Here is a 262,668-nt window from a genome sequence, read left to right on the forward strand (position 1 = left end):
GGGTCACCAGATTCACTCTTCACACTAGCTTTTAAAGCTCCTGAAACAAGAGGCAGGTCTTCCAGTACACCTTTAGAGGTTTATCCTTTTGCAAGTCACTACTGAGAGAATGTGTATATATTAATTTATTCCTTTTGAGTGCTGTTAGGACTGTGCTCATGTATTAATTCTCTGTTTTAATAGTAAGGCTCCCTGTCAACACTTTTCCCATTATATCGTTGTGTAGGTTATTGGTTTTCTGTACCAGTGCTTCCATTTCCTCACTGTAAAAATTGATACTCGTGTCTGTTGGCTGAGGAGACCTTGCAAGCTGCTCATGGCCCATAATAAATGAAAAAAACATGTGTGTCTGCACGTGCACACATATGTCTGTCTGCCCTCAGGAAGGAAGACAGTGGAAAGGGAAGAAGTTTGGTTTATATTTCCCATCTTGGCAGGGATTTGGACTTGGCAATGAAGCTGATGTATGCAACTAACTGCTTTTGTATACTATTTTTAAAGACTTGTTGTATGACACTGTGTACTACAGTGACACTGTTTCCCAAAGCAGACAGCCCTGTTTGAGTCGACTAGCTTTCAAAGAGAGGAAGAGGCTGTGAGGTGTGTATTGGCAATGAGAATTCTGGCCCGACTTCTCAAAGGGGCTGGACTGCCTTAGCCCTACACTTACTTGTTTTTTCCTTGACCTAACTCAAATTGGGTTTGGGCCTTATTTATTCATTTATTTCTCCCTCTTCCTTTAAAAACCAGAGTAGAAATTACGAGCCTGAACACCCTTGGAAATATGGGACCCAGGAGCTAAAACAAGCAGTTGCACTGCTGCACGTGGAGAACAAGAGAAGGCTGAGAAAAGCAGTGGCTCTGTTTCTTCCTTTCCAAAGTCACCTTTATTTTCTGCTCACAACTATTGCAGCGCAGCATCTCAATGAAAGTGCAGTGAGATTCTCCAGAGTGAAAGAGGCCATCTCTTTCCTTCCTGCACCTCCTCTAGAAGACAAGTCAGGACGCCAGGCTGGGACAGAGGGTGGGGCCCAGGCAGGCTCCAGCGCTGCCCTTCCCACCCAGCAGCACCGGGGCTCAGCTCCTCTGCCCGCAGCTCCAGCTGGGATGAGACTTCCAGCACCTTCTCTGTGCAAAAAGACGAAACACAGCCAGAGAAATAGGGCAGCTTGCTATCCCCATCTGTCTATATAATATGAGAGGTGGTGAGGTTTGGGCGGGGGGAATTGCTGTTGCGTTTTAATTTGGAATGCGGTGAGTGAATGCTTTGAATCCCATGATACATCTATAGCAGAAACTTAATTCTGCATTTTCTTGAGAATCGTTTGCCTTTGATTTTGAATATTTCCACCAGTTTTTCTTGGGGGTATATAATAAATGAAGGACTGTCTGAGGGACCCTTGTTTTGTGAATGAAATTCTGCTGTGAACCTCATTGAAGGAGTCAGCTTTCATTTAAATGGATGATGGATATGTTAAAGAAGTGCTGTTTGACCATCCGGTTGCCTAGTAAATGGGGAGATTTATCCCTGGCAATCTCATCAGTGAGCTGGAGTAGGACCTTCCATCAATTTTCAACACAATTTATTTCTTCTGTGTACCTTGTGTCAATTTATCACTACAAAGGACTATGAGGAGAAGCAGGTTAAGAAGTCTGTCTTAAATTGCAAAAAAACCCCATGAAATTGGGAGTAGGACTGAAAACCTATTGTTAGTTTATGTCATTGTGCCTGTATACTGCAGGTGTATGTCTGTACTTGAATGTGCCGTCATGCTTAAGCACAGGTAGGAGGAAGAAGTTTAGGAGTGCTATTTCAGCCTTTACTCAGTCTCCTGGCTTTTATCCATTTTGAAAACAGACCTGTGACATTGTTCATAAACTGCTTACAGATCTTTAAAATAACCTTTGAGTAATATTATGTCTGGAGTGCCCCAGACAGTGAAGCTTGAAGAGCTATCCTACAAGTGAGTTTAAATATAAGGTCACGTAATGATATTGCAAGAATTTGAGCATAGGAGGATTTATATCTGATATCCCATCTTGACTTTTTTTTTTAATATTTATTTTATAGACATGAAACTAACCCCCAGAATTCAGGAATGTGCTTCACTGGGCCATATTCAAGCAAAAAATATTTTGATAATAAAAATTACAATGAACACAATACTAACAAATTCATTTTGCATTTAGAGACATTTTCCTAAGAGGGGTGGACTGAAATTTCAAAGACAGGCCTTCCTACCCACAACTAGACCATTTTGTCACTGGCCCCAAACTGTGAAGGTTAAAAGCATGAATGCCTCTCTCGGCGTGTCCAGCCTGCCCTCCTGCCTGTGTTCAGTGGCAGCAGAACTCCAACAGCTTTGTTTCCTAAATTACTTCTATCTGTTGGAGGCAGGCAAATTTTTTCTTTCAGTTTCAACAGGAAGGCTACTTCAAGAAGGCTTCGCCTGTTCTGTTTTGTATGAACATGCCTTCAACTTTTCAGAAGAAATTTTGGGGAGCGTGGGCAAGCAGAGCTCAGTCAGGTGGCACTGGGAGAAAGAAGTCTCACATAGCCAGTGAGACAGACCAACCCACCTGGGATGTGGTACTGTACTGGAATGAAATGAGACTTTTTTCCCCATGCAGCCAGTGCTGTTTATCTCCATCTGCTATTCTCAGACAGCATGGGAACAGCCTGCCCTGCTGTCTCTGCCCTATTTGTATATGTACATTAGCTGTATTTCTCTATCCTCGTACCTGGCTGATAGGCTGGATGAAGGAGAAGTGCCTGTGAGCTATTCTGCTAAATTCCAGGGTTTTACTGAATTGATTGGGCTTTTCTTTTCTTATCTGTTTCACTAGCTGTGAAGATGGGTTTTCAGGGCAACCAGATGTCATTATGCTTCATATTGAATTGCCATTTAAGTATGAAGTAACTTGATATTTGTTCCCTTGTTGTAATTGATCACTCCACTTTTTTCTTGAGTGTTGTGACCATGGATTGTAGTTTGGTTTAAAGCCAGGAGACAGGAATGGCAGGACTTCAGATAGGAGGAAAGCAGTTTGGAGTTTTACCTCTTTTGCAGAAAGTTTCAAGTTACATAATTGGACCCACTGGCTGTCTGAGAAGAATAGATCAGGCACAGGTAGGATTTGTTAAAACCATACATTAAAGATACAAGAAAGTCACTTGTGAGGGATAAGTAGTCAGATATCCGGGAAGCCTCTAGAAACAGGCAGAGATTATGTATTGCTCCCATAAAGAGAGCACGTCAAAGAGAACAAGATTAATCAGATGCTTTTAGGTGTCATTGCCCATAGAATGTTACTGTTAACTAAGTAATGTTACTGGAATCTGTCTGCTGGTTCTCCCTACCTGTGTAAATCACTCCGGTCCTTCTAAATGAGGCTGATTTAAAGAAAAGCATTGTCATTGCCCACACGCAAGAGATTACAGAGCAGACAGCGGAAGAGTTACATGTCTCAGTTTTTTGAGCATTTCCTGTGAGAAAATGGTAAAGGAGGAAAGCAGCTTCTGATTTTGGGAGGAGTGGGGTTAAAAAAGGAAGAGTGTCTTTAATTACATAAACAGGCTCACACTCTACATAGTTCCCTACAAATATTTCTTCTTTTGTTATGGAAGTATGGTGTTAACTAACAACAATGAATTGTTATTTATGAATACTAAAGCTAGATTAATAAATTAGTTCACTTAAATTCAAAGATGACAAGCAGTTATTCTCTGAGGATGAAAAAAGAAAAATCTTTCGTTTTAAACAATATTGTCCTTGCAGCAGAGTACTTATCACATTATCATACCTCCAAACTGACAGGTTACACTGATCACATCTATCTAATATGTAAGTCAAATTCATCAGTACTTGGATGAAATATGGGAGTTTGATACTAAGGAACCAAGTTCTTGTGGAACTTGGCTGCAAAGCTCCCGTGAACTTCAGAGGTACCAGGTTTTTACTAATGTTAACAGGTTTGTGTGGCCAGGACATTGGAACTGTGTTCTTAGCATGTGCTTAAAGAAGATTATAGCATGCTTTTGTTTGACAAACCTTAAGTTTAGCATACAGAACAAATATCTCTAAATACATCTTTTTAAAGCCAGCTAACAATAACTTCTATTTCTGTTGACAGACACCTTTTAACTGCTCTACAAAAATGAGAAGGCAACTTGTCCAAAAAGCAGGTAGGATGGAAATCCCTGTATTTTCTAAATCTTAAGGTTTTAGAGTCTCATAGACAACTGCCATGCATCCTTTAGATTCTAAAAGTTCGTGAAGAAATGCTAGGTATAGTGTTACAGGGACAAAAGTTCTTTTACAAGGTAGTAAATGAGTTTTTCCACTAATTAGATACAATTTATTGTATTGAGAAATATTTGCTGAACTTGATGCTGAGGCAATACAAAAAAAACCCACACTGTTTTAAATATAAGAAATATCCAGAAATATTCTGTATTATATTTGTTGATCAAAACCATTGTTAATTATAAAATATCTTAAGAAGAGACATTTTCCTTTAAAATCTTCCAAAGCAAAAAAGCACAGCATGCAGGATTTTTCCTAACTATTAATAAGCACCTAAGGTTAATCCTAAGGGTATCAGCTGCTCTCGGTCACTTACTAATCTCCAGAAAATAACCTCTACCTGCTTATTACTGCTTCAATTAATGTTTGGTTTACTCAGTTAAGAGTATCCTATTATTCCGTAGCAGACAGAGCAAAAACTGACAAAAGCATGCCAATAGCCAGCTGTAAGCTTCCTGCTACTGCCAAAATGCCATAAATTACATCTCATTTCAGGGTAGATTTTTTCAATTAAAACCTAGGTGGGGGGGGGGGGGGGGGAAGTGAATGTTTATTGAGATCTAGAAATGCATTTTATTTGTTGGGAGGGGTTCTTTATTTGGGTTTTTTTCTCTGAACATCATGGTGGACTTAGTTTTATATAATAGTTTAGGTAGCAATTCCAAGACTCTTGATTCCCTTGCTATTTTGTATCTCCATTAAGAGAATGTGTAAAAGTGTATGCTTTTAGATAAGCAACACTAATTGCATTTTTTTATGTCTTCTTGGAAAAATTAATTCATAAGAAATTAGAAATTGTACCTAGCAAACTATTGAGGCACAATTTATACTAAACATGCAAAAGATGACGTACAACCCTGTGCTACTTAAAGAATAATTTTTTCACTTAAGAAAAGCTTGTAGAAAATCATAATATCAATCTAAAGGTTTGTAGTATTTACTGTAAAATGTGTAAATCCAGTCTGAGACATACGAGTGCTACAATTTCTAGTATTATGGGGGAAAAAAAGACCATGAAACAAGTATTTAAGATGGAGGAATTCAGGCCCGTGTACTGGAAGGCAGGGAGACCCTGAGCATAACCCAGTGTGAGTTTTCAGGTGTAATTAAGAAGGTTAATGCAAATGTTGGATGTATAACCAAGACAGAAACTAGAAGTAGGATGATCCTACATTTTTGTAGCTTTGGTAATGGCAAGCACAGTTACTGGCAGTGCAGATTTCTAATATTTATGATAATAAGAAAGATATTCAATTTAGGGAGAGTTTAGAAAACAGGGAACGTAAAGGTTTTGATAAAATGTTATTATGTGACATATTTCTGTTATAATAAACTTTATAATGCACTTAAGGCTAATTAGGTAGTTAGAAATATGTGAGTATATCTATATTACAGTAGTGGTATTCTCCAGGTGAGAACTGGCCACATAACGTCTGCATGGTTGTTCAAATTAAAGATCTCAATAATTGCCAGAGGAACTAAGTCAAAATAGCTTGCATCTTGGCTTATCAAAGCACATAGCTTAATAAACTCATCTACCTGTTGTGAAACTCAGTGCTGTAAATGGAGAATAACCAGTAGCTTGCAAATATAAGCTATGATGAGGGCTTGTATGCACACTGCAGCCTGAAATGAATTGCTGTCCTTGTTCAGGGTTTCCAAACATGCTATTAGAGTGGGAAAAGAACACATTTTGATGAGGGAGTTGCTTCAGTGTTGTGGGCATTGTTTTTTTAAATAAAGGACTTCAGGGTTTGATAATGGGAGACTTACAATAGTCTCTTTGTGGTGGGCTCTTTGTGACAATGTGATTATTCTGTGATCTAAAACCTCCCTTTCTGCCTTCAAAGCAGCTACAAATTATAGAAGGTTTTGCTGTAAAGCCTCTTCCTCTCAAAAGCTATATGCTTTAAAAAACAACAAAAAAAAAAAAAAAAAAAAAAAAACCAGAAAAAAGCCACAAAAAACACCCAGAACAAAACAACAAACAAACAAACCCAACCCAAACAAGTTACATAGTTTAGATCCAAAGTTTGTTTCCTTTGTTATTTAGCTTCTGGTCTTGCAAACTCAGAGCCAGGGGGCAGTTTCATGTGTGTGATGATTCGATTGATCTCAGCTGCTGGGGGCTGGGCAGCACCTTCCCCAGGTGCTGGTGCCAGTCGGGGCAGCTGAGCATCACCTGATTCTCATCAGGCCTTAACACGCTGGTTTGCACACAGGTTTAGTAGACAAAGCTAACTTGAGCGTGTGGAAGCTTTAAAAGTGCACTGGCAAGTCTGTGAAAATGTGTCACTACCTGTAGAGGTAAGCAGCTCTTCTTTCTCTGATTTTCAATGATTTTAGTAAGTTTTCTCTCAGTTTTTTTGTATTTCTAAACTTGGGAAGGTTTGTCTTGTTGATAACCCAATTGAGTATCTCTCAAATTAGCCTGAAAAAATTTATTCCTTGCTTAGTTTCTGTTTCGTATTGTAAATAGGTGTTTGTTTTCTGGTTGGGAGTGTTTGTTTTCCTTTTCTTTATAAACTACATGACTAGACAAAATATTTGTGCCTCTACTTAGAAATACCAGGAGCCACAGATGATGTAATGCTGTTTTGCGAAGGGAAAGAACAAGAAAAAGCTCTGTAGCATTCCATTTCTTAGAAGATTAGGGTTTTGATACAAAAGCCAAGTTTATTTTAGCTAGCGCTCCTACCATGTTGTGGCTGTGCTCCTAGCTAAAACCTGCCGTGATAACAGCACTGTGCAGGGCGTGTTTTTGGCTGTGATACAAACCAGTAGCTTCTGAGGTGCTGAACCCTTAGAGGACACCATGAGAGGTCTGATTTCTGACCTTGGGAAAAGCTTACTGCTTCTGTGGAACAGTTGGAGTTGTGGTGTCTGTGCCTGGAGGGTAACAGTCTCCTGTGTTGGTACCACTGAGGTTCCTTGTGTGCCCAAGGGCATGCAACATGAACAGTTGAATCTAAAATACCTAGTGATGTTCAAACTTGCCTTGAACTTGTGCAGACATATTCTGATTTTATATCACTAAATAAATCAGTATAGCTGTTATCTCTTACTGATTAAGCTATTATCAAGGTTAAGGCAGTATTTGTATTTTGTAGTCATACTGAGTACCTTTGCATATTACTTTTTAAAGGACAACTACAATTATATGTGACTATTTTTTGAAAAAACTTTAAAGCATCAGGTTTCAAAGACTCAAGCTGTAAGTGACAACTTCTTTTTTTCAAACTTTGTTATTGTGTGAGTGGGGGAATTGCTTCTGATTTGTCATAGTGACTATAGAATTATACAAAGAAATACCAGTTGGTTGGGTCTGAGTCCCTGACGGTGTGTGGAGCTGGCTAAAGGAGAGAAGCAGTAGGATATATTCTAGGTTTATTTACAATTTGGTGTAGTGATAGCACTTTATACCTCCTGAGAGCCTCCTACCCATTTGTGTTAACTTTGCTTTGTGTTCGCTGCTGTACCTGTGCACTGTGCACAGCTGGTTCTGCTTCCACCCCTGATTGCTTGTGTTTAAAGTGCCTGTGAGCCCTGGGGTGTGTTGTGGACCTTGCAAGTTGCTATCAAGTATGGTCTATAAAATCATTGCCCCTTTTCACAGAAGTGGTTCCTGAAGATGCATGATGATTGTTTCAGTCTGACACTGTACTTAAACAATTTCTTTACTGAGGTATGCAATCAATAAATAGAGAAGAGAGCTCAGTAGTATAGAATGAAGTAAAGAGCACTAGTAACATCAATAGCCAAATTTTATCAGGTTATCGTAAATTTTATATGTTGTATAATGTTGGTATTTGTCTTTTTATATCGATCAATCAGGAGCACTTGAAAAAGTTATCTTTATTTTTTAATTTTTGTGGAGAACAAACTAGCAATAAGAGTTAGATTTAACATAGTGCCGCCTAAATATATGCATTGTTGAGGGACTACTGCTAGGTAAATGTTGTTATTGATCTGTTGATGGTGATTACTTCTGGACAGGGGACTTAGAAGAAACCAAGACTGTTACAGAAGGCTCATACAATGCCTGTAGTGTCTGATTCATCTCTTGCTTTATTATTGACTCACTATATATAGTCAATACATGCATAAAGTCAATTATTTATATATAGATTATCTAGCAGTATAGTACTACGGAGATCAATTGATAGATCTTCTACATTTGCTGGAGGATTAGTATTTTGCTTTCCATGAATAGTTGAGGATCATGGGAGAAGAATTCTGCCAGTTTTGTGGTGTCTTACATGTGATGCTTTGATCAATGAGTGGTGGTGACCCCACCTAAGCAAAACTGCTTAAAAGAGGTTTCCCTCTTTGAGAGCGCTCATTCTCTCTTTCTTTCTCTTTTTTTAAATACTTCTATTCCAGCCTTGCATTTGTTTAATCTTACTGTGAACAGTCTTTGCAAAATTGCCTAGCATTTACTTACATTGTGCTGGTTCTTGATAGTAGAATGATTGTATAAAATGTGTGTGTCAGATGTACTCATTAAAAGGCAAAAGTGACTCTCTTCTTGGGGTGGTAGGGTGGAAAAACAAACAGAATGAGACACTGCATTAGTTATTTCTTCTGCCTGTGCTCTCACTGAGCAGCATCTTTCTAGTCATGTCTGCAATACCTCTACTGTGTCTTGGAATGTGCAACAACTAATTTGGGTGCATGTGCAGGGCACATGCACTTCCTACTGTGGACATTCATGTCAACAAATATATACCTTGTATATGGTTTTCTGTAGATGTTATAGGCTTGGTCTTCTGAAAGACTTGAGTCAGAAACTAGTTTCTCAAAGTTGGGGCATGAGAAAAGTGAATTTTTCAAGTCTCTTGCTGTTTCTCTACAGCCATGTGGTGACCAGAGTAGGCAAAAAACTGCATGCTGAAATGTTAGAAGGGGAAAAACCTTAGTAAGATGTGTTATGCTGTGTTAAGGGTAACCTGACACTCCCCAGGGGGATGGATTCACCTGATCTAGTCTAGCCTAGATATTGATTTGGGCTGTGGGAGACCTGTGGTCAAGTGCTGGCTTTGCCTGTTGCCCCAGGCTGCCTGGGGCATGTGTGCCCCAGGGTTTTTTTTTTGGCACTACCCTCCCATGTGGTGCCTGGAGCCCAGGCTTGGGCCTGTCTCCAGAGTCCTGCCTGCAGCCAGCTGGTTCCACTACCTGAATGAGTGCTCATCACATCTTAAGTATCTGCTTTGTACCACCGAAGTAGATGTCTGTGTTGAAAAGCTGTTTTTCCTGTCAAATCAGTTCTTTCCTTTGGAAGAGAACCTTTTTGTCAAAAACAAACAAAACCTCCAGGTGAACCCTGGTCTACTCTTAGTTACTTGACATATAAACCCTGAAAAGTGCTTCCATTCTCCTCCCCCCTGGGCTGTTTTGAGTAGCTTGGTAATATTACAAGCATCTACATTAAGACTCTTTTGTCCTGTGAATCTGAATAACTTTCTCATAAACTTTAGCATAAATGCAAATACTGTAATAAGACGATGACTAACACTAGAATTTTTTTAAAGATTACATGTGGGTAGAGGTATTTCGTGGTGATAAAAAGGGATTATTTTCAAATATTTAGCTTCAATGGTAGAGTACTCTTATTTTTCTGCTTTACAGGGAAGCTAAGCAAGTAGGAACTATTTCTCACTTCACAGAATAAGAATTTCAGAAAAGCACTGCCATGATCTAGCAGTGCACTAAATTGTTCTAATTTTTTTGTAAGAAACACAAGTATCTTTGTTCCAAAGAAAGATATGGATCAGGTTCCCTGAATATTGGAGTGTTCATATGACTCCCTAGAGCAGAATAGCATCACTCACTAGGAGCCAACTAAATCCTCTTTATATTTAACATACAACAGTTAGAATTTTAACTTAGATTCTCTGATATCTGTGTCAGAGCAGATGGTGCAGATAAGATGGGTAGCATCTGGTTTCACAGGTCCTAAGCAGACATATCACTGCATCAGTGTAGCAGCATATCACATGCCAAAAATCCCCACTATGTTGTTGAAGATAAGCCTGTGTGGAAAAAACTCTGAAACAAATACAGGACAACTTCAAGTCCATTCCTAGTAGAATATTGAAATGTTGGTTTTGGTTTTAATTTGTTTAAACTTCTTTCATGTTTCTTCATCAAAACCAGAACAATTTGAATAGTTTCTGCAGGGCTCAGGAATCTTCAGGGATGGATTCAACTCAGATTCCTAAATTGGATTACACTTAGGAAAAGAATAATAGCACTAAAACATAACAGTACAGAGTGAAAATTGTGACTCTTAAAAATAAAATGGTATCAGCCTGATTTCAGTTTCTTATTACTTCTGACCAATTCCACTGTTCTTCCTGTATATTATCTTTTATTTAATCCATCAGTCATCAAATATTTCCAAAAAAAACATGCAATTTTCTCCTTTAAAGTATGAGAAATGGCCAATTCTTAAAGTCACCCAACTGTTTTTGGATTTGTAAATATCATAGAACCATAGAATGGTTTGGGTCGGAAGGGACCTTACAGATCACCCAGCTCCACCCCCCCCTGCCCCGGGCAGGGCCCCCTTCCCCCAGCCCAGGGTGCTCCCAGCCCCGTCCAACCTGGCCTTGAACCCTTCCAGGGAGGGGGCAGCCACAGCTGCTCTGGGCACCCTGGGCCAGCACCTCACCCCCCGCACAGGGAAGGATTTCTCCCTTTTATCTTATCTAAATCTTCCCTCTTTCAGTTTAAAACCGTTACCCCTCATCCTATCCCCACACCCCCTGACAAAGAGTCCCTCCCCACCTTTCCTGCCCCCCCCTTTAAGCACTGGGAGGCTGCTCTAAGGTCTCCCCGGAGCCGCCTCTTCTCCAGGCTGAACCCCCCCAACTCTCTCAGCCCGGCCTCCCAGGGGAGCTGCTCCAGCCCCCCGAGCATCTTCGTGGCCTCCTTTGGACCCACTTGAGCAGGTCCGTGTCCTTCTGATGCTGAGGGCCCCAGAGCTGGACACAGCACTGCAGGGGGGGATCTCATGAGAGCAAAGGGGAAATATAGGGAGCAAGTCTCCAGAGTGGCAGTAGCCACTTGTTAACAATTTTAACAATTGTGGGTAAGCAAAGAGTTATCAAATACTCTGATAAAGAATGGATCTAAAAAAAATTTTGCTAGTTTCATAGTAAAGTTGTTAGATTGCAGATTTGATAAAAACAAAACCAATAGATAAAATGGGCCAAATTGCCATGGAAGATCAAATTTATGTAATCCATCTTGATGTAGAATTTATTGGAGCAAAGATCTAAAGAAAATATTTGACATATCAGCCATTTGTGAAATAGAAGTTAGTGATAAAATCTGGAAAGATATGTCAATACCTTATAACTTGTTTGTATTTTGTTTTTTAAAAATCCTTTTGTATTCCTAAATACTTAATGGACATCATTTATTGCTATATTTCTGTATTGTGGTAAAATACATGCCATTTGCTTTACCTTAAGGTTTCTTTAAGTTCCATTGACTTACTTTCTTGCCTAGTCTGCATACCTACCAACTTTCACAGGTGGGGAGATGCATTCTAAAATTGCAAGGTTTTTTTCCCCTTGAGTGACAGTTAGGGAAGCCCACACCTCTCAGACCTGTGCGGTGAACAGTGGCTCACAAATGTGCTCTTGTTCTACTCTTCAGACTTCTTGTGTCTGCTCCACAGAGAAGTGAACGGGCAGCTCCTTTGTGTACATGAAAGAGTTAAAGCTTTCTAGCCATCTCTCCTGTCAGAGTGGTTTTTGCCTGGAGTACAGTGGGCTGCTTGCATGGCTGGCTGGCTAGTCTACCTGAGCAGACCTCTGAGGGCAGCTATTGATTCTGTAATTCTCTCTGATGTTGGTAGTGCTCATGTGAACAACCTTGTTGACCTTTTCCTAATCTAAAGAGCACTAAGAAGAGATGGTACTAGCCTATTCATTTCAAAGAACCCAATGCATGGTTTGGGATTTACTTGTTTAAGACGAAAGGAAGATTACAGGCAGTAGAATATTAGATAAATTAGCAACATGACCTACCTGGGCATAAGTTTGTCTATCTTCTATAAAATCAGGAAATGTCACAGAGGGAACACCTGCAACATGAAGGAGAGAAGGAAAACTGGGCTATGCACTCCGTAAACATGCCTGGGTAGCTGCTTGGCCACCAGAAACCAAGCAGATTAAGTGTGTGTATACTGAAATGTTTTTGAAATTTGACTGAGAAGAATAAAAGGCTTTCTGTTTCTGTATCTCTTCAGAGGTGTACGTAGCCATTGGGATATCGTTACATTTGTACTTAAGTACAGTTTTAAAAGATGGACATTGTAAACTTCATAGAATGTTGCATATATTTATACAAATATGAATGTATGAAATAGCGGTTTCTAGCCTTTGAGCATAGCCTTTACTGTCTCTTAATTGATGTGTAAGGCAATATCTGTTTCTGCTCTGGGATATCATGTGTGGTTAGAGAATTTATCCCTGTTTTTCACGGACAGCCACTGGATATGCTCATCGTTTTCTAACTGTGTTAAATTGACTCGGAAAGCACATTGGTTCAAAATATGCCTCTCCCAATACAGCTGTCTAGTTCTCCCTTTGTGTTCTGGAGCAATTATTGTGAGGCCCGTGAGATGTTAACTTTCCTGGAGAGAAGAGGGAGGGTTGGGTTTGCTGTTGTTCCATGCCTGTGCTAATCAGGCAGTCTGGGAATGCATTTAAAGGCAAATGCTGCTCAGAATGGCGTGGGTGCAGGAGCACATGATTTTAGGTGACTGCCTTTCCCCTTCGCTCCACAGACCCTGGCTGGGGATGGTGGTGCTGAGGTACTTGGCAGAAGTGCCCAAGAGTGGGTCTATCTGGAGCCTGTAGCCAGACACCAAAGACTTGTTGTTTCTCCCTCTCCTCATGGTAGGATACCATTTTGTCTGGGCAGAGTGCTTTGGATCTGACGCTAATGCTTAAGATTACGCAAGAGAAAAGTTGGTCTTTTCAAAATCTGTAACTGTTTGCAAGCCTTGTCTATACACCCCAGAATGCTACTGCAAATTAGCAAAGGGGCAGCAAAGCCATGAGTGCCCCTTGTGCATAGGGGAGCTTCCTTGATGTTTGTATGTGTCACTGCCTAATTGCTCCACCTTGTCAGTCAAACTCAATGAAGCCCCTGGCTCCATCGTAGGGTAGAGTTATGGTATGAAATGCCTATTGGGAGCATTCCACGGGGAGCTCCTGGATTTCGTTTGTGCTCTGCAGCTGCAAGACAGAGAAGGTCTAAAAAGGTCCTGGGGATGGCAGCTGCAGCGTTGGTTTTTTCCCTGTTTAAATGGAATAGACCTTCATAAAAATTGAATGGTATTCAGTCACTTTCAATATCAAATTGCTACCTGGTTTATATATATATATATTTTTTTTAATTACATCTGACTAAGAGCTAACCAGTCTGTGAGGAAAGAATATTATAGATGGACTACTTAGTGTTTATATTTTCAGTGTTAATATAGAAGGAAGAACCTGAATGTAGCTTTAGTTGGTCATATGCTGTTTGCTTAGGAAACTGCATCATGATGTTTGTGGCCATTTTGTAATAATTACAAAGTTTTAGTAATTGTATTTTTACAATAATATGCAAAATTGTTATATAAGCACCGTGAAGCCATCATATGCACTTGTACAATGTTGGAAGATTCTCAATTCTAAGTGAAGACTGACCATTCATAAATTAAGCAAACTTCAGAGGGAGCTCTCTTACTTTATACAAGGATTTAAATACCTTATGTCCTCACAGTAATACTGTGATTTAACCCTAAAATAATTTTACATTAAAAGCTTCTAATTAGTGCATTTGTTTGCTTTTGTTTACCGTAACTGCTTATCTAGAATGCAGGGAGCCCTGTGCTTTAACATGAAGTATGTAAGTCAGCGCTTCGACTGACTGGGGATGGAGGGTGCTGCATGAATGATCATTTTGGATCCTGTGACATCCTTGTTGATTTACAGGGGGGGACGGGAAGGAAGAATGAACAAATGTGCAAGGCTCCAGTATCTCATAAGACTGATTTTTAGTCAAAGCTGTTAGTCTTAAGGTTATCACTATTTAAATAGCCTCTTGAATACTTTTGTTTACCTCTAATTATTTAAAAAGGAGTCATTACACTGATACAACAAAACATTCTTAAGAATCAGCTGAATCTTCAGTTGTGGAATGCTTGCTTATTTGAAGTGAAAGATAAAACTATACAAAGTAAACACTTTACAAATTAACTTGATCTTTGTTTGTTTTTTTTGCAATCTTTTTCCTTTCTCTACTGTTAAGTAGATTTTTACTTACTAAGGATATTCTTAGCATTCCACTTAGGGTCAGTAGGCTAACACTACACATCTACCAGATCCCTCTCTAAAAACGATGCAAAAGTGGATAGCTCTGGGTTCATCTTGAAGTTCCTAAGAATCCCCAGTTCCTCCTTATGTTGACAAGACTTCAGCCAATGCAGAAAACAGATGGAAATTTATCAGGAACTGTGAAAGGGCTTTTAGTCATGTTTTTTAAAAACCCTCAAAAGTATATGCTTTATATGAGACGTTGCAGCAGATGTTCTTCTGACTATGTGGGTGTTCATCTGCAGAGCCAAACCAGCCAGATTCCAGGGGCTGATCTATCTCTAGGCTTTGCTCTCTGCTGGATAGATACGTACCCTGAATTTAGGCAAGGGTCTTCAGTGATGCTTTCTGCTCCAAAAGTTACCCCTCTGCTTTTTAAACTTTGAATTTGTTTCTAAAGGGGTTTAGAATACAACAGAAGAAAGGATTTTAGTAGTGCAATTCTAAGACCTTAGCCTGGAACAGAGGTTTACAACCTGTTTCTAGTTCCTAAGTTTTTAAGGATTGCAGTGTTGCCATCCCCAAAGTCTTACAAAGCTTCTGAGTTTTAGAAATCAAATTTGTGTGTGTATACACACACACGTACACACCTATTTTTACCTATACACACAGAGACAGTGGTTCCCAGTAGAAAGCATTGCAGAGGGTATGGCAGCAGCATTTCAACGTCTTATTTTACCAGAACAAGTACATATATTTAATAGCATGCGATCTTGCAGATCCACTCTATTTTCTTCTTAGGTACTTGGTTCCCTGTGAGCTGTGAAGTGCAGCAAGTCTGCTGCCTGGAAGTGCAGGTGCATGCTTGCTCTCTTTCATTCATCTAGTTAGACCCTATAGCATGGTACGGTATAGTTCAATATGTCCTAACATCATGTAATGCCATATGATACAGTTTTTCTCTTCTCCCAAAGAGATACGTGACAGATAGTGTTGGAACTATATATTTTTTTTTTCCCCAGGGGAGGGGGCCCTCTACATGAAATTCAAAGGCAGAATGCAGAGGAAGGCTGCTGTGCCTGCAGAAACCCTGGCTGTGCCGTGCCAGGGGTTAGTGCACTACTCGCAGCCTGTAAGCAGGGCGGGTGTTTGGCACTGGATGTGTGAGCAGAAGAAAGGTGGGTCTCACAGCCAAAGCTCTCACCAGATACTGGGCAAGGTCCTGATGCTTCCAAACCAGGGCATCTTATCTGCATCAAGTAGAATTTTTTATGAAGGGAGCCCCTTCTGACTTTTATTGTTATCATAAGCATGTTAGGTGAAAGTAGCACTAGTGTGCTCAGCCTCTCAAAGCAGTGTTTGACTGGCACTACTCCTATGGAATTAAAATCCAATTACTTCCAAGGTGGGGGACGTGTCTAATTTGGTCGTTGCTGCATCTCATCCTGCTATTTGCAAGTGAAACAAATATATTAAAAGAAAAAGCAGATGTAGTTATGTGCTTAGCAAAATACTTACATTCATTAGGTTAATTCAATAAATTACTTATTTTTACACTGTACTTTTTTCAGATTCAGGTTTTTGAATTTGAATACCTTCAAGAGTCCCTTTCCTCCAACTAATGTCTCCAACATTAATCAAAGAAAACATTTTCTCTTATCTCACTTCAAGATGTGGTATACAAAAAGGTGGACTAACGCTAGTAGCCGAGTATTCTCTTGATCTTTTTTTTTTTTCTTGAAACCAAGCTAGATGGAAAGGACTGATCCAAACCACTGAAGGGTCCAGTCAGTAAGACTGGAGACTTAAACTGGAGCTATAGAACCAGTACTGAATTCAGAGGCAATTGGGCAACAAATTCCAAGATAAGCAAAAATATCAATCTATTGTTGCATGTCTGTAGATTTCCACACTTAACTGAAGCTTGTTAAGACTTGTTTACAGGGCTCATTGCTAAGCATGAGAAATAACCCAACCATTGGAAAGAGTTTTTGGAAGAGGTATTGTCTGTTTTTAAAGTGCTCACACCACTTACATAGCAAATATTCACTCAAACATCTTTCTGGTTACAATTTTATGTATGTTTCTGCGACTATGAAAAAAGGGATCTTGGTGTGATTAGTGTAAGTCTAATTCTGTGGAAAATCTGTCTGCTGTTTTGGGCTGAAAGTCATAATTTCCATGGTAATTGGCTCTGAAACCTTAACTCCCAACACATCAGAGGGTTGCCACAGTGAACTGTCAGATTGGCTCAACCTACTTGGTTACTTGCGCATCAGTGCTTGTGGATCCAAAATTAATTACAGTTGTGTGATTTTAAGAAACATTTTGATTCAGAAGGGAACACCTGCAAGGAGTTCCTTAACTTTGCTGTTTTAAACACACTTTGTCAGGGTAACACTTAAAATAAGATATACTATTCTTAAGGGAACAGGTGGAGATTTTCCAGCTTAATGAACCTTCTAAGCAACTATTTTTGCTTTCCTTTTTGTTTTTTAATTTATTTTTTAAAATGATGCAGACTTAGAACCTGAGGATCTAGCTGTATATGTTGTGCTGCACCAAGGTTTGGACTGCCTCCCAGCTATGAATGCCTTATGCTCTTATATGAATGTAGAGCAGAAATGTTCTTGAGCCTAATTTGAGTTCAGGGGTATTAATAAAAGATACATAGAACATAGAGGAAAAACAGGCAACTTCTATTTTTAAGTTGTAATTATGCTACCACTGAACTAACAGGGTGATAAATCAAGATCTCTAGAATCTTTCACTGATATCCAGTATCCATGTTTTACTGACTGAGCTCTGCCATTAGCCATAACCTGCTTTAATATTGGAATATGGTGGGGTTTTTTTCAGCTGGAATATGACTATAGGAAGGAGCCACTTGCCTATGTTTGAGGCACAGTTAAGCAACTTGATCAAGTAAAACTTTAACAAATCTTTGAATTTAATTCTAAATATCTTATGTAACTAACATTGATCCAAAGCCCATCAAAGTCAGCTGAAAGGTGATTGCAGGACTCAAGACCCAATTGGAAGTTCTTTAAGAGCTGGAAAAAAAAATACTGCTTTTCTGCAGGTACATATGAAAGCATTTCCACCAATTTTAACATGTAATACGAGCACCTATTTCTACTTGCTTATAGGACCGGACTTCAGTGGTGTAAGAAAGGTGTATTTTAAAAGCTAGTGAGGTATTTTTTAAAATAATGATGTATCTTTTTAAAAGCTGAAGAGATATTTTAAAAGCTATTGTAACAGAAAGAGGAGAAAATTATTCTTGTACTGTGCACAAAGTCAAGGGGAAGTCAGAACCACTGTGTGCGCTTTGGATTTAGTTTGTCAACACTTTAACATTAGGTTTCCATAACTTCATAATATATAATCTACGGTTTTCTGGTGTACGTTCATATTTTTAATAAATTATGCTACCTCACAACAAACTGGAAGATAGAAGCAGTTTGAGTGCAAATACATGGGAAAGCAATTCCTCAATTTTTCCTGCCCAACACACTCTTGAGATAAAAATTGTAATTGTACACATTTCTCATTACATTTATTTTAATGGGAAAATTTGTCTTACTTTCCAGGAAACTTGATGGAAACAGCATACAATCTTTGAGCTTTACACAGACCTTGTGTACTGGCACTGTTCCTTGTAGAACAAATGCCTAGATTTGATTAAGGATGGAAAAAATGCAAATTTCATGAAGTTTGCATGCTTGTATATATATATGTAGATGTACACACAGGTTTCGCTGGGTAACTTGGGTTATTGGTTACACAGCTCTACCAAAGAGCAGAACTTGACATAATGGCTTTCAATCTATCAAGAACAGAAAATCCCCTTTCTATTTATAAGTGATTATTATTATAAGTTAGTCTGGTTACATTTGTCCAGAAATATCCCATTGGCTTGAGGAAAATTAGCTGGACATATTTATGTTCCTGAAAGGACAAGTCCCACTAGAAGTTTGTTAGTATCGACCACACCAGGGGCTCAGTCCTCACTCCTGGGAACACTTCCACAGAGTACAGAACTGCTCTCTAGTGTATGGAAACTTACATATGAGAAAGTTCTTATGCTTGGGGGGGAAAAAAAAAAAAAACAAAAAAAAAAAACAGCAGCCATTGATAAACTCATAGCAAATGATTTTATAAAGCTTGTACTAAACCAGAGAAGTGTACTTGGTTTCTCTGTGCACTTTATTTTCAAATATGCATTGATATTAATGAAGATAGCAGAACACAAACAAAACACCTAAAAATGAAAAGCCCAGTCCTATTGTATGGTAAAGAGTGAGTGAGCAATTAATCTTCATGCACAGTGGGACTCAGTCACTTGCTGATATTTTCCCGAAGAATTTGAAAAAAAAAGTCATCAACAGTAAATAAAACTTTAAGCAAGTTGTCCCTTTAATGAAATAGTAGGCTAAATGTCCAAAATAATAAAAAGCCCAGTAGTAATTCCAACAGAAATCTTGGCTTTTTTTTTTTTTTTTTTTTTTAAATCCGGTAGCATTTTTATCCGCTGTCCTCAGCCAGGAGCTTGAGCAAGGGCTGAGCACCTGGAAGGGTCCCAAGCGCAGGGGAAGGGGAGGCAGTTTCCCTTTGTCTCAGCTGTGAGAATTTGTTTGGAGGTAAGCTAACATCCGAAAGTCAGTGTGGTTGTGCGAATTCCTCCCCCCTCCCCCTTTACTGTCCGCGCCTAGCGTGAGCTGTGTGCCAAGCCTGGGGGCGAAATGTATGGACGAATTCTCACTCGCCCCTTTTCGAGCTCGAAGGGGCCGGTTGTGTTTGGCTTTGAACTGCTGCCTCTGCTCCTCTCCGCGCTGAATTCCCTTCCCCCTCGAGGAAATTTGGGGTTTTCAGCCGGGTGGGTGCCACCTCGGCAGCCCGCCCCGGGACGGGGGGGGGGGGGGGTGTCGCTCCGGTTTGCCGCCGCCCCAGCCCTCCCCTTGCCGGGCGTACGGGCCCCTCCCGAGCCCCAACCGGGGTGGCGGCCCCGGCTGCAGCGCTGGGGGAGGGCCCTTCTCCCAACCCCGGGGCGGTTCCCCCCCCCCCCCCGCTCCGGCCCTTTAGTAGCCACGGTGGGACGGCGCAGAGCGTCCCGGAGGAGCCGGGCCGTGGCCGGGGGGTTTCGGGGGGTTCCGGCCGCAGCGCTGCTGCTGCTGCTTTTCGGGGGGCGGCAGAGCCCCCGGTGGAGCCCGACCCCTCGGCTATCGTGGTCTCCCACGAGGGGCTGCGCGTCCCCCTCGGCCGCTCCGTCTCGCTGGGCCCGGAGGCGGATCTGGTGCTGCGGGTGCGGCCGGCGGACCGGTGCGTTGTGGCGGAGCTGGGGAGCGGGCCGGGCGCCCTGGATCCTTCCCCTGCGCCTTCGCCCGCGGGCAGGTCACCTACACCCACTTCGGAGCCCGCAGCCCCGGCCGGTACCGCCTGCGCCTTCAGCTCCGCTACGACTTTCCCCGCCGGACCCTCGTCGTGCCCTTCACGCTGGAGGTGGAGTTGCCGTTCCAGCAGCCGCGCTTGCTCAGCCGCAACCTCCCCCTGCCCGTGGAGAAGCTGCGGGGGCTCAGCGCGCCTTTAGACGGCGAGGTGCTGGGCTTCCTCGAGGGCGAGCCCGGCCGGCGCTGCCGCCTCACCTTGCTGCCCCCCGAGGCCGCTGGCGCCGGCCCCCTGCCCGCCCACGGGCGGCTGCTCCGCCGTGCTGCGAGCCGGGATCCGCTACCAGCACACGGCGGTCACCGCCTCCCCCGGCCGGGACCGCGTCCCGGCGCGGGTGTCGGTGCTGCCTGCCGCCGGCCCGGGGCAGCGGGAGTATTTCCAGGTGCTGGTGCGGACCCACGGAGGGGCTGACAACACACCGCCCAAGCCCAGCTTCCTGGCGCTGCTTATGATGGAGGTGGACCAGTTCGCGCTCACAGCCCTCACCCTGGATATGCTGGCTGCTCAGGACCTAGAGACTCCCCCGGACCTCCTGGTCTTCAACCTCATCTCGGTCTGGCCTGATGACCCAGGGCAGCAAGGCTTCCTGCTCAGCACTGATGACCCCAGCCGCCCCCTCCTTGCCTTCTCCTCGCAGCAGGAGGTGAGGGAGCTGAAGATTGCCTACCAGCCCCCTACCCTGGACTCCAACCGGGAGCGGCTTTTCCAGGTGGAAATGGAGGTGCTGGACCCTGACGGCGCCTCCTTAGAGCATTTTGCTTTCATGATCCTGGTAAAGCCCATGAACACATTGGCCCCTGTGGCCACTTTCGATTGTGTGGCTGGCCTGCAGCTGATGTTCTTTGAGGGCCAGTCACGGCCTCTGTCTGGCAACTTGGAGATCAGCGATGAGGACAATCTGAAAGAGGTGAAGGTCTGGGTCATGCGGGGCCTGCGATATGGGAAGCTCGAGGTACTGGGTGTGCCACCCAGCCGCAAGTACTTCACTGCTGCAGAGCTAGCTGCAGGGCAGGTGATTTACCAGCACGATGGCAGTGACAACAGCTACAGCGACAACATTGTTTTCTGCATGGCAGACAGGCAGCACCAGGTTGAATTTCTGTACCCGAACACCATTGCTCCCAATGATGATCAGCCACCGCTGCTGAATGCAAATACCAGGCTGGTGTTGAGTGAGCACCAGACTGTCCAAATCTCACCTTTTGTCCTCAGTGCCACTGACGTTGACTCTGACGATAGCTCTATCCGATTTGTCCTGGCTGGGGACTCTGCAGTGCCCCTACCTCACTCCCACCGCTTTGGTGAGCTGCTGTTGCGTCAGGGAGAGCAACCAGCATCTTATGAGAGCAAAGAGAGCGGTGCAAGGTTGGAGAGTGACTCCTCTTCCTCCCCTTGGCGCTTTGTGGAGGATGAAGATGTGTATGAGAGGGTGGTGAGCGAGTGGCTGCAGCAGGACATCCTCGATGGGAGGCTGTTCTTCAGGCGCAGGGGAGCTCACAACGTCAGCCTAGTGATGGGCCACATCGTGTTCCAGCTGCAGGATGACAACGACCCCCCTAACCAGTCAGGGGAACATGTGCTCACTGTCAAAATCCAACCAGTAGACAACCTGCCACCTGCACTGTACCCAGGTACTAGCCTGCAGATAACAGTGCAGGAATACCAGCTGACTGTCTTTAAGAAGCACAATTTACGGTACACTGACCTGGATATGAATGACAGGGAGCTGAAGTACACTTTACTGACACCCCCAAGTGACACAGATGAGAACCACTCTGTGGTCACTGGAGAGATTGTGTTGGCCGACAGTCCGGAGACGTCCATTACACATTTCACCCAAGCCCAGGTCAACCACCACAAGGTGGCATATCGACCCCCGGAGCAGGAGCTGGGGATCACACCGTGGGTGGTCCAGTTCACCTTCCTTGTAGAGGACTTGGCTGGCAATTCACTGCAAGGTACCTTTACTCTCTTCCTGCAGCCGGTGGACAACCAGCCACTTCAAATCACCAATACAGGCTTTACTGTGCTTGAGGGAAACAGTTTCCTTCTCACCAGCGATCAACTGGATGCTACAGATGAGGATACGTCTGCAGACCAGATTGTCTTCACTGTAACTCAATCTCCAGAGCATGGCCATCTACATTATCTGGAGGAGGGTCTGCTGGTGCAAGGGGAATCTTTCTTGCTAGATGATATTGCTGGTGGGCGCATCTCCTACAAGCACAGCGGTGATGAGTTTGCCAGTGATTCTTATCAGTTGGAAGTGAGTGATGGAGTCCATCATGTGCCAATCACAGTCAAGATTTCGGTGCAGCCCGTGGATGATGAAAACCCAACTATTGCTCTCCCTGGTGGACACAAACGAGTGGGAGCAACCATTGATGTCCTGGAAAATGATGCTACTGAAATTACTACTTCACTTATCCAGGGTATGGATGTGGATACGGATGACTTGATGCTGACCTTCATTGTGCAGGACCCACCCAAGCTGGGTGACATCCTTGTGGGTGGAGTACGATCAGAAAAGTTTACCCAGCATGACCTCATCAGCGGAGCAGTAGCCTATGCTCACACCAGTGGAGAGATTGGCTTGAAAAAGAGGTACGATTCCTTCAATCTCACCATTTATGACCTCTCCCGTGAACAGGTGGTGGGAGGCAGCACGGTACAAAGAGTGCATGTGGCTGTAACTATATTGCCTGTGGACAGCATTGAACCCAAAGTGATGGTTGCGGCAGAGCCACTCAGTGTCCTTGAGGGAGGGAAGAGTACTCTAACTCTGGATCAGCTGGATGTGAAGGATGTAGATACTCCCAGAGATGACGTTTTGTGCATTGTCACAGTTCAGTCCACTTCAGGATATTTGGACAATGTCTCTCCAGCCCCAGGGTCCGAGAAGCCTAGAGCCGGTACTGCCATTAGTGCTTTTTCCATGAAAGATGTTCGTCTGGGCCATGTCAACTATGTGCAGAGCATTCACAAAGGGGTAGAGCCCATGGAGGACAGATTCACTTTCCAGTGCGCTGGCGGTGTGAACTTCTCACCTCACCAGTTCTTCTCCATTGTCATCATCCCCACCAGACAGGTTCTAGCTGTTAAGAGTATGATAACACAATTTATTTTTAAAAGTCTGCAGTTCGTCTGCCAAGCTACAGTGTTGTGGAAAAATTTGCCATTCATTCAACAATGTTTCATGCATTTTCAGTTGGCAGAAAGAACCCAAATCTGCCAGGCCAGAAGAAGAGCAACAGATAACACCAGGGGAGTAAGTCTCTTAACAGATCAGAAATAGCTCAAGAGCAGCTTAATGAAGTATAAAGAACATTTAGGTATATCCCAAACATTTTTATATCAAATTAAATTGTTGTTTATTTAACTAAAATAAAAGCAAAAGTAGTAAACTCCAGAGAAGTCTTCATACTGATGAAATGTGGCACAGGATAATACACCTGCAACTTTAAGGGTAATAGAAATATCCTCATGGTTTTCTGTTAGTCTCTGGGAATATCAGATCAAAATTTTTAATACTTTTAGACCTATTTATATTTGTTTAATACATTCTCATATTCACTCCCAATGTACCTACAACAGTTTTTTGTGTCACAGAAAAGCTTTAAAAACTGATTGAAGCTAAACTGATCTTTAAAAAATGGGCAGATCTTTACTCCCAGCAGATTCAATTTAGTTATAGCAAGGTAAGTTGTCCTAATGTGCTGAAACAAGGATGTGACTTTAGTATTTAAAAATAAATACTTATGATAAAACTATATCTCGCTGTCTTTTTGCCATTGTCCTTTGAGCTAATAACTAAATTTATGTTGTGTTGTTGAGTATAGACCAGTGTAAGAAGCCATGCCACATTATACAAGTTTGGTAGCTGAAATGTTTTACCCACAGATTAGCCAATTTATTAGTAAATAAACAGTAAAGGTAGAATGAACTATGTCCTATATTCTGTAGTAAAATTCTGTGCTGATTCATTTATCATATTCTTTTCTTAGCTGATATTGATGAAATGAGGATCAGCTATGTCCTGAAGGAAGGTGATAATGCTACCAGTGACATCTTCTATTTCTCCATTGAAGACAGTGGTAAGATTAAGATGCTTAATTATATATATTTTTGAATTATACCACCTGGAAGATCGTTCACACTAAATAAACAAGTTATCTAATGTTTCTTTTTAAGTAAAATGTAGAAGTGCCATGAACACATAGGAACACAAATCAGGATATTTTGTTAATGGTTAATGTCACCATTAATGCAAACTGCCATAGCAGGCTGTGAACTCTTAGTGGGATGTACTGTTGTCACAACACGGTTTGTTCAGTGGCCTTTATGGAGAACTGTTGGCAGTGACAGTCAAGCCCTCATGGTGGGCTCTGCAAGTTACAAAATTTCAGCAGTGTAAGGTGGAACACTGATGGTTTTGGAATCATGGCCAACTACTGGATCAAAAGAGAAAATTAATGCTAACCTTTGTTAAGTAAAGAGAGTTCAGTTGATCTAGATCACGGCTGAGAGGCGGGTCAAATGGTAGGATTAGACTGGTTAAGTCCACTTTGCTCTTATTTAAACAGAAGCACATCCTTGTTTTGTATAGATCGTTGCTGTTTTAGAGGACCAGTGATTTTTTCATATCAACTGTATGTTGAATTTTGTGTATGTTCCTTTGATGAATCTTACTTTAAAATCTGAGTGTTTTCTGTATATGTATTGTTTTTTTCCTCAAGGCTGCAATTTTTTCCCCAATCATCCACATTTATTAAGGTCATGGAGAATTCATCAAGATTTGACACCAGTTCCTCTTTAAATAAGGCAGACAGGAAGATTCATAAAATAAGTTTGTGAGACAGTTAAGTAACTTTTGTGTGAGGATATGCCGTCACAATAATCTCTGTAAATTTCCTGAGTAGTTTGATGTAATCCTCAGTGTATAGAACATGTCTGAATAGCATTCTAACACAGCATTTGACAGAAAGTTAAATTTATGAGTATTTCCTAATAGGTCTCAAAACAAGTCTGGAACACCATTAAAATATTTTGTTCTAAATGGGTAGACTTGATGAAAGAAATCCACATTCATAGTTACAAGAATAGTCACTGAAAAGCATTAGCTTCTTTGAGTTTGGTAAGGCTTCCTGTTCTAATTATTGCAATCCAGGAAATTTAAATCTTGATCTCTTGAAAACCAGTTGTTACATTCTATCTATAACCAGTCTGTTTGGCTTCTTGTAGCAGTATAAATCACTGTAGGTTTATGTCCACCATTTGCTATAAACCAGTCCAGCCACAGATAAGTATGTGCCTGAGAAATAAGCATTCTGTTATGGTTTAAGGACTATCTTTCACTTTGGTTAGATGAGACGTTTTGATCAGCTGAGGTGAACCTGTTCGTTTTGACTTGAAGATAAACACAAACACCTTGGATATGACTTCCAGTGTTTTCTTTTTTCCATCTGTAGGGCAACACCTAATGGTTTTGGGCAGTGCACTGTGAGTGTCAGTTAGCAAAACAATGCAATGTTGACATGTTTTCTTTCAGTTGTCCAAGAAGTAAATGAACATTTAGAACCATTTGTTTGGTGTTGTCACTTTCCTCATATATGAGAGATTATGTAGCAATAGGGACATTAAAAACATTTTCAATATTAGATCAACCACACCTCTGGTTCATTGTGATCCTGTCAGGGGCAAGTTTCTCATGTTTACAAATGAAGATACAATAGTAGGCATCTGGGAATGTGCACTGCGTGTTCACAGCTGGAAGAAAATGATATCTTTTCTATTTGAGAGCAAATCATTCAGCTGTTGTTTCACCGGGCTTCAGGAAACTGGAAGACCTGTTCCATAAGCAAAGAATGCACCAACCCATTCCCTATGGCTGGCACTTTGTATCCTTGGCAACTTTACAGCTGGAAAGATCTTCTCATTTAGGAGCCAGTACAGTAATTGGAAGACAAAGCTATGACAGGCTGAAAATGGCTTTTGGTTTGTGCTTCTTCTGGTTATGCTGAAAGAAAAAGGTTGAACACTGGCCAGCTGAGGGGGATGGATAAAACAAACTAGATTTCACAAGCCTATTATTTTCTATCTATTTTTGAAGTAGTATGCAACCGATGCAATTAAAATCAAATGGGGCTATTCATTTAAGAAAGATTGGAGATGTATTCTTCATCTAATTTTGCTCACATTTCACTTAGCACATAGGAAAAGGTGCTGTGAAATGCTGTGTTTCTTATAGACATCTTTGCTGTCACTTGATCAATAAACAAGTCTTTGTGGCATGACTAAGTGGGGTAATATAATAGTGATGAGAAACAATGGCGAAAAGGAATGACATGATTGAACAGATGGCAATTCTTATTCCCTATACACCCAGGGAGTCAGTTACTAGATGTTTTCATTAATAGCACTTTCAGTCTTTGCTAAATGGAGTGGTTCTTTCAGCTAGATTTCTTCAACATCTGTCTGTTCCAGATATCAACAGAGTAAGAAAAGCCGTGGCAATAAATGTGTGCAGCTCTGCTTATAATGAAAGTATGTACTGACTGAAGGGTGGTTGTATGCTGGCATGACTGGCACAACTACAGGAAGAGTACATGGTTATGGGAAGGTGTGCTGAGCGAGTAACATCTGGAAATTCACTTAAAACTTGTTCGGTGGGGAAAGAAGGTTGAAAAGGCAATGCTGTCATTACTGCTATAGCACAAGGAAATGCTTGTAAAAGAAATTCTACCTGGATTAGTCTTTTGATGGTTTTGGTGCTTAGAAATACATCAAATATATTCCCTCAGGGGCATTTACCTACCAAGAGAATGCCTGAAAGAAGACACAACTGTAATTGCTGTTGTACAACTCAGGAAAAAAACACCTGAAGGGCCAGCAGGAAGAGAGAATGCACACTGCTTTAGTACAATTTGCAACTGCTTCAGCAACACTCAAGAAAGAGGCTGCTATTTTCTATGTTTTTATGTTCTAGCTTATAATGTCCTTTTAAAAGCATTCAATTTTGCATCAGTAGAAAGGAAGCTGAGCACTGAAACATGTGTGTATCGAATGTGAGGAGAAGATGCGTGCATTTTTCTCGTCTCATCGCTTCGCTTGCACAAATGCAATCAGGTTCTTCCAGGCAGAAGTTTCACTCTTTAATGGGAGACTATACTTTATGAATAATAGCATTTTGTCTAACCTAAGGGTAAGAAAGATTCCTGTAGGTTCTTCATCTGGATAACTACTTGTTCTGCTATTTAAGAGAACTGCTGGGAAGCCTTTATCAGTGACATATATGAGAGAGAATGGCTGTCAGCTTTCAGAAAAGTCGATCCCTCTAACTTGAGGAAACTTCCCATTCCTGCCATTAAACTGAAGGTTTGGGTAGAAGTACTAGAATTTTCACCTACTAACTATAGTGCATGCTGACAGTTTTCATTTGTGACTGTTGAGGGTTAGCCTGCGGTTCATTTCACAGAACAAATGTTGGTGTAAATTGAGGTAGGTAAGCTTGAGCTGGTTTAAATGAATTATTCCGGTGTGAGTATACAGATAGCATAGTGTTAAGTTTGTTCAAAGATTTGTAATGGAGCAATGACATGCAGTAAACTTAGTGTGGTTATTTGTGACTTTACCATATTTGATTTTGGAAGAATTTATTATTTTTAATGCAAAGATCAGCTTAGTTAGACTTGGTTACTCCAATGCCTCTCCACCTGGTTTATGTTCAGTGATATTTTAAATGAAGAACTGTTTAATTTACCTGTGGAGTTCACTTTTTTTTTTTGTACTTTTTTAGCACGCTTAAGCTTTTGACACTTCTGTCATTGATGCCCTCTAGACCTTGTTTTCCCTTACTGAAAGCTGCAATGTTTTTCTGATGTGAACTTTGTGGGACTAGTTCAGGCTTCTTTCAAACCTCATGTGGAATGTGATTTTAAAATTTAGAATTCACATTGAATAAAGGAATCCTACAGAAATGCACTAAAGAGTATTTGCAATCCATAAAATACTAAAGAAAATATTGTATTGTGTACTTCTGGCTACAAAAAAACAGCTCTGTAAAAAAAAAATTCAGAATATGATCTGAAGTGTGACTTCGTTCTGTGTATTTTGCTTGATGTGGTCTCAGGTCAATACAGTGAAAAATCTGACCCTGCTAAATTTAGCAGGAGCTTTGCTATTAATTCTACTTGGCCTGGGATTTTACTCAGAGGCCTTCTCCACCAGTCTTTGGTGCTACTGCAAATAAATTGCATGGGGAAGGTTTGTTGGGCGAAAACCCTAAGGAAAACCTGGCAGTTTTCTGGTAATATGTGATTTTTCCACCTTTTTTCTTAGCTTTTGCTTTCCAAAGGCTTAGACTCTTCAGCCAGGGAGTTCACCCAGGGGCCGATCCAAGCTTCCTTGAGGCTGATATAAGGAGCTTCAGCCTTTTATCTTTAAGCTTGTTAATGTTTTTCTAGGCAAAGAGTATGGCTCCTTAATTCTGAATAACCTCTTAGGGTTTTGATTGAAACTGGCACCTCAAGAATACTGGTACAAGAATACAGTTTTTTGTAATTGTGAGCTACACAGTTCTTGCAGATGCTAATACAATATTATAGTAAGTCACATGCTTGCTTATAAAATCTAGAAATGTTATGATATCTGGTCGCTTAAGAGTAGGTATTCTTAATGCACAACGTGCAAGTGAAGAATTAATTTCTCAGCAGAATTAAATGGTGTTTTGTTGTTTCCTTTTGTAACACATACTGAAATAAGGCAATTCCGGCAGCTTGTTAGCAATCCTTGGTTTGAATTTGATCACTTAACTGGCAGAATGTAATTACTGGTCAAGCTTAATATCTGGTGAGGCTTGTCTGTGTTAATGACTGTATTGATCGAACACAACTGTCTACTCTTACATGTAGGTAGTATTTCCCATAATTTTACTAATGATTTTACAAATCAACTTTGTGTTACCATATGCAAGTTAGTGTACCATTCTCTTGCTAAATAATTCTGCTTTTCAGTAGGCAGGTTTCGTGCACATATCTCCTCACATCCCCAAATCTGAGAACAGTTTGCAGACCTTGCAAAAGATGTTGCAGTGGTTTAATTTCACCACTTTCAGGCACAAAGATGCATCATCTAAGAGGCAAAGAATTTCCAACTGGTGAGCCATTTTTGAGCAGCCTTAAAACAAACCCAAAACTACACTTCTCCTGAGTTAAATAGAATTTTAAGGGTTGTACAAAAGCTTTGTACTTTTAATGACGTTTGAAAACATTAGTCAGCAAGGATGTATGAAATCTTATGCAAGAAAGCCTGTCAAATTATGTGCCCTGCAGGAATCTTTTGAATTCAGTGGGAAAATGCCTTCTGTTTTTAATGTGTTTTTGGTGTGCTCTAATTTGCTGTCACGCTTGACAGCACTGAATGATGCATTTTACCTGTGTTGACCTCAAGAATGAAAAGCCATTAGGTGGGGAGGCTTTATGTTGATACAATTGTCTGCAAAGGCCTTATGTTTCTTCTGAAAGGAGAGAACCTGAGCAATTGTGGAATGCAGACATTGAAGTGTTTCTGACATGACTTTGATTCACCCCTTCATCTATTGATGTTTCAAGATATGTACTCTACAGTGTTTTCAATTCTAAAGCCAGATTTTCCAAATGAATAGATTTACACACCTGAATACAAGGCTTTATTTATTTTTTATTTTATTCCTCCCCTCTGAGGTGCTGGATACCATTTCTGCTGATACAAGACTTTTTTTTTTTTTTTTTTTTAAACAGTGTCATAGAGGACAATCATTCTAGAATAGAAGAACTGTATGGCTGTATTATTTTTAAGATACAGGACATAATTGTTCTACTCAGTGATAAAATGTCCCATACCAGACTTCCTATACAAAGCTTGAATTTGTGAAGGTGTAGAGAAACTGTCTTGGGGGAAGAAATGAGAATCACCAGAGATCTAGAAAGCTTGACCAGTAAGAAAAAAGGTTAAAGGATTTGGTACTGTTCAGTCTGGAGTAGAGGAGACAGATAAAGGATATGGCGTTTGGTAATATAGTAAGAGGAAGAGAATGAAGTGGTTTTTACCACTACGGTTAGCAAAGTTTACTTTTAACCCTGTATAATGTCAGATGCCTAACCTGGAAGAGAACAGTTAAATTGCAAAGCACAAGAACATTTTAATTCACAAGTTTGTCTGTTTTGCCTCCCCACTATGTATATGAACATTATTTACATCTTGAGTTGCTTGATGGGCCTGAGTGAGAGTCAGAAAGATGTGGAGGCTAATAGTCATCCCTATATGAACATTTTCAGTTTCATTTTCATTTATGTGCTCTGACACTACTAGGTTCTATCATTAATCCTTACCTTTTTGAACTACCACAGCAGCAAGGTACCTCTCCTTCCCAAACCAAGTTTTTCAGTCTCCTTTCCATTCTTCACTTCCTAATGCTGTTTTGGCTGCTCTCTTCTTCCCTCACCAATCTAATTTTGCAGCCTTCTGTTAGTTCCTTGATATGATGTCTTCTGTGGTGTTTAAAAAAAAAAAAACAACAACAACAACAAAAAAAGGTACATTGATACCAGACATTTTTCCTGTAAAGTCTTAAAGCCAAGTGTTTTCAGCCAAAGGGGACCACCAGATAACGTTCTTTCTTCTGCTCTGTATCCCTGATGCTTTCTCTCAGTTATTTTACCAAGTCCAGAAGGCTCTTACTTGAACTAACACGTCACAGAATATATGGGCTTGATTTTTAGATTAAAAGCATAAATAAGTAAAAGGAAAAGCATAACTTTCCATGATAATATATTTTAGTAGTTAATCATCCTCACTGAGGAAAATGTGTGTATTCAAAAAAGCTGGAGTAGTCTAGCCTCGCCTTTGGGCTACACATTCTTCTCACACCAGTGCTAGATTGAAGAGTTGTTTGTCACTCTTGGTTTTCTCCTAGAAAAAAATATTTCTACTCTGCAAAGTACCTTTTGGTTTTCTTTTGACTGAGCTTTTGAAGTCCAGTCAGGATCCAAACCTGTATCTCTGCACCGTGCTGCTTTGTTACATAAATCTCTTTGGAAGCTACACTGGTCAGGTTTCTTGCCACAGCATTATTTTACACAATGTAGATATCTATATGTACTTAATTCCTAATACGAAATACCTTTTCAGTGAGGCAGTAATTATTTTTGTGTCCCTTTTGCTGTATCTACCCTGCTTTCTCAAAGACCATTTTTAACTGTGTGCTGGGTTCTGATTCTTAGTAATGTAGAGAAGTAAAATAACCCTGAAGTTCCTAATTGCTATTCTCCCCTTTGTAAAACACAGGATTCTCTAGCTGCAGTATTGCAGTGGAAAATTATTTATTATTGATATTTTTTTCTGCTTTGCATAATAGATCCATTTCAGAAATGCAGCTTCCAGGACAAAGTGCCACATTCCATACATACTGTCTACTTTATATGTTGATAAAATCTCTGTAAAACTTTGCAGTTGGACGTATTGAAACATGGGATTTGTTTTAATAGGCCGCCTACTGAGCAGCTCACTTAGTTCACCAAATTTTTGCCTGTTCTTGCCTTACTTTTTAAAAACTTTTTAACAATCTGTTATCATCAAGTATTACCACAAAAGATGTTGTATTCCTAGATCACAAAAGGAACAGATTAGCATCCCATTGAGTAGTAACCTTTCTTAATCCCGTTTAGAAATAGTGCTTTCTGAAAGACAGTAAAATCTACCAGCTGTTTTATTATTGGCACATATTACATGTGTTTGCAGAGTACATGGGATTGTTGTTTTTTAGAAATACGGTGTTCAATCCTTTCTAGTGGCAGTTTAGAAATTGGCTTGTGCTGCTTTAGAAAGTAGTTCCTTTTTCTCACACAGTACAAGGCCATCAGTCTGCTTATGTTGATAAAAAAGAAATCCCTACTGAACTTTTCTGTCCTTCCTCCATCGTTAGTAATTTAATTGTCTCTGTAAAAAATGATGTTGTTTTGGGAATGGAAAGAATGATTATTTCATTTACAAGTGTTAACTTATTTTTGCTCCTGTGGTTGTTCCTTGTCCATACCCGGTATCAGGGCAGACCCAAAACAAGAGACAAGAAAATAGGCTGTAAAGGCTCTATCAGGCAATAGCTCAAAAAGGCTGATCTCTACCTGCTAGCCAGTTCTGTTCTGACAACAACAGCAGCAGCTACTGAAGACATAATACTTAACAGAATGTCATCTTCTTTGGACAGATACAAGCATAACCTCTGCACTTGATGATTTCTGTTTCACACTGATTGCATTAGCTGTTTTCCAAATTGCTGCTTTCATGTCTTCACTCAGATATGCTGGGTCTTTGCAGAGTTGCCATCTTCTTGATTGTGGCTCTTTGGTACTTAAGACCTTTGGTTCTTAAGAACTAGAGGGTCATATTTGTAAAAGCCTCTTTATTTTCTGCTATGTACAACTCCTGTCCTTGAGGAGTAAGATTCTTGTCTAGCCAGTAGCCATAGGGTTCAAATCTGTACCCTTTATGTGCGTGTAGCAAATGGGATGTGTATCTGGTGTGGGAGCAGACACTCAGAGTAGTACTACTTACACTGTAAGCTGAGTGTATGGAAGCAGCCCCATATATGAAGCAAGTATTGTGAAGGTGCTGCCCTCTGTTTTGCCTCTATGTTTGAACTTTTTTTTTTTACTGGCCTCTTAGAAGGCCTGGATGAAGCAGCAGAGATGCTTTGGCAATTCTGAAGCTGAACGAGCTTTGAGAGCTACTTGCTCATCTACCATGCCTCTAATAAGAAACTTGTATGTTCTGTTTGTTCTTTGAGGTCTTCCTCAAGTAAAAGATAAGTCCGGAGTCTCCTGTTATGTTGATACTACTCCACTGACTGTTGTTTCTTCTAATAATAACAGCAAGTGAGGCCTAGGCTTTAGATGAGATTTAACTGTGACTGAATTGTTAAGAAATTAAAGACAGGCTACTAGGAAGTAATTCTAGTATTGTGCCAGTGTGAATGAGATTAAAACCAGAGCTCTGTAAATTCTGAAAGTTCTCTCACAGAACCTATTCGTTATCAATGTCACAACAACACCTACTTTAGAAGATGTCAGCTGGGAGGGAGTTTTGGCCGGTGTTACAGTTTTTCAGAAATTACTTTTCAGTCCCATAAATTTGCTAGATTCAAACAGTAATGCAGACTTTTAGGAAAAAGTACTTGATTTTTCTTTCCTGGCTTTTCTCAGAAGTCCTACATGCTTTAAGTGGAGATCCACATTTGCAGTCGTATCTGAGTTCAGATTAATTTTGGAGTGTGATCTTTGATATTCCACTAAAATCTTTTAAAACCTTAATGGTGAAAGATAAACTGTGAAACATTATTATTAATTATATTCATTGTTATTTAAGCATATTGAAGGAATTTAAAGGGAGAGAAAAGGATTTACAGCCTAGCGCGCAAACTTTTTCACACTGTTTTCTTGTCAGTACAGTGGCTGTTCTAGTATTACATACTGGAATTCAAATAAAACTAAAATTCCCCAGAGTGTTTGCACTGAATACAGTGAATAGTGTTAAATCTTGCATTAGTTAAGCAGCTGGGATCTGCTGCACAGCTCTGTTCTCATAGTGCCCAAGATAATTGTTGGGGCAAGCAGGGCAACTGTGCTTTTGCCTTCTTTGATCTCCATCTGACCACCCAATTATGCGTGTTTAGAGACACACACTGAGAACTGCTTCTGAGCATTACTATTTCATTTGTCCAAAACATTTTTGTGCTTGTTTAAAGTTAACTACTGTATTTAAGCACTAATTCCAGCATAGGCACTTGTAAAGAGATATGCTAATGGGAAAGGAAACTGTCTTTAAAATGTCTTAAGGGTACAGAATAGAAAAACTAAATGAGAAATGTGCAGGAAATTGGCAAGTTTTAAGGTACATTTCTTTGTACATAAGGATTTCATGGCTGAGTACTTGTTTTCAATCATGCAAAGTACAGTACGGAGAACTCCATGTTAATTTTTCAAAATCATGTGTATTAAATAATTCCTTCATAGTATCTTTTCACTGGACTAAAGCTTAGGATAAATTGAATTCTTAAAAAAAATATTGTGATCCTCTTGTTTGTATTGTAATTGCACTGAAAGCGTCATGTGCTTCAGAAGCCCAGTAATCTCTTGTACTTTGTGTAAGCAGACTATATATGAAAAAAAAAAAAAAAAGTAGTTTTTCCTCTTTCCTTAGCAAATACATTTATCACCTGTGGTAGCCCAGCGGCCCTTCCAGTCAACTCTGCATAGATTTAACTTCTGTCTTTGAGCAACTCACAAGTCTGATTTTCATTTAACTTAGTGATAGAGAAGTGATAATGAATGGTATGTGCATGAATTTTTAAGTATGCTTTAAAAAAGGTAAAGCTATATTTTTGCTATACAATATAATTTGCAATTTTATTTTAATCCTTCACTTTATTTCTAGCTCTACCTTCATGTCTCTTCTTATCTGGGAGCCTGATAAAAACTTTCTGAAGTCAGTGAAAATCTTTCCACAAAATCCTGTGAGCTTTGATTAGGCCTTATAGACTGTAACCTTTTCTGAACAGGAACAGCAGCACAGGTCCTCAGTATGTTACTTCCATCTACACAGAGCTTCTCAGATGGTGCAAAGCAGCTCGAAAGTTGCTTGATTGGTGAACCTAAGGCATCACCTACCATGGTGTCGTGTTCTTGGATAAGGTGTGCAAAAAAAAAAAGCACCAGACTGCATATAAGAATAATGTGATTAAATAGTAGAAGCTGCAAAAGACTTTCAATTTTCTTTCAATAGGTAAATTAAACTTTATTTCCACAGAGTACTTTATAGAGACACCTTCTTATAAAAATTATTAATATTGATATGAAGTGAACAGACTGGACTAGAGAATGTTTGTGTTTTCCCCTTTTTTAACTTTTCATAAGATCTGAAGGGATTTTTTTGTTTGTTATGTTTTAAATCATTATGGACTAATCCAGGCTTTTGCGGCAATTTTTTGCTGGTGGTAAGCAAATTTTCAGGGTTGAATTTTATGCAAACATTTTGTTTGTTTTCATGTTTTTGTTTCTGTATCCTAATGACAGGAGATATTCCTACTTTCTTGCATCTGGATAACATTGCGGAAAACAAATACAAAATATAACAGGGGATTTTGCATATAATTTTGAGAGCAAACAAAATACTTGATTAAAATGTCATTGCTGGTTCTTACCAGTTATTATATTGTGGCCAGTTTGTATAGCATTACTGTGTCAAGCAAAATGTCAGATCAATTTCTGTATTTTTTGTATAACTATTGCAGGGATTATTAGAGCTTCATGCTTCATAAGTAGATTATTTTCCTGAAGGATACCCAAGAATGTAAGAAGGATGTGGGTTCTACAAATACAGTCCCACTGAAAATGGTACTTAACACTTGTTTAAAGCATGGATTCATGTGTTCTCCATGTGTTACTCTCAATACCTACACAAACTCAAGGAAATGGAATTATGGTAGTTCTTTCCACGCCCCCATTTTTTGCATTCTCAGAACACATAAACAGAGTTATTGCAGATCAGCTCTTATATGTTACTGATATAACTTGCTCAAGGGTTGGAGCCCTCTAATTGGCCTGTCTCCCCGCATCACACTACTTTGATGGGCTTGACTAATTTGGTCGTTCCTACAGAAAATTCAACTGGTCTGTTATATTCTTTTAATTGATTGGTTGGTTCTGTGCTTGCAATGGAAGGGTTCACCAAGACTGGTAAAAACTTTAAAGCACAATCTTCTTTTTCTTCTAACTTACCAAATCCAGAATACCTTGCCTGCATCAGAACATAATTTTCTTAGTTGTCTTATTTTTACTATAGGGCTTTTTCTCTGTCCTTTTAGCCATAAGACAAAATTTAAAAGAACATGAGAGAGCACATGAGTGAGAAAGAAGGAAAATCAGATGAAAGGAGAAGTCTATGGGATGGCTGGCTTTTGCAGTTTGTCTATGGACACTGGTTAGAATTACTTCATGTCTCAATCTGTTTACATCTGAGAGACTGAAGAGATAACATTAATAGACATTTAGGAACTTCTGTGACTTACTGTTGAAATTAACCTATCTTTAGACCATTTTATTTTTTTTTTATTAAATTTATGCATTTGCCTTCTTTTTGCATTACTGATGAGTTAATGTGTTCCATAGACATTATGTTGTAACTATAACATGCGATAATAGAATTCTTTGTGTTTTGTTTGAATGTATCTGGGTAAACAGGCGTGCACATGTTTTAGTCTCTGATTATTTCAATCCGTTGTTATGAGATATGTGAAACATATCAGGAAGGTTTTTGTGTTTGACATACTTGACATATCTTCAAAACAGTAACAGAAGTTGAACGGAAACTAAGGGAAAACACAGTTATCCCAGTCAGCTGATGTATTGGGAATGTGTGGCAGTAGATAAATTCTTCCTGGATGGCATGGTAAGATTTTTCTTTTTACAAGAGCTGATGTAGGTCAACTCCTTGGACAATAGATAAAGTTAGTTTCCTTTTGACTGCTTACCTGGTATCTTTGGTAATACTGGATTTCAGTTCCCCCAAAAATGCTGAGTAAATATTTCTCAAATCTATCACTTAAGGAGGATTGTTTTCCAGAACAGGACATAGTTAATTAAAGGATGTAATTTTCTAGTGCTGCTGAAATTGATGACTTTATGGTCCATGATGTTCTTCCTGAAGACCTGACATGCCTTGAGCAGTCTTCTGTCCTCCTCTGATTCTTTCAGATCTCGGATTTTTTTTTCTTCTACCTGTCTTTTAACAACTCCTTTACCTCATTCCTTTTTTTCCTCTTTGATGTATCTGTAAGGTCTGCAAAAATAAATTCAGCTATGGTCCACGTGTTCAGGGTTCACATGGGTCTGTGATATGTCTTTCTAATGTCTTTGACAGAGTAAGTAGGTAATTTCCTTTAAAGTATTGTTAAAAGAAAAATATTTCTGTTCCATAAGTGTTGTCGGTGATGGGAATTTTAAGCATGAGGATTAAATGTGCATTCAAAATGGTATGAAACATTGCTTAGTTTAACCTCTTGTAATTAGAGAGACAGAGATTCCCCTGTAATTCCCTTAACATCTGGTGAATCATCTGAATATATTGATAAGCAGTTAGAAATTGAAGTATAGTTTCAAAGTATAAAATCTAGAATCCAGTAGGTATTTATAAATAGCATTGAGCAAATTAACTTTAAAATGTACTTGTATGTGCTTTTCTAATGGGTATTGATCATGCCATTTTACATGTGTGATACATTCAGGGAAGTGTGGTTATTCCTTTCTCTGTCAATATCCAGGAGTTAGGGGAAGAAAAAAGAATGTGTAAACCTGTTCCATATAATATACCTGTTTCAAACGGAATACAAATTTCTTTGTTCAGCATGCATCTCCTATAGTACTGAAAACATCCTCCACGGGCTGCAGGTCAGCATCTGCTCTGCTGTGGACCTCCATGGGCTGCAGGGGACAGCCTGCCCTCTCACTGTGGTGCAGAGGTGGGTCTGACTTGGAGCCAGGGGAGCTTTGAGAAGCTTCTCAGAGGGGGCCACCGCTGTAGCTCCTTCCTCCACTACCAAAACCCCCACCACACACAAACCTAACACAGCAGACCAGATATTGCTTCAAAGCAGTATCTTCCAAAGGAGGTCATAAGGGGGGTTGTGTCCCAAGAGACAAACCTCTGAGTCTCCAGAACTCATGAGGGGCACAGCTGCTGCACTGATAGCACTCATCTTGATGAAGGTAGTCCCAGATTCTCCCTTGTTAGCTTCATCTTCCATGTAGACAGAGGGAAGAGACATTGTGCTCTTCCTAAGGCAGAGCCTACACTGCCTTGTCTTGGCTGGCTGGTCATTGCTATGATGGGGAGGAAGAGTACAGGATTTTCTACTTCTAATGCTTGACCAGAAAACTGTTTCTTGAGGTATTTGACTTCTCACATGTCATTTGAACTTAACTGGCACCAGGGATGAAGCAGCTGCTTTTCCTGACGTTATAGAGGTTTATGACATTTCTTTGTGATTGCAGATAAGAAATTAATAAAACATTCTTATCATTCTCAGGTGGCAGAGCTCTTTCTCACTTGTCAAAGGTACTGTTTGTTGTTCAACCTCTGCCTAGTAATGGCACTTTAAGAAGCCTTCCCTAATGACTGCCTGTAGTATCAACTGTGTTGCCCAGTTTTGACATGTTGATGTAATTTGGGGAATTATGAATGCCATCTCTTCCCAAGACAACCATCATGCTTGTGAACCCCACAGATTCAAACTACAGATCTGTCAGCAGCCTCTTGCTGGAACACTTTAAAGGTCAATCTGTAACCAATCTCTTGCACTGATCCTTGATTTACAATGTCTCCTATGAAGCCTCAACTTATTCAGGGACCTGAAATTCCAACTGTATTAGAGTATGTTTCAAGAGAGCATTGATTCAGAGGAGGAACTTAATTTATGATTAAAGCTACCATTTGCATTATGGATGGGTAGTTTTATCTCATGTTAGCCCACACAGAAAGTTGCCTGTTGGAAAATGTGGAGGCTTTGTGTTTATAATGAAAGCTCTGCACTTCTGAGTTACGATTAGTGTAAGGTAATTGCATCCTTTGTGCATCGAACATGTGTGTTGTCAGTCATGATGTTATTTTTGCAGAGCATGGTAAACTTGGTAATATATCTTTCCTCTCTACTTAATTTGACAGTTATGAAATGTAATGCATTTTGGCATTGACCATGTAACAGCGTAACTGAAATTATATTTTGTTCAGGAGGGAATATGCAGGATTATTGGATAGAATTAATGCATCCATTGATCTTTCCTCCTGCTTTCTCCTAAAGGAGCCAGAAAAATTCAAATAATTGTTCTCTGACACAAGGATAGCATTTGTAACTGGATGATGAGTACTGTGTGAAGAACAGCCTTTTATAAAATTGTCATGTATATCCACTCAGCTGTATATATCTATCTACATCACTTTGATCTTGTCCCAGCATAGTGAACAAATCAAGATTCTTCATGTAATCAGGTAGTTAAAACAACAATAATCCACCTCAAAATCAGGGCTGTGGTTCACATGAAAGAATTGTGGAGTTTTCTTCCAATCCAGGTAGTAAATTTTGTAATCTTACAGAAGATAAAAATTCAATGAATAGTTGGTTCATCATATAGTTATCATGATTGGAACACGTCACTATACTTTTTATTAAATTTTGTCAATGTGACGCATCAGATAACTTTTACTTTTGCTGTTGTTGTTATATGCTAGCACAGTCACAGTCAGTGACCGAGAAGTTGGGAAGGAGACTGCAAGCTCAGGTGATATCCTTCACTCTAGCATGTCACTGACAGGTTAGAGATTCCTTTTGGATTCAGTTCATCTTAGCAAAAGGGATAGGGGATAAGTTAAGAACAGATCTAAAGACTTTCTCTACTGAATAATGTATTTTCTAGGACAGAAGTTTAAAGAGTGTGTTTAAAAAACAAATGTGCACTGATTAATCTGCTTGCAGTTACTTAATTAGGTTGTGGTCTTTTCTGCAGATTCAAGGATTAGCATAAAGGAAATACTTGCCAAATCAGTACATCCGTAGGTAGAAGATATCATATTCAATAACTCAGTCATCAGTTGTTCTTCAGTGGCAATTATTTACTTGTACAGTTTGGCTCTTCTTAACCTCTTATTTTCAACCTGCTCCATGACTAAATGGCATTGGCATAATTAATTTGTTATGTCATGAAATTGCTACTAAGATGTCTTTATTATGATACAGTGTGTAAGTAATGATAAAGCTCTTACCAAGGACAACTTACTTGCTTCATGAGTTCTGTGAGTAGAAGTGAGTGAGGTTGTACTCAGAAGCTTTCATTTCTGTTTTGAGTACCTGCTTTACCTTCCTTTATGGAGGCTTCCCTAGAGAATGTCCTGGCCAAGTGTGATAACATGATCACCTTTCACGGTGTTCTAGTGCTTCTCTTTATTGTCTGCAAAATGTAATTATATTAAAAAATTATCATTCTTTTGAAACACAACAAGCACACTTATTCAGGCAATCCAGCTGGCACTCCCTTTGAGGGTATCAAAGGACAGGGTGTATGGGCAAGCAGCCTTCATGTGTGAAGAAATCAAGACTATCATGGAGTTACAGGGGCATAAAACCAAGAGAAAGGGAGGCAGAAGCAGTCATCACTTCTTGTAATGCTGATCCTTGTTAGACAAATACTGATTTCTATAAGGTTCCTCGAGAGGCTCCAGGTTGTGGAACTTCAACCAATGTCAAGTGGCTGGAGGGTTCAGGAAACCTTTTTGCCATCATCTGTCCTCATCTACGGGTCTTACTATGGCTCTGCAAAATAGCCACATGGCAATGATCTTTTAAGACTGAGCAGGCATTTCACCAGGGAGTAAAAGAGAAGGCCCCTGAAGCACGAAGGAAACATGTCTTATGTTTCTGTGGTACCTCTTGGCACCTCTCCAGAATTTAGACAGGTGTCTGTAGAGCCTGGTGATTAGTCCTTCTGCTTTCATTTATGGTTTGTAGCTTCCTGGATTAATTTTCCTCGGCTGTGCTGTACTACCATCCATAAAGCATGTTTATCATACTGCCCTTTCAAAAGCTTAAAGGAGAGTTTGTAAGGCACTTATATTCTCATGATAAAGGTATCATTGTTAAAAAACATACTCTATATATTGTTCTTGTGATATTCTAGCAACTTGGAAAATCATTTGTATAGGTAATCAGACCCAACAGCTTGCAAATGGATTGATAGCTTTTGAAACAACTGATATGGAGGAAGCCAAAATTAGATCAGATGTATTAGGTTGGATTAAGATCAAATCCCAGAAAGAGCATAAGTATATGCAAGATGATGACTGGGTAAGGAAATTTCTAATTAAGAATTTATCACATAAGTTTTGCTGGTTTATCAGTTCAAATGGCTTGCAGGATTCTTGAATGTGTTTGGTATTGTGAAGCTCTAGTAGAATTCTCTGGTAAAATAGTCTTTAGTGTGTGGATAGCTTGTAAATTGAATACTGCACAATTTAGACTGTCTAATTAAGTGAATTTGGTGATGTTGCTTCTTCTACAGTGGCAGGTAGTTTCTATAACCTGAACACAGAAAAGAAGAGGATTCCTTGGAATATAGTTTTTAATGTGATTAATGCAAAAAAGGATGGTGGTGGAAGAACAAATTTCCAGAGTTACCATGACTTCTTTCAGGCCAAATACAGTCCAGAAAAGCAGAGACTTAAGTATTAGCTTTACTTAGAAACATTTTTCAAGGAATTTTCATCACTTTCTGCAGACAGTGTACTTAATAGTCTTCTGCATAGTAAGAATCCAAGAACCATCCAGCGCAAACATGTGACAAGGCAGTTTTTCAGTTCCTTTTTTTGGATGAAGATTTTTTTCTGGCACAGGACTGGTTAGCCAAAAATTTATTTCTTTGGTTGTTCAAATTAATGTGATAAACAACTGAAAAGGTCACTCTTAGCTTCCCTCAGGGGCATTTTCCAGGCTTTTATTTTTGTTGTTGTCAGATTCACTATTCTGCTGTTCCTTTATTCTGTCTTCTTTTCTCTCTCCTTTCTCTTTTTTTCTCTGAATCTTTCCAGACAAAGAGACTTGTGAAATAATAGCTATCAAACTCCTATTTGCCATCTGTCTTGTACATATCTTTGTTGTACCATAGGCCCGATTTCAGAGTAGTTTATTCTTGTTTGAGCTGCCTGGTTACATGAATAAGATTACCTCATTCTTAAATTAAATGAGGAGTAGGAGTTAAGTCATAACAAGCAGAGTATGTTAGACTATCTATGTGGATGGCGTCTAATAAATTTCATTGTATCTCTGTAATGATATAAAGTTGCTCTCAGGGACAACTGGAAATTCCTTGCATGGTGGTAAGGGAGTGTCTTTGTGCTTTTGTAGCACACATCCTTCTGCAGTAGCTCTGTCTCAGCCCCTGCCCCATCTCCACTTCTTGAACCTCCCACTTAATTTTTGCATCTCTCTTTGGAAAGGGGAATGTTTCTAAATAGAACGTGTCGTGGCTAGACTGCAGTTATCTATGACTGAGGCCGTTAGAAAAACAGACAAAAATTAGACGAGCCTGTGGTACAAACTTATTTTCTCCTTATTTTTCTCCTGATAGTACTACTAAATGCTAAAAGTACTACTAAATCCTCTCTATCAACAGCACTGTTTTATTTAGAAGCGCAGTGATGATGGTTTGTTGCAAATACGGAGCTCCCTTTTGCCAGAAATAAAATTCCTGGGCTTCCTGTGAACTCCTGTACCGGAAGACATTTATGGTCTCTGGAGCAGCAGTAAGTTTGAGAACTGCTTTTACCATCTGATCTCCTGCAGTATGTTCATATATCAGAAAAACTCTGAGAATTGGGAAGGCTGAAGTGACGGAAAACAGCCTCCCAGTCACGCAAGCTAAACCATGTTCCTCCATGCTAATACAGCAAATTGGGGCATGGCTTTTGTGTTCCAGTGAGCTATACTGGCATCGATGAACAGCATGTTATGGCGACTTCTACCAGATAAATAGTTTTAGTATAGAATCACGTAGTGCAGCAAAGCATGTTATTGTGAGGCTTTAAGGACGTTTTTTCTCTTGGGATAATGGCTTCCAGAAAGAGAAGGACTACAGAGACAGAACGTAAATGACAAATTTTAACAGAAGGATACAATACTCGATTTAGGTGAAGGATGACTGGGTCTGGGTAAAGATTACTAATTCGTGATAAAAAGTAAGCCAAAGCAAAGCAGCTAAGAGAAAGAACATGAGTTAAAACACTGGAGTCACAAATGAAGTAATGCTCCTTCCTGACAGAGACTATGGCAGCAGAACAGATTTTTTATATAAAATGCATGTAGTTTTTGCTATATTGACAATACACTGCAACTCTTCAGTCCTGGAATGGGAGTGGGGAAGGGCAGGCAAGCGAAGGCAAAAATGAGGGTATGACTTTTGGTCTCCTGCTGCACAGGCTCTCTTCATGTTTCACTGTAGGCGCTGGCTCATCGTTCTCAAATTACAAATCTTCTAGTCAACTTCCAGGTCTCTTGGAATTTGGGAGGATGAAAAGACAAAATCCTCATAATTGGGTTAGATTTGAAAGCAGAAGACAAGGTGATTCAACCCATGCATGCCATCCCTCCACCACAAACTGCAATAATGAATGTGATCTGAACAAGTCTGCCTGTTTCTTTAACTCCCCTGTCCAATTACATTAAAAAAAAAAAAAGTCTTGAATATAAGCAGCTCTATGTAAATTCATTAAGGATTCAAAATTTCTTGGTGATAACTGAAATCAGGCATGAATTGTGAAAGACCTATTAAATACTAATTTAAAGGCCTTATAAAAGTACTGAGTATGCTGTGGTACCACTGTTTTAGATTTGTGCACTCAAAATGATCAGGTGTACTTTTTTTGTCAACTGATTTTGATAGTGCTCTTTTCCAATACCTACAGGTTTTTTTCTTATTTTTGACTTGCATATGCTTAAAGAAAAAGTGTGATATTATATAACATCCACTTTTGACATGTTTTCTGCACTTTGCATTTAGGTATTTAAAAAAAAAATGTTATAAATTGCATACTCTTTGTTTTTATTTGTTTATTCTCCAAAGTGAACTCTGATGTCTTTTGAAATGTTGGCATATACTTAAATTGGAATTTATGTTATAATCAGAGACTTAAAGTATTTGGGAGACCAGAGTGTTGCATTTTCTTTAGAAAGCCATTTCACCAATAATTTGATGTTTCTCTAGATTTTCCTTTAGCTCAGATAAAAGTAAGTGCTTAGAATAGGCCAAGGGTAGGTGACTTTTTCCTGAGGGGGAAAAAAAAAAAGTGTTTTTTCTAGATTGATAGCCTGTGCTGTTATTTCATCTTTTGAAACATTCAGGAGAGGAAAATCTACTGATTACATCGAAAGTAAAGACAAGGTACTAGTCCTTTTTTACATCCTCTAATTTTGCAATTTGTGCTTACAGTATTAATTTTATAGAAACAATTTCTAGAATTAAGAAAAGTATATATTTTTAGGGACCCTAAGTCCATGTCTGAATATTCAGTCAGAGGTTATTGCTGGCTGTTTATTTATTTATTTACAGTTTCTTGGAATATATTTTTGTGAGAACAAAATTTTTTTGAGTCTAGTAGTATGCCTGCCTGCTGCTTGTCTGAGTAGCATGTTAGGTCCTCTGTGCATGCCAGCAAAGAAGGAAGATAAAAGAAGATTAAGGATTGGTGGCAGCTGTTTTAGCTGGTCTGCTCAGAACAGCCACTTGTTCTGTCTGAGACAGAATGTTTTCTCATTACAAATACCAGAATGAGATATTCCCTCATTACTATGCAGCCTGATATTGTGGTACACACAACCAAAAACTCACCAAACAGAAAAATATTACCCAAACTCTGTTTAATTGTATCTGTGGTGGTGTTTTGCTTTGTTGTGAGGTGGGGGTTTTTTAAGTTTCTTGAAGCATGACTTCAGTGAAAAAATAACCCCTTGAGCCATAGTACAAGATTGATTTTGTTCAAAATAAAGACAAAAAGAAAAACTGCTTAGTTCTGAACAAACTACATATCTTGACCTGCTGTTTATCCCTTGCCCAAGAATTTTTGAAGATTTTTGGGTGGTAGGAGTATTAGTGCCCATTTGTGACTTTGCCACCCCTTGATTTTTTAGCTAAAGTTACAAATTAATTCAAAGTTTCCCCTTCCTCTCATCTCCCTTTTTAAGTTTTCCAACATGTGGAACTATTTCCCTTTCATGCATATGTATATTTACTTTCTTTTTCTGAACTGGTGCGTTTTGTTCTTTCTTCTTTCTGTGCTTCTCCAACTTTTCATTCACTGTTTATTCCCCTTAACTGCTTTCTGTCTTTCTGATCCCTCTCAGTAAATTTTAGCTATCCAGCAAATCAAAGCCAACTGCAAATATGCTTGCATCCACAGAGCAGCTGTTGTAAAGAAACATAACTTCGCTTGAAGGAATTGATAGAAACACTGCCAACCACCCAAGCTAAACCAAAGTCTGTGATGGTGGTTGGATGGATTTTTCACCAGAGCAAACAGAAAGTGTCCTGCCATTTGGGTTATTAGTGTACTATTCTTTTCTAATTTAGAACTACTGAATGTATATTTATACTGTCTGTGAAGGTTACAGAAGGAAAATCTTTGTTTCATAGCATGCAGGACCCATGTGCCAAGCACATGGCCAACTTTTATCTCCTTGTATTAATCTAGTGTTTTTCTCCAAGATCTAATAACACTTGGCATGACATCAACCCTTGCTTAGGGGTAATAAAACCAACAAAGCAGGAACTAGGATAGTATTTTTACGAAAACACTGAAAATGGAGGGCTGTCTTTTATGAAACTCAGGAGGTTTTTATGAAATTTTCTTTGACAAGAGAAAACCAGCTCTGGCTTTGTTAGATTTATGAAGCTGATGGTATGAGACATCCCTTGAAGGCTTCCTTCTTTGGCCAGGAAAAGGCTGATGGGCTGGGTACTGAAAGAGTTAGGGTCCTTGTTACTTATAATATCTTGTTGGAGTACCTCCGTTTGTCTTAACTGTAGAACTGACAACCATTTAATTTCATATTGGCCTGTTTTTAAGATATGGTTTGTTGTCATTTTCAGTGTTCTCTGTTTCTCTGAAAAAAATGCACATATAAAATACATAATATGAATGCTTACTTTTTCCAGCAATTGCCCCTGCATATACATTCTTCCTAAAAATTGCAGAATGGGAAGATGCAAGATTTTACAGCTTCTGATGCATATGCAAGTAATCTAATGAGTTTGTGGTTTAGTTAGAAAATGGAGATATTATGCATGTATTTGGAACATACCTTAAAGCTTAAAGTTCTCCAGTTTGTTATTTTTAAAGTAGAAGTACTAAATCCTCAATGCGAAGAATGCATTCCATAGGCTACACTTTATTATCTCTTAAAAACTACAGGAGATGTATTACCTTAAAAATGTAATTGCGTTCTGCTCTAGCCTTTTCCCAGTTCTGAAATAAGGAATGGGTGAAGAAACTGAGGTGATAAACAAGTGCTGAACCTTGCATTAGTATTGTGCATAGCACAAGTTCCTCAGCTGTCCTGATTTTCACTGGAATTAAGCAGCCCAAAGTTGTGAACCTGCTGTTGGAAGTGCACCTACCAAATAAGATGTTTGTCTGAAAAGGGGAAAAAAATTGTCTAGGAGTATGAATGGGTGTTTTTCTGTTTACAGATTAAAAGACAGGGACAAAAGGTGTTCCAGACATTTATATTTGAGGATGCTGAGTTCTGTGATAATCTCAGTAATAGGAAATTATATGAGTCTACTTTGGGATCATTTTATTTAATGCAGGAGTTCACAAAAAGCCAGGTATTGAGTTCAGGTAGATGTGATATATGTACCATTGAAAAGTGATGTGTATCTTTAGCTCTCTTGCTCTCTGATCTCTCCTAGTGATGATGAAAGTAAAAGACATTTTCTAAGGATTAATGGTAGCTGCTTTGTATCATCGGCTCCAGCAGTCAGTCATCAGATCCTGTGATCACACTGTGCTGAGACTGCCAATGCTATAGGTGAACATACGCAATACACTTTTGGTTTTCCCCACAGTGTTTCCCAACATGTTTTTGCATGTACTGCATGCTAAGGATAAGAGTTTGGGGGGTGCTTTACTTTAGTTTTTCAGCAACATTATCATGACTAAATAGTCTGGGGATAGTTATATTGCAGATTAACCTTCCTGAAATCCTTCCTGCTCTGGCAGTAGGAGCAGACATTTCCAGAATAAGGTATCTGTAGAATACCTGAAAAATGATGAATATGTGTTTGCTAAACAGCTACGTATAGTAGCATATTTACCTACACATATATGTGTGTTTTGTATGTAAGTATGAGGAGGCTGTATATGTTTTCTGTGTATGTAGGAAGGCTTCAGAGTGCAAACGGCCAACAGGGATGATGGCACTTGTGACTGGAAACAAGTGTGCAGCTGGTCCCATCACATCATGCTTTTGGTGCTGTATAGATCTATATAGCAGTTCGTCAGTAATTTCACACTTAAGAACTAGGTGTTGACTGCAGTTGTTGACTAGTAGGAAATTGGCTTGTTTATCGTTATTTTTTTTTTTTTTCATGTTGTGAGCCTTTTGGTTGGTTTTGCTATTAATGTAGCCTTAAGACAGAGTTTCCCTTTGTTTCCAGTCTTACGTTTCTAAGATGATAAATCTTTTTTAATTTGGAGCACAGTGCATTAAGTCTTATTTGTAAAAAATGGGGAAAAACCAAAACAAAACACTGAAGTTTGTCAAGAGATGAAGGCTGTGAAACAGTCATCAGGAAAGATGTCTAGCAGAAATATAATGAACGTGCTGAAAAACATTTTTTCAGCAGAAATAATGTCATTCATTGGGATGTTTCTAGGATAAAAAGAAGCCTTTCTGTCTTCTCTGAGGGAATAGTCACCAAGAAGCATTCATAAATTATGCTTTCAGAGGTCTTTTTCCAGCCTATGTGCAGCGATACAGTGTCAGCCAAAGCAGCAGCCAAGCAGCTAAATAGAGTGTTCTGAAAACATTCCAGTTGATAAATAGGTTTAGGCTTCAAGTGCAGCTAAGGTGATTTTTCAGAAATGTGTTTTCTTCAATGCTTTCTTCACAATCTTGCTGAATGACTTGCATTTTTTGTTTGAAGGCACAATTAATTCCAAGTTGCAACTGCATAAATCATCTTAAAATTGATTCCAGGCTCATAGGTTTTACGCAGCTGTAACCTCATTAATTACTGGAGTTACTCACAATGTATAATCTAGAGTTGCTTCCAGTTAGCAGGAGAATGCTATGCTGGATTTTGCCCTACACTTTATAAGAGCCTGAGGCAACTCCCATGGAGATAATGTTAGTATAATTTGCAACATTAAAGCGAAAGAGAATTATGTGGTGATTTTGATTGGATGTCAACTGGGCACTAGTAGAGAATTAGATCCTTTAATCAAAAAGTTTCAGTATTTATTTTATCCAGTGCTGAATTAGACAGTTGATCTCCACCTTTCAGTGATAGAGGCACGTAATTATAGAACAAAATGTGAATTTTATTTTAAAAGAAAAATGTTAACCAACATAATTTTTAACCAAAAAAAAACAACCCACGAAAAATGCTAGCAGGTTACAATTTTCAAAATAACTAATGTTTTTAATAAATTATTTTCCTGAAAGCAAAGAATAGAAATTTAGTCTCAATTTCCAAATATTTTTGCACAATCAATCAGTTTATTATCTATGATGTGATATGTTCCTCATGTGATACTCCATGTTGCCTACAGTTACTAGGAGATCTGGAATTCAGCTTGTGCTCATGTTTGATGTCGATAGCCACATACTAGCATTGTTAAGAAGAGTCAGTAGTGTGAGACCACAGTGTGACCCACCTAAAGCCTCCCAGAGAGTTATTTTCACAGCTTAATCCCACTCCTGACAGAAATAATCTTTGCAAAAGTGATATTTGAGAGTAATAGGTAGCTTAATTATGTAGCTGGGGTGCTAGAACACAGGCTGTGACCCCTGAACTAGCCTCCAGCCTCTTGGAAGACGTGTGCTGGTCAAGTCTGGAAAGTCTGGGAGCGTGGACCGTCGTGGCTCACGTGATGCACCTCTGTCCCTCCTATCTGCAGGTGAAAAAGCAGGCTGGCTTTGTTGTGAGGTGATACAAATACACTTAAGTAATGACCTCAGGGAATATTCTAGCTGTGTCTTATACACTATATGTACTACTGAGGATACTTATTCTGTGACACAGGGGGGAACATGTTAAAGAGCCAGCCATTTCGACTGAACTGGGCTTGGCGTTCACTGGAGAACTACGTCCTAGATGAGAACTCCAAATTTCTGGAGGTGACCATCAGACACAGAGGATATCTGCAAGAAACCTCATTCATCAGTAAGTATATCTTTAATGTTAGAAGCTTCTTGCACCAGAAAAAGGAGCTGTTCCATAGTTTCTTGTTCCTCTGTTTACATAGTGTCAAATAACGAGAATAAGAATGGTATAGATTTTTACTGCTCAGACATGGTTATGTGTTTCATTTTCCACTGATGCCACCCAGAAATCTGGGTATGTATATTAGTAGATGTAAGAACAAATCAATAAAATGAACTTCTGCTGTTTGGCCGGTATCTTTTTCCTGAAGTCGCTTGCCAGACAACAAAACAGAAATTGGGATACTCTGCTTTGTTTATTTTGGCAGGAGGATACATTTCATAACTCATTAACTTTAGCTATAAGTAAACAAATAAGTTCTTGAAGTAGCTGGTCTCTGCTTGCAGAACCAAGTTGTGGAGAAGTTCATTACAACTCACTTTACAAGGTCAGCATTATGCTGGCCTTTTTGCTATGAGAAAATCCCAAAGCTACCTAAAGTTCTCAAAGGGTCATCTGCTAGCAGCGATGTGGCTGGTGTAGAGCACGCTGACGTTACGAGTCTGCTATCATGGGATAGCAGAGTACACAGTTGTGGCAGCTCTGCAAAGTAAATAGGAACACCAATAGAACAACTCAAGGAGCACTGAGCAGAAGGGTCTTTTTTCTCCCTGATCTAAAAACAAATAATAAAAAAAAGGTTTGAAGTTGTAGGTTTTTCATCATTTTCATCACAATATTTGATTTGTGCAACACAAATGTATCAGGCTATTATCTGAGTATCAAGTAAATCAGGCATTTAAAACCTAAGCAGTTGTAGGACAGAACAGCTGTGGGACTTTAGGAATTATTTAGGAATGAAATAATTTAGGAATGATTTCTTACTCCACAGCCTTCAAAAGCTCTTTGCTAGCCATCAGATTCTCCCACAAACATGTAGGCCGTTGACTTGAGGGATTAACCATTCTCAACTGGAGAGGTAAAGTGACTCGTAATTGCTGGCATTGAACCTCAATAAAAAGATGCTCATATATTAGAACAAATGCTGGATTGAAACCCAAAGGCAGTAATGAATTTCAAAACGCCATGGTGAGTTTCAGATCTTTCCTTCATTACATCCACAGTTGGATTCTGCCAGTATGTGTGCACCTTTGATTAAAACAAACAAGAAACCTAGCTATAAAAGTATGTAAGCTGAAAAATGTGTAACAATTCTTTATATTTAAATAATATATTTTTTGAGTGCATTCCTATGATTATTTTTATGTATGGTACAGTCTCAAAAAAAAAAAAAAAAAAAGGGGGCCTCATACTGCATTAAGTAGTAAAAGCTGAATAAACCCTGATGTCAGTTGCAGCACCCTGTATGTGAGTCGCCAGTAAACTACATTCACATTTCTGGATATTGGTTTTGCTCTTTCAAAACATTCATGGTTTGTCATCCCTTTCTCATGCTGCAGCAAAAGCCATCTGATCTGAATAGCAAACAAAACCTACTTTGAGTTAAATCTTCATCTGCTGCTTTACTTTGAACTGGATGGATTCATCTCTAGACCTAGAATCTCCATGCAACTACACTCTGTGATTTTTATTAATGTGAGAATGTGTAGTCTTTTAAACCTGTACAGTGAGAAGATTTTGCTTGGATATAATACCCCAGCAAAGAGGATGGATATCTGACCAAGTATTACAGTTTAGAGTGACACCAGGAAGAAAAAATGGGTGTGGGAGAGAAGCAGCAAATTTGCATAACGTGGTGGGCCTAGTAAATCCTGAGAACATTGTTCTGTCTCACTGAGCTGCAATTCCGTGTCAAATGTCCAGATATTTACTCACCTATCTAGAAGAGCATCTGCAGAAGCAAGACTTGAACAGGTGCAAAAGTCTTTAGAAGTTATTTAGTGTACAGGTAAAAGTGATAAAAGTACTTCACTGATCTTGAATGAGTGTAAATACAAAGTATTAAACATATGATGATTAATTTGTCTTTGAAAGAGATGAGCAGTGGGGTTGGGTTTTGGCTTTGTTTTGTTTTTTTTTTTGTTTTTGTTTTTTTTATTTGGGTGACTGAATCACACCTTCAGTAAAGACTTGAACACTTTAATTGATATAAATAAATTTCTTAACAAACCGATACAACTTTTCTGAAGGCATAAGTGGAAAGTTTGTTCCACAAATTTTTATATAGCTGGGAAAATTGGTCCTGTTGAACAGTCATATTTGATAGATAACCTCATGCCTCAGTAACTGTGTTGATGGCTGTATAGGTTTTAAGTGCCCAGCAGAGGAAGTCAGTGGAATTTTTAATGCAAATACAATTCCTTATGCACACAAATGTTGGCAGAACCCTATCCTAATTACCTATTTTTTTTATGAGCTATGCAGCTATATTAGAGAAAGTGTGATATAACGATCCTTCCTTTTTTCTGTAGGTCAGTAACTGCCAGATTAGCATTTTAAAGCTATTTTTTGTGGTTGTTGTTTTAATTTTATTAAAATATTAAAATGCATGGAGAATAATTCCTCCGATTTTTTTATGCAGGTATTGAAACCAAAGATGGTACAGCAGTGAAGGATAAAGACTTCAAGGGGAAACCTCAGAAACAGGTCCAGTTCAGTCCAGGACAGGCTTTGGCTTCCTGGCAAGTGAGGATAATTGAAGACAATGAATATGAGGCATCTGAAACATTCCAGATTGTTCTGTCTGATCCAGTTATGGCTGCCCTTGAGATTCCAGCCATAGCAACAGTTGAAATTGTGGATCCTGGTGATGGTACGTATCACTTCTCATTCCCTGAGAATTTGTGATTAGGTGCAGTATTGTTCATTTGCAGGTCCTGTGAGTACCTTACCTGTCTTTGCTCTGTTGTGGTTCAGCCTTGTCTTAGAGCTTCACCTAGCTGAACAAGGAATTTTTATTTCTTATTACATCTCTTCCCTGGCTAAATTCATACTGTGTATGTAACGTCATACAGGTGTTCAACCTTGGTGCCCCTCTTCTCTCATCATGTTTTTGTTCAGTATCTACAGTGTATATTCTTCGGCTGGAATATAGAATAGAGGAAGATATAGGTGAACTGCTGATTCCTGTTAGAAGAGCTGGAGTAGGTGTATCTAGATTGGGCATTCAGAAACTCTGAAGATACAGAAAATGCTGTTGAATACTTCACTGGTCACAGTATCCAAGGAACAATTCTCTCTCATACTGTATTTATATGGGAAAACATGTTCATCTGAAAAATTCAAAGTGTTACGGAGATACTTACTTTTTTATCTTATTTTCATCTGCTTGTGTTGGAAATGAACAAAAGTATTTGCTGACTCAGTATTTTTCATTGATAATACAATAAGATTGAGAAACTTTGGATAATGTCAGCAAACATTTTGGGTTCCCTCAGCTGGAGGATTATAAAAAGTTTAGCACAATTTAAAGTGACAAATTATGGTGAGTGTAATAGAAATGGGAAAGATGATTATAATATGAATAATGTGACTGATTATTGCATTTTCTTAAGCCATATTTCAAAACAAAAATCTTGTTATCAAAAGGAGCAGCACTGACATCTGAAGTCATAATGTTACATTCCATATGGTTGTAGACACAATATGCATATTCAAGGGATAAAAAAAAATTACTCTCCAAATTAAGGAGGCTGGTATTTAAAGACCAATTCAAGACAGTTGTCATGGACTGCAGTAAGATGAACTGCCTGATGTCTTAAAACTTCAAAATAATTTACAATCTGTACTTGAAAGTCCTTTAAGCTGTGCCTAAGGGCTTGATGGACTTGTGATATTTGAAAGCAGATTCCTATGTAAATAGAGAAAATTAACTGGTCTGATTAATAAACTAAATCTAGAATCTTGGACAGACAGAGGGGAAGAAGGAATGGGAAAGAATAGATGATAATATATTACAAATATTTTGTACATTTTTAAAAAATATAAATAATAGTCTTTTAACTACAAAGATTATTGATTACTCTTGACTAAGTAAATACTTTGCAGTGATCATGAAATGTGGCCAGAATTGTAGCAGTCTTTGTCAAGTTGTGTTTTTTCAAATGATTTTTCCACACTTGATGGGGGACCCCAATGATTTTTCTGCCCACTCAGTTGAAGTGGACCACTCCCAATCCCAGTGACACCAATATAGCCTGCAGTGTTACTGTTGCCTTGTGAAGAATTACTCGTTCTGTGCTTTACACAAACAACTAATAATTTAAAGGGCATCAGTAGTCACCTGATAATCCATTATCTGTGATAAAAGGGCACGTAAATGTGGATGTTTAGACTCCTCCTTCCCACTATGTGGGGAAGACTTAATAGTTAAAAAATGCATAGCTGATGGTAAGGGAATGTGATCATCTTCAAACTCTTACCTGTCACAGCAGGGGGAAGATTGCCAGAACTGATAAATAACTGATCATTAAAGCTTTTGATTGGAGGGGTTGGGAGGAAGGTGGGGAGAAAAAATTGTGGTAGGGTACCGCTATGGGCAAGGCAAAATTTTCATTGAAAACAGCTTGAAGTGTCTAAATGACATAAAATGAGACATTCAGTTTGACTTTTAGTTGTGATACCCTTTTTCTTAAAACACAAAAATACTTCAAGAAGTGAAAAAGAATTTTTCAAGAAGAAAGCCAAGACCTTCAATCCCCCAAAGGTTGCGATTTTTACCTAGAAGGAAGTCCTGCAGTCCTGATGAATAGAACTGTCCCTCAAAAAAACACATTTTCAAAGAGCTTTGTGTTTTGTTAAATTATCTAACCTGTCATCAAGTGTCTGGTTTCATTCTCTAACCTTTCTCTTGAGTTTTGCATGCAAAAGCTTTGCTCTGTCGGACATCCTGCTGGGCTGACTAAGAAAGGAATTGTTTCAGCCTGTTTAAAGCTAATATATCAAAAGGTTGAAAATACATGTTAATGCAATCCTTCTTGGAACACTTGTACCTTCCTTAATACTGTGTGCTGAAGACCTCATCTGCTTCTGCAGCAGGTCTTTGTGATTATCAGGCTTTGCTCTGATGGTAAAGTAGCATGAAGGTTTACAGTTCAGTGGCTCAAGAAAATTATAGTAAATATCCAAAGGTGCCTGCAAGCTGGAGCGGCAATGTTTATATAGTTACGGGCCAGATGGTGTTCTGATGTTTTTATATATACATGGAGGAAGCAGATAGTGCCTCTAGGCAAACATAAAATTATCAAAATAGCTGAGCAGCACTGTCTGTCCCTGTTGAGAAAAGAACTTAACTAGATATGCTCCCCTATTTGCAAAACATAATTTATTTAGGTTAGGGAAGGTAAGATCCAGAAAGTAAAAAATTATTACAAGGATGAGGCACTTTTATTATTGAGTTACTTCACATTATATAGGAAAGCCTGTGTATTTTTCTGTGCTCTACTTGGCACATTGAGTCATTGGAAGCTGTCTGTCCCTTCTGTAGAGCTGGCTTCAAGCCCAGTAATAAACTGAACTCTGGAAATCACCAGAAAACTAAAACCGCCCAAAATTAGAAACTCTTTACGGACCATGTTGTTTTACTCTAAGCTGACGTTTCCCCAGCTGTAGGAGACAACAATCACAACTTCTAAAGCTTTTCAGAGTTCTTTGAATTTCCCCAAGAGGTACAATAGAAATGCAGCATATTAGATGAGTGCCAGGCTTTTGTGCGACTGCTGGCGGCTTCTCTAAAGAGGATACTGGCTGTTGTGCTAAAAAAATGTTGCTGTGGTACTGGAGAGATTAGTAATAATATGCAACACAGACAAAATGTGTCAGGCTTTATTAATACTGATAGCAAGATAAAGCCTACTATTGTTTAGGTGACAAAAGTAAAGGAGGCCATGTATTGAATTTAGCAGACTCTATCCATTACGAAGTAAAAGCAGCAGGGATAATGTGTCTTCAGCATGTGCTGCTTCAATCTTCTTGATGGGTATTCAGAAAGGCAGCTAAATTGGTGCTGGTTTGAGACAGTTTTGTGATGTTTGATCTCTTATGCTAAACAGCAGTTTGCTTAAACCCAATTTAATATCGATCTATTCCACGACCTGGATTGTGCAACTTTTTGCACACCCTATGAATAACTAAAGTCAGTTTACCGCACTGAAGAAAAAAACAGCTTGTAAGCCTTTAATCTGCCACATCCGTGTCAAATGTATGCTTTGAAAACAATTAAAAAAAAAAAGTCTAAACTCTTGAAATCCTGCAAAGTGCCTTTATCTTTTAGGGAGGGGGGAAGGTATATTTAGGTATATATTTCCTTTAATAGTACATTTCAAAAAAATTTCTGCATTGTTTTACTTAGCAAAAATGTAATGGAAGAACTATCCCATGTCTTACCTCTGTGTTACGCTACGTAGTCACAATTCTTGAAATGGCTGCTTTACTTCAGATGGTAAACGGCTGGCTGTGGAAGATCTCTGTCAGCTGCAGATAAGTCAAAAATATGTAGATATAACACTTTAGTTATTTAATTCAAAGATTGTTTAGTTTGGTTTTTAAAGATTTAAAAAAACCCTTACATAAAATGGTAGGTGAAAAATAATATTTATGTAAGTGGACAGTAGATATTACTGGAATTTGCAGGGGAAATAGGTTTTTTTTTTTTTTTTTTTTACATTAAAAGTCAAACTGCAGAGCTTAAGCACTAAAATTCAGACTGGAGAGTTTAAGCAGTAAATATACATGTGCACAGGAGCAGGCCAAAAGAAGATCTTTCAAAAATATATGCATTTTTCTCTGTATTTAGAACCTGCTTTGTACTTTGGTAACACTGAGTATCAAGTAGATGAAAGCTCTGGTTATGTGGAGATTCGTGTCTGGAGGACTGGAACAGATTTGTCCAAAGCAGCTTCTGTTACGGTGCGTTCCAGAAAATCAGAACCAGTGTCAGCAGAGGGTGAGTTGCTTGTAAAAATGGCGCTCGGGTTGCTTTAGAATATGCGAGCATGAAAATAGGGTACTACCTGGCATTCACTCTTGTTTATCTTCAGTGTATATATGGGCAGGAAAACTGAAGTAAGATACATCAGACATGGATTTATCAGGTAGAAAACATGATATTAGTGTCCCAGTTGTGTGTGGCAAGGACAGCTCGACTAAGCTCACTGACTTTCTGAGGGAGATTGCAGAATGGATGTGACTAAAATGATTGTTTGCTCGCACCTTAACTAACGGCAGACATTGGGAGAAACAGCTGGAGTGAAAGAGAGAGTGTTGTCTTTATAGCACTGTGTTTCCCTGGAATAAAAATGAATTCACAGCATAAATCTGCAGTTATCCTCAAATAACGCTATCAGTACAGTAGACAAGGAAGCTTTATTTATTTACGAGAGCTGGTATATCTGAGATTTTAGGGTTTCTCGGTTACTGTGGAGAGAAATTCTGGAAGACACTGCCAGTGTGACCTCCAAGGATTTTCTCTATCCAACAATGACCCAAAATACCCCAGATTTGGTTACTGTCTCTGTAAAACCCTTGTTTTGTTTCTCAGTCCCAGCAAAAAAGTAATTTTTTCTATCAGACTTTGGGAATACTACGCTGGCCAAAATTTTGTGGTGCTGTTTAAATATGTCGCTTGTCTTGCTATATGCTAAATTAAGTTTAAGGAGCAGTTATAGCTTCTGAGTGTCAAGGAAATCAGTTGCATTAATGAAAATTTCTCTGTTCAGCCCAACAAATTGATGACACACTGGCAAGAGATATAATAAGGCTTCAGAAATTTTCATAGTAATCAAGCTGAAAGCAAAATCTTCTTTTTTATTATGTATGTGACAGATGATCTGATTTGCTGCCAAAATAACAAAGAATTACAGCAACTAGTAATGCAGCATGTATGATTGAAGGGACAGTTAATTAACTTGTAGTGTACATATATGAAAATAGAATTTGACTGCAGTTACTGAAGAACAGAGTAGTGGTTAGCAAAATAGACGATGAATATGTGAAGATTCACCATTCAGGTGAAGAAATATGTTTGAGTCCTACAGGACATCCTGTGTTAAGCATAAAGTAGTGAACTAATGTTGCATTTCTAATCTTGTTTTTATAGGCTTTTTTTTTAAATCACTTCTCCTAAAGCCTAGTTATGAGATTTGGAAAAAATATCCTCTTCACTAAATCTTTTCCTAATTTATTTATAGAGTTTTGTACGCAACAAAAAATATTAATATGGTTGTATATGAAATGCCTATGTGCACAATATTTGATTAAGGAAAACAAAACCTGAGCAAGAATTGTGGCTCTTCATAACGCACAGAGCCACCCAGGGAGGTCTGCTTTGGTGCAGGTAAGTGTTCCTTGCCTCTAATCCAGAGGCTGCAAAATGATGGATAAAAGAAAAAGGCACAGTTGCTTTCAAGTATGTAAATTGCAACATACTGTGGCAAAGAAGTGAAAGAGTTGCTGTCATTACAAGCAACAAGTAGAACATTTAAAAAGGATATAGGGAGGAACACTCGGTTAAAAAAGAATGTAAAATTATGGAAATAGTCAGAATCTCAGTGAAAGGATGGGACACAAGTGGAAGGAAGAAGTGAGGTCATTATACATCATCCAGTTTAGATTTAAGTCTCATACACACACAAAAAAGTCATTGTAGGTGTTTTCACCTGCACTCAAGCTGCCAGCTTCTTTTAGTGATGAGATAGCGGTAGCAGCGTGATTTATAAGCTCAGCAATCTAGCCTGCTGCAATACACTTTTTCTTAGGGTACAGCTGGAATTATTCTGGGACAGACATTTGCTCCTTTAAAGGTAAATAGCTAAGTAAAACCTCCTACATGTAGTCTAGAGTTGAGCATAAGAGTTAAATTGCTGTATACATCAGGTCTGTTGTGTGTTGTTGAGGCTGTAGCTCTTAATCTGCAGTTTAAGGGACCTTAAACAAGTTTTAATTGTGCTGATGGCATGAAGAGTAGATGCTGATCCATATGTGTGTGTGCGCATGTGTGTTGCACTGTATGCTCATTGTTCCCAAATTTATTTGCACGTGACAAAAATGTAAATTGGATTTTATCCAGGACAGCAATAGAAACAGCTGCAAACACATTTCACAAATGTACAAGTGAATGCTGACATATAGTAGTAACTGACCATACAAGTCTTGCTGCTTCCCAAACAGCTGGAGTTGATTACGTGGGCATCAACCATAACCTGGATTTTACACCGGGAGTCAACATGCAAATGTTTCTTCTTATCATCCTTGATGATTTGGGCCAGCCTATTCTGGAAGGTCTGGAGAAGTTTGAACTAGTTCTCTGCATGCCCATGAATGCGATGCTTGGAGAGCCCAACATAACTACTGTCTTTATCAACGACACCATCGCTGACTGTAAGTAGCAAGGGGGTGGGGGAGAGTTTTTTCAAGGGTTTTTTGTTTTGGTGTTTTAAGTGCACTTAGAAGGTGGAAGAGTTCCTTTGGTAGTAGCATAAATTACGATGTGTGTAAGTGCAATGATACATCATTTACCCCAAGTACATTATAAAGATTAACAGCTGTGTGCTACGCTTGAAGTTGGAACATAGCGCTCTATTGCAGGTTCTTTACTCTGGCTTGTCTTCCTTCTCATTATGAACTTGAAGACACAGTTTTGGACAAGTTAACGTAATAGTGGAACTGTGCCACAAGCTAAAAGTACACTTGTTTATGCCTGTTGCATTAAGGCTGTTTGTTTGAATTAATATTCGTTTTGAAGGTAGAAGCCATAGGGTTCAAACTTTTTTTCCCCTGATAGTTATTTGGACACCAAAAATTGCAGGGAGCTAAAATTTTCAAGTAATTATGCAGATATTGATGCTCATGCTAATGAATGAAGGTGTAACTGTATTGTCTCTTCTAGGGGAGTATTAAGGGAACAAAAAAAAAAAAAAAAGGTAGGTGTAAAACTTTAAAAGTAAGCAACACTCAATACGGCGCTATTTAGAGGTTCTCTGGCACTGGGTAAATAAACCAGCTGACTCTCAGCAGTCTCAGGTTTCTGCAAATTCACTGCACTTCAAAGACTTAAAGAAACTATATTGTTTTAGAAAGGTTCTCCAACAGAACTCTGAAGAGCAGTTACAGTTTCACTGTGAAATACTCACTTGTTGAAGTCAGTGCAAATATGATACTGACTGTGGTGGAGGTGGAGTTGTGGTCATCACCCTGTTTTGTCCTTGTGGTATCATGCATCTACTTCCTCTCTGCATCAAAGGTATAAGAGACTGCTTTATAGAAAATAACCCCACACCTCAGAAATGGCTCAAATGCTCTTTTTAAAAAAATCACCAAGTCTTAGCTGCTGTGAGAAAACTGGAAGACTAGAGACAAAATTAGTACTAAATTGGAAATTAGTTGCTGTAGACCAGGTAAGTTTTTTAATTCATCTAGATTCAAACTCTGTTTTTAAAAAACATGTAAATCTGAACCTTCTGTAGTTTATTGTAAAAGGTTAACAAATAAAATGCTATGTTAAAGAAAAGTACTTCTACTTTTTGTTGTTGTTGTTTTTTAAATTGAGGAAAGTGGTTAATATTTTCTGCCTATGTGTGAGTTTTCAACTTGCATAACATATTCTGTTGTCAGTACCCAAAGTCCAGTTCAAAGAACCCATGTACATGGCAAATGAAAAAGATGAACAGCTGGTAGCACTCATTTATCGAAGCCATAATATAATTGATAATGATGTGAAGTGGACACCTTACAAGACGTAGTGAGTAATTTAAGAAAATCAGATTTATCCCATACTTTTGGCAAGACATTAGAATAAATAACTTATAAAAGTAACTACTTTCTTCAAAAGCTAAACATATTTTGTCTCAATATTCCACTCTAAACTCTGCTAAAGCAAACACCAGGGGACCAGATATTGTTTTAATAATAGCTACAAACTTCTTTCTGAATTCCAGTTTCCAAAATATTTCACTTTGATTATTCCACACTGCAATCAATAAACCAAATAAATTAATAGCCAGGCAATCATTGTGAATTTTCAGGTTTGTTATGACTTTCTCACTTCCTTTGGATTATCCGCTCTCAGATAAGGTATTTGCACTTGATCTAGTCAACAGGAGTAAATTATTATTTTTTTTCTTTTTTTAGTGTTCAGGTTTTCATTGTGTGTTTTTTTGTTTGTTTGTTTTCTCTTCTAGAACCAGTGATTAAATTCTCTGAAATAAAACACAGCATTCAGGAGCCTCAGGAACCTGGAGAAATTGCACTAGTTAGAATCCATGTTCTACGCCTCGGTGATAGCTCCAAAGTATCTGTTGTCAGAGTGCACACAAAAGATGGTTCAGCCACCTCAGGGGAAGACTACAATCCAATGTCAGAAGGTAAGGACTTCATTGGGTGTTGGGATGGGAAACTTTAGTTTGGAAAGTGCCTTCCTGCAATTGAATGCTGGACAGGGAGCTGAATTTTTGTTCTGATAACCAAGTGGCAAGTACTGTACTTTAGACTAAGAGTTCCTGCTTCACTTTGTGTGTTTTGGAATTGGAGATTCGAGTGTTGTCTGTTCTTGTTTTGGTTTGTTTTTTTTTCCCAAGGTAATTGTGGGATCTGTAAGGGACTCTGTTAGCTTTGGATTGGACATGAGATTCTGTTTGCTTTGGGCTACTTTAAATTTACTAACCTGGAATGTGCGCTCAGGATTTCTTCATAAGAATGGAAGTTCACCCTAGCTCAGGTTGTTATCTACCCAAAGTCATGTGTTTTGAGCAGAATTTGGTTATTGAGCTTTGCCTTCAGGTCCCCTGAGGTGGCAGAGGGTTGAGATATCGTTACGATAGACAGTTTACGATGATACAGGAATATGCTCGGATTCCTGTCTAGATTTAATCTGCTTTCATCATCTGGCAGTATGGAAGAGAGATCTGCCCTGTGCACTTACAGTACAGAGTTGCCAGTGGTGGGATGCTCTTCATAGAAAAGCTCACTCCTGGGAGCTGGTACCCAGGTCCCCTTTCTTCCAGGAAAGACTCCAGACTTCAAGGTCACAGATCCATACACTCTTTTTGTGACCTATTGCATGTCGATTTGCTTTCCTCATAGTGTGACATGTTTTTGATGGTGCATCACCCTCGCAGGAGCAGTTTATAACCTAGTAGTTATGCACACTCCTTAGGGGAGTAACTTTTCTACAGTATCTCCTAGGGGGAGGTGTGACCTTGAATACAATTAAAGTAAAATGAACAAACGAGGTCTTTCATTTCTTGAGTATTCATGCTCTTGACTGGGATGGTGTCAGAAAAATGGGTGCCACTTCCTCCTGACTCTTAGCAAGAAATCATAATTGCCACTCGATTTCTGGAGGAAGGGTCACAGATGGTTATGTCTAATAAATCGCTCTTGTCTTGGGCTTTCATGTGGATAAACGTGTCTCCTAAAGATCTAACTAATGCCAAGTATGTTGACTATTCAGCTCAAAGTGCAGATGTTTTGGATCCTGCTTAAATATGCACTGCAAATGGAGCCTGAGGCAGTATCCATACCAGTATAATAATGTATCTGGGACCATCCCTTGACATGCAGACCCACTTTGTTGAACTTTCTTCACCACTGAAGCAGGATCTCTGCATGCAAACCGCCTCCCTGGCCCACACTAATTCTGAGCTGTGTCCAGGAGTTGTTTGAGAGTGAGTTGTCTTGGCACAAAATCATGTGAGGATATTATGTTTTGATATTAATTTTAGTCTTCCAACAAGTTACTAATATCAAGTTGTATTTATTTTTTCTGTTCAGCAGAAGTGAGTTAGTTTTACTTGGTCATTGTGTTGAAGAACAGATACTAACAGTATCTGCAATTAATTTAATTAATTAAGCTGCAATTAAAAGCTAAAGTCCAATTTATACAGTAGACAGAGGAGAAGGTAAGTTTTTAATGATGGGAACTACGTAGCCTTTCTTGGAAAAAGATAAGGTAGTATTTGCAGCTGATGGAGGTCTGCTGTGAGGTGTTTGTTTTAGGACATTGGTGCTTGTATGTCAGTTAATCTTTTTTCATTCACATATGGGACTGTTGCTAGTGAAAGGCAAAAGCATCTTGTAATTTTCTCATCAGCTGTGGTATTTCATGGGTTTGCTCTCATTGTAGGTCATATGTCAGTGACTGGTGGCTGTACGGTGATAATGATTTTTTTACACCTAATTTGGCTAGTGACTAGAGCAGAATTTGACTTGCCCGGTCTTGGTCCTTTGCTTTTCTTAATATATATATACATATATATATATATACACACACATGCATATATAAATGCACCTCTATTTCCATGTGATTTTCATTTGAACAACACAGCTACTGCCACTGGGATCAGATTGTAGTTGTATTGAATTTGACTTGTCTAAAGACCTGTAGACAAAAGACAGTTAAAATGCAGGTGCTGGAAAGGGTGGGGGCATGAAATCCATGTGGAAATTCAGATATTGCAGAACGGCATGCATAACTCTGCTGGGAACTTGTGCTGTGCCTCAGAGGGCAAGTGAACATCCTAATTCTGGGTTTAGCCCACACCCCTCTGGTTTCTTAACTGTGATCTGTATCTAGATGTGTATGTCTAATCTGTTGCTTCTTTCCAGGAATTCAGATGAGGAAAATGCATCTTTTTGTTTGATCAGTTAGTGACTGGAACAGTTGCTTGGCAGTTACTTTAAAGTCCTATTCTGCCCAAATGAAAACAGGAACCTGACTTTACTGCATGTGGGGATTCCCACAGCCAAAATGTCGGGTGCTAGGGGGTGACTTTTCTCTGTCTCTTTAGACTAAAATTTTCTCATTTTAGTCAGCTTACTGACTATACAAGTAGGCCATGCTGTGCTGCCTCAGCTCTCTGCTTTATGCAGTTCTGGCTTTCTGCTACATCTCCTCTGCAACACGGAGTCCTTCACCTCCATCTCCTCCAGCCACAGGACAAAACCCCTGGGTAGGGTTGAATTATGTGGGAAGAACTGAAAAAGTTTTGTGTTACCCCAGGGTATTAGTGATGGTCCTGTTGTAGTGGCAGTGGCCTGTCATTAAGGCAAGATAAGGCTTGTGGGTAGAGGCAGTATTTTTTTTAAGATCCTAAGTTGGGGAAGGAAGGGAAGTTTTTGTGCGTGTAATCTGGACTGAAATCCACCAAGGTTTTGGGTAGTTGTATTCATACTCAGTGGCTGAAAAGTAGCTCCCTTGAGACTTTCCATCGTTAGCAAGTTAGGCAGTAGCCTGTGAAGTTTTCAAGGTTCCCTGAGACTCCGAAGTGTCAGATTTATAGGTCTAAAGTGGCCATTATGCACCATAGTTCCTCTGTGGATTTACTGCTATGCTTCTAAAGTGCCGGGTCTTTGTGTAATTTAATCAGAAGTTATCTTTTCCTCGGTCATACACAGAAAAACAACCTGAAATACCTCTCCAGTGTAAGTGGTGGACCCTGCAGAACAGCAGAAACCACCCCTGTGTAATTTAGTTAGCTGCTGTCTGCAAGATGTTGGCTCCCCTCAGGCAGCCTGGCTTTTGTGGCAAGAGCTCAGGTGTGGCTGTGAACTGCGCTGCCCTTCACCTCCGTACGTGATGGCTGCCAAGGTAAATGCTGATGTAAAGTTGCCATCTCCCAGTTTCTGGAAAGGAAGAACAAATCCTCATCAGGAAGAGGCTGGGTTCCTCAGCCGCTGCTGGGTATTGGAGGGTTTCCACACCACTGCCTTTCCCTCTCTGCAAAGGGGCCTTTTGGCCCCAGGGGTTAGACCAGGCAGCATGGACGTTGCTGCGAGGAGCTTCCTAATTAGCGTGTCGACATTTCTGCATTTTTCCGACATAGCTCTATGGACAGACATCTCCAAGCTGCTTAACACAGATACGACGCAGTTTAGCAGGCATCTCATAACCTGTCTTTCCCCTTTGCTCAGGTCTTTGCCAACCTCGCATCCCAGGAACAGTAGGAGCAGAACCTTTCTCGGCTAAAATTCGATACGTGGGTCCAGATGGTCCTGACCACCCAAATCTGATCTGACTAACAGTCACAATGCCCCATATGGATGGTGAGCATCACGTGGTGAGAGTTGATTAACACACACTGCTTTGGACTTTTCCTCTCCCACAGGTTCGTCTCCACAGTTGTTTGCTGCATTGTGGCAGAACCACAAATAATCCAAGGTTAATCAAAAATTTGCAAATCACAAGGTTTAATGTATGGATGAAACATTTGGCACCCTTAGCTCCCGTATTTCCAGACTCCAGCTCTAAAAATACGTTCATGAGCAGTTAAAGAATACTTCGTTTACTCTTTTCCATTCAGGCTGGTAATGGGGCACATGATATTTATGTTTTAGGAATGCTGCCAGTTATCTCCACGTGCCCCTTATCCAACTTTGAGCTAACGCTTAGCCCGGACGGCGCTCGTGTGGCACACCACAAGTGCTCCAGCCTACTGGACTATAATGAGATCCAGACCAAACATGGGTTTATTACAGAGGAAACGCAGAACCCCAAAGTGATTGGAGAAACGTCACCTTACCAGTACAGCAGTGCTCTGAGGTCTGCCAAAACCTTACGTTTCTACCAGAACCTCAACCTCGAGGCTTGCCTGTGGGAGTTCAGCAGTTACTACGACACATCTGAGCTGCTGGCTGACTGCAGGGGCTCCATTGGCACGGACGGGCAGGTATGTGGCACTGAGGGGCCTTCCTCTCTCAACAGATGGGTATGGAAGCACAAGTCCAACAGAAAGTGTTACTAAGGATTGCATGAGAAAGAATTTAGTCACTCTGCAGGCAGTTTGATACCCACTCAGCACGAATGTTTTTAGAAGCACAGATTTGTTTATTTGCACTGTATGCACAGGCATGATTCGTCTTCCCGGTAACTGAGCACAATTTACAGCATTGCAGTTGCTCCTGGTTTGGATTTTAGAAACTCAGCTTTTTTGAGTCAAAAAGCTTATCCAAACTGTGTGAGTAGTCGTGCTATCACCCAAAGCCCACGCAGCAGCACATTCAAAGAGGAAGTTACGATTTTATTGCCTTACAGAAGTAAACTGTATGTGTAAAGTATGTTACTGACCCTGGAATTGTGTTCTAAGGCTACACAAAAAAAAAGTGTTTTTTTACAGAAAACCAAAACACTTTTTAATTAGAAATTCTAACTTAGGTTTACAGTGTTTGGGCTTTAGGAAGAGCTGTCAAGTAGGTGAGATTTCATAAATAAAAGAATGGTTGGTAAGGAACAAAAAACCACCTGATTTTCCTGAGTATAACAGGCCATTGTTCCAGGTCTTTGATATGAATTACATCAGCATCGATCACAGAGCAGGCATGGTGGCTCCCCTGTGCAGTGTCTGCCAGCACGTTGTGTTTACTTGGAAAATAACCCAACACACAAGCACCCTACAGCAATTGCACTTAAATTCCAGGGGGCTGTAGAGCCTGTGTACAGACTCCACCTTGAATCAGCCTTGGCTCAGCACCTTGCTCTCCCATTCCATAGGTGCTCAACTGTTACCTTCTCAATTAATGCCCAGTGGCCAATGAAGATTTATTTATTAATTATCTGCCTGGCCACCCATTCTGGTTGCTTGATAGAGAGCGAGCTTCATAACTCAGACCGTAGTTTCAAATTTCATTGTTTCAGGGTGCCATAATCCATAGAGTTCTATCTATTGTAAAGGTAGCTGTCACTTACAGGGCTCATTTTTAAATTTGTGTTTGATTCCTGAATGCCTAAGGGATCTGACAGTTCTGATCTGGAATTCGAAGTTAGGCTACCTTCAATTTCTATGGAGTTTGTTTTGAAGGCTTTTTTTTTTTTTGATTCCAAGGTAAAACAAAATCTTAAGTGGTCCTTATTTTGGAGAGGTACAAGCTGTGTTATGTTAAATTGGCAAAGATTTGAGGACACTATCAAGTGAGGTGATTTACAGGACCTGAAATAATAGTGGTGTCAGTAACAGATGTGAAATGTTTCTGTTCAGTTTTTTTTCACTTAGGGTTAGAGAGTGAAGTTCATGACAACACAAGGTTGGCAGTGAAAGTAATTTTTTTTTCAGGTTGCATTCAGTAACTTGGTACCTCAATGTTTTTCAGGTCTTGAATCTGGTGCAATCGTATGTAACTCTACAGGTGCCTCTCTATGTCTCCTACGTCTTCCACTCCCCTGCTGCCGTTGGTGGCTGGCAACATTTTGACTTGCAGTCTGAACTGAGACTCACCTTTGTGTACGACACGGCTATCCTGTGGAAAGATGGGATAGGCAGCCCTCCTGAGTCAGAGCTCCAAGGTGAGCTGTTTCAGACACTGTCGTTTCTAAACTCCATCCTATTGAACATTCTGATGATGGGAGACGTGTGGTCAACAGCTTTATGCTTTTTAGCCTTGAGAATCTCAAAAGCAGTAAGAGCACGCTGTCTCTCTCAGTTAAAACACCCACCCAAAGCATAGTTATGTTTGTTTTTTAATGCCGTCTGTTACTAAACTAGATGTTTTGAATCTTCCCCCAATTGCATGCTGCTTTTAATCTATGAAAAATGGGAGAACTTAGTGCACAGACCAATGCTAAAGCAGAGGTTCTTATGGAGCGATAGATTCCAGTGCTGAATTGGTTCAGTTACAGGACAACAGAAGCACTTACATAGCCCTGTGCAGGGGAAGGGCCTGCCAAAGGGGCCTTACTGGAGTGAGCAGCCTTGCCGTGTCTCTGACAAAAAGTCCCAGACACCTTCTTTCTCCTGTTTGAAGTCTGTTATATCAGCATATGTGGATATACTTCAGGTGAGTCTGGTCTTATGTCAGCAAAAGGGAGGGAGGGAAAAAAAAATTCTGCCTTAATGACTTGAACCGTTAGCAGGTATAAACGAGTGCATTTTTTCTGCAGTGGGTGGGACTGGAGATCTGCTTCAAAACAATCAGTGTGACAGGATTTAACATCTGTGAAGAGCACCAGGGTTTAGGTGAAGTGTTTCAGATCTCCAGAGGCAGAGAATATACGAAGAGCCTTCCTTTAAAAATGCGCTTGGGAAATGCCGGTGGTAAAATCGTTTTTTTTCCTCCCTAGTCTCCCTCTATCCCACGAGTATGCAGATCAGTGACGAAGGGCGACTGGTGGTGAACTTCCGAGCAGAGATTCGTTTCCAGGGCCAGCTGGTGATGTCCCACCCAGGTGCGTGCCCAGCCTGTCCACCTCTGCTAGCCGGAGCATCGGTACTGCTGTCTACGGGGCAGAGGAGAAGGGTTTCGCCGTAAAGGGGCTGTCTCAGTGTAGAAGGGGAATAAGTAACTGAGGCATTTCCTTTTCTGCGGTGTAAGTTAATTTCTTTCCATTTTCCTCCTTTTTTGCTTGTGTGTGCTGATTTTATACCATGCCAGGCATCGGTATTAATTATGGCAAATGATAATTTGCCTTTTATTTTTTCAGGAACATCCCTGACATCAATGGTGATGTCTGCTGACCACCCTGGCCTCACGTTTACACTTAGTCTGCTACAAAGTGAGCCGACCTTCCACCAGCCCGTGCAGCAGTGGAGCTTTATCTCTGACTTTGCTGTGAGTTTGCATTCAGGCTTGGACTTATGGAAGCAAAGGGAAGGCCTGTTTTTAACATACTTCCCATGCAGTCGTCAGCACTGTAAGATCAGTAAGCATCAACTCATTTGGATGCAGTTACGTATTTTCATTATAAAACGAACGGTCAGAAGTCCCCAGTGTCCCTGGAGCTTGAGTCCAGAAGCCTGAGCCCGTGCTCCCGCCAGCACCAGCCGGCACGGTTCATTGAGCAGGCCGGTGCTGGAGCTGTGGCCTCTCTTGGAGAATTTGCCTTACCGTTCTCTCACTTGGCATTGCCAGGAAACTGTGATCCAGGAGTTGCTGCTCTGAGAAGCTGGATTTTTCCCCACACGTAGCAAAGCGGCTTAGCTCCTGCTGAGCTCGGGAGTCAGTGGGAACTACTGTGGTCCCAAAGCCTGTGCCTCTAAGAGGGCAGAAGAGGCTTGCTTAAAAGGGCCTTTCTCCTCTGAGAGAGACACAGCCCAGTTACCCAGCTCTTGCTGAGCTGGCAGGAAGGGAGCCATTTGCATTCACTAAAAAATCCAGCAAAAAATCATCTTCTCTTCAGAGAGATTTGGTATGGTAGATTTGGACGTTGACATGTTTGATTCCCACCAGCACTGCAGCAAGGTCAGTACCACTCAGGCCTGATGGTAGGTATTCTGTATTAGTCCTCATTTTACGGGGATGTAGAGGAGAGACAGCATGTGTGAGGGCCTTGCCTATGCTGCTGAAGTGTGCTGACCGTGTTGGTGCGCACGCTCCCTGCATGAGGCAAAGCACCACGCTCGTAAACAGCAATGTCCAAGTTTGTGAAAGTCTTTAGGATGCTGCTGCGGTTTCAGCTACACTTCAGGGGCAATGTGAGCTGAAAAAGTGATTGGTCAGAGACTGTGGAGAAATGTTTACTTCTCTAAACTTTTCGCAGGTACGAGATTACTCGGGTGCTTACACTGTGAAATTCATCCCTTGCACTGCTGCGCGCGGTCAGCAATATGCCCGTCTGCAACCCACGGGACCCCACTGCGTTTGATATGGACATCAGGTTCCAATAGGTACTCCGTTTTACTTAGGACATTTTTCTATGAAGCCTCACAGGCCAAACAAGCCAAAAGGAAATTTGAGCTGAAAAGCAGGAGGTGTTCTGTAACCACTGAAAGAAACCTGCTGGCGTAGGCCATCCGGTATCAGTTGTCAAGGGAAAATCATGGAGTATGTCAGATGGCTTCAGAAGGAGTTTTACATCGCACCAGGGGGGTTAACCTGCTTGCAGGGCAACTGTGTTGTCTCTAGGCATGGGCCAAAGGGCAGGTTACTTTTCTGGGCAAATTGCAGGCAGCTTCTAGGTCTCAAGTGGAACATGCACGGTGCAGCTGGGGGTGAGTAGGGACAGACGAGGTTTCTCATCCTGTGCTTGTTGGTCTGAATATGCAGCTTGTTGTTTGGAGTAGGGGAAATGCATTGGTTTTGAGCTAGGTCCTGGTCCTGATCTAGTTTTATTGGCTTCTTGCCCACAGCCCTGTTCTCCCAGTAACTTTTGCAAATGTCACTGAAAAGAGACATTGCTGTCCTATAACTGAGGAAACGGGTATCTTGCTATTTTGCTCGGCAACACTGAAAATAAAGCACTACAGTTGTGTATTTTAATGGGTCATGGTGAGAAGCACAACAGGAGGGTTATGTCTTTAAGAAGGATTCTTATAAATGTTGTGTACTGCAGAAAGGTTTGATCAGCACATCACTGCTATAGCAGTGTTGTACAATGATCATTGTAAAGCTACAACCAAGGCATTCTTCTGATCACTTAATTTCACGTTTCCCCATAGGTCGGTGACCCAGTGGCAGCAGAGTTCCGTCTAAATACTCAGATGTTTCTGCTGTCCAAAAAGGAGCTTTGGATATCTGATGGATCAATGGGATTTGGAGAAGGAGCTGATGTAGCCTTTACTAAAGGTAAAGTCAATTGTGCATTCAGCATGAAAGCTAAGACGGAACCACTTTTAACAAGAGCTGAATATGTATTTTACTAGTTTTATAACCCCTACGTGGTCTATGTCTTTCCACTGCAGAAAAGTAAAATACGGAAGCACTAAAATATGATGTAATTTAGTGTAATTGAAACATGCTTTGGGTCTGTTTATGGGCTCTGAGAGGAAAAACATTCCAAAGGTATGTGCAGAATTTAGGTGCATGTATATGAAAGCACAGTTCTGAAAATCTTGCTCAGTTGCTGCAAATGACATAGTCCCCTCACTCTTTTTTTTTTTCTTTCAAGCTGCCCTCACTAGAACTTTTTGCCCCATTCCGAGGGACATTCTAAGTGCTTAGGATATTCTAGTCAGAAGTGTGGGAACTGAATACTTGTACACCTGAGGCTCCTTGACTCGGCCATGCAGCTGTTCTCAGCTGCAGATTGGATGCACGATAACTGCAGCTGGCTTCAGCTAAGCTGCTCAGACTCATCCTTGATTTTTTTTTTTTTTTTTTTTTTTTTTCCCCCCACTTCTGGCCAAGGGCAGGTACTCTCACACACTCTACTGGCTCACTCACTGACTGTAGCTGTTATCAGGTTCCAGTAAAACTCCTGGTAATGGTGGTATTGGACCAGAAGTGATTTTGGTTTTAATCAGTCCCTTATTTAAGGTATCGGTCTGAAACCCAAATGTCCTGTGAACTTTATTTTGCTTGATATAATTCTATCCGGTTGGATAGTTTCTTATATGTGAATATGGGTTGCCCTCTAGTGAAGAGAAGGGAAAAGCTTGCTTAAAAAAGAGCTGCACTTTAAGAACCACACATCAGTACAAATTGTAACAGAAAATAAGACTAAAGCCCATGGTAAGTTAATAGTAACAGCCATGGAAAATCTTGTCATCACGTGCAAGGGGAAATACACTTAAAGCTAGATAATTCCTGTTCTGAGAATTTTTAACAACAATGGTTTGGTAACAGCTTGATTTAATAAATTAAAATTGACTGGTATAATGTAAAATGTATTAATCTGCTTTACTAGGATCTGAAATCTACGGCCGAGTGATGGTGGATCCAGTTCAGAATCTCGGTGACTCCTTCAGCTGCAACATCGAGAAGGTGTTCCTTTGCACTGGTGCCGATGGGTACGTGCCCACGTACAGCCCAGACCAGCAGGAATACGGATGCCTGGCTGGCTCACCCTCCCTCTTGTACAGATTCAAGATCCTGGTATGTAAACAGTTATGGTAGCATGAAGTTTCAGATGTCTAATTTCCATGTGAATCTGGAAATACTGAACTTACTTCCTTTAGGATAAAGCTCAACCCGAGACACAAGCAAGAGCCTTTGGGAACCTGGAGTTTCGTGCTGCATTAGCAGCTGATCATGCAGATGCTTTTCCTCTGGTAAAACAGCCTGGTTCTGATGGTTTCAGCCTGTCCTCTGCTCCGCTCTTCCAGGCAAGTTGTCCGATAAGTATATCACTGAAATTCTTTCGTGCTAAAAGACGACTGAGGTGGAGAACAGAGCATACAGGTAATCATGGCACTATGTTAGCCAGCGGCAGACTTCAGCAGCACATTTACTTTGTTTCCTCTCCCTAACAGTGTAGACAGGGTAAGAGCACTGGTGTGTAACACGGAGCTACCCCGCTGCACCCTTGCTGTTACTGCAGACGTGTACACCTCTGACTGGGAGCAGAAGTTACTGGTTTAGCTTACCATGCATGGGAGCCTTTTTACATAGGCTAAAACTTTATTTTCTTGCAATTGGGAAAAAAAGAAAGAAAAAAAAAAAAAAAAGGTAATTGGTTTGTATACAATATGAAATTAAAAAAGAGAACTATGCATCCTACTTTAAGTTAATTCATGTTCCTGAAGTAGGGTTGCTCTTGCCTAAAGTAAGACTAGTGTTTTGTTAGGTAAACACGGTAGCACCTTTCTGCATTAACATTAGAAAGAAATAGGTTCTTTTAGAACATAGTTTATCTGCCCTACCTCAGCAGTCTGCAGTAAGAAAAGATTAATCCAATCTCCCAAGTGCCTATTTCTGCCATTGACTTTGACATAGTTGGCAGCAAGCTTGGGACATCTGTCTGGGTGAATCTGATGCTTGGTGTTTTCCAGTTCATAGTAAATGTGCATGAGGGAGATTATTCTAGTTTTCACTTGTTTTTTTTTTTTTTTTTTGTTTTTTTGTTTTTTTAAGGTGACAGCTGGCCGAGAATGGTACATTCACACTATTTACACGGTCCGATCGAAGGAAAATGCGCACAGGCACAAGGGGAAGAGAAGTCTTGCCTTCCACCACGCATTGTCCTCTGCTGAAGGAATAGTTAGCACCACAGCCTTTAAACACAGCAGAAGAGCCAACCCAGGTGCCCCGGTCTTCATGGAAGGTATTGGAGCAGATAAAAACAGGGGCACGAATATTCAGCATATTGCACTTGACCGTTCTGACAAAGCTGTCTTCATCCAGAAAGATGTGGTCCCCGCTGGCGTGCCGCGTCACAGGCCAGTTCTGGAAGTCGGGAGCAGGGACCCTGGCACGGGTATTGTACCCGTTACTGGGGGCTTGGCAGGACTGCTGCTTCTGATCTGCACCGTGGTCCTAACTCTTCTTCTGTTGAAGCAGAGGAAACAGCCGTCTGCTGGGAGAAGCAAAGGGCCTGTCGGCCACTCCAGCAGCAGTGGCACTGTGACCACACGGCACGGCAGCAGGGACAGCTCAGAAGTCCAGCCTGCTTCTTGGGCACTTGTCTTTTAACGTGTAATTTCACCAAAAAGCAGACTCTCAAATCTAGCTCTTGGCCGACTCCTTTGCACGGACAATTGGCTGCTCTGGTTCCAATGCTGGTTCAATTGTTAAGTAACGGGCAGCAGTTTCTGACAGGGTTGGTGTACTAGGTTCCTGTGTGGGTGACTCAGAGAATTCAAACTAGTACTCCATGACGTGGAGTTGATGCTTTTTTTTCTTTTAAATCTAGTTTTTCTTTAATGTTTTGAATATATGCAGCTGTAAACGTGCCTTATATCCACCATGAAAGGTCAGTGCCTAGGAGGATGCTGGTTTTGATTACACGTACAGTGTCTAGTCTAGCTTTCAGATAACTGTTTTTGTTTTTTGTTGTTGGTTTTTTAAATAATTATTGCTGAGGAAGTAGCGTTAGAACGGAAGCTAAGTAGTAGATGAGTGTTCTTTGAGTGATGAGGACCTCAGACATATTGGACAGTGGTGGGAGACTCACACAGGTAAGGCTGTGTTCGTAATTATCTGGGAGAGCATTGTATGTGATCAGTGAGCATTTTGTGAGACCCCTCACCTGCAGTACTGAGTCCCAACGTAAGAAGCCTACAACATATGGACATGGCCCTGGTGGAGCAGGTCCAGAGGAGGATCACGAAGATGATGAGGGGGCTGGAGCAGCTCCCCTGTGAGGGCAGGCTGAGAGAGCTGGGGGGGTTCAGCCTGGAGAAGGCTCTGGGGAGACCTTAGAGCAGCCTCCCAGGGCTTAAAGGGGGGGCAGGAAAGGTGGGGACTCTTTGTCGGGGGGTGTGGGGATAGGACGAGGGGTAACGGTTTTTAATCTGAAAGAGGGGAGATTTAGATTAGACATAAGGCAGAAATTCTTCCCTGTGCGGGGGGTGAGGCGCTGGCCCAGGGTGCCCAGAGCAGCTGTGGCTGCCCCCTCCCTGGAAGGGTTCAAGGCCAGGTTGGACGGGGCTGGGAGCACCCTGGGCTGGGGGAAGGGGGCCCTGCCCATGGCAGAGGGGGGTGGAGCTGGGTGATCTGTAAGGTCCCTTCCAACCCAAACTGTTCTATGAATTAGAGCTAGATTGTGAAGCCACACTAGAAAAATAGTATGTTAGTGCTTAGGTGCTGGTATTAAGCGCTTTCAGCCATGCTTAAACAGATTCTATTACTTTGGAACAATACTACAGATCGCTTTCCCATACTCTAATCTTCCTTTGCTTGACACAGGCAGGCATTATAGCATCAAAATACAGGCAAATACTTCTAAAAGGTAGCTTATTTTGCCAGATGGCGCTGGCAGAACACACTCATATTATCAAGAGCAAATACTTTGCTTTGCTTTTTACTTCTACTTGAAAGAAAATGGATTTTCTGTAACTAGCAGGATGTCATTTGGGAGATGACGGTTTAGTTCCTTTTACTTTCTGCATCCTGGCAGTTGAGAATTGCTAGCACAAATGAAGTGCTGCTCAGCTATTTAATAAACCTTTCCCTTCTGCTTCCTCTAAAGGTTTTTATTTAGACTAATTGTAAACAAGCGATTGTGGCTTGTTTGTGGCTTTTGATGCTGTTTGGATTTTTTTGTGAAAAGGGGTACTTTGCAAAGGAAAGCTTTTAAAGGAAGGCTTCAGCAATGCAGCAGAATAGAAGCTCATTTAAAGTACTAGTAAGAACTGCAGTGCTGTACATGAGCTACATGCGTGAAGTCTAAGCTTTTTCTGAGGTCTCGTTTTGCTTAAATGCTTAAAACTCAAAAAAGCTGTTATTTTCCAGGGATGCATTTCTCCTTGTTTACACAATGCTGAGGCCTGTTGATAGGTGTTCTTAAAAGGGCCAAAACTGAGCCAAGGTGAAGTGAGTGTTCTGTTTTTTTTTTTTTCCCCCTAGTAAATTCCAGAATTATGCTGTATTGGATGATGGCAGTGGGAAACACGCGATTTCATCTCAGCCATTATATGCCAGATGATACATAAAAAAGGAAGGACAGCGCCGGAAATGCTCGCGCATGGTAGTCTGACTAGCTCAGGGAACGGCGGGGATTGCCAGACACTTAGTCTTGCACACCATGTCAGCACCAGTTCTTTTCACAGCAATCAATCAGGGCTGTCTCTGCCTTTACCACAGGCAGGTGATGTATTGTTACCTCTTCTGCTCTGACTTGTTGCTGTTTGCCAGTAGAAGCAATTCGACCATTCTTAGGTCATTCTAATAAAGTACAAAGCTCAGGCTGACTGACTTACCTTCTTCTGGCACAGAATAACACAGAAAAATGTTGTAATTTTGTTCCAATCTGTACCTATGTTGATCATTCATTTGAGGTAAATACCCAGCCATTCCACTATTGGCAAAGAACAGAGTATATTCGTGCAGTAAAATCAAGTTCAATAAAGGTAATGTCAGAGTCACAGATTTTCCAAAAATGGGGTTTGACTGGTGGTGGTGGCAGCTTGTAACAAGAAAACACAACTGCATAGTTCTATTGATCATAATGGAAAAAGTGTTCACAACAGCCTAAGAGGGAAAAAAAACCTGGGGGATGATTAAATAAAGAGGTATTCAACATTAGTGAAAAGAGAGTCACGGGAAGCCTTATTAATAAATGAAGCCTATTTATTACTTCAAGTGTTAATGGTAAAAAAAATTCAGCACAGCTGTTGCATTTAAAAAAGTGAAACTACATTAGGTACTATGTTTCTAGTTCAGTAAACAGATGAACCCGATGTCCTTTAATGACATAATAGTTGAGCATTATACAGTACATCTTATGAAGACCCGTAAATTAAAGAACTACTTTTAAAATTTAGTGATTACAAAAATTCTGCATTCACAGCTTTAGCTTCTTTTTTCTTCCACGACCATCAGGAGTACCATCCATTTTGCGCTTCTGTGCCTGGAAGGTAAGTTTTTGAGTAAGTTAGTGATACCAAAAGATTGCAAGCAAGCAAAGCCTCTCAAGTCAAAGCAGATGGAGACAATTTATACCCTGGCAGCTTTAAAATGTGATAAATTGCAAGTGCTGTAATATGGCAAATATGCACGTCCTCCTCAGGATAGCTGTTTTTTTGCTTCCAATTCTAGGAGTCTGCTATTTCATAGAGGTCAAAAGTGTATAGAAGCAAATAAGGATGTTATAAAGCTTACTATTTCTGAAATGGTATTTCTAACTACCTGTTTAAATATACTGTGAACAGTTCTAAGAAACTTAACTAATCCACCACTCTTTACTGATTCCTGCCCAGAAGCACAGCACAACTTCCTTTGCACGTAAGTTTTTGATACAGCAGCTCTTGGCAACAACTTGAACAACAAATCTAGGCAAGAAAAGGGGTGAACCTGGTATTTCCTTCACAAAACAGGCCTGCGCACTTAGCAGAACTTTGACTGGAGTCAGCAAAGAGAGCCGTCAGGCCTGGGTGCTGTTCTCCCAAGCCCAGTTTGTGAGCAGCCCCCCACAGAGGGGAAGGGGCAGCAGTGTCTGCCCAGGAACACTTGCAACTGGAGCTGTAGCATTCTCAAAGTGGAACGAATGAACTGCATCACCCGTGTGTCCCTCAGCTGTCAACACATCATTTCTTTAGGGATAAAAATTAATCAAAAGGCCAAATACGTATTGGACCAGGGTAAACCCACTCCGTGATCCAAAACGTAACGCTTTTATCTGCTCTCAAAGCATGCGAGCTACAATTTAGAACCTATTTTCCTTTATCTGGCATCCACAACAGTACTAGCTGAATGACAGCGTGAACATTGCCCTATAAGGTTTTTTGTTGTTGTTTTTTAAATAACTTTAGATACCACTTTTCCTAGACAATTAGAAATGCACCATCTTCAAACGAGCTCTTCCACAGAAATGTCTTTTTAAATCTTACCGAAGATGGTTTTGGTCCACGTTTCTTCTTTTCTGCCTTTTCCTTTTCTTCCAGTTCCATGTTTTCTCTTTCAATCAGGGTGATTAAAGTATTGCATCTCCTTTGCAGCTCCTAAATTACACAACATACTCATTCACTACATTAAGCAGCCACTTAATGTAAAATTCCTATTAGAGTATTAGAAATGCCTGTAAGTAGGTAAAAGTTTTTTCCTGTTATCTTGGCAGAGCAAAAAAGGAATGAAATATTTTTTGATAGTTAGTGGCTGGCTTTGCAGGAACGGATTTGATCGCAGATGTTTGCTTTTTAAAACGTATCTGTATTGAATTCAGATTCATGGGGACTTTTGACAAACAGGTAGTTTACTGCATTTGCCATCCACTACAGTTGTTGGAAAGTCTATAAAAATGTAACATCCTGTACATGTGCACATACCTCTATTTCAGAAGCCATTTAATTAGCCCAGTGTCTACCTGTGGTGTTACAGGCATTCATGAACAAGCAGCAAACCAGATTAATACATACCATTGCAGTTCGGGACTTGAGAAACCAGTCAAATCTGAATTGTGGGGAGTTTCGGATACACTGTCTTAATTCATCATAGACGTTTTCTTTATCAAATCCTAACTTGTGAAGCATACAGATTAGAAAGCGATCCTCCTCTTCGGTGTAATTCTTCCCTTTATTAGTACCGTAGGATATTCTCAACTGGTGGAAGGGGGCTTTATATCTGCCAATCTAAACAAAACAAGTAAGATCACATAAAACTAAGAAGTAGCTCAGAACTGGCATGGAACTGTTTTATAGGAAAGCAATACATGACATGAAGACAGGCAGATGAACAATACCAAGTCAGTTAGAAAACTAGATCTCTGGTACTAAGCCACCACATGTAAGGAACTGTGGGTTCTAGATACTGCATTTATCAATACCATCTCAAGTGGAAAATTCTAGTTCAGACGACATTTGATTAATGGCAGACTGCAAACCTGTCACTACATTTGAAAACAGTCAAGATCTGCCAGGCATCAAATGGCAGTGTTCCTTTTTAAAATGGTCAAAAGCAGAGTATCAGTAAAAACGGTACATGAGACTGTAAGGACACGGTTCAGCTGCATTCTGGTTAACTGAGTCAGACTCTGTTCTTCCCCTGACTTCCCTAGACAAGACAACTAACTAGTCAGACCTGAAGGCGGGGGGGGAGGGGGGCACACACACGGGACTTCTGCTACACTCTCTTAATTTACTACAAATCTGTTTGTTAATTACCAAACCCTGGTTGCTGAAACACAGATCAGAACAAAAGCCTCCTCTACTTGGTAAGTCTTCTCTTTTGAAGTGCTCTAAATAGGATTTTTAGCTACATGAGTCTAAAAGAAATTCTACTTCTTCAGAAAGTTATTGAGAGTTTGTTAGATGGCACTGCCAACTGTTTGTCCTGTGATAAAGATGACCGTTACGAACAACAGGTTGGGCCTCACCTGAAGTGATCAGCATAACTATCAGCCAGGACAGCACTTCTACAGAATGGCAAAGCTAGAAGAAGCAACTACTGAAGAATATGCAAAAGAGGCAAACACCATGCCCAGCCTCTTGGTCTTCATACATTAGTAACACCCGCTAGACAGAGAGTCCCTCCATCTCACCTCACTGGCACTGGGAAAGAAAGGAAGCAAGAAACACTGCAGATACCTTTGTATCAAGTGCTTTTTTTATGCTGATGCGTCTCTGAATTCTGGCTTCTCCTCTTTCTATCTGAGCCATGATCTTCTCTATGTCTTGGAGTTCATTGCATCTTTCCCAGAACACAGCTAAGAAAAGAACAATTGGTTGGTTTCTTATCATACATCTTAAAAGTTTGGGTTTTTTTACCTTTAAAAAAAAATATGTTAGATGTTACTTCCTTTTACCAGAACTTACTGCTGTATAAAAATCGGCACGCCTTTACCCGGTAAGGAACCTGCACTTCCTGGTATCATGTGTTGCAGTATTACAAATGCTATTTGGAAGGGAGTAGATGTAGGAGTCCTCTGTTTAAATGAGGTGTGATATAGGCCAGAAAGGTTTTTGTTAGCCAATCTCCTTCTCAAAGAAAAAAGCTTCTGAAAATGGAAACTGATACAACAGCAGAGGGAAGATATTTACAGAGTGAAGCGGGAGCGCAACCGAGCAGCCAAAGACAAGAGCAAGTGTCTAAAAGACAAATGCTTAAATAAAAGGTTATTTAAGAGATTTTTTCACACCTGTGAGCTGCTATATACCTTTAGAAATTTAGCCCCAGGACCTTGCAGCTGAATTAGAGTAGAACACAGGTTTGAGACATCAGAGCTGAAGTAGCCAAGTGGACTTCAGTTCTAAACACAATGGCCATTATAAAAACATTTACTGTATCCCACTCTTGATGAAGATGAGGTGATAAACAAACCACTGGTTAGTGAATACAAGAAGTGAAATCTCTCCAGCTAAGCATTATTTCTCAGCTTTTTGTTTTGCAAAAATTAACAAGAATTGAAGACAGTACTATGCAGTTAGTTAGAGAAGATTTAGGATATATTACAGTGGGTCAGGAACAGTTTACCTGCCCATTTCAGTACAGCTTTAACGACGCAGGGGCTAAACACGTGAAAATCTTGATCAGTAGATCCCAACTCAGTCAGTACTGAATTCTACCCTGAAAGTCTTCAAGAGCCATGTAAGACATTCTCCAAGACATTACCATGTTCACAGGCAGGCCAAACTAGGAAAGCCACGTTACATATGGACTCACAGAGTTGACTAAAAAAATAAGTTACCTGAATACTCAATGACTTCCTCTGGGGTTTTCCCTTCTACTTCTCTTGCTATATTTTCAATGTCATCACGGCCCCACTTCTCATTCGCTTTGATGAACTGGTTAAAATCTCTCTTATTCCAGTTAGTGAATCCCTTTATAGCAATCAAAAGGAAACATGGCACAGAAGTTCAGTATGTGTCTCCAAATTTGTTTCAACAGATTTTTATACTGCGGTCACTATAGTCTTGCCACCTAAATACTGCATAATGATTAGCACTGGTTCTCTGCCTACCTACTAGTTTCAGTCTTTAACTCATAAATTAATCCCTCCTACCACTACTCTCTGACTGAGAACATGGGATCACTTTTTAAGAAGAAAAATCCCTCAGATGAAGCAATAGGCTCTATAATGGTTTTGTTTTGTCAGAAAGGCCCACCAAATGCCTCACAGATGCCAGCAGCCATTTGCCCTGCTCACTCTCCCTCAGAAGGTCTAAAGCTATCTTGTGGTGATATTCAGTAGGGACAGAAATAATAACATTGAAATTATCCACTGCCAGAATAGACTCCTTTCATATTAGCAGTAACTTTTACAGAGAGTAAAACATTCTGCCAGCCATGCTACGATTTAGCCATAGCTTGCTTGATTGTACTGTTATACTGTTTTTACTACTCAAACAAAATTTTAACTCCTTCTCCCCCCTCCCCCCCAAAATATAATGTGAAATTATAATACCCAAATAACAGCCATTGACCTGTTTTAAATAATTTACATGTACATACTACCTAATTAGGTAATCAGTCTCTATTCTCTTTAAGGGAGGGAACACTATCCCCAACCAGTCATAGTTTAGGCAAACTGTCCATTCACCCTGCAGGATTCACTTCCACACAGGGGTGATACTTTGGCAGAAGATGATACACTTTCAAAAATGTGGAAAGTAGCAGCTTCAGCTCAGCAGCCAGTCTGCAAGGCCCGCAGCTGAGGACAGATGTCACAGCCTACAGTCGATGCAAACTCGGGAAGCCAGACTCCGACACTTGGGCGGCTGCTTATACTTCAGGCTCAAAATAGACAGAATGTAGATCAGATCCAGTAGACCGAGTACACCAATTAATTTGGTGGACATTCTTCAAAAGTATCCAGGCCCATGACAAACCAAATGCTAAACCTCTTTTCAGTCTGAACCAAAATCTGCAGCTGTGTTAACTATAGCATGTGCAAATCAGTGACCGAGAAATGTTCCTATAACCCTGCAAAACACAAAGAAAGCTTCAGCTAATTTTAGTCTCACTAAAAACCCAACTATACCTGGGTTAGAAGCTTCTCTTTTTCTTCTAGTTCTTCATCATTAAGAGGTTCAGCCTCATCAATCTTAAGCTGCTCTTCCTTTTGTGCTTGGGCCGCATTTGGCAGATCAGGATTACGAGGTACCTGAAAGGTTTTGCATTTTGTAAAATTTGATCACAGATAATTGCCAGTTGTCGATTTTTTTGTTTAATAGAACCTAATCGTTTGTTCAGCTCAACACAATTTTATTTTGCTTAAATTAGCATGAAAGACAGGACAAGTACATATTCTCCTACTGTTGCAATGCGTGAATTCTTTGATTACCTTGTACCCAATTGTTTTCCTGTAGTAAAGAATCTCTTTTTCCAGTAGTTCAAACAGGCGTGGAGGAAAGAACTGAAAATCCTGTACGTTTGGCTGCTTTGGAGGCCGTGGTGCCTGAAATACATACAAAGCTTGTACTTGATTCCCTTTCATATCCAGAATCTGTTTGCTTGTAATAAGTGATTTCAGTTTATGAGGGGGGGGAAAAAAAAAAAAAAGCTTCATTGTTACAAAAATGCACTATCTTAACAACAAGAAAAAGCCACACCATGCAAGAGACAACAACAACCATGAAGAATTCTAAAAAGTAGGTGGCCTGGGAGAAAAGGGGAGAGGGTCTTTTGGTTGGAGGAAGAGGCTGGGGAAAGAGTCACACATGCATCCCCTTTAACACAGTTCAGGCACCCTGAGCAGGAATAAGGAAATCTTCCACAGGTAAGGAAAATTCACAGGTGCTTAAATAAAAATAAAATATGAAACACCTCGGTCTTACCCTTCTAACATCTTACAAGTTTCATCCTGCTCTTTTTTCTCACAGAAGTTTGTCTCAAGTCCTTTGAAGTTTCATAAATTTAAATTGCCCCCCCCCGTTTGCAAAAATTAATAGAGTGGTTTTTAGGAAGACTAATTTCTCGCTTTCAGCTTTAACCATTTATCACACACTTCAAACAAATTATTTTTTTAAATTAGTCAACTCACCTTGGGTGCTTTTGGCTCACTGACTCGAAGAGCCTCTCTGAAGTAAGCATCCACAGCATAATTGGCTTTTCTTTCTCGTTTAGGTGGTTCAATCCACTCTGTAAATGCCATCTATAAAAAAACATATCCCACCACCCCACAAAAACATTAAGACTAAGCCTTGCAAAATATTCAGACCAGCTACAAGTTTCATATAAAACTAGATCTACGTCTACTTCATTAAGTAATAAAACTTACTTATAAACCGTTTTCATAGATTATATTGTATTTTAACCGACACTTCTTAAATAAACACGGTTCAATCTCACAACTTAGGGCTTTCCTTCAAAAAAAATTTAAACTTTACCTTCTGTTTTTCTCTGTAGTCTTCCCCTTCAAAATTATACACGCTGGACTCTGTATCCATTGTGAAATTCCTGAGTGAGCTTTCACCCATCTTGGAAAGCTTTTCATTCATTTCTGCAGTCTTGGAGGGGGGAGAGAGAAAACAGTAGCAATTGTGAAAGGTACTTCCGTTATAAAACATCTCATTTACAACAGTAGAAAAAAATACATGTTTGACCAATATGAAAACCCTCAATAGTGAAACTCTTACTCTCTCCAGCTTACAATCCAGTTATCATCTAGGGATATACCATCTTGCCATCGAACTTAAGTCTACAGTTGGGTTTCTGTCTTTTTAACTTCATCTCACCTTCTTTGCGCCTCTTTCCAAAATGTGGTCAATATCTTCATCTGTAATCTCACTCTCCTTTGAAGCAAACACATGTGTTGCTCCATGTCTAATCATTTGCAGCATTTCATCCTTCCCAAGTTTATTCAGGTTTTGATCCACCAGTCTTCCTGAAGGTAAAAGCATTGGAAGATAGCAGCTAACCAAAGAGTTTACATTATGGAAGGAGCAATATGTAATTTTTTTTCCCCCCTTACATTTCCACATTAAACTATATATCCTTTTCTCTCAGTAAAGGAAATTACAAATGAAGAAAAAGAAAGAAGAAGAAAAAAAAAAAAAAAAAGGCAAGCAAAATCTAGCCAGGGATCTTACACATTTACTTTACTGTATATGAATCGTGTTCTAACAACTTCATTTTGGACATGAGGTCTTCCATACCAGTTTTGTTAGGGTGCATGTTTTCACAATTTCCAGACTAAACCTTACTGAATTTGTTTTTTTACCAACCAAGAAGGTTACAGTGTCATCATTTCTTTCTAAATATTAGAAAAAAGCAATGCATTCATTTCTCCAGTTCAAATGAAAAGTTGAATATAAATAAAAAAATCTGACTAAACCCACTTGTATGTATGTATCACTAGGGAGGTAATAAGAAAGGTAGTGAGGAAAAGTCTATCCCCCCCCTACAGTAAAATAAATTTTGAAGTGGATCAGGCCTTTGCATTCTATCTTCTGAGTTCAGCTGAGGCAAAAAGCAACATTCCCATTGACTCTTTCTAGCTGATTTCACCACAGTTTACAAGTTGTGAAAAAGAGAACAGAATCCCATCATAATGACAAACAAATTGCCTTCATATACTTGCCTTGCTGAATGACTATGGAATCTAGCCGGAGTTTCATTTCTGCACGTTCCACTATTCTTTCTTCCACTGTATTGTCTGTGATAAACCTGAACACTCGAACAGTCTTTGTTTGGCCAATTCTGTGTGCTCGATCCTAGGCAAAAAAAAAAAAAAAAGTAACAAAGTAAGTACCAAAAAATTCACTACTTGGTTTCCTGCATGATTGTATAATTAGTCCTCAGTTCTCATTAGTTTCAACATAATAATTTACTAAATGCAATACCATAGGTTAATTAAATCTTTATAGACATCCAGGTAACATAACTACCCACGATCACGCATTCTTATCTGCATTGTAAGTTTTGGGGTAGGTTTTTCAATAACATTAGCTGTGAGTAAGTCTCTAGATGTCACACCTAAAAATAGCGTGTGGGGGTTTCTGTTAAATCACACTGGGCAGAAGACTGGATGCTCCTGACCTTAGGTAACCTTCTGTAAAATCAAAGTACTTAAGAAATTATCTCTGTACTGACCAAAAGCTACCTTTCTCAAACTTGTTCACTTCTGCCATGAATATTCCAAGACAAATACAATGCACTACCTCACCTGACTGGCAAATCATTAACCACGGTGAGAATTAGTATTCTGAACATACACCTTTAGTGGTAGCTGGAACTATGTCGCTTTAGCTTCCAGACACCAGTTCCATCATTCCTTCAAACTAATTTTTGCTAAAATACTTGAGAATCTGCAGCTTAACTGAAATAATTAAAAAGAAATAACCAAGCTTTGTCACTGAAAGGCCTCATTTGTCAAAAAACACAGGTAGTTTTTAAATAGCTTTACTTTCTTATGTGATCAGTAATGTTCTTGGTATGTCCCAAGGTTGGAGATGCATGCAAATCTACTTCAAAACAAAGTAAAGATGGTTGTTAAAATGAGCTTGCTCAGCACCATAAAAGCTGTTTTTTAAAAGTTTAATTCAGCTTTTCTTTATCTCTTTTCCAAAGTCTGAAGGAAGACAGTGTAAATGTATTCACCTCTACTCCCCACAGAAGTAAAGCTTTATAGTTTTGGAATTAACGTGCTACATTTCTCTTGTTTTTTCTTTTTTTTTTTTTTTTTTAAAAAAAAAAACAAATAGGCTATTTTTGTTAAATGCTACTAAGAGTACTGTAGCATATACCCAGCATTTCCCACTGCATAAAACATCGTACAGCCCAACTGTGACTAAGGGTTCCACCCAGCAGAAGCTGCACTGGAACTGAAAATCAGTCTTACAAAGACTACTCCTGTGCTAAAACACAGAAAATACCATTTTATTTTGCAAATACTACATCACACCACACCTTTCTATAAAAGTTCTGTGAGAAAGAAAAGGAAGACCACAATTTCCATCTTGATTCTTACCATAGCTTGAAGATCTACTTGTGGATTCCAGTCTGAATCGTACAGAATTACAACATCAGCAGTAGCCAAATTGATTCCAAGACCTCCTGCCCGTGTACTCAACATGAACACAAATTTTGAGCTACCAGGTTCATTATATGCATTAATAGATGCCTGAATAAATAAAAGGAACGTATCAGTTGAACCGAAGGTTTCACGGGTACTGTTTTTTATTTGAATAAAATACTTAAAATATTAAATACCTGTCTCTCATCATGTGGTGTTTGTCCATCCAGTCTACAATATTCGTAATTTCGCCACATACAGTAATCTTCCAAGATATCTAGGACTCTGGTCATCTGACTGAAGATTAAGACTCTTGAACCTGTTTCGGTAAATAGCTTTCTTATGTTTTCACCAAAACTCCAGATTTATCAAACTCTGCAAGTTTGCATTACCAGGAAGGGAAAGAGGGCAGTTCCACGTACTAAGAGGAAAAGCAGTTAGAATTTCAGAACCCAATATGTAAACGTGGGGCTGCAGCCACTGCTGTCACAGGGGCTGCGTGGGGCTCAGCTGCCTACCGGGGTTAAACCACAACAGCCCCCCTGGGTGCCCGGCCCGGGGCTCGGAGGGGTCCAGAGCACGAGACTTGTGATGCGAGCGGGCGAGACTGAATTCATGGCTGTTACAGCTGTTTAGCCTTTTTGCTTGTTTTCTGTTGTACTTCTTATCAAAACATTCCCAGACACAGCACAGCAAGATGGTAACACGACTATAAAAGCATCAAGGAGTATAAATAATGAAATTGTGAAGTACTTGTTTTGGATTTAAGATAACTAGAAATAAAGTGAGTACTTCTTAAAGACTTGCCAGTTTACTTACCTGCCAAGAACAACTCCCCCCAAAATTTAAACGTACAATAATTTATCCATATACACACAACCATTTCCAACCCATTTCAGAGATGTAAGTAAAACACAGAATATTATAAAGCTTCCATCTCCCTGAGGTCTAATAATGAACTCTTTTTTGTTTAAGAAAATAATTTGATTTAAGACCAGGCCAATTTTAATCGCCACATCTTAACAAGAAGCCTCACAGCAGAAAGAAAGCAAGATTAAAATAAAGCACAGTAACCACTGAATTATTTTTCAGTCTTGCAGTGATGCGTATCACCCCAGCTGCTGGAATGATACCTGGATACGAAGGAGAGGTTACTTTTGTATTACCCAAGACTGAGGTTTGCACTTGGTTTTATTCTCCTGCAATGTCTCCCTAGTCACAAACTTTCCTCCACTCCTTTAACCAAGATACTTCAGTAAGCATACTCATTAAAATAATGAGTTAAAAATCTATTCCAGAGTAAAAAATTCTGTAGCAACTGAGTTTTACTGTGATGTATTCCAAAGCCTCGTCCCTACTATTAAATAACTTGGTATTCCCCTGTGTTTGTGTGCCTTAAAAGAATTCACTGGAAAAACTCAGGTGCTGCTCAAAATCATATCCAGCAAGAAAGACCAACATTTCACAAAGGGTTTGACTTTAACCCTACATGAAGACTTTGAATCTGAACTGGTACTTCATGGCAAATCAGAGGAGCAGCTGAAATACCACTATTACGTTGCAAATAGCTAATAATGCTAAGAAAGAAAACCTAAAGCCCAGACCAACTGATGTTTCTGTAGTCTCAAATTTGCTGGGATTACAAAAAAAAAAAAAAAAAAAAAAAATCAACATGCTTCACCATCACAAAAAAGCCATAATGGACTATTGATCCAATTATTTATGATGGCACGTCACAAATTGTTTCTGTATCAACTATTTATGGTATCACGCTAGAAACCAACAATAATCCTGGGTAAAGTGTGCTGGTTTTTGCTCAGAATACACAGAAACATTAAGAAGCACTGGCTTTAATTTTTATCATTGAACCAAACAACTCAAACAACAACGAGATGCATACCTTGTTCTTTCAACTTAGGTAGCAATTTGTCCAATACTACCATTTTGCCGCTGTTGGTGACCAAATGCATGTCTGTTGTGTAAGGTGGACCAGGCTCTGCTCCATCAAAGAGATAAGGATGATTGCAACACTTTCGCAGCTGCATGAGGATATTCAACAGTCTCATTTTGTCCAGCTTCCCAGCTGAATTCAATATATCTATATCCTTCATTAAGATTCTTGTATACCTACCATCAAACAAAGAAAAAATTTTTGTGACTCTCAAACAAAGTTGGCCTTCCCTTAAATTGCAAGTATAGTCAAAAGCTCCCCCTGCCCCTCCTTTCATCAGGTAACTCCCCTTGATACGCACAGTTTTGTCATCAAAACAGTGTCACAAGGAAATATGTATGAGTTGGGAGTACACCAGAAGGAATTAAATAAAGTTCCACACAATAATCAAGTCATAAGCAGCACATTCCTCCCAAGCATTAACCACAGCACAGTCAGGTACGTGAATTACCATTCTCGCTGCATTTTGCTGAGACCCACATAAATTTTAACTTCCTTCTTCGGAGGCAAGCTTTTCTCTACATCAGCCTTAATGCGACGTAGAAGGAATGGTCGTAGCACCTGAAAGAGATTGCTTCATTAAACATATTTCGGAAACTGAAACACTGAACAGGTCAATAGACAAAAGCAGTGCTGATATTCTCTGTCATAAATGCTCAAACAGCAGACCTACGAACAGATCACCTGAAAAAGTAATCTATACGGATAGATTATTATACATGTCCTTTCTCTGGAAGACTCAAAGATTAGGCCAAAATCATCTTTCAGATGAGGAGGTAAGTCTGCCATAGTTTCTGGAATAAGCTATCTTACCCTATTATTCTGTCTCAAGAAGCATTAGAAGAATTTAGAACTTAACTTCGGTCAACGTAGCACTTTTACAAAAAGCAGACTTACCATATGGAGACGTTCCACCAACTTTTGATCCCCTAGACAGTTGTTTGTATCAAACCATGAATCAAAGTCCTGTATCAACAGAATTGCTGGTATGTAAGAGCTTTCCTTTCAAGGTGCAATGTCATTACAACAGTGAATAAATACAACTCAAGTGATTCTCTTAGATAGGCAGTAAGTAGAAGAACAAATTACCCTCTTCAGTCTATTTTTATGCAAAGCTCCATTACACACCGTCTTCCAAAAAACAAACAAACAAACAAACAAACAAAACATACCCCAAAACACAAACAAAACAAAACAATCAAACAAAAAACCAAAGAAGATTCATTCATATCTCCCCACTGGACAAAGTCCATCTGGAAGAAGCGTACTACTGCAGCATTCCATATAAAACAGAAAGGAAACAGTAAAATTTTGGTGTAATGCACCACAAGGCTTCCCCTTCTACAGATGTTACACTACCAATTCATCAAAACAGTTAAGCATGCACTTCGTGAAGTCTATTGCTCATTATATCGTATCTTCCAACTCACAAGAAAGAAGTCTTAGATAAACAATAAGGTAGCTTATAGTGAAATATAAGAACAAAGTTAGTTGGTTTAGCCATCACAATGTTTAAACCTATTTTGAACTGTGCTAGACACCAGCTTCACATTGTCATTTTAAATACCTTTTTTATCTGCTGAGCTCACAACAGCCTTTAAAAATGGCCAAGCTGAGAAAAACAGTTTACCCTACTAGACTTCACAATTCTGGAAACATTTCTAACTGTCAATGTATCGTGATCGGTAACTGATACTCCTAACTATGCATATTCAGGTCTATTTTCAAATCTGGAAAACCAGCAAGGTTAATTTAACATGATTAGCAGAAATTCAGACTTACTTCAGATGAGTTAAAGACATCTGGCAAAAGGAAGTTAAGAAGTGCCCAGAGTTCATGCAAGTTGTTCTGAAGTGGAGTTCCAGTTAATAGCAGCCGATTTGTAGTCTTGAATTCCCTCACAATTTCTGATAACTGAAGGACATGGAGACACGAGCAATATACAATTACTAGTCCCCATACCACCAGCTAATAACCCACACAAATCTCTTTCAGCGAAAGTATAAATTACCTTTGATTTTTCATTTTTAATCCTGTGGGCTTCATCTATAACTAGATATCTCCAGTTAAACTTTTTGAATACAGATTTCTCTTTGATCAGCATTTCATAGGATGTTACGCAGACATCCCATTCTCCAGGCAGCAACACATCTCTGACAAAGGCAGCCTAGACAACAAGGTGACAGTTATTTACTGACTTACTGATTTGTCAAATCTAAACCAAAAAGAACACACTAGCGCTGTGAAAATTTTATAACAATGTTGCTACTAAACATAGAAGAAAATATCCTTAATTATAGAGGCATTATAATGTGCAACCATTGTAAAGATTGACAACTTTGTCAGCTAAAACCCTTGGGGCAGAGCAGAGAAGTGATTTCAGCTCTAACTCCTGGTTTTATAAACTGTAGATGACTACCCACACACATGAGGTTTTCAATAGCTGAACTATAAGATCAGAACCAAAATTTAATTTTCCGTAGGTATGTTTTGGGTTTTTTTATATTTTATGTTTAGAAAATTGTAGTTTTTGAACATAAAAACCAATCCCAAGCACAGTTTTATTTGGCTAACTGAAAAATTTCTAGAATGCTGACATCCCAGGTTAAAAGCAGACATGGTAATTAGTCAGAATTCAAAATACACAGATGTATAAATGTCAAGAACTTAACTCATATGCAAGAAATATACTGAAGAAATAATAGGAACTTTTGGATTCAAAAAAGGTGCACTAAAAAATAATTAAAAAAAAAAAAAAAATCACAAGATACCAGACCTGGACCAATGACCTCCAGAACTATTTAAAGTTTCATCAATATTTTTGTAAATTTCTAACCCAACCACCTCTGAAAATAGAGATAGATGCCCTTAGAATAAAAAAATCTGCTGACAAAAGCAGCAGTTTAATGGCACCAGTAATAACTCTTCCTTCCATAAATAAATGGGTAACTTCAGTTGACAAATCTACAGATACCTCATCATATTCCATGTTTTCAGTTTTCTTTGCTATGTTAAAAAAAACAAAACCCCAAAAAACCCCAAACATGGCAAAAAAACCAATACTGAGGTTACAAAAAGAGAATGCTTGACATAGGAAGGTCCCAACAGACTGAACAATATTTTCTCTTATAATTGACAAAATTCAAGCCAAATAAAATCCATGCACACACTGCTTTTACCAACCAACCCACCTTGCCCTCTCCAGTATTAAGCTGGCAACTGTTTTCAGAAAGCAGTTCTTTAGCGACAGACCCCCATAATCCTTTTAAGAGCTGCTGTTACAGCTAATACAACATACTGTATTACGTAGAGCAGAAAACAAATCACTTTTTTTCCTAATTTATATATGTCTACAAGTTATGGCACTTCACACGAAACACATTATTTTTCTGTTAAGATTTATCATGTTTTGTTGGTGTACACAGTGTATTGCCTTCACAAAAGGAGAGAGAAAATCTTTGGACAAGAAATTACGAGTGTAAAGTGATGAAGCAATAGCTGGGCAACACGCGTGTGAATTCTAAGCTCGTTATATTTTCAGTAGGTAGGACTTGTAGGCCTTACTGCTTAACCACTACAAATCCAAGTAATATCCTTCCCTGTGGACACAGGTAAAGGACAGCAAGATCACATATTGGATCTACACAGGAAAAAAAAAACGCATCAAAACTTACTCTCTGGTCTTTGTCCCCTATCAAACAAACTGCTCGAAGCGTAGGCACCCATCTCTTGAATTCATTCATCCAGTTATGTAGAGTGGACTTAGGAACTAACACCATGTGAGGACCAGGAATATTTCTGTAGTGTTTCATATACCCAAGAAGAGAAATTGTTTGCAGTGTCTTTCCAAGACCCTGTAAGAGATGATGTGTCGTAAAAAAAAATCTCTCAAGAAACACCTTAAAAACCCCAAGAGTGAGCTCCAAGTACCACATGGAAGACACAGGAGCCTGAACAAATGAGTGAGATATATTAAAGACAGTGCTACTCACAAAAGACATCAAAGTCTTGGTAAGAAAAAGCCTGTATGACTTCCCGTGTTCAATAATAAGAGTAATGTTTTCAAACCTTGAATTATGAAGTTGGGATTTTGCCTCACTTTTCAAATAAGACACAGTCTTAGAAGCTCAAGAAAATACTATTTCATAAAATTTTATTCTGTAGACTAGGGCGTACTCAGATTCTTTATTTAGAGGAAAACAAACTTTACAAACTGGACACGTGCATTCTCTTAAACTTGAAATAAAATGAATAAATTAAGAACCTCGTAAGGAGGCTTTTATAGGCCATGACATGATGTCAGTTCTTGTGAGAAGAAAGCCAAATGTAAAAGTAAACAGCTGCATATGTCAAAGAACAAATATTGAGCTTCTTTAGAAGTACTTTTTTTAAGCACTCTGTTCTTTATTCAACACTTAAAACCTTGTACCTTATGCATATAACCTGAATTAAAACAAGACTGAGGAAGACATGCAAAACCCAGATCATTCATATGATTTAAATAATTCAAAATTATTATGCCACAGACACATAGGATTTAAAATAACTTCCACTGATGTTTTTGGGGTATTTTTGCTTCTAAAATTCAAGTCTTTGTCTTCGAAATAACCATATTCCACCTGGTGTAAGATGTGGAAGTGTTCACAAGCTGTGTGAGAGGCATTAATACGTTCAAAAGGATTAATATTTCAGAATTAACCAAAAAATATTTAATAGTAAATATTTAAATTCCTCAGCACAAGATGGATTTTGAGATACCACGAATCCAAGGACTTGTAAAGTTTCTCAGTCATTTTTGTTAAAACAAGTCTGCTCCACTTAATACTGTACTCAGAAAAAAAAAACCTCGTCTCTTCATAAGCATGTATGTCACAGAAAATCCTTGATCTATCTTAAAATTAAATGTTACTGAACAATGATTTCAGTTCATTTGTCTCTAATTTATCTTGAAGAAGTTTTATTACACAGAAATTACCGGAAGGTATGAGAAATGCAATATACTGAAATATAATTAGATTTTTGTTTTTCCTTATCTACTCCTTCTGAAAAACAGATGGAATGAAAATCACTTAGAGGACAAAAACGTATCTGCCTGTCAAACTATTACAATTCCTTCTGCATTCATCTCTTGTCTTTCAGAGAAAGAGAATAAAAGCGGAATCAAAAGCCAACGTGGCCAGTGCTGAGTGAAATATCCATGATCACGATGTGAAAGAAATTTTAACAGAGTTCTCTAGCTAAATCTATCTTCGCGTCGTTTTTCCCCGAAAATTTCCCACTGGCGTGTAGCTCTTGCCACTGAGATCAATCCATGTAGGATATTCATATCCTGCTATCTGCATTTTATCCTAACAACGGGAAGTGTTGCCACATTGGTTGCTCTTTTCAAACATGACACTCTCCTTCACAAGGGCAGCCTGAGAATACCATAACAAAATAGCTGCAATTTATAGAAAAAAAATATAAATAGAGGATATGGAACAACTCCCCTTCGCCAAATTTTATTTTTCTAAAGGTTGACAGATTCCTTTTTCATACGCCTATTTCTAAAACTGCCCGCACAGTTTATTTAAAGATACCTGTGACGCTTTTAACATTAGTGACTTAAAACATACTAGAAAAATAAGATTTGGCAACTTATACATTGCGTTTTGTGCTATTAAAAACCCCATATATACAGCTGAACTAAAACTGTATTGTATTGCACGTAGTCACAGGTCCCCAGAAACATGGGCTAGGCACATACCATTTCATCTGCTAGGATACCATTGATGCCATTTTCATACAGAGAGATGAGCCAGTTCAATCCTCGGACCTGATAATCGCGCAGCTTTCCCCACTTAACATCTAAAAGACATGAAAGAATACAGACTAAAAGATCTGTAAGAAGTTACCAAAGAAATGCACCATCCCTTGACTGCTAGTTGACAGAGATTAGCTAAGCTACAGAACAAAATCAAGTAGTAAATCTCTTGCAGTAAACTCCAAGGAGAATGCAGACTGGAGACAGTGACATGTTAATTTTGTTTCTGCAAGCTGCTCTAACAGTTTTGTTTTCTGCAAGAACTGAAAACACACAGAAATTCCAACTCTATCATCACCCCCCAAATCGGAACACAGTTGAACGTTAAAAGAACAAAATACTGAATTCTCTGCTAAATGAACTGGAAGCTGTTAGGTACTTCAAACGGCATCAGAAGATAGGCTGCATATGTAAAAACTATGGCCAAGACTCGCTGGACCATCTTTCTAGCCTGGCTGAAAATAAACAGTCCCTCGCTAATACTTTTTGTCCCCTTGGACTGGTGCTGTGTTTTTTTCCTCCTCCCGTCCCCCAAAATTGATTCATTGTCCTTGGGAAGGACAAAAAGAAACTTCATTTTAAACAACATTTTGAAGGACAAAAACAGAGGCAAAAAAAAAGAAAAAGAGGCAACACACATGATGGAGATTCTTCAAAGCGAGTGCAGACGTTAGTTGCCTTGGAGCTTTCTGTTAACAGCTCCTCATCTTCTTCCTGCTCTGTTCTACGATGACGATAGCTGAAAAAGTACAAGAAAGAAGTAAGTTTCTGGCTAAACAGAAAAAGTCTAATGTCATTGCAGTACAGAACACAAACACCCAAAGAAGCTTCTAGCAAGATTCTGAAGAACAACTCGGTTTTAGCTGATCAACTGAAATCCTGCTTTTTACCTCTTTAGAGCCACTACCTTTTTAGTAAGATAAGATGACCACATTGTTGGCAGGCTCAAATATTTGAGCAAAGTGACTGGAAAGGGATAAATTGTGTGCAGCAGTGCTGGCCTTTAACTACAAGACAGGGAATGACACTGTACTTAAGAGCTCTGCAACATCAGCCAAATGCTATATATGTTGTAGCCACATGAGCTGCAGTGAAGGCAATCCAAATTTCTAGACTTCTGTTTTCAAGCTGCAGTATCAGCATACTGATGTTCTCCGTGAACTCTTACAACTTACAGTCATGAATGCTCTACTTTCCCACCCCCGCTTTTCCTCATGCTGGAATACTTTTAATCATGATAGTGCTTTACCACCAACACAAAATTCTTGTAACTCCTAGAATTCTTAAACAACCCTCAACTTACAGGTGGGCAGTTGAGACAAAACACAATTATACAGCATAAAACACACACACTGAAATAGGACAAAAGACTAGCAAGTTTAACTTACGCTTCTAAAGTACAATAAAATCCATAATTACAGTACAAGCTGGCCTACATGTCATCACTCACTCGCCAACTGACAGTAAATTCTGTTTCTCATCCTTCTTTATTCGTGGACGTCCAGGCTTCATTTTCAAAGGGGAAGTTGGAGTTTTCTGAGCAGCCGGCTGAATGAAATGAGCAAACAGCTCAGTCTGCTTCAACAGATACTCAAATCTGTTTGCTCTGTCTGTTTGCTGTTGACAAGAAAAATTAAATGGAACAAGTGTGAGACATTACAGTATGTATTCATTCAAAAGAAAAAGCTAACAAATGCTTTTTAAACAATACAGATTCACATTTCTGTATATAAATAGCTACAATAACAAAGAAGAGATGATTAACATTAACATCAACAATATAACCGCTGCTGACAGATCCAATATTCTTTCATTGGGCCAAGGCTAGCCTTTGCTACGCAGTAAGATCAAAGCTGCAAGACAGCCCTATGCTAAGACAGAAATCTGGCTTTGCCACAAAGATTGCACGAGTGTCACTAGACAAGGCCAGAGTCCCCTTAACAACCTTCTCCTATCAAAAATGACAGTCCCACTCCCCAAAATTTAGCACACACACACACACCCCCCAGCATGCACAAGATCCTTCAACGAACTCGTTCATCTCACCAACCTGGCAACAACTATTTTCTACCACATTAGTTTCCTGCCTGCTCAGGGAGATACCCCACCTCACTGTGGTGTCAGATAAGCAAAAGAGCTGGCATGAAAGGGGGTGGAGGGGGCAGAAGAGGCCATAGCTAGAGGCCAGAACACCTATTTCAGCAGCAGACTTCTTAGATATGCTCAGCCTATCTTGTCAGACTGCCCCCCTTTCATATGAGTTACTGTTTCTGCTGTGCAAAAAAGATTACAGGAGACAATATTAGTATCTAAAAGGTTCAGTTCCTTTGAGACAGATTCGATTTGGAATCAACACAGCTTCCCAAGGCCACATCAAGGCTTCAGAACAGACAATCAAGACAGAAACTAGCTCCAAGCTCAACAACAACCACTCTGTCATTCTGCCAACTGCCACAACATAACCTGGTATTTAGCAACTTGCTCAGCTACAGGAAGTCAGTTTTCTTAGCAAAAAGGAATATATGTTCCAGGCTTCTGAAAGAGCAATGCCAGCTCTGTGAGTGCTCTCATCTTTAAAGCAAGCAGTTCCTGCACTACGTAAAAGATGAGAAGACAGGGGTTAGAGAAGAAAGAGACCAAGAAAAAGATCTTGTGTGTACCACAAAAGAGTCAGACTCACACTAACTAGAGTTTAAGCTTGATTGACACAGCTACAACACACATCCACTGAATTAAAGTTTTCCTGTCTATTCTTCATAGGGCTTTTTTTGTTTACTTTGCAACAGTTTCTGAAGTTTAAACCAGGTAAAATCTTACTACTACCCAAATTGCTGACCCTTATTTTTACGTACTTGTTTCACCAGCCATGCAAAAGAGAAGTAGAAGAGATACAGACTGAATTGCAAAAGTTTCCTCCTTCTGAAACTTTATGGAGGAATCTTCTGCAAGTTTTGGCACTGCACACATATCCCCACAACTCTTTTTTCATTGTGCTTAAGGATATTACTTTAAGAGACAAACAAACACCCATAGCTTTTAGATAGGACACAGACAAGAACCAGCTGTACTATGCAACCTTGAGCTATCCTACCAACAGAGAAACTTCCCCCGTTTCCTTTTCCAGTGCATATTCTGACTATTGCAACAGCAGAATACAATCCTCCTTGTAATCACACTTGTCTAGAGACTATAGGAGACAACTCCTAGTTCACTTTCTTCAGTTTGCCCGGAAGTAGCATCAAGAAATTAGCTCAAGACAACTGGGCTATTTTCAGTGGCAAGAAGAAGCAACACAGGAAGCAGCAAATTATAAGAATCAGTTTCACTTTCCTATGAAAAAAGCTCACATGCAGTCACAGACTCTGGAATTACAAACAGGAAGAAAGGAAAACAGGGAGAAACAGAGAAAGAAAACACAGTGAGATGGGTGAGGAGTGGATGGCTCCATCCCTTACATTCAGAATATTATAAAAACAAAAAATAAGGAAAATAATAAGTTTTCTCCTAGCTAACTTGCGAAAGCACAGAACTTCCCATCTTCAAAAGCTCAAGGACTCTAACTAGAGCTTCACAAAGAACTAATTAAATTTCATAAAAAGCTAACAAAATCCTTTTCAGCTTAGACAAAGTGAAAGGATTGAAAAGCTAGCCAAGGCTTACAGTCAGTGCTCATCCTAAACAGCAAACCCTTCCTCAGCCTCCTGTGAATTTTGAAAGCTAACTTTTATTTACTTTGACTCATGAACTGTACTGTTTGAAAGAATCTGCCTATTTTGAAGTCCTCCTACTAAATCACATTTTAACTGAAAAGGAATGCAGTGCCTGCTCAAAGCCTTATGCCAAACCTTTCTTTTTGATGATCACCCCCACAAATATAAGTTAATATACTTTTTCTACAAAGGACTGCTACTCTGGCAGTTCAAAATTAAGTTTGGAATTATTTTTCTGTATTTATATTCAGCAATATAAAAAAGGTCCTAGACTCCAGCTGATTCCATACACTGAGAAAGTAAGGCAGCAGCCACGTAAATACTTATGGATGATTTCCTAGATGGTCCTTCCGTTTCTGACCGAGAAAGTAAATACTCAACTCTTCGTAATCCCCCTTGCCTACAGGAAGGACAACTCCAGAGATAACTTCAAAAGCCACTTGAAAACTTTTTGTTGCATTTTTTCCTCTAAGACATTTGACTATTTCCCATTACATAATTCTTCTCAATCTAGAGCACCTCAAAGATGCTAGGACCATACTTCCTAGAAACAGTAAAACACATTAACAGTTATTCTCACAAGTAACTGCAATGGAAATGGAGAAAGAGCAGAGGACCGGTCAGCAAAATGCTAAGAACAACGGTCTGAAGGGTTTTCTTTCTGGGTATTTTTTGGTTTCAAGTTACTTAGATAATTTGAATAACTAGACACAGTTTTATAAACCCAGTTAAGGGATTTCAAACAAGCAGAAAACTATTCTAAGCAATTGCATAACTACTGGGTAGCTGTACACAGTCCCACATATTACATACCATTTTTTCTTCGTATGTAGGATCTGCTTCCTGGATTTCTTTTTGTTTTCCCGGAGACGCATCATCAAAAGATTCCTGAGATGAAAAAGAATCAGAAAAGAAAGTATTTTCTGAACAAGGGAAGATATCCATGTAAAGGAGAATAACCTTGTTTCAAATTATTATCTAGGCACATCAGATGGCACAGCCATCTTTTGCTGCTTTGATATAGTCAGCTTTCTATTACTTACCGTAAAATTGCCTGGAGATGGATCAAAGATCCCTGCCACAGGGTTAGGGACGGAGCTAGATTTCTGTAATCCCATTTAGCTCCATCACTAAAGCATCACATCAATGTGAAGGAGACAGGCAGCTGTGGTCCAGGAGCTCAGCATGGCACTTCTAGAGTGCTGAGCCAAAACCCTCCTAAGGCTGGCTCTGGAGAATACTGTGGAAGAACTAGCTCCAGTACCAAAGCAAGAGTAGTTTCAAGGAGTTTTTTTCTCCTTTTTCCAGATTTCCCCAATCCTTCATCATTTTGTATCAAGGGAACAAGCCTAAGTAATGAACCTGGAATGCAGTTTTGTTATGGAAGCCGAGTAGGAATTTAGACAAACTGCGTTTTTCCCCTATTTAGCTTACTAAATCAAATAATTGTTATTATCACCAGTAGTACCACTACCAACAGAAAAACAAGTTGGTTGGGAGGGGGCAGTCCTCCCTCATCCCCTTTTGCCAAATCCTTAACACATTGCTTTCAATTCTTCTTTTAGATCAGGGCTTTTTTATCATCCTCTCTCCTGTTATTAGGTTAACTCCCTACCATCTCCCCCATATAATTTCACCTTCTGTTCTTAAAACATAAAAAACATGGGATGATCCTTCCCTGGTAAACCACGCTAAGACAGTATATTACAAAGTAATTCTTGAAAGGCTGAGAAAAGGAAACAACTGAGATGCCTCCAAAATCATTATTAACCATCTGTTTAATTGAGCCAAGTAAGAATTGAGCTAAATTCAATCTTTACTGGCCAGTGTAGAACAAAGGAACAGGAAAGGAAGAAACAAGTTGAAACAAAGGCAGGCAAAACACGGGATGTTTGTGGGTGGGCGTTTCCTCACAAAACTGGCAGGTAAGGCGTGTGAAACAGAAGAATCCTAACAGAAATGTTTTGTTCACCAGTCAAAATATAAAGAAGTGAGCATAAGAAGTTACAGCTAAAGACCTTTAAAACTCCTACCCAAATCTTCTTACTCATCTCCCACTGGACTCGGCCAACACCCCCCTACTACCGTTTGAACTTCTCTATGAAATTCACATTTCTCCCGAAATGCCTCAACCCGTGAAGCACAGACACGCAGCAGCACGCCATCTGATCTCATCGTGTGCAACAAAGATGACGGGACCTCACAATGTAGCTAGAGAGCAAGAAAAGCTGCCTCTCAGGTGATCAGGACTATTAAGAAGCTACTTCCATCAAAACTCCGCTTTATACAAGCTAATCCCTTCCCCACGGGAGAAGAAACTCACTCAGGACGCACGGAGAGCACCCTCGCACACAGGCGCCTCAAGAGCCTCCATGCACTTAGCCCCAGCCCAGAACTGCCCTATTTTTGCAGGTTCGAGCAGAACTTATTACCCACAGTGCTTTGGCTACTTGCTCATCTGAAAAATACGGTATTTGCAAATTTATTTAGATCAAGTAGGTTGGACTGTACAGCATGACTCAGAGTGCAAAACACCCAGCGCTGAAAGCAGGACCAACCAGTTTCCTCATATCGTTAAAGAAACAATACTGCGATAAAATTAGCATCTGCAGGCAATCACTCAAACCACTTGAAATTTCTGGAAGAAGCACCTGTTGCCAATAAAAAAAAAAAAAAAAAAAAAACCAAACACCTCGAACACCCCCCCTCCCCACCCCCCCCCCCAAAAAAAAAGTTTTGAAGCGCTTCAGTAGTCAGAAAACGTTACTGCTTTTTAGAATATGGACTTGCTCATCGCTGAAGCAGGAAGCAGAAGGGCTGAGAAGGCTTCTCAGGGAGGGAGGCGAGGAGGGAAAGACCACTTGCAAGAAGCCCGTAAAGACCCCAGCGAGACCTCCGCGCCTTCAGCGCCTATGTGTGGGCCGGGGGGGCAGGACGGCGAATCCCCCCACCCCGTTCGGCGGGGGTGGGCGACGACACGAGAGGGAGCCTCTCCGTGCCCTCCCGTGACCCCTTTTCGAAGAAGAGAAACAAACGAAGCGACCTGGTGGCCAGGCCTCCCTTTCCCCTTGTCCCCCGCGGCTGCCGCCGGCCGAGGAACACGACGCCCAGGGCCCATGTGCGGCCACGGGCGGCGAGGGGAAACCGAGGGAGGGAGGGAGGGATGGAGCCCCCCCCCCATCACCCACCCCCGCCCCGCCATCCCGCCGCCCTCCCTCCCTCCCTCCCTCCCGCCGGGGCCCGGAGGCGCGGCGGCGCAGCACGGCGCCCGCCCCTCCATTGTCTCCCGCGGCCGCCCCACCGGCGCCGTCCCTCATGGCGGGCACCTGCCGCCGCGCCCCCGCCGCCGAGACCCGAGGAAAGGGGTGGAAAGGCGGTGGGGGGGGGATGTGTGTGGGGGTGTCCCCGGCGGGTAAAATCGCCTGACCTCCATCTCGGTGCCTCCGCCAGCGGGGCCGGCGACGGAATGGGCAGTCCCCGCCGCCTCGCTGCTGTTAGTGCCCGGTGGTGGAGCGGGCGGTTCGTCCGGTTGCGGCGGCGCGGCGGACATGATCCCTCCACCGCAGGCACAATGCTCCGCCGGGACGCGGCTGGCTGCGCGCTACCGGAGGAGGGGAGGAGAGGAAGAAGAAGGCCCGGCGGGGGCTGTGGGGGGGGTGAAGCGGGGCGCTGAGGGCGGTGCGCGGCCGCCGGCCGAGGCCCCGTGTGCCGCTGCCGCCCCGGCTTCTCCCGGCGGGCGCCCACCAACCAGGAACCGAGCCGGCTCCCAGCTCTCGCGAGAGCCGAGGCGCGGCGGGAGCCAGGGCGCTCCGCCGCCGCCTCGCCCCGCCCACAAGCCCGAGGGCTCTGACGTCACTGACGGCCCCGCCCTCCCCCGCCGCTCCGTGAGGGGGCGCGCGGCCGTTTGGGCCGCTCAACCGCCGGGGGAAGGGCGGCGGAGGCGCCCCGGGCCCGGCACCGAGGGAGCGGAGCCGACAGCCCCTCAGGAAACGGCTCGGCCGGCGGAGCCCGAGGCTGCGCTGCGCTCCCCCGCCCCTCAGCCCAGGGCTTGGGCCTGGCCGGAGCGTCCTGCAGCCTCGCTCCCCCCGGTCACCCCCGGTCGCTTGGTGGGAGCAGCAGTGTTGTGTAATTAAAGGAGGTGGGGGAAAGGGGGTTCGAACTAACGTTACTAACCCGGGAGTGTTGTTGGAAATTGCTCCTGTTACCGCATATGTTTCTTATTACGCTTTTTCACTGTTAAAAGCAAGAGGTGGGTTAAAGTTAACCAGCCTCACAACGCTGCTATCCCGACAAGGTCATTGAAGGCTTATTGCTGAAATGTAACCCGTGCGCTCGTCAAAATAAAGTGTGAGAACAGCATTGCTACAAAACGGCAGGTCTCTGTAAAAAAAGTGCTTTATGGCTATCTAACAGAACATCTCTCCAGCAGGAGAGAGTGAATTTTGAGTAGGACTCCTCTATCATCCACCAAGAAGGGTGCCAGAGTTCACTGCTCAAGTCAGTCCCTCACTTTCCCTCACAGTCCCTCCCCAGACAAAGTTGGTAGGATATAGAAGTGCGGTTTTATAGACTAGCTGAATAAAACATCGTGTCTGCTCCTGGCTTGAAGCATCAGACTTCTGCTTTAGGATACTGTTGGGCACATGGTTGCTTGCACTACCTTTGCTCAGGCGAGGAGTGCTCCTCACTGCTCGACCCCACTTACCCTGCCAGGTACCCTGTACCAGAGCGCCCATGCCAGAAGAATCCCACAGTGAACAAAATGGACTAAACTATACAGGAAGATAAATTTAAGAGCACCACCATTGCACTCCAACTGCTAACGGGGGCTGAGTCCAAAGGGCCAGACCTGGGCTACTCTGAAGCAAAAGCCCCATGCACAGCGTGGGCAAAGGGGTACTCTGCATCAACCGAATAGCTCCACAGATCCGCTCCTGCAGATTCGTTACATTTGTAGGTACACCTGCAACAACAAGTAGTGCTAATGGAGATGCAGCCTGTGAGTGTACTCCGCAGGTTTGTGAAGCTGCATCTCCCACGTCCTGAGAAACTACTGTAACCATGAAAACAGCAACTAAAGTAGACCATCTCTGCGACGATTATTATAACTATTGATTCCATTGTTTTTTATTAAAGACATCCTTTACAGTTTCTTGAAGTTAAAATGATTGGCTTTGACATTTACAAAAGACTCTGTCACTTCATTTCTGCCAGAACTACTCAGAAGAATAACTTCCCAGAAAATCTCAATTTTTCTAGAACAGGTTTTCTCAGCTAATAATAAGTTTACTGACATATTTCCCACTGCTTGTTGTCATCTCTTATCACAGATGAAAATCCAGTCCCTGAGCTTTGCTGAAGGCTTTGCCTTCAGGGATATAGCTTTAACTTTTAAATATATGCATCAGCAAGTTACACACCAAGCTCTATTAATTTAGCCACCTATACTATTCCAGCATAGTTTCATGTCCAGTTTTAATCTGCTCTGCCTCAGCTTCTGCCTCCTCTCTTCTAGAGTTGCTTCAGATGATGCAGTGCTGCCTGCGTGGTGGGTGTGGAGCGTAGGTAAGGGTGGGAAGCATGCTACACACTCCCCCTCCCCATTTCATACTGTCTTGCTTCCCTTGCGAAGCACTCAAAACCAAACGTGAAAGATCACTGCTGAAGAAAAGCAGGGTAGCAGGGCCTTGGGAATGAGTCAGGTATTTAGGAAGAGGGGTGAGGATGTTTCAGCACCTTCAACACCATCTTTTATAATCAGACTAGAATGGCCAGGTAAGATCTGGTTTGATGGAGAAGGTGAAAAATGTTAGTAAGGGGAGAAGGGAGAAGAGCACCACCTCCATCCAAATCTCATCCATCCTTGGCCATCCGGCAAAATAAACCAGTGGGTGGTGTTGAGATGTTTGAATGCCTGGTATCAGAAAAGGTTATTATGGTATCATTCATCTCTACTTCGAAATTGTTTCTCTTCTTGGATACTGCTTTAGCTTCTCCATTTCCCTTACTTCTGAGAAACTCTGCCTTTACCCTAGAAATAAAATATTATTTCCTTAAATTTCAAAGTTAATATGCAAGAAAATACCAGCCTCAAATATTTCCTTCACAAAAGGTGAAACATTATCAAAAAATATTCCTCGCTGAAACATGAATTCCACAATAGAAACATAAATATATTCTTTTTCCCTCTCCACGTGAAAGGTAGGGAAAAAAAAAATTAGTCTTGCAGCTGTATACAACTTGCAATATCATGTGAGTATTTCTGGATAACTAACAGGATAGTAATGACATACCATTTTAGAGATCCAAATGCTTCTGAATAGATGATTCACTTCTCAATAAAAATCCTAACTCTAGCTCTTATCCATCCATTATTTCATTATTCAGTATTAGTCACTTAAAGTTGCCATGGACCCTGTATCACTGCAAGAGAGCAATATCACCAGGATTCAACTCCTACCTCAGAATTTTGGACAAGCTATTTCCAAGTGAAGAGAAACATGCTGTGAAACAGCAAGAAGGGCTACCGAAATCTCCACCATGCTCAGAGGAAAAGGCTCCACGAGAGGCAAAAATAAAAGCAACCTGTTAGACTTTTAACAAGTACAGAGGGCAGGCATAATAATAATTTTTTAAAATCTCTTGTCAAAAGTGCAAAGTAAGACTAAAAGTTCTAAATTTATTTAGAGATAATAACAGTCCTGAAATCAGAACAGAAGACTATGCAGAAAAAAAAAAATGCAAAACCAAACAAAAAAACCCAACCAAACCAGGAAAGAGGACTTTCCAAGTTAATGTGAAGATGCTCATGAACACACAAAATCCTAACAGTCCATACAGAGCCCAAATATGGAGACTTTAAATTAAAAGCAACCAGCAGCATAAAGAAGCTCACAACAGGCATTACTAGTGTGCTGAACAGCAACATACGGTCAAATACACAATAAGGCAAAAAAAAAAAAAAAATCTTCCCTCAGCCAGTACTACACTGTAGAGAGAACTAATTATTAACATGCTTACGAAGTTAAAGAACAGCTTAATTACAGATTTTTGTCAAATCTCTCAGGTGACATGTCTTTCAATTTTATTGCTTAATTGTGTCCTCGTAGCTTTAATTAATATTCTTTAGGTGACTTCCTGTAAAACAAGAAATTGAAACACTACAAGTAAGAGCAACTCTAAATGATAGTTAGCTGTGAAGCAATTACGCTAGTAGGCAATGCTGCACATGTATCAGCACTGCAAATCTTCCCAAAGTTTGGGAAATTAAAGTAATGAAACAGTTGCTTGGGGTCACACCATCAGACATGTGGCTGATTTGGATTCAGGAAGGTAGGAGAGAGGAGAGAGCCTGGTCTTCATTCAGATCTTCAGGGATTTTGTTGTTGTTTTTAAAGTTTAGTTTAAAATGCAAAAGTAATATACTACACGAGTGAGATTAGATACTGCCAGTTTTTCTAGCCCCTCACAACACTGAAGCTGAGCTGGACTATTCCATCCAAAGCTAATTATAATTAGGTCTACTTCAAACCCACCATTTTTCTTCCAGTCTCAGATTAATGGTGCTGCAGATGACAGGTGATATATACCCATACACAGAACCAGCAGTCAAATCAGCCATCAAAATCATGTTATGTTTGTTTAAAGAAATTAATTTTAAAAAGTCGTTGACCATCAGCAAAGGTACAGCTTTATCATAACTGACAATGCATTCATTTTCATGGTAAAAAGCCCCCCCATCAACACATTCAAAATATATTTATACATTAATTTCACTAGATTCCTTAATGCAATAGAAACAATGTTTTAGAGTTTGCCACATGTAAGTGTATAAATGTCTATCCATGTGCTCTTTAAATTTTGAGTACTGTGAAGGTGACACTGAAGTTGTTCAAATTACAACGTAACCATCCTAGCAAAATTAGTGTTTCATAGGAAATAAACAGCAGGGAGTTCATCTGCAGTGCTTAAAGTGTGCTGAACATTTGTAAGCCTACTACGTTTTAGGTCTGTCTTCAAAAAGCAGACTACAAAAATGGTGACATGTGAAGACCAAAAATCTTTAAAATTTTGCACAGCCACAAACCAGTGAAAATTTGGTAACAGCAACAGATCCACACTGCATGTCAGACTCTGCTTGTGTCCAGCTTAAAACAAGCCCTTCTACCAATAACATTTACCCATGCAAAAAAAAACCCCGATATACTGTCAACTATACTTGTTAAAGAAATGTTCGAAGAATAGAGATGCTATAACAAGCAGCACTCTCACAGAAGAAATCCAGAATAAATAAAATGCTTTTCAGGTTTTATTTGCATACTGATGAGACTGAAAAGGCTCAACCAAAATGCAAAAGTACTGTTTTTAAAAATATGTAAAATACATTATTATATACAAAATAATACACATACACTTCATTACACACACAGATCCTTCCCTTTTCAAAACTCCAGATGCCCCTCGCTCTCCGTGGTTGGGTTCTCCCCTGACCCTGTTTGCTTGCACCTGTGAAGTTCACTGCTCACCTCACAGCACGGCAACCAGGGCCAGGCAACGCAAGGGAAGAGGCTCCCTTGCAAAAGTCACTTCATCTATCAGCACTGCAGTTAGGCCACCTGATTTCCTCCTGGTGCTGTCATTCTTAGAGCAAAAAGGGATTTGAAAAAGCTGGATATAAACCTGGACTTCACTGAAAGAGAGGGGATAAAGCTGAAAAAGTTTTCTTAAGCAAGAATTTAGCTTTCCTATTTAAACCACATCCGCAATTTTATCCCTGAAAGTAACTGCTCTAGTGGGCTTCCACAGATACATGAGTACCTGCCCATACACCCAAATTTGTTACATCAAGGCCTCTGCCATAGCATCTTAATCTGATTTCCATGGCTTACTTGCGCTTCTTATGCCACATTGTTTCTTCTCAGTTGTGACCTAGGCCTATATTTTCCCCATAGTGTTTAAGTATTTAAACAAATACTCATGAAAGATTTTGAAAAACACTTAGTCTCTAAACTCATGTTGACAAATATCTGGCCCCTACTTTCCTGTAACTATAGTATCAGAATAAATAGGTCATACAGGGGCTTCCAATACAGTTCTTACTGCAAAAACAGTGCGTTCTTATGCATGCTGTAGACTGTGCTTGCTTTGTGCCACATGTATTTTCCAAGTTCTTGACATTAGACATGAATACACATTTTGTATTAGGCTATATTCACTTATTTTGAGTTACTAGCTTGTATACATTATCTGAATTCCTTTCTGCATTAGTGATTATTCTGAATAAGAACAGAGATTATCTGATATGTTAAAAAAACTTCTGCTCACTCATGAAAAACAGAGCAGCTCTTATAAAAGTAATTATTTTTCAAAGCTCCTTTAATTAGGCAGAATATTTGGGGAAAAAAATCATGTCAGAAAGACACAAGAAATCAAAGTAAGACTTCACCAAAGAACTAAGTGTCTTGGGGAAAGTATAACAGCATGTATTCAGCTGCAGGGGAGATAAAAACTACCAAGAGAAAAAAATCTGACAGATTGTATGCCCAGAACTGATAGCTCTAGCGAAGTATCTGACCCGAAGGGAGTCAGCCAGGCAAAGTTATCAGTCTCCTGATGGGATTGTATCCCAAGGCAGCTTGGATGGCTGGCTCGAGAAAGGGTGGGAGCCAACATTTTCTGATCCCTAGTCCCATCCTTTAAAAGATGGCCCTCCTCCTGGTACAGCAAATGCAAGGCTACTCTACAAAAAACACTAGCCAAGATACCACTACAAAAAACTGGGGGTGAACAATGAAGTTCACTGCAAGATGCACCAGAGCCTGTAAAGGCTCGTACCAAGTATACTTGCATCCCAATCCTCAATTTTATCTTATTCCCTTTACAAGGGCGGAACCAAAACCCCCACCCACCAAACCCTCTCCAAAAAGTAATTTTTTCTTCCACTATAGAGTTTTTAAGCACGCTGCTTTTCCAAACCTTGTTGGTGCCTCTCTGGCGCCGGCCACAGAATTTCTGTCCCCGCTTCTCAGCTGAGCGCTGGAATTGGGGGTAGGTGCACTCCACTGCACACAAGGCAAAGGGAACTCACCGCAAGGCAGATCAGAGGCTAAATCCTGATCCTGGTTGGCTCCTTTATTCTTTTTCTTATTTAAAAAAAAAAAAAAAAAGTTATGTAAGTGCTAAGTTTATTCTGTGCTCCCTCATACTGAGCTGTCAGTGAGCAGAGCTAATGGTAAAAATGTCTTCAGGATCATCACTTCTTTCATCTATGCAGGAAAAAATACAGTTAAGCAGTATTTTTAGAATTTAGTTCCTAAACTTATATTTATATACCTTAGCAGAAACAAGATTATTTTTAAAAAGTTATTGGAACTTCCAGTTAACTTAAACAGGATACACTGGTGCCTTGAATATTAAAGTCTGCTCCTCAAAAGATCATACAATGGATTTCCCATGTAATGGAAAAAAATATCTTACAAATACATTTCAGCTAGTCTGCATAGTTTACAAGTGTGTAAATCCACAGCACAAGTGCACAGAAGCAACTAGTGATTCTTTCAAGTAAATTCCCTGAAAATAGCATAAAACCATGAAACCTTAGATAATTTAAAGTCTGGTAGGAATTCAGGAAAAATGAGGCATGATTACACTTTCCTCTTATTTTGGCCATCTGATTAAAAAAATGTAGTAAAGGCAACTTTCAGCTGCCCAGTTGTATTTGCTCGCATTCAGTACCAACGATCAGCTTTCCAGATACCAACACATCTTCCGTAAGCAGCGTTTTAGAATAGAAATTTGTACTTCACCTTCAGCTTTAGGTGCTGTTCCTTGGGCATCTAGTGGCACTGTTGGATTATACAGCTAGTCACTGGCTAGTTACAGCTAGTTCGAGAACAGCTCAACTCTCCCGCAATGTCTACAGATAAACTTAAATAAAATATTGAGATGTTCTACTGTAAGCCTTTTATTTTTCCAAATCAAAATAATTTTATTTCATACTTAAAAGTGCTCAGTCGATTCTAAAATTAATCCTAAGCCTGGTTCTACTTTGTATAGCACCTCCTAAATGTCTTCGGAAGACTGGATTTTCATACCGTCTCCCAAAGTTCAATCAAGTCACCTGGGTACCCTGCGCAAGTCCCACACACACACTAGCACCTACCACCAGCCAAAAAGAACTTCTCACAGCATTTAATAAAATCTTATTATAATAGTAGGATTGGCCTTTTTCAAAATTTGTGACACGCATTTACTTATTGTTTCATTGCAGATATAACTTACCAGGAAAAGGCCTGCCAATGACGATGGATCCTGTAAGAATCTTCAAGAGTGAATCATGATGACTGCTACACAAGCTGACTTTATAACTGCAAGAAAATTTTGAGTCTCCATTTTAACAACTTTGTATTTTATGTTCTAAACTGTATGAGATTTTTTTTCTATTCCATTTTACCAAACCACAGTATTTCAAAATTACTAACTTTTCCTAACATTTACCTTTTTGTTCTTAAACACAGAAGTAAAAGGCATTGGGCCCATGCCATGTGGTTTAGAAACTGAAAACTAATTCTACTGGCTTACTAAATTTGGCATCACAGTGAGATAGTTATATTGCAAGTTGGTTTTACCAAATTGTTTAGTGTTTCTTAAGTTATGTGTGTACACTGCAGATTACACAACTGTACACTGCAGATTACACAACTGTACACTTCAGCTAACTTGTTTCTTACAAAAAAAGTCGAAGCAAATATACATTGGCCCTTTCAAATAAAACATGGGAATTTTATTTCGAAGACCATCTGAAAAGAAAACCACTGGCATCTGAACATCCTAGCTCTGTTTATCTAACGAAGAGATGACAAGACTTTCAACTGGTCACGTATCCGATACCTGCTATTCTCCCACTCTTGTTACTGAAACTTAACATCAAGGATGCTGAACCATAAAATATCCTGGGAAACTTTTAATGTTCATAACCATCTCAAGCACTTTTTCTTTCCGACCCACTTTGCACTCCATCAGGTTGAAATCCGCACCCAAATCGCTTGTTCAGTTGAAACAAAAACATCTCGATTTGGTATTTGGTTCATCTACATCAAATCAACACAGTGTTTTTGTGGAGTATTTATTATACCAATTGCTGGACAAACACTTTTCTTCGTGGTTGTGGACCACATTGGCATTCCCATGTGGTATGACAGACAACAGGAAACAAACTTTAAGACGTGGTGTTTGGTGCAATATACAGAGACCAAGAGCAGATGCAAGAAAAATGGAAGGTAATCTTCAAATTTGAGTTCACCTGTGGATAGTGCTCAGCTTCTTAAGAGCTACAGGTGTAAAATATCCAAACAGATTAAATGACATTACTGCTTTCTAAAACTGCACGCTGACATTGCATGGCAATACCTTTTCTTGAGCAAATCTTTAGGCTTTTTGTAACACAAATCTCTATAGTAAAAGAGGGAATGGAAGGTTTTTTTCAGGGCTGCTAAGTTTCCAAAGTACTTTTGCAAGACTACAATACATATGTAAATTGACTGCTGCAGTCAGTAATAGCTAAGCTTAAACTTCACTGATAAAAATCTTGCTTAGCCCATAGTGCAATGTGAAAGCTATAGAGCTGCCCATCACACCCTATTTAGCTACACGGAGCAATGAATTCTAAATTACTTAATTAAAAGAGCAAGATTGTAATTTGTCTGTACGCCCTATGTGTGGCACTATGTCACAACTGCCAACGTGAATGGATTGTTAATTACTTTTTTTATATAAATACAGTTCTGAGTAAAAAACACTAATGATCACCTTCTTACCTCTTCATCTTTCTCAGTGTCACTTTACAAATTTTTAACAGAACAGCTGTGTTTGTACCTGCACTTCATGAGGTAATAGTGATTATGTCACCGTGTAGGGAAGTGTGGCCATTAGTACTTACCAGAAAACATGTTGTTCAGATTATAGTGTGAAGTGATACCAAACCATCTTTAGAGTGCATGAGGCACTAAATTTTTCTTTTGATTTTTGTAAGCAAAATTCTGTGTATTTGTAAAAGACCTACGTTACACACATATATTTGCAGTTTAAGATGACTCTTGTTTATGACACATACAGCAATGAAAACTATATCCACAGCTGGTAACATATTGTTTAGTGAAACAAGAAAGAACTCACCTGTTTGAAAAAGAACACTTGACAAACACCATTCACAAACTACTTCTGCACCCATATCTACGGGAGTTTCCACCACCACCTACCCCTCTACAGGGTCCTATCCCTCTACAGTGTCCTCACACTGCTAGTAACTGAAAGTTACACAAGGCTAACATCAGTCTAGCTTTTTCCTACCACCTACAATTTTAGGATTCACATTTTCAATTAAATATGCACATCCTAAGACTATCCAAGAGCTCAGACAGACCTGCAGCATGAAGCCCCACTCTAGATGTAAAGGTGAAAATGAGATGTATCATCCCAAGTTAGTATCGTGGCTCTGATTGTGAACGTACTTTGGACAACACGTAAGCAGAGAAAATGTATTACTGGAATCAGGGTGAGAAAACTGCTTAGAAAACCAATTAAAGAGAAATTTTAGACTTTTACTTAGAAAGCATTGTTCTTTCTGTACAGGCTGAAAACTGCTCTTTTCCTTAACTAAAGTAAGGGAAAAAACCTAGAAATGAAGAGTGGTTTCTCAATCATAATAACAATTAATATTGTGAATGCCGCCAAATTTAAAATGAAGAAAGAATCAGTGTAATCTGTCAACCAAGGAGTGATATCAGCAAACTCAGAGGAAATCCACCTCCTATCACTAAGCTCAACAAGACAGGCCAGCCTAGAAAACCAATTTATACCTTGCTATAAGAGGTGCTCCCAACATCTGAAAAAATAGTATAGATATCTAAATAGAAGTATCGCTGCTTGATTACAAAACCCCAGACAGTTTTAAAAATAATACATAGTTGTGCAGTTGGTTGATGCTTCAAGGACAGATGGGTTAGGGATCAGTAAAAGATGAGCAGCCCTTCCAAACTTCCTCCCTCAAATTCTCCTGTCTGTTCAGAGAATAACGAAACACAAGTTTGAAATATTCTAAGATCATCTTACTCCTTGGGTGCATGCACAAGTGCAGGAGGCCACAGTATGGATTCCTCTCCCCAGTGGCAAGCACCAAAATAATTACGTAGGATAAACAGCTAAGTGATTAGCTAACCACATCTGTTAACAAAATACAGGCATCTCAGCCGCGGAGATGCACTGCTGTCATTGCACTGACAAAATGCTGAAAGCCTCTGTCTTAAAACAAAACTATCATTAGTCACCAAGTACTCACCATGCCTACGGGTGCTGCAACTGTAGCATCAGTGAAGAAGAGGTTATTACTGGATAGAAGACCGTCAAAGCAGAGTTGAGCTATAGCTCTGGAATCTTTATGGATTTGAGCTACTTTTGATTGAGCCATCATGGTCCCCTGGCTCACATCACTTCTGGCTCCCACAAGACTGGGAATTCAGATCATTTAGCCGCTTGCTGCAGGGTTTTAAATCAGAGATTCATTTTGGAAATTGTTTTAGCTGTGCTTTCTTTGACAGGTATGAAGAGGTAAACTACAGTTTTGAAAAAGTGTGGTTGGTATCCAGGCACCTCAGACGCACTGACATCAGTTTGCCGTTTCACGGGACAGAGTTTACACATCAAAACCGAACAACTTGATTTATTTAAAATTCACCTCAAAATGCATTGTGTTTAGTTTCTTTTTAAAATGAACATTCAAAGCATCAAAATATTACTAATTTTAAAAGAACCTTTGTTAAGAATAAGATAATTTACATACTGTAGGTTGTGGCTGTGAGGGGAGAGAAACAACCAATGGTAGATTAGGCACAGTACTAAGGCCAACATGCCAGAAAAAAACACAGCTCTATGCTCAACTTTTAAATGATCTGGACAAAATAAAACAATGGGGCAGGAAAATAAAACCAACTGCTTACTCGAGGGTGTTTGTGTAAAAAAAAAAAAAAAAAAAGTGTTAGTAAGTTTTCTATCTAGACCTAACTCATTCATGTATTTATAGAATTCTATCTTCTTCCAAATAACAAAAACCATTTCTAAACCAAGGCAGATTATTATTTGGAACTGGCATAGTAAAATAAAGGATCACAGTATACAGAGCTTAAAATCCTGTACCAGGAAAGAGCAACAAGTGGTTTACAAGGGGATCATTTAAGTATATTATCTAGTTTTTAAAAACAGAGATATAAAATATCAGTTGCATAGGATTTTAAATATAAGGCCAAGCAGGAGATTAAAGTAAAATAGAGATCATAAGAAGGGCACTATGGTGTCAAAACATAGTATTTCCATTTGAATTAATGTCTAATTCAAAATCACAGTATTTTGCTAGTACTACAAACAGTGAATGTCAAACTGTCCCATTAATCTTGAACTGAAAACTGACATTAGAACTTCTAAATAGTAAAAAACTAAAGTTCATTGTCTAAACCTGATCAGTGTATTAGCACAATAGTGCTTGGTACGTACCTGATTTATATACTCTACCTTCTGTAAATAATATAAAGGTTATTTCTTGTTAATAAATGTGAGATCACAATCTTACTGCATGCCATCAGTGGTTTGCAGGCTTACTTGATATTTAATTATTCAGTCTTTAGAAGTGTAAGATCCCACCCTGCAGAATCTTCACCCATTGAACACAGAACACTGTCATTAATAAAATACAATAGAAGTTCCACCACTAACAACTAACATATAAGCCAGGATTGTAGGTCTAAACCCAATACAGTTCATTATTATTAACTCACAGCAATTTTTGTTAGGAAGATAACCTGTAGACTTCCAAATAATCTTGCGTGTATTAAATATAAACAAGTATGTAACTAACGGTCATCTCTTGGTATTTCAAGTAGATTATTCAATTGTGAAAGTATTTCTGCAAAATCAATTTTAAGTTGTTAAATGAAGTTCAAATATTAATTTCTGTATCTACATATAGCTTAATTAACCTAACATTGTAAGGAATGAGTAGTGTAAGGAAAAAAAAAATTCTCCAGATGAATCAGGTGTTAAGGTACACTAACTGGGAATACCTGAACCAACATTGTAACTGAAAAAGTGCATAAACATAGTAATACTACAAACGTGTTAACTACAGAACAAAAGGTTTTCCGAAAGCTAAGCAATACTATTTTACATGTTATTTACAGGTTGCAATTTTTTCCAGAGACCACAGAGCCAATTTACGATCTTAAATTTCCTCTGATATATTCGAAGTGTCCTTTGGCTTCCATCCCACGCGGTCAAGCACCTATTCACACACCAGCGAATCAGGTACTGTACAGTCGAACACCACTGCCATTGTGGTTCTGTAATTCTTCAAAATTCCCTCCTTTCTGTTCTTTGAAGAAAAAGCAGTATTTTCATTTCACGCTTTTTGTAGGTGTTTCAGATTCTGTAGACTGTCTCCCATCAGTCCATGCCTCTCGCGTGCTCTTCAGCGCTAGCGTTTTCTGCTGGTCGACCACAACGTAATCAACTCTTTCATCTGCCACGCTGCTGCCTGAACCACTGCTCTTCTTCTGGGCAAGGCAAGGCAGAGTGAAAAGCGTATGTTAAAATAAATTAACAACAAAAAGTAAGCAGATGTCCCAAACTGATAGAACAAGCACAGGTTTCTCTGAAAGGTCTAACATAGGTTCTCCAGTTGACCGGTTGACAAACCGGGTAAGATGATCTTGCTGGAGGCTCCCTCTTTCCCAGCCACTACTTGTGAAGAAAGTTTAAACTCCTGATGGCAGAAATGCAAGAGTTGAAGATTTGCTTACCTTACGAGGTGGGGTAGATTTTCCCGAATCTAGGTCCAGATCTAAATATTCTACTTGTTTATCTCCTTTAGGTTTTACCATAGGGCTGCTTCCTCCATCAAGACTGTTGCTTCCGAACAAATTCTGAAATGATAATATAAATAACTTCAGCTACAAACATACATGCTAATGGTCCACGTTATCAAATACGCTTCTTATAAATATACTGCCAAAATATTAAAGAACTGACTGAGAGCTCTTGTAATCTGGTAAACTATGCAAATTTTATTGACACTGTATAACAAGGGGATACACTCTAAGTCAAAATTGGGACAGAGTTGAAAGCCAACGGGGGGTGAAAAACCCCCCAAACCAACCCCCCAAATTTAAAGTTGCCACCAAACCAATCTGTGCCTTCCATCTAATGTACCTTTCACATCATGAGATACGAATAGAGTGTGGTTTGTTCTTTTTAAATGAAGTTGCAACATCTCAAATTTAGCATTACTTAATTACAAACTTTTTTATTTCTTTAAATTTCTGTTAAATACCTTACAAGAATTTCAGCCTTACAGTATTGCCAAAACTTCAAAGGAAACTTTTTAAATTTATTCAAAAGCCATTACGATTAAGCTGAAAATCAGAAAATATTATTCCATTGATAAGATCAAAATATTAGAACTTTGGAAAATTTGTGTAGGGCTGCCTGAACTGAAGTTGCATTGTATATACCTAAATTTCAATTAGCCCAGACTTTTACAACCTCACCTCCTCTGTCCTCTCCCAGCCTGATCCCTCCCTCTTAACAGGTGTTATAGGAACAGTACAATAGAAGGACTCTTCTCTAAAAGATAAAGAAAAAAAAGGAAGACAGAGGGCAGCAGTCAGCAAAAAATGAAGAGGAAGGCAGAAGGAAAGACAGAAGGGTATGGCTGACAGCAACTTGAAAGAAAAAGCAGAATATTGCTGATTAAATAAAACATAAGTATGACACGTCCAAACAAGATGCTTCAAAGCTGATGACAGAAAAAGATGGAAAAATATGGACTTCTTTGTAAGATGCAGTTGGAACAAATAAAAATTTCCAAAACGTCTATGTAACTGGCACATTTTAAAACAAAGGCCTTGAGATATCTGGAAACGTTCAGGTTCTCTAGGAAATAAAATATTTTATGGGTTAAAGCTTAATGGGCTGGGCTTTTAAAATTGAATTTATCTCTGTATCGTCCAACTCATTAAGTGGTAACAAAGACAAACACAAACAACTGAGACGGAGATCTTTTCGGTTGCCCAAATTCTCCAAACAAATTTCTGCATATTTAACATACAAAAATCGGGTTCTGTATCAGTGTTTCCAGCATAAATAAAAAAGCTATTACTCTTTAAACAAAAAATAATTATGTTATTTCAAACAGACTAGACAGGCAGAACATATGCATTAGAAAACAGAAACTTTAAATATACGTAAATGAAAATGAGAGGAAATCTGTAGAACAACCTTAAAGAATGAACAGTGCAAGCAAACAGAAGATATTAATGCCAGGCCATCTAAGCTGGGATATTAATGATACCATCTTGGCACTGAAGTTACATCCCTGAAACGTCATTGTAACAATCGACAGAAATCCCAATTTGAACTGCGATTCTGCTGCAGGGGGGACTGTGGGCACAGGCAATTCTAAAACTTTGTGTAAAATGGGATGCTTTTTTGCATCTGCTAAATAGACACCACCGATTACTTACCAATGCCTCCTGCAACAGAGGGGGCTAAACTTTTATGTCATCAGCTCCCCGCTGCTGAAGCGCACTTGACCCGGGAAGTTGCGCCTGCGTGGCTGGCAGGTCAGACAGGGTGCAAAGCACAGGCCGGGATGCTCCGCGGGCTCCTGAGCTTGCACCGAGCCCGAGCTGCTGCAGAGAAGTCAGCAGGAGGGGCTTGCTCAGGGGGACCCAAGAGGCAGCATCCGGAGGCAGCAGTGGTGAGCTGGAGGGGCTTGGGGAGGGTATCCGGAGCAGCAGGGGATGGGGAAGCAAACAGCACTGCCAGAGGAGGGGGGTCCGGGGTGTAGTGAAATGAGCTAGCACATGCCATAGAAAGAAGGCAGACAAACACACAGAACAAAAAGGGTGCTAGACAGGCCCTCCCCAAAGAAGGTCTTCCCTCATGCCTCAAAGATGAAAAATGATGCTGTATTCCCTACTAAGAACCCAAGCCATAAGTGTGGTGAATGCACTGAACTATACTGAATGAAAAGCTGAGCTCGAGATACAGGTTTTCCTCCAGAGCTTTAGGGGTATTCTGGACCACAAGTCAGTTTAGGCCTAGGTTTACTGCTACTCGTTTACTTTAAAATACCATTACTGGTTCTTCTTCTCTCTCTCCTTCCCCCCCAACCAAAAACCACAGCATGCATCATTAACTGTTCCTAACTCACTCTTCACTTACTGCACTGCAAACTGAATCTCTGAAACTTTATTATCTGAGAAAATTCTCCCCCAAAGGGGAGAAAACAGATACTCAATACACAAAGAACACTTCTATCCTCTTTTTTTTTTTCAAAGAATGCGAATAAAAGCACACACAGCTCAGTTTTCACAGAACGTAACCAACAAATATAATCCTGGGTTTTTTCCCCTGTTCCCTCCACATTTCTTGGAAAATGTCATTTTAATAAAGGTTTTTAAGCATGTCTCAGAGGTCCTAAGATAAGTTTATTTCCCTTGTTGTCATAATACTGAACTGGTGCATAACCCAGGACAAACAACTACAAAGAACAGTTTCTAGGGAAGAGGAAAAAAATCATGTATTGTACTGTTTTGTGCAATAGATATGTATACTAACCATTCTCTGTATATATGATTACGCTTTTAACTTCTGCAGTGAAATCTTACCAAAATTACATGTTTTCTACAGAGATTTTTTTATTATTATTTTCATCTAGAAGTTTAAAGGGAATAATGTTGAGCGGAAGGATTTGTGTTTGCATGATTTAAAAGTAAGGACTGCACAGGAAGAGAGTAGTTAAGATGTAGATTTTACATACTGGGTCTTCAGTGGATTGATTTGGATTCATGGATACATAATTCTCTTCACTGTCGTGCGAGTCACTGCTGGAAGTTGTGCTATGAACTGAATCCGGTCTGGGAGACATGGGAAACCTGGAGGAGCTAATTACCGGGAATTATTTTACAAACAGATACATCTCGAATATTTTAAACCTCCTGGTAAACAACAAAAATAAGCATATTAGAGCTGAAATTTTCATTCAAGTTTACTAGAGTGCCACAGTTTTTGGTTATACACAGTCCCTTATATTTAATATTGCAAAATAAAAATTTATATAGACACACTGTGTTTCAGTGCATATAAGCATATATATGTACACACACACATGTATACAAGCACACTTCCAAAGGAAACCTCAATTTGTATTACACAGACTAAAAATATACAGATGTACACACATTTATTAACATGCTAGTCAACAAAACCAATTAAACCAAATGAGGAAAAGCTAAGAAACTTACTCTCGTGCAAAGCTTCTGGTGATAGGAGATCTAACTGGGGCTTGTAATTCTTCCCATTCAGGCAGAGGTTTTATTTCTAGTGGAGCTGGTTTTGCTATATAAGAAACAGACAATCTTAAAGCACAGAACATTCCTAAACAAACTTAAATTTAATAGCTTTTCAAAGCCTAAATATATAAAAAAAATACTGTTTTAAAAATTGTAAATACTAGTTAGGAGAAAGAGACACTGTTCAATTATCAGAAACCCCCACAATTTAAGAATTTTCCAAGATATACTTGTATGTAATAATTCTGTTTTGAAAAAGAGACTCTAAAAATGGCAAGCATCATGTTCTGTCTTTACTCTGCCACAATGACTTGCTGAACTGACAAGCCCAGGATAGGGTTGATGGACTGTTTCAGCAGAGTGAACTCTGGGTACTTTACTTGGCTCACTGACAATTATTATTATGCAAACTCTGCCCTTGCTGCATACATGTGCCCCTGCTGATGAGGTTTCACAGCTCAAAGTGTGGGCAGAATCTGCAACTAAGACTAAGTTTGCAAAAGTGAGAGATGAGCCAACACCCAGCTTCAATTCCAAGAGGTGCTTGGCTTGCTTCAGTGCTTATCAACAGAGAAGGAGAGTAGTGGTGTGTATCTGCCACTAATGACAGCTAACATTGCTCTAGAAAAGGTGCCATTTTAAAATTCCATTTTCAGAACAGAACCACAAATAGAGTATTAGTGAGAAACGCATTATCCCTCCCCTCCAGCTTGTACGTTTCACCCTCCCAAACGTTAGGGAAAAAAACAAAACAAAAGTATAAAAGGACTTATGGGGGGAAAAAAAAAAGTTAAAATCACACAGTCAAACTGCTGACAGAGTTTGAACATCAACTTCATCCTCCCTAAAACTGTTTTTAGAAAATAAAATTCAACGTCATTATAACAACACCCCTTCCTCTCCTCACCTCCCCCCCATTCATCAGTTTGCTGCCTATTAGCAGATTTACCAAGATCAAATGTCAGGCATGTTGCACTAGTTCATGTGGAGTAAGAGCTGTCATAAATGACCACATGAGGAACGGACAGAAATCAGTTGCTTAATCAGTATACTCTCACAAAGAAAAAGCAGAAAGGTACTCTTTCTACTTTTGTTATAATCACTCTTCAGATTGAGTTTCTTGAAAAGTCAGCTATTGTATATTGAAAACAAAGACTCCCAATTCAAATTTTCTGGGTAAGTATCTGTCTTTAGTATCCCAGTTTTCTCCTTTTCTCTGTTAAGAAGTCATAATTATGCACTCAAAGCATATCAAGCCTACTCCAGTAATTCTGCCACTTTAACTCACTTGCTCATAAAAAGCTGTCACCACAGACTCAGAAGAGGAACTACAACTCATTTATTTCAAGATATAAGGTATCATATAAGATAAGAGTGGCAGAACCAAATTTGACATAGGCAAGATGATACTAAAGCATGAGTGACACAAAAATGATCAGCTTGGCTCAAGTCCTCTGTAAAGGCCTGAGACTACCTGGCAGGTATAAACAGCAGGCAAGGTATTGCTTCAGCAGAGTCAGGACTTTGTCCAAAGCCCATTGAGAACAGCAGGAATATTTCATTCAGTTGCAATGGGCTTTAATAACCAAAGGTAATGATCAGTGACACTTCTGTGAGATTTTTAATATTATTTGTAATCTCCTCTACTTCTTGTACATAAGGCACCACCTGAGCACCTTAAATAAAGCCCATCAGATTAACTGCAATGCTCATTAAGATGCATAAATAAATCTCTGTACTAGTAAATGGTCAGAGGATCAATATTTTGCTTCATTTCATTGTTTTGCCAACAGCAGAAGACCCAAGTAAACTGTGATTTCAGATAACTACCTAACAGAAGAGATTTCAAGCAATTTATGGGTAAGTCATATATACTTGCTTCTAAATAAACAAACAAAAGTAAATCCAAAATATGAACAGCTACAACTTAAGAGATCAGAACATCCATGTGAACATCAAGGAAATGTTTCCATGAGCTGTTCAAGCCAGAAGGACTTTAATTCCTTACATAGGAAACCTTTTGCTTGGCAAGGAAAACGCATCCGTGATCTTAGATTATAACAGAAGAAAAAGACTATACAAGAGTTATAGTTATTCTAAAAGAACAGTTTTCTTAATTTTGTTTTACTTATTTCTATAAAGCTCCATATACATATACAGTGCTAAAGTACATACCCTTTCTTCTCGTAGTAAAGTCACCTATGGTTTGTGAATCAGTTCGCTCTAAACCATGTGGTTTAGGTCTTAAAATTTTAGGACTTTGACCTAATTGGTAAAAAGAAGACTCTCTTAATAATATTCTACTTGTAACTGGAAAATGGAATTTCGTACATAAACAGCATAATCCCCTGCAGAAAGGTTAACGCCACAAGCACAAGCAAGCTGCTGAAGGAGAGTTTTACAGTCTAGCTAGGTATCACACTAAGGGCTTAAGCACCAAACCAGAAACAAAGAAAACATTGCATGCAAGCAATTTGTCGGAGGCAAGCATAAAAGGTGTACAAAAAGGCTAAAAAGTGCATGAACAGATATCATAACTGATCATTACTATTAACTGGTTTCAGATTGCATTACATATAACATTCCATATTTGAGGAATATCTAGCATGACAGAATAGTCATATTTCAGGTACCCTCAAAGAAATTAAATCCTCTTTAGTCACAACATTACTTTGCAAATAGCAATACTCTTGGGATGTGTCCCATCCACCATGCATCTCCCACTTGAGAAGCCCCAAAAATCTTTTTCCACACTGTGTTTGTTAAACTGGTTCCCCAGAGGTCTGTATCTGGCTGTACCAAAACCACCTCTGACCTTGCAGACCCAGGGGGACTTCCTTTCCAAGCTCCCAGCCTGCATACTTTCCCCCACCACGGCACAACTCAACCTCCACCACAAATGAACATGTCATAAAATTACATTCTCTAAACCTTTTTAAAATTGTATATACCTATATACAAGTGCAGTAGATGCACTAATCAGTCCCCATTTTGTTATGCTATCATACACTATCATGCTCTTTGCGTAACATTCCCCTATGTTACACTATCACACAACATAACACTTCAGATTAATCTAGTAACAAGGTGGAGAGTACGAACTAAGCGAACATTAGAGTCAATAAGCTCCCTACAGGCAACCTCTCTCCCAAAAAGTAAGTCCTTGACCAACTTGACCAAACTCTGTGAGTGTTTCAGGTCACACTGTCTATTTTAAATCAATATGATCAATAATGCAAAATAACACTAACCTTTCATGAAAGTGTATCTGACAAAGTGGTAATGTTAGAAAAGGTGAGTGCCTTCAAGTGGTACACCAAGAATCCATATGAAAGGTAAATCTTTACAATAAACCAAATGAAAAGTCTAAGTCTGATAATGTTAGAAAGCTGTCCTACAGCACAAAATGGAAAAGGTCTCGTACAGACTCAGATGTGGGCTGGTATTACTAGCAATGAGTGAGAATGATTTGTAAAAAAGTAAACCTGGCAACAAACACCAGAAGTTTGCAAATCTCTACCCCAAGGGTTTTGCATATGAAGTGCTCTGTTACTGTTATCACTGAAATATTGGGAATAATCAAGTAACAACAAGTAAGGTAAACAGAAAGGTTTTGTACTGTATTTCAACTTCTGCACAGTGCTTCTGAGAGACCATGCAGGTAAGACAAAATTTATTTATTTACTAGTTGTGCTGCATAGAAACTCCCTTAAAAAGAAAAAGCTATGAAAGGATTTTCACACAGACAGTTCTTTCCAGTTTCAAAAATCAGATGCTCCCTTAAATGGCTCGAAGTGCTGATGGAAAGGCCAAGCAGTTGGGCAATGCTGACCAAAGACCCAGATTGTAAAGTGGTACACAAAGCATTTCTGTAAAGTATGCTGTTGACTGGAGCTAAGTCAAAAGCATGACCCAACATGTTGGAATAGTTCATTCTGAGCTGATTCGATATTTTTAAGAACCTTGCCTACAACTCTATGATAAAAGCTTGCCTGAAAGACCAAGATCTTAAAATCGATTGAACAAATGTGGAAGTTAAATTTCAAACACCTTTTATTAAGAACAATTTGATGCCTAATATCATCACCTATTCATATTAATTTTATGTTCCACAGTTTTCAAATCTGATTTGAAAGAAATTTGGCCCACTACAACTCAGTTTAAAATGCCAATCGATGCACTGACATACAAGCACATAAGTACAGTGAGAAATCTAGCAGAGGTAACAGAATTGATGAAATTATTTAACAAGTGTATACTTCATAATCTCTCTGCTCTTATAGCCAAACATCAGCTGAAGTGCCTGAAACCCATAATACAGAAGACAAGCTCAAGAAACTCAGGGCTATGATTCATTATTTCTACTTCTGTTAATGATGCTACATGGTCTTGTGCAGCTAACCTTCCGGAACTACAATTATACCCATTTGAAAAATGTGGCTATTATGTAACTGCCTGCCTCATACTTAATTTACCACTTATAAACCATTCTGACACTTTCAGAAAAGCTATATAAATAAGGACAGTTCCCTACAATATTTCTCTTCTGCATCAGACAAGAACATACAAAATGTTCCAGCATAAAATAAACTCACTGAGCTTTCATCTCTTGCTGCTGAAAGACGGTTCAACCTAAATAAATTTGGTGGCAAAACAGCCAGCCACCGACCAGCCAGGATAACATAATTCCTCTAGTTTAACATATCACAGAGAATTAAAATGTTTGTGCAGGGTTTATTTTTTCCTTCCCACAAAACAAAAAACAAAAGGGCTAATCTCTGTTGAGGGGCTTATTCTGTGCAACAGAAAAGACCTTGACACCAGGCAAAGGAGAAGGGCAGGGGAGATCAGAATCACAGAACTGAGGTTACTTATATGTGTCTGTAGTGCACAATACCTCCAGCCCATTTTTGCCCATTTAAGAAGATAAAGTAACATGAGCTAGGGCAAAGAAAGCCCTTAATAACACCCCTCACTCTGTCAAAAGATGCAGTTTTAATAAAATCATTAGGAATTTTAAAAGCATTAATTTTTATCTAAAAACTGACAGTTCTGTCACTATCTTAAGCCAGATCTGTGAAGAGAAATAAGTATTTTTTAGAACTTAAGAACTTTTTTAGAATCTTAAGTATTGTGACTGAAATTCCTGGTGCTGCTCATAAGCAACCTCACTAATTTTCTCCAAGAGAACATTCTAGTACCTCCGAGAAGCAATGGGCTGAATATAGTACGGAACAGAAAGTGCCTCACATCTGTACAGCAGACTGGTCTGCAACATCAGTTCTATTCAGAAATAATCACTAAAGGTAAGCGTCATAGGGTGTGAAGCTTAGTGAAGGTAAAAGGACAGTAGGTCCCTATGAAAAGCCTGACTCCAAACAGCATTCCAATGCCAGCAATACTGACGGACACAGTTCCTGTGATTTAGACCTACAGGCCCAGATTTCATAGAACCATAGAATGGTTTGGGTTGGAAAGGACCTTACAGATCACCCAGCTCCACCCCCCCTGCCCCGGGCAGGGCCCCCTTCCCCCAGCCCAGGGGGCTCCCAGCCCCGTCCAACCTGGCCTTGAACCCTGCCAGGGAGGGGGCAGCCACAGCTGCTCTGGGCACCCTGGGCCAGCACCTCACCCCCCGCACAGGGAAGAATTTCTTCCTCACATCTCATCTACATCTACTGTCTTTCAGTTTAAAACCGTTACCCCCCACCCTATCCCCACACTCCCTGACAAAGAGTCCCTCCCCATCTTACCCGTAGCCCCCCCCTTTAAGCACTGGGAGGCTGCTCTAAGGTCTCCCCGGAGCCTTCTCTTCTCCAGGCTGAACCCCCCCAGCTCTCTCAGCCTGGCCTCACAGGGGAGCTGCTCCAGCTCCAGATTGTCTTCATGGCTTCCTCTGGACCCACTCAAGCAGGTCCGTGTCCTGATGTTGGGGGCCCCAGAGCTGGACACAGCACTGCAGGGGGGGTCTCACGAGAGCAGAGTTGAAGGGGAGAATCCCCTCCCTCGACCTGCTGGCCACACTGCTCTCGATGCAGCCCAGGGCAGGGTTGGCTTTCTGGGCTGCGAGCGCACCTTGCTGGCTTGTGTCCAGCTTTTCATCCACCAGTACTCCAAGTCCTCCTCTGCAGGGCTGCTCTCAATCCATTCTCCACCCAGCCTGTATTTGTGCTTGGGATTGCCCCGACCCATGGGCAGGACCTTGCACTTGGCCTTGTTGAACTTAATGAAGTTTGCTCAGGCCCACCTCTCCAGCCTGCCCAGGTCCCTCTGGATGGCATCCCTGCCCTCCAGCATGTCACCCCACCACACAGCTTGGTGTCACTGGCAAACTTGCTGAGGGTGCAGTCGGTAAATTTACCTCATCTAGTGTTTAGGCACTCACATAAGATAATGCTTTTAAATTACAGGCCTATTCTAGGAAAGATAAATCTGGGTTAAAAAATATAGGGTGTATATATATATTTATATATATTTTTTTTTTTAACTGAAAAGGAAACAAATTCGGTTGCAACACCAACCTACAAGGGAAAAAATCCCAAGTAACTTATGGCAAGTGAAACCAAGCAATCAAGAAGTGAAAATTAGATGTTTGCACTGTTCAGTCAAGTCACCACCTGTGAAATGCAAAGTGCTACAGTCAGGATAGAGAAACTCAGCTTCTGTACATTCTATCAGACGAATACTGTGCAAGGGCACTCTGAGCTGAAAAACCACTAATGAAGTCTATTTTTCTAACAAATAGATGCTTGTAAAAACTGCCAAGCAGAACAAGCGATTATGGATCTAGCATTAGAGTGCACTCAGATGGCATGAATTCTGCTCCTGGCATTTCAGTGTGTGTCAATGCTGCCTTTGTCTGAGAAGTCATCAGGAGAAGAGTTCATTTCACATGTTTGATTTTGTTTCAAATAACGGTTTAAACTGAAAAACGTTTTGGTTTTTCCATCGGTTAATGTATTCTCTCTGTTTTCCATGAAACACTTGGAGCATAATACTGGGGGGGGAAGGGGTCCCACTGCAGCAAATTCCTGCATCAGAGTAGGTGGGTCTTAACATTTTTGGCTTTGAGGACATAAGCCACTCACTGAAGAGCCTCATTTGTTTTCAGACTATCGCCCTGAAGCACTAAGCACTAAACAAGATTTCTGTTAAGAACACTCCTTTTCTGACTGGCTGCTTGCTCCGTGGCTTGCTGGCAAGGGATTTTACATCAGGAAATTGCAAACATCCTCACGAAAGAGGCCAATGGTCTATTCAAATACCAGCTATTTAGGGCTTAAAATTTTAAGGTAAATCTACTAACGTGACATAAAATTTAAGAAATGTGTGATCTGTTAATGCTGTTTCCTGGCCAACAGGACTAATCCTCATGAGACAAGGAGATCAGACATAGGAATGCTAGAGCAGTGCTTTACTTGGAATAGTGAGGAGGAGAGCAAAAGGCAAGAACAGCTACATAAGTGCCCTGCATCCACAAAAGTACTTTCAGAGAGACATATGTTAACAGTAGTTTCTCATTTCCATTTAAAAATACACCTTTCCCTCTTTTCTCTGAAATTTGCACTGAGGTCCAAGAATTCCAGTACTCAGAACCAGTGTAAATTTTTCCTTAAAAAACAAGGCTGAAGCTCACAGTCTTATTCCCACAGGGTTTATTATTTGGTTTTCAATTCTGCAGAATAACCTCCCCCTTTCTTTCTCCACCTCTTCCTCACCCCAGTGAACTCTGATTCCCAAGTATATGGTTTTCAGCACAGAACTCTACAAATATCCTGAATTTGCTTTTCCATCTCTGTTTTTATTAAGACTATTTCCTGCCAAGGTACTTCTAATTAAAAACATGTATTTAGTTATACAACATTCATATCCATTTCCATACCAGTATCCACCAACGAATAGGAATATCAATAACGTGCTTAGTTCTAGTCAGTGATATCACATGGATGGGGATAACTACAGTCTCTTTAGGGCAATAAAAACAAGCTGAAATCAACTTATTTGTTCATTATTATGAAATATAAAAAGCAGTCATCTAAAGAGAGGCTCCCCAGTTTTCTTAGACATCTTTTTCTCCTCAAAGTAACTTCTCTCAGAGCACCGGTACTTCGAATGCTCCAGAAATTAAGAATTAATTGGATAAAAAATCTGATTATAAAGAAGTCCAATTGCATCTGACAGCTAAAGTTCACTGGTATTCATAAAATATTTGCCAAATGCCATAAAAACTATTCAGAAAATACCAAAGCTATTAATCATCCAAATACTATTCGACTGCTCTAATTTGCAAGTAACTCTATATGTCCGTATTTAAACAGCCCCCAAAGCACGATGAACTAAAAACATTAAATAACAAAGACATTGTCTTAAGACCAAAGTACAGTGTTCTGGCATGTTCATTGATTAGTAGTTTAAAGTGGCACTAAGATTCATGAAGGCCAAGGGATACTACTTGAGATCACCTCCCTTTTTTTTTAAAAAAAAAAAAAAAAAAAACAAAACAACAACAACAAAAAGCTAGCAAGTTTAACTTGTTCACTGGAAAAAAAATCAAGCATAACATTAAGCCTATATACAAGCCAATGGAATGGCATGACTATATGTATATGAAAAACTGTTTCCTTAAAAAGGCATTAAGCACACTGGGAAGAAAAGTTCAATGCCTACTCGTCCTAAAGCCTGAGAAAATGAGCGATCCTTTATTTAAGAATATGCAAGACAATCATAATAGTGTAGAACACTGCAGTGTTGCCAACTTCTAATTAATATTATTATTAATGTCAGGTCCTATTGTCACAAATATCTTAACTGTTTCTCTGAAGTTTTATTTCAGGATGGTGTGGTGCTTCTGCTGTATCAGGATGTGCAATATGTTCACATTGTCCAACTCAGACACTCAAACATGTATATATTTAACAAGGAAACTGTTCACTAGACTATTTATAACTAACTTCATGATTAATGAGGGTTCTTAATTTCCTTAACAACTACCTACTTTGCTTGGGATTTTTACAGCATCATACTATACTACAACAATGGGTAATTATGCCAGTCACCCAGAAGCATCACAGTGGGTCCCGTGGGGGCCAGAATGTGGCAGATGCTTCCTGCCACGTGAAAGCTTTGTACACAATTACCTCTTCAAAGTGGGCCTATGATCTTAAATAAAGAAAATGGAATTTTCTATGAAGTTAATCTGTTTGGGAGGTGCTCATGAGTAGTCATGGCAAAGATACAGCCACATAGTTGTGGTCTTATAACATACTAAATGAGAAAAATCTACAAGAAAAACAACTCAATAAAATTTTTAACATTTTTAAAACTATCACAAGTCCCAACTCTATGAGAAATTTTTTCCTCTCCCTTGATTTATTTTGTTTTCTTGTTTTCAAGGTGCAAGTGGGTATTCTGTTGGCCTGAAAAAGAAATGTGTCCATCACTCACTGTCTCTAAATTCTAGTTTACCACTTGCTGGACTGGAAATTACCAGGGCTAAGCAGCAGTCCCTTTTATAGGCAACCGTATGAACTCAAGTTACAAGAAGCATCTCAGAATAAATGCTGATATACTTTTGTTGAAAGAGAAGCCTTTTGTAAAAACATAAAGGTGAAAATGCACTACACTAGCTATGGGTTATTTTTGCCATCAGCAAAATAATCTGTGCAATACAACCGAAAACTAGGACTGAAAATCTTGTTTAAAATCATCTTGAATGAAATTAAACTCTAGCAATATTTGGGCAAATAAAATTGCTATTCAAGACAAATGGAGCAAAGTCCAGTACCATGTTGTAGGCTGGGAATCCCAAGTTCTTTACTGCTTCTGTCAGCAGTCTGCTTAGTGATCCTGAGCGCATTATTCTATCACAGCTTCCCATGACCCTGAACTAGGATCTGTGCTGAACTGAACTCTCTAGGAAAGTGTTTTTAAGTACTATGGATCAACAGCATTACCCAAAATGGCAGTGTTACACTATATTCAAATGAATGAGATTTAACTTTTTATTTTCATTCCATCATGGTCATGAATTGTTAATTCAGCTGTATTTCCATGGTTCATGTATTTCTTTTCAGAACCTTGAAAAACCCACCTTGGTACAGAGACATGCTACCCCTCAGAAAAGTGACCAAGTAGGTAGGGCATCAAACTGAGACTCTGAAGAACTAAGTTCCTCCATCACTAGTTCCATCACTGACTTAACTGCTTGATTCAGATATTGAAAAACTACATTTTGTCAATTGAGATGGCAAGCACATATTTCTTAAAAACTTTGAACTCTACAGATGAGATGTACATACCACACACACTCAAATGTTACACAGCTATAAGGAATCCTTCTGTAGAGCTCCTAAACAAGTGCTTAAAGAACTTGTAAATCTTATTTTGTAGTCGTTTGGTTTTAAATCTTTCTTTAAGATTATGAGCCTCGCCCCCCTACCCCTGGAAATAAATCACGGGGAAGAAGGGAGTCATTATCATGCTCAGAGGCTCACAGACAACCCCCCTCTCTCCCATGCTGCCTCCTGACATAAAAAACAATTCACAACCTACCCCTTTTAGTTTCAACCATGCACTTTCCTTGATCTCTGACTTATGTCGTATTTCTACTGAAGATTAAGATCGTCTAGACTCACAGACCTCTGCCAGGCCTAAGACCTTCTAGTGGACTGCCAGCACAGACACCCGGGACCTGCCTGGCTACGCAGAACGGTTCCCTGTGGAGCAGCGAAATGTTCACTACAGTCCTGCAAGCTGTCAACACGATGGAGATCACAGGATCCACTGCCTCATATCACAACCCTTTTCAGATACTGTGAAGAGCCCCAGGGAAAGCACGAGGTGGAGCAGAAGAGAACGTGGCTGTTCTTTGCTGTCTTAGCTGTCTAGGAAATCTTCACCTCCCTGCATTTTTGGGCACCTTGAATTCTACTGCTCCTTCTTGGATAAATAGTATTTTGAGGAAGGAACATGTGACTGTCAAAACAAATGTCACATAATCACTCTGTGGCAGAACCACTCACAGTCTTTGAACAATTCAGAGAATAAGAACCAACTGTGTGGATGGATGCAATATTTCTTCTGCTTGAAGCCTTCTGCTAGCAGCAATGCTTCCAATTTAGCATCACAGCTACATGCAACCGTGGCAAGCTAAAGCAGCCAAAAAGCAGAAACACAAAATCAATATAAACACTGTTTTCTTATAATAAAAGAAATAGCACCCTGAAAAAAAATGAATTAAAAAAGAGATTATTTTTGTCATTCAGTTACAGGTGAATGCAGAAAAGCACCTGGGCAAGCACTTTCCATTTTGTCCCAAGCAATATATCACTTACCTTTTGGTATGCTTCTCTAAAGAAATAGTAAAGTGCTTTGATTCAAGTTATTGGGGCAGGAAGCCAACACCATGTTTTGATATTACTTTCAAGACTTCCAGAAAGTACTGGAAGCTCCCCGCATTTACAGAAGCAGCTGTGAGCTAGAAAAATGAAACTACATGAAAATGTAGTGTAATCTCAAAGCTATCTATTTTAATTAAAAAAAAAAAAAGTTTTTTTTTAATCCATTTTCTAAAACAAAGCTCTTCTAGAAATTGGTGATAAAAAAGACACAGTGTATCTTATAGCTCACCATGGCTCCTGGCTCAGGCTACTCCTACAGGCAGAAAGACTGAAGAGCCTCAGGCTCCCACAGCAGGGTTGCACAAATACCTTCCTCAGAAGAATGCACACATACTTTAGTGAATTTTAGACCTATTTACTTCCTACATTTAGTTTATTCATGTTATTGTTTTTTCATAACTCAGTCCTCTGCCACAGATGCTACTTCTATATAACAGTACCTATTGTAAAAAATTTGGAGAATCTTCACAATTTAATAAGTTATCTAGAACGTCAGGTGCTTAGATCAGAGCTGTGAAGACATTCACAATACAATCACTGCTGCTGATAGACAGATTGCCAGATCCTTGCTGCCTGACACGTTATTCTTCAAAGACAGCAGAACCAAAAGCAACTGACAATGTATTACATCTCCGGTTTACAAAACAGGAACAGCAGAGGGGACAGCAGGCTACATGCAACAGAATGGCCACTGCCATCACAGAGTCCTCCATTTTCCACCCTTGTCAAACTATACTGCCTGTAAACAGGAAGCTCTTAAACCAAAGAAAAATAGAGGAGGTACTAAGCATACACATTTGTAAACATAAAGCAGTGCATTCTTTCTTTATGTGCTAGTTTCACTGCATTATTTGTCAAATGCATTTATAGCACTGCACTTAAACTTCCCTGGCCCACACAGAAACATTACTGAGCTAGAGCTAATGCTCACATGAATCGTGATGGTGGTGATTCTCAGTAACAAAGATAGTTACCAGAGAGTAATTGTTACTTGTAGGCAGTGCGAACAGTACTTTTGCAGCAATCTGTAACCAATAAAAAAAGATACAGCAGCTTCCTCAGGCAGAAGATGAGATGGACCCCTGTGTACCTGGTAGCCTTATCACCACCACATCTGATCTCTGCAGTAACACCATCTTTTAGAGAAGCAGCACTGGTCTTCAACAGAAATTCTTGAACCAATGGCATATTAAAAAACCCCTCAACACTTAAAGGAGCAATACCCAGAAGGTGACTATTTTATGTACCATTTCCTCCCCTTCTGTGTCTACCTAAGTCTTCCTGAATATACCGACAAACCTGATATTTTCTATGCACTAATTTGTAGCAGAAGAGCTTTGTAGTACATTTATATAAGCAGAAAGAACCTGATAATAGATGCTGCTCCAAGAACTTGAAAGCTGGAAAAGCAACACAGTAGGATATAAAGCACACACTCGTTTTAGCTAGGTAAGGGTCCACCAAAACAAGAGTTTTTATCCTATTTTAATTCAAAAGGAACTGCAGTTTTATTTTCCCAAAGGTATTTCTGGAAGGAGTTATTTGCATGGACAACTCAACTACTGAAATGGGAATTTCAGAATTACCATCCTGATGTGTCATCATATCTGCTCTTCACAACAGTGGAAGACTTGCAGTAGTACACTTCATAAACTTTGTGAAGGTCTTGAGCTAGCACGAATGGTAATGATTCTGATTTATCACTGAGGGTTTTATCTTAGTAACACACACGCAGGCTCACTCCATTTTTTTCAGACCCTAAACATTTACTATACAATATTCACTTCTGGGGACAGTTTTACTTTAAAATTATTTTATCTTCTAAATTACATTAAATATTATTATTATTTCACAGTGATAACAGCTTCTAAAAGTCTACAGGCAAACAATATAGCCAGTCAATCTGCTCAAGAGGTATGTTAGTACATCTAAAAATCCTTTCCCTGATCTTACCTAGGGCTTTCTAGCTGTAAAGCATTTGAGGACAGAAGCAAAGCAGGAGACTTACACTCCACTTTTAGAATGCAAAACACTAATTCAGTTCCAAGAAGAGAGATGCAAGAGCAGGGATGCTGCCCCAGCAGATATCTGTGCAACTGCTTTGCACTGCCAGCAGCAAAAGTGAGAAGCTTTTCAACATAGAAATTTACTACTTCTGAAGGTCAAACATTTTACCAGTAAAATACACAAACTGGCCAGTCAGGGAAAATATTTTAAAGCACTTCAGTGTTTATTTTGAGCATATTTTCCAGTATCAGCCTTCATCAATCTGTTACTGTCCAGTATTTCTTGAGAACTAAACAAAACTACTGTCTGGTAGCACAGAAACAATTAGACACAAGCAGAGAGCCAATGTCTTGAAAAAGGCCATGCCTTGTTTTCTGGAGGTGGACAGCCGGAATGAGACATGGTACTTGCCATTTCACACTGAGGTCATCTCTATCATAATGACATTATCTACTTCACTTAATTACAGGATGTTTTCACTTAGTGGCAAAAATACTAATTTAAGAGCTTAGTTAGTGAATATTTTGAATCATCTGAATATTTCCCACCTAGTTTTCCCCAAACTGAAGTCAAACATTCTCAAAGCAATTACTTTTTCAAGTACATGATATTAAAAATAAGACTTACTCGAAGACAAAATAGTGCAGATGTTTGACCTATTGTTCTTTGGTTCTCACTTCTACAAGAAAGTTAGTTATCTTGTCTAAAAAACAGCATAGTTGGGAAATAAGTTCCTTAAGTATTTACCTGTAGTTCTGATAGGGTGGCTGCCAAAACATTTTAGATTAACTGGAAAGCCTAAGCTATTTATTAGTGATTTTCTATACAAGTATCTCTTACAGACACATAGCAACAGTATCTTCTTTGTTTCTTAAGAACATGGTCACCCAAATAAACCTTATTTTAAGGAATAATAAACCCAGTATCCACCAGATTCAAGTGATTAATTTTTTTAGGATAGCTTTGAAGTGGTCCTCTAAAATTTGGTGGGTTCTTTTTCAATTTTGTCCTTGAAGGTGTTGCAGCTATCTCAGACTCATAACAGGCATCTTCCACACATTCAGCAGTTTAAAATACTTCCACATAAAGCTAGTTTTCCTTTTGCTTTATGACTCAGTTTATTCTACCAAACCCTACAAAGGTAAGGAAATTTTTGCCTACTGCAGTTCATACAAATTTCAATAAAAGCATGGCACCCAGCTCCCATGATAAAGCAAACATATTTTAAGAGCTGGCTTGAAATAGCAGTTCCCTTCTCCCATTTGGATCCCAAGGAAAATATGTATGGTAACCTCACAGCCCACATGTTAAACATCTTTCTGTGACTGCCTCATGTGGCCACTAACACTTAAGCATTAAGCAGCTCAAACATCAAGTGATTTTCCTTGCTTTTACAAACTGAAATGAGGACTTAACATTACCTACTTAGTAGTAAACACTGTTTCTTCAATCTAATTCTTCCTTCATTTGGAAGAATTACTCTATGTAGGAATTTCTAAGGCCATTGCATACTTTGAGTAGGACTAAAAAGTGGCACAATATACAACTCATTCTTGCTGTAACAATTCATTTCCTCTAACAACTTTTACATCAAAAGCAAATACCTAAAATATTTAAATAAGTTACTTTTAACCTTTACTTCATACAATGAAAATGTGTACGGTTCCTGTACCAAGCACTATTATGGCTATAAATTTGTATTATATCCAATGCCTTGTGTGCTCTCTCTCCATTACAACTCGGCTAGCTGTCTTCTACGTATAAGGACTAAAATTCACACTTCTGAGCGTTAGCATTTCCATGTAATTTTTTCATTAGTAACTACAGCAATAAAATTTAAACATATGCTTGTATTTGGCATTTGTTATTGTGGTGTTTTAATACGGTTAAAAATAATCTTAGGATTCCTTTATGTTAGGACTATCTCATAGGATAAAAATTATTCTGTCAATTTCTAAAAATGTGATAACTTTCCACTAATCAGAAGTTGGGAGTGCTAATCTATTTTCTTAGATGATAAAAATCAACTTCTACTGGACATTTTCCTCACCTTTTCTGTCTGGTTTGAGGTTCCGATCCACCGGCGGTGGCTCACATTCTGCAACAGGTACTGACCGTCTGGGAGGGGTCTTTGGACTGGACCTGAAACCCATGTGAGCAGGAGGAGGGACTTGCTTTCCAAATAATGGAAAATCAAACGTGCCTGGTGTCATTGGTACATAGTTTGTTTCCTGGATGGGTTCAGTGAAGCTGCTGGAATGCTGTCGTGGAGGAGAGTTGGGATTCATTGGGACATAATTTTCATCTAGTTCTTCACTTGAAACACTTCCCACTGTCAACATGCTTCTGTTTTTCTAGAATTAACATATATTTCCTTTAACAAAATAAGTTATGCAATCAGCTGTGAATCATATGAGCTTTTTTAACCTAATCTACTCAGATTAATATATTCTACTGAAACTGAAAAATCATAGAACATCATACAGCTTGCTTTCTTACACGGGAACAAAGAGCATTCAAGCACTGTCACTGTCGTCTCTCATCAGATTAAGTCATACTTACAAAGTGGTTATGGAAGCCCTCCAATGAATTAGATCTGTCATTCGGAAACGTTCGTGGAATATCATAACAGTCTTGAGAACTAATTTCTAAAGAAACAAGAAGAGAAAGCGGCTATTTATCATCCCTGCTCCTGTCACTTGGCATCAGGCATCCAGAGTCTGTTGTTATTTACTGTCTGCTTCTGAGAGCATACAAACACATCTCCTGAAGCTGTGGCCCATAGATTTTATCTATACACTGGAAAGGACTGTGTTCACAAACAAACTTAACACTCATCAGTCACAACCTGAAGCTCTTATAGTGGCATTTTTCCATGGCAAGGACAGAAAAAGTTACTTTAGTTACTTTTCCTTTTAAAGAAGCAGTAAAGTCTTCCTTTCAAATAGGCAGGTGTAAGAATTTAGTGTAAGACTGGATTTTGAGATACTGGGCCCTCATGAAAAACCTATTCTAAAATAGATAAACAGCAGATATAATTTAGGGTCTGGAGAAAGATTTTCTGACTGAACACCCTTCCCTTGGAAAGTGCTCATTCAACATGACTCGAATTGTTGCAGGAACAGGTGAATTCCTGCTCTCAGCTCCCCAGTGTGGCCTCCACGGCCTTGCAGTCTGAACAAACTGCTACAGAACCAAAGACCTCTCCATTTTCAGGGTCCTGGCTCTTGGCAGTCCGCAGTAAGAAGGTCCTCAGCTCGGTGGCTGCTTCTCTGGTGGACAGGGGTGTTTGTGAGACATGGGGCTCCCAGGTCGCACGTCCTGCTCACCCATGCAGGCGACAGGCATGCCCCTCCTCCGGATGCCAAGACAGGAATTGTAGGCAAACTCTGGGTTTTATCCCTGCCTTGCCCTGAAAAAAACCTCTGTAGATTTTTTTGGCATTTCCACCTCTGAGGAAAAATAAACACTTCTGCTATTAAGTGCCAAATTAAAGCAGTATTTTAGAAAGGCTGCTCTTCCCGAGGTTGGCAATCTCAGCTTTAGTGTAGGAGTACTCATTTATAAACAGCAAAATGAGGGAAGATAAGCAAAGTGGAGCAAACAAGGGTCCTTCAGGGTGTTACTTTGTAAATTTAAAACACCAACCACCACCAATATTATTACACTTAGCCTACAAAATGAATGATGAAGAGGATAATATTATCTGAGTGCTTGTATGATCACATCCATTCTGCACACTGCCTCCCCTAAAAGCCCTGTCTCTGTCCCCTTCCTTGTTTCAGACTTCCATCCAGTACCTAGCACAACTCAAACAATTCTCCTTTAAAATCCCCACTAACATTAGCATCAACTCTAACCAGTTTAAAATTTCACTTTAAAAATAACATTGTAATGCCCCCCTGACTCAAAAACCTGAAGAAAAAAAACCCAAACAAAGAAGGAAAAAAAAAAAAAAAAACCAAACAAAACCCCCCAAACAAACAAACAAACAAAAAAACAAAACAAAAACACCAAGCCTCTTAGCCCAAGAGTGATTAACAAGACTGGAACAACTGCCTTCTGTAATAATAAATATCAGCTTCCCAATCTCTACCTCTTGCTGCATTTCTCGAGTTTAAATATGAGAGAATAAGAACAGGAACAAAAACCCAGAAGGAAATAAACCCCAAGAAACACCAAATTCTTTAAGTAGCTCCACCAGATTTGCTAGAGCCCAAAATATACCCAGCTGCTAATTAAAAAAAAACCAACCCCAAACAAAAAAACATTTAAAAAATATACTAAGACATCTGGAAAACCAACATTTAGGTGACTGCAAGGAACAACTTTAATTTCAGTTAAAAATGTCAGTATGCATATCTATCACAAGGAGAGAAATAAAGGTTGGTGGCAACGATCACCAGATCAGGGTTGATCTCAAAGCTCTGGGTATACACCAAGTCCCACTGACCTTCATGAAACACTTTCCAGCTTCTGCAGATTTGGACCACTATAAACTAACCTTAATTTGGTCATTCTGAAAGACTGACAACAACAGTACTGAACTCACCTATATGAGCTTATTAGCAAAAAAAAAAAGATGATTAGTTCTTCACTGCTGTTTTCTAAAGACGAGTAACATCATCAATACGTCTAGGTCTTCAAATATTTTTAGCTAAGACCGAATGCCACAGTGCAATATACACCCCTCACCAATATGCTGTGCTTTGCTGTTTTGATGGTTTCCTTTAATAACCTTCTCTTTTTCCTCTTTCTTATGTATTTTAAGCAGTGTGTCCACAGACTGCTTTGTGAAGGGCTACACACTTGTTTTTAAAGGCTGGGAATGCCCCTCGTATCATTCAGCCCATTCGTATAATTCGTATCACATCATTCATCACAAGATTATGTCATTTAACAGAAAAATTATTGAAGAGCATGATAAAATAAGAAATACTGACCTTTACGAAAGATATTCAAATCTACAGTTGAAATGGTATTACTGCGTGAGGGTGGCATTCCTGCTGTAGGGATGCAATAACTACTATCAGTGTCTGAAGCAGTGCGACTAATGCTACATGTTTCCACAGGAGATCGATCTGCAGCGTGGTGAGGTTTTGGCGGCCGAGGTGGAGGAATATCTGGAATAGTCTCCAGTTTTGAAGTCTGAGACAACGTTCCCTCGGGAAAAGTTCGTGGAATCTGGTAAGTACCTCCAGGTGTGGGGGGAATGTCATAGCTAATAGAGATGTGTCTCATCTGTGCATCTAATGAAGATGTTGCTGACGGGGTATTGAAAACATGTTGGTCTCCTTCTGCATCAGTCCCAGATGGAGATGCTGCCTTCGGTAAAACATCCTGGGAGTAACTCCTAGGCAGGTTATAAAGGCTGCAGTCCGCCAGTGTCAGGCCAGTACGAGAAGGCGGAGAGTCATAGACACCTTGCTGCTGAAAAAAGCCATTCACAGCATGCTTGCTCACTGATGGAGCAGGATTTTTGTGGGAGGGCACGTTATCATTGCAGTCTGTTTCAGAAGAGCTGGATTTTGCTGAGTCAGCATGAGATCTACACATAAGATTTTAAGATTGAAATGTTGATGAACATATAAAGAAAAACAAACATTACAAATAATAAACACAACATTTGAAATGTAAACAGCTAAAGAGTCTATCAGTCTTCCAATTTTTTTTTTAATGACATGCAGGAACTCAATTATTAAACAGTAGTACGTAAAGAGGATCCTAAGTAAGTACATACATACAAATCCATGCATGTGAAGCAGATAACACAAGTGTGGAGCTTTAACAGCAGCTAAACAACAAGATGATGTTTCATAAAGCAAGTGATTTCCACCATTCTGATTTGGAGCAGAGTTTGACTGGGGGCTGGGAATTTTTTATTTATTTTTTTTAACCCATGCTGCAAACTAGCAGCACTTTAACAACACTGTTAAAGGTAAAAATAATACACTCAGTACTTGGGTTTACAGTACTTGCTAGTTCTAATCAGTATGAAAAAAAAATTAGAGGGAAAAATACAATTGCTTGCAACACCCTTAAGTGCACATCTAAAGTTATCTACTGACCATGTAAAACTGGTTTGAAATACATAAAGGAGAAAGAAATAATAGCTAAGAACAGAAATAGGAAGATAGCATGCTTTAGGAAGAAAAAAAAAAAATCTATAGGATGTATGTGCAGCAGAGTGCTTTTGTCTTGAATGCAAGTTAAGGCAATGGTGTTACATAAAACTGCACAGTAGTTTACCTTTGATTTCTTTGGAAATTCCATCTTTTATGAGTATAGCACTCATTAATATTGGTACTAGCCAGTACCAGCAAACTTACATGGAAAGTAAACACATTGCAAGCCTCTCCAGTTACCTTGCTCCAGGCAGAGAAATTCTGTTATCAGTCTGACTCCTTGCTTAAATGAAAGTCACGACAGTGGCAAAATACTAACACAGGTGGAGTTAATGCAGTCCATACACTTTTCTGATCAATCATACCATGATATTTCCTACTTTCATTACCATAATACCACACCATTGTGTTAATTTATACATATTTATGTAAATATTTCAGCATGTGTGTCTATCAATGAATAGATGCTATACTACTCTTACTAAGCTCTATTAAGCAACTGAACCATGCAGTTTACATAACTTCTGAGGAGTAACCTACATAAAAATTAACAGCATGACTATCACAAGAAGCATTTTAAGAAGCTCTTTATATCAAAGTGATCACAACCAGAAATTATTATTCAAATTTCAATTTGTCAGTTAGATCACACAAAACTTTATTTTTTAAGGGACAGCTGGATTTATCTCCTGGGGTTCTGGTAAACTGAGGAGAAAGGAATCCAGTTTAGCTATTCATTTAGGTTTCCTCTGCAGTCATTGGAGAAATGGAGACTGTGTGAAACACAATCCCTTCTTCTTAGATATCCATCTAAACCCGATGAATCACTCCCAAAGTGCCTCTCTGCCAGCTATCAAGGGAACTGACGTGATTAGCTTAGACCGGACATCTGCAGTCAAGAAAAACGTCATTCACCTAACCAAGTTGGGTTTGTTCTGTTTAATAGCAGAGATACAATCTTCCATCTGTCCAAGTGGCTTATGAAAGTTCTTCTCCAGCTATAATTATATCATCCTTTTCTATTAGCTTGTTCTTAGTTTTTTTGGTGTGGGTTTTTTTTCATTAGAAGTAGTACACAAATTTTGCTCTGGTTATTATTTTAAACAGAGATTCAAGTTCTGCCTCACTGGTCAGAATTGGTTTCTAGGTGACTCTGAACATTAATCTGCAATTAGTTTGATAGACGCCTCCCCCCACACCCCCACAGCACCCCTCCACTCCACCCCCAAAAAGAAGAAAATATTTTCTTTAAGTATTTATCCTTGGAACAACCGAAGAAGTGAAACTTCCTATATTCCTTACAATATTGCCCATCACAAATGTATCTCTTGATTGCTAAGTTTACTTTCTTTGCCTCAGAGCTTCAGAAACCACTGGAAGTTCAACACACAAAACAATAGAGCACACAGGACTGAAGGAACTACATGAGGTTACAGAGTGCATAACAAATTGCAAACATACTGTGTCACTAGTAACATGCTGATCTTAGCCCCTGCTGCAGTCCTTGCTCTTTACTCGAAGGATTCATTCAGCATTTCCTCACTTTCTAGATGCACTCTTCTAGTTCTGTGGTATTCATTCAGACCAAAGTCCCAGCAAAAGTCATATGTGTTTTTACATGAGCACATATGGCTGGGATTGTGATTTGCATTTTATATGCTATAAAAATAAAGTTTGCAGTCTCAAGAAGATGAACACTTACAATCAGTTGTCAAACCAAAATTATTAGTTCCAGTTCACTAGGATATACTTTAAAATGAAAAAAAAAAATCAAAAACTCAAGAAATAAAATAGAAACTCTACATTTGCCTTCTAAAAACATGCAGGAAAATATAACCAAAGCTCAAAATGCAACAACAGCACACGTCCGATGCCAGTGCTTAAGGATTACCCATCATATGTAAGCAACAAACGCTATGATTTTTAAATTTAGGAGTTCTTCTGGGTCTAAGTGAATGCTGCTGCTTCTTTTTTGACCACAAGCACTTGTGAAAACAGAAGACTTTCAAAAACCATGGCACATGAGGCAGCCAGGCCTGTCATTGCTCAGCTGACGGCAACAACTTACATTTCGTTGTAAGGGGGCATTTTTTGATTTACTTCATGTTTTTAGAAGTAATCTTTTGGAATCAACTTCTTAGTCTATTGAAATAGTTTTCAAAATATGAATGGGTTATAACCATTCTGACTTTGTAAGACCAAAAGTTTTAAGAGTCTGAAACACAGGCCAAGAGAAGTCTGTGACAAAATGAAGACAGGGAATTCAGTTTCTGAAGTTTAACTAGTTTTCGAAGTCAGTATTAACCACTGATCATGATAAGAACACCATGTACAATGTTGAAAATCTACACTGCATAATTGATTCATGTTACCTCAAGGAAATTTAGGTTAGGACTAGTGTTCACAGACAGACCCTACTCCTGCTTTAAAAAAAAACAAAAAAACAAAAAACCAAACATTTCAGATGCAGGATGCTTGATGACTTCTGTACTTAAGAAAGGTACCTGAAAATCTTAATTTTTCTCATGCACTTCATAACAGCTCAACAAAAAAAATCAATTTGCTTAAATATTCCATTAACAATGGGTTATTAATATAAGTATTAATGATTGTTATAGCTCAGTTTAAATTAATGGCAAAGTTGGATATAACACAATGAAAACTCCTCACAACTTATAAGCAGAAGGATGACTGGGACACAAATTCAGTGTTATCACATTTGGGCATCACATATCTGCAAATTATGTTAAGTGGCCAAACCATTCCTCACTCAGAGCTATGACTGGACACCTCCTTCCATATACCAAGAAGAGATAACTGCTGATCTACCAGGACTGGCCATAAGAACCACAGAGAAGAGGTGGGGTATTGAGGCAGGGGAAGCCAAATAAAAAGCCTACCCTCTGCATACTAAAAACTACTTGCTGATAGAGATCCAGGAAAAAAGTTTTAAAAATGTTTTAGTCTGAGGGGTAATCATCCCATTTTTGAATATGCTGTATTCAGTCTGGCTTGACCACTCCTCCTTCTGAGCTGATTCTTCTCCCATCTGCAAGAATCAATCTGACCAATTAAACAGAATACTACAAAGTGGCAGCAAAACTGCTCTCATGTGCCAGCAATCTGGGACAGAAACAGCAAGCACCGTAAAAATGTGGGTAGAGAAATAAATAAATATGAAACCAGCTGAATTTCCAGAAAATGGAAACCAAAGTTACATAGTTTTTCTGTTAAAATTCACAGAACACCATGCAAGACACATCTCAAACAAACAGTATTTTCAGGCAAGTTAATGGCTCTGTGATTAATCTCTCACACATTTTCCAAGAATGGCTACTGTTCACTCACTGCAGTGGAATCTTTTTACTTTCAAAATCTTCTAATAGCAGGTATTCCTGCCCTTCTTCCGAGAGAAAGGGTGACCCTTGGCTGGTTCATAGACATAGAAAAGATGAGGAAGACAGCATTTAGTATTTCAATATACCTCTTGAATTAGCCAGAACAGTAAGGGTTTTGGAAACAGTGTTTGGTTGCATTTTCTTATTTAGGATCCAAATATGAACATCAAATTCCTACTAAATGCTACAGCTGAACAATGATCTTTCTCAAGTCAACAGTGATCAGAGTACAAAACTCTTATAGACAAAAGACAGTATGATTATTACAGCTGTAAGGGCTGCATCCAAGATATTCTCACAACAGTACATGGTGCATTGCATGACACTGTAATGAAACATTTCAAAGGTATTTTTAGTTCTGAAACACTACAATTCTCAAAAATTTCAGAGGCAGCTCGGATACTTCCTTTATGTTTCAGTTACCCGCCTCACCCAGAAAAGAACTCCAAAGCCTTGAAATGAAATTCCCAGATTATCTATAAAGTAATATGCAAAATTAGAACAGAAAATGTTCCCTCTGTATATAGACAACTTCAAAGTCTAAAGGGAAAACATCATAGAATTAAGCCATTCAAGTAACAATACCTGCCTATTTAATTACATCTATTGAGCTTTGTACTTTACACTAAGGAAAAAGGTTGGACGAAATACACAGGTAAATTGTTCCAAGCCTGGAAATTAATAGGAAAATGATGCAGCCATTTAATTTTTTCTTCACCTTCTTCATTCTTATGGATGCAGATTGGGGTAATGCACAGAGTGCCTTCTAACTGATCATCATCTCTGTAACATCCTACGAAGGTACACTAAGCTCTAATTCCATAGGAAAAGGTCTATATCTTCTATATTCAGGCCCAAATCCAGCAGAATACCTACTGTACCAGACATGAAACATAAGCAGTCCTTTTAGGTGAAACTGAAACTCCAGCATAACTATTATTCTGATTTTTCATTATTACAGTCTTCTTAATAAAAGGACATAGCTATTTAGTGAATTTAGTTAAGTATGATACTCTAAGCTCATATAATTTCCAGGTAATCACAATGCCAATGTTTCACTGTCTTCAAATATTCCTATAAAAATGTCATTCATTTAAACATTCTCTACACTCCCAAAGACTCTGTTCAGCTCTTTCTCAATTCCTTCGGCATTTTATCTCCATTCGACCTCCTTCCTTCCCCACCACTCAAATATCTCCCTTGCTATGTCACCGGTGTCTTCCTCAAGAAATTTTGCAGGCTATTCATGGACTCTATACCTTGATGCATTTTGTGCCCCCCTTTCATAGTCTCCTCATACTTTACTCCCTCTACTTTACCCAACACATCACACAGCTGTGGAAGACAGGTCATGAAGTCAATTATACATCCCAACCTTGATCACTCCTAACAACACACTTCATACGGTGGTGTTAGTAATCCTCTCTGTGCCCATCCCTCGCAGAAACAAATGGGCACTTAGACACATTTATGATGAGCCAGGGCACTGAAATTAAAAGTCAAGATTTCTCTGCCAAGCTGATCTGGAAACAATACCAAACTTTTTGATAGATTTTGGCAGGAAGGGTGATATACCTATCGAGCACCATCAGCTTCTAAACACTGAAACCTTTAACACTGAGAAAGCAGACACTGGGTTTCCCCTTCCTTTGCAGGAGGCTTTGGGGCACACCGTGCTGCCCATAACCTGCACATTCCATACTCTGGGGGAACTGTAGGCTCATTCCTCTGTTTTATAAGAAAGATTGTAAAAGGTGGTTACTTTTCTACCATGTAATCATCAGTAAACGGAGCAGGAAACTCCTCAGGCACAACAGAGCAAGATAAAAATGCCAAGGGCGCAGAGAGCACATGGCACAGGTAAAACTGGCAGAGCATCAAGGTGTTGATGAAGAATGCACTGCTGCTAAAAGGTATGGCCCTAAGGGAGTATGCGAAACACTCATGAAAACACTTTCAAAGGAAGCTTTCCTCAGCCTTCCATGTACTTGTCTGCAATCACAAAATGCATATGACATTTTTTTTATTTTTCTGGAAATACCCCAGCAGATTTTATTTTAAATTACTGCAGAAAAGAAGCTTGCCGGAGACATTCAGAAGGTTCTCCCACAGGATACTCAAGGTTGGAAGGGACCTCCAGAGATTATCAAGTCCAGCTCTTCCAATACCTCTAAGCAAAGCCAACTTCAAAGACAAGTGAGGCTCCTCAGAAGCTTTTCCAGTGAAGTTCATTTGTTTGTGAGTTATCGTGTTTTGTTTTTTTGTTTTTTTTTTTTTTTTTTAAATCTTGGAGGACAGAGATTCCACTAAGTCCCTGGGCAGCCTGCTCCAGGGATGGCCACCATGATCCATTCCGAAAAACCATAGCAATATTTCCCAGGTAGGTCCCATAAATATCATATCCTCCTATGCAGGAGGTGCTGTACATCCATTTAAGATCGAAGTAGCAGTTGGAGAAATAAATACAAATTTAATTCAGTAGTGGTTCTCAATTCTTTCCCTAAAATTTCCTATTGCACACTTCTCTGGAGAACTGAATATGTGGTTACTCTTTATTCAGTAAGAAACAAGGCTTATGTGAGCTTGTTTTTAAATATCTGTTATTTAGAATAAGTTAAAACTCAGAATACAGAAACTGAGTGGTTTAAGTCTCCTGCATTCTTAGTTATCATAAAATAATTATCTTTTACTTTTGCTTGAGAGTCTGAACCATGATAGTAACAGTCAACAAATACCATTTGAAGATTTTATATTCATTAATGTGGTAAACTGGCAAGTGATAATAAATATCACCATGTTTTACTGAATCACTTCTACAAAAGCTTTAACTGGCAAAACTGGTGCACCACATACCAGAAGGGAGAAAAGCTAAATGTCTCAATTTTTTTCTAGCCCTAGACCGGACTAAACATACCAGACTGTGGCTAAAGAAAGGGTATTTCTCTGCTCTGTGCCATGCATCACTCCAAGCCACAATGAAATGCTTGGATCACTGCATTTATCTGATACTTCATATTGGCAATTGTTGTTTGCAATCTGAAGAATGTGGTACGGGTCTAGCACTGATCAAACAACTTACTATTGTTACAAAAATTTCAAGCATGGAAAGAAAAGCAGATTACGTGCATGCAAACATTCAGTGGCTCAGCAATAAAAAAAGTGCTTTTAGCACAAACATTCTTGGCCTGTAATACAAATAAGTGTTATTAAGAAAAAAATGTCACTTACCTCATGGGTTCAGGTTTTTTACTTTGACAGTTTATTAGCAGTAGGTAGTCTTGAGGATCTTCTTGACCAGAGGAAGACTCCAGTGGGGGGATGTTAATAAGCTGATAAGGAGGAGGTAGGGAAGATTCTGCTTGCATGGAAGGCGGTGAAGTGTTGATGGGCAAGGGTAACTCAGCCGATGGCTGTAAAGAACTGACTGGTGGCTTCACGGCATCTAAAAACATACAAGCAAAGCATTCTTTTTACAGTGAAGAAATAGTCTTACAATGCTACCGAAAAATTTACTAACAGAGAATGAGAAAGGTCAGTGTTTTTAAACTCAAAATTTTAAAAGCAATGGACATGAGAACATCTGGATATTAACATTTGTTTCAGAGTATTTATATAGAATTTTTAATAATGTCTTCATATTTTTTCAAACTGTAATCAATTTCTTAAGTATGCCTTGGAAGCAGAGGTTATGCCTTATTTAATGACTTATTTAACCTGTTTTCTCGTCACAGAAAGAACAAAGATGCTGACAGCTGCAGTAAGACAGCTAAGAACACAAATCTGCTGTTTTCATCAAGAGCAGACAAAGCCCCATAGGTTATTACTTGAATATGGTAACTTGAGTCAGCACTTGCACATATTCATCCCTTTTCAACCAAGGTCACTCTGACATTTGAGATTAGTCATCAGTGAAGAACTGGCCTCTCAATATCTGAAAAGCAACAGGAAAAACACTGCTTTTGCAATGGAAGATCCCTTACAACTATAAAAATAATGCAGAGGTACAACAGGTACCATATCCCACTAAGCTCCCTCATTACATACCCCAACTTTTTATTTTAGTGCAACAAATTAAGTAGTTGTGGTTTGTTGTTGTTGTTTGGTTTGGGTTTTTTTGGGGGGTGGGGGGGTGGTGTGTTAAATAACCTTGTCCTTCTCATTCTCATCCACTTCCTATTCATATATACTCTGGAGTAACACCTTTTTTCCTTCCAAATACATGTATCCTGACTATTAAATTATCTGGGAGACTGGAAAATATTGACACAGTCAAACATTAAACAATCTTTTAACTTTTTAATTGTTTTAATGATACATTGACTAAGAACAACATAATTAAGCAAATTGTTCCTCAATTATCAAGACTCCCTTGTACTTGCAACTCATTGTACATTCCAATTTGCACATCCCAAGAATGGTCACTGATTATTAGCATTGTTTAAATGAACATATTATTATCCAATGCAGACCACTCCTGTTGGGCTTGTAGGCCAGCTATGCACTACAAGCTAACTTCATCCAGCTTCTGCTTCCCAGCACTACCCTGGGAAGAACAGATGAGCAGACCAGAACACAGCCAGCCCTCCTGCTTCCACTTCTGTTTACACTAGGTACAAGTGATTTAGATGTGGAAATAGGAACAGCTGTACTTGCTTTGAACTCCCATGGCACTTAAACAGGCTCAGAAATTAAATCCCACCACACCCATGTGGGTGGAAGAAGTCTAGATGTATGAAAATTCCTCAGCTCAACCTACCTGAAAAGGTAGGATAACAAAAAAAAAAAGATTTTATGAAAGGTTGTGCCTGACCTATCCATCAAACTAGTTAGCAGAACAAAAGCAAAACCAGACTGCACCCAGTGATCACACACACACAAAAATGGTTTCTTCGCTACATGCTAAAATACTATAATATGAACATTTTTCTATTATTTAGAAATTTCAAGAGCTTGAAGGAGCCTATTTGAGGGTCCTACTGATGTTTCTTCATTCCCCTAATGCGGGGGTTCAATAGTGGTAATAGAGAAGTGCCTCAACAGACCTACCAGGCATGTATTTCTTGCTCCTGGAAAAGAGGTAGTTGGAGAAAGGACAAGGAGCAATCTGTCCTGACCCCTCCAGGACTGAGGAATGCAAGTACATTTATGCATGAGTAAGAGTGGAGAAGAAAGGTTTCCGGCCAGATACACTATCATTCTTTGGCCACACTTACAGACAAGATCCTCAAGGGCCTCTGTGTACCACAATCCCCGCTCCTGTTCCGTGTCCCTGACTACACACAACCTTCATGTCATTACATCTGCTTGGTGCCAAGTTCACACAAGGGAAAAAAAGGAAATCAAACAGGACGTCCCTGCAGCTTCCAGGGAAGACAGGTGTGTCAATGAGACCACAGGTAGTCAGGAGAGCTCAACAGGTATATAGTAAGATGCATGCCTACGTGAGGCTGATGCATCCATGCACTAGCATTCCAAGGAAGAGTAAGAAGACTCAAGGGTAACTTTCCAGGGAAAAAAACAGAATCAAGAAGCTTAGAAGAGGACCAATGCACCTACCAACTACTTTGGAGAAAGAAACAGTTACTTTCTGGGGGGAGTAAGAAAAAAGTGTGTGTGTGAGAGAAAGATGTTAAAGGCTGTTTATAACTTGTAATTGGTGAAAGGAGACACCATGGTGAAGACCATTAGGCTAAATATACCAGCTCAGATCTGTAGTCTCTGAAGCCCATGATGCCATCTCTGATGGTGGCCTGTCGCAGACAGACCGAGCACAAGCAGCAAGGCCAGCCTGCCATACCGCCCTGGCTTTTAGGGCCCTACAGCTTCGGGGCACCCCTGGGCACAGCCTGCATCTACAGCCTATGCTCACCAGCCTCTGACAAACTTTTCTCTGAACTTGCCCTACCCCTTTTGAGTACATGTATATTTTTGACCTCTACTACCATCATGTGGCAGCAAGCTCCACACCTTACAATGTATGGCATGAAAAACCACTTCCTTTTATTTTAAACCTGCTGCCTGGTAGTTTCACATGATATCCTTCAGCTTCCATCTTGAGAGAGACAGTGAACAATTGCCTCCTGTTCATGATCCCCATTCCCAACTTTACACAACTTTGTCACAGCTTTACTGAGTTGGTGCTGCCTAGTTTTTCTTGGTACTGAAGCCATTACATTGCAGATCTGGTTTCCTTTCGCCTTAAACTTAACTATGGACAACACCTCACAGGGGGCCGCCCCTATAGCCCCCTCCCCTGCCACCAAAAAAACTCCACCACTCACTCAACCTAGGACACCTTGCTTAGCTCTACTAATTCCTTTTTGAGAAGGGAAACTAACTATTGCATAAAATACACAAAAAAAGTCTGGGGCACACTGATTTACAAAGACATAACAATAACTTTCTGTTCCTATCCTAACCTCTTGCCTTTTGATTGTTACTGAGTATTAGAGGTGACACTGTCCAACTGTCCATTAGGTTCATGAACTCTTCTCTGAGCAAGGATCTGGAGCCCATTCATGTCAAGGGATCGTTAGGGATACTTATCTTGCGATGAGCTGCCTCATCTATTTTGGCACAGATACCACTTGACAGAACCCCTGAGTCCTTTGCTGTTGTGGGGTTTTTTGGTGTGGTTTGGTTGGAATTTTTTTTTTTTTTCTTCCAGTGTATAGAGCATTAAACTATTCAAATACCAACTTTCTGATCTGAAATTCATCCTCATACAGGCATGCCTGGAGCAACTGAACTTAATCTAAAGTACTTGACTGCTGGGCTACTTCTTACTTGCTTTATGCATTCAAGCTATTTCAAATATCACTACTAAGAAAAGAGTGACATTAATGACTTTCATCACTGAGCAAATGAACGCTGTTTGCCTATCTGTAGCCTCTCAAATACTCTCTTCAGCCACATACTTCAGAAGCTGATAATGAAGGAAAGGGTTTCTCCCAGCTGCCTATTATGATTTCAAAGAGTACAATCATCAACTTGCTCCACTTTGGACTAGCAGATTTTTAGGGAAGGGGTCATCTGCACACCAAAGAGTCGTGTAAGTCATTTGGTTTGTTCCCAGAGCTCAGACACTCGGACTGCTTTGAAATAACTGGGAGCTGGAAAAACATCCAGAATATTTAACATGCAAATGAGCATAACAAGAATCCTATTTTGTTTTTATAATTCCTGCATTCAGTACAGCTGAAACAAGCTGCTTTCTCAAAACAGGGCAAGAGTTTTATCTTTTCTCACTTGGTTTGGTTAAGAGCAGTTACAGGCATCAGCTTCTCTAGGATTTATACTTTTTTCCTCATAACCATTTTTACATTTGTCTCAGTAATAAAACAATCATAAAATTAATGAGGTAAAAAGAACGTTTTCTGAACAAGAAAAATAAAAGGCTCCCCTCTCTTCCTTCTTAACTATATAAAGCTGCTTTATTTCACACATTCCTATATCTGTGCTTTATGAACAATCCAGAAGATTTGAATGTGGGAGTTCGCATTTGGTTGTGTGTTTTGTTTTATTTATTTTTTTTTTAATGAGAGCAAACATTAAATTGTTTCCTACATTATGATATATAGACTCTTAATATTCTAATTATGCAAATACTTGAAATGTTCTCATAGTGAACAAAACACAGAAGCCTCATTACAGCAAACATTTCTTTAAATGTCAAAACTGCAATCAAAGTAAGAAAATGTATTCTTTGCAGATCATAGGTAGAAAGACTAAAATAGAAACGGGATTTTCCCTTTGTAACAGTGAATCAGCAAGAGATACGCAATCACGTGATTCCACTATTCTTCTGAGGTGTTCCATTCAATCCATTTACTATGATGCAGATTTTATCATTAAAACCACCAATGGCCAACAAAATATTAGAGTAATAACCTTGAACAAAAATTTACAGATACACCAGTGGGAGTCATAATAATAATAAAAAAAATAACTCCATTCTAATCCTTAAAATTTCTCTTTTTTTTTTTTTCAGTTAAGTCTGTTAAATCACTATCTATTTAATGTAATGAGATACATCCTGAAATACACTGCTGGAGTTTCTTCCAGTTACAACTTCTACACGGTCTGAAGTGAAAGATCCTGGAATCAAACAGCCACACGTGTGCGTGTGGATGCACAGAGCGTGAGCATATGTATGCTGATGGGCACAAACCAGCACTTGATCTGTTCGTGTACTCAACTCAATAGATGTGAGCCAGATCCAGCCCAGAAGATGCATGGACACATTAGTCTGGGTTTGGTTTTCAGCATATGTGATCAGCTTACAATCAATAGGAAATCTACATAGTGAGCCTCAATTCCGAACCTTTCTGCTAATACCCAGAGAAAATCCTTTTATATACTTTAATAAAAAGTTCCTGTGCATTTTGTAAATTTGCTTTCTTAGTTTACTGTAACGTCAAAGTATCTCTCTTTTTCTGAAAACAAAGATGATACCCTGTTTAAAGAACACTAGAAAAGAATTCAGCAGTTGCTTATGGTATACTGTGCTCAGGACAATGCTGCCTCCTGCGTCCAAACCAGAAACATGACCTACTGTTCCAAGTTCATGTCACAGACTGAAGTTTCTGGCTTTCAGAGCTCACATCTAAAATTTAGTACTCACTATCTGCAGTTCATATGTAATTTTAAGCTGCACTTTTGGTTATCTAAAATTTACTACTCACTATTTGCCGTTCATATGTAATTTTAAGCTGCACTTTTGCTTAACCATTTAAAATTTGAAAACACCAAAAGCATTTCCACTCAAAATTTCCTCCCCCCTCTCCACCTGCAATTTTCTTTTGAAGAATATTCATTGAAAAGGGGCGGGAGGAGGGTGGAAGAAACATCTGTAGCCTGTTCTCTACATCTTCAGATGGTGCACAGGCTGGGTGACGCAGAAAAAATAATCAAGGAGTCCTGTTATAGACTAACTTCAGGAGGTGCTTGTGAAGAGAAACAGTGCAGCCCACCACATGAAACCATTTGGGGCTTTGCGTTCACGAAAAAGGCCCAGAGCTCTCCCGGACAGAGCCGGTGGCTCTCGCCATGTGGTGAGGTTACCCCGGGGGGCTGCACCACGCGGCCCGGAGCCGGAGGCCCCTCTGCGCTGCAGAGAGGTTTGCAGGGCTCCACGTACTGCCTCACAGCACCCCACAACTTGAATCAGCACCCTGCAGAACAGTTTTCCAACCTACCCTCTCACAGGCCCCTTCTCCTAGCAACTCGTCCGGTGATGTTAAATGCCACAAAAGGTGTCCAGCAGGAACCAGGGAAAATTAAGTTAATTACCTAGGCATATTAGATGCACTTTATTTTTCCTCAAGGAAGAGTAGAATCACCTTCCATTTGATTTTGTCACATGCAGCTGGCATCTTAAAATAATAATCCCAAACATTCAAGATGAAGATTCTGACCGCACACCTGGCAGTAAATTATAGCTCTTTAATATATGTATATTTTCTTTTTCCCTCACATATTTGTAAGGGAAGATCGTCCGTTGCAGATTTTGCACTCTATTCATCATCACTTTACTTAGTCACCCACCCTTTAACCATAACATCTGAAGTCAAAGATGCCTTAGTCTTTCTCCTTCGGGTAATGGGCAACAATTATCTCAGCTTTGCCTCCCTTTAACTCAGCTCTTTCGCCACCAGCTACCATCTGTACCAAACCTGCCACGCTAAATCTCAAGTCCTTCTCTGGTTCCACTTCTCATTTTATTATTCCTCTGCATTTTTGCCAGATGAAATCTTGCAACTCTGACAGCCTCCTTCAGAGTCTATCCTCACCTTCCTCTCACCAATTCCACCCTCAAAAAAGAAAAAAAGAAATCATGTTTGTTCATCTCAGTGGCTGTTTTCCGGCCCTCTTTACTTCCTCAAAGCAAGCAACCAAAAAAGCCTCCACAAAGAGACATGCCCTTGTGCCACAATTCTCTCTAAACCTACTGCTTCACTTCCAAGACAACAGATCTGTAATCCTTATCTGGAGAGACTTTCTCCTAATGCTTCATTCAGTCCTTTCATGTTATTCTTTACTGCACTCCAGGTCATCAGCCACTCATCCTCCTGGCATGTCATCTTTGAGCTGACTTTCTTTCTAGTTAAACATATCCAAAAAAAAAAAAAAAATCTCAAGTCATCATTAAATACACCATCTCTACGGTGCAACTTTGTTGCAAAGACTTTTTTAAAGCTTACTATTCTGTCATTGCACTTCTCCCTATGCTCCTCCAGAGCCTGCCTCCCTTCATCTAAAAGCTCATGCTATTTCTCCATACTTCTGAGCCCTTTCATGACCAAGCTCTCTAATACTCATCATATGTTACTGAGATGGTGATTTTGATTTGCCAATTGTACCAGACTCTATCAACCACTTGTTAAAGCTGTCAAAGGAGAACATTTTTCTTACAGGGAGACCCTTAATGCAGGAAGGGCACCCTAAACACCGTTAATGTCCACTATTTATTTATCAAACACCCCCCCAAAATTTCTTCTCAAAAATCCAAGAGTTCACCAAGTCCAATAGCTCAAGCACTGAGACCACTCACCTGTCACAATGGCCCTAACCACCTTATTTGCTTTCACTTCTTCCCATGTCTCTCCTCCTATGCTTATGTCTCTTACTGCAGATAGCAAGCTCTTAGTGGCAGAGCACGTTTTCTGTTCCACACTTGTGTTACAGGCAGCGCAGGGGTACCCTGGTCTGACAGGGAGATCCCCAGAACAGAGCGTACAGCAGCAGGGCTGCCTGACCACGCAGCATTAGGGAGAGTAGAAGGAGTCAGGATCGGAAGGTGGAGTTATGGTTCATCCTGCCAAGTCACTGACATGGCACCCAAGCTATAATCAACCCGCAGTGCACGTTTTACCAGAACACAATTTAAAAAAAATGGTTATCTGAAAATAATTTTACTGTTCAAAATGTAGAAGTCATGACAGGCATATATCAGATACCAGCTGCCTGAACAGAAATCCTGAAAACTTTCAAAGTGTTGTGCGTGAAACAAGCTGTAGCTCTTTCAAAGTACAGTACTTATGATAACAGAAACTTTCTTTACCACATGTAATTATTTGTGTAAATGTAATTGTAGATTTCAACATCTTGTTCTACCTTTTTCTTTTTTGATTCTCCTTTGTTATTGCTATCTTTATTCAAATTAATACATGCAAGTAATAAGTTTGCATATAGTAAGATTATTTCCCTCTTCCCCCGCTCTACCAAGCACACAATTCACTAAATTATAGAAACATGGAGCTGGATCACATAAAAACCATTCATCACGTATCTACTGAATTCGAGGGAAGGGCTTTCACAGCCTGTGCTTAAATATCCTTAGAAGGTTTTTCTTTACCATTACATCACTCACTGAAAGAAACAAGTTACATCTCTCTCCAGATAAGAACTGATGCATGTCCTGCTTATCACAGGTTTTTATACTTTGAAAGTCAGCTCTTCCCTCAGTATTTTCTTCCCAGGAAAAACAAATCCTTCAACTTTTCTCACTGACCACTTCTAAAAATCCATTTCCTCTATTTCTACTGTTCTTTAAACATTTATCCTCATCCTTCTGGAAGTTCAGACCACAGTACTTAGGCTGAGGTGTCAACAGCACCAGGCAGTGGAGAATAGTCATTTCCCATGTCCGTTTAGTCTCTTCATCCCAGAGCGTCTCTCACTGGAGTTCAAAGCATACAAAACACTGTCAACATATTTCTGCTTATAGTTACATTTTAATGTCTGAATGACCTATTATGACCTTACAGAGAAAATATGAATGTTAAAAGTGCAGTATGAAACTTGGTGTTCAACCTTTGCACACGCATTTTGAAAATAAAGATGCTACAGAAACAAACATTTTACAGCTTCCATTTGGAAACAACAAGCATTATCAGAAAAAAAAAAAAAAACATAAAAGGTACCCAGAAAGTTCCTTACAAAACTAGAAAAATTATTTATTTTAAAAATTTCCTTTGTGTTTCTGTCTTTTTGTAAATTTTAAAGACCTAAATTACTGTAAACCTGTCCTTAAAAGAAAGTCCCTATAAAAAGCCACATGATGTAATTGTAATAAAATCATTACAGACTACACTATATATGATGCAATCAGAAAGCTGGAGACTCAATGGCTTGTAAATATGACTAAAGAACAGAAATTTATCTACTCAATCCAAATCCAAATGTAACATTACTGATCTCCAGAATGAACAGTTTTCATGTGCATAAATCAATTTCTAGTTGAAGGGTCACAACATAGCATTAGATAGACAAAATTACTGTGAATACTCATTTTTAAGAAAGGAATAAAAGAAAATATAAACCTCACATCATTGGAATTTCTGAGTCTTCACTAAGTATGGAAGGAGCAGCTCAGAGCTACTCTGAAGTGATCTTTATTTTTTTTATCTCTCCACAGCTATGATTAACTCCTCCTCCCTCATTCCTTCCAACACCAAAACAACTCCATATTAGTTTTCTAACAGCACTAACCACCACCATCTAATGTTTTTCTTTTTAAATCCAAAGATACAATTGGACTGAGCTTCCAACTGAACAGAAGCAGCAGCAAGGGGCCTGTGGTGCCACCAGTCCTTGATCAAGCAAAGGATGCCACTGACAAGTCATAGCATGGTTTGGGTTAGAAGGGACCTTAAAGATCACCTATTTCCCCCCCCCCTGCCCTGGGCAGGGCCCCCTTCCCCCAGCCCAGGGTGCTCCCAGCCCCGTCCAACCTGGCCTTGAACCCTTCCAGGGAGGGGGCAGCCACAGCTGCTCTGGGAAGCCTGCTCCAGTGTCTCACCACCCTCACAGGGAAGAATTTCTTCCCTGTATCTCATCTAAATCTACTCTTTTCCAGTTTAAAACTGTTACCCCTCATCCTATCCCCACACTCCCTGACAAAGAGTCCCTCCCCACCTTACCTGTAGCCCTCCCCTTTAAGCACTGGGAGGCTGCTCTAAGGTCTCCCCGGAGCCTTCTCTTCTCCAGGCTCAACACCCCCAGCTCTCTCAGCCTGGCCTCCCAGGGGAGCTGACCGCATTCCAGCCTCACTCCAGCCCCCTGATCATCACTGTGTCCCTCCTCTGGAGCCACTTGATCAGGTCCATGTCCTCTTACAAGACCCTTAACCAGTCTGGCAAGAGACATTTTGTGCAACTTCAAAAAAACTATCTTCTGCTTTCATAAGCTAAAGGGAATGTTGGCTATGCACTAAATAATTTCTTTGTGTTTAGTTCCATACTAAAATAATAGTGCTTTTTTATTGTCTGCAGTGAACTTCACCTATTTAAATTCTCAAAATAAACTGTATGTTAACACAGATTTTATAAAGTACATTTATGACTTGCTCTTCCATTAGTAGGAAGATTTATCTTGTAAAAATAACCTGGCAATAAACAGACACTCAGCAACTGATTTTCCCATTTTCCTTTTTTAATTCTTCCTCAACGCAATGCAAGACATCACTAAACCCATAAAACAGACAGTACTATGAACTCTCAGTTATGTAAAGGTGTTGGGATAATTCAGACAAAGCTGAAACGCCAAAGATGAAACATGCAATGGGAGTACAATGGGGTAAGTTACTGATGCAACTGACTGAAGCAAAACCCAGTTTTGGTCCAAACAGCCAGTGAGGGCATAGTTAGTTCTATCTGCATTCAGAGCATGTTTCATCTTCGGTTCAACAGAAAACGAAGGATTAGCAATACGCCTGCTGTCAGCAAGGAAAGGCCTCATGGTTTTGGGTGGACCCTACCTCTCTACTCCACGCAATGGACACATGCTCCTTTGCACTCACTCACATGCAGGAGTTGCCAAGTAAATGCATTTCTTCCTTACTTCCCAGATTCCTAGTTAGTCCCCAGAACCAATGATTCCCGAGCACCTCCTGCCCACTGGTGCACTAGTGTATTATCCACTGAAAAGCAACCACCTGCCTACCACTGCCCCGTAGGTAACGGGTGCCTGGCAGACTGCATACTGAATCACAGTCGTTCTTAGAAATGTGCTGTGGGTGGTCTCAGTTATATTCAGGATGTCATAAAAACATGCTCGAACTGTCAAAACAAGCACCTTTCACTGAATTTGCTGTTAGAGTGGTAATTTATAGATGAAGTTTTCGTGACAAAGTTTTAGTTCAAAACTGAAATAAGGAGAAAGAAAAGGACCTCTCTTCAGAAAGCAACAATATTTTCCAGTCATTTTTGAAGATTTGGCTGGAGTAGAATAGATGCAAGCCCTTTATACCCCCCATCTCCCTGAATCTATATTCCTACAAAAAAACAGGGATTTAATTCTAGCCCCTTCAGTCAGTCATACTTTACTTGTAACCCTCTTACCACGGCGGTTTAATCTTTTCTTGAGACTGTGCACAGAGCTACAGCAAGTCATGCCGCCTACTAATCTCCACAAGGAATGCAGGAATAATAAGTAAATAAATAAGGATGGATTCAGGACAAGCATTGGCCACAAGGTATTTGCAGGATTAAACACACCATCCTGTTTCCTACAAGCTGCTTCCACACAATGTCTATTTTGGTAGGATTAGAGCTGGAAAGTGGAGAACTACAGGTTATTTTTTGTTTGTTTCAGCCAGTGGGGGGCAGATTTTTTTTCTCCAAGTTGCAAAGCAGTCGGAGAAATGGTAATATTAGAAACCTGACATTTTGCACTTATTCCTGCTTACATAACTGTATACTTTTATACCAAATGGGATTCCTTTGACGACTATGATGATCTTCTGTTTTGCATAACTTTAAAGATTTTTCCTATACTTTCAAGACCTAACATCATGCAAAACAGAAGAGCATCATCCAAGTTCTACAGCACACTTAATTTGTAACAAATTCTTAATACCTCCCTCTGTTCTGCTTACTGTTTTTCAGAGTAACAAGGAAGTTTTATAGCCAATGCATACAAGTTTTAAAACATATAGCAGCTAAAGATAGTCATCTGATCTTTAAAACATTGTTCACATGTAGGCATTGCACTTTCTCAGAAAAACCAACAGAACTTACCCTCATCTGTAGGGTTGAACCCACAGATATCACAGATACATCGAACCCACTTATTCATCTCTTCCTCGCTGTCTGCTACCAAATAGAAAACTCTGTCTATAGTGTTGATATCAAAAATATAACTGTTTTCAAACTCTTTTTTGTTGAACGTTAATCCAGCATCCACTTGTTGACACAAATTTAAGTCAATAATACGGATAGGCTTCTTGGCATGGTCATTTTTGTAGTATTCCAATACATCTGGATCTCCTGTTAAACGGCCACTGCGAAGCACAAACCATCTCCTCTTCCATGCCTGAAAATCAGAGAGAAAAAAACAAAAGGGAGAAAAATTAGAAGGAAGAACTTTACAACTGTTAACTTTTGTGTATGGTTTCAATCTGGGTTGAACCAAGTAACAGTAGTTCAATTATAATTCTAAGAGATCACACAACAGTTATCTATATTTAACACAGTCTATCTACATATTGTTACAGCAGTGGACTAGAGGATCGGTGAATTTGTATTTTAAAGTTTCTTTCTTCTGTATTTGCTTTTGTTTTTAAGAATATGACATAATTAAGTCACTGTTTACAAAATAAGAAAGGATAAATACACTAAAGAAAAAAGGGGGGAGGGGACCAGGAGAGGGAAAAAAGCCCCCACAAAAAACTTTTCAAGGAAGCTAATGTAGGCATAGGGAAGACAAAATATATCTTTAAGTGCTCCACAGCGTCTTGTTTCCAATACCTGCTGCTTTGAGCTGATGCATTTTAACTCTGAATTTTTCACTGATACTCAACGATAGTGACCTGCATTTAAAGAACAGACAATACTCATCCTACACTCACCTCAATGTTAGGAGAACTTTGCACCTAAATCGTCATAACATTTCTACAATAGTACTTCTTACAGAAAGAGAGCTACATTTTGGAAAGAGTTAGAGAAATGGAGATGGACAGAATGATCAAACCTTATAGTTTTAGTGCATAAAAACAGTCTCTGTGGAAGGCATGTCCACAGAAGGAATACACTTCACTATCTGACACTGTGCTTGTTATACCAGCCTTCCTGCCACTGCAGAGAAAGAGAAGTTGGTCCAGTGTAAAAGTACAACTAAAATGGCTCATCTTCCAACTAATCCTCAGCTTCCTCTCATTCCCATGGACCTCCGTCACTTGGCATAATTCTTGCAAAAGATGACAACTCAAACCAAGAAACAAAGTTGCTTGCATACAACTGTCCTGGCATTACCAACAGCATCTTTACCGCCCCACTGAACTGCATTTTGGTTCCTCAGACCGGCCAGCAATACAGCATACTATGCTATAAGCTTCCTTATATGTACAAATGGGCACAGTAGAAGAAACTAAACATGCTGCCATTGCCCACTAGAAGAGCTGCACTGCATTCACAGTTAGAAATCTGGAAGTAGAGCCTGGACGCAGTGGGGAGCCATCACAGTTTTGTCTGTTTTTATCATTTTCAGCGATGTTGGAGACCAAAGCCAATCAACACAGTAGCCAAGCCACTGTGTGTTACACCACAGACTCATACTATGCCCCAAGGCCCCCATTTAAAACTTAAGACATTCAAACAAGGTCACCAGCAAGTCCTTTGGAAGGACAAAAAAACAACAGAAGAAATAAAAAAAACAAAACAGGTGAGCAAGTTCTCCTTTTGGCCAGCCCTGGCTGCACACTAACCAAGGAAAGGAATGAAAGCAGCAAGGATAGTCCCATGTGAGGTCAAAACATGTGATGTCCTTTACACACTGGGAAGTAGCTTTGAAAACAAGGGTTTCTTACTACATATTAGGAAAAGGTTCAGACCCATTTTCTTGAGGCACGAGAGTGTTCACATTTAATTTTTATGTAGTTGTTGCCTTCAAACAAACTAGTGGAGGGAGTACATAAAGCACAAAGAGTGAGAACTGCACTGCCATCTTCCAGCCCTGAGCTAGTGACATCAGCTTTGCACTAGAGACTCACAAAACCCTTATTGTCAAGTGGGCATGCCTTTTTTGGGTATCAAGCTTAGGAAGCTATTATGAAAAGATAATACAGAAAACAGGAGAAAGGGAAGAATGCCAGACACATTAATTAAGGCTTGTGATCCATCCCCCAACTACCAAGCTTCTAAAAGTTATTTGATTTTAACATAACTTTTATACTTAATAAAAGTACATTTACTGTAGTTGTGAAAACACTACCTGCCTTTAAATGCTGAACTGTGTGAATCAAGGTCTCAAGCAACTGTTTCCACGGTAGCAGTAAGTTTAACTGGGTGAACAGTAAAACACAGAAGTAGATGTAACCCCTTCAATTCAGATTTCAAATGTGAGCATCTTCTAGTAGTGCAGATGATAAGCCCTGTTTAACAGCGACCAAAAGACACTGGCAAAGTTTGTTTTGTTTCCTGTTTCCAAATCAAGCGGCAACTTAGATGCTGGGATAACAGGAAACTTCAATATCAGAGGCTCCCTCTCCAGACAAGGTTGATCTTAGATAACTGTTATGAACCAAACTGCAAAATTCTGTTACTTCAGAAACAAGCTTTATCTTTAACTTCAGCCTTCAGCCATTCAGACAAAATTTTCAAAGCTTAAGTCAGGAGGAAAGACGTTAGAGATAAGAGAAGGACAAGAGCAACTGAGAAGCATGATGCATTTTGTCTCATGATTTGTGTAACCAAAAAAAAAAAAAAAAAAAAAAAAAAATCAACCCTCTATCAACCAAACATGCCTCTTCTAGAAGTTTATTTCTAGTACTGTGCTAAGGAGTGATTCTTAGCAATCCTGACAATCTCTGTTGAGCATTAATGAATAAATAGGACTCTTAAAAATTCAGAAAAATCAACCAGCTAAATGGATTTTGCTTTCAGCCCCTCGGGCTACAAAATAGCAACTGTCAAGCACTTAAAACATTGAATTTAGCCTACCAGCACCTGCTACTATTTTTGAAGAGTTTTCACATAGTGCATATGTGAACGTTTATTTCAGTCATATAATGAGTCACACTTACTGAAACTGGCACAGATTATATTCAAAAACAAAAGCAATTCCATAAACTACACACTAATAAGGCAGATACAAAGGTTCTCTGGATTACAGTACAAAGCACAATTTAGCAGCAGAATAAAGCTTAAAGCTAGACAAGCTAACTGACATCAGCACCCTTGCTAATCATAGTACAAAAGCGCCTCTATATTTTGTCAAAGTGCAAAATGAGCCCACATAAATCACCCTTTGTTATTTGAAAATATCTGGGATTCTTAAAGCTTGATCTATTTTTAACATTTCAGTATTTGTCGTTGCAACGAAAGCTGTATACTGCCTCACTGAAGTACAGAATACTGTGCTATATGTGTAAGGAAGAGAGCTTCTTCAGTAATGGCTTTCCAAAAAGAAATCTATAAAAGAGCGAGCACATGTGCAAATACGTATTCATGCAAATTTAATATTTATTTATTTATTTAACCTCTTTGGGCATTCTTGTTTGCAAATTCTGCATTTTCTTTTACAGAGCATGTTACAGGCTATTTCTCATAATCACCAAAAAGATGTGATTGGTTTAAGTCATGGGAAAATTACAGGTACTAGTTATCTGTCACACTCCTGATGTTATCAGCAGTACATTATCAAACACTGGTCTTCTGTGCTAGAAGTCAACTGCATTAAGTTTGAGAAGTCAAAAAAATAGCCAGTATGGGATTTAAACATTTTGTCCCAGTATTAGTATCAATCAAGTCTGGAAAGATATTTGAGCAAATAGAGAAAAAGTTGTTGTTTTTTAAAATGAAGATTAAATAGGGTTTTAAATATATATTTTATAAATATACTAACATCTAATTACAAAACACTGCATGCAGATCAAATACCTAATTGTTCCTTTTAAAAACGTAGTATGGCAAATGTCATGGGAATCAAGTTCACCAAAAGCCTGTGTAGGCTTTGTAAATTAATACAAAACAAGGTTTAACGAGGTTTGCTGCTTTTGTTTCAGACTAAGAAAGGCCTTGTGTGCCTCTCAGCTTGTTTTCTCCTTTGAGCTGCAAAGCATATCAGCTGGCCTAACATAGGACATCACCACTCTTGCCAAACATTGTCCTGTTTGTATCATGAGACCATCGTATCATGAGACCTTCATAACTATAGAAACAAGCTTGTTTGCTTGTTTTTGAGGTAGTCTAAAATGCGACAAGCTGCTCACCCACAGAGCATCAAATGATCAAAGGAATAGTGGAATTCTGTATTTTTCACACAGCATTTTGAGTAGGTTACAAAGCAAAACCAAGAAACTCCTACAATTAGTTTTTCCAGTCACATATATGCAAACTGCTGATTTAAAAGCAAACGAATCAGCTAAGAAATTGGCAAAAAGCATAATTTAGCAGTGTTAGGGTTTGTGGCTTTTGTTATTTTTTTTAATGAAAGACTGTAGCTAAACCTGTATGCAGTACACAGGATTTACAATATAATTTCTTTACAACAGGTATATCTGTTGAAAAAGTAGTAGCTATACCTCCCTTAATCTTTACATTTATGGATTTTTTTTTTTTCCCCCATCATATATATTCAAGATGTACCTCATTCAGCTGCTAGCTGTAGTTCAAAGATGTAGGAAATAGGGGACGTATGTGTAAATGGAAAGGAAGGAGGATGGGGCAGGAAAGAGTAGAAAATTTACATTTATATTTTTAAAAGGATTTAACCTTCTATTTGGATCCCCTCAAGCTGTTGCTCAAGAGGCCAAAATAATTACATTATATGTTTTTAAAAGGCCTAAAAATGTTAAAGACAACTTTTTCTGCTCAAGTTTTTACAGCATTTGCTCTCCTGTGGTCAAGTAACTGCTTACTGATAAACTGTTCAACTGTTCTTCTTTGGTTTGCCAAGTATTATTACCCATAAGCTGCATGTCACTGAAAGCAGATTTCCCTCTTCTAGTACATTTACCACCTTTTTCCTCTTGGGTAGCACCTGGTCAAGAAAACCACCACAACTGTTGAGCTCTGCTTAAGCCAAAGAGGGTATCACTTATATCCCGCTCCAGTAATACTGCTAATAAATTTTTCCCCCGTGTATGACCAGTAGACCCAGGAATAAATTTACGAATCTCAGACCTTCCTTCTCATCTCTCAAGCGTGCAGACATTTGCGCTTAGGTTTTCATCTCTGTACTCCACAGAGTACTTTAAAAGGGTAGTATTTGACATCCTCCTTTCCCAGAAAAGTCAACTAATAATTGGAAGAAAGAAGCAACTTACTCAGTGGCACAGGGGAAGATCTGAAAGAACACTTGATGTTTTACAAATATATAACAAAACATTTCCTTGCTCCGAAAGAACTTATAAAGTAAGTAGAAGACATGTAGAGCATGAACTGGAAAGAAGTAGGGGGGAAAAAAAAAGAAGAAAAAAAAGACAGCCCAAGGTCGCTTCAGAATGCTCTCCTGGACATTTAAGTCCTAAACCTACTGTTCAAGTCTTTTCACTTCTCTGGTAGGATCAAGATTTAACTTGCTTTATGTTTTTTGCTCCCATCTAGTCCTCTCCCTTTACTTTTTTTCCAGTGCAAAGGTTAAACAATAGTGAAGTTGCTACATGTCTGACAAACAACAGGAAGAAGGATCACAAACAGAAATTGAGCATTTCTTCTCCTTTTTGCCTCCACATTTCTAGTGTCCAGGCATTCTGTTTATCGTAGGAGACAAACACACCTTTGGCACAGCTTCACTGACTTGTGGGTTAGACCGGTGCTCTGCATCCCACTAGAAGCTCAAATGAAATAAAAGAGTTCCTTCACACTATGCTTCTTTTTAAATCCTGCTTGTGGTAGGCATAGACCCGTGACAACTGTCACTGATGAGCTTCATCCAACAAGGCACATAGCTGGGAGGACTGCCGGGAAGTAGCCAAAGGAGGTCACATTAGGTAACGGTACTTCAAGTAGGCAACTTTACTTTTTCCACTTGCTACTCCCTGGCTTGCAGAACTAACTCCAGTGGGGTGAAATTTCAAGATTTTGGCTGATGTTTTCCCTAAGAAATTAACATTTGTATATTTCTACATGGAAATAAATTGAGGTCTTTTTCAGAAAGCATTTCCTGGAATCTCCTAAACGTTTTTTGTTTTTTTTTTTTTTTTTTTTAAGGCATTATCATTAGCACCATGAATGTGTAATTACTAGTTACTTCTGAAAACCACTGTCATAACACTAACTGGCAACTGCCATCCTCTTCCCTAAAAATTATGCCTTTTTTTTTTTTTAATGTAAGACAGAAACTGCACGCAAAAAAAAAAAAAAAAAACCAAAAAGCATGTTTAGTGCCTTAATTCTAACAGCAGAAACTACATTTCCAGGATTTGACAATAGTCCAAACATTCTACTTTTAGCAGCATTAAATACTAAGAAGTATAAACAGATTGCTGCAAAATAAACAAATGCAATACGAGGAAAATACTAGATACATCACAACTTTCTTTAAATACTTAAGGCTTGTTTTCCAGGAAGCACCATCTTTTCTCACTGAGCAAAATAAGGAAAAAACAGTCTCAGTGGAAGTTTCCACTCTCCTGGCCATCTTCCTGATCATCTGTTCCGAATACACACAAGGCCAAAATTTCCTGTTTTCCAACTATTGTCACCATTTTCTAGTCTTGTGCTGTCGATTCTAACTTTAGCTTGTTAAATAAACAAAAGAAAACACTGAAAATACAGCAGAACAATACTTCCACACAATTTACTGTGAGCACTGTTTCATAACTGACATTTCAGCATGTGAATTAGTCTCCCAGCATTACACTGGTAATTAAAGTGTAAAAAAAGGCACAAAATACGATTCAGACAATGTAGCACTAACTGCTGCTTTGTTCTGTGAATCTAAAACTAACTGAATATTTTCGTAGTCCTCTCCATTTAGCATGGGGGTTCTTGCCTTTTTTTTTTTTTCCAAAAAAAAAAAAAAAAAAAAAAAAGCCTTATGCCTTTTCCCAGTGTAATTGTGCAGCCAGGCCTGTATCATCTAATTCACATTAAACTGATCCTTATTATGACTGGTAGCATTAGTCACTTCAATACTTACTTTTCTGCAGTATGTCAGAAATTTTCTAATGGCAAGCACAAACTTCTCTCTGCCATACTCCTGCACGCCAGAGAATTATCATCAGCTCTTCACCAAAGGAGAACTGATGCAGAGCTACACAGATCAATAAAGCAGGAGGTCTGCAGCTGAGCCGGGACCCGAGCCCTCACTTTCCTGTCTCCGAGCTAGGACCAGTGACCAGATCACCCCACCGTCCTCCTACATTATCTTATCCGCTCCTTGTGCCTATAAATACTCTGTTGTTTCTGATCACTTTCAAACTTACCTTTTCATTTCTAGTTCTACTTCACACCACTCACCCTGTGTGGCTAAGACATAACCCCGTAACAGTCTTGCCAGCAACATGTTCTTTATCACAGGTATTAGCTTTGCCATCTCCTCTCACTTCTCTGTCAGGAATGAAACACAGCACTTGTCATGGCATGACACTTTTCAGAAGTCTATCTGTTGCAGGTCCCTTTCCCTTATCCACACATCTACATGGTCTTTGGTTTGCTGCCCTGTTTCTCAGAGCAGTTCCAAATTTTGGTCTTTTCCTCTCTGATCATGAGCATATTCTTATCATCTCCCTCTCTAGTCTTTCCCATATCCCTCCCATTTAAAATAATACTGCCAGAACAATCTCCCTTCTCTCATTCTGATGGCATCATCTTCTGCTCTGAAGTTCTCAATTTATTGACTTGCTTTATTGCAGTTTTAAGTCTCTTTTCCTATTTTTAGGCTTTTTCTTCCTTGGAAAGTCAATGCACTTACTTGACTTGAAAGTCACCTCCTATTGCACGGGTCTACCAGTAACACCAGATTCGGTTCATTTTCCCTTCTCTTCCGCATCTCTCATCTTTCTTCAACTGCTGAAGGCTCCCTGAATCAGTAAGCAAGGGCATGACATCTCCTTCCTTCAGATTCCTCCTAAAGATCAACCACTGTGATAGCACATAGAATCAGTCAACCAGATTACAATTTGGCTTCACATCAGATGGATTTATTTAAAAAGTAATGTTTTTCTGTATTCATCAGACAAAGGTTTGTTTGTTGGTTTGTTTTTTTTTTTTTTTTTTTTTTTTAAAGTTGCTTCAGACTTTTCATCAGGTCTTCATTAAAAGTCACTTCCCCCCGCAAGTCTTAATCTAAGAAAGCAAAACATTCAGGGTAGATTCTGCCTTTTTTTTTAAAGTATCTGTCAAGGATTACTACAGCTCTGACAAGACCTCCTTAACAAAAGTCAGAGAAGACACCAGCCACGCTGTATTTGACTTGAGTTCCATTATCCTGAGCGCATGGGTCTACGCTGTGACAAATTGTGTGAGAGTAATGCACAGAAAAGTAAAAAAAAACCCTAGGACTTATAAAGACACAGTAAATATAAAGCTGAAAGGTCAAGCCTACACCCCATCGATATCAACAGCTGCTTTCCCACTAATGGCTGGGGATGAAATATTTCACCATATATTTTTGGCTATTCATTTCCTAGAAGGACAGTCATTCTGAAGTGGTGTTTGTAACAAGGTGTGAAAAAAAACTCCATTCTTCCAGACCAGAAGTCTGGCAATTTTTGTAGTATTTCGTACAGATTTACAGTTTTCTTTTTTTTTTTTTTTCCCCTTAGTTACCTGTGTAGAATCTATCTTCATCATATGTGGAAGGTTTAAATAAAAGGAAAGGCAAGACACTAGAACTGTGTAAAAACATGCAATTCCTGATGCTATTTTGGATCCTTTAAAGGACATTGCAGTTTCAACAAATATACAATACATGCTTCACTGGTTCAGGTTTGGATCACTCAAGCACAATCATGCTGCATACAAAAGAGATTTCTACAGATGACAACAAAGGCCAAATATTGTGCACATCACCTCTTCCACAAAATATCCATAGGCTTTAAATACTGTGTTTTGTACTCCTCATAAAAGAAAGGGGATTTGAGCTACAGAAGCAGCAGTTTCTCCAACTTCAACAGGAATGACGAATTAAGGGATATTTAGCAATGAATTAATTGAGGACAGTACAAAGATAACCCATAATTTCTACAAATTGCCTCCCAAATAACTAGCCTGGTTTAAGCTACTACTTGTATGCGTAATGAAAGAAGCTCCTACACAGCCATTAACACACATGCAAAAGTCTCCAAAGGAAATTCCAGACAATGTTTTAAATATTCCCTACAAATTAAATTTAGGACATGTGGACACTCTGTCCTTATCCATTCCTTGTGAGAGCAAGGCTATACACTAGCCGACATTTTTGCAAATTAAGTATCTGTAAACCAAAGCAGGAGCCTCTTTTGTAAATGAGTCAGCCACTATTACAGCAATGAAAGGACTGATATTTATTTAAGCCACTTTATTCAGACACAGTAAAAGGAAAGCTAAAGGAAATCTATTGTTCTGTCAAGGTATTACAGGGAGAACCAACACACTACTTTTTAAATGTTGTGAGGCATTGCAAGGAATTCCTTATTCTAGGAAAGGGGGAGAATTAGGAAGGGCATGCTCACTGTTTACATATTACGACCAATATTATTAGCTTTTCCACTACAAATCATCAGATCTGCAATGTGCATGAACCAAGTGTGTAGATATGGCAGGAAATAAAAAGCTGAGGTAAAATTCAGCATTGTGTCCGATATATACATTCTCACTTGATTGAGAATATTTACCAACTAACTTAAGGAGAGTTTTTTCTGAACAAAACTGACCTAAAGAACTCCAGAGAAAAATTAATTTCAAAATAAACAAAGTCAAAATTCTTTGCATGACATTAAGATGTACAAATTGCTTTTGTTATTCTAATTAAACTGAGTTTCTATTATAATAAAAATACTGTTTTTCCAACACTATAAGCAACATACTTTTAGATTCAAATAACTCACTGGTAGTAACAAAATGGTTAAGAAATTTAAAAGCCAGCTACATCACATACCATTAGCAAATTTAACTGCATACCAGCATACTTGAGAATTAAGATGCTTCAGTATAATTACTTTGATCAGCTTACAAAACACTCCTCTTGCTCTCATCAACTCACATAAAAATGTTTTCTACTGTTTCCTAGAATATAATAGGACCCTCATGCCACGTATTATTAGGATCAACAGCTTTGTAGAATTTAACCACCACAACCAATTCATTTATCTTTTTTCTCCCCAGCCCAGAGCGGTCTTCTGAATCAAGACTTGTTCTGAAACCAAGCCCCTGGGAGGGCGTTGCGGTGGTTGCTCACCACCAAGGCCGCGCTGCCCGGCCGGAGGAGCCAGCCCCAGCCTGCCAGCCGCTGCCAGCCGCAACCCGCTGCCAGCCACCCTCTCCACAAAACTGAAGTACTCGCACTCGTGTTTTAACAGCCAAGAAATTACAGATGGTTCTCCAATATCGATGCGAATATTCAGATAAACTGAGTGCTTTAGAGGGCTCTATTAACACACCTACGCGTGACCACGTATGCGTGTAACGTACCGAAGCGATGCATCACAGAGCTTCTACTCGCACTTCATGGCATAAAACTTTTGAGTTAGTCATACAAGTGAATAAACAGGTAGACGTTTAAGATCATGCTTCAGAAACAGAATTTACTGACTTAACCTGTAAATCAAAACACAAGCTATACCTCTTTTTTGAATAGAAAAGATTTTTCAAGCAAAGAAATAACATTATTCCAGGAAGCCCCTTTTTACTTACTCCAATTCGTTCTCCACGTACCTAAGTTACAAAGCAGAAAAGAAAACAGCATTGAGAATGTTTTTTTTTTTTTCTAGTTTACCTCTTCACATCTTCAGAAAATTTAAGCAATGTCCTGGCCATTTCTGTAGTAGTGTCTACCCCAAAATAAGCAAAGCTTTCTTTTCCTGCTGGCTTCCCACCTCACTCTACACCACCCTATCCTCATAACCTTTGACCAACAGGAAGCAGACACAATGGACTGAAAATAACAGCAATTGTAAGATTTCGAATGATTTAATGCGTGAGGGGTAGGCTTATGATTCTAAAAACTTGCCTTGCTTTGGTTTTTCAGCAGTTACTCAACACACGTTTTCTACACAGACTCACAACATTTGTTAGAGATCCTAGGTTGAACTAGGCTAAAAACTGTGAAGCACACTATTAAGAGCACAGAGGTACAAGTTCTTGCATATGTTGAGATTCTGCATTTAAGTCATAGTCATTAGGATATTATATACAAGTAACTTAATTTTCTGACAGTGTGAACAACAGCAGAAGTTTCTTAAGGCATTATGTCTTTGGTTTCAAATATTTTTATTTATCTGAGCTTTTAGATTAGTAACAAGTATAACTGTATGTCCCATAGAATAATATGGCATTCTGGTAAGAAGTGTAACCAATGGTCCATTCAAGCATTGAAGTTAAAGCTATTAAAAAACGCAGTGATGGAAGGTCACATAACATTTGCTAATAGAAAAAGGACCTTTGCTAATTCTAAGTAGCTGAGGCGCACTTTGTGGTGTAGAAGGAAGAATCTTTATCTTCTCAAGCAAAAGCCCAAGCAACAACCCCATAGATATCTTCATTACCAGTAAAAAAAAAATTCATGTGCTTTAAATTGTACCAACACCTTGACATGAACATTTCAGGGTTACAGATTCCGAAGGCCAGATAGGCAATTAAAACATTTCTTTGTATTATTTTTTGGTTTTTTTTGTCTTGGACCCTAACTACCAGCTGATTATTATTTTACAAACCCACAATCACACCCTGTCTCTGTCACCCCTCCCCAAAGCCCTCTGGTTCATCCTTTGAGGTTACACCACAACACATAAGGGTCACAGTGAACTAACTCGGAAGAGAGGGACTCACCTTTTGTGTAAAAGCTGCACCCTGTTTTCTAGAGAAGGGAATGGGAGAACAGGATAAAGAGTCAGTGTTATTTTTACACGGACTCCTCGTCCTGAACACAAGACGACTAAATCAAGGTTCTTCCACAATCACAAAAGCTGGTAACGTCCTACGTCTTGTAAACGCCAAGCAAAATTTCAAGCTAGGAATATTACAGTAGAATAGTTACAAGCCTGGCTGAATGAAATGTCATAATAATGTTCCAACATAATTCTGAGTACATTTTCTACCCCATGCACATACTTTATCAAGCATTCACTGCACCTCTATTGTACATTAAGTGTTGCTTGATTTTAGTGGTGTTTTAATCATGGAATTACACTAGAAATACTCTTTTCTTGGCAGGGGAAGCTCAGGCACTGCGTTTCTGCAGGATAAGACTGGATCTAGCTTGTCAGTGCAGTATTTCATTAAGGACTGCAAGTGCTCAAAATAACTACAGAGAAGCCCCTCATGATAGATTTCAGCATGGTATCCACAACATCTTCCAAATAGAAGACATTCATATTGCACATGAGCAGCAAGAGCCACCACTGACACGTTATAATAGCAGCTTGAAGCACAAATGGTTCAACAAGGGGAATAAATACGAGGTTCTCTTCAAGCCTGCAGTCCCTTGAAACCACTTTGCCTGCTAATAGGATCCTCCTTTTCCCTTCCCCCATTTTAAGACTCAACCTGATGCCATCACACCAAGGAATAACAGAGAAAGGATATCCTGCCTAGATTTTCCATTATACAGATCAAATCATCAATCCAGAGAGGTCTTCGCTTACACATAGGATAAAAAGAAGATGCTTCCAACTGATAAACCCTGAGAGGAAGCAAGGTTGGCTCCATGACTATTTTTAAGTAGTTAGCATTCACACAATGGCCTAAAATTAATGGCCAACCTCCAGGGTCCGTGAAGCCTTCATTAAAAAAAAAAAAAAAAAAAAAAAAAAAAAGGAGTTAGCATATTTGAGAGGAGGGAAGAAAACAAAGAAACTAGAAGGTGGCAGATATAACCATGCTTCATCCCAAACTCACCTTGAAATAAATTTGAATGACTACTTTAAGTGAAAAGATAGGTAGCTTTATGTCCTTTTCTCTGAAAATGAAGCACCTCCTTCAACAATTGCTGTGAGAAATCTTACTTCACAGCTCTTCTCATTTTGATTAAAACTCTTGCTGTAAGTATCATATGACAAAAACTAAGCAAACATTGAAAAATAAGAATATCTTTATGTAGCTGTACCATGAAAGAAGGAACTTGTTTCTCAGCCCTAATTTAAGGCCAGCTACCACAGCTGTGCTGCAGCTCCCAGCTGAACAGCTCCCTGCATCTCGCCACCTAACACACAAAGGGCATTTAGTTTACCAAATGGCCAGTGTTTCACATTTAGCTCAGTTAAAAGCATCCCACATCTAAGGCTTCATCTACGCATGGTAAGAGAAGTCATACTTTGTGCATCTGGACAGATGATGAATACAAACATCTTCGGTATCATCTAAGGATAAATAATTTAAATGGAATCATTTCAACATTAAACGCACTGAAAATGCAATTCTCATGCCAGGCATTTCTTTGGATAAAGAACAAGATGGGGCAAAAGGTCCTTTAAGACCACCTTTGTAATCTAGGAAATGCCCAAAAACTTGAGGCAGTTTAAATATCACCATTCATCTTTACTTTTTAGTGCTAAGATGTATTTCTTCTTCTAAGCATTTATCCTTTTGGAGTTTTTGTTGTTGCTGTTTTTTTTTTTTTTTTTTTTAACAACAGCATCCTTCTGATGAGTAACTAAGAGAACCATGGAAAGTAAAAATTGCCTAGAATTTCTGATCTCATCACAAACTTTCCCTCCTCCTCTGTGCACTAGATAAAGAGTGAACAATTAGCTGCTGTTTGCTCAGTACAGTGAGACTGTTCATTTTTTCATTTGTATCAGATCATATCACAGTATAGTGAAAAACATTAAAAAGACATTAAACAAAGAAAAAAATCTATCATTAAACCACCAACACTGCTATGACAGCTTAAACACCATTGGATTTTTATTATTTATTTTGTAGTTTTGAGCAGATTCAAGCTTTACAATCCTTTTATCTTACCTGGTTTGCAAAGTACTTCACATTTTTAAGCTTTGCTCTCTGACATAAAAAGCAAGCACTGCATTATCCAACAGTTTTGTACAACTTTTTCTGAGAGTTTCATAAATAGTTTCACTTACTATAAAAATGTTTAATTTTTAACTGACAAGCAAAGGAACTCTAAAACTGGATGCCTTGTTACATTATTTATTGGCTCTCTATACATCTAAATGGCACCTACTTTGTTTACTGACTGGAAGCTCTTACTACTGCCAGCACTTCAGGAACAATGTAACCGTGGAAAGGGGAAAACATGTTTTTCTACATTTTGTTTGTCATTTAACAGAATTATAAGGTACACATGTAACAGTTTGAAAATATTTTTAATAGCTGGTAACTTCAAACGGACAAAACAACCTACCTCAGCAGGTACTCTGTCTGAACTCATAGCTTAACCCTTTTAATTCTGGAGCTATGAGTAATAATGACTGCCAGATTTGCTATAACTCACTATTTTTCAATGTCTGTATCATGACACTGAAAAAGTGTATTCTAGTTCTAAAGATGACCATTTTTTAATCCTTAAAATGAGAAGAGCTTTGGGGCAACAGCAAGAGGCATGAAATCAGAAACAAGATTTAATACTTTGTACAAAATTTTCCAACTCTTAAAAATATGTATTACAACACCATTTATACGAACCCAGTAAGATTCACAACTGATTTGATTTGAATTTTAAATACAGATGTTAAAAACAAAAAAAAAGATACGCCACCATAAAAACATATCAAACTTTAAACAAAAAAGGAAGCTTCTCCTTTTCCCCACCACTTACAGTGGCATCCAAAGTCTTTCCTCCCCTAGGGAATTCTGCTGCCACCTGTATTAGGTTGTGTGACATGGACCCACTTGCCTGTGGGGAACAGCAAGGTGAGAGGGGTGCTGCTGGCCAGGCCTGGCCCTCCCAGCACACCTCCCTCCTGCTCACTGGCCCTGCCAGCTTGACAGAGTGGCCACGGCATTCTGTTCCAAATAGGTGAGATTTGGCAGAGGAGTGCACTTTTACACCCAACATCAGGTCTCACGCAGGTTTCCTAAGCTGCCGTTTACCCTCAGTGCTAAACAGATGGAAGGCACACACCGAGGCCTCCAAGTGGATGGCTCCCCTACTTCCACAGGCAATCATCTACCTGCCCTCCCAGACTCAAAAGGCTAACAAAAATACAGGAAAAAAAAAAAAAAAAAGCTACTCTAAGAAATACTCAGGTGACCTTCGCATCTGATCACATTGGTTTTGCTTCTGATGCCAGCCTCTTCTAGAAAGCCGCAGAGCTGAAGCTGCTTATTCACAACATGAATTGGACAGAACTGGTAAGACCAATAACAACTATGTCAAACCAGAATTTTAGAAACTGCTGATATAGAATGCTTATATCTTCACTGTCACCAACTGCGAAGACGAGACACCTACGAACGTCACATTATTTGTACTGCTGCAGTCAGCTCCCTGCTCGGCAGGTGCCACTTCACTGAACCTACAACATGATTTGAGAGCACTCGTTTTTCTGGATAGGCAGGGAGGCCAAAGGCTGAGTGATATGGAAACAAATACACTCTCACTTTTGATAACAGGCTGACATGCCGGAGTGGCAGGAACGTCCATTCTTACTCTCCATTATAGAATTTTTCAGAGAAAGTAAAACAGATTTCAGCACATTGGGCAGGTCAACTCGTAATTTTGCTTCAGTAAAATCTATCGCTGCACAGTGAAGATCAGATTTTGAGGATGGGATGATAAAGCAAGAGTGTTTAAATTTTAGTATCACTTCATTTTGGTTCAAAAACATGCATAGCCCTTCCCTCCACCCTTCCAGAAACTATAAACTTTAAAACATGAGGCTCCATGGCATGTTAAGAGTCTAAATACTGCTAGGATTGCTCACATCAGCTACTGATGGACACCATCCAAATTGTTTCAATCCAGAGGAAAATTATTTTGGTGATCAAAGTCGCGGAATCAAAGTAACAATAAAGAGCACTTATACAAAAGTCTTGGCACCTTAACCAAAATATACTGATCAATCAACTTGTTACTCACTTTGCGACTAGGATGTAAGTGTAACCAGTATTAATTGCGTGCTTTCCACCTCTCACGATTATGCTCAAATACTGCAATAAAAGCACACACAAACAGTTTAATCGTTTGCTATACTATGAACTTCCTCCCCACAGCTGCAGGGATAGATGATTTTCTGCAGTAACGTGTGCCAGAACTAGATATACAAATGAAACACCTCCTGCCTGAGCAAGGTGATGACAGCATGTGATGCTGTTTGGAGGAAAAGCTGTATCTAAACTTCTCTGAGCATTTTTAAAAGAGGTATCGCATCATACCGACAGAATTGATAAAACTCCCACAGAACGTCAGAGAAGTTTCAGTGATTTTATCAGGCATGACAGAAATGAGCTGACAGGGTAGAGAAGCATATACAAATGACTGCTTTCTCTTTGATCCATAGTATTTAGATTGTTATTTCCAGCCCAGGTTAAACAAATTGGTGTTATGATACTATTGTTAGGCTAGATGTATAAACATGCTCATGCACTTTTGGAGGCAGGCCAGCCAGCTCAACAACAGATTACAAAAGAAACAGCAAAGAGGTAGAACACGAGCTGCTGCCCTGGTTCACCCACCGGGCTGTTATGGAGAAGAAGCAGGGGGTGGGACGGAAGAAAACAGGGCAGAACAACAGTGGAGCAAAATATGTTGTGAACATGCTATTTTAAGAAGTGTAGAAGGTTTCTTGGAAAAAAAAAAAAAAAAAAAAAAAAAGGCACAAGAGTTGGTTCATACTCAGCAAAATAACTCCTGAACATTTCATACAGAGGCAGATACATCAAGCAGTTCAACCAGCATGATTAACTCAAGCTAAAAGAAACAAACACTGGATATAGATTTCTTACAGTGGAAGGAAAATTAGTGCTCAAAGTACAAATCACTGCTAGCAAAATTTTACTCAGTAAACTGTTTTCTTTATACACAAAGAATAATGACAAGATATTCTTTCTGGGTAGTCCAGATCTCCCACTTAGTCTCTAAAGGGTTCAGCCTTACCCCCTTCTCTTCTGCAACAGCTCAGGCACTTGACCCCAATTCTTCATTCTACCCAACATTTCTCTAAAAAATGACATTAAAAAAAGGCTTTCTTTTTCATCATTTCAGTCAATGAGAAAGTGTTTTGAGGTGTTTTGTTTACCAGGGCACTCGGTTTACAGATAAAGTTGAAAGCAAATATATATGAACCAACAGAGATTATGGATTTTTCAGATATTACAACCAGTCTATGCAAGCAGAAAAAGTTACAACTTTTAAATAAGAAAGGCTGGGTAACAAATACAATAATGGATTAATCTCCCTAGCTTACACTCTGTCTTGGCAAACCTGAAGTCACTTATCTGTTCTAACAGTCAACAGGGCTGAGATACCATCCCTGCCAGTTCATTTTCTAAGTGGACCCAACGTGCAGAAAGAAGGAAACCACAAAAAGAGGTAAAGCTAGCAGCTTATACCTTTTGGAAAGGGCCTTGTGAGATTTCTCACTTGTGATTTGCTCTCCTCTGTTCATGGCAGACACTTTGGAAAGAGTAAGCTGGGCTGCAGTCACACCAGCAAAGGAGATTTCCATTTCCATAATCAAAATACATACCTTGTTTCCCTGGAAATACTCCATAATTTTAAGTGCTATCCAGAGAAACAGGTCCTTCGCCAGTCAAATACAGCTGCGTACCAAGGCCTTGCTCTACCCATAAAGTAAAAAGTAACTGCAAAGTAATGCCATGAACTGAGTACCCTCAAACATCTTAGGGAACGCCAGGACCTGACCAAGGTCTCTGAATAAGAGATCGCAAGATACTTCAACTCAGCCAGCATACCTGGAGAGCAAGTTAAAGTTGAAATGGAAACCATATACATACCTTTACATAACAGATATTGTAACAGTCATTTGCTTCAGCCTACTATACAGAAAGATATACTTAACTACACAAAAATAACACTTTGTGAATAGTTTAAAAGGGAAAAAAAAAAGTAATAAACAAATTTTTAATGTTTACCAGTTCATTGATTTTCTTAAGCATTTTGTATTTGATGAAACTCCACTTGATTTTGCATATAAATTATTGGCCTGCCTCTTACTTGTGTATCACTGTTATCCAGTATAACCTTAAATTGTTAGATCAGTCACAAGATGATGTTTTCTATCATCAAGTTATTCTGTTTTTACTAAACTAGGAAAATTAAACCTGAAAACTTGGTATGTGCCTGTTCTGCTGATCACATTTCATAGAACACTGTTGTCTATAAACTGTTAGTAACTTGTGCAACTTTCTATTTTGTCAAATACACATGAAAGAATATTCTCCTCTTTGTGTGCATATTTCCCCACTTCAGACACTGGAACAGGTTGTTGTTGTCAGTTTTGGTTTTTGAGTTGTTTTTTTCATTGGGTTGTTTGGTTTCGGGGTTTGTTTTTGGTTGTTTTTTTGTTTTGGGTTGTTTGTTTGTTTCTTTCTTTTTTTTTCTTTTTTCGACATCAGATCCTAAATAGCTCTTAGACAAAGATCACTTTCTTGCAGAACTGCTGAAGAAATAGACCATATTTGTCAACAGAGTTTGAAGATATTACATTGCTGGGGTTCCTCTGCCAAAACAATAGAGTACCCGTGCTTTTGTCTCACTGGATGTGTGTATGTGCTTAATGATGTCATATAGTACTTTCTCTAAGCAACAGAAATAGACCGACTGCTCACAACATGCAATGGAAGTTAGAAATATTTTTTCTGTTTGTGCGTCGTTGTCCCCCAACAGATTAACTGGGCTATTCTTTAATACAAAAAAATCTGACTCTACAGCAACAGTAGTTACTGCCAGTCTCAGAATAGTAGTCTTGGCCTTCTAAAATTCTGTTCTAGTAATGCTTGCATTATAAATACTGTAACACTGGAGTCCCAGAACTAGAAACATTTGTTTTACATTTTCGCTTGCTAGCAAAAACAAAGCTCGGGTATACCAATAGTGAAGTATACTACATTTTATTTGAAATTCAATGTTTTTCAGTGAGCTCCTTAAGTAGAATATGACCAGATCAGACAGGATTTCTGTATAGTACCAGTTCTGGTGTGAGCATGTGCTACCTGCCACACTATTTGTAAATAGGGCAGACAAGATGATAAGGACTGCCACTTACACGACATCTCATCCTAGGTCAAGACAAAATCGACCTTTGGGAAAAACAGTTACTTTATAAAAACAGAGCTGTGACATGCACTGTGATATTCTCCTTTGCTGTAGGGACACGGGAAGAGCAGTTACACAGAGAAGAAACACATTCTTTTAACATCAGTGCTACAGAATTTCACAAAGAACAGTAAAGCATGATAAAACTAAACCAGCACAAGCCTGACATTGACTGTAAAAGAAAATGTCACCGTCATTCAGAATCTTACTTTAAACCACAGAAAGATGGAACCGCCTTCCTCAGCCTCCAGCTGCTGTGACTTTTATCCAAGAGAAAAACCCAGCAAGATCTCCATTTCAGCATCACTCCAAGAAGAGCACTACACTTCTTTAGCATCAGTTCCCAACAGCAATACAACTGAAAGCTCTGCAATCTGGTAGACTCAATGAAGGTTTTAATCATCTAATGAGATTACCTCATTCGTGTGTGGTTTCACAATGCAGTCTCAATGGTAGCCCATTATGCCGGTCCCCTGACATGCAGTATCAATCATGCTAATCGGCTTACTCTGCTATCACTCCTACAGCTAGCTGACTGCCACACACAGAAACCAAAACCGCAAAGAGTTTCTACCTCACGGGATAAAAAGAAATTGTGAACTAAATACTGCCACGACAGTACAGAAAACACGGGTAGCTCCAATCCTAAAATTAACGTCACTTCTAACAAACAGGTTATGAGCCACATTCCTTTTTTAAATTTTACAGACCTTCTATGCTCAATCATAGCGAAGTACAACAGCTCTCTTATGGAGAACATGAAGTTTAACAATTTACATATTTACAGTTAATAAATTTCACATTGGAAAAATCATAAAGCTTCACAGAACACCAGTAGCTGCCTTTTCTGAAACACAAGCTTCCCCAGTTACCATCAAATAGAGCTCACAAAGCACGGCATCCTGGCTGTCTTACTGTCACCAATATAAAAATGTAATTAATGCCATTCATTTATCAAAGCAAGAAGCATCCAATCTCAAAGTAACGTAATGCATGTACAAATAAAACTTGTTCTATTTGACAGATGAGGCCAATGAGAAAACCTAAATATTAAAACTAAACTTAACTTGTATTTTGTTCTTTCGTTGAAAGGGAAAAAATATCCCCGAGTTCTGATGTCTTCCTCAGTAACACAGGGATCCACTTGTATACACAGTTAAGAAAAAAAACCCAGCCACACTACACAGCTTGAAATACAAACAAAACAAGCCCCTCTATTATCAGCATTTTATACAAGTGAGATTAAGCAGCTTGCCCAAAGAAACACAAGAATCATTGGCAAACATCTAAAACAAACCCGTTAAATTAGCACTATCTTATCACAGTGGCTTTACCTCTTACACTTTTCCCAAGGCACTTGAAAATATTAGTGCTACCAGAATTTCAAAGTATCTTCATTCAATGCAAGGAAAAGCATAAGCACAAGTATTAGCACACTGTTAACTATGTTTGGTGTTTTTTAAAAGGTACACATATTTAGACTTGACTGGGGACTCTAAAACAGGTCTCTCTAACCCAAAACACCTTCTCTAGTGTATCCTTTCACCATTAGCTGCTTTCAACAACATGAAGGAAAGGGAAGGGAAATTAAAGGAGACCAAATGAGTACATAAGGCTATAATCTTGTCATATTTAGACTGGAAATACAGAGAACCACTTAAAACTAGACACAACCTGGAAAAAAACCCAAGAATCTCAATATAAAAAACCCTACCAAAAAAAAAACCAGAAAAACAAAAAATACACACACACGGCTGGTATGAAGCAGCTTTAGACCTTTGCAATCCCAACGCTGATCATCAGCCCATTTTCCTGGACCAAGTATCCCCAAACTCTTCTGAAAGCATCTCAATCCACTGCCAGGATGGTCATTTAAAATGGGAATGTAAAAAGGGAAAACCAGACTGGAAGTGCCGAGGAAAAAAGTCTTTTGAACTTCTTCTCCAAAATTAACTACCTTGTAAGCCACTGGCCCAACTGAAACCAGGATCTGACTCTGGAAGTCTTTGCCTTGCCGAACAATCCCGAACAATCATTTTTTTTTAAGAGAGCAGATACCAAGAGGCAACCTCGTGACATCTGACATTCCAGATAAAACACATGGTATTTTTAATAGCATCTACATTTTTTCCTCTGCTTTTCCACAAGCATACTCAGTCCAGACAGTTCAGTACTTCACATTTTTATAGGATATCATCTTTGCACATCCCAAGTGAAGGCAAATAGCTCTACTTCAGACAAGAAGAGAGACTTACAGATAACTTATCCCAATACCCAAACACATGCTAATCTTCTGCAATAGAATATAAAACTGGGTCATGCTGATTATGTTGCCCAGACTTGATTACTTTTATACTGAGTTAATGCATTTGATTTCTCAAACTTCCAAACAAGTGAAGGACAAGACTATGATCAAGAGTAGTCAGCATGGATTTACAAAAGGAAAATCATGCCTGACCAATCTGATGAAATGACTGCTTTAGGGGATTATGAGCGAGCAGTGAATTGAATTTTAATTATCTTGACTTCAGGAAGACTTTCAGCACTGTGTCTCCCATGACATCCTCATAGACAAACACAGTGAAATATGGGCTAGATGGACAGAAAGGTAGACTGAAGAATGGCTGAACTTACAGGCTCAGGAGCTTGCAATAAGCAGCATGAAGTCCAGGTGGAGGTCAGTTACTGGCAGAATACCCCAGACACCAATACTGAAGTCAATACTGTTGAGTATCTTCACTAATGATGGGACAGAGTGCTCCCTCAGAAAGTCTCTAGATGATACAAACCTGAGAGGAACAACTGATACACCAGATGGCTGTGCTGGCACTCAGAGGGACCTCAACAGGCTGGAAAAATGAGCCAATAACAACTTCATGAAGTTCAACAAGGGGAAACACAAAAGCCTACATCTGGGAGGAATAACACCAGAGATCAGTGCAGGCCCGGGGACAGCCAGCTGGACAGCAGCAGTGCAGGGAAGGCCATGGTAGACAAAACTGACCGTAAGCCAGCAACGTGCCCTCATGGCCAAGGTGGCCAACAGCTTCCTGGGCTAAATTAGGTAGAGCATTGCCAGCACATCAAGAGAGGTGATCCTTCCTCTCTACTCAGTCTGGTAAAATACATCTGAAGCTCTGGGTCCAGTTCTGGGCTCTGCAAGAGAGACATGGACATGCTAGAGAAGGTCCAGGGGAAGGCTGGAGAAATAATTAGCGGGCTGTAGCATCTTTCATGAGTAAGAGGCTGAGACAGCTGGGACTGTTTAGCCTAGAGAAGAAAAGGATCTTATCCATGCATATAAATACCTGGTGGGTGGAAGTAAAGACCATGGAGTCTGACTCTGCTCAGTTGTCCCCAGTAAGAGGACAACAGGCAATGGGCACAAATTGAAATACAAGAAATTCCATTTAAACATAAGAAAAGTCTTTTTATTGTGAGGATGATTGAACACTGGAGCAGGTTGGTCAGAGAGGTCTCTACCCTTGGAGGTGCTCAGAACCCAACTGGACATGGTCCTGAGCAACCTGCTATTGCTCTGAGCAAGGCAGTTGGAGTACCTCTCTAGAGGTCCCTTCCAATTGCAGTAATGCTGTGAATATATAAGTAACCATTGTATCTGTCACCTGTTTTGAAGTTTTATTTTTACCACAAACGCACAAGCCAAAGGATGGTTTGCATAAGCAAAGACCTTCAAATCTTTTTCCATTTCAAACATCATCTACTGAGCAAGAGCTTTCTGGAAACAAGAAAATCACTTACTGTTTACAACACAGTTTTGAATGACACCCCAAACATGGAATACTATTGAAACAGCAAGGCAAGCAGGCAAGCTACTACATAACCTGATCTCTTCCCATTTAGAGGTTAAACTGTTAAACACAGTTTAAAAAACATGCACAAAATCAAAATTCTTGGTAGAAATCAGCATTGCTTCTTAACTATGCTGTCAAAATAACCACACTGGTAAAAAGGAGACAGGAGAGAGAAGAGGAAGGAAAATGCATTTGACTTAGCTTCAAAAAGAAGTAAGAGTAGAAAAAATAGATCTCTAATAATATTTTACTCCATCTAAAGTATTAAAGATTGACATTAAAATCAGCATTATTATTCTGCCACTGGCATGGCACTCTGGCATAGCACACCTAAGAAGAGCAACATAGTATATGTAAGCATGGAACACTGACAATGCACAAGTGTCTGTGCTCAAACTTCTGCACCTTTAACAGACCTAAATATTTAATTCTGTCTCACCCAGCAACTTAGTATTGTTTCCAAATTTGAACAATATTCCAGAAGTCTGATAAGAGCTTTCTGAAACCAAGATGTTCCTTCCCACCCCCCACAAAAAGTTCCTGTTGAAAAATACTGTGTTGAAAAAACACAGAGTCTCTCAGGGTCCCAGAGCCTTGCTACTGAAAGAATTTAACAGGGGGGAGAGGATAGGGAAGGGCATCTTCCTTAAACAAACCAATAATTATCTCATTTTCACTTATTTTTTTCCACACACAGTCAGCTTATGACAGATATCCAGGACAAAAAGTCATTAGCACAACCAGTTAAAACATGATTTAATTAAGACAATACTATAAATGGGAGATGTTAGGCAACCTAAAACGTTCAAATTCATTGGTTGGTCTATCTGTAATAAGATTCCTGATGTGATTATGTTCGTTTCCATAGGGATCCAAAATGCTAACTAAATGAAAAGTCAAAAAAGTATGAGTTGCATTCTCAGTGTGGAAAAAATACCAAAAAGAGATCAACTTCCTATGAAGTTTGTTTTATCAAGCATCCTGAGTTTGCTTAATGACTCTGTTTTATGTTTTATAAAATTGTCATTTTATTACATTAAAGTAATTCTAAACCCCGGTAGGAGAATCATATGAAGCCTAGGGAAGCTGCATTAGGATGCAAGAATTCATTTCTACTATTAGAGTGCAGAATTTATTGGGTTTCTGTCACTCATTTATCAGTAGTACCATTATCTTCCCACAACCATTTTTGTTATTTGCAGCAGAAAGGCACACACTCTCAAACACACTACACTTCTGAGTAAACCCAGTCCGAGCATCATACAGATATCCAAGTACTCGTTCATAATGGTAAAACACCAGCAAATCACCAAGCATGCTCAGAGGATAAAAAAAAAAAAAAAAGAAAAAAAAAAAAAGCATTGCCCTGGGGGGAAAAACCAAATAAGCAACAACAACAAACTTATCAAGTCATTATTGATCTTTCTGCTAATTTTTCTTGAGGATTTGGAATAGGGGATGGGGGAACACATGCAGTAGGGAAGAGTAGTAGGTAAGAATTCCCTCCTGCATGTGACCTACCATTCAGAACAGATGAAGACTAAACTAAGAAATAGTCTTATTTTTGATAGAAACTATGTAACAGATTCATGCGATTCCTGAATTTGCTTGTTTTACTTCTAGTGCAAGGTATTCTATAAGCATGCTAAAATTGCACAAACACATAAGCAACCAGCAAATGGAAAAAGAGTGAAAGACAGGAAGAAACTGATTTGCAGCAGAGGATGAGCAGGAAATAGGGATTTGTGAACTGCAGTTTTAAAAATAATTCAAACGTTTTCCAATTGCTGCCATATATGAAGAAATTATTATCTCAAGCTTGGTATATAGGACCATAATAATGTTTGATGTCCAACAAGTCATTTTGGGTCATAAAAACATGTTATTTCTGACACATTTCTTGTTGGTCAGAATGTACAGATTGCTCCACACTTCTAACCAAGGCATTGCAATAGGCACAAATGTTGAAAGAAGGTTTTAAGAAATATCTTCCCACCTGACAGTAATTTCTTTCTGACTCCATTATGATGAAGCAGAGTGTGAAGCTGTACTGTAACTTACACCCACAAGAAAACTTTAAAGATGAGAAAATGCTTCTGGAGATGGACATTTGACCACATTACGTACAGGATTGGGGTTGTTTGGGTGTTTTTGTAATTTTGCATATTTAAAAGAGTCTGTCCTGGGAAAGTGCAGGTGCTCCTTAGGCCAGCGTGCTTTCAAACCTCACCTACAGGATTTACAATGGATATAGTTCAGAACCACAAACCTCAACATATACGCTGTATGGCACCGCCAAGACCACGTCTGTAAAAAGGCATATCTCAGCCTGCCCTTGCAGTTCCTGTCTAGTATACTGAAAAACCTAAATGAACAGCACTAGACAAGATACACACACACACACATATATATAAGCTGATAAACACACTGTATTCGAACAGCTCAGAGCAAGGAAGCCTGATCACTTCCAGTGATACTATTCCCTGACCAACTCTCTCAGACAGGCAAGCAGTGAACCACCATTATCAGGGGACAGACCATCTGAAGAGTAACAAGCTCCAGGGCGTTGTCTTACTAATAGTCAAAATAAAAAGCTGGCCTAGACAAGTCTTCAGAAGCAGCAGAGCTCTAGCAGAATGAACCGTAGACCTAAGACATTGCTAATAAGCAACTTGTGATATCTTCTAATCTCTGTAGGGCAGATTCAGGTCTGAAAATAAAGGATAACATCTTTTTTTGGACTCTACCTCCTGCCCCTAATTTCTGTTATACATTATTACATACAGAGATATGGTATGCATACATCAGAAACAACATGATTTTACAATTATAAATTACCAACATTTGGTAAGACAGTGATTTCAGCCATTGTTCCACAACTACCAAGCAGTCATTTGTTAACATATGAATTGAAATTACACAATATTTTATGATATAAGTTTATAGTCAAAAAGCAAACCCAAAGAGTCTCATTAATTTAACTTGATTAAAAGCACACTTGAAATACTTCACAAAGTACAGTGGGTTTTGTGGAAGAGGGGGAAGTACTGAAGTGCATGCATGAAACATGAGACAAGACATATGTATTGGTAAACTGTTCCAGGTGCAAAGTATCATGGAAGAAACAGACCTGCAAGAAGCAGGAAAACCGATTAATCAAGCCCCAAGACAGGCCTGATGAAATAACAGCATTAGCAAGCAGTAATACACCCTGTGTATTTGTGCAAAGCCCTGACTACCCAGGACCAGCTCGATGCCCTCTCCTGCTCTGGAGCGAGATGTGCTGCAGCACACATCTTGCCACCTACTCCTAGGGTCTCAGTTTTCAGAGGCCACCTGTAGGAAAGTTCTCTGTAGAGACAGCATGAGGCTATACCTTTGATACTTCGTCTTCAAGATTCTGTCTTAAAGGGAAAGGCAGTTGTATTTATTCATACTTGATCAGAGGCACCTCTTAAGATCATAAAGAAAAACAGCTCTTGCTCATCCTTCAAGGGCCTCCCAACAGCTGTGCATGGGTGCACACACACTTGCAGACACATATTTTGAAAAGAGAGGGAGAACAACAATGGACTTCCTGCAAGTGTAACGTCCTGTTGTTTTTCCGAGGTGATCCAGAGAATTATCACAATCCCAGATGTTTACCAGGGGAAAGAAAAACTGTGGTAACTTAGCACAGGATGAAGCAGTTGACTGCCTAAGCACATTATTCTAAATGCAAATTTAAAGCCTCACTACTTTTTCTATAGGGGCTCTCTGATCCAAATCCTGAAATTGCAAGCTGTAGGATATTAACAAGCATACATTTGAGTTTCCAGCCACTTCAACTGTGTATGAGGCAATGAACTTACACAAAGTATTTTTAGACTTCCTGCAATCAACTGTCCTCCTGGCATTGCTCAATACGACGCACAGTTGTCTGAATTATGCAGTTGTGCTAACATACACACTAATTTTAAAGTTTCATTTCTGTGTTTTCCATAAAATAAGTACTGTCAAATTTGCTCATGCGAGAAGTTGAATCACAAATGATTAAGGGTCATGTAAGCTAAACCATATTGTGTAAATGCTTATTAAATTATACTTATAAAAAGTAATTTATTTTATCTACATAATTGTGTAAACCGAACAAAACACTGGTAATGATTGGGCGTGTATAGAAAAAGAGGTGGCTAAATTCTGCACAGTAAGTTTTGCCATTACAGAGTCACACAAGTCTAATGTTAGTCTTGCTTGAAGATAACATACATCTTCAGTAAGGGAAAATAAAGAAGAAAATGTTGCCTCAACTTTATAGATCCTGCAAGATAGAACAGCCAAACTCTTTAAGAACTCTCCTATTTCCTGGTATGGTCCCGAAAATGTTCAGCAGTTGAATGGTTTTGAAGAGGAGGAGGAGTCAGGAAACAGGGTGACAGTTTGTATCATCTAGGCATCTTGGGTATCCACAAAAGGATCAAGTTATAGCTACACATCAGTGCATCTATGACCAGCCAGGCAGAGGTATTCCAAGTGTTCTTGCAAGAAATAGCCATGGACAGGGTGATTACTCGAACAACCTAATTATTCAGCAGCATTGAGTAACAAATCACTATTTGATGCAGCTCCAGACTATACACTATTATAATAAATACTGTCATTAACTATGATTATGCATTATATCTCTAATGAAGAAGCTTCAAATGAAGGAGCTTGCAAATTAGCTGCGTCCTACATCTCAGAGCCAACAAAAGAATCTTAGAAGTCTTCTGCTACCAATTTGCAAAACTGGGTGAATAAGATTGGTCCAATAAGATGCTGATGATACTTACTCCATTAAGAAAACAAAAGATGACATCAAGATGTGGTGCTGTGATTTTAAACTGTTACTGAAGTGTTTCTTTTGGACCATGACTGCTCTTGGTGTACGTTAGCACTGTGACTGTCATTTACAGAAGAAACTCATTGCTACTTTTGGCAACTGCCTCAATTCATCACCCCCTTATTACTACCATTATTATTAGAGTACTAAGTCAATTAGTATTCTAATAATAGCCAAATCGATCACACTGTCCCAACTATTCAGAAAAAAAGTAGAGTAAGTTTCACAGGCTAAAGCTGATGCAGGCTGAACTGAATTGCCTTTGATTCAAGGCCCAGCTGAAATTGCAATGCCAAAAGACGTACTTAGTTTAAAAGAGTAAGTTTTCACAGTCGTGTCCTGTTAGAAGAAAATTTGAATTCTTGCTGAAGAATAGAATCAAAATAATCTCAGTTTCATGGTAATAAGGATGACTGTTTTCCTCAGACTAAATGATAACAGACTAAGAATTTAAATGAAGGAAAGTGTCTCTGGAGGGGTGTTGTCTAAAAATGGTAAAGAACTACTCAAAACAGTGAGAATTATAATGACTGATTTTCAATGCTGCTGAGGTTTACTACAATACATGCTAGTAACAGTAGAGCACCATACTTCTTTTCTCCAGTTATAATCTTGGTCTTTATAAAACCAAGAATAATTCAAGGAATTTTAAATTAAAACACGTACAGTTAGGGATCCTCTTTTTCATAAGCACAGAAAATATTTCTGGTTATGATAAAAAGGGGTTGCATTAACTGTGTAAGTGAAAAAAAAAAAAAACCAAACAAACCTGCATTTTTGCCTTTTGAGTTTTTAGAACCCTTTCCCCCTTCTGAGCAGCACAACCAGCAGCTCCACAAATGGATTATCCAAAAAGAAGCTTTACTAATTTGAACAAGTTTCATACATTCAGTAAAGTGACGATAGCTCTTCATTGGGCAACACATATGCAAAAACATTCAAGGACTTTTTTTTTTTTTTAAACACACTGTTCTTTCCCTTTTGCGTCACATGCAAAAAATTTTCCTGAAATATCCTCAGAATGCAAGACTATTCTTGCTATCACCTCCAGGTTCAAAAGTAGCATGGCAATTTCAAAGAGATCTTGCCCATACCTGTGAATTCCAAATTTTGGTTATAGGCTACGCTTTTACCACATATTTGGTCTGTTTTTAGACATTCTGCAGCCCAAACAGCAGTAGCTCTAAGAACAAACTATGCTCTAAGCTTTTCAGCAGTCAAAAAAAAAAAAAAAAAAAAAGAGAGAGAGAAAAAAAGTCACCAGGTCAAAGTCCAGCTGCCATATTGGCTTTGGGTTTACATGTGTGGAATATCAACAGTGACAACAAAAGTTGACACACAGAGTCCAAACTGTAACTACTCTAGCGTTTGGACAGTTACTTCTCAGCACTCTTGGTATAATCCAATTGACTCACTTGAGTCGCTAGGAAACACACATTTAATTTACTAGGGATGCATTAAGAAAGACAGAACCCATCTTGTTACTGTAATGCTGTTAATGTGGAATAAACCCAAGTTTTTAGGTCAAAGAACCAGAAGGAGTCAATATAAGGAGAAAGTACTGGTTCCTGAAGAAAAAGGACCAAGACCTATCACGCATCATGTTTCCTTTGTCTTTAGATCATGAAAGAATAAGAAGAAATACCTCAATAGGAACTATATAAGTGTTTTAACAGGAAATTATAATCTGAGAACTACAAATAATTAATCTAAGAACTATGGATGAGAGGAAATCATAAACAGAAATTTTTGTTGATGACAAATCCATATTGGGGTGAAACGATTAAATTGGTATTTATGCCAAGAGTACACAGTCTATTTGTAACAAAGCACAAGGGACACTCCTGGTACTCCTAAGAACTATTATTAAATATATATATATATACACACATACGCACAAGGAGGGGCATGCACAAAGAAAATATAAAAACACATCAGAGCTCAGTTTTGTGCTATCTGGTTTGACAGATTGAGTTGAGAAGGTGAAATGCATTGCCATCTCCCCAGTCCCCTCTGCTTTGCCATTTAATACTCTCTATTTCTTTTTATTAAGCATACAGAAAGACTGAGTCACACTGAAATAAGTGACTGGAAACTATTTCACTTCTCTCTACAGATATTCCCATTTCATATTACTATCAGATCCTGGCACCTGAATAAGAAAGCCTAGTTATATTTCACACAGGCTGTTACAGAGACCTGCTATTCAGAACAGACATTTCAAATTATCCTCCTAAGCTTTTAACTGGATAGTTAAATGCAGTTAAAGGAAAGCATTCAAGCCTTATAGGAAAAAAGGCAGTTACAGGTAAAAACTGCACGTATAAGTTAAAGAAATTTACATAAATTAAGCAATATCTCATATTCCAGTCTTATAAGCACATATTCAAGAGTCTAGAGTTAAACAAACAAACAAAAAAAATCAAAACCCCCACATACAACAAAATTCCACACAACTTTTCACACGAGTGTTACTGCTACATAATTTGTTGGGTGAATTTGAAGGCACCGTCAGAGCAAAGTTCCTCCTTTAAAGCAAAGTCAGTACAATTACTCTTAAAAGCAGACATAATGCAATCATTAAATTTATTTTCAGAATGAGAATACCAGTACCTGGAATGTGACAGCAGCCAAGGTTACTTTTACCTTTCCTCACTTGAGGAGTGATTACCCTGTAATTCCAGACAATATGTTATCTCACAGCAGTTTCTTTAACACAGGTGCTGTGAGAGGGGAAAAAAAAAGTCTGTTCTTCAAAGGGAGAGAGACAAAGTACGTAGGACATTTCCAAAACATATCTTCCTTCCTCCTTTCTCTTTGCCTATCACAGGGTTTTTCTTAAAAGCATGGAGTGAGTCACTTGCCAGATACATTTATCTAATGCACTAGGAAGAAACAAAATGTTTTGCAACAGCCTTGGTAAACTAGTAGTCACAGATTTAAGCACAAACACAAATCATTGCGGTATCATGCAAGTTTAAAAAAGTTACTTTAATAACAAAGATTGTATTTCAATTGCTTATTAGGCTTTCTCAGATAGTTATGAGAATCTAGATGGTTACCAAACCCCCAGTAGGATTTTTTTTCTCCTCCAAGCTAAATGTTCTAAGGAAGAATAACCCATTGGGGTTTTTTCATTAGCTTTCTGTGGTATGTTTTCAAACATTTTCCCTTTTACTATTATAGTTCTTGTGGAGAGCTCATAAAAAGATTATGAGGAACTGCTTTCTCTAAAAGTTGACCAAGATTGTTTCAAGGAAAAGCATATTAAACACCGTAGTAAATCCAGTTAGTGTTTCGCTTCACATTTAAAATCTCTTTACATTCAAGTAAAATGTCACTGAGATTACAAGCAAAGAGAAATACCAGATTCTATGCTTGTGAAATGGCTTTATCGAATTATGACACAAAATCCCTGTCAACATGACTTCAGTTTTCACATGACCTTTTAACCAGTTCGGTAATACATACAATATTTTAAGCAAAAAACTTGACTGCAAAAGCTTCACTTTTTTGCAAAATAAAAGGTAAATACAGAAACTTTCAAGATTAACTGAATTACTACTTCTATGTATTGTACTAGTAGCTGTGATGTGCAAAGTAACTCCTCCTATGATTTTAAAAAAATTGGCTTGTATGATATGTTTATAGCTGCACACCTGCCCTTTTGCTACACAGAGATAGTCCACTGACCTTAAACACCAAGTCTGTTGAACAAAACTTTCATCAATGAAACGCAGTTACCTAATGACTTAATGGAGACAGACCATTAGCTTACAAAGCAGCGTCGGTTTGTCTAACCAGAAAGAAAGTAAAATTATCCCAGTGGGATGGAAAGGGAGGCTAATAGGAAGAAGAAAGGAAATGTCAAGCGCATGAGCAGGATTTGGATACGCTGAAGACGGCAGGACAGAAAGACAAGACATACCTTTCCCTCGGCGCTGCCCTTCTCTATCTCTGACTCACATCACCGCTCCGCGCGTTAGAGTGGTCTCCACAGAAGCTGCCCATACAGCACAGGCTGGCCCACAGCCAACTGGGTGACTTCAACTGCTCCATATTAATACAGCCACAACAGCAATAGGCAGGGGACAGCGAGAGAAGATGGAGGGGGTTGCACCCTTTGCTCAGCACACACCACACCACCACCCCCCCACCCCGCTGCCAGGAGGCAGCTGAGCATGAAACCCTCCTCGCTCTCGCGGGACCGGCACTGGAGCGTCATCCGTGCCAGAACCTGCTGTGCCACCGTTTGGTTGAGGCCACAGTTTGGTTCAAAACAAAAAAAAAAAACAGATGGACAGACATCCGCCCTCCCTGCTGGGTAGCTGTCACTGTTCAAACACCAAGGTATTTACAAGGCAACCGGACCCAGGCTCCTCAGCCCCACCACAGTAAGCGTGCCAAGGTGCACCAGCCACGCGATCGAGCACCCTGCGTGGACACTTGACAAGCAGAACTTCATGGTGAACGGTAAGATTAAAGAGATGGATTTTTAAAAGGCCTTGGAAGTCTCAAGGAGTGATAAAATGCACTAAATTCCTGCAATAAATTATCTTGCACATTCTGAGCTATTTTCTGATACACGAGCTGTTCAGTCAAAAACTTAAAGGTCAAATTTGCATCGATAGCCTCGCCAAGAAGTTTTCTACAGAGAAAAGAGGGGAGGAGGAAAGACCAGAGAAGCAGACATGACAATACAAAAACCAATATATCTATTTTACGCAAGACAAAGTCACATGCATTGAAGAATCGGCTTGAAGAGATGAGTTATTAGTCTCATTTCAACCAATATTCTTTCGCTTATCTTTTAAGTCTTCCTAATTAATGATACTTATTCTTTTCTCCAGTGCTACTTGGAAAGCCTCCTCTCTTTAAAAAGTGGGCAAGGGGGGGGTTACTGACTGTCTCAGTTTTAATCCTTCCTCACACTCCCACACAGAGAACTTTTTTTTCCTTAAGGACACTTCACAAGTACTTCATTATGTCAGAATCTTTTTCTTTTTGCCCAGTATATATAAAACAGCTACTCGCCATTTTTAACTCATTTAAGCTGCAAGCCAAGCATCTTGCCATAGAAGTTTAAAACTAGACACATGGCTGTTACAAGAAAGATCTCAGAATGCTGAAGTTATAATTGTATGCTTAAGCAAGCAAACACATGAAAATGCTAAATGTCATTTCCTACCTATGTCACTTGCAGATTTCTAATGAGCCCACATGGGTTTGGGTTTTTTTGGTCTCTTCTTTTTTCTTCCACACTTCCTTTTAATGAAGGAGAAATAGAAGCACCTGTATCTTCTAGGAGCAGCACATACCCATAAGAAAACTGAAAATCCTAATTACTCAAACCTGTCTAGCTCACAATTAATCAAGAATGCATAACATTAAAAGGTCCCATATTCAACCATCTGGTGTTTTAGTGAGATCATATTCATATTAAAACTGATACACTACCACACTCAGATGGGGAAGGAAAAAAAAAAGGACAGCCACATACATGCCTTATTTTCATGCCTCATACTGTCAATAAAGCCTTTCAAGAAAAAGAACACTGAAAAAGGAAAACCCTGTCACTTAATGCAACCTGGCACTGTGATTTGCAAAGTAAACAGAACAGCATTTAAAGCTGTTAGAGCTTGGTACTAGGTTTTGCAGTGATCAAACCAAAATGAGCCACAAACAACTAATATCCAAGAAGGGAGACTTCTCAGTAGCACAGCTCCTAGGCTGCCACACCATGCCCCTCAGCTTCTCCACCTGAGAAAAGCTGCAAGGTATGTACCCAGTATCACTTACACCTGTCATACACCAATACAGCTCTGCTGCCTGGGACACAAGGCATGCACAGCCTTAACTCCATTCAGCCCTTCCCACTGCAGAAGTAGGGGAAGACAAGAACCCAGCACCTTTTCCACTATTTGCTTCAGCTTACCCCTGTAAGGTCACCATTTACACCTGGGACATAGATTTAGCCCTGAAAAAAAAACAATACAATCAGGTGCTGTGACCCACCAGAAAGTGTTACTGAAATTCCCCGAGAACAGATTCAGCCCAGCTGACAGCAACTGTGGGTCTGAATGACATATTAAAAAGCAATCAAGCTGATTACATTATGCATGAAAACATGGCTAAGTGGTACAGTTTTGCTGCAACGTTAAAAGAACATCTGATTTTCCTCTGAAGAAATATGGTTTAATTGTCAAGATACAGGCCACAAAAAAAAAAAAAAAAAAAAAAACACTGCAATGGAAGAAGTTTTTCTTCAGTATTTTCTGGATTATAACGCTAAGGCTTCCCACACCAAGTGAAAGAATTATGGAAGCAAAGGGTAAATTTAGTGACCTTGCCTTTGGCAGATGGAAGACACGGTAATATTACAAAGTTCTCCTATTCTTTTGGGGGGTTTTTTGTTTGTTTTCTTCAGTGCAAGTTATTCTCACCACTCCCTTCTCACCAGGTGTAGGTTTACTTCTAAAGCTCACAGTAAATCACCTCTCCTCTCAAGCACAGCTCTTTTGCTGTTGCAGGCCAGCTACTCCCTGAGTTTCTATACTCAGAGCCCAAAATAAGAACAAAAGCTTCCATCTGAAGGAGAAAGAGTCATCAAATCAAGAGGAATCCAGCAGAGATAAGCAGCAGCAGAGAAAGAAGTCCATCTGCATATCTTGTTCTACAAAACCATTTTTTCTTAAAATGTCAGTCAATGAGACAGCGAAGAGCTCCATTCTGGATGTGCTACATTTCTGCTGCAGACAAAAAAATATACACACAGTCCTCCATAGCAACTATAAACTCTGGGTGGTGGCAGACTTGTAGAAGAGTCACCTCGCTCCAGAAAGCAGGGGAGAAGCTTACAAAGAAAGGACACTGTCAGAACTTCACCTCCCTTTCCAAATGCAAAAGCTGCACTAAACCCAAATAACAATTTTTTGTGCCCTGGTAAGTTCAGCCTAAGAGAGAAGCATCTGCTGGAGATTCTAGTCAGCCACCAAGAAGGCGTCCTGAGTTCCACAGCACGTTATGTGTACTGTCACTGTTGCTGAGAAAGACCTTAGGTAGCTCTTGCTTATCCAGTTTGACAATATAGAATAGTGATTTCAAATGAGAGCTCTCCTGTTACTTTTAATTGAAGGCTTTCTACTTCAAGTTTTCTCCAAATTCTGGATGCTTGACTAAAGGAGACAGTATTCGTTTAAGTCAAAACAGCTGCAGAGAGCAAAAGACATTACAAGTTTGTACACACTTCTGCATACCTTTGCATTAGTACTTTTAATTTGGTATGGCTTTTTTTTCTTTGAAGGACTAGAGAAAAACATACAGAGTAATATTGTGAATGTTAAATTTATGCTTGGATTCAATGCAAGGTAAAGATTAATTAGGAATTTAAAAGTATGCTCTGTTGGACCACCACCAAGTCTAGCTGGGAACCTCACAAAGCTCCAGAACTGTACTACTGAGGCTCCACTATTGTAGCTCAAGGGACAAGTCAAGTGGTCCTCGTGTGGTTTGCAGCCACATGTTAAACAGTACATCCGTCACTCACACGGTATTCAGACCAGTGAGCATTCACCAACCCACAGGCTACCTTTACAACTATGTAATTTTTTTTTTGCCTGCTTTTAACCCAAAAGGGTTTTGCCAGTTCCTCTTACGAACAGTGATGCCACAAGCCTGCTCCCAAAACTAAGGCACTCTCTCATAAGCACTGCAATTCCAAAATGCAGAAATTCGTGGGCAGCCAAGATGATACAACAGGAACAAAACAGATGGAACGATTAACACAAGACTTTTCTCCCAACATAGTGTTGTCAGTCTGTGGGTCCTATACACAGCTTTGCATCACATCTTTGGAAAAAAAGGCAAAAAAGCAGTTTTCCAAGGAAAAAAAGATTGTGTCCCGCAAAGCTCTCTGCAGACAGCGAAGGAGTGGATGTCTCCTCTTCCTACACATCAAGAAAGAGACTACCAAAGAAGTGGTTAAGTCAGCCAGCATGCCAACAGGAAAGGTTTCACATTTCAGCATTGCAAAAAAAACCCAAACAAACACAACAAAAAAGGAAATTCTGCTTCCATGCATCAGGCCTGAGCAGGAATATCCACTAATGAAGGTTTTTGAGTCAAGTAATAACTTCAACAAAAAAGTTCTTCCAAGTTAGTTTTTGAGTTATTCAGTCAAAAGCCTCTGCACTTTATATCACCATCCAACTAACGAAATTCCTTCCAAAACCCCACCCGTCCCTCCATGCCAAAAGTTCACAAATTTGAAATTCTAGCCCCATCCTGGATTAACAATTCACTGCTCTGTCACCAAGTCATATTTCGCAACCAGCCTTTAACGTACTTGTAGCAAGAACCGTCTATAAAATCCTAAACTGCCAAGACCTGCTCTGATGCTCCCACTCTGGTTGCTCCCACTCTCATCCAAGACTCCACTGCAGCCTGAAGGCAAAGACACAGGAAAGGGCATCTCTGCCAGGAGTTCAGGTATTTTTCTACTATGGCTGTTGAGGTATCTATTGATTTAAATTGAAAGATTCACAACATGTCAGTAAGTCTGAAACGGAATCGATAGAGTTATTTGCCTCATTTCATTCTTCCCTCATGAATTAAGGAAAAGGAATAACTATTAATCAGAGATCAGTCTACCAGAATACTACTGCAAGATGCTGCAGAACATGTAACTTTCAGTGTATACACTGACAACAATAAAAGAAGAAATCCTCCAGAGCATAGCACTTACTGTTATTAAAAATACAGTGTTTCTCTAACACTGTGCTAGTGTCTGTATGTTCTTAAATACTTCAACTTTTATTCCTATAAAAAAGCATGTCAACAGCAAAACTGATTTCTGAACACAAGGAGAGAAGTTGTAGACAATCTGAAATTTAAAGACTGATAAAAAGCATTTGTTTTTAGGATTTCTAATTATTTTTTACATGGTAGTATGAAGTTTAAAGATGAAAAATTTTAAATAGCAAAGCTATCTGGAGGCAAAGCTCTTAGGAAACAACATGACAAAGGAAGTGTATTTATAGGTCTGCAAACGGGGCCGGGGAGGGGGTTGGGGGGCGGGAATCACTGAAGCAGCTGCATGGTCTTTGCACAGCAGACAAAAAAACAATCGAAAAAGGAGGAAAACACAAGCAGGAAAGAAAGTAGTTTAAAACAAAGGCTCCAGTACTTAACTTATTCCTGTCTCAGGTTATCATGAAAGTGCTGGTTTTGGTGTTTGTTTGCTTTTGGGTTTTTTTTGGTTTTTTTTTTTTTTTTTTTTTTTTTTTTTTTTTTCTTTAAAACTACTGCTTTTTTTCCCCCTACCTAATCCCATTTTCATAGGTGCCTTTCCCAGTTTTCATAATTAAACCCATTAAATAAATAATTATATGGCTATGACGCATGTTGCTATGGCAAGGATTGCGATAGCAAAGATTCAAGCTTTTATGACTTCACTACAAGGTCACATAGAAGCCTGTGAACAAGAAAAATGTGTGGCAAAGAAGGTTACTTCCATTAACATCAACTGCGAGGAAAGATACTAAGATGAAGTGCGTGTCCACACTCTGGAGAGTGGTCTGAAGCGTGTTTCATTTTTCACTCCAGTCTCTGCAACAAATCACAGAAGGAACAGAAATGTGACTACTGACTATCTCATCCTTCTGGTTTTGTCTGAAAGGTATGTTAGCACAACCCTCAAACAGTGCACAAGGCCCCAGGGCCACATACATTTATTTGCCCGCTAACCCAGTTGAACACTCTTTTGCCTTTCAAAGTATCCATAAAAATACTACATGACTGTGATCTTTAAAGAGCGTGCATTCCTCCCTGGCTACCTTTAAAGTGGCGTTCAAGGAAGATAAACACCGCAGCCTGCCTTCCCATAGGAACGCGGGCATCTTCCGCGCCCGCCGTTCCCACCAGCAAAGCGCAAGTCCAGCCCAGGTGGGAGACACCCAAGGTGCCCAAGCAAATTGGCGGTGGCACACCCGGGGGACTCGGGACGGCTGCACTCGGCACACCTGTGAGGTGGTCTCCTCACCATTGGGAGGTGATATCCTGGGGTGATATCCAGAACCCCACAGAAGCCTTAGTTAGGCCCTTAGATGGAAGAGCAGGGAGCAGCCTTCAGCCCTACGCTGGGCAGGGCTTAGGGAGAAGATGAAGAAAACCCGCCCGCAGATTCCCAACCAAACTTCCTCCCAGGAGTGTTAGAAACCCCTGTGCCTCACCATCAGGGAAGGCCATGACTTACACAACGAGAAAGCAGCTGCCCGATGGCCAGCAGCGATCCACACAGCGCCGTGCCGTGCCGGCATCAGCCCTTCAGGCCGTAAACGCTGCCGCGCCTCACAGAGGCACAAACACCAGTTTCGAATGAAAATCATAACTAAGCTAAAGCGACGTGCCTCTAACTTGTTACTATTTTTACCACTAAATCTTGCCCTAAAAATATTTGCATGGGGGGGAGGAGGAAAAAAGGAGGATTCAGTGGGGTGTCAACTAAAAACTTCTAATCAAATACATACATGTATTTGAAGGCAAATGAACCGCTTTGATGCCGCTCCGTGGTGAAGTCTACAACTTAGCATAGAGGACAAGGCAAATAGACTTTCACATTAAGAGAAGAGGTGGGAGATTCAAAATTAGAGATGAAGAAAGCACACACTTGTACTGAACTTTCAAAACAAGTTATTCCAGTTTAACATTTTTCTTCCTGAACTGACGTAGCATAAATAAGAACCAATGAACTAATGAAATGCAAAGCTTATCCTGAAGCATGAAAGTATTATAATTGTGCTGTGCTTTGCTAATTTTAGAAGACGAAGAAGAATGACTATACTATAATAAGTCAAATGTAAATATACAAAGCCATCTAATCACCTGTAGTGCACTCAGCCCACATTATTCAATTCTTCTCTGTGTCTTCTCAATTTCAGGCAGTAAGAGCAGCAAGGAATTCCTCTACGACCTCCAGTTTGCTAGATAAATCTATTCTACTCCAGAGAAAAGTTTACCGTTCAGAATCTCCCTTACTTCAAGGCTCAACTTCTGCCTGAAGCTTTCTCCACCCAAAACACACAGAAATGTCAGACAGCTCAATAAAGAAGTGTGAAGTGTAGCATCTTCACAGTGCTCTGAGCCCCTCGTTGGCTCCATCATCACCTCTGGATCCCAGAGGAAAGCCAGATTTTCATCACTATGGTACCCACACACTGGGCTAATACCAGTGCAGTCTGAAGACTGAGGTTTCTTACATGACACTCAAAACAATTAGACTGAAAATGGAAATAGTGAAAAAAACACCCCACTGCTGGGAGGTTTCAAATAGGGGAACATCTAGCCACTATTTCCAGATAAAAATCACTATGGGTCATGGACTCTCCTGTTGTGGAAGACAACATTTTGTACAAACCCTCTTCCAGTAACACAGATTTAGAAGGTCAGATAACTACACAGAAAAACTGAGATACAAGACACAAGGTAAGCTAGACGTGTATATGCTTACTAGCTCTGCTTTGAGTTACCCTGAAAAACTGTGGACAATCTAGCCTAAGCAAACCATAAGATGCATGTTAGGAAGGGTATCAAAATAGGAAAGAGCAGGAAACCTCAAGATTATGAAGCTGTGTTTACTTCCAAGATTTTAGGAGAGTGGAGAGAGCAGAAGGAAAAAAATAACCTGGAAATACTTTATTCCAGTGGTGCTGTATTTTTAGTCTTATGAAGAAATATTATTGCTTTCATGTTAAAATACCTAGTTTTTTTACTGTGACAGAAATAAGAGTTAAATATTTATATTTTATCAAAACTGTTTTCTACAAAGGTCATTAAATGGGTTATAATTAAATACTTCATCTAGATAGCATTTCTGATATGACCCTCTTGTTGGAAACTTCACCTTTCTTGTTTGAGAAACTTCAGGTTCTTAGAAATATATAGATGTTACATGCTAATGTTCAAAAAAGACAATAGAAAGTAACTCTAATCATAAAAAAAAACACTTTTACAACAGACTAGATTCTATAGCTGAAGCGGTTTTCATTAACAACTGGACAAAAAATATTAACTGCAGAACTTGGCTCAAAAGACAGACATTTCATGTCATTCTGTTTAACAGAATACTGATCAGCTTACTGTAGCTCTGATTAACTGGCTTGCTTGAAAAATTCTTTACTGAGTTTTGCTTAGTATTAACTCATTAAGCTTAGTCCAAGTGGAAAAGAAAAAAACAAAAAAAACAAAAACAAACCAACGTAACTGGAACAATTTTCCTTAGCATTGAAAGTGTTATGCTGAATTATTCTTTTCACACTAGATCTTCTCAGTGACAGAAGTTGCTCATGGTAGACATATTATATGAAATACCAAAAATATTCCTATGATGAACTCCACCAGCTCACCAAAAGACCAAGAAGGCAGTGAGCTGAGGCGCGTTGTAGTTTAAGAAAAAAAATTAAAAATCACCTCACTTGATACAAACTGTCCATCAATACAAACATGTTCAATTAATTTCAGAACAAGCTCAAAGACCACTGATAAGAAAGACTTCAACTTCCATTTACCTTCCCTGTGGAACTCAGGTCCCTGTCCATTCCCCCACCCCCAACTTTGATTTATTTTTTGAAATACATAAAGATGGTTACATACTTTTCGAGTATGTCTGATTTCCCACAATCTGCAAAAAAGTGATATCACCATTATGAGGTGTGTCTCAAGAACATATAGATTTCACATGCCATGTGTCATACCACAGGGGCATATTTTGTTAATGCTATGTAAGATATTACAGTACATTCACTTAGCTCTGCAGACTTTAACCACACTCACCTAACAAGACAGGCGAGTTTGGCTTATACAATACGTAAACAAGCCTTAGAGCAAACATGCAGTAGAACAAGTCCAAACATTGGTTACATTAGTTAAACCTCATTACACCTGAGTAGCCTCTTCATTTCCAGTTATTCCCATTAAGAACACTGCAGGTTAGCAAGATCAGAAAATAACGAGTCATCATCTTCTCCATCCCCCCCCCCATTCCAGGAATACCATGCACAGAGAGATGCAGCAGAACAATTCTGAGAGTGCACAGACAGCTCTGGACCACTTCCAGGTTACTTTCATATCTATATGCAGACAGCTCTATCTTCTTCCCCCAAGCACGGCCACTGCAAAACTCAAACATACAGGCTGATCAGTTTTCACTCCAGCAGCAGCAGCATCCATCGCCACTTTTGGTACCTTGAACTACATTGGTACATCAGGGACCCTGGTGAGGTGGCTCACTCAACTACTTCTTCCTGAACAGTAAGAAGCTTGGATAACATTATGGCATTTAGGATACAGAGATTCCCTCCTGTGCAGAGTAATTAATTCTGTTTTGTCACACAGCATTTTGAAATACTTTAAAAATACCTACAAAACCAGAAAGTAGCAGTCTCAGTCTTCGTATCATCCCTGTAAAAGCATCTCCCAGTTCCAAATCACTTCAGACTTGCCTGTCATGTGCTAGAAGAGGACCTGACAGAGGCTCAGTCCAGGGAAAGCAAGACTGATGCTGTAGGAAGCACTCAAAGACTCCAAAGCTTTTACCCCATTCAGATGAGGAACTGCATGTGGTAGGTTCTACTGGCTTCAGGTTTGTGGGGTTTTTTTGGGGGGTGGGGGGGTGGGAGAGTGGGTTATATATTAATTATCATAGTAGTGAGATCATCAAGTAAAAAGAAAATTTGGCTTTATAGTTAAAATTGCATTCTTTCGGGGTGGCTTTCATATTTGTGTTTGCTTTTGTATCTCAATGGAATTCAAATCATGTACACTATTCAGGGCTTTACTGAAGGATGACCACAAAGAAACTTTACAGCTGATACAGAAGACAGCAGCTTATCTTGGCAGCGTTCCTAACAGAGCACAGATAATTCCCATGCTCTCCAGCCTGTATTCTGTGAATTGTTTCTATGCACAAATTCAAGCCATTTTAGCCTTAATGGTTCTCCATATAAGCGACGTCCTAGCTACAAAGGAATTTCTCACTCTACCCAGATTAGACTAAAAAAAGAACTATTACATCGAAGCCTGCTACATGCTTTCCAAGCAAAGAGAGAGGTGGAACTGTTTTTCAGCGTGAACTCTCCTGAAAACATCATCCACAGTTCCTTCCCTCGGTAATATACAATCTCAGAAAGATGGAAGACAGAAAAACATGGAGAAAATAGTTATTTCAGTAATTTTGCTCTGTAAGGTATTCATGTCTATTTAACATGTTTAGAGGGGGGGGAAGGGAATTCTGTCATTTTTAAACATGGTAAATAATAACATGTCAAAAAATAACATGCCCAGAATAACAAGTATATTCAATGCTAACATCCTCCTTGTCCAAAACCAAACCTTACCCTTCCAGATATAGAAGCATTTCACAAAAATACACAAGTGAATAACCTACAAATCCTTTGTACACGTAATAGGAGAAATTAGCCTTATTTAATAACTGAATGAAAAAAAACACTCAAGTTCTAATATTTCAAAAGAGTTTAATCAGTTCACCCTAAACCTCGCAGAGAGTTTAAAAACGGAGATAAATCTGTTAGAGCAGACAGGAAAAATAATGAGATGAGTGTCTATGGAGCTACAGTGCAGTTATGAAAGGCTTTAAATACAACCTTCAAGTAGTCCGAATCTAATGAATTTGTGAAGAAAACAGTTGTTGCATTTAGGGATATACTGTATGTTTAGAAAGACTGACAAAAAAATAAGACACCAGCTATAGTTGGTTCTGCCTGGAAAAAGTCTATGTGCTCGTCCAATGGCGAATGGGGGCCATGACATCTACATGTTCCTGGAACAGGCAACTTTATCCGTCAAAAGACTTAATCGTTAGAAAAATGTGGGTGTATTTTAAAGGAATAGAGAACGTGAACTACAAAGGCAACTTCCAAGAAAACAGAAGATATACTTCATTTGGTAGTGAAACATTAATGATAGCAGTATACAGAAGACAAGTCAAAGTAGAAGAGGCAGTATTGAGGAGCAGAGAGGCTGAAGCACATGCCACTGATTTAAAGCTTGCATAAAATGAGCATGGGAAGTCATCCATGGACAGGTCAGTGGCAAAAATGAGCAAAGATGAAGAGTGAAGAGGTACAAGCCAACACATAAGCTGCAGATCCCCAAGGGAAAGTGAGATCAGAAGGAAAACAAAAAAAAATCAGAAAACCCCCCAAAAAACTAAAAAACCCCAAAACCCTACCACCTTTTAGTAGAGACATGAGTCAAGTTACCAGAGTAGCAGGGTAGAGTGTAACGAGGCTAAATACAAGAGCTCGAGAATGAGTTATTGATTGTTTCTAAAGTGAATAAAGATGAAAGGGAAAAAAATACAAAGAATGAATGAACTATTGACACAAGATTCAGCCTGGAAAAGGTCACTTGTAGGCCTCTGCAGACATCTCTCGAAGTCACAAAGGAAGACCGAACCAGGCATAAGCCAAGGCTTCCCAAACACAGAGATATACCAGTAGATAGTTTTCTGGGAAGGCTCTTGGCTCTGAGTTTTGCTCCCACCTCCCTCTTACAGATGACCTTCTGGGCTTACTGCAAGGCGTATTTATTCACCCAGGTTTTTGCCTGAAGGATACAGGGATGGCTGTGAAGATTTTCCTACTAGGAAGGCAAAGAGATATCTTTTGTTTGTGCGTCACTAATTTCTAAGCCGTTTAAATTGTTTTAATTACTACATACACACCAAGAGGTTATGGTAAAAGCTGAAAAATATACACTGTGCTTTAGTATATTTTGAATATATACTTATTTTGACATTGAAGTAAGTTTTACCACACTTAATAGAATTTCAACACATTCTTTCAAACCATTTCATTAACAACACTTAATTCTTAATACTGAACTCTAACAAACTTAGAAGACTCTCTCATTTTGTCTTTTCACGTAAGATAATAGATGACTAACAAGAGCTAGGGTTCAAGTAGTATGTCCTTGTTATCACATACAATAATTACCTGAAACAAATTTTATGAATTATGCTATTGAAACCTTAAAGATTGGTTGAGTTCTGCCTAAACTTCACAATATGCCCTCAGGCAAGCCTCTGAAATTATCCTCATAAACCAAAAGCTACAATCCTGCAGTTGCATCTGGGGACCTTCTTCCACAGATGAATAAGAAGTTTTTTGAATGCTACTGGGGAATAACTGACATTCAGAAGAACTACAGTTAATGGCCTCAGCGAACTTTCTTCCAATCAGTCTCTTTTTATCTACATAGCCAGTAGTCTTGGGATCTGCTAAAAAAAAAAATAATTAATCATTGTGGGACGCTACACTTCTTCATGAAAAGCCAAGATTAACACATTGAGTCAACAACTTCTATTTTGAAATAGTTTAATTCTCTAAGGAGATGACTGCTTTCCCCAAATGATGCAGACGTGTCTGCTGCTGTCTGGGCCAATTCAGAGGCTTGTTATTCACTACTTGGTTGATTTCAAAATCAGACTACCCCTTCAGAAAGTTGCAGAGACTATGACATCACATTTATGATAATTTATTGCACAATTACAGTGGCTACATCCCTGGATTTTATTTCGTGGGAAAGCATGTTTCTACTACAGTCTCAACCATTTTCTTGGCTTACGCCTGCTCACAGAGTTACAAGTTTTGGTATAAAGCTTAGCAAGATTTTTTTCATAACACTATAAAGGTGTTTTATAGCAACTTAAGGCTGTGTAGTCCAATTGCCTAGAGAAATATCTGCACTTTAAATTGAGACTTACTGGAATTTCACAAGCAGCTTACAAAAGCACTGCTTAACTATTTGCTAAAAATCAGACAACCCTCCACCAGATTTTACTTTAATACTACTTATGTCTTCTTAAAGAAACAAAAAGCCCAGCGTCCTTGGAGGATGCAAGATTGTCATCGCCTTATATGAATGGCAATAATGCAACCACTGGAACATAATTTAATAACCTCAAGTTCAAATGAAAAGATTTGCACACCATTGTGATTTTTATTGACAAGAACTGATAAGATAGTACTGCGGAACATTACAAGACAACTTAAAGTAATGCAAATGATTGAAAAATTAGGTTTCATTATACTTTGGTCCACGTTATCTTCATTCTAACCAGAAATACATTATATTACAAGCTTAAATTAAAAGGCAATAGTAGACAGGTCCTGTAATATATAATTACAGGACCCAACCCTTATATTTTTGCTTCTGATTCAGCAAAACTTTCACCATACAGTGCACAAAGAACACAAAAGTATTTTCTATGTTACTTAATACAACATTTATTTGAATATGTACAATTTGTTTCAAGAATTCCAAAATGCATGTTACAAACAAATGAAAAGTATTTTCATGTAGTTGTTTCCACATTCAGTTCCCACACCGTACAGTGTTAAGAAATAGGCTGCCATCATTTTAGACTAGATTATAATATAAAGAGGACACTGTCTTCTATCACACTTCTTCCTTCCCAATTCCCTAGCATTGTTCGTTACATAAATTGCACCTCCGAGAAAATTACTTTTATACTCCAAATACAGAAAAACTAATTTCAACCCCAACCATAGGAATCAGTAACTCCTCCCATATTGTATAAAGAAATGTAAATTCTTTTATTACACACAGGCAAACAGTATAAGTAGGTGACGATGACAGAAAGAGTACCCAAGCCATTCACAACTTCCACTATCAGCTACCAGGTCCAAAATCACTCAAACTTATTTCTGAAGAACTCCATCCTTTTCCTTAGTGACCGGATGAGAACAAATGGCACAAAGGAAAAGGCCCATGCCCCTGTGCATATGCAACCTCAGCTGGGAGAAACTGGAACATGAGGCATTCCTATGGCATGTAACAGCAGGGTTCTTCTGCTTCAACTGTCTTCCCTGAAATTGGTATTAAACTAGGCTAGAGTAATATTCTGTTGCTTTGTTTTACTGGCACAACTTGCCAAATTCTATTTTTTTTTTTAATCATCTCATAGAGAATATGATTCCCATGCTAAATGCAACACAGTCAAAAACCAAGGTAAGTTGTAACTGTTGAAAAGGCAGCGCGCTCTCTCTCTCTTTTACAAGAACACGCAATTAAGAAGTCAATATAACAGGGTGTTCTTACCTCATCTAGTCTGTCCTAGATACATCTGATTTATTTTCACCTTCTTCCCATCTTAGTAGGAGGAATCAGAGAAGTAAGTGAGGATGCACAGATGGATGGGAAGGTACAAATGCAAAGATCCAAGAACAAGGACTGGATCTTTCCTCTGCTGTCTCCATTTACCAAGTTAAGTCCATTTAACAGTTCCACATGTAGTTGCAGTGTAGGACCTGTCGTGTTCAGTACACTGCGAGGCTGGTTTATCACGATTCAAGAAGAATTTTCCCCATGAGGGACAGAAACCAGCAAAGAGCAAGTGCATCAGAGGAGGTGGGGAGCTCACCCACGGGTGACACCCCGTGGGTGCTAGCTGTGTCTTCTGTGCATCATTCTGGAGTCACAGTCAATTCAAAAATAAAATGAGTGATTGTCAAGGCTTAGAAATAAGAGTAACAATAGGAAAAGTGAGGATGACACTTATTTTGCAGCTTTTACGACTATGGCCTAAGAGGTCCAGCAGGCTGGTGGAGACAAACCACACACCCCAAAGTGCCCTGTGTTATCTGCTTCCCTTGCAGTGAAAGAACCCAAACCACGAGCAAAGCCCTAACGTCAGGCCAGGCAGTGCTTATCACAAGCGACTGGTTAAATGGCAGACACCACGTATCTCAGCAGAGTACCTACACACAGGTATGAGAGAGGAGTAAAGAGGCAACACCAACAGCAGGAAGCCTTGAGGCAACCCAGCTGCTACTAACTTCAGAAGCTCATAACCCACCATTTATACTCTGTTTTTACTATTTGCTGCCATTCACCTGCTTGTCCTGATCAGCCAAGCAGCTACATCAGTTTAGAAGATTGGAAAGACACAGAAATCAGCTGGCCACAGAAGTGTGCAGTAAGCAACTTATCCAACCTGTACACAAGCAAATTAGTTTCCCAAGCACATTGCCAGAGGGACCCCCCCACCTTCATAAATACAATTTCAACTTTTGGAAAGGTGCCATGAGTAAAACGTTTGTTTACTGCAGGCAGGAAGAGCTACCTATGATTCAGACATTAGGAAGTGACAGGAAGGACTAAATTATGCAATTTAAAACTAGGAAAATAAACACAAAATAGTCGCAATGGGAGGAAGGAGGAGCAGGAAAGGACATGAGAGACATAAGTTTTGGATCTTCTCTCACTTGTGCAGGGCTAAAGCTATCACTGCAGCAGGAGGCCCCCATCGGATTTCTTCACCTTTTAACCCTCATCCTAGAGCCCACAGCCAGGGACTTTCCTCCTCAGCACTGAGTAAGAAACATCTGTCCAGTCTCCCAGTTGGAAAGGACAGATCACGGCCGTCTTTATACCCTGTTTTGTTTAAGCAGACGGAGATTTCAGAGGAACACTCCGTCTGCCCTCCCCTTAAACAACAGCTACCAGAAGCAAAGGATGGAAAAGGCAGACAGAAAGAATGCTCATTTTCCAGCCAGCTAATGGAGGTAGGGACATATTTCAGCTCTGTCAGATGCGGGTTGCAGATTGACAGGAAAACCTTTTCCTGTAAGCAGAAAGCAGGAGAAACACCCCGATGGGAATAGCGCTGCCTTCCCAACCGTTGTTGGAAGCAATCGAGCATCTCAGCAGTGTTGCTTACAAGTTTGCACCTCCCCTCCGCAGTTTGTTGTATCGACCCTCAGCAGTACAGATGTAGCAAAAGTTTTAAGTTTGTTAAATTGCAGTAACAGTCTGCATAATCAGTGTGCCCTTTCCAAGGCTAAAACAGTGAGCAAGAAGAGTATAGTCACAGTCAGTTACAGCCGCACTGTAAGAAAACGCCACCAAGAACACTATCAAATTTATGTAATGATGATGGTGCCTCCCTTAACGCAATCAGTAAAGATCTTCCTGCCACTCTTTATAAATCAGACAATAAATTCCTGATCTCTTTCCCCCCCACCCCAGAGCTATAGAGATTCACAGCCAGGGCCAGCAGGCTAAGGAAAAATGCAAAGGAGTGTGAATTAACTTTGCACTGAAGTACATACCATAGCAGAAAACTCTGTAGTTACCTGTCCCAGGACAAAATTACGCTGGGATGAAACCAATTTATACTAATGGGTCATTTGAATGTTACTCTTCACTTTTTATCTTCCCCCTGCCCCATTTCTCCCTTCTACTCCCCAAAACTTCAGAAAGGAAAGACCAGGTTTTATCTTAGTACTGACTGACTCCTGAGTGCTTAAGTGTGTTCTGTCTGCTGACAGACCTTTAGTAGTAAAGAGTAACAAATTATTTTTCACAGTGCTGACAAGCTTATGCAATTTACCTTCATTTGAACACAAAGACAACTGTATTAGCTAGGTCATAACTAAGAGCATGACATGACCTCAGCTTTGAGCTTTAAGGGCATTACTTCACACTCAGTAACAAGTCATTAGACTGCAGAACTTATCCACATAGCACGGTGCAAATAATTTCAGCGATAATTGTGTAGAAACGGTAAACGGGAATGCATTAGAACATGAAAGATTCAGGAAAATAAACTTACTGTTACAGCTTATACCTACTCTTGCACTTCTTAAAAGCTATCTCCCTTAGCAACAAGGAAAGACTTTGCAGACAAAAAGTTTATTTAATGCCACCATGAGAACATCACCTAGTATAAAATGTAACTGAAAGAAACATGCCTTAAATGAACAGCACCACAAGAAATCAAGGGATTGTATAAACAAGATATATTCAAAAGTGATACATTTTTGTCAGTTTGTAGCCTAAATCTCAAATCAAGTTCATATAGAGCACTACTTTCTAGGAAAGCAGAATTGCCAGATTAGATCACATCCGTAGCCCACCTCTGACACTTCCCACATACCAGCAGAACTAGGAAAAGACTGGTTCGCATAGGTGAACCAAAGGAACCACCTACAACATGACATTTTAGAGGTCTCCTCTTACCACACCACAGACCTCCAAGCACTCACAGTTACAGCCGGGTGGTTCTCTCCAAGCCCCCTGGAATCTCCTGCATTCCCAACATGGACACCACATGGCAGAGCTCTCTACTGCCTAACTTGTCCTGAGAAATGCCAGCCTCTTCTGTTTCAAACTGCACTCCACACCCTCCCCTTTTCCCCCACCTCTCCCCTTTTTTTAAATAAAATTAAACTATGCAAAGACTAATTGCCAATTGACCTCAAATCCATGCATTACTTTGACATCCCCTCTCTTAGTTGTTTCTTGATAAAGAGAACACAATACCAATCCTTACAATAACCACTAGGAGCACCAGATAAATTATCCCCACCACCTCTTTCCTAATACACTCTGTACTCTCCGGTGTTTGCTGGGAAGGGGCAGACTTGCCGTCAGTATTTCACTAAATTTTTATGGATCACAAACATTTATAGGCTTTTTTTAAAAAATCATAACTGTTTGCTAGATTCTGTAAATGGACTTTAGAGTTCATCACGATCAACAACTGCTCACATGCTCTACACAGACTGGCTTCAAAAAGCAGTCTTTCCAAAGCATCAATCCTCCCCTGCACCATCCCAAACCCAGGCGCCGCTTCTTTACTACATCTGATCCCGCTTAAGAATTTACATGGAAACACAAACGTCAGAAAACTGTAAAAGAAACATGCATTAAGTGCGAATGGGAACATTTGTCTAGTACATTATGTGACTCAGTGCGGTTATTCTTCATACAAAAGGAAAACGACAAACTGACACGTTATTTTCAAAATTGCTTCTTTACTTAATAAATGGGTATCATTCCATCTTGATACTTAAAATCAATCTTTCATCTGATATCATGTGTGTATTTGCCCTTTTAATAACTCTCCTAAACGGACTACAATTCTTGTGTGTTGATTGCATCAAAGGTCTATTTGAAGGCAGGAGTATTAACTGTGTTTGAATAGCTTCCTGTATTCTTATTCCATAACCCAAATCTAATCCTGCTAACTCCTACTGTCAGCAATAAACACCTACAGAAGGTTTATTTTGTTTTTAAATCCCAAGCCCCAGACAACATAGAAAAATAAACCAAAGTGTCTCTACTTTTGTGTTGTTTTTCTTTTCTTCCTTTTCTTTTGAGGCAGAAACACTGAAGAGCCTGGCGGTAGCTCTAACCCGAGAGACAGGAACGTGCTGGCCTGCACCACTGAAACCCATCGCATTCCTCCTGGGGTGGAGGCAGGCTTACCCCGGAGGAAGGCAGGCAGCAGATCTGCCATCACCCTGCCCCAAGGCTGGCGGTGCTGGAAAGTGGGTGGGGAAGCAGATTTAGTGCGTGACAGCCACCATCTCCCACTGCCACGAAGGGTTTTATCTGGCCTTGTTTTCACTGACAAGTGGCAGGACAACCCACACGTGACCAGCGAGCTGGCCGGAAAACGGGCAAAGAGACAAGGTGGCTTTTCTCCTGCTAGGCAAGGTCACCCCAACACCCTGCTGCAGTCCCCCGCCACCGGGCACAGCCACCAGCCTTGCCTGCACACAGCCCGGTACAGAGGTTCCTCGCCTGAGCTAGCCAGCATGTGGCAGAAGACAAAAACTACCTCCTTTTTAAAAGCAGAGAAAGCAAAGCTTTCTTCTGGCTTCCTAGAAATTCTCATAAAAAGAACAAGCACAGCCCCTGAAAAAAGCATCATTTTTTTTAAAAGCACACCACCAATAAATTGCTGTACAAAACAAAAACAAGCAAAACCTTTTCCTTTAATTCAGTTCTTCACGTAGGGCCTAAATTCAGCTGTCCAGAATTGACAAGCTAGTATACTAACTTGGCACAGTCTTCTAGCAGAAAAATCACCTCTTTTTCACATTATGTTTTTACACAAAGTTATTTGTACTATTATATACAATAATACACAGGTTATATGGACATAACTGCCTGACTTTTTTTAATTACATGTTGTTATACCACCAGTTCCAAGAAAGGCAACTATCATGCTGTCATTTACCCTAAATAACTGCCATTTACCTGAAAACAAACAAACAAAAAAACCAAACAAAATACCAAAACCAAACAAAAACATGTCACCATAACCTCAGGAAGTTTAATCCTAAAGTTGTAATTTTGGTGCATAAAATGCAGTGAAATATATTCCTTCTCCTCAGTTAAAAAAAAAAAAAAAAGCTAGAGAGTTCAAGAGTTAATTCAATCTCTTTCCTCTTACAGAAAGTTACCTTATAAACATCCCCCTACCAGATACTGCTAAGGAGACAGTCAGATACTACATAACGTAAGATCGTAAGATTATTTTTCACAACTAAAAGCCATGTGGTATGTTCCAAAGATCCTCAAGAGTTAATCATGAAAAACAAAACTTCTATCAACAGCTGGAAGCAAGACCAAACACAAGCACAAAAAAATAGACTACATAACCTTTTATTGGAAGTCAGTTTGGGGTTTAGGTTTTTTTGGTTTTTGAGTTTTTCTTTTTTTTTAAAAAAGATCAGAAATAAAACTAGCATATCGCACTGAGCAATATTTACAAAGCTAACACTATCTGTAGAACTATGAACACTTTCCCTGAAGTAAACAAGCCAGGGAATTCATAAAAGAACTGTAATAGCCTAATCAAGAATTGATAAAGCAGAAATTGAGAATAAACAATACTTTGGTTTCAGACTGGAGATGGCAGAATCCCACCTCTCTACCCTTCCCCCCCCTCCAAAAAAAAAAAAGGAAGAAAAAATGTAGTACTGCCTTAGCAGTACTTGCTTGTACATATTAGGAGCTGAATTCATCTGAGAGTCCCTAACACAGCAGCAAATTACATTGGACTAACAATATTCACCTGCACACAAGACATACCTGCCTTGACAAGATTATCCCTTTCTGTCTGATCTTTCTGCCTACCTTGCTCAAGTAATTTGCATGACATAAGGTCTGTCCCTCCTAATGAAATACTGCAATTAAATTTCAACAGTTGAAATTGCTTCTATTGGCAATAAAATGATTAGTCATTGAAGCATGGAAAATTTTAAGTTCATTTTGAAAAGTCTGAAGAATTCTGTCACTGCCACACTACAACAGAAGATGGGATGAAAAAAATAAGGAGGCATATTTGGTTTATATTTATTTGCTCTACATCAAAACAAAACTTGCACTTCACCAGGTGTACTCCTCCTCTTGATTTAAGAAAATATTTCACCCAGTACAGTTTGGTGACAACTATTTTTAGACTAGAAGGGTGATAGAAAGGCTAAAGAGGTATGAGATACCCAAGCCAGACCCATCTACAATACACCAAATTACTCTTTCCCTTTAAATTACTGCATTTTGAATCACTAATGCTCCTTTTACTTATTGACAAGGCTTCTGTCAAAGCCATGATCCAAATTTACTGGGAAATAAATGTGTTCTAAATGTCCATAAGAGATTATATTTGATTCTAATAATCCGATCCAAAAGTTATGTCAAAAAAATGACAAAAAAAAAAAAAAAATCCATGCTTCAGAAGTGTCCAAACCATCATTCCAAGACTTAAAATTCAAAGAGAGAGAAAAGTACACTGGAAACTGTGTACTGTCTGTCACTTGCCTCTCTCATAATAAGGGATAATATCAATAATACCAAAAAAAGATGAATGAAAATGAAAGGATTATTTCTCATCTGAAAGATTGACTTGGTCAATGAAAGGCCTCCAAATTTGATGCTCCTCATTTTGAGAGTCAAGGCCTATATTTAAAAAAAAAAAAAAAAAAAAAAGCTAAACTGCCCAATAAAAACATTATTTTCTCAATATATCCAATTCACATTTCACACAGCTGCTCTGGGCTTACGATTAAGAGGCATGCAAAACAAGGTCATCTGCGCATAATTGGAAGTTAAATTCATGATATTTCATTATTTCCTCTGGTTAGTACATATGTTGCTTATACCGAATGTTCAATGCTGCAAGGCTTTGTGCATACATGGAGGAGCAGCCACTACACAGCATCAAGGAAGTGGGAGACATTAATTTGTTTTTCCACTTCCTCGCCCTGTTCCCTGTTAGTTCTTCATTGAATTGTAATCCCCTGTGATTAGCTACACTGAATCTTATTAACACACCCACCAAAAGACAGAAGCACAGTGAAACGGTATCCATGAGCTGCTATAAATCCAACTGAGAATGATCTTCACCATCACAAACAGTCCGAATTCAACCAGTTCCTCACCTCTCAGCTATTATGGTCCCAAATTAAGGTTTACTATTTAACAGCTGCTAGGAAATATTATTCACATCCAGAAACATCTTCAGAATATCTGGCTAATTTCGTAAATCCACTGGTTCACCTGCACTTCAAGAGGAACGGGGTAATTTCTATTAGTCGAGTCTCTGGTTTTTTTTTATCTACACCAAGAAAAAAAGTGCTCAAGCAGTTCAGGTACTCTCTGACCATCCGAGCTCAGAAACATTTAAATTAACAGTGTACGTCAGTGTGGTATACTACATGAAAATTAGAAAAAGTAGCGGAAGATCGTTATCTTACTTAGTACCTGTATATTAAACTTCTTAATCTGTTTTATATCCTGTTGACTGCTCTTACCCTCTGAAACCATCCACTGGTAGTTAATTCAGAGCGTACACTATAGGTCAAGCACTAACAGTGCTGTAGCTTTGGCAGCAAAGTCAACACCAGCTGCTAATGCCCTGTCAAAGATGATATATACTTGTACGATGAGTTCCACGTTCCTCAAGTGAGACTTACAGCAAGCTCAGGGGGTAGGCATACACCCAAAGTCATACCCGAGATCATTTCAGCATCTTCAGCTGGCACACAAAACAATGCAACTTCCTTCTATAATCAAGAAAAACAATATGTTTAGTCATGCTTTCAAATTCATGGTTTGGGGTTTACTAACCCATGTTTAAAAAATATCAGAAGTCAAAATACTGGTTACTGAACAGTGCGCAGCAGAAGGGAAGGGACAGACCTCCTTCCAGAAGGAAAGGTTTCTGCACGAACACCGATTCCCGCAAGGTCTTCAGCAACTCCTGGAGGATCACAGGCACAAGCAAGTTCAGAAAACTGAGTGTAAGCAAGTAACATTGTGTGACATCTTATCTGTCTTGAGTTAACTTGACACAGCTCTACAGGAACATCACTGAATGATGGCAAACAAGCTCTTTTTTTTTTTTTTTTCTGTAAACCAACTGGCTTCTTGAATTTGCTCACTATGCTGATGCAAGATCACAAAAAAGCTTTAACACAAACAGGTGCCTTCCAGAAAAGGGCTTTTGTCAGGCACTGCAGCTTTTACCAGATTACAACTATTCTGCTGAATAAAACATTTCTTAACACCATTACATATCTTAGCACATTTAAGTATTACTCAAGACAGAAGAGGCACCTATGTGATTAGTGCCAAAGAGCAACTGCCAAACAAAACCACAGTAAAGTATTCTACTTCTATTACTTTTGTACCTCTACTGTCTGAGCCTACAGTTCAAACGTCAATAACTAATTTAATAGTCTGGCACTTTTTTAGTCACCATCTACAACTGAGAACATTAGAATAGGTAAGAGGATGCTATATATAACCTTGTCTGAATTGTACCTCTGCCCCTTATGTGCTGGAGAGATCAAGCCTACTTCTCATTTTTAAACTCTCTGGTTTTAAATAATTAAATGCACAATCAGTAGGAACAATCAAACAACCACAAGATTTTTGGTAGTAATTACATCAAAATGAAGGATTCCTAATTCACTTTCATCTTATGAAGTCTCACAAGTACTATGGGTAGCCTATCAGATACAGAAAAATCTGAACCAACTTACCCAAAAAAGGGTTTTCTCCTTCACCAATATAGTTTATGCAAGATGTTTTTGATGAGTTTTACCTTTTGTCAAATAAAATCTATTACACTCTAAGTGGGACATGTTAGAATACTGAGAATTATTACATCAGTAGACTTTCTACAAACTAGTTCCATGAACTGACCACCAATGCCAAAATCCTGATTTTAAGCACAACCAGTTGACATACTGAGCCCTAACTATCCCCCGGATGAGAGCACAGTAGCTCGAGGAGAGAATTTAGAAGACTTATTCCCATTCCCTCAAGCTTTTCTCCCTTGCTTTACCAAGGACAGCTGTGTTTAAATATCTGGTGGTTTCTCAGCATAATGGCAGTAAAAAAAACCTCCTCTATGCTGCTACCACAAAGAATCAGCTATTTTAACTGGCACATGCACAGCAGAACTGCAATGTAGGAGAAAACCACGAAGCCAAGGTTTCCTATCACTTTTTAAAGGACAGACTGGGGGGAAGGGGCTATTTAAATTATTTTTTAAAATAAGAGGACCAGAACAGAAAGTTTATGTCCTCACCTTAACCTACTACACATTTTCAAAGTTGAAGGCAACAGAACAAGTGAGGAAAGAAAACAATACAGAGGGTGGCAGAAGCTGTGAAATTTAGCAGTCCTCCATCCCTCCACACAAACAAGTTCCTTCATGTACTCGTGCAATCACAGCATAGGCAGCGGAGTCCCGTGCAGGATTTAGCCCCAGCTCCTTTCCTATTCTCCTCTACTAAATCCTCATCTCGGAACCCCAGCTGATACCAAAAGTTACTTGTATTTTCCCCAGAGATCTGCTGCTGGAAACAACCAGTCTATTCCAGCAAATGAACTGTTCTGAATACCAGCTCCAGGGAACCAACAACAGGTGCCAATGGTTATCAGAAAGTCACTTCCATACCAAAAATGCATGAATGAAGTGAAAAAGGGATTCCTTTTAAGGGGGGGAAGATATCCAGACATTAAGGCATACATTCAAGGAAATCTGATTCTTCCACCTGCAGGACAGTTATTGGGTTTTCTTCTTTTTTTAGGCTCAAAATTATTATAAGCTAGGTTTAATACCGTGTCCAACTGTTTCAAACTAAAAATTGGAATCCCTGTGAAACATATGTCCACATACTAGCTTCAAAGTGCTCCTTTTCACCCTTCCTAAGAACTGAAACCATATTTAACTGCAATTTCAGACTTTTTATCTCCCTTCCCAGATGGTAACCTGGGTTTGCCCCAATACTTGCATGCAAAAAGTAATAGAGCGTGAAGTTACAATTTTCCATATATATATGTAAAAAGTATGCGTTGCAGAAAAACAGTTTCCTATTGAAATCACTTTCCCATCTCTTTGTCTGGTGCAGCCTCTTGAAATATCACCAGTATGAAATGCAGCTTTAAAAACCACAGCTCTTCTGTGCTTTCGTCTTAGCATAGAATTACAGAGAGCATAAGCCAACACTTCAATCACTGCACTCAGCTAAAGTTCATCGTCTCAAGTACGTCACCTTTTTGTTTGCTTGATGATGGCGATCATGATGTCAAGGTCACTTTTAGGTCTTTGAAGTGATTGTGAACCTTCAGCCTACAACTGATCGGGCACTACAGACACGCAGGAGGAGTTTTACTTTTAAGTCCTTCATTAAATGGTAAGTTTCTTTTATAGAAGCAGAAAACAGCCTAAAACAACGTGTAGGATTTAAACTTACGACCTCATGGCCTACAGTGCACGAAGATGCTAAACCAAGTCATGCTCATACAAGCTTGCCATAATATCACTCCGATACTCTGCCTCCTCAAAAAAGCTGATCCCCCTTTCAAGTGAAAGCTAAGGAATTCTTTAGGATGGGGAACCACTTGACCAACACTGTAGGCAGGGTTTTCCCCTGAAAGGTTCTGATGTTATTCTAGTATGGAAGTGGAGCTATAAATACACTGATGGGACAGTTATGTGGAAAAAACCTAGCATATTTACAGACTGATTTATGGTATCGATTTAGGACGGCAAACTCTTGATTCCTACTCTGTCCATTAACAGACAGCATAACTGTGCATGCTTTAAAGTTGGAGTGGGAAATTTATTCAAACTTTGAAAACATTAATATGGTTCTTAATTGCTACACAAGGGTAAAGCGGCATCCTGTGAATACAGACATACACACACGAGGATCAGACAAAAATACAGCCTGTGTCCAATTCTGCTGGGAAGCACAGCCCTGCCAGGACCCATCTGGATGTTCTCTTTGCAAGTCTGATCCCGTGTCCTTCGCACGAACAGGGGTTTTGCCATTGGGAACCAGAGAACGGGCCATCCCAAGTATTTATTTATTTTTTAATATAAAAAGGGTCTCGTTTCACCGATTTCCTGGCATTTAAAAACCCATCCGTAACAGCAACAGCTCTTCGACAAGTGGTTGTTAATTGTGAACAGATGAAAACACGGTCACATTAAGACCCTCATTCACAGATTCTTAAAAGGATCTGAAGGGTTGGCTGCTTCAAAAATAATAAAAAAAGTAGAAAAATAAAGCACTGATAACTGCGAAGGCCATTTCTACTTAAGTACCATCTAGCTGGCTAAATGAAGATTAAAAAGTAAAAATAATTAAATATATAAATAAAAAGCAGGCCCAACGTTTTGCACCGGTTACACAGACGCCGTGAAGCTGAGGGGAAAGAGCTCAGCAGAGATGGCTCCTGGCACCCCCCCAATTCCTCCGCCGTGACCCGCCAGCCCCGAGGAGCCCCCGGCCCACGGCAGCTCCTGTCACGGAATCCGCCCGCTCAGCAAACGCGCTCCATTTTCCTGCGAACTCGGTGTCAGCCCCGCTCCCAGCCCCTGCCAGCGCGTTCACTCCCCAGCAGGCTGAACTTCGCGTAGGAAAAAGGCACTTTTCGTGCAACTCCCTCGTCCCCGCTTTGCCCCGATGCAGAGGGCTCCGGTCCCAAGGGCACAGGGCCCCCCCCCCCCGCCCGCCCGGCCCCAACGGGGAGGGCTCCCGGGGCATCCCCGGCTGCTCTCCCGCCAGGAGCCGGCTCCGGCCCGCTGCACCGGGGCGAGTTAGGGGGGGAACCCCCCCCCACCACCACCACCACTTCGATCGGGCACCAGCACCGCCACGGCAAGTGTTTACGTTTAAAAATACATATATAACGAGCCCGGAGCCAAAGGGAAGACGGAAAAACTCCGCCCCCCGCTCCCCCCCCCCCCCCCCCCCCCGACTCCCTCAAAAAGGCGATAAAAGCAAGGCAGAAATATCTGACCGTTCCGCGCATTTTAAATTTAGAAAAAAAAAAAAAAAAAAAAAAAAAAAAGACACACACAGAGGAAAAAAATAAGGGCAAATTTAAAAAAAAAAAAAAAAAAAAAAAAGGGTTCGGGAAGTCCTGCGGGACGTTCGGAGCAGCAGTCCCGGCCGAAACGGGGAGAGGGCGGCTCGTCCGGCGGGCCCGGCCGTGAGGGAGGGCGCGGGGAGGCCGGGGCGGGCCGGGCGGGAGCGGGGAGCCCCGCCGGGGGAGAAGCGGGGAAGGGGGAAGGAGGGAGCGCGGACCGCGGGTGGGAGAGGGGTGGGGTGGGGGGGAATACACTCACGTAGCGCTTCAACTTCTTCTCCGGTGGGGACTTTCGGAGCCAGCCCGAGCAGACCACCTCCCCGCCGCTCATGGCTGGGCCGCCTGCCCGCCGGGGCAGTCCTCCTCCTCCTCCTCCTCTTTTCTTTCTCCTCCGGCAGCGGCGGCGGCCGGGCCGGGCCGAGGGAGCCCCGAGACGCGGCGCCCGCTCCGGCCTCCCGGGGCTGCGGGGCGAGGGCAGGAGGGGAGGGGACGGGGGAGCGGGAGGGGTGTGTGTGTGTGTGTGTCTGTGTGTCTGTCTGTCTCTCACGCACAACAACCAGCCGGAGCGGAGCGGGGCTGAAGCGGGAGGTTCCCCCCCCCTTTCCTCCTCCTTCTCCTCGCCGCCACCGAGTCACACGAACATCGGGAAAGACGACAGGGGCGGCCGCCGCCCCGCCGCAACTTCGGCTCCGCCGTCCCAGGGCAGGATCCAGCCGCCGCCCCGCGTCGGTGGCACCGCCCCCCCCCCCCCCCCCCCCCCCCCCTTTTCCCCGCACCGCCGGGACCCTCCCGCTGGGGAAGGGCCGCGGAGGGCTTCCCCTCCCCTCGCCCCGCCGACGGGCCGAGCTTAGCGCCGGCCGCCGCGGCTGCCCGGGCTCGCTCCTTCCCCTTCCTCCTCCCCCTGCGCCGGGAGGAGGGGATCGGCCAGCGCTCCCGCCTTCACCTCCGGGCGGGGGGGGGGAAACGGCCGCGGCTGGCTCTAGCCCCGGGGGCTGGGGCCAGCGTCCTCTCCCTCCCGGCGAGCGTGGGAGGGGTTTACCCTTGGTATTTCACGGCGCCGTGTGTTTCCCCATCCCACTTTTCCCCACAGCGCCGGGCCACCCCACAAGGGCGGTGGGACCTCCCCATCCCGCCCCAGCGCCGCCCCGAGCGGAGCAGCCACGGCGCAGCACCCGCACCCCCCCCAACCCCTCCCCGAAACTCCGCCGGAGCCTTTTCAAACAACAAGGGCCGGGAGGGAGGAGGGAAGGGAGGGGACGGCTTCTCCCAGCGGGATCCTGGGAGCTGTAGTCGGCGGGGACTGCGGCGGCGCGGGGGGACGGGCCCGCCGGTTGCCGGCGGAAGGGAAAAGGGGGTGAGGGACGGACCCAGACCCGCCGCCCCAAACCCACTCGGCGGGGAGAAGGAGGCGGGCGGGGGGAAGGTCGGCTTCATCTCGGTCCCGAAGGACGGGGCGGCGAAGCGGTTTGAATACGGGATATGAAAACCGCGGCTGAAATGGTGATTCTTTGAGACCCACCGGCAAAATTAGAGATGTGGGGACAACGAAAACAAAACAAAAAGCCCTACAGAATCAGAATTTAAAACAACTTGGCAAAAGTAACCTCTTAGCGAACCTGAAACAGCCTCAGCATAAAAAAAAAAAAAAAAAAAAAAAAAAGTAAAAAGTTGGGATGTGAGCGCGGACAGGCGAAACTCCGGCAGAGCTGCGGTCCCGCCCGGAGCCAGACCCCGGCCCGGGGAATCATCCCAAGGGTTTTAAATCATCACCGGGGAAGCGTCCCAAGGGTTTTAAACCTCGCCTGGAACAAGCAGCGCCCACCCGCGTGGGTGCGCCCCACGCCGCAGGCACCCCCACCCCGAGCCCCGCCCCGCCCCCGCCCCGTTCCCAACTGACAGCCCACCCCCCCAAAAAATCAAATTTCAACTGTTCCTGCCTGCTTACTGTGATGATGATATTATTATTGTTGTTGTTGTTGTTGTTGTTGTTACTGTTGTTGTTGTTGTTGTTGTTGTTGTTGTTGTTATTATTATTATTATTATTATTATTATTATTATTATTATTATTATTATTATTATTATTATTATTATTATTGAAGTGGCGTGTCGGTGGGCTGCGAGGCTGGCTGTGCTTCCCTGGGAAAGAGGGGCTTTGCAGCGCCAGTGCCTTTTCTCACCCCCTCTTTTTCCTCCGGGCTGAGGGCTGGGTGGTGAGCCCCTTGGGGAAAGCCTACCTGGTCTGTCTGCACACAGAAAAATACCCTCAAAGTAAACAAAACAAAACAAGCAAACAAACAAAAAAGGAAAGTGATATGCAAGGCAACCTAAACAGTATTCAGTTAAAAGGGAAAGACCAAACTCATTTAACATCTTCACTGTTGGTGATGTCTGCCAGAAAAGATCTCCAAATAAATACTTGTATTGTATTTATTTGGTTTTTTTTTGTTTTGTTTTCTTTTGTTTTATTAATTTTTATTTTATTTTATCTTTACAGATTACTTAACTGCAGGCTTCTGGCACGAGGCCGCTGTGGTGGTTGTTGGCCCCGGTGCTCTTCCACTGCAGAGAAATAGTCCCCCTAGTGTGCCATTGCCGTGTGATGCGGCGGTTCATCAAGGTATATTGCATTAAAAAGTTACAAAGCAGAGGCTCTGGGATTTTAACAGAATCATTTGCAGAAATAACAGGAAAAAACAAAAGTGAAAGCCCAAAGACATTAAAATCAGCGCATCAATTTCACCATAAATCTTTTCACAATAATTGTGACAGGTAAATCACTGTTAAGCACTAAAAGAAAGATCACCAAAGAAGATATTTTGCCAAAAGCATTAAAAAAAACCCAACCCAACCAAACCTGTGTATGTTGGCCTTTATCAATATTAAAAGTGCACAAATCCTACAATCCAAACCATCCTCACGTACATTTCTGCACATCATCATTTCAGCTGCACAAGTGGGACTACTGGAAAGAGTAAAAAAGTGGTTTCATGTGTGCAGTTGGTAATCATGAACTCAAATTGTACTGGTAGGTTTAGATTTCAAGCTGGGTTTCAGTATAGCTCTTTTGTTTAGACCACTAATGCCCATTGTTCAAGAACATCAACATTTGAGATTATCCAAGTGTCAGGTAAGACCACAAAAGTTTCCAGTTTTGCTTAGAAACCTGGAGACAATTTAATATTGTCAGAGCAAGAACATGTAGAATCAGTGTGAACATACTAAAAATGCCATTGGCATTAGGGTGTTGTAGCATGATCCAGTGATTCATTTAAATCCCATTAATTAACCCGTGTCTTGAGGGCTAATCAAAGAAAGCCAGAGTCTTTTGGCTTAAGCAAACTCTATGGAGGCACTAACCAAACAAGTTACCTGGTCCAAAGACACAAAATTGTCCCTGAGGTCAAATTTCGAAACATTACATTTGTATTTTAAAACACACTGAAACCAGTGTTAGCCCGGAGTCCGTCATTAGTTTTCATATATTTGTCATATATTTGTTTGTCAATTCATTTGCTTGTAAATATCTATCCAGAGACAAATTCTGTGTGTGGGTTTCATCCCTGTCATATACTGATAAATAGTAGGTTAGGGAAAAGGAGTTAATATCAAGGATAGTGATAAATAAGAAGTAATAAAACCCGCTTTTTAGACCATACCTTGTTGTTTAGGCTAATCACAAGCTCCAACAATGGGCATAAAAAATATTTATTGGATAGCTGAATTGAAGAAAATATAGTACAACAAAGAAAGATTTCCAAATGACTAGTTAAGATGTTGTCTGATGGACTGCTCCCTTTCTAGTACAGGTGGTAGATCTCCTTTTCTGCTCTCAACCGTTTGAGTTACCTGTTCACAGTTCCGCCGGCACTTTCATTAATCATTTCAAGAGAGGGCTGCATGTAGCTGTACCTCTCTTCCCAAGAACATTAATACCGTGGATTTCTGTGTATAACCAGCAATGCTCTGCAGTTCATAATTTAGATACCCTGCATGAGGGTAAACTGATGCAATTCAGAACACTCATGAAATGCATAAATAGCACGCTATTTAGGTTTGACTCTTCACATCTGTGTATTTACATCTGTAAAACTGTCTATGGAGAGAGGTTAGCGGGCACAACTGAAATACTTACGCCAGCCAGTTTCTCCATGTAGAAAAATCCTTACCCTTGGCCAGCTTAGGCTAGGGCATAATTTCCTGAAATTAGGATAAAAGTCGCAAAGACCTCTGTCAATAACGAATGTTTCAGCTAGTTTGTCTGCTACAGTTTTGTTCTGAAAGTTTAAGCAACATTAAGTGTGCTCCATTTTGAAATTCTCCTGCAGCTTGGCTTGTGCTTGGAAATACCAAATACCCCTTGAGGCAGTCACTGCTTGTGGGGCGGCTGCAACCCAATGGCAGGACACGACCACCCTTGCCCCTCACTTTGTCCTTGCAGGTTATTTCTGTACAAGCATGCTGTTACGCAAGAAGCCCAGAGGATAAAGGTCCTTTGAGCTCAATTAATTGCACTATGGAGGTCTTCCATGTCTCTGTATAGGGCCAATCCTGGAGGAAAAAGGATTTTCTTTGCCTTTCCAGTGTCTTAGTGATGGCCTAAAAAGCTGCAGAGCCCTCATTGTGCCAACCAGGATCAGTCTTGCTCTTTTGCTTTGCAGACAGTCGGTGCTCATGAGGAGTTGCCACCTTGTTTTCCAAAACAGGTTCCCTTGCTTTAGACCCTCTTTTTGTTTTGTTTTGTTTTGTTTTGTTTTTTTACTAGCAGCAAGAAAACAATCAACAGCCCTCAGCCGTTTTGCAGCCAGTTGGGTTACAGAGGGGGTTTTCCCCCATTTTTAGAAAGCAAGCTGCTGGTGGCCACGAAGAGGACGTGCCCAGCAGAGCAGCGGGAGAAGGGAGCTCAGAAGGGATCCGTCCTTGCCACCTGCAGCGCCGAAACCGCTTCAGACCCGGCTCCCGCACCATTTCGGAATCCCGCAGCAGCCACTGCCGTCCAAAACAGGGCCCGTTTTGTGGTCAGGTATCGCGACGCAGCACACAAATCGCGACATGAAATGCGCTTCGGCGGGCAGGCTGGCGGCCGCACGCGCGGTCACGGTGCCTGTGCCACCTTCCAGCCGGCTGCGCCCGAGCCCGGGGTTCCTCCGTTACCACCTCCCTCCCACGAGCACGTGCAAGACGCCTGGATTCCCCCGTGGACTTTGTGTTCTCTCACGGGTGCGTTCTGAAGTGTTTTAAATAGGTTCTCCAAAATTTTGGAGGAGACTGTTCGTGTATCTCACCAGATAAAGTAGGTCATGTGGAAATCCGTTTGCCGCTGGTTTGTCTGCCAAGCCGCCTTGACAAAGAAAACAGGAGCTGATAGAAGAGGAGATTAAATTCATATGGGTTTGATTTTAAGAATAAAAATGATGCTAATTTCCCATGCAAATAGCTTAGAAATTCTGGACTCATGTAATGAGACAGCGCTCGCTACAGCTCCCAACTCTGTATTACAGTATGAAAACCTACGTGTTCCTCTCCAGTTTCACACTGCAGTCAGTCAGCTGTAGCTCCTGACAGTGATCCCTAAGCTCTTCTATGCCCTCCGCTTGCATGTGAAAACAAAATTTCTTCTTATGACACAAGAGACTTACCACTCTAATAAAAGACCTAATAAAAATTAATTTAATAAAAAATTTTGCATGTCAAATCCGAAACAGCTTTAGGTATTTTTGCAAGAGTGAATCAGTGCAAAAAAGACAGGCTCTTTTAAGCTTGAAAAAACCTGCATTTAGACATTAGTTTTCATGTCAGATATTTTTCTTCTGATTTCAAAATTATTCCCAGGTAAATTAATCTACAGAGTTATTTTGGTCAGTTTGTGGATGACGTTATCTACTGTTTCTTTCAGATTGTAGTTATTTAGATTACTTGGCAAAGAGATTGAGGGCAGTAATACAAAACAGACGCAATTAAATGAGATGACTGTCCACACACTTTAGGGTTGCTTACTGGCTGTTAAGCTACCTCTTGTCTCTTTTCTATTATTCCTTTTAATATTGATGTAAACAAACAAAGGCGAGGGTATACTGCAGAACTCATACAAAAAAGGATCAGTTTTCAGTTCTGCATTGGTGTAATAAATTGAGATTTCCTTTGTGATTTTTGTAGAAAACTCTCCTTCCCACTTCTGGAATGGAAATTCACTGGTAAATGTTTGTCCTCTGTTTTTTTGCCAGGGGATCGGTTGACTACCTTATTGCATGAAAGGGAATTTCCCTTTTCTTTCTAGACTAGGCAAGAAAGAAGGAGCAGGCTGGCTGGTTGGTCAGCCATGCAGAAACTTCCTCAGGTCTGTGCTGTTCAAAAATTAATCAGCTAGATTTTTCCTCCATAATGACAATACCTTTGTACCTATCTTCGTGTAGTGAAAATGTGTGGACTTTTTCTAACCTAGGAAGCATTTTACAAGTTCAGCACAATGGAAACTTAATAGTTCAGACACGATTGGTTTGGTCTTGTAATAGAAATAAGTATTACTGTATAGATCACCATGTTTTCATTAAAAGAATTAATGCATGATCATATAAGAGACCGATACTCCAATGCTATGCACAGTCAAGAAAGCATCACCCAAGCTGTTTGGTAGAGCGCTGTTTGCCCTCCAAAAATGCCAAGTGGAAGATGTATTGAACACCTTCCAAAAGATAAATTTATTGCAATGTAGAATACTGGAGAGCAAGTAAAGGCTAAGAGGCAGCAAATATGAGGACACTGCAGGCTGGTGGTTTCTGTTACAGCATAAAAAAGCAAGCTCATATCAGAGAATATTTTGATTAAAGAGCCTTTTCATACAATACAATAATTTCAGTAATTCAGCTTATAATACACGTGTAAGTTACCTCGACTGGGTACTCTGCTTTTTCTTACTTTTCTTTGTTTGAATCTCCACACTTAATCAGTTCCTTGCAACTGGCATTTTGAAAATGAAGTAGGGAAATCAAAAGATAACCTAGGAGTATCTGAAGAAAGAAGGAAAAATGTCTGAATGCCAGGCAGGGTTAAGATGTGTTTATCTGAAGCTCCTCTCTCCTCCTAACAGATTAATCCAAGAGCTATGCTGCACTGCTCCAAAATTTAAATTATTAAGATATTTTAAACCAAAAATTAAAGTCACCACATGTCTTGGAATATCTTTTATACCCAGTGGTAACATACTGTCAAACCCAGGGAAATTAGGCAGTAAAACCAAAAGATGCTTTTGAGGAGAGATCCATCTAATGAATGCACAAATGGCTCTGAACATTGGAAAGATAGGACCTACCACCACAAAACAGAGATGACGGCAAGAAGGTGCCTTTCTAACGTGTCCTCAGATGACAGGGTGACACATTATAGCCCAAACTCACATTGTTTGGGACCTGGTACTTCACAGAAGAATTAGCACCACTGCAAATTATCTCCTCTGCAGACTTCAGGATGCCTCCATCAGAAATGCTTAGCCCTCATTCTATGCAGTTGCTTTTCAGACAGACACATTTATCTTTTATCTTACTGGAAGAATAAGAAATGCAAGCCTTTCACAACACTAACACTTTCTGCTAGAGTAAGGGCAGTTTCAGGCATAATCTCGACACTTGTCTGCAGCCTCAGCTGAAGGGGAGTCCTACTACGTTAAGCCAACTAGCCATGCAAGTCATCTAGGCTGGGAATCATCTCTCTGTTGTCACCTACACTGTGGTGGTTTGCATATGCACTATTCATCTATGCCTTCTCTACAGTCACTGGTGAGATAAAGGCAACTAGGACATATTTCATCTCTTCCAAACACAGCTGTCTAAATTGATTAGGTGAACTGTGTTCCCGAAGTGCTTGTTTATCTCCATTGACTATAAAAAAGAGTCTAGACAACTAGCTCAGAGGTACACAGCCATGCTTGTGACATGTAAAGTTCAGTAAGATGAAACCTTAGCACACGAGTGAGAAGAGCAACCATATTCTCAGATGTAAATGCCAGCCCTAAATGGGAATTTTTAAAATTTATTTATTTCAGTAGAGTGTTTTTGAGTATTTTGAAAATTCTCAGCCTATATCAATACCAGGAATAGGAGGTCTAATAAAATTGCAAACTGGATTAAAAGATCTGAGAGCCAGAGTCAAACACTTAGGGCTGAAGACAGGACAGTCTTGTCTAGGCAGAGCACACAGGAGAGATGTAGTCTTTCTGTAGTTATTTATAAAATCTTTAGTGCTTTGGCTTGAGTCTTTCAGAGCCTGAAGTTAAGGAGATTTAAATGTCTTTCTAGCGTTATTATTAATTTATCAATCTCAACCATATCTAAGATCACTATAGCATTTAAAATCCTCATAATACCAAACAGGAAGGTATACCTCTTTTCTGCCCTTCCAAAGAGGGGAACATGGATTTTTTTTCTTTGCAAGATTTTCAGTGTTTGTCGGGCCACACCTGGAATACTGTGTTCAGTTTTGGTCCCCGCTACACAAAAAAGATGTGGACAGGCTGGAGAGGGTCCAGAGGCAGGCCACAAAGGTGATCAAGGGATTGGGAAGCCTGCTGTATGGAGAAAGGCTGAGAGAATTGGGTTTATTCAGCCTTGAGAAGAGAAGGCTTAGGGGAGACCTTATCACCATGTTTCAGTATTTAAAAGGTGGCTACAAAGAAGATGAGGACTCCCTTTGTACAAGGAGTCACATGGAAAAGATATGGCGCAATGGGTACAAGTTACTCCTGGTGACATTCCAATTGGATATAAGAGGAATATTTTTCACAATGAGAACAATCAGTTGTGAATAATCTCCCCAGGGAAGTGGTGGATTCCCCAATATTGGACACTTTTAAGATTCAGCTGGACGGGGTGCTGGGCCATCTTATCTAGACCGTGCTTCTGCCGAGAAAGGTCGGACCAGATGATCCTTGAGGTCCCTTCCAACCTGGGATTCTGTGATTCATTATTTTATTTTGTTTTATTTTAAGAGTTTTCACACTGCACTCAGGCTCCATCAGAACAATCGCTTCCATAGATCTTAACTTTTTCACGCTCAATCTGATCTTTTCTGACAAGAATTGTTATCTTGTAAGGAGTGCACCATAGTGGAGCAAAGCAGACTGACTCAGCTAAGCGAGTGGAACATACTATATTGCCTGAGCTTCGATTACATCTTCCAAATGCTTCTGCACTACTCAATCCAGAAAGAAAAAATCATATTGGAGCTGGCAGGTTAGAGAACGTGTGGTGCCACTGTCAGGGGAAAGAGAAATGCCTGGCCCTAAGGTCACACAGTGTCCGAGACAACTTAAACACATGTAAGAGAAACAGGATGGCTGGAGGACAGTGGAGTCATAGCTGCTTTTTCAGGATATCTCAGGCTAAGGGGAAGGAAGGACAATTACATGTAATTTTAAAAGAAGCATCAATAATCAGGTTCACAATGTAGGGAGATTGTTGCTTTTCTCTTGCATTATTTCCAGTACTTCTGGAGGACAGTCAGAGCTGTCAGTAATACACAGTGAGATGAATCTGAGGGATACTGGAGAGAAAAGTCTGAGACGGGTATGGAGTCATTCTTGCCAACACTGCAAAATTCAGATGAAATCTGAAGAGCTCAGTAAAAGTCAGTATGATAAAAACTCTTTCTCCTTGCCACAAAATGAAGCCTTTGGCATTTTTCAGTGGAGCTGGACTGTTAAGAGGCTTTGTCCCTTCTGCAGCTCCTCAGACGTGTAACAGAAATGCCACACTCCCATCCAGGCACAAACAAATATTTTAATTAAAAAAAATAAATCAATGATGGGAAACATAATTTCTAAATTACAGGTGAAGAGATAGAATGTTCTACTTGTATTTAAAAGCAAAAATTGAAGTTTCCTAAAAATTTCTGTTTATTCTCCTATCTCTATCCTTCCACCTGCTGCTCTCTCCTTGAGGGTAACAATATCCCAGTTCACTGACTAGGCCACTACCTTGTCCACAAGGTCATCCAAGGTAGTAAGAAATAAAACTGTTGCTTACTTGAGCAGCCACACAACTCCAATATTGATATGTGAACAGTCACCATGAAAAATTCACTAGCATGCCACAGTTTGCAAAAAACGCAAATAAAACTGTTCACAGGAAACTTATGATCAGGTGAAAGAGCTACATTTGACCCCAAAATAAATATTTTCTACTTATTGATTCGTCTACCTGTATTGGAGACTATTACATCATATTTTAAAGGATTTATTGTCACTATTTTTTCTATAGTATAAATCTTGTGCTCATCTGTAAGCTGTTCATATCTACTCTGGGATTTCGCAGACAGATAGCTCTTTGTGGTTTTTGAGATGTAAGCCTTTGGTAAAGGGTTTGGAATCTCAGGAACAAAATATTTGGGTTTATAGATTATTATGGCATAGCTGGTATGGCATCTTGAATCGGTTGCTTCATTTGCTGCATGCTGAAATCTGTTCCAGAACAGTAACTGTGGCAGGCAGTCATGGGCATTGCTGCCAGCCAGTATCTGTTACACAAATACTACAGGGAAAAGGCACTCCGCTGGGGTTCATCCTAGGGACGTTGGTGTAGGCCTCAGGTATCACTATGTGCAGTGAGCATTTCACAAAGTGTTCCTCTGGTGCTTTTTTCCTGAGGGAATAATAAAACTTTTAGAGTTTTGAAGTTAAAAAAACAGTTTAAATAATAATTTTGCTAAGTAGTGATTAACAGTTGTTTTTTTTTTAAAGGGTAGCACCTACTAGAATTCTCTTTAAAAATGTTCGGTTTTTTTAATGCTTCTTCTTCCCAGTGTTTTTAGATTGCTTGAAAGCTTCCTCTGGATATTCCTGTTCCTCTGGAAGCTGGATGTATTGTCAGTGTTTCCTTTGTATGTGGAAGAAATAGGTGATCCAAACCAAATCCTGATGCAAAACAGAGAAGGATGCAAACAGAAAAAACATGGGGTAAACTGTGGTTAACTGACCTCCTCAGAGTGTGGGAAGATGGAGGGAAGTGGGGGGCTGCTGTGACCTGATCAAACAGTGGAAACCAGCAGCTCGGGACTGGCCTGCAGGTAACCGGTGTTTTTAGCCAGACTCACAGCAAGTCAACCCTGCCCGTGCCAGGTTCTACACCGCTAGCAGAGACTGGCAGCAAATAAAAGCAGGTAACATGGCCAGACATTATTGAATTACTTCTTTGGTTTAATCAGAATGATTCCTCCAATGTGCTGCTGCTTGACACTTTAGGCAGAAGGAGAGAAGGAAGAAATAGCTCTTTTTGACACATTAGCGCCCCAAAAGGGGGAAGCTTATCCATAAAGGAGAACAGCTCACCCACAACCCCATATGCAATATGTTGTACCGAACATAAAGATCTAAGACCACCATTGCACTCTACCCAGCGGGTAACTTCACAGGCAGTGTATCTGTTTGTCTGGCAAAGCACTGACTTTTTCTTCTTCAGAAAGTGTATTGATGACGAAAACTCACTGTTATGCTTGTTGCTTCTTAATATTTCTAATGTGTTGATTTCCTTCTTTATATTTCCAGCGTGTGGATTTTCTGTATAGAGGCAGCACAGGTCTTTTCAGTAACGCAGACAAACTCAAGATTTGCCTACCAACAGATGAGGACAAGAATGACTTAGACTGTCTTCATCCTCAGGAGCAGCAACCTCCAGGAGAGGTAGACTGTGTGCCCAGAAGAAGGATGGGTGGCTGGGAAGGTTCAGTGGGAAGTTTCAGGAGGCTGAGAAACATTACTGTGGACAGGAAGGGACTCTGTCTCTCCCCCCTGGCTATAAGACCTTTTCCCATCTCATTGGAGGCACTGAAACCCGAGGTAGAGGTCGAGGGAAACAAAACCCCAGTCCACTGATCAGGCCATCACCTTGTCCACAAAGTCTGGGTCACCCAGCATGGTAAGTAAAACTGTTGCTCACTTGATCAGCCACATGATTCCAGCAGGGAGTGTTGGAGAGGGTGCGTGACAGGGTGCTCACGACGCTGTGCCTTGGGCTGTGCCTTGGCAGGGCTGCGAAATGAGCGCGGCACCTCGGCTCACTCCCCTCTGGAGAGGAAGAGAGAGGTTTCACTCTCTTGCTGTGAGAGAGGGGGGTTGTGAGCTGCGGGAGGGCAGCGGGAGGGTGGCGGGGCCAGGCGCGTAGCGGGGTTGGAGCCAGGCATACCAAGGTGGAGGGCAGTGACCCATCTATTGCCATCCTGTTGTCCCAAGCAACCACGCAGTCAGCTCGCTCTCTGAAAGCTCTCTTGCCCCTCATGTTTTAACCTCTTGTGAGCCCGTCCATGGAAATAACACATCTGTTATTACACGTATGTAATATCGCAGTCATCTAATACGCAATACCACAGTCACATAGCAGGAAGATCTGAGTTTGCACCACTAAATTCCGTGGCCTCCCACAGACTGAAAATTAGAAATAATAAAGCATTGTGATCAAAAGGGCAGGAAGTCAGAGACTTCTTTCTGCAGAGAGCTTGGGTAGAGAGAGAGAGGACAAGTAGCACAAAATAACTCCACAAGCTTTCAAACTTTTGAACAGCTACAGCCTTTAAGAGAATACGAAAATTCTCCTTTTTCATTTTTCATTTTTGGTGGTGAGCCCACAGCTTTTGCTCTACAGTACCAAGATTCTTCCAGGAAATGAGCAGCTTTGGTGTGCTTTTCTCAACACTTGCAGCATCTCTACCTGGTGCGCCACAGGATGAAGGCACCTGGTCACATGCAGTGGTACGTTTTCCCTCTTCCTGGCCCAGCTGTTAGTGAGTTTATGGTAGTAAAAAATGAGGTGTTTAATCCCATTTGAGAAGTGCTCAACACACCTAATTGAACAAAGCCATATAGAGTAATAGTGATAATAAGCTAAAATCTGATTTGTTCCATGCATGTGCAAGCTTGATAAAGACCTACCTACAACCTAACCAAAGGTTAAAAGTGACTTGAAATCACTTCACATGATAAGGTGAGGAGAAGTATCATTAACCTCAGCTGTATTTTATAACCTTGATTGCTTTTATGGCTGTCTGTGTTTATACATCTCCATCTCTGTGGAGGAATCAGGCCCTTTACTGCAAAACGGCAAAATTTGCACCACCGCATTTTGTTCAATAAAGGTTTTACTTGCAAAAAGAGGTTGTTCTGTTCTGGATATACAGTTAATCTCCTGCAGTGTAACACAGTATCTTGGTTCAATACAGCACATTCTTCCCCTTGAAAATCATCTAGCTTCTACACTAAAATTTTCTGGCTGAAAATTGAAAAAATGTACAAACTGTATATAGTTCATGTTTTCTTATGAATGCATAATTACAGGCTCCCATAAAACAGGTTTATGAAATGTGACCTGATCCTGACTAGTAATGTCAAAGTTGTTGCAATGGCTTATTTCCATTAGTTGCAACATCCTGTAATCTTAATAAGAACAGAGACTTAAATATGTAACAAAAACAGAGGATGAAAGCACGAAATAAAAATATTTAAGAGTCTATTGATATCAATGGGCAACAGTGATTTTGCTTTAATTTTATTCTGTAGCAATCTGGATACAACATTCACAAAACCACATTGCATGCAAGTTAAGGAAGATATATTTACTATAGGACAAGTGGATGATGTTATTCATCAAGCAAAGACAAAGACAAGGTAAAAACCAAAAATGAAAAGTAAGGATGGGGGGAAAATAAATAGAGCTGTAAGCTGAAGGAGAGTGCAGTGCTTGTATTGCCCTTGAGGTTTTTTTTTGCCTTAGATTGTAAATTTTTCGAGGTGGGGAGTGTCCTTCTGCACTGTGTTGAGATCTAACTCCAGGACTTCTCAGGCATTAAAGCCAGTTTCATTCCTCCCAAGGGGACAGGAGAGGTGTTAGGATAAAGTGTGGTGGAGCAGATTCCTAGGTGTAGCTTGTACTTGCTACACCTCCAGGCAGACACAGAATTGGGGGACCATGTCGGAGGCTCTTCTGCTTCAACTCCTTTCTGGCTCACAGCAGGAATTTAGTATGATAGTGTTGCTCATTACGGTGTTACAGAGATGTGGCAGAGAGAAAATGTGCTATAAAATCATGTCTGTTTTGGACCTAGATCAGCCTCTTGCCATAAGCTACTGCCAAGTTTTCCTATGCCTGCTCTCACACTGCCCACGTTTGTCCAGCTCAGCAGAGAGTTGGTCCTTGTTGCTACAAGCATGCAAAAAATAATCAATAACAACGTGGCCTCTGATTTTGAAATGCTAAGAGTAGTAATGTTTTGGGAAAAACCTCATACAACATGTCAAAGTAAGACCTAGTGCCACAGGTCAGCTTTGTTGACGTTAAGAGTGTTGTTGAATCCTGTATTTGACCTTTCCATACCTAATGAAAGTTTTACTCTAGCACACAGGTACGTGCTGCTCTGTCACACTTCTCCAGATGGGCAGACTTGGACTGGTATAAGGCGAGCTGTTGTGAGGGTGCCCGCTGTGCCTTGCAGGACTGGGGCACTGAATATGTGCATAACAAACCGCATGCACACAGGCCCAGTTGTACCAGTAGCAGATGCTTACTTGTGCCAGCTTCATATTTGCATAAGCAACTGAAGGAGATGTGCTTGCAAATATACACATTTGTTCTACTTCACACACTGTGTAAAGCCCAGGTGCAAGGGGTCATTATGATTATGAAGTTAAAACACTAAAAAGTTCATGTGCAACTATAAATCTGCTCTTACACAACCATACATCTGTACTGCTGTTTCCACAAAGTCCCCGCCAAAATTTCAGCATAAAAAAAAGAAATGCCCTGCAAGTTGCTGAAGCTCGTGGGAATTGAAGTAATTTTGCATCATACTAAACTGAGGGTGGAAAGTGCATGACAAGTTCTTCAAAGCTGCATAAAAAGCAAATGTAAATTTAAATAAGACACCATATCATGGTGCAGAGTTAGTATTTGATCTAAATAAGCTGTATCTCAGCATTTTAAAAAATGCAATTTCCTAAGTTTCTCTGAGGGAAAACAGCAAAATGAGAAACATGCTGCATTTGCTGTTTCCTAGTCAAAGTGCCTAGACAGCACCAGAGGTGGGGAAGTGAAATTGCTTGGGGTGGATGGATCATACATTAAAAATATTATAGAACATGGTTAAAATGTCTCAGATCGCCGTCATCTACTTGACTCCTTATTGCTTCGTGGTGTACCTGAGTCTATTTTGAGGATTTAGACAGACTCTGTGTGGTGGCACAGGCCTCATCCTACTGCTTTTTATGGGGATGCATTTCATCCCAGTTGCATAACTGTCAACAGCTGCAGTCCATAATAAATGTTGTATATGACAGTTGTTAAATGGACCTTTCTCACTTGCTGCAGTGTAACTGGCATGGAAAAGGTGGAAAGCACAGTAACTGGGAAGCAGCAAGTAACCACATAACGCTTCAGTTGCTGTATATGTCTTTTCCATGTGAGGTGAAAATGTTTTTCACTTCAAGGCAGTATGTATATGCTGACAGGAATTCAGTTTAAACAGGAGATGCCATTGGTAAGAGGCCACAGATACGAACACAGGCTCGTCGTGATCTAGCTTTTTGGAATTTGTGACCTTCAGCTCCAGAAACATGGGCTTGGTAAGATAAGAAGAGCAACTCTCCTAGCTTACCCGTAGATAGGGAACAGATAAACACTAAGTAGTTTGGCATGCCTTTCTGCAGAGTGCAGGGCTATGCATACATATGATATAATTACAGCACAACTTCTTACGCTGGTCGTTTTCATAAACCATCATCAGCCAAGGCAGACCTCCCACATCAGGAATGCCTGTATGTCACGGGAATCAGCAACATAACTTTAGCAAAATAACACAGTTTGGAACGTCAGCAGCTTTCTAACAGATCCAGTAAAGTGAATATCACTTTGATTTATAAGTCATTGCAGTTGTATGGAACACCACCGAGGTCCGTGTGTGAGTATATCCTTAACTATATTCCCGTAATCTTCCAGAGTATTACGGAAGGAGCTTTGCCCTCTATAATCTCCTGGGCTTAAAAGCATTTTCAGTATCCGCAGATATAATGAATTTAGAAGACTGAAATAATCAATACTCTTTATTTATGTTTTTCCCATACACTGAAGCAATTAATAAAGGTTTGCAAAGCCTTTGTGGGCATATTGTTACAGACATCAAGATCTGCTACTGCTGATGTAGCAGTGCAACTTGTGGGAGGGGAGGTGTATACCCCTGTGATGATGTTTCCTTGGTGGTGAGGAATGTACCAGAGAGTAATCAAAATTGTAAGTGTGCACAATACCAAATGATACTGAAATGATTAAGTTCTAGTGCTATTGCAGTATGTCAGTACTAACAGTAGTAGCTTTATGCATTATTCTGCATTGCTTTTTATCATTTATAGATCCTTTGGTACAGAAGTAAGGCAGTGGTAACCACACAGCCTCTCCACTCATGCAGGCGGACTAGAGGTTGTGCTGCCTTTGCATCCAAATTTCAGGACTCCTCCCTCTGTCCCACTGAATGCTCAGCACCCTGGGGTCTGTTGTGACATATAGGACCCAGAAGGCAAGTTGGTGAAAGAAGAGGCTGGCCTGTGACACAGAGCTGTCTTCTGCAAAGGCTGTGGTGAGCTGGAGGCGCTCCAGGGCAGCTTTGCACCACAGCTTTCACCATAAGGTAAAGTTTCCCAGGACGGATCCTTCAAACCCAGTGAGGACAGGAAGCAAAGGCAGACAGTCCTTCACATGGCCTTTGAATCCCACTGATCCCGTGTTATCCTAGTTGCACCATGAGCCTTAACGATACCATAATAGCTTTTGATTTAGTATCATGACAGATTCAGATACCTGTCATCACTAATCTTCCCAAACAGTAAGCCAAGTCCGAAGTGCTGCTCAAGATTATCTCATTAGCTATAATCTTTCTCTAAAGCTAACAGTAAACTGTTTTACATGCCACGTAATAAGTCGTTCTACCATGGTATGTTATAAAGTGCTTATGGACTGAGGCTCATACCGACTTCGAGTTGCACCAACTCTCTTTCCAAGAAATAGTATCTTTGCTTTGGATTAATGAATTACATATTGGCAGAGTGGATGATAACACGCTCTAGCTCCCTCCATACAAAAAATCAACACTGTATCAGACACTTTCACCAGCAGAAAGCTTAAAAATGAATACCCCTGTTACCACTGATTGCACAGACTTTGGTGTGCACACTGGCAACGCATTTACATACACTGCAAACCCCTCTTGGTGGAGGGTTTCCAAAGTGAAGGCTCCTAAATCTGGGGAAAACACCAGAGGAGAAACATCCTTGTGAGGAATCAGACAGCTCTAGGAAGCTGCAGATCTGTCCTCTGAGCTCTAGGGTGAGCAAAATGTGCCAGAAACACGGGAACATCCAGGGGCCAAGATATCCGGAGCGAAATGAGGATCCAGTTGCACATTCCCCTAGCTCTAGCTACATCCTCTGCTTGGGAGCAGGACTAGGAACAGTCATCTGACCTGGCTTCCACTAAATGAGCTGCTTCCACTGACGGGCAAAATTTTACCTTATGTTACACTGAAGCAGTGGCAGTGCAGTCAATTTTAATTTGGGGTCTAGACCCACTATTTAGACCACTGTGGTTCATTGCCATTTGAACTGCAGGTAGCTCAGCAATGCCCTAGTTTGGGATGAGACAAGGCTTCTAGTCACAGGAACAATGTGATCAGCAATAACACCTGCTGGACTAAAGCAGCATTTGGTTCTTGCTGTTCAAATTACATATATTTCATCTTTTAGCCCCACCATGTTTAGCAATATGCCGTACATCAAGATCCAAGGTACATTGGCCAGACATGTTCTCTTAATGTTTGTGCCAGTCCTAACACCAGGACCAATGAGGCCTCAATAACAAACAGAATGACAGCAATAAGTAAGACAATATTACATAATTGTATTTGGCTTGCTAACAATGTGCAGGTTGTCTGTGTACACAGTGGTTTCTGTCACCCAGATCCTATTGCACAGCTTGATTGCATCTCAAATCTGTGTGAGGACAAGGCTGTGTTGTGCTCTCAGGGCTGCACAGGAGCCACATCACGCTCCGACTGGTCCCCTGGCTGGGGGGACCAGCGTGATGGGACCTACCTGTTAGTGCACCTGCCTTGAACACAGATAAAGCACTAAGTGCTATATCCACAAAATGGTTGTGTTGCTCTCTGCTAAAATGGATTGGCTTTTTTTTTCCTCATTCAAGTCATTGATTATTTTATGTGAAAGAAATCAGGATTGGGCTTTTTGAATTTGACCAGAAATAGCAAAAATCCAACCTAACAGTAGTTCTCCAATGCTACCCACTTCATGGCATTAATGAATAAGCACTTCTATACCATTTTGGAGAACTGCCACCATTAGGAAGTCTGCTTTCTTCAAAAGGAAGACTATTCACTCGTAAAGGAAAGGTCAAAGGCAATTATTTTCTCCAAATGATCATGACTATTTCTTTTGACAAGCACTATAACAATTTCGGGCATGGTCCTTGAACTGAATGAAAATGTATCTTGAATAGGCTTATCATTGAATGTTTGCAGTGTAATCTTCTACCCTGAGTCTTTATTTTAGACCACCATTGGAAATGAAAAAATAATGCTGTCTTGTTTCTTCCTGAAAAGTACTAGCCAGTATTTCAGGACTTCACAGTTCCGTTCTTCTCCTGTTACTGCCTGGAGAAAGTTTTGGAAGAGCTTATTTACTGGGAGGGGGAGAATCTTTTTCAGGCCATTCTAACAAAGAAATTCCTGCTTAGTACAATGCAATTAATTAGCAAGTGTTCCTGATGGAAGATCATTTGAGACTATCTCATACCATCTGTACTAGAGACCTTACTAGCAGAAATACATTTAGGAATTTTGTTAATTATATGTATTTAAAACACACAACTGAATAAGTACCAATCCCTTCTAAAGCCCTACTTGACATTTCTCTGCTACTAACATTACCTGCTTCTCACTTCAAAAATTGCACAGTGGTAAGCTTTGTATGAGCTTTTTAGGTATATTATCCCCATGCAAGTTTAATGAAATACAATGGACCATCTCCCCATTTAACCTGGGCAACAGGAGAAGGTCTGTCTACCTCCTACCCTCCAAACTAACTTGAAGCCTGGCTGCATTTATGCAGAGAAGCCCCAGGCCTGCCCCGTGTGTGGCTGCACTCTCACATGTCCCAGTGAGAAAAAAAGGGTGTAGGGGATCACAGAGAAATGGACTGTGTTGAGCCCTTGACTGTGTGCAAGAGCAAGTGATGGCAGTGACAAGCAGAATTGTTGCAAAGAAAATCTCAGCAGAAAATACTTCAATAAGAACAAGAACAACAACAGTTTTTTACAGTCAAACAACCTGAGATTCTGCAGAGCGATCGTAAAACTGTGTCAGCTGCAGTTTTCTTTTCCCAAAGTTTTCCCATGTCTCTCATCAGCTGTTTACACATGAATGCTTTGCTATAAGAAGCCACGGGAGGAAGGTAACATTCAGCGACTTCTACATTAGAGGAAACCTGGAGCAGTAGCTTGTGACAACAAGTTGCATAAGACATCTGCTTTGGGGTATGATGAACTTTTTGACTCCTTTTTCTTGATAAGAGGTGGGAAGAGACAATACAGATTCTGCTGTAGGAAGACTTGCAAAGCAACCAACTATTTTGCCATTTGCTTCCCACCCCACTCCTGCTGCTCAGCATCCCCCGATCCCTGCGAAGGTGTACCTAACAACAGTAGTAATAATAAAAACAACAATAAATAGAAACTCCTTCACACACAATCCTGCAAAATTATATAAAGCAAGCCAAAGATTTAGCAGACAGAAAAAAACAAGGACAGAATAAATAGCAGGCGGGAATGCAGTTAATGGTGAGGAGTATGTTTTTGAGATGGGAAGGCAGCCTTGCTAAATTTTTGATCAAACATATCTGCACTTTCAATAGAAAACAAAGTTAGGGTGTGAACCCTGAGGCAATGTGTTCATATGAAAACATATTTTGCTTAGTTGGTTCCCAAAGTCTAAATATGCTGACCACTGATAATCCTTTGCAGTTGCTTCCGCACCTCTAATGTTATTGTCTGTAAGAAATGTTTGTAATATTATATTTGATAGTTTTAATTTCCATTAAGGAAACAATAAATCATGTCATATGTTTCTGAATTCACACACATAGGGAAGGAATTACTTTTCCGGACAGGGTTGTTTTCTATTTCTTTCCGTACACATGCAAGTCTGGCCGGTTCCAGTAATAAGCGTGGAGCTGAATAGCAGTGTTTGTTGCCTAATCTCATACTTCTGTGTTCTTACAGTCCATGCTTCCAGAGACATGTCAGCATGGGGACATCTGAGAGCCCCATCTCCCACTCTTCTCTAAAAAGCTCTGAGATTTCCTGGTTGCAGACAAAAGTTTGGAAAGATGAATCTTAAGTCCCATATGGATCTACAATTTATCATTCAATCAGTCTCATGATTTTGGAAAACTTCAAGTTAGTGAAAATATTTTCCCACCTGTTTCTTTGCCTCCATTTTCATAATAGAGAGGAAAGGAGGGAATGGAAGAAAGCACAGACTGAAATCTTATTTTACTTCTGTGTGAGCCATGCGAGGGGAAAGGCTGGTAACAGACTCTTTCCTCCTCGTTGCCCTCACACACATAAGGGCAAGACTCAGTTTGGCTCCTCAGGTAGAATCAATCACGGTAACAATTTACTGAAAAACATGATGAAATAAGATCCTTAAATCTGACAGTCCCTGGTGTTCATAATTAATTAAAATATATTTTAGTTCATGCAATAGCATGAATAGCACTACAGGAATAATAGGAGGCAGCTTCCCGTCAGCCACAGTAAAAGATACTTTATGCCTTTGGACCTCAGTTCCAGGCACCAGCACATTCCAGATTCTACTGGTTTTTGGCCCACGTTACATGGACTCTTTATTGCTTGAGTTAATCTACTGGCTGGATTAAATTCTTGTTTTTAAATCTGAGAGCAAAATGGACAAAGAGAAATCCAAGAAGAAATTGAGCAAAACATGACAAGGAGGTGAAATCTTGTTTTCCACATATAGGGCCAAATGTGAAGTCAGTGGAGTAACTTTGAATGTACAGTGGTGGAGCTGAAGGCAGGATTTGGCCCTTGAAGCCATGTATTACTAGGTTTGGAAGAGAACGCCGGTCGCTCCATTGCAGCTTGGCTCTGACAAAATATGACTTCTGGACATAGTCCCAACAAGACGGGAATTATTTCAAACAATAATAATTTTGTTTGCATAGCATAGGATTTCACTCAGTTATAAATACATCTTTTAAATTAAATTTCCCTTGAAAAACAATGATTTAAGGAACAAAGTGATTAGTTAAACTCAGGGTATCCTCAGTGAAATCTAGAACTTGGGGTGGGGTCTATTGGAAGCCCAAACCACTGCTTAGTTTTTGCCATGACCACAAGAATAGGATGTTGAATCTCAAGCAGAGTGAGTTGGCCTCATGGTTTCCTTTGCCTTTCCTGTAACAAGAGAAAGAATTCACAGGCAGCAAGGGCATGGGGTTTTTGTTTTTTTACTCTCTCTCTCTCGGCTCAATGAGGACAGGCAAACCATGGCTTTCAAAACACTACATCTGTGGACCACACACAGCCTGAGGTTAACGCTATTATTGCTCCTTTGTCAGGCCTTTTTTGTCTGCTCTGCCAAATGAATTGCTTGTTTCTTTATTAAATAGGATTCTTTTCCAGTAGCTGTGTCCCTTAACCTCAAAATAAACCCCTTCCCTAGAAGAGAAAGATCAGCTGTGTACTCTTGTCCCTTTGGTGAAATGGCAGAGACAACATTTCACCAAGAAAAGTTATGGAGTGTTCCCTGAACCTCTTACAGAAAAAGCAAAGCAAACAAAAACTAAACATATTTCTTCCCCTTGATTTGGGGCTGAAGAGTAAGTATATGGCATTCAGCTTGAACTCTGGTTACTCCAAGTTCTTTAACTCATTTCAAAGACAACTGGCCCTTCAAAAAGTAAAACTCAACTTAGACTATTTTACCAAATATTAATTTCCTATTAAATTAATGCCTATATATGAGGTATAAGAAACTCTATCTAGAAAGCTTTTCAGCTTTCTGGGATTTTTCAAGGAATGAACTGGATGGTTATCTAAAAGAAAGATTTCTGCCTATGTGTTCAGAATAGTTATCACTTAATGTATCTTTGGTCATTGTCAGCATTTCAAAGACTTCATAAGGTTCCCTAAAATATCAACATGACTATCATTATCTTCCCTTGTTCAGTTTTCAGTTCACTGCTCTTATATTCATATTGCCTTTCCTCATTTCCTAGGGCTATGAGAAGAAGTTGTGGATCCAGGGGTCCAACTTTCTCTTTTTATTCTCTGTACAGTAACTTTCCTTCTGGTGCAGTCTTTTTTTTTTTTTTTTTATTTTTTTTTTACCCTTCGCTTTGTTTTCCTCTTTTCTCTCACCAGTTTTGTTTTCCTAATTGCATATAAGCCCCTCACTTGTTCATCTGCCCCATTAGGTATTTGATTTCATCTTCACTCTGCTGTTGGCCCTCATGGTTAGCTGGTGCCTCACTTTCTGCCGCCCCATCACGTAGCGTGTGGTATGGCTCAGTGCGAACCCCCCAGCTAATGGATCCCAGGTATCACCCCTTCTCTGTCCCTGTGCTTAGCAGCTCTGCCCAGAAGGACTGGCCTAATAAATGCACAGTCATGATCTAATCAGATCAAGATCCGAGTTCTTCATTCGTTGACTGGCAGGTGACAGTTAAATCCTTCATTTCAGACTCACCCAAGGATGTGGGAAATATTTTCATTTCTTCCATCTGGGATTTGTACTATATGAAAAAGATCATTTCCTATTTTTCAGAGGGTATGCCGTCTGGAAGTGTAGTGTATTCCCAAGAAAGGCTATTTTTGCAGGGCTTTTTTCCCCAGAAAGGACAACCAACATGCCAAATTTGCTTGGAAACGCTCTGATCAAGTCCAAACTAAGCCAATTTCTTGACTTATTCTGGTTAATTATGCTGTGCTTTGAAGCCTGCTCTATTCTGGGAAGAGAGGAAGCAACAGCAGCCGTGATGTGAACCTGCTGGCTCTACGGCCACAGGAAGGGCCACCCCACTGGCCCACCCTCTTCTTGCTCCTCTACCACTTCTGGTGCTGTCTGTGCTCCTCGCAGAACGGGAGCGTCTCTTAGCCGCGCTGATTTGGGCTGCAGAGAGACTCAGCCCCTCGCTCCTCAGGATGGAGATGGGCAGTCGAGCACCTCCGCCCTCGCATCGGGGCACAGACGGCTTCCTAGGCTGACCCACGAGGGAATGGCAGGGGGAGTTCACATCTCTGCCTCTCCTCTGGAGCAAGCAGACACACACAGGGCCTACAGAGACAGAGAAATGTTTATTGGCACACCTAAAACTGGGGTCACTCCACACTGTCTACTAGAAGCCCCATGGAATTAGGCAAAGAGACATATTTCTGATGACTCTGAGTAATAGTCAACATTTTAAACATAGATGATTCAAAGTATACATCATTCCAGATGAGATCTGTGTTTAAATAGTTAACCTCAGTATAACACATACGCAATAAAGCTGTTAGAAACTAGCATCTGTGTTTTACACTGGTATGTGGCAATACACTATTTAAAAATCAGTTTTCCAGAGAAAAAGAAATGATCAGGAAAATGTGGGCTTGTACTCTGAAAAAGTTTCCCAAGAGAATGGTCAAAACAGCTGGGCTATAACACTGAGAGGATGAGACCACCTCAAGTAGTATCCAGCAGAACAGTACCTAAAAGAATCATCACTTCTCTCTGTTGATGGAGTACATATTGCTGAAGGAGTGGTGACTTACACAGTGGCATCCACAAACTGCCTTTTTCCCCACTGGGACAAAACAAACCAAAGCAAATTCCCAAGAACAAAATAATCTATGTGTGTCACCGGGTGATAAGACTTTCCCCCTGCGTGACAAATGCATGGCAAATTGTACTGTAGAAGGCACACAGCAAGGCTACTGGCTGTGTTAAGACAGTGCTGAACCCAACATATGGGGAAGGAAATTGTAGTGACATCTGCACAAAATATGGACTGTTCTGAACTTGTGCAAGCAAATAATTAATGTCATAATATGCAATAAGAAGTTTTTGTGTGAAGGAAGCTTGTATTTATAGATGTTTTATGCATATATGTAGAACAGAAGAGCTATACGGAATAGGGAGAGTTTCTTCTTTTTGATTAGTAGACATGCAGAGGACCATCACAAGAATAACAGGAAAAAAAAAAAAAGGGTTTGTTTTTATCACACCCAACTAGAAATCACAGTATATTTCTGATAAGAACCCAGTTGGTGTTAAAATCCTATTGGAGATTTGGAGACACTGTGAAGATGTCATTTTGACCACCTCAGCAGAACTGTTTGTAGTTTTGTCTGTAGTTTGCTTGTAGATCAGAAGAGAATGCATGGATCTGAAGAAGGAGGAAGGAGGCATGGGGGTTGTGAGCCTGCCGTTAGCACTGCCGGCGGCAAACTGCCCGCTGCAGATCCCACGGGCGGCTTGTGGTGGCTCTGGAGCCAGCCTGGTGAGACACCAAACTGAGAGGAGAAGTGGTGTCTTCTCTTCTGAAACGGGAGCCTGGGAAAGCACCAGGCAGAGCGATTATACCAGAAAGCCTGTTGTGAAAAGGAATTGGCAAAGAAAATATTGATCTCTCCCGGTCCTGTGTAGCTGGCTGTGTAGGTGCCTGGGAATCAGCTAACCAGCTGGATGAAAGGAGTTGCTCTCCCTGAGGAGATACAAGCAGAGGAGTTGTAATAACTGTATGATTTCCTTGATACTGCATGCAAATAATTTCTGTTTAGCAGAGCAAACTGCTCCCAGGATATAGTGAAGTGAACAACAGAGCCCAAACTATCATCCCTAGGTACGATCCAGTGACTGCTATGAAATCACAAATGTGCCACCGGAAAGGGCTGGGGGCACTTTTGAGGAGAAGTTTCCTGAACAGATCCGAAATAAGCTGTGTTCAGTACTGTCCATGGAAAACACTGTCAGGCACAACCTCCAGGGTCTCACAGAGCTCATCACGAGCCTCCACTATCAGCAGCTGACAAGGGGGCAAGTAATGAAATCAAAATGGCATGCTGTTATTTTTGTCAGTCACTGGCACCATGCAAAAAACACTTGAGTCAATAAAATCAGATAGCAAGGAACCATCACTGACTATGGTAAAAACAAAATTCAAATGAGTTATTCTAAACAGAAAGCAAGCAAATGGTCACTGTGAACAGCAGATTCAGCTAGCTTGGAGTCATGTATGGCCAGCCAAGGAGGATGTTCCAAAGAAACTGGGGGAAAACTGGGAACAGCATGTTCAGCTAGTTTCCCTTACAAAAATTAAAGTGAAAATAAAAACATGACATCTCAAAACGTCTGACAAAAGGCTTACTTTTCCCACAGGGCCTTGTGAATGTGAATTACAAGAAGTTAATGTTGTTGAAAGGAAGAAAATTGGATAATGAGAAATGTGGTGCTGGAAAATATCCTTGTGTGCCTTCTGGTTAGAAAAAAAGAAGAGTGCTAGCATTAGCAACACTGCTAGAAAAAGGTAGACTGTTTCCAGACCTGAGCAACCATGGACATATACTTTGACTGTATCAGACATAGCAATGGAAATAACTATAAAAAGCTTATCATGGCAAGCCGGGAGGGGACAACCAGTAGAGAAGTGAAAGCAATTCATTTGATAAAGGTTATTATCAGAAATCTTTGTGCAGTTCACATAGCAAAGTACTATAGAAAGAGCATAAAGAAAGTCTGAGGGATATAAAAGGAAAAACAATCCCTTATTGAAAACATATTTGGATATGAACATAGAGAATACAGTGAATTTCCAGTTATTAGAAAGGAACGTATTATCACAAGATTTCATCACCAGAGTCATCTCAGGCTGACATGTAAGCAAGGGTCATGCCATAAGGATAAGTACATTGCAGTAAGGGCTGTCAAATTTACATCGTGTTAAATTAATGTTTATAATTTTAGAAAGATTTAAAGAAATTTTTTTCCCCTTCGGTAACCAGTTAATCTAACAAAGTTTGCTTAACAATATGTTAGCTTCCATTTATATGGATGGTCTCGTAGGATCTGAGGTATCACCTTAGCAGTAATCTGCATAACAGTTATTCTGCAGTCCGGTAACCGCTGGCAATCTCAAAATGTATAGATCTGTGTAAGCGAACTGAATATATGTAAGTGTATATACTCTTAGTGGATAAAAGTTCTTGGCAACCACCAAGTAAAGGGAAACGTACTGGCTCTAAAAATTGATGAAGCTAGCACTTTTAATTTCTAACTTCTTAGAGATCTTTTCCAAAGGACTAAGTACATCTTTCCAAGCAGTGGCATGCAGCTTAAAATGCAGTGTTGCAATAAGCGTCTATCTAGTCTGGGAAAACAGGTTATGTTTTTAGACATACTAGCAAAAACTGTATTAATTAAACCATTTAAAAATAACATTTAGCCTCCTGCATGAATAATGAGAGGAACAAATTTAAAATATCAGACCTATGAATAGCTAACATATTTTCTACAGCCCTGACTATAAGGGGAGCTGAATTTTACCTTAAACATTAAAACAAGTACTGTTGCATTAAAAAAATATTTTTCTTTCTGTCTGCAGATAAAGTCAGCATAGCTGGCATCGTTTCATCAGTGCTGAATTATACTGCATGTGACGATACTGTGACACGAATCCCGAAATGCAGACATTACTGTATCCCATGGAGTTTTCAATCAGAAAGACAAAACAGATAAGCCAGGATATAACGAAGGATTAATTTAGAAAATTCCAAGTTTGTTTGTGTTTCTCCCTCCTCCGTTTCCTTGGCTTGATGGTGGCCTGCAAGCCCCACAACCCGTATCTCCTGCTGATGCTAATGCAGTGGTGATTGACTCCTCCGTGCTGGCAGGAAATCAGCCTCAAAGGGCTTCCAGTTTGCACCTTGTAGAACTGGCTTTGGCACTACGAAAAGATGAGTTTACTGGAAGGCAAAATCCTAAATGAAATAAAAATTAATCCTTGTGATTAAGAAATCTTGGTTTTGCCGTGCAGAAGCGTAATCAGTATATCAACCACATCTGGAAGGTGCTTCGGTTTATTCAGGAGGAGACACTGGAATGTGAACGCGGGCTAGGCTGGGCCATTATAAACTTGAAGAATGTAGGTCAGGCACATTGCAAATCTGTTATCACATCTTTTTTCCAGAAACAAGATGAGAACATTTAAGAAATAAAAGCCAAACAAATCCTTAGGGTCAATTATTGATGTTACACCATGGTTGAATTTGACTCAAAGATCAAAGCTCATCATTTACAGTAAATGATCTTTTATTTATGTAGTTAGGTGTTAATCAGTATTTCACTTCTGATATCTATCAGCAGTTGCTTATTTTCCTTAATCCTCTCCCTTCTGCACTGTATATCACTAGAAGAAACTGTCTTCTAAAAAAATCTGCTGTTTTCTCTGAATGTAACAAAGGTTGGAAGTAGCAAAATGGTAGACAATCCTGACTGCTGATTGCTGTGATGGTGTCTAGAAACAGAGGTTTTTAGGCAGAAACTTGTAATGGTGTTTTCATAAATAATTGCTATTTTTCATGACTTTCAGTGACTCCTTGAGCAGGATCGTTCTCTCCAGCCCTTCCCTCAGTCAGGTACACTTTCAGCAGATGTGTTCTTTCTTTCCCAGAGCACAGATGGTAATTTTCCTCCCAGACCCCATCTCTGAAGTTGTTAGGCAAGAGGGAATGGACCATTCAGGTATCTGTTGATAATTATATTATAGTTATATAATTCTAGCCTGTTTTCTGCTCTCAGTGGGCATGCCAAGGAGTTAGGAAGCTGAAGTCCTCTACAGACCTGTGAGGCAGAGAGATACCTCATGGATCCTTCCATTCACAGCTCATGGTGCTGCTTCTCAGGTCTCTCATACCAGCCTTGTCAAGCTTGGATGTTCCCTTCAGTATTACATCTCTTAGAGTAGAAATTAGTCCTAAGAATGACAAGACTGGTTCTTGTCCAACATCTAAGAGTGGTGGGTATGACAACAGCCACTGACAGATGTCAGTTCACCATAACACTTATCTTCAGATTTGTGAGGCCCAAATCACCAGGGCGTTGTACAGATTCAAGGAACCAGTTTCTCCTAAAGCACCAACCAGTAACACCAAGTCTTCTGAACCAAGAGAATATGTATCACCAGATACCTTCAGGATCCAGAATCACAGGAATTCTAGGTGTGCAAGCCTGATTCCTTGGGTTCCCTGTCAAAAGCTTTACTTTCCTGTTGTGCAGAAATGGATATCGAGGTATAATTTTAGTTTAGTGAAAATTTTGTGTGCTGATAGTTTTGTCCTGTATTTTTCCTTTTCCCCAGATGGTAAACATTGCAGTAATAATTATAGCAGTAGAGTGGCTATTACCCCTGTCTGCAAAGTGTTTAAGTACTGAAAAATATACCTGAGACATTAGGAAGTAAAAGAGGGTGTAGTCTATTTTAAAAGGCAGTTATCCAGTTCCAGGTGGTTGGAGGGCAAGATCAGAGCATTCATTCGTGATGTGGGTGGTCTGGACTGAGAGCTGAACTCTGTGTAAGGGAGTGGACTGCACAGTGGGAAAAAGAAAGGTTGAATTTATTACTTTGTTACTCTATTCTGTTAAGTATAAGTTATTCATGGAATATCCGTAAAGGCGAAGTTGTTGGTAGAGCTGGCAATACTTAGATTTTAATTTACTAAAGATATTTAAGAAGACCTTGAGAGAAAAAAAGCAAACAAACAAAACAAAAAAAACCAAACCAACCAACCAACCAACCAACCAAACAAACAAAAAAACCCAGAGAAAATTAATTTTCAAATTAAAAGTCGGTGTGGGGTAACCGCTCAGCTCCAAAACAATTCTGAATTTTGGAAAATCTGGATCCAAACCTCCTGGGCCACGGCAAGCTCTATTTCTTTTTAAAAATCTTTACCTTATATCCCCAGCAGTCACCCTGTGCTCATTTCATTTATAGACCATAAGGGATTTTTTAGAAGGGATGGGGTAAGTGCCTTCCTCTGGTGATGGCATAACAGGACCCTCACCATAAAGAGGGTTTTGGAAGTACTACAGTGGTGTAAATTAGCAAAATCAACTTTCTGGAAAATATGTATGGATTCCAATCCATTACTCATAGGCAAAATACTCCATAATCATATTATCAGTTTTACAAGCAAAGCTTTTTCAACCACATTTTAATCTGGTAGGCATTTGCCTGTCAAAGAGATGAAATGCTTTTTTTGTTTTAATTAAAAAAAAAAAAAAAAGTACTTCTGCACTCCATGGAACATTTACACCTGAGTTTGTGATGCACTGAAGATGAGAGCAGGTGTATGACTTCTGCAGCACTGCTGGGAAACACTGGATTAAAGCCTCTGTCAAGATCACTGAAAAAAGCCCTATCATTAGTGGCAGCAATCCCATGTATGACAGCACTGAGTTTGGCCCATTATACTTTCAAGGTCACAAAAGCAAGGTCACTAAAGACAGCGGATAGAGAAAATGGAGAAAAAGTTATTCTAGAGCAGCTCGATTGGAGCAAGTGAATAAGGAAACAACTCTACCAACCGATTTGCATGTAATATACCCTTCCAAAGTCTAATTGGTCTAAAAGGTTTAGCCTATTTGAAGCAAGTTTAAGGACGGAATTTTGTTTTAAAAAAAAACAAAAATTGTTCCTTAAATTCCTGGAAAAACATTATGTTCAAGTGTGTTCTTTTAGATCTTGTTATAAACTATTCCCAAACAATGTTATAGAGGGACCAGAGAGGATGTGGAATCTCCATCCCTGAAGATATCAAAACTCATGGGCATGGACCTGGACAGCCTGCCCTGGTTCACCCTGCTTTGGGTGGGGGGGTTGGAGAAGACCACCTCCAGAGGTGACTGCTAGCCTCGGCAGTTCTGTGATCCCGGGACTGTAGCCCATCCTGTTTTAAACAATATCTGGAGAACATTTCTTCCTGGGACTCTTGAGTGGTTTAGAATTGCACCCAGCCAGGAGTTTAATTCTGTTATCTGTTTGTTGTGGGTTAACCCCCATAGGCAACTGAGCCCTACACAGCCCCTCACTCACCCCTCCCCAGGTGGTGACAGAGGGGAGAATAGGGAGGGCAAAAGTGAGAAAAATCATGGGTTGAGATAAAAACAGTTTAATAGGTAAAGCCAAAGCTGTACGTGCAAGTGAAGCAAAACCAGGAATTCATTCAGTCCTTCCTGTTGGCAGGCAGGTGCTCAGCCATCGCCAGGAAACCAGCCACATCCTCACACCTAACGGTTTCTTGGGAAGACAAACACCTTATCCCCAAAGCCCTTTTTTTCCTCCTTCTTTCCCCCACGTTTTATTGCTGAGCACAATGTCATGTATCCCGGCTGTGCCCTCTCTCAACTCCCAGTGCCCCCCCAGCCTACTAGCTGGTGGGGCAGCATGAGAAGCAGAAAGCCTCAACGCTGTGCAAGCGCTGCTCAGCAATAGCTAAAACATGGGTGTGTTATCAGTGCTGTTGTGGTCACAAATCCAAAACATAGCACCATGCAAGCTACAACAAAGAAAATTAACTCTATCCCAGCCAAAACCAGCATACCAGTTCTTTTTATTACCACAGTGCCTATTTTCCTCAACCATCTCCTACAGTCATTTTACACTCAGTCAGCAAAAATGGTGTTTTATAGTTATTCCAGCATTTTTGCTTCGTTTAAACAACAATTCCAACAAGATAGTTCCGTTTTTGTTTTTTTTTGTTTTTTTTTTTTGTTTTTTTTTTTTTGTTTTTGTTTTTTTTTTTTTTTTAACGATTTCTTTCAGTGCATCGGATGTGTTCAGCAACTCTGTACTTGTAAAACCCTTTGCCAAAAGAAACCCCGTAGCTGACTGGCGTCACACATAACAGCTCCAGCAAGAGGAGCTCTTAGCTACTGGCTCATTTCCATTCTCCTTTGCATCCCCATAAATCAGGAGTCGGTTATTTCAGTTTCAGAGGATGTTAAGCAGAAACTGAAACTGAGTTTAGGCGTCTTTACTTTGCACTGGTATCAAAGTGTTGCGCTACGGACAGCCACCAGCTACCAGATCTCCCAAAGCCGCATCACCTGCAGCTTCCTTAAGCCGTTGCAGCTTACAAACTCACCTGGAGGGAGAGAGATCTGCTACACACATTTTTTACTCATTATGCTAACTAGAAGAAGTGTCGATTAAAAAAAATAAATGAAAATTAGAATAGAATTCAATGGAGAACAGAGAAAAGGCGATTGGGGCAGACCCAGCAATGAACTGAAGGGGAAAACCAACCATTAACACGAGAGACTGTTAAGTATTGCGTGTAGCCGTGGAAGGCTGTTGGATGGCTGAAGGCAACCGGAACACCCCAAAGAGAGAAATCTAGCATTTACCAGCCTCCTACCATGGTTTATTGCCTGGCGTATAATGTCCTGAATCCATTAGATATTACAGGCTCATTCATCACAAATGCGCTTTAATGGAACCAAAGGTCAGGGGCAAAATTAATGCTGGGGAGGAGGAATGGCCTAAGTGTGTGTGGAAGACAGGGAGATGGGTATTTCTATTTCAGCCGAAGTTAAAAGATTGCTTTGTATTTGTGTATGCAAAGCTTTTCACTAATAGCTGCTGAAAGGCTACAAAAGCATGCAGAGTACAGGACTGTTGGGATTATGAGTATACAGGTGACAGTTATTATAAAGCTCAATTAAAAAACCCTAAATATACTAGGCAAATATTAAAAGATGGTTTTAAACTAACAAACCCAAAACCTAAATATGCTAAAAGGCACAATCCATCCCTGTTGTGAGAATGCTGTAATACATAGCCACAAAAAAAGGGACTTAAGCATGCAATAGGAGCTTTATCCCAAGCTATTTCATTTTGCTTTGTCAATTTATTCCAGATTTTTAATGTACCTTTCTGACAGTCTTGAGAAAATTGTACGTAGAAGAGTTAGCAAGAGACTCTCTTGCAATTGGGACTTTATGAGATGTCAGAGAAATAAATGTGGCAAAGACTTCAGAGATCACTAGGGTCTCCAGCTGAGTCACTGTAAGCAAATACTATGGGAACCAATAAGTCCCATTAGAAGCTGTACACACATTTCTAACTTACTCTGCACGCGAAAGCAGCTCAGAAAAAAAAAATAAAAATCCGTATTTATGAGATCTGAATTCACTTCAGAATATTTTAATAACAATAATAGCTTGATTAAGATCTAAGTGAAAATATGAAGCTCTAAAATGAATTATTTTAATAGTACGTAATTTTCCCTTTTGAAGCTTTGCCTAGAAACGAGTTAATCCTCATGAACTAAAGAGCACAATACACAGAGGAAAGACCTTTTGAATGGTTATTCATTTCTGTAATGTTAATGACACACAAGCAATTGTGCACGCCCCACCCACACAATTAAGATGGCAAAATCAAACCCTCTTAAACCCAGGTACTGCCAGAACTTAGATTGCCTATACAATTGCTGGTAAGCCCCCTTCCACATGAGCTTTGTGATAACATCATTAGTTTTATGGGTAAAAACTGTCTTTTTACACCAGAGTCTACCTTTACGTACAGAACTGACTGTTCAAAGAGCTTGATAGCTCTAAGATATTTAGCCTTCACAATTCAGGTAGTGACCTACTTATTACCCACCATCTGAAGCCTACACAGAATCTTTAATTTCTGCACATGAAGGGAAGCTGCAGGAAAGATAATGATGAGATCATGCCACTGAAGAAGGTACCATAATGCACACAACACAAGAGAACTAAATTAGGGATGCTCGCAACAGCCTCAAGAGTTGCATTTTCAAGCATTTTAGCACTTCCTAAATATATTTCATTTAACGATCTGATTTCTGAATGCTATTTCCTGGGGGGTTTTTATGCCTGAAGACCCAGTAACAAGCCACCATCAAGAACAGGGTTGAATTCTGATATGCACTACTGCCATGTAATTGAACAAGTATAATTAATAATATAGGGGAGAAGAGAGGGGTTATTCTTTCCCCCACATACATCCTGTGTCAAAGTGATGAAGTAGAACAAATTGCCAAGGATATCCAGCCCGAATCTCTCTACCCATGTTTCTCAAGAAGATGTGTGTTCCCATAGCTCCGAGCTAACTAAATGCTGGTTAGGTCTGGCCAGGGAGCACAACTTCCCAAAAGGCTAAGCTGAACAGAAGTTTCACACCACTGAAAAGGAGAACTTGCTCTTCCCGTCATCCCCATCCCTTCTCCTCCACCCTCCTGCTTGCGCAATGCTACATCTTCCCTTGCGCTGCCTGTCCCGCTTGCTGGATCTTCCCTTGAACGAAATCAGCTTGTTCACTGTTGGAGTTCTTGCTGTAAGCAGTACTTTTCTGCCAAATTAGCAACTTCGGGCACAGTATGAAGATGCTGGCATTGACACAAACCAAACTGGCAGAGGAGTACGGACAGGAGTGAAAAGAAGGGGAGAGAAGCAGAAGACCTTCCTCTTTCTCAGCTGTGAACTATTCAGTCAGGTCATCCTCACTGGCTAACCTGGAGCTTCTGATTCCACCATTTCACCAATGGTACAAGAGGCAGAGTTTTAAATTGAGCTTAAACCAGCATGTGCCTCATCGGCACCTGCACAGAATGGTGTAAGGGGCAGAGGAGACACTCCTGTCTCCAAGATGCTCCTCCGCTCCAGTTTCATCAGCTTCCCATACACAGAGGAAGAACCACAGCTCTCCCAGCCACGTCCAAAGATATTGTAATGGCGGGAAGCATTTGGCAATCCAAAGGCAGAGTGCCTCCCTGCTAGTCCTATGATGTCTTGCCCAGACAGGGGTGTTTTGTTCAGCTCCCTACAGCACAACACTGAGCTCTGTAAGGTCTGTGGCACCCAGATAAACTGACAGCACACTATTGGCATCACAAACTCAGTCAGCACTGCCTGTGACATCAAAGTATGACATCACTTCAGGAAGTACTGTCTTCTGAAATAACGAGTTGCAGCTCGTAGTTTCCAGGAAATTTCTACGTCCCCAACTCTGAATATGAAAATGATGAATAGATCTTTCATTTCCATCATGCACGTGTCTAAACATACAGTCTCTGATGGGTACCTGCCCTGGCACAGAGCTGTGTTGGATTCTGTTTTGACTGTCGCTCCAATGGGGGGCAAATTATTTCACCTCCCTTTATGTCATGTGCCCACCTGCTTCAGAAGGTCACGTTACAAAGTGCTGTTCATTTATATCTGACAGGAATTTGTATTTCTATACGTTTACATTTTTGGATTTCAGGCAATGACTTGTGCAAAACAAATTATCTCACCACTGGTATCACATAAGCTCATAGTTATAGGGATTTATTTCTTGGCCATCTCAGAAGGAAATGATCTAATTACAAACTAATATAGTAGGATCATTATTATGTTAGCTGCCCCAAGCCTTCTCATTATAAGACCCCTTTTTGCACTGTCTATAGTTTTGCAGTTTTAACTCTTTGACCTGATTTCCTTCATCCCATGAGGATTCTTCAGTCTTTTTTAAATAGATTTTTCTGCCAAAAAACATACTGATTTCCAAGAATGCAGCTGAAAAGAGAGATGCTATTTTCCTGATGCTAAACCTTCCGTATGAAAACTCTAGCCTACATGTAGCAGGGACTAGAAATTCAGGGTGTGAGGGGAGTTAAGGGGTTATCCTTTGAAAATCAAATGAAATTTAGTGATGTAGTAAATGTCTGAAAAAACTGCAGTTTGCACATGTTCAGCACTTGCCAGAACTTCATAATGTAACTCTTCGAAGATGCTGTCTGCAACAAGCACACTAAACTTTATAAGGCTTTTCTGTGGCAGGAAGGTTTACAACCTATTACTACTAATAATTGCTCTTTCAGATCAAGTTGCAGGTCTGTACAGCAGATTTAAAGTTTCTAGCCTGCTGATAAATCCTGTTATTGTCAGTACAATTACACAGTTGAATATTCTTTGTTTGCATCTTTCATAAGCTTAAGAAATTTGGCATAAAAACTTCCTTAAAAAAAATACCAAACAAAACAGTATAAAACCCATGCAAAGTAAGTATTATTATCCCCATTATATAGATTTGCATCTGAGATATGTGAAGTTTAAAGCCAAATGTATCCACTGATTTTTGGGTATCCAGCCAAGTAGTAAATGTTTTTATTTATTTATTTATTAATTTTTCTGAACACATGGCTTGACACAGCTGTAGCTGTGTGCTCTCCGACTCCTGCAAACCTATTTCAGGTCTGACAGTCAGGCACTCGAAGAACAGGGAACGTACAAGTTAAAGACTACCTGCGAAAAACGTGGGGAAAAAAGCCATCTCACACAGCCCCTATCTGAACTTGCATTACATGGTGGAGTACAGCTAAGATGGGAAGGGAACTTCCTGACCAAGGACTGACTTAGTCATATCCCTTTAGCATAGTATTTCTTTAAAGTTATGCACCAAGATTAAACTTAATTTCCCCAAAACGATTTGGTCAGACCTATTTCAGCATCAGCTTGGTCCTTCTGTGGGTTTTGTCTCTTGTTTGTTTATATGAACAAAAATATTATGAAATTATTACTATATTTTATCTTGAAAAAATATAACCACTGTTTGCACAATAATTATGGCAAATATTTGTATAGCAAAGATGCTACATAGATACAAAGATAATAATGATTTCATTATAAGATTAAACCTTTCATTGTGATTTATTATACAATTACTAACTTTTATTTCAGGAAAACTGAAGTCTAGATACAGTAACCATCATCACACTGTAAACTTAGGCACAGGAAAAAGTTAATGACAACTAGATGTAATGTTAGTCACACAGTATTAAAAAATAAGTGGAGGAAATAAAATACATAATATTTTCTTTAAAACTGTTGAGCCATTCTAGCAAACACACAGAACCACTTGTAATTAAGATAAACACAACATCTTCTTAGCACCGGTGTGCTTACAGCTCTTTCAAATAGCACATATGGTTTGTACTTTTATCAAAGGTGCTTAGACCCTTTTTTCCTAATGAGTTGTAGTTGGGAAGCAAAACAAGACTAAGTTAAATACACTCTGGCTGGCTTCACTTGGAATTTCCTAGTATTTATGGATTTATGTTAAATCCCTAAGGTTATTTTAAAATTGTTTTCAGTGTTATTTTATCATTAATCTTATTATCATCCAAAAAAATTGGCTGCAAATGATTGCTTTGAGGATTGGCAAACACATTTGTACAGCTTGAAACAATTTATTGAAAACATGTTGCTTACATAAGAGAACATGCTGTCTTTAAATGTTGTTGGTAAGAATCGTTCATTTCTTGAATTTCCATTCTATTTATGAACTCTGAACACAGGAGAAATACAATTTAAAGTGCACCTACAGGTTACATACCTCTTCACAATCACCTTATTTTAACCTCAGGAGAATGGATCTTCATTGTCTAGCCATGACTTTGCTCCGCAGCGGTGGCATACAGCAGCACACAAGCCAAGGTAACATGCCTTTTCAAACTATCTGATCTTTACTCCAGAGGAGAAACCTCTAACCAGTCATGTTGTAAACTAGTGAACATTGGCTTAATGATGAGAAGGATTTTAGTTTCAGTTCAACAGAACAATCATTTTTAACCAAATGTACTTCTGTGGGCATAGTACGTACAATAAATAAAGGTTTACAATAATGCAATTCCTTTTGTCCCCATGTATTTGCCATCTCTATAATAATTCAGTCATTTTTATATTTACTTAACTCCCTAAGATGAAATATAATTATCTTTGCTATTTGATAGCTCGTCTAAATGAAGTACATCCATAGTTACACAGAGCATACCTAGAAGAGCAAAGTATGACACCTCCCCCGCTCCTCAAAGGGTGAGTCCCAGTTCAAACAAGGCAAAATTTTCTTTCACACGTGTGATGAAAACTCCAGGGGCCAGATGTACTCACTGACAATTATTAGCATCCAAGGTCCACGCTTACCCCTCCCCAGCACACTGGATGCCCACCTCCCCTCCTCAGGGCACATGGTGGGTGTCCTGCCAGGGAGACAGGTCTCAGACTTTCCCCAATCGCCAGCTAAGGCAGCAAGCCAAACTGTTCCATCCATTCTAGATTTTTTTAAAATAAATCTTCACTTTCCAGAAAACAGCTTATTTCAGATGCATTTTGGACTGATATCTGATCCTTAATAAAATATATTGCCCTTTATGAAGGTTTTGAGACAGGGATGTGAATTTTGTTTCTGCAACTGTAAGTCCTGTTACTTCTGCTGTCTATGCAAGCAGCAAATACAGAGTTTTTTCCTCTCTTTCTGCTTTCCTGGTCTCACACTGATCAAGTACTTTGTCATCTGCTTTTCCTAAGAACACAGAAGCCCAGAGGTTTTAATCACAAATTGGCTTTTATGTTTTCATTAACTTGGGAAGGGGAAAAAAGTAATGAAAGGAAACTCTGGAGTTTGCAATGTGCACAAGTACCATAAAATGCCAAAGCTTTTAACATAAGTTCAGCCCTCAGAGCACCTATCAGAGGGACAAAATAAATCTATTGAGTTTCAATGGCAAAATTTTGCTATGACACTTCTAGGTCAAGATTTTTAAAAATGTAATCTCAATTTCTGTAAACCCATCTACCTGGTTAGATATAAAGTTCTGCCTGCATATCTGTCTGCACTTGCATTTCATACAGGAATAAATGTAAAACTTTTCTCCAGTCTAAAGAGAAGGAGAAGGAGCTGGCTTGCTCAGAAACTCAGCTAGAATCCCACATTTCTAGCTTGCTTCCCCATGCGGTCACTTGTTTCAAGTTCACAAAGGCTAGACCCAAAAGCTGAGCAGTCCAACCTGACTCTTCTATATTAATTATTCTTTTTTTTAACATCCAGTTTTGAATGAGGAGAGTGACATACGTGCTTAGGTATTCAGAATAGCTTCCTTTCAAAATTAAATATAGCTGTCTTTTAAAAAATTGAACTTTGGAAACACGCTAGATAGAAAGATTCCCCCAACCACAAGTATGCATAACTTATAATCACAGCCAGACTTCAAAGATCCTGCCTTTACACCCACACCAGGGTCTTTTTTATTGCAATTCTTTTCTAAATAACTAATTGCCTGCTAAGCGTTAAATAAGCAATTTACATTTTCCCCTTTATTCTTCATGGGTCAGTTGACATAATGCTGAGAGCACAACTACCATCTTAACCAACAGCAACACAATTTTGGTCAGGTCACTCCATCCCAGTTTCCCAGGGATATGAGGTGTGTATAATTGCTTCTCTCCTGTTTCATCGTGCTGCAAAGGTTAATTGAGCAACTTTTACCATGTTCTACTTAAGGTCTAATTCAACATCTCCTGCCAAGTAACTATTCGTTGCTTGGATTGATCACAGATAGTCTAGCAATGGTTTTGTCAGTACTCTGACTTCAGAAAGCTAAGATTTTTGTACAGAACTTGCACGACCACTAGCAAAAATTCCACAGCTCGACTTGCAGGTTGGCTTATGTGTCACTTCTGATTCCTCGGTAAGACACCAGCACCTCTACGTTTGTTTGCCCGAGTACCTTAAAATCAAAGTCAGCTTTTTTGGAGTTGCATTTGTATTCTGCTGGAGTCTCCACTCCCCCCGTCCTGAGCCGCACGTCTCATTCCAGAGCTGCTGCCAAGGGAGGGGGCTGCTGCGCAGGCACAGCCACCTCCTGTCACCCCACTCCAAAATGATGCCGAGTTAAATGCTACGGGTGCCACAGCTTCACAGACAGACTGACCCAGGCAGGTAAGAGATTTTTTTAAAGACAACAATGGGTTTGTATTTCTAGCACTTCACCACACACACAAACCCCCACCCCACCCCCCCGGGCTCTTCTGCTAAACTTCTTACTAAAAAAGAACCCAAAAAACTATTATGAAAACCTAAGAAAACCTTCAGCCATTTGTTAAGTTACTCATTTACTCATCTAAAGACAGCAAGAGATGGACTACCATAACAAGGTTATAAAAAAATTGAATGTTTACTGGTGCTCACAGTAAATCATGCTTATCTTGAGATAACCCAAGAGCATTTTCTTATATATTGAGTAACTTTTAAAGATCCATGGTCATGTTTTCACAAACCATAAAATGTTCCATTGGGATCAATGGCCTGCTTTTTATTTAGACACAATTTACTTCATAGCATATTTTTGTTTGGCAATATATAAACTAGTCACATAAAACCGACTGATCCTGATGACTACCAGGTAAGTAGAGAGTTTACTTTCTAATCACCTCATTAGGTCAGCACTATTCAGTGGCATACAATTACATTGATACGGGAACTAAAAATAGTTCACCTAGGTTCTTCTTTAAGGTCAAGCCTGGAAATTTATGGTAGCTGTTTCAGTTTCTATGAGCTTTAGATCTTCCTGGAAAGCCATCAGCCTGTCCCTCCTTCCACTGGCTGTGGAGGAAGCCTGGGGAATCTGACCTCCACTGTCAGTGCTCTAAATTAGGCAAAGTGAGTACTTTTACTCTATTCACATTCCCAACTTCTGTTTAATGGTTACAGTAACTTAAAATTCCTGTATGAAGCCTATCTGTTGGTACAAATGCTCAAAATAAAAAGAAACTCAGCTAATTATGTCCTGTTGACTCAAGGTTATTTTAATCTGCATTAAGCACTCCCCCAAGTTATTTTATAAAAGTGGTTTTAAATAGGCATATTTTGTACATTTTACAAGTTTACCTTATTTTTTTTAAGACATTATGGTTGTGTTGTTTATTTTTAATTCTTCCTGACTTCCGTATGTATATCCAGGGGTGTACAATTATCATGGGCAACTTTCCCAAAGTGTTACGCAAGGTGATTTGGGATTCTGCTCCAGGAGCTTCATCCGTGTATTTAACTCTCTTTCTCTCCCCTATCTGATCCATGCCAAGTCCTCTTTATCCTCTCCCTGGGAGCCTGTGTTAACTCAATCCCCACACCGAGTCTGCAATATAAGGATCCATTGCCATTAGCTTTATCCTCTCATGGTTACAGTTGTCTTGCTCAGATTTTATACTTTGTATGCATTTTATGCATATAAATTTTATGCATCATACTGAGATGTTTATTCTCACATTTTCGCACAGCAGTCAAATGAAAGGAAATGACAAGTCCAGAAAGGTATCATAATCAGCACACGGTTCCTGAAAATGCTGTTGGAAGCTCAGACAGGGGCAAGGGTGCATGTGCAGAATAAAAGCCTTCTATGCTAAAGGGTGCACCAGTTCTCCCAGTAGATCCTACCAAGGGACTGAGCACCAAAGCAAAATGGCTAGGCTTTCCTGGGCTCAATGTCGTAAAGCATTTCAATCCAACCACGAGCAAGCAATCCTAACATTTCTACTACCGAGATAGCTGAGAGGCAAGCAGACAGAAGTATCCAAGGCAAGGAAACACCTTAGACAGATTGAAATGCTCAAGTGTTTTTGCTGAATAACAAGTACTGCCTGGAGGACACTGTCCTTACTAACAGCTCTGGCTTGGTTTTGGTTACCGTATAAAGAATCCCCCAGGGCTCAGTATGGTTTCAGGAACTCGCATGCTATACAAATATGCAGTCTCCTTCCCTGAAGCCACGTCACCAGGCATTAGAGATGAACAGCCCAAAAATAATATTTTGGAAAGAGCACTGCCAATCCACCCTTCATGCGAACAGTTTTCTCACTGGCTTGCCTTGAGGTATTAAAAGTTATGATACAAAAGCCCTCCAGGCAATCTTTCCTGACTTGTATCATTAGCTTGTATCTTTACTAATTTTAGTTTGCTGTGACAACATCTATCACTTACCAGGCAGAGTTTTAGTTTTGATTAGTGCACTTAGCCACTTCTCCCTGGGCTATAGCTTTTTCTACATCTGCAGTTTTCTTATACCCATTCAGAAGGCACTATTTTATTTCTTCTACTCAGTCTTCTCCCTTCAAAATATATCTATCTGGCAAAAAATATTTCCCTTCCCTGCGTTAATAATTTCTAACTGGGTGCTTCCTCTTTTATTTGCTGTTTCCATAAGGCATGGTCCAGAGAAGTAATGCTGCTTCCTGTCCACAGCAAAGAAAAAAAAACAAAAAGAAAAAAAACAACAAAACAAAACCCAACACCACCTTTTGTCCTCCCTCTCCTCAGGCCCTGCTAGCCACCAGACCACGACGCCATTTTCCATTTGTTTGCTGACAACCATGAAAAATGCCTTGTAGCAGGCAGCACTCGTGCTCCTACTCCAGAGGCAAATCCTGCACTTGGTGTGGGAACCCTCCTGTGGCAGCTACGGCACACGCGTGGAGGGAAGCTGGGACGCTGAGGGCACTAGTTGAGGCCTTATAGTACTTTGTGCAAAGGAGGAGTAAAACCATCACCACCTCTACACTTCTAACAGATCGTGCACTGAGAAACACAGTGTTAGACCTGGTTAGGTGGGTGAAAGTACCTCAGATCAGAGTTGAAAACCAAGGCTGCAGCTTTAGGCAGACACATCGAAAACAAGTACGTGGAGGAAAGCGCATGCCACCGGGAGTAGGTGAGCTAAAATAACCCTCAGCTCCAGTGGTGCTGAGTGGGAAGATGATTGCTGAACTCACAGCACCAGGAAAAATGTAACTGCAGAGACACCAAGTGCAAAGCAAGACAATAAAGTAATGTTAGAGAGACAAGTTTCATCTTTAAACCGCAGAATTCTTTTACTCTGGTAACATCCAGAAAAACCTTAATCCACCACCATTTGGAGCAGTAAGACCCAAGTGACACTGGATGCCAAGCTTTCCCTGAGCACCTCAGCCTGGCTGCATGCTGCCTTTTAATGCTATACTAACATCACAAACTCATGTCCCTTCAAGCTAACATTACTGGCAGTGCAAGTCTGGTATATCCTTATTCTTAGACTAAAATATAATCAAAATACAGTAAGAGGAAGAGGGAGAAAGAGCCTTATTACATGTGAACACAGATCAAAACAATTTTCTATGCCCATAGGGGTTTGAGAAAAAAATACAACAAAACATAACTTTCAATGAAATGTAATTGATCAATGATTTATGGGCTACTTGTGTAGAAGTACTAAGCATGATAAAGTCTCATCTTGATAAATCAGCTCAAATTCCACTAGTGCCATTAATAAATCAAGAGCAGGTCAGCTCCGTTTTTAGTGTTATTACTACGGTGCCTTCTGTCTGCTAATGCAAGTTTTAACGTCTTCTTCACACATTAGTACGAGACAAAGATACATGTATCTCCTTAGTGAATTAATTAGCAGGATTTTGCACCCATCATTTAACAGCCAGGATATCTCTCCACTCTCTTGCACTCTGTTAGCTTTCTGAAGGGGATGTCTGTAATACATGGAAGGACAAGTATATAACACCATGATGAAACTGAGCCAAATTAGCATGCCAGCACTTCTACAAACAGAAGTCTTCTCTCACCTCTTCTGCAACACCCTCTTCGCAGCACATCCCCCTCACTCCCCGGCTGTGCGGGTTACCCTCTCCCTTGTGCTGACACCAGCACTTGTCCAACTGCAGAGTAGGTTGATGCAATTTACTATCCCAGCAGAACTTAAGAACCCCCAACAAAAAACAACAACAAACCCAACACCCCACCCCACACTGTTTTGAAAGCAAGCCAGAATATCTGTGGGAACGTTCAGCAGAAGAGAAAAGTATTTAAGTGCTTTAAATTGATTCAAATGCAGTCACGAACACTAAAGCCAGCTTAGGGTAAGCGGAGAAGATAGGATGGTCTCTCTCCCTTATGATAGCTGCCAGTTACTTATTTGGCTCATCCACCTATGAAACTTTCTTAAGACTCCAGGACACATTTCCGGGCTTAAGATTCATTAAAACTATCAATTAGTCTGATTTCTAATTTGAGTTAGTCTAACTAGTCCCTACAGACAAGTAATTCTCCACATCTTCGCTGTGCTGGTCAATGGTCACCTGCAGAAAGGGATGGACATTGTATTATGTTTAATATCTGTTACACATCTTAAAAACATTAAACTTCTGCTTGTAATATGAAGCATCTTTAAGATGATATCAGAATTAAATTTTTTTCATGCGTTGATAAGCTTACATCTTTGGAAACAGAAGTGGATTCTGGTCAGCATGCAAACCCCAATCCTTACAGCTTATTTCTAAGGATATGTGACAGAAACAGGCTACAGATAAGGACTGAGGAGAAATAGCTTCTAGAGACTCCTAGAGATCATTTGGAAAGGAAGGGGGACCGTGGAAGACACTGACAAATACATTGTGGAGTTTAGAAATCTTAATACAAGTACTGGCATGCTAGTCTGAGTGGCTTTTTCTGTTAAAAAAAAAAAAAAAAAAAAAAGGTAAACACCAAGCCAACAGAGTAGTTTCAACAAAAAAATAACAGTTTGTACAAAGCTATGAACTACTATTTAGTACTATTTTTGCCAGTAACAATTTTATGCACAGCAAATTAAGATTTAAAAACTGCGCATAAAGCTGTATTGGCCAGACACTGCTGTACACACAGTCCCTGCTCTGCAGTTTATAAAGAACTCTCCCTTTTGGGGAGGGAGGTACTCCCCCCAAAATCAAACGACTTGCTACACAAACTGCATATTTCAGCCCCAAATTTAAAACTGCTTATTAACTGAACATTCACCAACTTCCTATCTCTGCATTAATCAAATATTAAGTAGACTCAGGAATGAGATGATGTAGTATGAAGCTTTATTCCCACGTGTTTAATCTTCCCAGAGAATTCACAAATGGTTGAGGCACGACCAAGATTTGCAGGTGTTTATAGGCTTCGGTTCTCACTTGGCAGTCACCGCGGCAGCCTCCGAGCACTTTGCAAAAGCTAAAATCAACATCATCAGTCACCGCTCCTTCCTTCCTTTCCTTCCAGTAGGTAGGTGTAAATTACCTGACTTGGATGACTGGGCTGGAGGGGACAGAAAAAGCAGCAAAAGACCAGAAGAGTTGAATGCTTCATGCCAAACATTCAGAGCCTGTGGTCATTTTTGTACCTCTTCTGACACACAGCACTGAGGTCCAACTCACACAAATACTGGCTCCTGTGTGTACGTCTTCCACGTTTACTGCACAGGTCTGTGGCCACAGTGAAACACAGCAAGCTGCAGAAAGCCATACACCTGAGAGGACAACCACCTCTGACTGCTGGGGTGAATCCTGCAGAAGGCTCCAAACAGCACGACAGCTAACGGATGGGAAGAGGACCTTGTCAGCACACGGGACATCAATGTGATGATCTTGTAGTGACCTGCATTGCTCAGCAAGCTGTCTACAGCAGGTTTGGACCAGATGGGGCTTTTCAGGGTGTGATCTTGGTTCTTGCTAACGGAAAGAATCACGCCTGGCTGTCTCAAGTGCATGGATCACTGTGGAGGATAGGATGAGATGCAAGCTCCTAACCAGAAGCAGATGGAAACATTTATTATTGTGGCTCTTCTGCACTCACAGAGCAGTGGGGGTCTGAAGGGTCCGAATGCCAGAGGCTGACAACGTGCCTCTGCAGTGGGGGATGTTACAGAGCAGGCAAGTTATCTCAAGCACACTCTTCTCTTCTAGCAAGAAATTGAGCTCAGCTTTTGTCCACTGCTGTTCTATCAGGAGTTCCCAGTTAAACAGCAATAATAGCTAAACAGTTTTTGTCACATATTAGCCTTCCTTGGGAAGATATCAGGAAAAAAATTAGATATTATCTTATTCTGACTGCTTTATTTCCTTACTATTATCGCTCATAAAAATTTACACCATGTTTTATAACAAAAAAATGTGTACAGCTTCATCTTGTGACTACATACACGAGCTGGGCATTTTAGTAATTATATCTAGCAGCCTTCCTCCCTCATTTACTGCTCCTCCCCAGAAAAGATTCAAAACAGGAAAGATCTTATTTTATATCTGAACATGGGGTAAAATGCTCACCATCTGTTTTCAGTAAAGAACAAACATAGAATAATGAGATTACTTTATCATATAGGCTACACATTCTTCAGTGGCTGTGGAACTCGCTTAACACTTCTTTACTCAATTATAAAGAGTGTTAATCTCTTTCACCATTGCACAGATTTCTGTTATTATTGAATGGAAGCTATCAGTAAAAACAATGCAATGGGAAAATACCAGGCTCAGTAGGAGTTGGCGAGCACCAGACATAACTGTGGGAGTGACTCCCACAGCGGGCTCTGGCTAAAATATGCCAGTTAGGTGTTCTTATTTTATCTCCACTGTAATCTGGGTTTTTGACAAACACCCTTCCCCATGCAAGGTTATTGAACTAATGAAGCGCACAAGGCATTCTGCACCTGAAGAAAGAAAAAAGATTGGCATGGGAGGTTTTTCTTACTGTTCTTTTCAGCTAACCTGTAAGGGATAATCTTATTTTATATCTTCAGACCAACGCTTATACTGGGAAACGGGAACTCACGGGCTTTATACAAATAAAGGTGCTCTCCCTCACACCACAGGTGCCTAGGTGGTGACCCCACTTCAGGGAGAGCTGATGATCCAGAGGACGAAGAGCCCCACGTCAGCAGCTTAACTGGAAGCCCAGCACACCCGTCTGGCCCCCACTCTGTTAGCTGTGCCCCCCCCCATACCTCCTCCCCTAGCCACTCGCACAACAGCAGTACTGGTTTGGTCAGCTCACTCACAACGGCAGAAGTAATAAATCCTTGTTTAGTTTATAGCTGCATTTTTAAAATCCAGCATGATGTTTGTGACTCATCAGAAACTGTAATTGCTATGAGCATCCCAAGTGAATAGAATCACACCTGAGCCCGATCTGGCCTCACTTTTTTACTTGCTATAGGAGAGACGGATTGAAATGAGCAAGTTTAGCTCCCTAACATCTGCTCAGCAAATGCTCACATACATCAGGATGCAAAATATAGTATATTTGCCCTACCCTGAATAGCAATAGTCATGCAAGATGAAGAGCAGAGTGAAATCCTGGACTTGCAGTCTATGGCAAGACTCCCATTACCCTCAGGCAGGCCAGTATTTTAATGCAGATTGTTACCAGATGGTAGATTTTAGGACCAACTGACAAATGCAATTAAAAGCAAAAGAGAATTAACTGATGTGACAGCTGCATTAATTAATGGCATTCATATTATCCAAACCCCAAAACTTCATAGATCACCCAGCAACAGCTATGACTGCTCTCTTAGAAGTACCCTTTTTCACTTAGAAAAACATGAAATTCTTCTAACCAATAAACATTCTCCCCCAAGCAAGCAGATTTTTCCATACCAATTTCACTTTTAAACATCAAAATATGCTATTTTTTCAATTATATAAGTCACACTTATTTAGATAAATCCACTATCTTACCCATACTTGGATTTTTTTTCCCCACATGTTGAATAGGATCTTTCCTGTTAGAAGAAGAGTAGCAAGGATAAAAATTGAGAGTTGTTTCTCAGATAATACTGCAGTCTCCTAAACCGAACTCAAACCAAACATCAGGTAATACAGTAAGCCTAGAGGTAATACTACAAGTTCATACTCAGCTTCATATTGTGTCTGTTGCTTTTTTTCCTCAAGTCCTTACAAATAATGTAACAAAGATATTGCCTCCAGACAATTATTCTTAAATTCATCCAAGACTGAGATGAATTACTATAACTCACACTTCTCTCGGTGTGATTGTTTCAGATTGCCTGTATATTTAGGAAGATTAATTAACACTGGTCACATTATTAAAATTCTTCTATAACCCTAAGGGAGAATTAAAACCCGTCTTTCTCCTAGAGGTAGCATCTTCATGCTCAAGAAGTAAGGTTAATAGCTCACTGAGCTATTATGAGCAAACGCAGTTGGACTGCTGTGTAGCACGGCAAGACATTTTACCCAGGACACAAACTTGAGATACTCTCCCAAAGCTATTTTGAAACATTTTTATGGGTCTGTTTATATTTTCTCATTGGCTCCATCTAATTTTCTCAGAAAGTGGGTAAAGGGATTGTTATTTTTAAACTGCTGACCACAAACTCCATTTGACATCTCAAATACAAGTTAGTCTTTCTTACTCATGCTACATCATCCACAAGGATTCTTGAATTCCAGCTTCAGTAAACTAAGCTGGATGTGAGTTAGTTATCTTGGCTCTGAAGCAATGGCAGACACTAAAAGATTATTAATGAAAATATTTTTTAGCCACTGCTGCTAAGCTTTTGCCTACATACAAAGAGGCAGGAACCACCTGGATTATACCACTGGCTTCCTTGAGACCTTTAAGATACTTGTAGCACCAGCAGTCAGCCACTTTTCCCAACAGTCCTGGCACCAGTCACTCAGAGGCATGCTGATCGACATCCACACTAAAGGCCTTCACTTGGCTGTTCAATGCACAGGAGAGGCTGAAGCATTGCTGCGACTCCAAACCACGGGTGTTAGTTTAGCATTTCCTGCAGGCTCCTGCTTTACATGCTTCCCCTGCAACTACTTAGAGCAGAGCTTCAGCCATGTCCCAACCCCAGCCCAGTGCTCCATAGCACAAAATTATAAACCAACACTGATTAATTTGATGGGAATGTCAACTACAAGATAGCAGTGTCATCAGTGCCCTCTACTGGATAAACACATAATTGCTCCAAAATTAATATGGCACATCAGGCACCTCAGTAACAAAGTGGTGTAAAACCACTTGTATTTAAATTATAATACTTGGACTACATTTATAAAAGCTTATGCTACTCAAAGCAAGTTAAAAAGCTTATGTCGAGATGCAACAAAGGATGTGCTGAAGTCCTTGAAAACAAAACACAGATTAAGTTGGTCAGTTAGAGAAAAAACAGGCAAGACTGTACAGGAATACTTGAGTCCAGGTAGTTTTAATAAGAAATATTGCTTCCCATTCTTCACATACTATAACCATATGCACAGATTAATTTACAGCTAACAACTGTGAAATTCCATTTCAGAAATTCCTCTGCCCTCAGAAGCAGTAATGCATTTCGAAGTCAGGAAACAATCTTCATCACTTTTCATACCCTGCAAATACAGGGCAAGCTTCTACTTGGCAGTCAGACTAAGTGGTGTCACTTAGTTCACTGTGACTTCCAGGTGAAGAAAAATAAGCCAACATTTCTGCTACCCACCCCCATCACCACCAGGAGTGCCTATGGCTCCATCTGAATGAAGAGCACCCAGCCAAAACTGAATCACAAAGTCCCATCACCAGCAGAATGGTTGTGCTGCCCCGTAGTTCAGCATTATTCAGAGCCAAACAAGAAACACCTAATTTGGCATTGAAGTGTTGATGGTTCAAGCACCTGCAACCACAATCCTTTGCATAAAAATGAGAAGTGATTGGCCTTTGTGAGAACCTCTTAATCACGCAATTCTCTACAAATTCCTGAAGCACACCTACTACTATGCTATTTCTCTCTACCAGTGGGCATAGAGATTTCTTAGCAAGAGTTCTTAAACGGTTGAAGAAACAAAAAATTGTTTTTGTTGTACCTGCTACTTGCCTGAATTTTTACAGGCAAAACGGAGGCTTTACAGAAAGTCCTGTCAGGTTATGTAGATACAATAGTTCATTTTAAGTTTTTTAATTGCATTTTTATTATCTCATGTTTGATACATTTTGGAACTAAACTTATCACAGTAGTATTTAAAAGCTAACCAAGAAATAAACACTGTTAGGTAGAGCCCTGTACCGACATGCATGCAGGGCAAAAGATACCTTCTGTGTCCTGGAGAGGGTAGCATCAGAGTCGACAAGGCAACTGCAAGGGACACTAGGTGGGGGAGAGAACATGTGAAGAGAGAAAAGACCACAACACTGATGAAACCACAGCAGTAAACAGTTCATAAGTATCATGATAATTTACTCCACTGAATGTGTTTAGAGGAGAATAAGGTAAGACTTGCCAGACAGACAGGGCAAAACTGGTGAAAACCACTACTAAGCACAGAGCTGCCAAGAAACCACTCCAAATTAGAGTTTTCCCTGCTTAGTGATATTGCAGTTTCCCTTACCCAGTGAGTCTCCAGCTGCAACCCCTCAGTCTTTCATGAAGGCACTAGAAGTAGGAGGGGAGCAAAGAGAATAATCTTGCTGGGCCCCAGTGAGCTCAAGGAGAACATCCTAAAAAAATTTCTGGGCTTAAGGAGGTTTCAGGGATGAGGTTATCTATGACCTAAAGTAAGATACCTATCACAACAGATTGGACTAATTCTTATTATACACCCCCCCACACACCTTTTTGTATAAGAAAGCACGCATCATCCTTTAAAAAAGTAGGGAGAAAAATCAGGCAGAATTAGTCAGGAAAAAAAAAAAAAAGCTATTTCCAAAGGAGATTAAGCTAAAAAGACAAAACCCAAAATATCTACTTTTGTTCAAAAAATTTGCTTGAATGCAGTGCAGATGGATAGGAGGCTGAGCAATAGTTTAGCTCAAATAGTAATGAAAACACAAATAGGTCATAATTACCTTGACCAAATGATTGCTATTACTTTTTCCCACCTGGTTTTTCTTTATGTATACATGACCTGAAGTTGGTAAGGTTTTGCTTAAATATCTCTTTAGTCTCAAAGAGAATAGGAAATCTACAGCTTTGCATACCCACACGCTCTGAAGCTCTTGCTCACATTTCTTTCCAGCTTCTCTGACCCCTTCTTTAAAATCCTCTGGTTGTTTTCCTTTCATAAAGCCCCTCTCCAAAGCTGAGCATTCATGTCCATTCCCAGAATGTGAGCTGGGGAATGTGAAAGAGCTGCCACTCTTTAGTGCATCCTGGTCTCTCTCACTCAGCACAACCTCAGTACCAAAAGGGACTGCACATAATATGGGAATGAACAGATCTGAAGTTTAAAAGCAGCCTTGTCAAATAAACAGTTACAAACTTAACTCACCTGAAGTTTCTGCCAATTTGTGGCTTAGGCTATGCGCTCACAACTGGAGAAGTAATATTGACCACAATGTGCAAACTCCATATTAGATTTGCTCCCAAGGAAATGAGAAGTTTCAGAAAGAAATACTCTTCTCCTCCATACCAGCGATGAAAGGAAATGTTCTTCATCTATGACTACACTCAAGTCTGCTGTCTATGAAGAGAGGGTGCATTTCAAGCCTAAAGCACCAATAATGTTTCAGTCTTTTCATAGATGCCTTCCACCTTAACATACCCTGTAAAAGCATGGGAGCAGCAGGACTCGTCGGCTGCCGTGCACATCACAGTGACACTACATAGGATCCCATCCCAGGAACTGATCCCTCTTCCCCAGAAATGTAACTACTTTTAAGGAACTAACTACTCAAGGCCTGTTTGCTTTCTATTCCACATCCTCAGATTCATATTGCTTATTATCCT

General features: G+C 40.0%; 3 protein-coding genes across 6 annotated transcripts; 1 reads left to right on the forward strand and 2 right to left on the reverse strand.

Annotated features, from left to right (window-relative positions):
- The first annotated feature begins 19,371 nt into the window (after positions 1-19,371).
- On the forward strand, positions 19,372-72,930 carry LOC104362215 (FRAS1-related extracellular matrix protein 2-like). Its single transcript, XM_042796874.1, is given in 23 exon segments — positions 19,372-19,505; positions 19,790-19,977; positions 19,980-20,319; positions 20,321-23,178; positions 24,079-24,168; positions 48,949-49,089; positions 51,611-51,841; positions 52,090-52,176; positions 55,823-55,972; positions 58,195-58,404; positions 59,638-59,764; positions 60,238-60,386; positions 63,934-64,065; positions 64,357-64,688; positions 66,106-66,298; positions 67,073-67,177; positions 67,433-67,560; positions 68,489-68,556; positions 68,558-68,615; positions 69,387-69,513; positions 70,574-70,761; positions 70,845-70,991; positions 71,740-72,930. Coding segments are annotated over 23 exon segments (6,741 nt in total). The 3' UTR covers positions 72,298-72,930.
- A 1,947-nt stretch (positions 72,931-74,877) lies between these two features.
- SMARCA5 (SWI/SNF related, matrix associated, actin dependent regulator of chromatin, subfamily a, member 5) lies at positions 74,878-99,481 on the reverse strand. Its single transcript, XM_042796619.1, has 24 exons — positions 99,106-99,481; positions 96,492-96,566; positions 93,419-93,585; positions 92,607-92,707; positions 91,912-92,012; positions 89,840-90,019; positions 88,177-88,332; positions 87,948-88,079; positions 87,063-87,131; positions 86,617-86,726; positions 86,115-86,341; positions 84,412-84,533; positions 84,170-84,322; positions 82,781-82,913; positions 81,936-82,084; positions 81,588-81,707; positions 81,242-81,352; positions 80,543-80,656; positions 80,240-80,362; positions 78,947-79,079; positions 77,847-77,965; positions 76,680-76,892; positions 76,155-76,265; positions 74,878-75,175 (listed from the first exon to the last, which is right to left on the reverse strand). The coding sequence occupies exons 1-24, from the start codon at positions 99,226-99,228 to the stop codon at positions 75,110-75,112; spliced, it is 3,108 nt and encodes a 1,035-aa protein (XP_042652553.1). The 5' UTR covers positions 99,229-99,481; the 3' UTR covers positions 74,878-75,109.
- Positions 99,482-110,688: 11,207 nt separating this feature from the next.
- Positions 110,689-213,270, reverse strand: GAB1 (GRB2 associated binding protein 1). 4 transcript variants are annotated; one of them, XM_042796527.1, is made up of 11 exons: positions 212,487-213,270; positions 154,027-154,321; positions 142,235-142,448; positions 134,427-135,031; positions 132,046-132,131; positions 131,534-131,837; positions 118,253-118,342; positions 116,030-116,123; positions 115,546-115,669; positions 112,523-112,645; positions 110,689-112,273 (listed from the first exon to the last, which is right to left on the reverse strand). In XM_042796527.1, the coding sequence occupies exons 1-11, from the start codon at positions 212,556-212,558 to the stop codon at positions 112,118-112,120; spliced, it is 2,163 nt and encodes a 720-aa protein (XP_042652461.1). In that variant the 5' UTR covers positions 212,559-213,270; the 3' UTR covers positions 110,689-112,117. The 4 variants fall into 4 exon arrangements, with proteins under 4 accessions (XP_042652461.1, XP_042652463.1, XP_042652460.1 ...); XM_042796529.1 differs by having other exon boundaries at positions 110,689-112,276; positions 131,534-131,744; positions 212,487-213,269; XM_042796526.1 differs by having other exon boundaries at positions 110,689-112,276; positions 212,487-213,268.
- Positions 213,271-262,668: the final 49,398 nt, after the last annotated feature.

Source organism: Tyto alba, unplaced genomic scaffold (assembly GCF_018691265.1).
Source record: "Tyto alba isolate M040663 unplaced genomic scaffold, T.alba_DEE_v4.0 Super-Scaffold_23, whole genome shotgun sequence".
NCBI lineage: Eukaryota > Metazoa > Chordata > Aves > Strigiformes > Tytonidae > Tyto > Tyto alba.

Excerpts from the sequence above, each read along its gene's own strand:
- SMARCA5 (XM_042796619.1), bottom strand. The coding sequence starts at position 99,228 with ATGTCCGCCGCGCCGCCGCAACCGGACGAACCGCCCGCTCCACCACCG. Across the intron at positions 82,914-84,169 it reads AAGTAGATCTTCAAGCTATG|GATCGAGCACACAGAATTGG; the intron begins GTAAGAATCAAG and ends TTTTTTGCCTAG. Across the intron at positions 77,966-78,946 it reads GGAAGTCATTGAGTATTCAG|CTGTGTTCTGGGAAAGATGC; the intron begins GTAACTTATTTT and ends TTCTTTTCTTAG.
- GAB1 (XM_042796526.1), bottom strand. The coding sequence starts at position 212,558 with ATGAGCGGCGGGGAGGTGGTCTGCTCGGGCTGGCTCCGAAAGTCCCCA. Across the intron at positions 132,132-134,426 it reads TTTGAATATCTTTCGTAAAG|AAATTAGTTCTCAAGACTGT; the intron begins GTCAGTATTTCT and ends TTGTTTCTTTAG. Across the intron at positions 116,124-118,252 it reads CTTTACTACGAGAAGAAAGG|CAAAACCAGCTCCACTAGAA; the intron begins GTATGTACTTTA and ends TTTCTTATATAG.